Raw genomic sequence first — 204,476 nt, 5'->3', positions numbered from 1 at the left:
AAACAATTACAACAACAAGCAAGAAAAAGCAAAAGAAAATAATCAAATAAAAACAAATTACAACAAATATTTAGAAAAAGCAAAGAAAAAAAATTAATAAAAAGAAAATTAATTTATAATTAAAATTAATGAAGAAAATTAAAGCAGAAAAAAACAACAATTTCAAAGAAAATTTAACAAATTTTATTACAAAATACAAAAAGTAAAGTGAAGAGCCAGAAAGAGGAAAAATATTAAAAAATTAAAATAAATTATAAAAGAAGAGAAGCAGTAATAAAATAAAATCAAGTATAAATTAAAATAAATTTTAGTGTAAAAATCAATGAAAGAAGAAATTTAGAAAAAAAATAATAAAAATTGCCAATGAATAATTTGTTTAAATACAAAAAAAAAAAAGAAAATAAAGATGAGAGTGTAAATTATTTAAAAAAGAAATTTAAAATAAATTATAAATAATAAATACCAATCACTCGTCAAGAGAAAAATTCTTCTCTTTGGAAATAAAGCAAAATTTTCAACAAAATTTTTATTTTGCCAAAAAGTGAAAATATAAATAAAATAATTTTGAAAAAAAGCCCATCATTATAAAATAAATAATATTTATAAATCTTTATTTATTTATTGTTGCAAATTTAAGTTTTATTATTAAATCATTTCTTATTCATATATATTTTTTTTTAATTTGTGTTCTGAGAAAAAAGCAAATATTTATGATTTGTTTTTTTTTAAATTGTGATGGAAATTTGTATTTTAGTGAATGAAATTCACTTAAAATTTCAAAGGAAATTATTTTAAAAGAATTTGTAAATAGGAAAATATAATTTAAAAAAAAATAATAATAAATAAAAGAAATTTAAGCTTAAACCGGTTGCGGTATAAAAGTTAATTCCGAATTTTAAAAACTAACGTGTCTGATTACAAACAAAAAAAAAAAGAGTCATATTTTAGCATCCTGGTCTGTTGGAGGTTTTGTTAAACTGTGGATTATATAAAACAGTTCAAAACCAGGACACTAAAAATAACTAATAACTAACTATAGATGTTTTATTTGCATCAATATCAGCCACAAAGAGGATTACTTTTAAAGGTATAATTAATATTAATTTTAAATTTAGAAATTTATTGACCGCTCAACTTTGTAGGTCTCAGTACTTTAGTACTTTTCGATATTGAAAAATATCTCGGTATTGTCAAGACATTTTCGGTACTTTTTCTAACTTAAAAAATTTTGATAAATGGACCAAATAGTAGTCTATAGTGTAATATATATTATAGTCTAGTACATAGTCAAGTCTATAGTACAGAATATAATCTACAGTCTCTTATATAGTCAAGACTATAGTCTATAGTATAGTTTAGGGTATAGTCTAGACTACAGTCTATAGTCTACATATACATATGTAGTGTAGTCTATAGTCTAGGCTACAGTCTAGGCTACAGTCTATAGTCTAGTCTATAGTTTAGTCTATAGTCTAGTCTACAGTCTAGTCTACATTCGAGTCTATAGTCTAGTCTATAGTCTAGTCTATAGTCTAGTCTATAGTCTAGTCTATAGTCTAGTCTATAGTCTAGTCTATAGTCTAGTCTATAGTCTAGTCTATAGTCTAATCTATAGTCTAGTCTATAGTCTAATCTATAGTCTAGTCTATAGTCTAATCTATAGTCTAGTCTATAGTCTAATCTATAGTCTTGTCTATAGTCTAGTCTATAGTCTAGTCTAAAGTTAGTCTATAGTCTTATCTATAGTGTAGTCTATAGTCTAGTCTATAGTCTAGTCTATAGTCTAGTCTATAGTCTAGTCTTTAGTCTAGTCTATAGTCTAGTCTATAGTCTAGTCTATAGTCTAGTCTATAGTCTAATCTATAGTCTAATCTATAGTCTAATCTATAGTCTAGTCTATAGTCTAGTCTATAGTCTAGTCTAGTCTAAAGTCTAGTCTATAGTCTTGTCTATAGTCTTGTCTATAGTCTAGTCTATAGTCTAGTCTATAGTCTTGTCTATAGTCTAGCCTATAGTCTAGTCTATAGTCTAGTCTATAGTCTAGTCTATAGTCTAGTCTATATTCTAGTCTATAGTCAAGTCCATAGTTTAGTCTACAGTCTTGTCTATATTCTAGTCTTTACTGTAGTCCATAGTCTAGTCTATAGTCTAGTCTAGCCTAATAGCCTAATTTATAGAATAGTCTAGTCTATAGTCTAGTCCATAGTCTAGTATATAGTCTAGTCTATAGTCTAGTCTATAGTCTAGTCTATAGTCTAGTCTATAGTCTAGTCTATAGTCTAGTCTATAGTCTAGTCTATAGTCTAGTCTATAGTCTAGTCTATAGTCTAGTCTATAGTCTAGTCTATAGTCTAGTCTATAGTCTAGTCTATAGTCTAGTCTATAGTCTAGTCTATAGTCTAGTCTATAGTCCAGTCTATAGTCTAGTCTATAGTCCAGCCTATAGTCTAGCCTATAGTCTAGCCTATAGTCTAGTCTATAGTCTAGTCTATAGTCTAGTCTATAGTCTAGTCTATAGTCTAGTCTATAGTCTAGTCTAAGTCTAGTCTAGTCTATAGTCTAGTCTATAGTCTAGTCTATAGTCTAGTCTATATTCTAGTCTATAGTCTAGTCTATATTCTAGTCTCATTGTCTAGTCTATATTCTAGGTCTATGTCTGTCATATTCAGTCTATAGTCTAGTCTATATTCTAGTCTATAGTCAAGTCCATAGTTTAGTCTATAGTCTTGTCTATATTCTTGTCTTTACTGTAGTCTATAGTCTAGTCTATAGTATAGTTTAGGGTATAGTATAGGCTACAGTCTAGTATATAATATCATCTATTCTATAGTCACATATAGTTTAGTTAGTCTCATATAGTCTAGTCTATAGTCTAGTCCATACTCTAGTCTATAGTCTAGTCTATAGTTTAGTCTAGAGCCTAATTTAATAGAATAGTTTTAGTCTAGTCTAGTCTAGACGAGAGGCTAAGGAGAGGAGAGGCGAAGGGAGAGGAGAGGCAAGGCGAGCGGCGAGGAAAGTAGACAAGAGGCAGGGAAAAAGAAAGAAAAGGGGAAAGGGGCAAGAGGGGGCGGAAAAGGCTAAAGAGGGAAGGAAAAGAAAAAGGGGAAAGAAAGGCAAACGGGGAAAAAAAAGGTAAAAGGCGACAAAAGCAAAGGGGAGGGCAAGAAAAAAGAGGGAAAAAGGCAAGGGGGGGAAAAAGGCAAAAGGGGCCGCAAGGCAAGAGGGGGCGAAAAAGGCAAAAGGGGGGAAAAAGGCAAAAGGGCGGAAAGAGGCAAAGGGGGCGGAAAAAGGCAAAGGGGGCGGAAAATGAAAAAGGGCGGAAAAGGGCGAAGGGTTCGAAAAAGTTGCCAAAGGGGCTGTAAAATTTCTAATTTTCTAAAAATTCAAAATTTTCCTAAAAATTAAATTTTCTAAAAAATCCGAAAATTTCTTAGAAATTCAAAATTTTTCTAAAAAGTTAAATATTTTTTTTTAAATTCAAATTATTTTTTTTAACTTCAAAAAAGTAAACATTAAAAATTTGAATTTTACGAACAAATTTAAATTGTTACAGAAAATTAATTTTTAAATCAAATTAAAATTTTAAATAAATACCTATTAAAATTTATAACAAAAATATTTAAAAAAAAATTTCAAAAAAATGAAAAGATGGTCGAAAATTAAAAGTTTCGTTTTAAAGTTAAAATTTTAACTAAAATATCTAATGTTCAAAAAAAAAAATAATTTTAAACAAATTTTTATACAAACACCTACAAAATTTTAATGAAAATTCAAAATTATTCAAAAAATAAATTTTATTCAAATATTTATTTATTTTTTATTTCCAGCTTTAAAACTACCACAGAAAAAGGAATAATATTAACTCCCATCAAAACCACAACAGAATAAAGTAAAAACTTTTCCAAATCGAAAAAATCGGGCGCGTCTCATAACGATCGATCTCTTAAAAAAGTGTTGAAATTACGGTCGGTATGCAGAACAAACAAGTAATATTTTTAAAAATGTCGCCTTACAAATGCTCGAAGTAATAAAACAGTTATAAATTTTAAAAAAATCAAGTGTTTTAAATAAAAAGTAAGTATTTAAAAAAATTGAGTTTTTAACAAATAATCTAAGAAAAAAACCGAAAAAGTAGTGTTTTCTAAATGTGGACAGTGGAAAAAACCAAAGACCCAGAAATTAACAACCAAACGTGTTAAGTGCTAAACAACAATTAAATCAAACACTTAAAAAAATAAAAGAAAGAAAAAAACAAGAAAAAATTTGAAATATTCTTGCTTTGCAAACGAAAAAACGTCCAACAACGACCAACAACACAGCACGAATAAAGAATCAAAAAAAATGGCACAATCAAGAAAACAAACAATTCATGTGAAACCCATATTCAGATACAAAATACACACGCAAACACAAACACACACACAGATACTTAAATATGTATCTAGCAAAGCTACAACAAATACCACTTTAACGCTTTGTAGTTTTACCAAGAGTTAAACTACAACAGAAAAGCCACACAAATTCATTTATGAACATATTCAGACAAACATGAGTGTAAAAATTGTATGTAAAATGGCAAAATAAAGGTGTATACAACATGGTTGGTGGTGGTGGTGTTGTCGATGATGAATAAAGCAAAAGCTACAAAAATATAAAATATTTTATTAGTATTATACAAAGAAAATTGTGTACAAGAAAAAAAACCCTACCAAAGATATCAACCAACATTATTAATAATGTAAAAAAGAGAATTATTAAAATACCAAAGCAACAACATACAGTGACAGCTCCCCCATAATAGTATAGCACTTATTAAAAGAGGGTACAAATAACATCAGCTACAACAACAACGACAAACCGGGAATATTAAATGATTTCCCTATATAAACACAGGGCGAAACAACAACAAAAGCAATAAAATTCAAAACACATAAATAAAACAAAAATACAACATTTACTGCATTAAAACAAACAACTCACAGATACACACATACACTCTTAAAAAGCCGCCAGTGTTGCTAATTTTTGTTCACCATTTCTTGTCAAATCATGTACCAACACCGCTGGAAGTCATCAGAATCAGGTTTCTTCAAAAACTTGGAAAATTTATAATTTATTTAATACCAAGACAAGATTTTAGACTAGACTATAGACTTGCCTATTGACTAGTCAATAGGCTATAGACTAGAATATAGACTTGGTTATAGGCTAAACTATAAACTGGAAAATACACTAAAGACTAAACAGTAGACTAGACTATAGGCAAGACTATAGACTAGGTTATAGACTAAAGACTAGACTATACACTAGACTATAGATTAGACTATAGACTAGACTATAGACTAGACTATAGACTAGACTATAGACTAGACTATAGACTAGACTATAGACTAGACTATAGACTAGACTAGACTATAGACTAGACTATAGACTAGACTATAGACTAGACTATAGACTAGACTATAGACTAGACTATAGACTAGACTAGACTAGACTATAGACTAGACTATAGACTAGACTATAGACTAGACTATAGACTAGACTATAGACTAGACTATAGACTAGACTATAGACTAGACTATAGACTAGACTATAGACTAGACTATAGACTATAGACTAGACTATAGACTAGACTATAGACTACACTATAGACTATAGACTAGACTATAGACTAGACTATAGACTAGACTATAGACTAGACTATAGACAAGGCTATAGACTATGGACTAGACTATAGACAAGGCTATAGACTATGGACTAGACTATAGACAAGGCTATAGACTATGGACTAGACTGTATCTTAGACAATAGACTAGAAAATAGACTAGACTATAGACTGGACTAAAGACTAGACTAGACCTGACTATAGACTAGACTACACACTAGACTATAGACTAGACTATAGACTAGACTACACACTAGACTATATCTTAGACAATAGACTAGAAAATAGCTAGTCTATGAAGACTAGACTATGGACTAGACTATAGACTCGACTATAGGCTAGACTACACACTAGGCTATAGATTAGACTATACTATAGACTAGAATATAGACTAGACTATAGACTAGATTATAAACTAGACTATAGACTAGACTATAGACTAGACTAGACTAGACTATAGACTAGACTAGACTATAGACTAGACTAGACTATAGACTAGACTATAGACTAGACTACTATAGACTATAGACTATAGACTAGACTATAGACTAGAATAGACTATAGACTATAGACTAGACTAGACTAGACTATAGACTAGACTAGACTATAGACTAGACTATAGACTAGACTAGACTATAGACTAGACTATAGACTAGACTATAGACTAGGACTATAGACTAGACTATAGACTAGACTATAGACTAGACTATAGACTAGACTATAGACTAGACTATAGACTAGACTATAGACTAGACTATAGACTAGACTATAGACTAGACTATAGACTAGACTATAGACTAGACTATAGGACTAGACTATAGACTAGACTATAGACTAGACTATAGACTAGACTAGACTATAGACTAGACTATAGACTAGACTATAGACTAGACTAGACTATAGACTAGACTAGACTAGACTATAGACTAGACTAGACTATAGGACTAGACTATACTATAGACTAGACTATACTATAGACTAGACTATACTATAGACTAGACTATAGACTAGACTAGACTATAGACTAGACTATAGACTATAGACTAGACTAGACTATAGACTAGACTATAGACTAGACTATAGACTAGACTATAGACTAGACTTAACTATAGACTAGACTATAGACTAGACTATAGACTAGACTATAAAATAGTCTATGCACTAGGGCATACTATAGACTTGATTATAGACTATACTAGATTATAGACTATACTAGATTATAGATTAGACAATAGACTAGACTACAGGCTAGACTAGACTACAGACAATACTAGACTACAGACTAGACTAGAAAATAGACTAGAATATAGATAATACTATATTCTGGACTATAGACTAGAATATAATATAGTTTGTGCTAAAGCATACTATAGACTAGACTATAGACTAAACTATTGACTAGGCTGTAGATTATACTATATTCTAGACTATAGGCAAGACGATAATATAGTCTATTGACTAGAGCATACTATAGACCACACTATAGGTTATACTATAAACTTGACCATAAAGTAGGTTATAGATTAGATTATATATTATTTTCTGGACTATAAAATAGTCTGTGCACTAAGGCCTACTATAGACTAGTTTATAGACTATACTAGGCTATATACAAGACTATAGACTAGACTATGGAATAAGCTATAGATTAGATGTAAACTAAACTAAGGACTAGATTATGGACAAGTCTTTAGACTAGACTATGGACTATACTTTACATTAGACTTCAGAATAGAACTTGACTGTAGATTAGTGCCCAAATAGGTTAAAAACCAAAAAAATTTTCGTTAACCGCCTAAACGAATTTCATTTCCAGTTAAAAAAAAAACATCAGATTTGACAGGAAAAATGTCATATTGTTAACAGTGCACGCATCCTACAAAATAAAACCCTCTCTCTTCGTTTATTCAATCAATCGCTAGCTCACACATTTACTCGTTTTTTCCCGGAGATAAAGTTGAAAAACTACTTTGTTTTGTGTATATTTTTTGCTGAGTGTTTTTTTTTTACACGAAAACGAAAGAGTCCGACTTATATGTTTGCTTCAAGTGTAAAAGAGATATATAAACAATAGAGAGTAGTATAATCAAGAAAACTAAAAAAGTATATGAAGGTTTGTGTGTATGTGTACGCTGTAGTATCTGTGTAGTATTGTAGTTAATGACGGCAGAGAAAAAAAACATAACAAAACAACCTCACACCAATTCAAAACCCCATTCAGCAGTAATCATCAAATAATATCAAACAGATGAAAAAAAACTAGCTAAACTACTTGCCACTACTTGATGTCGTTGTTGTAGCTGTAGCTTTTATTATTTTTTTTTTTTATTTAACAAATTTTTGCAAGTGTAGTTTTGTGCATGTGTGTGTTTTCCCCTCAACTCTCATTGAGCTCTCAAGCAGTACCCCCCCCCCAAAAAAAAAGAGTTCTTATAAACATTGGACTTAAGGCAGCAAAACAAATAGGAATTCATGAAAAAATTTTATTATGTTTCGAAACTTAGAGTTGTCTGATGAAGGAAGGAAGCTTCCTATAAAGCCCAAGATGCTCTGATATTTTCGTTAAGTTAGATATTTAGTTTTTAAAAGGCTTAGTAGATTTTGGGTTTAAATTGATCCAAGAACGACTGAATGTCGTTCTTGTAGCTGACACATATGTATTAGCGGCGTAGTATCGGTATTGCGACTGTTTTCATATCGCCAAGTCGGCTGTTAATACAAATGCTGAAAATATCGATTGTTTGATGAGCTGTACGACAAGCAGGATATTCCCCTCCTAAAACCAGGGCATAAACAATTTATGTATCATGTTAAAGTCCGTAAAATTAACATAATCATGCGCTGGCTTTATCAGACTGTCTATCTCTGTGTCTTCACAATAATGAAGGTCAGGTTTTCCGATCACAAGATGCCACTGAAAATGCTACACATCAAAAAATATGTGATTTTCTACCCCAAATTTGATGTCCAATTGAGGCTTCTGTCTTCCAAGTTACTACTGAGAACGATAGCGATTCGATGTCCTTAGATTCACACACAAGCCGAATCTTGGCGGAGCTCACCGCATAACATCGAGGACCACCAGTGTCGTCCACTAGCAAGCCATTGTGATCGAACAATCCGAGGCCATTGGGAAAAAGTATCATTATGCTGCAGCAATAGTTATTGCGATCGGTGATTCCGTTTGGTCATGGCAGCCACATTCTAGTCAACATGCACCGTATGATAGGGCAAATATCAGGGATCAATGCGATCGTAAAAAGAAATCGAAAACTAAATCTCCAGACGTGGACCACTATCATCTACGTGAACAGTATTGCACCTATTAAAACTCTTAACTCGAACTTATAAAGTTCTCAACTTGAACTTTTTAATTACATTCACAACCTTTGTCCAATTGATATGAACAAGAAAGCAATCGAGGAAATGAAATTGCCAACAATGGCATCATCTTTGGAGAAATCTAATTTGTTTTTCCTTACCACATTATCGAACATAAGCGACGCATGAAGGGTCAAAGGAAATGAAACTGAAATATACCACTTGGAGAATATGAAAAATGCTCCCCTAACTGCCTTTCATGTAAGAGAAACTTGATTTTGTTGATCTTAGAAGAATCGTGAAAAATAACAACTTGTTACAAGAACTTTTCATGATCGGATGTAGTGCGAAAGAATGTAAGCAAATTAGTCAAAGAAGTCCTATAGGAAAGAATCTAATGAAATTTGTCAGAGAAATACCGGTTGGTTCTCTAGGGAACCACAGGACTCACAAAAGGAGCCAAATGGTCTCCAAGTATTATCACAAGAGGACAAGAGGGCATTCGAGTAAATGCTATTTCCAACATATTCGTACATAACGGATCATCTTTGAAGGAGACTGTTATCCCCTTACCACATTATCGAACTTGATCAACGAACGGACTTCAAAGGAAATAGAACAGAAATATAATAGGGGAATATTTCTGTTCTATTTCCTTTGAACTCCGTTCGAGAATATAAAAATGCACGGATCATCTTTGAAGGAGACTATTCTCCCCTTACCACATTATCGAACTTGATCGACGAACGGACTAAAAAGGAAATAGAACCGAATTATAACAGGGGAATATTTCTGTTATATTTCCTTTGAAGTCCCTTCGAGAATATAAATGCTCTTGCACTGGCTTTCATGGAAAAGAAACTTGAATTATTGGCTCCTGATGGAAATTCGCAAATGATCTTTGAAGAATCGGGAAAAACAACTACTTGTTGCAATAACTTTTCATGATCGGATGTAGAGCGAAAGAATCTAAGCAAATTAGTCAAAGAAATACTGGTTAATCTTCTAGGAAACCATAGGACTCACAAAAGAAGGAAACGAATGATCTCCAAGTATTTTCACTTAATTATCCAAAACTTTTACACTCTCTATTGTGAGAGAATATAGTGATCTATGATAACTGCATTCATTTCTTACTTCTGATCGAACAGAAATTTTGCTGTGATTTCAACTATTAAGATTTCTATGTACATTAAACCCAATATTTGGGAACTATTATGGGATTCCATGTGCAAATCTAAATCTTTACCTTATAATGGAATCAACTGTGGTATAAGACTTTTTCGTGATCGGAAATGTCTTAAGGATGTTGCGCAAAAGAATTTAAGCAAATTTGTCGAAGAAGTACTGATTAGTTGTCTCAGGAACCACAGGAGTCACCAAAGAAAGAGCCGAATGAACTCCAAGTGTCAAAGTTTAATTATGATCGTCTTATACAACATTATCTAAAACTTTTACACTCTCTAATATGAAAGGAAATAGTGATATATGATAACTGCATTAATATCGGCCGAGTGTTGCTACATTCCTTACTTCTGATCGAACAGAAATGTTGCTGCGATTTAAACTACATGAAAGCCTGATCAGAATTTAAGCAAATTTATCGGAGAAGTAGTGGTTTGTTGTCTCAGGAACCACAGGAGTCACAAAAGAAAGAACCGAATAAACTCCAAGTGTCAAAATTTAATTATGATCTTCTCATACAACATTATCCAAAACTTTTACACTCTCTAATATGAGAGGAAATAGTGATATATGATAACTGCATTAATATCGCCCGAGTGTTGCTACATTCCTTACTTCTGATCGAACAGTAATATTGCTGCGATTTAAACTACATCAAAGCCTGATCAGCATATGATAGATCAATCTGATCAATGAACTAAATATTATAGGATCGCATGTGCTAAAACTAAATCTTTACTTTATAATCTTAACCACTGTGCATGATTCAGGTATAGTCATACCAATCATACGTTTGTGTTAGGCTCTCGTTTTAGTTGTTGTTCAACAACAACAACAGATTTTAGCTGCTGCTGTTGTTTATAGAAACAAAAAATCAATGTATGTAATGTTGGTGTATTTTTTTTTATCAGTCGGTCACGTATACACTATCGCTTTTAGCAAAAAATAAGTATTTTTATACAAAAAAAAAAAAAAAATCTGCTGTAGTTTTGTAGCAAATCCAAACCAACCATCTTTTGTTTATCTAATGACATTGCACTACACTACACAACTTTATGTACGCTCTCACATACGAAAATAACTTTGGGCCACCAACCCACCCCAACCAGTCAGTCCGCCAGTCAACCTAACAGACAGACAGACAAAGAGTCATCCAACCAGCTATGTATGGATATACACACTTTTTTCCATTACATTTTGCTAGTAATATTTGTAATTGAAGTAGTTTCTGGCTTAGCTGACAGCAGCAACTATAAAACCAGAAGAAACTTTTAGTGGAAGAAGCGCAAAAAAAATGAAGAAGCAAATGTTCGCAGCAATAACCATTGTGAAAATTTTAAGTAATAAAAAATGTTGAAAACCCCAGAAAAAAAAAATAGAAAGAAGTTTAAGCTAAAGATATAATGAAGTATAGTACGTTTTTGTAGCATAGTGAAGCCCAAGAAATAAAAACTTCTAGACTACTTTGTTGCGCGTTCCAAAACCATTCAAGCAAACCAATATGAACGTTCAACCAAAATAGTAGTTCTTCTTTATTATATTATATTCCTTTCCTCATACTTTTGCCATATACAAGTTTCTTCTTCATACATTCATAGAAATACATTCTTCTTTTTTTTTTTTTTTTTTTTTTTTTCTTGTTCTTATTATGAACATTTTTCATTGTATGTATCTAGATATTTTGTCTATATATGTATATATTTATACCAGAAATGGTTATATACATCCGTAGATTTAGATACAGAATGTATCTTATAAATATCGCAACATCTAAACATACTCATATACTCGTTTAATTTCGTACTCTACGACATCGTTGTATATCAATTTAATGAATCCCCACAATAATAACGTTCATTTATTTTCACACACCAGAAAGACACCACCACCAGCAGCAGCAGCAACTCAAAACCTTTCAAGTTGCTTGGATCTTTTTCGACTTCTTCTTCATCATCTTGCTTTAGTCTTCTTAAATGTATAAAAAAAAAAGTAAATAAATGCAAAATTGTTGTTGTTACTGCTGAAAATATTACCATTACCTCTCAAGCTAAAGAAAATCGTATATTTAATCTTTGACAATATAAAAAAAAATTTATATAAAGAAAGAAAACCTTAAATGGGGTGGTTGAGAGTTCTCCTACCGGGCAAAATGTCAGTCAAGTCATTGTTTGTTGTAGTTTTTTTCTTCTTTAATATAAATTTCTTGAGTTTTTTCTTTTTTAAAGGAAATTCTTGAGATTCTTTATATGTATGTTTTTTTTTCATCTTTATATAAATGTGAGTAAAAATTTACGACTATGGACTTTTGGTTATGAAGACAATGGAATATAATGAATATTATTAAAAATAGAGAGGGGGTCGTGGAGTTTAAGTTAAGTTTAATAAAATTTAATATTTGTTCAATTCACAATCGATGTTGTAGCGTTGTATGTCAGCAGCTGCTACAATAGTCATAACAATGTTGTTGGTATTTTCTATGCAAAAGCTTTATACAACTCCTACGACAATTTTTCATATGTTTTTCGAATGTTGTAAGAAAGTTTAGTGTTGCCAATTGTTTATTTCGACATATAAACAAAAAATTCAAACGATTTTAGCATAAAAAACCGATAAAGTGGTAACACTGAAATCAAAAACAAACAGCTGTTTACCAAAACAAAAAAAACTAAAATTTTATTAAAAACAGTTTATTTATTAGTTTAAAATGTGGAATAAAGAAAATAAATGAATTGAAAATTCAAAGAAATAATTTTGTTTATTTCGCATGTTTAATTAATTTAATATTTTTTGATTTTTTTATCTTCTGACATTCTTATGTATATTTGTTTTGATTGTTTTTTTTTTTCATTGAGAACATAAACTTATGACTTTCTGCAAAGATCTGTTCACAATCACTGTTACTACACTTTAGTAGGTACAATATACAACTTGATTGTGAATTGAACAAATGTGTAATAAAGTATAAAATTTAAGCTATAAACGTAGTTTATCTTCTAAGTTCTTAAGTTAAATAGAATATTTAAGAAATTGATTTTAGGTATCTGCTAGCTTAGTTATAAGTTTTAACTATCTTAGGGCCCTATGCTCCCCGAGGAGTGAAAGGAACACAAATATATCTTATTCACTTGCACTCTCTGTTTGGGGAAACATTGAGTTGGAACTCTAACAGACTTCAGGGACAGAAAAGATAAATATGGATAAACCATGTGCACGACCTCTTCAATAAACGGGACAAGACAAAGTTCACAATTCTGCACTGTGGGCTGCCGGTTTCCGTGGTAACAGATGTTATAGCTCTAGTTCAACCCCAGGTCAAATCATACCAAGGAATGATAGAGGATACATTTGATACCAACAACTTATAAAGCCGGCAGATAAGAAATACTTGTAGCAACTCTTTTCATGCGGATTACAATCACATCTTGATGGGGGGAAAGATCGTTAAGCTAACATGCCCCGAAGGTGAATGAATTTGATGTCAAGGAAATCGGGTTTATTTATTAACTCCATAACTCTTAACTTCTGCTCCGCACATTCAAAATAAAAAAAGCTTTTGGAAAGGTGGATCAGAATAGAGATCTGCAAGAAGATATCCGTAAAGAAGTAATGATATTTTTAATTCAACATTATTCTTAGATTCTTCTCATGAACAATCTGATCGAAATTACATCTTATCCAATTGGTTCTACTTTAAAGTTAAGGAATTTCAAACTGATTTTTGTATTGCATTCAATTCTATTGAAATATCGGAATAACTGCCGACATAACTCGATAATAATCCTGTTCCCCGATGGGAATAAGTCGTTAATTCATACATTTTTAAATTTTTAATGCAATTGTGGGAAAATTTAGAGGGAATTCTCATTCCCTGGAATGAAGAGTTTCGGAAAAACAGCCGTAACACTGGTATCGAACATGATAGTCAAGAGGGCGACAGAAAAGTCAAATTCCACTATTACCATACTAAGAACATTCACAATTCTGTAGCTCTCGGCTGGCCTTTACAAATTTGGTCATGATTAGTTAAAAAGCTTTTCAGATCGTCTAAGCTCGTCTACGTAGCAGTTACTGTAAAAGTTGTTTACACGAAGAAAAATCTGTAAAAGACATTCTATGTGAATGCCTCAAACTGCAAGGCCGGAGAGTGACAAGTCTTTTTTATGATTGACTTGGACTTATTAAAATAGTTTTCTAGATTATCACACGTCAAACTATGGATGAAGAATTCTGCAGGTAATTACCTTTAGTTTGGAATACTGACAAGTTCAATTTACCCTTAAGACTCGATGAGTCCCTCAGAGATACTATAGAAAGTTTAGAGAAGTGATTAATATCCATTTTTGACCGATATTTAATACCAGTTCAGCGTCTTATAAAATGAATGAACAAAGTTTTAATGTGAATAAGTTGAAGACCAATAGTCCGATAAATACGTTTCTTCTGTTATTAGGAAATGAACCATAGATACTCTAGCGCAGCAGATCTATTAAGTTTAACTTATGAGGAAGATCGAGAACCATATCCTACAAAGGCTTGCTTATTCTTGTCAGTTTTTTTTTGGAAGTATTTGGAGCCGTCAGTCGAGGTCGGTAAGGTCATCATCAAAGTCGTTAAGATTGTCATGGAGATCGATGAATCGACTTCGATGCGCTCTACTCAAACTTCGATTGTGGACACTCGTCAACGATAGTATCGATATAGTATATCAGATTCAGATCTGAGGCTTATTGAGACATATAACGTATGCCCAACATAATCTTCTTCTTTGAGTTGCTTCAAAACACATTCAAAACTAAAATGTAAATAGTAATAGTGAAGTAATTTTTTTTTTTTTGTTAATTGTAACGCAAAACAAGTTAATTGAACAAAAAATTTCATTAAAGCAAAATCCACTCATTAAATTAAGAACAAAATAAAGTGCTATAAAAATTTTCCTACATTGCTGCTGCTGCAATTACAAGACCAAAAATCGTTGTCAACTTGTAAACAGCAGTCGTACGACTAAAAACTAATTTTCGCTTGAAGTGCAAAGAAACCTTTTGAATGTGAACACAGAATAATGAAAAAAAAGAAGAAACAATAAATTTACAAAAAAAAAAAAAACAGACTCCCTCCGACGATGAGGTTGATGTCGATGTTGTGATGATGAAAAAGCAAAAAATAATACAGAACAAAATAAATACAACTGAAAAAGACGCACCTAGTTATTGGAAAACAAAAAAAAATATACAAACTAAACCAAACAGCCATTAAACTACAAGATACAAAATAAATTGTAGCTTGTGTAATATTAAGAACTACAATAATGTAGCATAAACAGATACGACATAGAGCAGAGCAATAACACAACACCATAGAAATGCGAAAAACAAACACCTTTATACAACAACTACATAAATACAAGAATATGGATGGAGCAAAAAAAAAAAAACAAAATAAACACCATGAAAAACAGTTTGTTTATGAGAGCGACAGAGAAAGAGTAGTAAGCGAAGAGAGAGGGAAGAAGAAGAATAATATATTTTGTTGTTGTCTAGAGTTTGCGCATTGCAAAAACTACAAAAAAAATCCATTTGTATTTATTTTGCAAAGATACTAGTTGTTGTTTTTATTTTTTGTTTTGTATTATTATTATATTGTTGTTGCTTTTATTATCGACTTTCATCAAAAGTAAAGCTACAATTTTCCTTTACAATGCTAGTAATGTTTTCAAGTATTTCTGCTTATGTGTGTGTGTACTTTGTTGTTGTCGTCTTTTTTTTAGTTAAATGAATTTTTATATAACGTTAACGTCACTTGCTTTTGTTGTTGTTATTCTTTTTAACTATCAGCCTAAACGTGCTAACTGCCTTTCGAATCGATAATTTTATTTTCTCGTCCATGTGCGAGGAGAGTGAGTTAGAGACCTCAAGAATTTTACTGAATGGGAAAGATTTTTGTTTTAATGAAAAATCCCCTAAATATCAACATGAAGTTATAAAGTCCAAATTTTTAGTCTTTTGTTGCTATATGGAGTAAAAATTCTCGATTCAAAACTGAGGATCAGTGATAATGTTAGATCTTTAACTTTTATTAAATCTACAACGACAAACTTACTTACTGGTTTACAAGATTAATAAATTCAGAGCCCTGTAAAGCATTAACGCGTTCCCACGACAATTGGTTCTTCGCACAGGAATGATTCAATGTTCAACGACCACCGATATTCAACTCAGCAACACCAATAAGCCACGTGTCGCAGCTACAACAACAATGTACTAATAGTTGGAATTTTTTTAGATCTCGTTCTATCTGAACATCCAATTTATAGGCCCAGAAAAGTAACGATCTAATAGATTTTGCCATTTAAATAGAAATTCAATATCCACAGAAATCTTTCTTTTATAATATATAGTTCCATATTTCGGAGGAAATACCATATACAAAAGATCCACTGAGATGCTCGACATAATCTAAAATAGTCCTTAATGGCATGCATTAGGGAAGCTTTCAGTGGTGTGTTATTAAAGGTGGGGTGACTGATCCAGTGACTTCCCATAGGACATTGTATGATGTCCCTTGACCTGCGGTATCAAGTATGATCGAAAAAAGTCTGATGATTCAGATTTACAATATAAAGAATGACTCTTTTGCTCTTCGACTTGTAAAGACTTTTGAAAAGCAGTTTTTTTGAACTATGTATGATCAGATCGTGTAATCTTCTAGTTGTTTCCATTAAGAAGCATCTGTTCAAGACATTCTATGTGAATGGCTCGAACTGCAAGGCCGAAGACTGGGAAATATTGCTGCAAGCAATATGATTTGCACTGATTCAAAGATCTATCACTACAGATTTCTACGAGACTTATCAGAAGTACCGTTCGCAGGAGTAAAAAGATCTGTGAAATTACAGATGGAGAATTCTGGATGTGATTATGTTGATAAATTCGAGGAGTACCTTAGGGACACTACAGAAAGTTTAAAGAAGTATGGGTTAAGATCATTCTTTGACAGTCAAATAATGGGAGGACTTTCGTTTCATCGTGTAGAAAGTGCTCTGAGGTTATATCCATGTAAACTTTGAATATTTTTCTGATAAATTCTGTCTTTAATGGAATCGGGCTAGTCCGATTTATTACAATGTCTAGGATTAAGATTTCAATCATCATTGAACGCCGTAAAAAGTAGATCACACTGGAGCAGTTTTAATGGGCCACTGGCCGACCAATTGTTTTACAGTTAGCCAACAAGGTTTCTTTCTTTAACCATCTAGCTGGAATCAGTGCCTTGTATTCACGATTCACGTTGTCTTTTAATGAGTCCAAGACTAAGATTTCGATCGACGTAATTTGGACCCTGCTAGTTTTTTCACTTATAAAATTATATTACGATTTGGATTTTGTTTATAAAAATAATAGCCTGGAAGTTTAAGCTGCTGCTGCTGCTTCTTCTACTTTTATTTAAATGGGTGTGAGTGTGTTTATGTTTTTCTTTTAGCCCGACTATATCAAGGCGCAATGTGTATAACAGAAATCTTTTAAAAAATATATACACAAACAAATAAACAAACAAACACAACGAAAAATTATAAAAGAAACTTTACAACAATAACCTCTTAAAATAATAACAACAACATCTTTGTAGTCGTCATCGTCTTCATCATCGCCATCAAAAAACAGCAAAACTAAAAACAACAACAACAATATCATCATCGTGGTCGTCAACATTACCAGCAAACACACGCACATACAATCTAGTACATATGGATGGCCCAACTTTAATAACAACTTGTCATTTTCTTTCCTTTTTACTCTTATTTCTGAAGAACAATTTTTTTTTCTTCTACTTACTCAGTGTGTTCTCTCTTTCTCGCCTTTTAACTAACTGAAATAATAAACATTGAATATACACACAAACTCGTGCTCGTGTGTACTGATATACCAGTCATACTGTAAAAAAGAAGAAGCAGAGAGAAGCAAGAAAAAAAAAACCCAACAATTATTATAAAAACAGCAAATTAGCAACGTTGTCAAATTTCACTATTGAAAAACACGAAATGAGAAGAAAAAAAAAATGAATAAAGACAACAAAAAACAACATTTGCCTTCTCTAGCAGCAAATTGTACATACAAACATACCCACAACGTACATTTATATAAAAAAAATGCTGTGTTGTCAAATTTCATATTACGTTTTTAAGAAGAATTTTTTTTATATGCATGTATGTTTGTGTATTGCTGCTGCTTTTAATGCAGCAGCAGCAGAGACTACTAACTAATATTGTAGGTAATTGTTGTTGTTGTTGTAGTTTGGCTGACTAAATGTGTTGTGTATATGTATGAATGTGTGTTTTTGTTAGTATATTTTTGGTGTTGTTTGTTGAGTAGTAGCAGCGTAAAGCAAAAAAAAAAACACGTCGTTTCTGTTTTGTTAGTCTACTCTGTTTTGTTGTTGTTGTTTTTAGTTTGTATGTATTTTTATTGTATTATTGTTTTTTTTTTCGTATATTTAACCATAAATGTGTAGTTTGAACTCAAATGGTTTTAATACAGCTTTGCTAGATCTGCTGCTGTCGACGTCGTTGTTGTTGATGGTATGATTTTTAAATTGTCGTTGTTGTTGCTTATAGTTGTCGTTATTTGGCTGTGTGATATTTTTGGTTAGCACCACCACCATCATCTACTACCATTGTATCGACTTTATCCTCATTACCGTCAGCCACCACCAAAGTTTAGCTTAAAGCTAGCAGCAGCAGCAGCAGTAAAAGAATTAGAAGAAGCAGAAGTTGGTTCATTTTAGGTTTTTTTTTCAAGCAGCCATCATCATGTCATGCCATCATAAGAAATCCAGCAGAATATAGAATATTTTGCAGAATCTATCCAAATGTCTTAAGTTTGCTGGGGTTTTATTACCGCTGCTACTGCTGCTGTTGGTGGTGGTTGACAATAATGACAAATAAGAATTTTGCAGACCAAGAAAATATAAACTTAAGAACGTGTAGTTGGGAAAACTGGTTATTATTATGGATTTATTTTTTCTATTTAAAAACAAAAATTCAGAATTTATTATAAAATCTAAAAAGAATAGAGCTAATTCTTTATTTAATCTTAGTAATTTTTAGTTAAAATCTCAAGTTTGTAAATTTTGAAAATTAGAAGATTCAAAATCTAAAATTAGATTCCAAATTAAGAAATTCGGGAGATTTGGATCTAGAGTTTAAATCAAGAATTCGATTGTCATCCAAAACCTAACTAAATGGGACCTTAAATAGCTATTTTTTTTACCAAAAAAAAAAAACTGACTCCATTATTCTCGGATCAAAATTCATATTTTTAACATTTATAGGGTCCACATTATAAACTTTACTTTTGACCGGACAATAAACTAAACCGTACACAGTTGTCCTAGCTATAGGTCGGGTTATGGACCAGACTATAGATCATAATATAGATTGGACTATAACCATAATAATTGATCAGACCTATACACCAAACTATATACTAAACCATGGACAATTATTCTAGCTATAGGTTGGATTATAGGCCGGACTATATAGATCATAATAGTATGGATATAGGTCATAATATAAATTGGAATTTAATCCATATTATTTGCAGATTATAGACCAAACTATGGAGGAGGGTCCAGTATATAGTCTTGATTACCGCAGATCGAAGGTCGAATTTTCTAAAATCATAATACACATTCTTATAAAAACTAAACTATGGACTTTAATATAAGGTCCAGACGAAAGATTTCATTATAGTCTAGATTATCAACTCTACTGTTGACCAGACAATATACAAAAGTAAATACTTTGATCCAGACTAGACTGTAGAACACTATAGACTCGAGTTAATGCTAAATTAATTACAGATTTAAGACCTAAATATAGACCCCACTATAGACTAAACTATAGACTGGATTATATAACAATTATAGGCCGAAGATTATATAACAATTATAGTCTCACGATCAGATTACATTATGGATTATAGACTAAACGATAATTGAGATTTCAACGCTTTTCGAGTCCAGACTAAAGACAGCTATAGGTCAAACTATAAGCCACATTATAGACCAGGCTATATACTGCACCCTAGATAAGGGGTTCGAACTACAGACTAAGAACTATAGATCATAATTTAGATCGGACTAAAAAAACGGATTTCAGACCAAACATTAGACTGAACTATAGACAAAGTTATATACTAAGGTTCAGATTATAGATCGTACTATTGAATGGATTGTGGACCAGACTATAAACTGGATTTGTAGACTAATATATAAACTAGTTTATTATACCCTATAGTTCACACTATCTAGAAAGGGTCCAAATTAAAACAAAATCAATAGAATTAATAAACATTTCCATTACTTTCGTATAAGATATTGGGCATTTTGATTTTATAGAAACACGTGACTATATACTGACTTTATTCTTCTGGGGTCAAAGGTTAGATTTTCAAAAATTATACCATTCAATCACGAACAAATCTCAATAGAATTCTAAGGTTTATAAAATGAAAAATTTCTTTAATACGAAACCTTTTACAAATTCTTATGATTCAGAAAAGATCTGGGAATTCTATTAAAGTAAAGTAGGGTCCATAATATACAATTAGTTTTACAACGTTATTATAAAATTCTTAAAATTTTTAAAATAATTTTGAAAACTATATTATCTCCAAACACTAATGATTTCCCTTTTTTCTTCTTCTCTTTCTAGATAACCGCGGGTATTTTCGAAGAAAAAATTCATTATATAAAAGTGAAAAAAATCTATTAAATTTTGCAAAAAAAAAAAATCTTTATAAAAGAAAATAAAATTTCAAAAAATTCCCCTCGAAAATATAATGAACCAATGAAAATATTTGCAAAAAAATATAAAAATATAATTATAAAATGTCTATGAGAAAACAAAAGATCGCTAAATATTGACGATTTTTTTTTTGTTTTTTCACAACGTAATATTTTTGAATGGGTTTGGAGTGCGCCCATTTGAAAAAAATCCAAAAAAATTCGCCTCCATGAAGTTTCATAAACAAAAATGGTACGAGAGACCAACAACGTTTGTTTTGGACAAATAGCCCAAGAAACACAAGTTGTTGTACGTGAGGATAATAAAAGAGATCATTTAAAACGGTGAGTTTTAGGGTTTTGACATTTTTTTTAAGAAATTTTTATTAAAATAAAATTAAAGAGAATTTCTTTTCAACAATAAATTACTAGGTAATTTAAAATAATATAAATTACCCAAAAAAATCAATTTCACACTTCACTGCTTTTTAAGAAATCATTCAAAATCCATTGTGCCGTAAATAAATTTTAGAAAGAGTGTTGAATTTATTTTATTTGCTTTATTTTTGTTTGTTTTTGGGTCTAAAAAGGTGAGGAATTTTTATTTAATGCCCTTCACTTGCTTGTTTAAATTAAAAGATATTTTTTTAAAACAAAATTTGAACTATAGATCAGACTATAGACTGAGTATAGACTTGACCATGGGCTGGTCTATAGACCAGACTATAGAATGGAATATAGGCAAGACTAGTTATAGAGTGAACTATAAACTCGCCAATAGACCAGACTATAAACTGGACTGTAGACTGGACTATATCAGACTAGACTAAACTATAAATTAGACTATAGATTACATTAAGCGGACTATAGATCTGACTATAGGCTAAACTATAGACTGCACTATAGACCACATTATAGACTAAACAATAGACCTGACTAAAGACTGGACTATAGTCCGTTCTATAGTCCATTCTATACTTTGGTATATAATCTAGTCCATAGTATTGTCCATAGTCTGGACAATAGACTAAACTATAAATTAGACTATAGATTACATTATAGACTAGACTATATAGTTCATATTATAGACTGAACTATAGACTATAGATCATACTATAGACCAGACAATTAAGCGGACTATAGACCTGACTATAGGCTAAACTATAGACTGCACTATAGACCACATTATAGACTAGACAATAGACCTGACTAAAGACTGGACTATAGTCCGTTCTATAGTCCATTCTATACTTTGGTATATAATCTAGTCTATAGTATTGTCAATAGTCTGGTCTATAGTCTTGTCTATAGTCTTATCTCTAGTCTATAGACTGGACAATAAACCAGACTATACACTGAACTATAAACTGGACTATAGACCAGACTATAGACAAGACTATAGACTAGTCTAAAGACTAGGCTATAGTCTGTTCTATGGTGCAGCCTATAGTCTGGTATATAATCTAGTCCATAGTATTTGTCTATATTCTGGTCTATAGTTTATAGTCCAGTCTCTAGTCTGATCTATAGTCTAAAAACTGTACTATAGACCAGACCATGGCCTATAGTACCGACTATAGACTGGACTAAAGATTGCGCTGTAGACCAGACCATAGACTGGACTATTATAGACTGATGTATATGGCAGATAGACCAGGCTATGGTCCAGTTTATGGACCTGACTATGGTCCAGTTTATGGACCTGACTATGGTCCAGACTATAGACCATACTATAGAGAGGACTACAAACTAGACTACAGACTAAATAATCGCCTGATCTATATATTAGACTATAGATTAAACTACAGATGGTACTATATATCAGACTATAAGGTAGACTATAAACTAAAATATAAACTGGACTGTAGATTGTATTATAGTTAATCTTTTCCATTATTTAAGATTAAAAACACCATTACCTTCTATACTGTCATAGAGTAGTATACTATTTTAGCTAATTATGGCCTTATTAACGATAACCGGTCCATTTAAAAACCCATTATTTCGCTATTGATGCCACCACATAAATAACTGTCATTTATAATCCTTTAGTTTCGAAAAAAAACTTAAAAACTATATACATAAATCTTTAAAACAATGTATTAAAAAAACAATTACTACTTAAAAATGCAAAAAAAAAAATACCAGTTTATTAGAAAAAAAAACTTAAACCGACATAAACAAGTCTAAAAAAACACATCTGCGATCATCATCATCTTCATTATGATGATCAACATTATGAAAATCTTCGTTAATAGATGAAGTTTTTTTCGCTCTCAAACATGATGTTTAAATTTTCTTTTTCTGCCGGCCAATGGAAAATTTTTCAAATAACGTACATATGGCCAACTGCCTGCTACTGGTGTAACTTCTTAAAATAACCTTAAAAAAAATACAAAGCAATTGTATTGACTGTGACTACTCAATATCACACTTTGATCGAAGTATATATGTATATGTATTTGTTTAATATTTGAGGAAAAAACAAATCCGGAAAAACAAGCAACCTTTATGGTAATCTTAACTTTGTTTTTTTTTTTGGTCCACTCTATTAGTAAAAATACAAAAATAATGTTAAATATTAAATAAATGGAAAAAATTAAAAATAATAATATAACCCTATAACATTGGACTATAGATTACACCGTAGACCCGATCAATGCTTCGTTTGAAGTCTAGAAGAAAGACCACCGGACTGGATTATAAACTAGATTATGTACAAGATGGACTGTACTATAGACCCGATTATAGACTGGACTATAGATCAAACTATAGACTGAACTATAGACAAGACTAAAGGCCAGACTATAGCCTGAACTATAGACCAGACTCTAGACTGGGATATAGATCAAACTATAGAGTGGACTATAGATCAAACTATAGACCAGAATATAGACTGAACTATAGACCAGAGTATTAACTGGACTATAGACTGGACTATAGAGTAGACTATAGACTGGACTAAAGACTGCACTATAGACTGGACTGTAGTGTCTGGCCTGGACTGGACTGTATACCAGACTTTAGACTGGACAATAGACCAGAGTATACGCTGGACTATAGACCAGAGTATAGACTGGACTATAGACCAGAGTATAGACTGGACTATAAACCAGACTATAGACAGGACTGTAGACCAGACTATAGACTGTACTATAGACCAAACTATAGATCAAACTATACACTGAACAATAGACCAGACTATAGACTAGGCTATAAATCAAACTATAGACTGGACTATAGACCAGACTATAGACTGGACTCTAGGCCAGACTATAGACTGGACTATAAACCAGACTATAGACAAGACTAAAGGCCAGACTATAGACTGAACTATAGACTGGGCTAAAATCAAACTATAGACCAGACTATAGACTGGGGTATATACCAGACTATATGCTTGACTATACACCAGACTATAGGCTGGACTATAGACCAGACTATAGGCAGGACTATAGACCAGACTATAGGCAGGACTATAGACCAGACTATAGGCTGGACTATAGACCAGACTATAGACCAGACTATAGGCTGGACTATAGACCAGACTATAGGCTGGACTATAGACCAGACTATAGACCAGACTTTAGACCGGACTATTGACCACATTTTAGACTGGACTATAGACTGTAAATTATAGAATGGACAATAGATAAGACTAAAGGCCAGACTATAGACTGAACTATAGACCAGACTATAGACTGGACTATAGACCAGACTATAGATTGGACTATAGACCAGACTGGACTATAGACCAGACAATAGACTGGATTATAGATCAAACTATATACCAGTCTGTAGACCAGACTATAGACAAGACTATAGGCCAGATTACGGACTGAACTCTATACCAGACTGTAGATCAAACTATAGGCCAGACTATAGACTGGTAGAGTACTGAACTATAGAACAGGCTATAGACCAGACTATAGACTGGATTATAGACCAGATTATAGACAGGACTATAGACTAGACTTTAGACTGGACTATAGACCAGACAATAGACTGGACTATAGATCAAACTATATACCAGACTATAGACCAGACTGTAGACTAGGCTGTAGACCACAGTATAGTCTGGACTATAGACCAGACTATAGATCAAACTATAGACCAGGCTATAGATCATACTATATACTGGTCTATTAACCAGACTGTAAATCGTATTTAAGACCTTATAAAAAACTCAATTTTACCAAATAACTTTTTAAATAACAACAAAAAAAGACATCATCTGAGTCACCGTCTCTCAATATTGTCGCATAGTATTTTGACATTTAAAATCAAAACGTCAAAACGTTGACAGCTGTTATTTGTTTAAAAATTATTTGCTAAACAAACCTGTACATAATTTGTTTAATTGTCGCTATTTTCTAACATTTGTTTTTATCTTTATTTTTGAAAAAAAAGTGACATTAAAAACTCAATTTCAAACCTCTAAATGTTAAAAAAAATCAGCATTTTTTGTAAAATTTTATCATAAATTATAGCTAAACATTGGTTTTTGTTAATTTCTTTCAAAAACAACCGCTAAATATAATTAGACAACAAAATACCTTCACGTTTCTAAATTGTTGTTGTTTTTTTTTTTCTAAATTTTAAATTAAAATATGTGTAAGAACATTTAGATGTGTTTTTTTTCAAAATCTCAAATGAGTGAGTGTGATTTAGAAATAAAAATAAAAAAACATTTCAAAATCACACAAATGTTTCAGATTAATACATGATGATGATGACCTTCGATTATCACAACTAGAACAAAAATAAATTTTATTTATTTAGTTTTTTTTATAAAATTTTGTGGATTTGTAAAATAAATGTTTGAATTAGAAAACAACAATATTAATTATGTGAAAAAAAAGAAAATATTTTTTAAATAGTTTGTTATAAAAACGTGATTTGAAAAAAAAAAAACGAAAATTTAAAAATTTTTAAAAAATCTCCAATATAGAATTTTTAAATGTAATAATTGCTAAAAATTGCATCATATTTTTTTATTTTAAAACAACTTTTAATAATTTATTGATGCCATTTTGGTAAAGCTTCGGTTATATTAACATAAAAACCTTTAATTCGTCTAATTACTTTTACTTTAGACTGTATGTATTTCTAATAAATTATTTTTATATTTTTTTTATTTTAAAAAGAAACATTTAATTATGTCTTTATTATGCCTTTGTTTTTTTAAATCTTTTATAATTTTTATTTAACAAAAAAAGAACAACAACAAATTGTGCGTCATTTTTATTTTATAATATTTTTTTTATATCTTTTACGCACTTGAAAACAAATGTTTAATGTGTTTAAGAAATTTCAGGTTTTGTTGTTTGTCGGGCCTAAAAAAACAATAACAACAATTTGTTTTTAACAATATTTTAAGTTTTTTTTTTTGGTTAAATTTTGTTCAAACATTTCATTGTCAATGTCATATTTTTTTATGTTTATTTATAAATGACTGTTTATACTTATAAACAAATATAAAAATTTTTAATTTTTTGTCTATATAATTTTTAAACATTAAATTTTTTTTTATTTTTAATTAAAAAAAGTGACGGTCCAAGCTACATTGGCTCTTAAGAGCTTATCGTATTTTGTTATTGTTCACATTAATGCAATTTTTTTCTTCTTCTTCACAGAAATAATAATCATTTTGTTGGTTTATTGATCTTTTCATGGGGAATTTTGGAATATTTTTTCATCAATTTATGATTTGTTTCATATTTAATAAAAGTGGTGCCCGGTCCACGTTGCAGTCCCTTGACTGCATGTGGTCCTCTCCAGATAGATAGATAATAGATCGAAGAATAGATAGATAGATAGATAAGCTGATAGATAGATAGATAGAATAGATAGATAATAGATATGAAATAGATAGAGTAGATTAGAGCTATAGATAGATAGATATATGCTAGCCCTCGCTAGATAATCCGATAGATAGATCGATGCTCGATCGATAGCATAGCTCTAGCTAGATCGATAGATAGATTATCCTCGAGAGATCTAGATCGCTCGCTCGCTCGCTCGACTCGCTCGCTCCGCTCTCGGCTCGCTCGCTCGCTCGCTATCGCTCGCTCGCTCGCTCGCTCGCTCGGCTCGCTCGCTCGATCGCTACGCCTCGAGTCTTCCGCTAGCTCGCTGCCTCGCTCGCTCGCTTCGCTCGCTCGCTCGCGCGCTCGCTCGCTCCTCGCTCCCTGCTACTAGCTCGCTCGCTCGCTCGCTCGCTCGCATAGCTACGCTCGCTCGCTCGCTCGCGCGCTTCGCTCGCTCGCTCGCTCGCTCGATCCTCGCTAGCTGCGCTCGCGTCGCTCGCTCGCTCCTCGCTCGCTCGCTCGCTCCTCGCTCGCTCGCTACTCGCTCGCTCGCTCGCTCGCTCGCTCGCTCGCTCGCTCGCTCGCTCGCTCGCTCGCTCGCTCGCTCGCTCGCTCGCTCGCTCGCTCGCTCGCTCGCTCGCTCGATCGCTCGCTCGCTCGCTCGCTCGCCTCGCTCGCTCGCTCGCTCGCTCCTCGCTCGCTCGCTCGCTCGCTCGCTCGCTCGCTCGCTCGCTCGCTCCGCTCGCTCGCTCGCTCGCTCGCTAGCTCGCTCGCTCGCTCGCTCGCTCGCTCGCTCGCTAGCTCGTCGCTCGCTCGCTCGCTCGCTCGCTCGCTCGCTCGCTCGCTCGCTCGCTCGCTCGCTCGCTCGCTCGCTCGCTCGCTCGCTCGCTCCTCGCTCGCTCGCTCGCTCGCTCGCTCGCTCGCTCGCTCCTCGCTCGCTCGCTCGCTCGCTCGCTCGCTCGCTCGCTCGCTCGCTCGCTCGCTCGCTCGCTCGCTCGCTCGCTCGCTCGCTCGCTCGCTCGCTCGCTCGCTCCTCGCTCGCTCGCTCGCTCGCTCGCTCGCTCGCTCGCTCGCTCGCTCGCTCGCTCGCTCGCTCGCTCGCTCGCTCGCTCGCTCGCTCGCTCGCTCGCTCGCTCGCTCGCTCGCTCGCTCGCTCGCTCGCTCGCTCGCTCAGCTCGCTCGCTCGCTCGCTCGCTCGCTCGCTCGCTCGCTCGCTCGCTCGGCTGCTCGCTCGCTCGCTCGCTCGCTCGCTCGCTCGCTCGCTCGCTGCTCGCTCGCTCTCTCGCTCTCTCGCTCGCTCGCTCGTCCTCGCTCGCTCGCTCGCTCGCTCGCTCGCTCGCTCGCTCGCTCGCTCGCTCGCTCGCTCGCTCAGCTCGCTGCTCGCTCGCTCGCTCGCTCGCTCGCTCGCTCGCTCGCTCGCTCGCTCGCTCGCTCGCCTCAGCTCGCTCGCTCGCTCGCTCGCTCGCTCGCTCGCTCGCTCGCTCGCTCGCTCGCTAGCTCGCTCGCTCCTCGCTCGCTCGCTTCTCGCTCGCTCGCTCGCTCGCTCGCTCGCTCGCTCGCTCGCTCGCTCGCTCGCTCGCTCTCTCTCTCTCTCCTCGCTCGCTCGCTCGCGCTCGCTCGCTGCTCGCTCGCTCGCTCCCGCTCGCTCGCTCGCTCGCTCGCTCGCTCGCTCCTCGCTCGCTCGCTCGCTCGCTCTCTCGCTCCTCGCTCGCTCGCTCGCTCGCTCCTCGCTCGCTCGCTCGCTCGCTCGCTCGCTCGCTCGCTCGCTCGCTCGCTCGCTCGCTCGCTCGCTCGCTCGCTCGCTCTGCTCGCTCGCTCGCTCCTCGCTCGCTCGCTCGCTCGCTCGCTCGCTCGCTCGCTCGCTCGCTCCTCGCTCGCTCGCTCTCGCTCGCTCGCTCGCTCGCTCGCTCGCTCGCTCGCTCTCTCGCTCGCTCGCTCGCTCGCTCTCGCTCGCTCGCTCGCTCGCTCGCTCGCTCCTCGCTCGCTCGCTCGCTCGCTCGCTCTGCTCGCTCGCTCGCTCGCTCTCGCTCGCTCGCTCGCTCCTCGCTCGCTCGCTCGCTCTCTCGCTCGCTCGCTCGCTCGCTGCTCGCTCGCTCGCTCGCTCGCTCGCTCGCTCGCTCCTCGCTCGCTCGCTCGCTCGCTCGCTCGCTCGCTCGCTCGCTCGCTCGCTCGCTCGCTCGCTCGCTCGCTCGCTCCTCTCTCGCTCTCTCTCTCGCTCGCTCGCTCGCTCGCTCGCTCGCTCGCTCGCTCGCTCGCTCGCTCTCGCTCGCTGCTCGCTCGCTCGCTTCTCGCTCGCTCTCGCTCGCTCGCTCGCTCGCTCGCTCGCTCTCTCGCTCGCTCGCTCGCTCGCTCGCTCCTCGCTCGCTCGCTCGCTCGCTCGCTCGCTCGCTCGCTCGCTCGCTCGCTCGCTCGCTCGCTCGCTCGCTCGCTCGCTCGCTCGCTCGCTCGCTCGCTCGCTCGCTCGCTCGCTCGTCGCTCGCTCGCTCCGCTCGCTCGCTCCTCGCTCGCTCCCCTGCCTTCTCCCCGGTCCCCGCCTTGCGTTTCGCCTCTCCCCGCTCTCTTGCTGGGTGCATAGCTCATATTAGGGATTGTAATATAGACTAAACTAAGAACTGGAATCTAGGCTGGACCATAAACTAAACTATAGAACAGACAAAATATTAGACTGTACATTAATTCCAGAACTATAGAACAGACTATAGACTGAACTAAATACCAAGCTAAAGACAGACTAAGAACAGATTGATTACAATATAGAATAGACTAAAGAACAGAATACGGACTGGAAAATAGACCAGACTATTGACAGACTATAGAATGAAGTGTACACCAGACCAAATAAGTGGCTATACACCAGAATATAAACTGAAATAAGAACAGAAAATAGATTTGACTTGATATTATGTACTGAACTATTGACTGGAGTATAGGCCAGACTATTAACTGGAATATATACTTGTCTGTAGATTCAACTAAAGATTGGAATACTTAAACTATAGACTGGACTATAGATCAGATTATTGACTGGAATATAGACTAAACTAAACTAGACCTACAATTACTTTAGGCCATATAGTACAATATAGACCATAAACTAGACTGTAAACTTAAATAAGATGAGATAATATTTGAGATTATATACTTAATTAAAGTACAAATATTGGATTGGACTATAGATAGACCAAATTATAAACTAAACTAAAGGCTATGAAGCAACCTTTAGTTAGAAGAGACTACTGACTAAACTTTAGATTAAACTAAAGACTAGACTTTACATCAAACTTTAAATCGGACTATACAACAAACTATAGACCATACTATACTGGATTATATCCCATACTGTAGATTGGACTAGATTGGACCAGGATATACCTTAATCATACTGGTATTAAATTGCATAAAGCTATCACTGACAAATACAAACGTTTTAAACCATAGAAAAGCTATACATAGAACTGAAACTGAGTATGACAAAACCTAAGTCTGCTGTCAAAAACCTAAGTCGTGAGAATGTATTAGTTGAAAAATATGTAACCCAACAAACACAAACTCTTTCGTTTAAAAAGTTTTTATATGTTTGTTTGATATTATATTTCGATATTTTATGAAATAATGGTTTGAATTAGCCATTTTTATTCAATATCAGTTGACCAATGTAAGAAAGATCTTCATTAAAAATTATTTTTAATTTTAAATAAACTCTTTGTGGTTGCTGGGTTGAGTCAATATTGACACTTAAAAATAATATTAAAAAAATAAAAACGATTGAAAAATTTGTTTTTTTCTGAAAATGTTTTCAATAATTTTATGGGAAAAACATAACCTTTAGCAGTGTTTATGCAGCAGCAGGGGCTATTTTGCCAAAGAAATTGTGCTAATGCTAAAATTAACGCTTGATATGAACGATTATTGTTAATTTCAAAGCAGCCCAAATGCAGTCAAAATACACCCTACACCACACTAATGGGAACGGCATTTTGTTTATGTCTTAAAGTTTGTAACACCTGCGTCGATGTAATGATGTAATCCGCCCATAAATTAGCCTATTGAATTTTTTTGTAAGTGGAAAATGCTATACAATAATAGGGTATTTATAAAATTCGACTCAACAAATTTTATATATACGAAATTTTGACTATATATTGTTATAATGAGCAGTACATTCATTATTTAAGCAAACATCAATCTCTTGAATATAAAAAATACTAAATAACTCATTGCTACTTACTCGCAATGTGGTAGGGTATGATGTATTCGGATACATTTTGTACTTTCATATTTTTGTTATTTTATGTAAACAAAAATAAAAATACTCATACAATTGTATTAAATTCACACAGAACCTGTACATGTGGGAGAGTAATATTTCTTACGCTCAGTTTCAGTTCTATTTATTTTTCTATGTTTTAAACTTCATTACAACAGAGCTGCCATATTGTAATAAAGTTAATTTAAACACAGGGTTGCAAAAACTGTTACTTAAAAGGATTTTATTCTTTTTCATATTTCTTCCAAATTATTTTTAAAATTTTGCTAAAGTTTTATAAAGAATTCCTCTCATTCTACTGACAATGTAATTGATCTATTCGGCCTTTATAAAGTTTAATCAACTCGACTAGATTTGCAATTTTAAAAAACATTTTTGCACGATCAATACAAACAGTTAATAATAATATTTTTTTATACATAAAATAAATATTCTACACAAAGTACATTAATAGATAATATTTAAAAAAAAAATAGGCATTTGGCTTTAGAAAACAACATGTACAAAGAAAATTATTATTAACAACAAAAGAGAAATTATTAAAAAAATTCAGCAACAAATTTCAATTGCTAAAGAAATTTTTACAATAATAAAAAAAATGTTTGTAGGCTGTTTTGCAAAAAGCAAAATGGCGGCGTTTTAGTAAATAATTTAATTTTCTTTAGGTCACTTAAAGTGACCTTGTTTTGTGGGGCCTGGAAAAAAAGTATAATTTGATAGAATTAATTTCAAAATACAGAAAACATGTGGCCCCCATGATTAATAAAACATTTACGTCTACAATTTGAAATACAAAAAAAAAAAAATTAAATTGAAATTTTATTGATTAAATTTGTTGTTTTCTTAATACTATTTAATGCTTTAGTCATTTTTGTGGGTTTAATAAAATCTGTTATTTTTTTGTTGTTGTTTCTTTTTAAGGCATTCAAATGTTATTATCCTTAAAACATGTTTTTTTCGCGGTGTATTGACTTTAAATATTTAAAATTTTTTTAATGTTTTCAATTGTAATAAGAAATATTTTTGTTAAATTTATTTGGATTCTCGAGAATATAGAATTTTGACTATAGACTAGACTCTAGACTAGACTATAGACTAGACTATAGACTAGACTATAGACTAGACTATAGACTAGACTATAGACTAGACTATAGACTAGACTATAGACTAGACTATAGACTAGACTATAGACTAGACTATAGACTAGACTATAGACTAGACTATAGACTAGACTATAGACTAGACTATAGACTAGACTAGACTATAGACTAGACTATAGGCTAGACTATAGACTAGACTATAGACTAGACTATAGACTAGACTATAGACTATACTATAGACTATACTATAGACTAGACTATAGACTAGACTATAGACTAGAATATAGACTAGACTATAGACTAGACTATAGACTAGACTATAGACTAGACTATAGACTAGACTATAGACTAGACTATAGACTAGACTATAGACTAGACTATAGACTAGACTATAGACTAGACTATAGACTAGACTATAGACTAGACTATAGACTAGACTATAGACTAGACTATAGACTAGACTATAGACTATAGACTAGACTATAGACTAGACTATAGACTAGACTATAGACTAGACTATAGACTAGACTATAGACTAGACTATAGACTAGACTATAGACTGACTATAGACTACTATACTAGACTATAGACTAGACTATAGACTAGACTATAGACTAGACTATAGACTAGACTATAGACTAGACTATAACTAGACTATAGACTAGACTATAGACTAGACTATAGACTAGACTAGACTAGACTAGACTATAGACTAGACTATAGACTAGACATATAGACTAGACTATAGACTATATACTAGACTATAGACTAGACTAGACTAGACTATAGACTAGACTATAGACTAGACTATAGACTAGACTATAGACTAGACTATAGACTAGACTATAGACTAGACTATAGACTAGACTATAGACTAGACTATAGACTAGACTATAGACTAGACTATAGACTAGACTATAGACTAGACTATAGACTAGACTATAGACTAGACTATAGACTAGACTATAGACTAGACTATAGACTAGACTATAGACTAGACTATAGACTAGACTATAGACTAGACTATAGACTAGACTATAGACTAGACTATAGACTAGACTATAGACTAGACTATAGACAGACTATAGACTAGACTATAGACTAGACTATAGACTAGACTATAGACTATAGACCAGACTATTGACTATTTCAATTTTCCATGCCTGCTTAAAGCAAAAATATGGCATCTCACCTGCTTATTTAAAATAACTCCTAAATGATGCCATATTATTAAAAAAATAGTAATGGTGGTCAAATGTGTTAATCGCAAAGAAGGCTTATAAGAATTGCTTAAATTTAGTACCATTACAAAATTTTATTAATTAAAATTTTAGAGTTTTCGTAAAAAGGTTTTCTCGTAAATTTTTTTCTATAAAAGGGCGTAATTACTACAAAAAAAAATGTCCTAAACATGTAAAAAAATATCTATATTATCTGTAATCTCATTTAAATTACGTAATATGTATTCAAAGGTTATAAAAAAGGTAAATTTTCCATTTTATTATTATTATTGTATTTTAACTAAATTAGAGAAAAATTACTAGATTTTTATTTTTAATTGACTCTATGGGGGCAATTACAATAATTTTATAGAAAATTAAAAAAAAAAACAGTTTATGGATGACTAAAGTTAATAATATACAATACATATACAGGTTTATATACTAAATATATAAAAAAAAATACTAAATTTATATTTATTATAACAGATAGTTGCCATGTAGGGCTAGAACAACGTTATTTTTTTATACTTTTAACTATTTAATTTATTTATGCACTTGTCTGGTTTTTGAAAGACAAAACATATAGTGAGAGACTCTTAAAGGGGGACGGACTATGGCAGACTAAGCTGTCTGTTAGACTGGCTGCTTGAGAAAATTCTTATTTAACAATTCATGTTAGAAATGTCTTAGAATATTGACAAGTTTGTGTCAATTATAAAATTTATTGTTTATAATTTACAATTCTAATGAGAAAATCAAAGCAGAAAATTAACAGTTAATTGTGTTGAGTCTTTTAACTTTATAGTAGACTTGATGGAGGTAATCAATTTTTATTTAAGGAATTTATTTTGTTTTTTTATAAGTAAATCTAAAAGTAATTGATTTTTTTTTTATTTTTTTAATCAAAATTTGTTATATTTGAAAATGAATTCCAATTGTCAACTTTTTTGCAAAAAAAGTTGAAGATTATAGACTAGACTACAGACTAGACTAGACTATAGGCTAGACTGTAGACTAGACTATAGACTAGACTATAGACTAGACTATAGACTAGACTATAGACTAGACTATAGACTAGACTAGACTATAGACTAGACTGTAGACTAGACTGTAGACTAGACTATAGACTAGATTATAGACTAGACTATAGATTAGACTATAGACTAGACTATAGACTAGACTATAGACTAGACTATAGACTAGACTATAGACTAGACTATAGACTAGACTATAGACTAGACTATAGACTAGACTATAGACTAGACTATAGACTAGGACTATAGACTAGACTATAGACTAGACTATAGACTAGACTATAGACTAGACTATAGACTAGACTATAGACTAGACTATAGACTAGACTATAGACTAGACTATAGACTAGACTATAGACTAGACTATAGACTAGACTATAGACTAGACTATAGACTAGACTATAGACTAGACTATAGACTAGACTATAGACTAGACTATAGACTAGACTATAGACTAGACTATAGACTAGACTATAGACTAGACTATAGACTAGACTATAGACTAGACTATAGACTAGACTATAGACTAGACTATAGACTAGACTATAGACTAGACTATAGACTAGACTATAGACTAGACTATAGACTAGACTATAGACTAGACTATAGACTAGACTATAGACTAGACTATAGACTAGACTATACTAGACTATAGACTAGACTATAGACTAGACTATAGACTAGACTATAGACTAGACTATAGACTAGACTATAGACTAGACTATAGACTAGACTATAGACTAGACTATAGACTAGACTATAGACTAGACTATAGACTAGACTATAGACTAGACTATAGACTAGACTATAGACTAGACTATAGGCTAGACTATAGGACTAGACTATAGGCTAGACTAGACTACTATAGACTAGACTATAGACTAGACTATAGACTAGACTACTAGACTAGACTATTTCAATTTTCCATGCCTGCTTAAAGCAAAAATATGTCATCTCACCTGCTTATTTAAAATAACTTTTAAATGATGCCATATTATTAAAAAAAATGGTAATGGTGGTCAAATGTGTTAATCGCGAAGAAGGCTTATAAGAATTGCTTAAATTTAGTACCATTACAAAATTTCCATTATCCAGACTTGGTGAGTGTTATCATTTCAATTGAATTTAACATTCATTGTTGCGATTTTTTAGCATTTATTTAACTTTTGTGTGTTTATTAGAAAACACAATAATAATATTGTTAAATTTTATCTATTTTAGCAAGTTAATTTTTTGCAATTTATATTTTTTATTGTTTTTATTTCTTGTTTAACATTTACTTTATTTTTGTACATTTCTAATTTGTTAAAGTATTATTAAGCTGTAAAACAAAGAAATATGTTTTCTTAATAAATTATTTTTGCATTTGTCATAGAATTTTATATTAATTAATAAGCATTGTTTTTGAACTTTCAACAGACACAGGTGTTATTAACAAAGAAGTTTTTTTTTTATTCTTTTAAAACAATTTCTAGGTTAAAACAACAAATATAAGGTTAAAAATTTAATATTTTAAGTAAATTTTCAAATTAAAATCAAAATTTTGTCTCTTTTCAACTGAGTTAACATTTTTTAAAGAAAAATTTTAGTGTAAATAATTGCAATAATGACCATTTTCTCTAGAAAATGCTTATATAGACATACTTTTCTATATAACAAACCAATATAAGGACATATTTCCATTTTACAAGCTTCTATACAGATAATTTTCTGAAAAAATGCTCAGTTTATAGTTAGCCGACGTTTTAACAAGCCGATGCCGCCGTTAACAATTTTCAGTCGGCGGCGTCACATTTTAATTGTTGCCATATGCTTGCAAATAACTAATACAAAACAGAGTTGTATTTTTCTAGTAATAAAGTAAATAGTAACAATTTATTTTATTATAAATCTTTACACAATTGTTAAAATTAATAAAAATATGTTAAAATTCTTAAAATTTCGATTTAAATTGTTTGCTATTTCTAACTTCTAAAACTGTTAACACCCATAATTCATTCCCTGCTGTTTTTTAAAACCTTACATAATACAAATATTTTCTAAATACTAAAAGTAATTAACAAAAAAAAAAAAAAAAACATTAACAAAAAACAATTCCCATTATTATTACATACCAACACGTTTAGTTAAAATTATCTTTTATTTTTTTTAAACAAAATGTTATTAAGAAAAATAAATTTAGTGTGGAAAAAAATGTGTTTATTAATATTACTTATTGTTGTTTAAATATCAAATTAATTAAATATTTTTTCCTTAATAACCCAAAAAACATAAAACAGCTGTTGTTTTTTTTTAACCCAGCCTTAATTTTTTGGTCTTTTTTTTAAAAAAAATCCCCTATAAAATATTAAAAAACAAGTGGTAACTGAATGATAATTTTTTTCCAAACCATAAGTGGTTGCTGCTGACTGGCTTTTTTATTAAAGTTTATTGATTTTTCATAGAAACTGAAGAAAAAATACAGAGTTTTAAATAAATTTTATCCAATAAACGTGACTCAATGCAAAGCAATAACTTTATAACAAAAAAAACTACTTGAGAAAAAGAAAACATTTTCAATTGTTTATAAAGTTAGGGTAATTTTTTTTATTAAAGGAGGCAGCAATTTAACTAACTACGGGGAAGTTTTAAGCATAACAGTTACCCTTCTCTGGATTTTTTAAAAGTTCATTTTTTTCCTTTCCTTATCTTTTTTTCAGATACAAAAATTTATTTTGCGTCTTAATTTTTGTCCGTAAATTCCCGTTAATGTTATGCATGCTATAAGGTGTTATATATTTACTTACATACATTGATTGTTTTTTTTTTTTTCAAATATTTCAGTTTTAAGGAAGTATTAGTTAAAATTTATCATACATGAAATTGTTTACAAAAGTTGCGACAGAAATCGTGCTTGTTTTTTTTTAGAAAAATTAACATTTTAAATTGTTGTTTTATTCTACTACAGAGAAGTAGTATTATAAAGTGATTGAACAATAAATGTCATTATAGAAAAAATGTCAAATCTATTTTGATTTGTAAAATATATTAACATTTTATATATTCTACTATTCTTTACAAATCTGTGGCATTAATAATATGGCAACATTTAAATAACGGTATTTCTACATGTAAACCGTAAAATGTGAGTTGGCATATGGCAACTAGTATTTAGAGTATAGTCTAAACTAGTTTAGTCTAGCCTACAGTCTAGTTTATAGTCTAGTCTATAGTCTAGCCTACAGTCTAGTCTATAGTCTAGTCTATAGTCTAGCCTACAGTCTAGTCTATAGTCTAGTCTATAGTCTAGCCTACAGTCTAGTCTATAGTCTAGTCTATAGTCTAGTTTATAGTCTAGTCTATAGTCTAGTCTATAGTCTAGTCTATAGTCTAGTCTATAGTCTAGTCTATAGTCTAGTCTATAGTCTAGTCTATAGTCTAGTCTATAGTCTAGTCTATAGTCTAGTCTATAGTCTAGTTTATAGTCTAGTCTATAGTCTAGTCTATAGTCTAGTCTATAGTCTAGCCTATAGTCTAGTCTATAGTCTGGTCTATAGTCTAGTCTATAGTCTAGTCTATAGTCTAGTCTATAGTCTAGTCTATAGTCTAGTCTATAGTCTAGTCTATAATCTAGTCTATAGTCTAGTCTATAGTCTAGTCTATAGTCTAGTCTATAGTCTAGTCTATAGTCTAGTCTATAGTCTAGTCTATAGTCTAGTCTATAGTCTAGTCTATAGTCTAGTCTATAGTCTAGTCTATAGTCTAGTCTATAGTCTAGTCTATAGTCTAGTCTATAGTCTAGTCTATAGTCTAGTCTATAGTCTAGTCTATAGTCTAGTCTATAGTCTAGTCTATAGTCTAGTCTATAGTCTAGTCTATAGTCTAGTCTATAGTCTAGTCTATAGTCTAGTCTATAGTCTAGTCTATAGTCTAGTCTATAGTCTAGTCTATAGTCTAGTCTATAGTCTAGTCTATAGTCTAGTCTATAGTCTAGTCTATAGTCTAGTCTATAGTCTAGTCTATAGTCTAGTCTATAGTCTAGTCTATAGTCTAGTCTATAGTCTAGTCTATAGTCTAGTCTATAGTCTAGTCTATAGTCTAGTCTATAGTCTAGTCTATAGTCTAGTCTATAGTCTAGTCTAGTCTAGTCTATAGTCTAGTCTATAGTCTAGTCTATAGTCTAGTCTATAGTCTAGTCTATAGTCTAGTCTATAGTCTAGTCTATAGTCTAGTCTATAGTCTAGTCTATAGTCTAGTCTATAGTCTAGTCTATAGTCTAGTCTATAGTCTAGTCTATAGTCTAGTCTATAGTCTAGTCTATAGTCTAGTCTATAGTCTAGTCTATAGTCTAGTCTATAGTCTAGTCTATAGTCTAGTCTATAGCCTAGTCTATAGTCTAGTCTATAGTCTAGTCTATAGTCTAGTCTATAGTCTAGTCTATAGTCTAGTCTATAGTCTAGTCTATAGTCTAGTCTATAGTCTAGTCTATAGTCTAGTCTATAGTCTAGTCTATAGTCTAGTCTATAGTCTAGTCTATAGTCTAGTCTATAGTCTAGTCTATAGTCTAGTCTATAGTCTAGTCTATAGTCTAGTCTATAGTCTAGTCTATAGTCTAGTCTATAGTCTAGTCTATAGTCTAGTCTATAGTCTAGTCTATAGTCTAGTCTATAGTCTAGTCTATAGTCTAGTCTATAGTCTAGTCTATAGTCTAGTCTATAGTCTAGTCTATAGTCTAGTCTATAGTCTAGTCTGTAGTCTAGTCTATAGTCTAGTCTATAGTCTAGTCTATAGTCTAGTCTATAGTCTAGTCTATAGTCTAGTCTATAGTCTAGTCTATAGTCTAGTCTATAGTCTAGTCTATAGTCTAGTCTATAGTCTAGTCTATAGTCTAGTCTATAGTCTAGTCTATAGTCTAGTCTATAGTCTAGTCTATAGTCTAGTCTATAGTCTAGTCTATAGTCTAGTCTATAGTCTAGTCTATAGTCTAGTCTATAGTCTAGTCTATAGTCTAGTCTATAGTCTAGTCTATAGTCTAGTCTATAGTCTAGTTATAGTCTAGTCTATAGTCTAGTCTATAGTCTAGTCTATAGTCTAGTCTATAGCCTAGTCTATAGTCTAGTCTATAGTCTAGTCTATAGTCTAGTCTATAGTCTAGTCTATAGTCTAGTCTATAGTCTAGTCTATAGTCTAGTCTATAGTCTAGTCTATAGTCTAGTCTATAGTCTAGTCTATAGTCTAGTCTATAGTCTAGTCTATAGTCTAGTCTATAGTCTAGTCTATAGTCTAGTCTATAGTCTAGTCTATAGTCTAGTCTATAGTCTAGTCTATAGTCTAGTCTATAGTCTAGTCTATAGTCTAGTCTATAGTCTAGTCTATAGTCTAGTCTATAGTCTAGTCTATAGTCTAGTCTATAGTCTAGTCTATAGTCTAGTCTATAGTCTAGTCTATAGTCTAGTCTATAGTCTAGTCTATAGTCTAGTCTGTAGTCTAGTCTATAGTCTAGTCTATAGTCTAGTCTATAGTCTAGTCTATAGTCTAGTCTATAGTCTAGTCTATAGTCTAGTCATAGTCTAGTCTATAGTCTAGTCTATAGTCTAGTCTATAGTCTAGTCTAGTCTATAGTCAAGTCTATAGTCTAGTCTATAGTCTAGTCTATAGTCTAGTCTATAGTCTAGTCTATTGTCTAGTCTATAGTCTAGTCTATAGTCTAGTCTATAGTCTAGTCTATAGTCTAATCTATAGTCTAGTCTATAGTCTAGTCTATAGTCTAGTCTATAGTCTAGTCTATAGTCTAGTCTATAGTCTAGTCTATAGTCTAGTCTATAGTCTAGTCTATAGTCTAGTCTATAGTCTAGTCAATAGTCTAGTCTATAGTCTAGTCTATAGTCTAGTCTATAGTCTAGTCTATAGTCTAGTCTATAGTCTAGTCTATAGTCTAGTCTATAGCCTAGTTTACAGTCTAGTTTATAGTCTGGTTTATGGTCTGGTTATGGTCTAGTTTATAGCCTAGTCTATAGTCTAGTCTATAGTCTAGTCCATAGTCTAGTCTATAGTCTAGGCTAAAGTTTCATCTATAGTCTATTCTATAGTTTAGTCCATGATCTAGTATATAGACAAGTCTATAGTCTAGTCTATAGAAAGACTAGACTTTACTCAGCACTATAGTTTAGTTTATAATCTGGCTTAAAGTCTAGTCTAAATTTTCGTTAATAAGAGCTACCATATGTTTCTTTCAAATATCCTAACACTTCCTTTATTTGCAAAGAAAATGTAAAGCAGATTAAGCCTACTTATAAAGCATTTATAAATACTTTATACATATATTCCAAAAATTTCTGGTATAAATTTTTGTATAACTAAAAATTGTTTTCCAACCATATTTTCAAAAGACTTGTTTTGCATTTTAAATATGTAATTTTGCCAAATACAATGCAATCGAAAAAAAGGCAAAAATAAAAATGGTTTATTTGTAATAATGAGGTATTTGCTATTTATTTTGTTTCTTTTTTCAACAATACGAGTAATAAAACATATGTCTGACGATGAATACAATTTTAAACTTTATGCATAAATCTAGTTGAATAAAAAATAATAAAAAATGACGCATAGTTTAAAAACCACCCATATATAACAATTGTTGTATTATTTACATATAGACGTTTAATTTTTACGTTTGCAAAAATTATACAAGTACTTATTATACGTATAGTATGTACATTTATACATGTTTGTATGTACGTCAAAATAAGGTCTGTTGATTTTTTTAAAAAACAGAGTTTGTTTTGTTTTGCCACATTTTTCTTGTTGTGTTTTTTTTTTTAAACAAAAATTATTTGCATAATTTAACATTTATTGTATGCAACCCGTTTGTGTTGTGTTGTTGTCTGAAATTGTTGTAATAAATGAGCGTAAATATTGCAAAAAAAACACCAACATTTTTCTTTTTTTAAAGGTGCTAGCAAAGCAAAATGTTTTATTATTAATTTTTTTTCGAGAATATTAAGTATTTTATTTAATTTATGTGGTTAGAGTAGGTTAACTGCAGTTTAACTTTGTTATTTTCTTGCAATATTATTAAAATAAATAGTAATTTAATAAAAATCAACTTAAAGCATAATGATTGAGGGTAATTGTCAACACTGTTTTGAGGGCGTTAGGGTTTTTTCTGCATGTGGCAACTTTAATGTAAACCAATCTATCGAATAGACATTAGACTAGACTATATACTATACCATAGACTAGACTATAAACTAGACAATAGACTAGAGTATAGACTAGACTATAGACTGGACTATAGACTAGCCTATAGACTAGACTATAGACTAGACTATAGACTAGACTATAGACTAGACTATAGGCTAGACTATAGACTAGACTATAGACTAGACTATAGACTAGACTATAGACTAGACTAGAGACTAGACTATAGACTACACTATAGACTAGACTATAGAATAGACTATAGACTACACTATAGACTAGACTATAGACTAGACTATAGACTAGACTATAGACCAGACTCTAGACTAGACTATAGACTAGACTATAGACTAGACTATAGACTAGACTATTGACTAGACTATAGACTAGACTATAGACTAGACTATAGACTACACTATAGACTAGACTATAGGCTAGACTATAGACTAGACTATAGACTATACTATAGACTAGACTATAGACTAGACTATAGACTATACTATAGACTAGACTATAGACTAGACTATAGACTAGACTATAGACTAGACTATAGACTACACTATAGACTAGGCTATAGACTACACAATAGACTAGACTATAGACTAGACTATAGACTAGACTATAGACTAGTCTATAGACTAGACTAAAGACTAGTCTATAGACTAGACTATAGACTAGACTATAGACTAGACTATAGACTAGACTATAGACTAGACTATAGACTAGACTATAGACTAGACTATAGACTAGACTATAGACTAGACCATAGACTACACTATAGACTACACTATAGACTACACTATAGACTAGACTATAGACCAGACTATAGACTAGACTATAGACTAGACTATAGACTAGACTATAGACTAGACTATAGACTAGACTATAGACTAGACTATAGACTAGACTATAGACTAGACTATAGACTAGACTATAGACTAGACTATAGACTAGACTATAGACTAGACTATAGACTAGACTATAGACTAGACTATAGACTACACTATAGACTACACTATAGACTACACTATAGACTAGACTATAGACTAGACTATAGACTAGACTATAGACTAGACTATAGACTACACTATAGACTAGACTATAGACTACACAATAGACTAGACTATAGACTAGACTATAGAGTAGACTATAGACTAGACTATAGACTAGACTATAGACTAGACTATAGACTAGACTATAGACTAGACTATAGACTACACAATAGACTAGACTATAGACTAGACTATAGAGTAGACTATAGACTAGACTATAGACTAGACTATAGACTAGACTATAGACTAGACTATAGACTAGACTATAGACTAGACTATAGACTAGACTATAGACTAGACTATAGACTAGACTATAGACTAGACTATAGACTAGACCAGACTATAGACTAGACTATAGACTAGACTAGACTATAGACTAGACCATAGACTAGACTATAGACTAGACTATAGACTAGACTATAGACTAGACTATAGACTAGACTATAGACTAGACTATAAACTAGACTATAGACTAGACTATAGACTAGACTATAGACTAGACTATAGACTAGACTATAGACTAGACTATAGACTAGACTATAGACTAGACTATAGACTAGACTATAGACTAGACTATAGACTAGACTATAGACTAGACTATAGACTAGACTATAGACTAGACTATAGACTAGACTATAGACTAGACTATAGACTAGACTATAGACTAGACTATAGACTAGACTATAGACTAGACTATAGACTAGACTATAGACTAGACTATAGACAATACTATAGACAATACTATAGACTATACTATAGACTAGACTATATACTAGACTATAGACTAAACTATAGACTACACTATAGATGAGACTATAGACTAGACTACAGACTAGGCTTTAGTCTAGATTAGACTGTATACTAGACTATAGACTGCACTATAGATGAGACTATAGATTAGACTATAGACTAGACTAAAGACTAGACAATAGACTAGACGACAGACTAGACTATAGACTAGACGACAGAATAGATTATATACTAGACGACAGACTAGACTATAGACTAGACTATAGACTAGACTATAGACTAGACTATAGACTAGACTATAGACTAGACTATAGACTAGACTATAGACTAGACTATAGACTAGACTATAGACTAGACTATAGACTAGACTTTAGACTGGACTTATACTAGACTATAGACTAGACTATAGACTAGACTATATAAAGACTATAGACAAGACTATAGACTAGACTATATACTAGACTATAGACTAAACTATATACGACTTGACTATAGACTAGACTATAGTCTCGACTATAGATTAGAGTATAGACTAGACTATAGATTAGACATGACTATACACTAGTCTATAGGCTAGACTATTGTCTAGTCAATAGTCTATTATAAAATCAAGTCTAAAGTAAAATCTATAAACCGGACACCTATTTTAAACCATGAAACCTTTTTTTAAATATCCCTCATTAAACTCGGATAAATATAAACAAAATTACAAAATTCTATGAATCATTTTATCCTGTTCTTTTCAAAACAACTTTTATCCTTGTCTCATAATATTGGAACTAAAATACACAACCCAGAACAATAACACAAATCCTTTTAATTTTTATCTTGTGTCTCGCATTCATAATACAAATGCAGCAACAATAACAACAAAAGCGAAAAAACTTGACATTCAAAAAACCATTTTTATTCCCTGTATTTTCTTTTATCCCTTTTTATGAATAATGGGTTGATATTTTTGTTGCTCTATTCCCTTCTACTCTGTTCACACAATAACTAGAAAAATAATGAATAATTTCATGTATAAAAAGACAGATAAAAAGAGAAATATGGAAAATAAAAAGGCTTTAATAAAAATAATGAAAAACAGAAAAAAACAAATATACATTAAAAATACTCTTATGCTGTATAAAAACCTAAACACATGCAAAACGGAAATCCGCAGCGCACAGCGTTGCTGTTTTAAGTATCAACGAACGCGACTGTCAGTAGTAAAAGTATGAGTGTTGTTGTGTGTGTAACCCGTTCAATTCATTCCTAGACTCCCCATTAAAGAATTAAACAGCAACAAAGCACAAAAAAATCCATTGAAATACAACTGACAAGCATATGTAGAGTCATCCGGCCACCTTGTCGTTGTTGTCAGTAGTACCAGTACCACCAGTAGCAAGCAGTCAGTCAGTCCAACGACGTAGTAAAAACAACGTTTTTCGTTTTATAAAAATTTTCAAATAAAAGGCTTGACTGTCAAGTTATGCCAGGCAGGCAGCTGTTAAAATAAAAGAAGAATAAAAATACTAACATTAAGAAGAAGAAGAAGCAGCAGTAGCATATTATTATTATTACTTTACATTCCTTACAAACTTTCATACAAATGTACTCGAGTTTTGCTGTTGTTGTTGTTTGAATGTTTCCAGACACAGCCTAGGAATAGATGAATGAATGAAAGAAATATTTTTACACTCTCATCTACAAACATATTTTTAAAGGAGTTTGAGTTGTTGTTGACATTTCTGGAATTTGACTCATATTGTGAATAAATTTTTTTGGTTAATAATCGTTTAAAAAAAGATGAATTAATTACGAAATGGAAGTATACGAATAATCAGTAGATTTTCATTATATCAAAACTTTTTTTCCTAAAGACCGCTTGGTCTATAGTTTAGTCTTTAACGTGGTCGATAGTATAGCCGATCTTCCAATCTATTGTTAAGTTTCGTCTGGTCTATAGCTTTGTTAATAGTCTAGTCTATAGTCTAGTCTATAGTCTAGTCTAGTCTAGTCTAGTCTATAGTCTAGTCTAGTCTATAGTCTAGTCTATAGTCTAGTCTAGTCTATAGTCTAGTCTAGTCTATAGTCTAGTCTATAGTCTAGTCTATAGTCTAGTCTATAGTCTAGTCTATAGTCTAGTCTATAGTCTAGTCTATAGTCTAGTCTATAGTCTAGTCTATAGTCTAGTCTATAGTCTAGTCTATAGTCTAGTCTATAGTCTAGTCTATAGTCTAGTCTATAGTCTAGTCTATAGTCTAGTCTATAGTCTAGTCTATAGTCTAGTCTATAGTCTAGTCTATAGTCTAGTCTATAGTCTAGTCTATAGTCTAGTCTATAGTCTAGTCTATAGTCTAGTCTATAGTCTAGTCTATAGTCTAGTCTATAGTCTAGTCTATAGTCTAGTCTATAGTCTAGTCTATAGTCTAGTCTATAGTCTAGTCTATAGTCTAGTCTATAGTCTAGTCTATAGTCTAGTCTATAGTCTAGTCTATAGTCTAGTCTATAGTCTAGTCTATAGTCTAGTCTATAGTCTAGTCTATAGTCTAGTCTATAGTCTAGTCTATAGTCTAGCTAGTCTATAGTCTATAGTCTAGTCTATAGTCTAGTCTATAGTCTAGTCTATAGTCTAGTCTATAGTCTAGTCTATAGTCTAGTCTATAGTCTAGTCTATAGTCTAGTCTATAGTCTAGTCTATAGTCTAGTCTATAGTCTAGTCTATAGTCTAGTCTATAGTTAGTCTAGTTAGTCTATAGTCTAGTCTAATAGTCTAGTCTATAGTCTAGTCTATAGTCTAGTCTATAGTCTAGTCTATAGTCTAGTCTATAGTCTAGTCTATAGTCCAGTCTATAGTCTAGTCTATAGTCTAGTCTATAGTCTTGTCTATAGTCTTGTCTATAGTCTAGTCTATAGTCTAGTCTATAGTCTAGTCTATAGTCTAGTCTATAGTCTAGTCTATAGTCTAGTCTATAGTCTAATCTATTGTCTAGTCTATAGTATAGTCTATAGTCTAGTCTATAGTCTAGTCTATAGTATAGTCTAGTCTATAGTATAGTCTAGTGTCTAGTCTATAGTATAGTCTAGTCTATAGTCTAGTCTATAGTCTAGTCTATAGTCTAGTCTATAGTCTAGTTTATAGTCTAGTTTATAGTCTAGTCTATAGTCTAGTCTATAGTCTAGTCTATAGTCTAGTCTATAGTCTAGTCTATAGTCTAGTCTATAGTCTAGTCTATAGTCTAGTCTATAGTCTAGTCTATAGTCTAGTCTATAGTCTAGTCTATAGTCTAGTCTATAGTCTAGTCTATAGTCTAGTCTATAGTCTAGTCTATAGTCTAGTCTATAGTCTAGTCTATAGTCTAGTCTATAGTCTAGTCTATAGTCTAGTCTATAGTCTAGTCTATAGTCTAGTCTATAGTCCAGTCTATATTCTAGTCTATAGTCTAGTCTATAGTCTGGTCTATTGTCTAGTCTATAGTCTAGTATGTAGTATCGTCTATAGTATGGCTTATTGCCTAGTCTTTTGTTTAGTCTATAGTCTAGACTATAATCTAGTCTATAATCTAGTCTCTAATTAATGCTAGCTTTTGTAGAGAGGTTACCGGTTACTTTTATCTATCCCTAATATACTTTTGTAGCAAAAATAGCGAAGAAAAGAATAATCGAAATTTTTCTCACAAACATTTCGTCAAACGGCTTCTTGTGTTTTCTTACGAAACAGTAAAAGCAATTTTAACACTTTTTCGATATTAAGTGACATGCGCTTTTTGGCCAAGTCCATAATGTATGTGTGTACTTATGTTTAAAAGTATGACTATGCAACAAAATATAATACGTCCATTTTATATTTACCACCCTAGAAGTTTCCTTTAAAAGACAGTTAAGAATTTTGTTAAAAAAAGAAAATTCCTCTTTAAGGAAGTTTTTGTTTTTTCTTATTTTATAAATTAATATTTGTTACAAAGCTTAAGGCGAACAATTTGTTTTTATTAAAACCTTTATAAATATTATTACAGCTGTAACTAGATGTTATTTTGAGGCTTAGATATTGCAAAAAAATCTTAAGTTTAGAATTTCATTTGCTGCCTAAACAAAAATCCCAAAAATAATACTTCAAGTGTAATGCTAAACGTTTATTTACAAAATATGGCTGAGTTTTTGTTTTATTTTTTGTTTGTTTGTTATACTGACACTCGGTTCAATTGCATATAGTCAAAACCCCTACCGCTGATACTCTCTGTTGCTGAAGTTAAACGTCTCAAGTCGCTTTAAAGTATGAATAAAATTTATTTATTAAAAAGCCCACCAGCATAATTGTATTTTAGTACGATATTGTGTAGGTATGTTTACACTTGGAGAAAAAAATACTATAGACTCTAGATAATATTATAGTCCACACTAAGGAAAATAATATAGTCAATTATATAGGCAAGACTGTAAGACTTTACCCCAGACAATATTTTAAACCCGTTTATAGACATTAAAATAGCCATGACTTTCAAGATAAGACAAAAGATAAGACTTTAGTCCATAGACTAGACTATAGACTGGACTAAAGGCCAATCTATAGACTAGCCTATAGACTGGAATATGGGCTAGACTATAGACTAGACTACAGCCTAAACTATAGACTAGACTATAGATTAGACTATAGACTAGACTATAGACTAGACTATAGATAGACTATAGACTAGACTATAGACTAGACTATAGACTAGACTATAGACTAGACTATAGACTAGACTATAGACTAGACTATAGACTAGACTATAAACTAGACTATAGACTAGACTATAGACTAGACTATAGACTAGACTATAGACTAGACTATAGACTAAACTATAGACTAGACTATAGACTAGACTATAGACTAGACTATAGACTAGACTATAGACTAGACTATAGACTAGACTATAGACTAGACTATAGACTAGACTATAGACTAGACTATAGACTAGACTATAGACTAGACTATAGACTAGACTATAGACTAGACTATAGACTAGACTATAGACTAGACTATAGACTAGACTATAGACTAGACTAGACTATAGACTAGACTATAGACTAGACTATAGACTAGACTATAGACTAGACTATAGACTAGACTATAGACTAGACTATAGACTAGACTATAGACTAGACTATAGACTAGACTATAGACTAGACTATAGACTAGACTATAGACTAGACTATAGACTAGACTATAGACTAGACTATAGACTAGACTATAGACTAGACTATAGACTAGACTATAGACTAGACTATAGACTAGACTATAGACTAGACTATAGACTAGACTATAGACTAGACTATAGACTAGACTATAGACTAGACTATAGACTAGACTATAGACTAGACTATAGACTAGACTATAGACTAGACTATAGACTAGACTATAGACTAGACTATAGACTAGACTATAGACTAGACCTATAGACTAGACTATAGACTAGACTATAGATAGACTATTAGACTAGACTATAGACTAGACTATAGACTAGACTATAGACTAGACTATAGACTAGACTATAGACTAGACTATAGACTAGACTATAGACTAGACTATAGACTAGACTATAGACTAGACTATAGACTAGACTATAGACTAGACTATAGACTAGACTATAGACTAGACTATAGACTAGACTATAGACTAGACTATAGACTAGACTATAGACTAGACTATAGACTAGACTATAGACTAGACTATAGACTAGACTATAGACTAGACTATAGACTAGACTATAGACTAGACTATAGACTAGACTATAGACTAGACTATAGACTAGACTATAGACTAGACTATAGACTAGACTATAGACTAGACTATAGACTAGACTATAGACTAGACTATAGACTAGACTATAGACTAGACTATAGACTAGACTATAGACTAGACTATAGACTAGACTATAGACTAGACTATAGACTAGACTATAGACTAGACTATAGACTAGACTAGACTAGACTAGACTAGACTATAGACTAGACTATAGACTAGACTATAGACTAGACTATAGACTAGACTATAGACTAAACTATAGACTGGACTATAGACTAGACTATAGACTAGACTATAGGCTAGGATATAGGCTAGACTATGGACTAGGCTATAGACTAGGATATAGGCTAGACTATGGACTAGACTATCGACTAAACTATAGACTATAGACTAGAATATAGACTAGAATATAGACTAGAATATAGACTAGAACATAGACTAGACTATAGACTAGACTATAGGCTAGATTATAGATCAGACTATAGAATAGACTATAGATTAGACTATAGCTATAGACTGGACTATAGAGCAGACTATAGACTAGACTATAGATTAGACTATACTAGGCTATAGACTAGGCTATGGACTAGACTATAGACTAGACTATGGACTATATAGGCTTGACTATAAACTAGACTATAGACCAGTCTTTGGGCAAAACTTAACTCACGACTGTAGACAACATTATAGTCCTGACTAGCCCATAGACTATACACAAGACCGGTTTTATAAAAATTTCTTGAACTGCATTCTAAATTACTACTAACCACAACAACCATATAAAGCTTTAAATTACAGTTTATTTCATTACCTTACTATATAGTAAATATGCATAAAATATTTCTAAGATTTTTTCCAGTAGCTGCAGAGATAAAGCATCATAAAAATATGCAGTGGAAATAAATACTTTTGGAAAAAACCAAGTACCAACATGGTAAATGACAGACAGACAAGTATTAAAGAAAAAAAAAAAAAGTACCACCATTACCAACATAGAGGTAAAGTACCCGGTTATGTATAGAAGGAAATGTGTTTGTGTGAGTAAAAAAAAAAAAAGACAAATATGCCTCTCAGCCCCCTGGCTTAGTTCCCCTTGGGAGATTTGTGACAAGAGCTGCTTAAATAAATCTTTTCTAATAAAACACCCACTGTAAAGAGTACTTTTGTTTCTCTTGGATCTGGTCTCTCTTTTCTGAATTAACAATAATCAAGATTTATTGTTAAGTGTTTATTAGGGTTTAGATTTCTTATTTGTGGTTGTTGATATTTGGAGCTGCTGTTAGGTGGTATTTGTTGTTGTTTTTTGCTTTTCCAAGAAACTTAAACTTAAGTTATGTATTTGCCGTAAAAATGCTTAAGAGTAGTAGAGTGAGTAGTAAGATATATGTAGCCTTAAACGACAGTAAGCTTTACTGCATTAACGGCCATATAAGGTTGCAACATGCTCAAAGACTGGATCAGCTTTTTCAGCTGCTTCTACATACTTGCTAATGCAGTTTGTAGTTTGAGTAGGTTTTATTGAGATTTTATGAAAATTTATGTTTTGTTTTTCTAATTTATAAAAATCGTTTAACTAGTTACCGGATTAAGGAAGAAGTTTAGTTAAACTTTTAGTTTAAAGATTCAAATTTTCTCATTAAAACCATAAGTTTGCTTAAACTTTAACCTTGTGGTTTTGTATTTGAAAAAAAATCTGTTCGGTTTGTAAAAACATATGAGAGATATCAAATTATTTATGACAATATGGTTATTATATTCTCAAGAACAATACTAGCATCAACAGTTCATGAACTATTATTTCAAATGCTTACAAAACTTAAATACACAAACTGTTAGTCGTCTGTCATACTGACAGTCAACTATTAAAGCCTCATTTAGTTACTCATTTAGCCATATGTTGCTGCTTAAATCTCACATCAAAATATTTATGTTTGTATTTGAAACAGCTGTTCAGTTATTTCATTAAATGGCTTCTGTGGTTAATTATTGTTAATAATATAAAATGTATTTTTTTATTATTATTCATTATTATTTATTTGTTGTTTTTTTGTTAGATTCTTGTTTGGGGTTAACAAAACTTTACATATGTTTTCTATTCATTACAACTCTACACAAAAAAACAATCATAAATTTTGAATTGGAAAATTTTTTAAATAAATACAATTAACAAGGTCAATGTTATAAAATATTTGTTTAATGTTTTCTATTAAGAAAAACATACAGGTGATTTGAAAGTAATTTTTGTTTAAGAAACCATATTTTTAAAAACTAATTGAAGTTTAAACAAGGTTTAAATAATACATTTAACTCTAAAGTGAAACCAGACTATAATTTTTGCCAAATTCTTCTAACAATTTAACATTAAACATATGGCAACTTTGCAATGTAATAAGCGCCATTTTCTTTTCTCAATGCTCTCTTTTAAGAAATCCACCAGGAAACACTTCATTTTAAAATTAGTCCATTTTTTTTCCAAATCTATCATTTCTTAGTTGTTCCATATAAATCGCTAGAAAATGATAAATTTTCAACAAATAAATAATAATTTCTAAGAAAAGAAGACCAACAAAAGCTAAAACTAACAAAAGAAAAAAAACAACACAAATTTTTACGCACTAATACGGTTAGAAAATGAAGAAGAAAAGCAAATCTGTGACAACTAAAGATGAGAGCGACGACGTCAACAACGCTTGTGATGATTATTGTTATTATAATGATTATGTTTAAAATTATGACAGAATAAGAAGAACAAGCATAATATGGACAGCAATAATAATAAATATAAATAGACGCCATTTTGAAAGTGGAATAGCAAAAAGATGACAAGAGAAAATTAATCATAAAACAGAGACAAATGATGCCAGATTAACTAGACTATGGACTGGAATGTAGTTTATAGAATAAACTTTAGATTAAAATTTCGACCAGACTATAGAAGAGACTGTAGACTACACTACGAACCACACTATAAACTATATTACAAACTAGATTATAGATTAAACTTAGGACTAGACTATAAAGTAGGCTAAAGACTAGACTATAGACTAGACTAAATACTAGACTATAGACTAGACTATAGACTAGACTATAGACTAGACTAAAGACTAGATTATAGACTAGACTATAGACTAGACTATAGACTAGACTATACACTAGACTATAGACTAGACTATAGACTAGACTAGACTATAGACTAGACTATAGACTAGACTAGACTATAGACTAGACTATAGACTAGACTATAGACTAGACTATAGACTAGACTATAGACTAGACTATAGACTAGACTATAGACTAGACTATAGACTAGACTATAGACTAGACTATAGACTAGACTATAGACTAGACTAGACTATAGACTAGACTATAGACTAGACTATAGACTAGACTATAGAATAGACTATAGACTAGACTATAGACTAGACTATAGACTAGACTATAGACTAGACTATATACTAGACTATAGACTAGACTATAGACTAGACTATAGACTAGACTATAGACTAGACTATAGACTAGACTATAGACTAGACTATAGACTAGACTATAGACTAGACTATAGACTAGACTATAGACTAGACTATAGACTAGACTATAGACTAGACTATAGACTAGACTATAGACTAGACTATAGACTAGACTATAGACTAGACTATAGACTAGACTATAGACTAGACTATAGACTAGACTATAGACTAGACTATAGACTAGACTATAGACTAGACTATAGACTAGACTATAGACTAGACTATAGACTAGACTATAGACTAGACTATAGACTAGACTATAGACTAGACTATAGACTAGACTATAGACTAGACTATAGACTAGACTATAGACTAGACTATAGACTAGACTATAGACTAGACTATAGACTAGACTATAGACTAGACTATAGACTAGACTATAGACTAGACTATAGACTAGACTATAGACTAGACTATAGACTAGACTATAGACTAGACTATAGACTAGACTATAGACTAGACTATAGACTAGACTATAGACTAGACTATAGACTAGACTATAGACTAGACTATAGACTAGACTATAGACTAGACTATAGACTAGACATAGACTAGACTATAGACTAGACTATAGACTAGACTATAGACTAGACTATAGACTAGACTATAGACTAGACTACTATAGACTAGACTATAGACTAGACTATAGACTAGACTATAGACTAGACTATAGACTAGACTATAGACTAGACTATAGACTAGACTATAGACTAGACTATAGACTGACTATAGCTAGACTATAGACTACTAACTATAGACTAGACATAGACTAGACTATCGACTAGACTAGACTAGACTATAGACTAGACTATAGACTAGACTATAGACTAGACTATAGACTAGACTATAGACTAGACTATAGACTAGATATAGACTAGACTATAGACTAGACTATAGACTAGACTATAGACTAGACTATAGAGACTAGACTATAGACTAGACTATATACTAGACTATAGACTAGACTATAGACTAGACTATAGACTAGACTATAGACTAGACTAGACTATAGACTAGACTATAGACTAGACTATAGACTAGACTATAGACTAGACTATAGACTAGACTATAGACTAGACTATATACTAGACTATACTAGACTATAGACTAGACTATAGACTAGACTATAGACTAGACTATAGACTAGACTATAGACTAGACTATACTATAGAGTAGACTATTGACCTGACTATAGACTAGACTGTATACTGGACTATACACTAGACTATAGACTGACTAGACTTAAGACATAGGGTTTAGACATAGGCTTTAGACTGGACTTAGGACTATACTGTAGGTTCGACTTTAGACTAGACTGTAGACTAGACTAGATTATAGACTAGACTATGGACTAGACTATAGACTTTACTATATACTAGACTATGAACTATAATATAGATTAGACTATAGTCTAGACTATTGACTAGACTATAGATTATACTATGACTAGACTAGACTACAGACTAGAATATGGACTAGACTATAGACTATACTAGAGACGAGATTGTAGACTGGACTACACACTAGACGATAAACTGACTAGACTTAAGACAAGACTTTAGACTTAACTTAGGACTATACTGTAAGCTAGACTTTAGACTAGACTATCGACTAGGCTATCGACTATACTATAGACTGGATGACTAGTCTATTGTTTAGTGAATAGTGTAGTCTATAGTATAGTCTATGTTAATCTATAGTCTAGACTATATCTATAGTATATGCTACAGTTTATAGACTATAGGCTGTACTTGACTGCTTTATAGACCAGACTATAGATTATACTATGGATTAGTCTATGGATCAATTTATAAGTCGGACTATGGATCTGATTTTATAGTTGCTTATATATGTATGTATTACTTGGAGTAATGTAAAACTTTTTCTTGGAATAACAACAAAAATTTTCTAACTAAAACTTTTAACAACAACATTGTATTCATCTGCATAATTATCTTTTCGGCAGAAGCTACAAGTTGTATAATTTCTTACACTTGTTTACAACAACAAAATCTTCGAACAACATCCGTAACATCATTACATTCCTCAAGCTCTTCTTTATATTCTTCTCTTAGTTTTGCTAAAAATTAAAATAATAATAATAATGATGACGAAGACAAATGTCTTTTTCTTGTAGCCCCGTAAGGCCTCTGGTGGTTAAAGGAAAAGATATTAAATGACATTTACTTACTGTGGATACATAAGAAAAATAACTCTCACATACAAGGCTGCCTACAACTGTTTGTGCTTAAAGAACCCAAACATTGTTCAAGAGTTAGTTCTGGTTATCAGTAAAGAAGACACTTTGTGTGGAAGATATATGTTAGTAAATAGTTATTTGATATGCCTGCTTAATATGGAATTTTTTTACTTATAATTTTGTGTTATTAAACTTTATACTTTGTTTATATTAAAATAGTATAAGATTTCTGCAATTTTTTTCGGTTTTAAAATTCTTGAAGTTACTTTATATAAAAAAAATCTTTAAAACATGTTGTTTTTTAGGAGAAATCTCCTGAAACTTGTAGTACTTAGATGCTTAATATTAATATTTAATTAATCCTTCCTTGTTTATAATAATAATATTAATTAATTTTATTTATTTTCTCTTCTTGCAGGTATGTACCATGACTTGTTAATAATTTTCTAACAAAAAGGTAATTAAATTTTATAAAATTATTGTAAAATTACTTTATTTTAAAGTAAATTTTATACTCCTTTTAAAAACGCTAAATGTGACAACATTTTGTTTTGTTTACTTCTAACAAAGTAAAGCTACCAGCTGGTTTTTGTAACATAACAGCTTAAATACAATTGGCAACTCAGACGACAAGCAACACCAAAGAAAAAATCGTGAAAATAGTAAACAATTAACCTTTTAGTTAATTGCAGTAAACTTTTTATTAAAAATTAATAAAAAATTTATTGTTTTTAAGGTAAAACTTAACAAAGAATTATATTTTAAACAATTTATTTAAAAAAACATTTTAAATTTATACAAAAATCCTCCCCAAAATCTTTCCACTTCATATGTTACCAAAAATAAATTTATTACTTTTAATATTATCAACAAATGTCTATCTTTATGCAACATTAAGTTCAATAATAAACTATAAACGAACTATTAAACCGTAAACTTTAAACTAATGTTTAATAAACGTGTGTGTATTTAGTTTTTTTTTTTTTCTAATAAAATTTAAAACATAAAATTTTAACAACTTTAAGAAAAAAAAAAAAAAAAAAAAACAAACTCATTACAAAACCCATAGAAAACATTAGAACAAAGGGAAAATAAAATTTTATATAAATAAATTCTCATTAATAACTATAATATAACAAAAAGTTTTTGTTTTTTGTGTTTGAAACACGTTTGTTGAAGGAACAAATTATGTAAAACTTTTTGTTTTCTTCTTTTCAATGACATTTAACTTTTAATGAATTTCATGTTTTGCGGGGGACAAAATTATTATTAAAAACCAAGTTATTTTGTTTTACATAATAAGGCTGTATAACAATGCAGAGAGGGAAGGGGGGAGTTGTTATGCAGTCATAAAAGCTTTTTTCAGAAGCTTTCTACAGATGAGAAATTGAAGAAAAGTAAACATATGGTTAAGGAATACTAGTCAATTGACTAAGTTTACAGACTAGGGACTAATCTATGAACATGTTGTGGACTTATCTTTGGACTAATCAATAGATTTGTCCCCCGACTAGTCTATTGACTAGTCTACAGAATAATCTACATAATAGATGGATTAGTCTAGAAAATACTCTATCGACTAGTCTATGGATTGGTGTTTGTAGTAGTCTATCGACTAGTCTATGGACTAGTCTATTGACAAGTATATGGACTAGTCTATAGACTAATCTATGGACTAGCTATGGAATAGCCTATGAACTAGTCTGTCGACTTGCCTTTGGACTTGTCTATCGACTAGTCTTTGGCCTAATCTATCGACTAGTCTATGGAATGGTTTATCGACTAGTCTTTTAACTAGTTGGCTAGTTTATCGACTAGTCTTTCGGCTTGCCATTGGATTAGTCTAAGGCTGATGTCAGAGTGGGCGCTACAAGCGATGCGCTACAAACTTTTGCTTGTTTTTTCTCGCATCAAGCTTCGCTTTCACTCTGACATGATACAGAGGAATACACAAGGATAGGTTTGTAGCGCAAAGCTTGGCATTGCTTGTAGCGCCCACTCTGTAGTCAACCTAAGGCATAGACTATAGTCTATGATTAGTTTATCGATTAGTCTATTGCCTAGTCTATCGACTAGTCTATGGGATGTTCAATTGACTAGTTTATCGACTAGTCTATGGACTAGTCTATGAGTTATCTATCGATTAGTCTATGGACTTGTCTATCGACTAGTCTTTGGACTAACATATTGACTAGTTTATGGTCTAATCTTTCTATTAGTCTATGGACTATCGTCTAGTCAATGAGCTAGTTCATCGACTGGTCTATGGACTAGTCTATGAACTAGTCTATGAGTTGTCCATATATGGAATGGTCTATGGACTATTCTAGTCCAATGAGTTGTTTGTGGACTAGTCTATTGACTTGTCCTTGGTCTTGACTATGACTAGTCTATCGATTAGTATGTGGTCTAATCTATCGACTAGTCTATGGAATGGTTTATCGACTTGACATTGTATTAGTCTATGGCCTATTCTATCGACTAGTCTATAGATATGGTAGACTATGGTAGTCTATTAGTTAGTTAGTATATTGATTAGTCTACGATCTGTTCTATGGTCCAGGTTATTGGTTGTATAATAATGTATGGTGTAGTCTATCATTTACTCGATTTTCTAGTCAATTATCTAATTTATGGACTGTACATAGACCAGCCCGTTGATATACATAACATGAAAAAGTACTTATTAGGGTTCTATAAATCGACTTTCGAATAATCGAACAGTCGAAAAAAGTCGAAGTCGACTATTTTGTTTCAAAAAAGTCGATAACTCGACTATCGTCTATGAAATAAGTCGAAAAGTCGTAAAAAGTCGAAAATAGTCGAAAAGTCGTAAAAAGTCGAAAATAGTCGAAAAATTTAAAAAAGTGGAAAAAAACCAAAAACTCTAAAATAGTCGGAAAAACTCGAAAAAAATCAAAAAATAGTCGAAAAAAGTCGAAAATAGTCTAAAAGTCGAAAAAAATCAAAAAGTCGGAAAATGTCGAAAAGTCGGAAAAAGTCAAAAAAAGTCGGAAAAAGTCGAAAAGTTGACTATTTATAAAATACTAGAAGTCGAAAAGTCGACTTTTAATTAAATGAAAATCGACTTTTCATAAAATACAAAAAGTCGACTTTTAACTAAATGCAGAAAGTCGAAAAGTCGACTTTTCGTTTCAACTATAGAACCCTAGTACTTATGGTGATATAAGGGTCCTGTAAAATTCTCTCTCTTCTCTCAACCCTAGTACTTATGGTGATATAAGGGTCCTGTAAAATTCTCTCTCTTCACTCAACTTCTGAAACAGAGTTGCCAGATAGTATTAAACGAGTTAATTTAGTTAACAAAAGAGAGTAGCCAACCTTGTGTTATAACTTTATAGTAAAACTAACAATTAAACAAATATTTTCATAACTGAAAACGTCAATAAATAAATTTAAAAAAAATGTTTTACTAAAATTCAACCTAACCTCACAGAAAAGAACTTCATTGGCCTTAATGTTTAGTTAGTTCTAAAGTTACCAAATAATATCAAATTTCTACTTATTGTTATTATTTGCAAAAAAAAGCCACAATATGTATATATTTTTTCCACAAATTTTGACCCTTTTCAAACAAAATTTTCAGTAAAAAGACAATAATGAAATTTAATACATTTTATTTGCTGTTGTGTGAACATGATTATAGACATTTTAAACAATGACGTTAACTTGACAAACCCTATTAAATAAACTGAAAAAATGTGTATATGTATATATATTTTAAATTTATTATGTATATAATGTCGTAAAGTAAATAAGGAATTATAATGGCTTCTAAAAAAAAAAAAACAAACTTGTCAATAGCCTGTCTTTGTTCGTACTTTTGCGTTTCGTTTTTTTTTTTTTTTTTTATCGCTATTAACCTTGTGTTTAGGTTTAAATTGGTCTTTCATAAACTTTGCTCCTTTAGTTTTTGGTTAAGAGGTTATGTAAGGAAAACCCTTTTTAAGGGTTAAAGGTTATTTTAAGGGTTTGTAATCGCTAGACAAAATAAACGCTTAAATAGCCTTACAGCCAGCTCACGCTAAATCTGGTAACCTTGTTTTAGCTATAGACACCATTTTGGCTATTCTCTGTTTATTTTCTTAAAAGTAAATTCTTTGTTTTTTAATTATTTCTCAATGTAAAATTTTAATATTTGTAATAAAAATTTTGTTTTCAAAATTTTCTATTTCATGCTTGAAATTATAAAATTATAAAATCATATTTATTTTTGGACCTTTAAACAAATAACGTCACTAATGCAATTTGAAGCAAAAGAAAAAAAAAAGAAGAAAAACTACAACAATAAAAACTCATTTGAAAATTGGAATATATTTTCTTTGAAAATTTTTATTTCACAAGTTTTTCCCCCTTCAATTTTATTACGTTTTCATTTCATATAATGATGCACATGTACAATATTTCACCTCTCAATGACCTTGAAACTTTTTAATAAAATAGAAAAAAGACAAAAAGGACTTGTTTTCCTTTTTAAACTCATTTTCATACATTTTATTTTTCAATATAATTTTGTAAACATTTCAGTGTCAAAATTTTTATCACTCAAAACCCTTCATTCATCAGTAGCAATTGTCTAATTAATTTTTGTGTATATTGTGTTAACATGATTAATTATTTTTAATTAACTAACGATTTCACATGTAGATAAAAATTAAAAAAATATATATAATTATAGAAAAAATATTCATTAGAAATAAAGGCACCAATAATACTAAGTTTTATAAATATGTTTGAGAAATTTTCAAAACTTAATTGTTTAGATTTTTTTCTTTATTCTATGATTGAAGATTTGTTAATTATATGTAATTAAATAACTAATAAACCATAATGAGATCATTAACTATAAATAAATAGAAATAAAAAAAAAATATTAAAATAAAATGTTTATAAAATAGAGAAACCAAGTAAATAAATTTATAAAAAAAATTACAAAATTCTAGGGTTAAAGCAAATGTTTTTTTAAATTTTTTGTTAATAATTCGAAAAGAATTCAAGATTTTTTTAAAGATTGAAAGTTGTTGAAATGTTGAACTTAATTAAATAATAGAGAATTGTTTTAAATTTTTAAACATTTTGAAACATAATTGATTTAAATTTTTCGATATTTCGAAATTTCAAAACTTTAAATATTTTAATATTTTTTTAATTTTTTTAAATATTTTTTTAACATTTCAATTATTTTTCTATAGGAAAAACTATTATAGAATTTCTTTTTAGAAAAACTGTTATACAAGATTTATTCTCCAGAAAAACTGTTATACGCATATTTTTATTTAAAGAACAAACGGTTTTACTATTTTTTTTAAGAAATTTAGAAAAATATAAATAAAAAACTGTTATACACAATTTTTCTTTAATAAAAAAAACTGTTATACACCATTTTTCTTTAATAAAAAAGTGTTATACAAAATTTTTCTTAAATATAAAACTGTTTACACTACTTTTCTTAAATAAAAACTGTTATACTCAATTTACTTAAAAAAAAACTGTTATACACAATTTTTCTTAAATAAAAAACTGTTATACACAATTTTTTCTTAATAAGAAAGTGTTATACAAACTTATTCTTAAATATGAAACTGTTATACACTATTTTTCTTAAATAAAAAACTGTTATACTCAATTTACTTAAATAAAAACGGTTATACACTATTTTTCTGAAATAAAAAACTGTTATACTCTATTTTCTTAAATAAAAAACTGTTATATTCAATTTACTTAAATAAAAAACTGTTATACACTATTTTTTTTAAATAAAAAACTGTTATACACTATTTTTCTTAAATCAAAAACTGTTATACACATCTTTTCTTAAATAAAAAAACTGTTATACACTATTTTTCTTAAATAAAAAACTGTTATACTCAATTTATTTAAATAAAAAACTGTTATACATTATCTTTCTTAAATAAAAAACTTATACTCAATTTACTTAAGTATAAAACTGTTATACAAATTTTTTCTTAAATAAAAAACTGTTATACACTATTTTTCTTAAATAAAAAACTGTTATACACTATTTTTCTTAAATAAAAAACTGTTATACACAATTTTTCTTAAATAAAAAACTGTTATACACCATTTTTCTTAAATAAAAAAGTGATATACAAATTTTTTCTTAAATAAAAAACTGTTATATACTATTTTTTTTGAATAAGAAAGTGTTATACTCAATTTACTTAAGTAAAAAACTGTTATACACTATTTTTCTTCAATAAAAAACTATTATACACAATTTTTCTTATATAAAAAAACTGTTATACTTAATTTTTCGTAAATAAAAAACTGTTATAAACTATTTTTTATAATTAAAAAACTGTTATTCACAATTGTTCTTAAATAAAATACTGTTATAAACAATTTTTCTTTAATAGAAAACTGTTATACACTGTTTTTCTTATAGAAAAACTGTTATACACATTTCTTCTCTAATAAAAACTGTTATACACATTTTTTATCTAAGAAAAAACTATTATACACAGTTTTCATAAACATAAAACTGTTATACATAGTTTTCTTAAACATAAAACTGTTATACACAATTTTTTCTTAAATAAAAAACTGTTATACACAATTTTTCTTGAAGAAAAAACGATCATACACAATTTTCTTAAATAAAAAAATTTTCTTAAATAAAACACTGTTATACACAATATCTTTTTGAAGAAAAACTATCATACACAATTTATTCTTAATTAAAAAACTTTTATACACAATTTTTCTTAAAGAAAAACTGTTATAAACAATTTTTCTTAAATAAAAAACTGTTATACAAAATCTTACTAAAAAAACTGTTATACCAAAGTTTTCTTAAATAAAAAAACTATTATACATAAATTTTCTTATAGAAATTCAAAAATGGCGGTTTATCTCCATTTTTTTAAATTTCTATAAAGAAAAAACTGTTATACACTACAATAAGTTGTTATACCAAATTCTTCTTATAGAAGAAACTATTACACGCAATATTTCTCTAAGAAAAACTGTTATACAAAATTGTTATTAAACGAAAAACCCTTAAAAAAAACTATTTAACACATTTTTCCTAAAGTTTAAACTGTTACATAATTTTTCTAAAGAAAAAAACTGTTATACACATAATTTTACTTATATAATGTTAAATATTTTTTTTTAAATTTTCAATATTTAAAATTTGAAAATTATTTGACGGTTAACAGTATTTGTCTCTCAATCTCTCTCTCCCTATCTCTCTTAGCTTAGAATAACTTGTACTGACAAACGACAACTAAGCAATTGCTTTGTTTACATTTGTTAGTGTAACAAAATGGCGGCTACTATTATGTTGTTTGAATTAATATTTTATTTTTTTTATAAAAAATCTAATAAAAACCTCTAAACAAATAAATTTACATCATATTTAATAAAAATATAACATTTGTTCACTCCTAATAATAAATATAAGCAAAACTAATCAATAATTTGTTTACCCCAACAAAAAAACTTAAAGTATACATCATCAACATGCCAAACAGTCATAATAAAGAAATTTATTTATTATTGTAATAAATCATTTATATTTTTACTTTAGTATTTATGTTAATATGTTTTTTTTTTTTATATAGAAAATATCATAAAATAAATACAATTTAAACACCCTTGATTTGGTATAAAAAACTAAACTAAAATCTAAAACAAAATGGAAAAATGTGTGCCATTTTGATAACAAGACACGTCAGACACATCAACAACTACAAATACAAATACACTGTGAAACAAAACTAAAGCTAAAATAATTTGTCAAAAATATATCAGGCACTTCTTGATTAAATCTAGAGTTTTTTTGATAGTGTAAAAAATGTACTAATATTTGTTAGATTTGTTTTTAGTTTTTTTTATAACAAAATTCAATGACAATTTGTTTTTGTTTATAATGTTGAATTATGTTTCAAACAAGGTCTCCTTGACTACATTTGGAAAACGTGTGTATGATTAAAGTGTTAATACGTATGAACATATCTTCCAATGATTTTGGGGGGATAATAATTTTACTCTCTGTATCTTTTAAAATTTATGCGCAAAAATGTTTTTAGTTTTTTTTTTTTTTTTTTTGTTATTATTATATTTTTGATGTTGTTGTTTTGCTGATAATAATATTTGTAATGATAGATAAGTAGAAATATACTGCAAAGCAAAAAAAAAAAAAAAATGAAACACAAACATTTATTTATATGTATATTTTATATAGATAAGATATTGTTAAATTGAAATACGCATTTCAAAAGAATTTTTATATTTTATATTTTATGATGATTCGTCAAAAGTCAAGAGTTTCGTTTGATGTGTAGATAACAAAAAGAAAGAAAAGAATTATTAATATTCATATATGAATAGTAACAAAATGTTCTAAAACACTCATGTTTAAAATTATTAACGAAATAGAAACAAAGTTCAATATTTCTTTATTATAGTTTTTTATTTAAAAAAAAAATTTAAAATTAATTTCTTTAGAAAATTTTTGTTAAACGGATATTTTTCTTTAGAGGTTTTATTATATTTTTTTAACAACATAATAGTAACCGCCATTTTTTTTTTGCACTAGCAAATGTAAACGAATCTATTGCTTAGTTGTCTTTTGTCAGTACAAGCTATTCTAAGCTAAGAGAGAGAGAGAGAGAGATGTTGAAAATCAAATTTTGTTAACCGCCAAATAATTTTTAAATTTTAAATATTAAAAATTTTAAAATATTTTTAACATTAAATAAGAAAAATTTTGTGTATAACAGTTTTTTTCTTTAGAAAAATTGTGTAACAATTTAACCTTTAAGAAACATGTGTTAAATAGTTTTTTTAAGAGTTTTTTTCTGGTTAATAAAAATTTTGTATAACAGTTTTTCTTAGAGAAATATTGCATGTAATAGTTTTTTCTATAAGAAGACTTTGGTATAACAATTTATTGTAGTGTATAACAGTTTTTTCTTTAAGAAACATTTTGTATAACAGCTTTTCATAATTTTTTTTTAATTTCTATAAAAAATGTGTATAACAGTTTTTTTAAGAAAAATTTTATATAAAAGTTTTTTATTTAACAAAAATTGTGTATAACAGTTTTTTATTTAAGGAAAATTTTGTGTGACAGATTTTTTTCACAAAAATTATGTATAACAGTTGTTTATTTACAAAAAATTGTGTATAAGAGATTTTGTCTTTAAGAAAAATTGTGTATAACAGTTTTTTATTTAAAAGAAATAGAGTATAACAGTTTTTTACTTAAGAAAATTTTTTATTTAAGAAAAATTGCGTATAACAGTTTTCTATTTAAGAAAAATTGTGTACAACAGTTTTTTATTTATGAAAAACAGTTTTTTCTACAAGAAAAATTCTGTATAACAGTTTTTTATTAAAGAAAAATTACATTTGACAGATTTTTATTTAAGAAAAATTGTGTATAACAGTTTTCTATTAAAAAAAAAATTGTGTATAACGGTATTTTATTTTAGAAAAATTGTGTATAACAGTTTTTTATTGAAGAAAATAGAGTATAAGAGTTTTTTATTTAATATAAATTGTGTATAACAGTTTTTTATTTAAAAAAATTGTGTATAACGGTATTTTATTTTAGAAAAATTGTGTATAACAGTTTTTTATTTAATATAAATTCTGTATAACCGTTTTTTATTTAAGAAAAATTGTGTATAACTGATTTTTATTAAAGAAAAATTGTTTATAACAGTTTTATATTCAAGAAAAATTGTATTTAACAGTTTTTTATTTAAGAAAATTAAGAAAACTAGTGTATAACAGTTTTTTAATTAAGATAAATTGGGTATAACAATTTTTTATTTAAGGAAACCAGTGTATAACAGTTTTTTTATTTAAGAAAACTAGTGTATAACAGTTATTTATGTAAGAAAATTGTGTATAACAGTTTTTTATTTAAGATAAATTGTGTATAACAGTTTTTATTTAAGAAAAATTATGTATAACAGTTTTTATTCATGAATAATTGTGTATAACGGTTTTTTATTTAAGAAAAATAGTATATAACAGTTTTTTATTTCAGAAGATTGTGTATAACAGTTTTTTATTCAAGAAAAATTGTTTATAACAGTTTTCTATTCAAGAAAAAATGTGTTTAACAGTTTTCTATTTAAGAAAACTAGTGTATAACAGTTTTTTATATAAGATAAATTGTGTATAACAGTTTTTTATTCAAGAAAATTTTTTATAACAGTTTTCTATCCAAAAAAAAATTGTGTAAAACAGTTTTCTATTTAAGAAAAATAAAGTATAACAGTTTTTTATTTAAGAAAACTAGTGTATAACAGTTTTGTATTATAGAAAATTATGTGTAACAGTTTTTTATTTAGGATAAAAGTGTATAACAGCTTTTTATTAAAAAAAAAAAATTGGGTATAACAGTTTTATATCTAAGAAAAATTGTGTATAAAAGTTTTTCTTTAAAAGATATTTCGTATAAGAGTTTTTTTTTTTATTTAAGAAAAATTGTATATAACAATTTTTCTTTATGGAAAACTATATATAACAGTTTTTATTTCAGAAAAATTGTGTATAACAGTTTTTACTTTAGAAAATTTATATATAACAGTTTTGTGTATTGTGTATAACAGTTTTTTATATAAAAAAAAATTGTGTATAACATTTCTCTCTCTCTTTAAGTAAAATGCTGTATAAAATTTAAATTTTCTTGCCTTTTATTACCTAAATATGGCATCTCTGCTTAAGAGCAGCAAATAACAAGTGATGTCAACTTAAATACTTTACCACGATTATTTTTTTTTAATTAAGCAAATAAACATTTAAATTTATATTTTATTAAAAAAAATAAGTTAATTTAAAAAGATATTATAATTTTTCTATAATAATTTAAAAAATGTATTAAATTTATCAAAAAAAAAACCTTTAAACTAACATAATATTTTAATCAAACAGTTTTCCAATCTAATCTTTTTTATATGAAAAAACAAAAATACACCAAAAACTATCTTGTTCTAGATGTTAGATAACCAAAAAAATACTAAATAATATAACTGCATACTTCGTTAAAAAATAACTAACAAAAACTAAAGATTAAATGGTATTGACTGACACATATATTTTTATTATTTTTTTTTTTTTTTTTGTCACAGATAAGATTTGAAAGGTTTAAAGATAACTGTAACAAATGTTATTACTCTAAATACTAAAACAAAAAAATCATAAAAATTTATCTATATTGAAGACAAAAACAACGTCTAGGTCTAAAATAAAAAAACAAATAAAATAATTTATAGAAAAAACGTGAAAAAAAAACAATAACAATAAAAGCACTTAATGCATTAAATGAATAGTAAAGAAAATATTAAAAAAAATCATGTGTTAATGTTAAATGTTTTTCCATAAAATACTACGTGTAGTTTTAGAACTAACGGTTTTTAAATAAATATTTAGTATAAAAACAACTTTAATAATATAATTTTTTTATTTCTAGTTTTGTTTTTCTAATATTAAGGTTTATTTAAGATAAAACTTAATATTGTTTTTATTTAATTAATTTAAAAACAAAAATCAATTTATTATACTTGGGCAGTGCTCCCTTGTTTTATTAAAATGATATAATAGACTGTAGATGATTATATCATTTTCTATATTAGATGAATATGAAAAAAAAAAACTTAATTGACGTCAAAGTTGCTGTATGAGTAATTAGAATAAGGGAGAAGAGTAAGCAGTAAATGCATTATTACATTAAGTTTTATTAGAAAAAAGTTAATTTTTAATTATAGATTTTGTAAAAAAGGAAATTTTATACTTCTTTTAAGAAATTTTGCGTTATAAAAGCAAATGTGTTAATTATCGTAGTTATAATAAAGATTTTAAAGTCCAATAAAGGTTTCTAAGTAGACATCACTTCTGCCTGGTGATGCCAAAGTAATGCTGCGTTATTTTAGAGTTGCCAGAGGTTAAGGTTAAGAAAATCGTTAAAATCTCAAGAAAAATTATTAAATTAAAATTATTTTCAAAAAAATAGATTTTTTTGAATTGAAACTGTTATTTTTCTCTGAAAGAAACTGTTATACACACAATTTTCTTTAGAGAAAACAGTTATGGACTCAATATTTTAAAGAAAAAACTGTTATACACTCAATTTTAGTGTTATATGTAAAATTTTCTAAAGAAAAAACAACTTTCTTGAGAGAAACTGTTATACATAATACTTTATTGTAAGGAAAACTGTTATACACATAATGTTCAATAAAGATAACTGTTATACACTAAAATTTCAATAGATAAAAATGTTTTACATAAAATTTTTAAAAGAGAAAACTGTTATACACTAAATTTTCAGTAAATATAACAGTTATAAACTCATTTTACAACAAGGTAAACTGTTATACTCAAAATTTTCTAAAAAAAAATTCATACAATAAATTTTTTAAAGGGAAAACTGTTATACGCTTATTTCTCTACAAATAAAACTGTTATACACTTCATTTTCAAATGCAATTTTATATAGAGAAAACTGGAATACAAAGAATTTTTAATAGAGAAAACTGTTATAAATGAAATTTTCTATATGAATAAAGTATAAAGTAAACTGTTATACATAACTATATCTCCAAAAATAACTGTTATACGCTAAAAAAACTGCTATACACATAATTCTGAACGATATCTCCAAAGATAACTGTTATACGCTAATAAAACTGTTATACACATAGTTCTAAATGAGAAAAAACTGTTATACTTCATATTATCTTTAGAGATAAAGGTTATACACTCATTTTACTATGAGAAAACTGTTATACCCAAAATTTTCTAAAAAGAAAACTGTTATACCCAAAATTTTCTAAAAAGAAAATTGTTATACATTAAATTTTCTACAAATAAAACTGTTATACTCATAGTTTTGAATGTTGTAAACTGTTATACTTTATATTTTCTTAAGAGATAATAGTTATACACTCAATTTACTGTAAAAAAACTATTATACACAAAATTTTCTAAAAAGAAAACTGTTATACGCACAATTTTCTACAAATAAAACTGTTATACTCATAATTTTAATGATGTAAACTGTTATACTCTATATTTTCTTTACAGAAAACTTTTATACACAAATTTCTCTATGAAAAAAACTGTTATAATCAAAATTTTCTAAAAAGAAAACTGTCGTACACCTAATTTTCTAAAAGTTAACTGTTATACGCATAATTTTCAGTGCTCTAAACTGTTATACTTTTTATTTTCTTTATAGAAAACCGTTATGCACCCAATTTTATGCATGGAAACTGTTATACACCTAAATTTCTCTTAGAGATAAATTTCTCTTAGAGATAACTGTTATACAAACAATTTAAATAGAAAAACTGTTATACATCGAATTTTAAATGCAGAAAACTGTTACATTCTATATAATACCGAAAATTTTGTGTAGATAAACTGTTATACATCTAGTATTCTTTAGAAAAAAAACTGTTATACAGTAAATTTTCCATGGAAGTAAACTGTTATACACTTAATTTCTATAGAGATAATAAATAATTTTCTGTAAAAATTATCTCTATTAAAATATTTCAAAAAAAACTACCCAACAACATTTTCTTAACTTTCAATTACAACATTTTTAAAACTCTTTCATTTAATAAAGTTTCTTCATAATTATCTTAAAAAAAATTTTTTTGAAGTAAAGTAAAATTATATACAATAAACATAATTATAATGACACACAGACAGACAGACAATGTCATTAAAACAAATAATACCACAAATAAAGGGTACTTTTTCGAAGTTTTATAGTTTAACATATACAAACCATAAAGGAAATCCAAAAATATAAAAACTCCCAACTACAAAAAAACTAAAAAACCGACAAAATTTAAAAGAAAAAAAAATTATTTAAAAACAGCCAAAAGGGGAATGAGTACGAAGGCAATACAATAAAATACATACATAACTTGAAGAACAAGGAAAAGCCGAAATCATGAGAATATATCTTTAAATGGAACACATACAAATTGAAGACAAAGTAATAATACTATACGAATGAATTAGTAAATTAAGCATAAACCACTTTAAACTGAAAACAAAAAAATATATATTTAATAAAATGGACGGAAATTCATTAAATGAAATTAAACAATACAAGCAGCGGATACTTTCTTTAAGTGTATTTTAAATAAGAAAAAAATAAATGTTTTTAAAAAGTAATTGAAGTATTTTTAAACAGAAACTCAAGAACTTTATTTACAAATTCTAACACGTGATTGAAAATAAAGAAGTACTTATTTACATACATATATACAACCTCTTGTAATTTGAAATTTCTGTTATAAATTTTACAAAATGGAGTAAGTGGATGGATTTTGCCAAATTTCCTGTTTATAACAGTTTTCTTTTATGGAAATAACGGGTTTCTTTACAAAAAATGTATGTATAAGAGTTTTTTAATAGAAAACTATTTTTTTCTCTGTTAAAAATTCAGTGTATAACAGTTTTCTCTTTTCAAAATTTGTGTGTAACCGTTTCCTTCTTTGAAAACTGTGTGTATAATAGTTTTATTTCTTGAATATTGTATGTATAACAGTTTTATTTCTTGAAAACCAACAGTATAAAAGTTTTATTTATTTGCGGACTGGACGTATAACAGTTTATCTTCTTAAATTGAGTGTATATCAGTTTTACTGATTAAAAATTATGTGTATAACAGTTTTCTTTTATGAAAATTTAGTGTATAATAGATTTATTTATTGAAAACTGAGAGTATTACAATTGAGAATTGTTTGTATAACAGTTTCCTGTTATTAAAATTGAATGTATAACAGTTTTTTTTTCTTAAAAATTGAGTGTATAAGAGTTTTATTTTTCGAAAATTATATGTATAACAGTTTTATTTCTTGAAAATTGTGTGTATAACAGTTTTCTGTATTGAGAATTGTTTGTATAACAGTTTCCTACTTTGAAAATTGAGTGTATAACAGTTTTATTTCTTAAAATTTAGTCTATAAGAGTTTTATCTCTTGAAAATAGAGTGTATAAGAGTTTTATTTCTAGAAAATTGTGTGTATAACAGTTATCTGTATTGAGAATTGTTTGTATAACAGTTTCCTGCTCTGACAATTGATAGTATAACAGTTTTATTTTTTGAAAGTTTAATGTATAAAAGTTTTATTTATTGAAAACTGAGGGTATAACAGTTTTATTTATTAAATTTTCTATTTCGGACTAGACTTATAACAGTTTTCTTTAATAAATTATGTGTATAACAGTTTTGCTTATTGAAAAATTAGCGTAAATCAATTTTCTTTATAAAAAACTTGGTTATAACAGTTTTCTTTGTTGAAATCTTTCTGAAATTGCGCGTATAACAGTTGTATTTGTTGAAAATCTTGTGTATAATAGTTTATTTATTAAAAACTGAGGGTATAACAATTTACTTTATTGAAAATTGTGTATAACAGTTTTCTCTAATGAAAATTGTGTGTATAACAGTTTTCTCTAATAAAAATTGAGTACATACATTGAGGTTTCTCTACAGAAAATTTTCTATTTTTTGAAAATTTTTCATACAACAGTTTTCTTTACTAAAAATTTTGTGTATAACTGTTCCTTACAAACAATTTTGTTTATAACAGTTGTCACTATTGAAAATTTCGAGTATATTTCTATTTTTTGAAAATTGGGTGTATAATAGTTTGCATTACTGTAAATTTAACTTATAACAGTTTTCTTTACAAAAAAATTTATGTATAACAGTTTTCTCCATAGAAAATTTTTTGTGTATATCAATTATTTCTTTAAACAATAATGTGTATAACAGTTTTCTTTATACGAAATTGTTTAAATAGAAAACATTTCTAAAGATTTTGTTCATTCTTAACATAAATTATCAAATTTAATCTAAGAAAAACTTCAACAACTTGACAACACTGTTTTGTGCTAAGTATTATTAATAAGAGAAAATAAATTTGATACGACAACGCTGCTGCTGCTGCTGACAGACAGACAGCTGCCTTGTAATTTTAGACGAAAATGTACGAAGTACGAAAAAAGAAAACAACAAATACTAAGAAAATTTTGTATTGATTTCAATTCAAAGATTTATTTTCTCGATTTTCTAAAGAAAATACAACAACAGCCACAACAAAATAGCAGTTAATTATAATTACATGTTCAGACAAGAAATATTGTATTGTTTTAATTTGATTTTTTGTGTTTTATAAAAACAATTGTATAGCAAAAAGAAATAAAAAGAAAAAAAAAAACAAAACAAAAACAGGAAATATTGTATTTTTCTTTACTTGACTATTCTTGTTTTTTTATACTCATTATTATAATTTTTTTTTATAAAAAAAAAAAAAAATACAAGTTTTGTATACAATTACACACACTGAAAGAAATAAATAATAATATTTAAAAACCGGTATTTTATTATTGCTGTTATTCTTTTGCTGGGATGTTGTTGTTTATGGCTTTGTTGTTTTTTTGACGTCTTTTTATTTCTCTTATTGTTCAACTAAATTGTGTTTTTATATGAGTATTTTGCGTTTTGTTTCAAATTCTTGTGCTTCTTCTTCTTATTTTAGCTTGACAAGGTTTAAAAGACAACAATAACAGCAACAGCAACCACATAAAAATGTCTTCTTGTTTTTAGCTGAAAAAAGGCAAAAACACAACATGTCTGTTTAAAAACAAAGCATACGACTCATAGGCGTACAAACACATTCATATACACAAACAAACACTCGTGTTGTTAACATGCAAAAAAGGTTTCGTTTCTTTCTTAAGCAAAACAACAATAAATAAAAGACTGAATCAGCAGCTTTTTTTTGCTGCTTCTTCTTTTATACACGAGTACAACTAACTTCGTTGCTGCAACAACAAATTATTTAAGTAAAACCATATGTATTGTTGCTGCTGCTGTTGTTTTCTTGTTTATTAAGAGACAACAACTACACAGCAACTAACTCCTTTACCTAAATCTTGGCAACTTGATATTTAAGGCGACAGCTTTATTGTTTCTGTTGTTGTTGTTTTCATAAAGACATTTGAAATGTTGTTATAGTTGTGTCGTTTGGTTGTTGTTTAATAAATTTTTAAGTTAACCGGTTTTTTTTATATTTTATTTTGTTTAGAGTTTTAATTTCGTTTTAAATGTGTGTTGTTGTTGTTGTTGTTTGCTTTATTATTAATAAGAAATCTATCTTAATAAGAGTTTTGTTTGTTTTTAATATCAACAACAACAGCAGGTATATTTCTGTTTGAAAATGAGGTGTCTAGCGTGTTTTTTGTATAAAAAATTTAGAAAAAATTCCATGCCAAGTTTATTAGAAAGACAAGAAAGGGTTTTAGAAAGAATTTAAAAAAAAAGAATTTTATATTATTTTTAGTTTTCCCATAGGAATTTTTTAAGACTATTATTTAAAGAAACACTTTTCTCTGTGTATAACAGATTTCCTACAGGTAACTTTTCGTTTAACAGTTTCCTTATTCTATATCCTAGTCTATAGATTAGTATATAGTCTATTATATAGTGCAGTTTACATTCTAGACAAGACTATAGACTAGACTATAGACTAGACTATAGACTAGACTATAGACTAGACTATAGACTAGACTATAGACTAGACTATAGACTAGACTATAGACTAGACTATAGACTAGACTATAGACTAGACTATAGACTAGACTATAGACTAGACTAGACTAGACTAGACTATAGACTAGACTATAGACTAGACTATAGACTAAACTATAGACTAGACTATAGACTAGACTATAGACTAGACTATAGACTAGACTATGGACTAGACTATAGACTAGACTATAGACTAGACTATGGACTAGACTATAGACTAGACTATAGACTAGACTACAGACTAGACTATAGACTAGACTATAGACTAGACTATAGACTAGACTATAGACTAGACTATATACTAGACTATAGACTAGACTATAGACTAGACTATAGACTAGACTATAGACTAGACTATAGACTAGACTATAGACTAGACTATAGACTAGACTATAGACTAGACTATAGACTAGACTATAGACTAGACTATAGACTAGACTATAGACTAGACTATAGACTAGACTATAGACTAGACTATAGACTAGACTATAGACTAGACTATAGACTAGACTATAGACTAGACTATAGACTAGACTATAGACTAGACTATAGACTAGACTATAGACTAGACTATAGACTAGAGTCTAGACTAGACTATAGACTAGACTATAGACTAGAGTCTAGACTAGACTATAGACTAGACTATAGACTAGACTATTGACTAGACTATAGACTAGACTATAGACTAGACTATAGACTAGACTATAGACTAGACTATAGACTAAACTATAGACTAGACTATAGACTAAACTATAGACTAGACTATAGACTAGACTATAGACTAGACTATAGACTAGACTATGGACTAGACTATAGACTAGACTATAGACTACACTATATACTAGACTATAGACTAGACTATAGACTAGACTATAGACTAGACTATAGACAAGACTATAGACTAGACTATAGACTAGACTATAGACTAGACTATAGACTAGACTATAGACTAGACTATAGACTAGACTATAGACTAGACTAGACTATAGACTATACTATAGACGAGGCTATAGACTAGACTATAAACTAGACTATAGACTAGACTATAGACTAGACTAAAGACTAGACTATAGACTAGACTATAGACTAGACCATAGACTAGACTATAGACTAGGCTATAGGCTAGACTATAGACTAGACTATAGACTAGACTATAGACTAGACTATAGACTAGACTATAGACTAGACTATAGACTAGACTATAGACTAGACTATAGACTAGACTATAGTCTAGACTATAGACTAGATTATAGACTAGACTATAGACTAGACTATAGTCTAGACTATAGACTAGATTATAGACTAGACTATAGACTAGACTATAGACTAGACTATAGACTAGACTATAGACTAGACTATAGACTAGACTATAGACTAGACTATAGACTAGACTATGTATATAGACTATAGTCTCTAGACTAGACTATAGACTAGACTATAGACTAGACTATAGACTAGACTATAGACTAGACTATAGGCTAGACTATAGACTAGACTATAGACTAGACTATAGGCTAGACTATAGGCTAGACTATAGACTAGACTATAGACTAGACTATAGACTAGACTATAGACTAGACTATAGACTAGACTATAGACTAGACTATAGACTAGACTATAGACTAGACTATAGACTAGACTATAGACTAGACTATAGACTAGACTATAGACTAGACTATAGACTAGACTATAGACTAGACTATAGACTAGACTATAGACTAGACTATAGACTAGACTATAGACTAGACTATAGACTAGACTATAGAGTAGACTATAGACTAGACTATAGACTAGACTAGTAGACTATAGACTAGACTATAGACTAGACTACAGACTGTAAACTGTTTATAACAGTTTTCTTTACGAAAAATTTTATGTATAACAGTTTTCCAGTATAAAAATTTAGGTTATTACAGTTTTCTTTATGGAAAATTTTGTGTAGTTTATGGTTTCCAAAGAAATATTCGCGTATAACAGTTTATTTATTAGAGAATTTCATGTATAACAGTTTACTCTACTGTAATTTGTTTTATAAAAATATGTAATTGAAAACATTTCAATTGTTTTCTTTTCTTCATAAATCTCTTTCGTTAAGGTTTGTTACTTATCTTGAAATCTGAATCTTACACAAAACTTAATAGAAATAATAATGAAATTTTAAAAAAAATATATACAAAACATGATAGCAGAACTATTGTGTAATAATAATATTATTATTATTTTTGTCTACCAGACAAAGTCCACCACAAACACCACGCATTTGTACAACAGCAACAATAGTATTGCTGTAATCCAGCTTTTGTCAACAGATTGTTTTTCTTTTAAACTACCAACGCAATTGTACTTTAAATAAAAATACCAAATGGTCAGCGAGCCATTTGAAATATGTATAGGAAATGTTTCAATAATTTTTAAGCGGTTTATAAATTACAATAACAAAAAAGCTTATTTCCTCTACTTGTAGATGTTCTTTTTTCTACAAAATTTAAAGAAAAGTTGAAAATTTTGAGTTTTGTTTCAAAAAAAAAAGTGTAGCATTACTAATGTTTAAGCGTTCTAGGCATCACTGTTGTTAAACAGTGATGCCACTGCTTTATGACAAAATGTAGAATTTTAAAATCATGTTTATTTAAAACAAGTTGTGGTTCTAGTTTTTAGATTTTTGCAAAAAAAGAAAAAAACTTTAATTGTATCGTGTAGTTTAGTGAAGTGAGTGTTGGTTGCTTTGGTTGTGGTACTTTTGGTGATGATGTTGACGTACGTAAGTGCTTCTTACCACCAGCGGCCAAATGGAAAACAGGTTGTGTCTAAAGTGTTTTGATTTATATTTTTTTCTTCTTCTTCTTCTTCGACTACTACTACGAACCGAAGACAAAGTGTCTTTTTTTGTTTTCAAACCAGAATTCTTATTTTTTTATTCTTTTAGAAAGAAACTTTAAAAGCTTCTCTCGTTTATACAAGAAAATCTAGTTCAGTTCAAGTTATTTTACATAATTTGTTATTTTTCTTTTTTTTTTGTTTATTTCATTTAACAAAGAAATCTGAATAATGACTAAAAGAAATAGTTAAGAATGTGTGTTTTTTTAAAAGTAGTGGGCTGTCTCGAATAGAAATGAAATCATGTTGCAGTTACGAGTTACAAATGCCACCTGCTGCTTTTTATTTTTATTAAAAATATAATTCTTTTTATTAAAAATTTAATTGTTATAAATAGCTACAAAGGTATTAAAAAAATGAATAAACCTAACAATTTTAGTACTATTTTATAAACTTATTTTCTTTAACAAAATTTATTTTTATCTTTTGATCTGTATTACAACATAATCTCACCCACATTATTAATTTTTATAAAAAATAACAAAAGAACCTTAACAATAAACAAATTCCACTTAAAAACGCCTCCAACTGCTGTTTAATTTAAAATAAATAAATAATTATTTAAACAATTGTAAAAAAAATATATTGTAAATCAAAACCAAACATGTTTTATTAACTTAAAAACCCCAAAATCAAGAGCAAAACAATATGTCACAATTACTGACATTTCTGTTAAACTGTAAATTTAATAAAAAAAAATTAACACCGTTAAGAAACCACTTCCGCTGCATTTTGCAAAAAATAACAAAATAAACAATTTCAAACATTTTAATTAATATTCATAAAAAATTTAAACAAATAAAATTAATTTTTAAAGCGACAAATTTTAATTACAAACAAATTAATAAATAAATATTAAAAAACCAATAAAACATTAATTTTGTTTATAACTTTATGACATTATTAATAAAACATTAACTAAATGATGAACAGAAATAATGAAAAAAAAAAACAAAACAAAATTACAAAACAAATGAGAAATTGTAAATAATAATAAAGATACATTTGTAAACTTGGCATCACTTTTATGATGTTTGTAAACAAAGAGTGAAAAAATGTTATTGTTTCACTTAACTTCTGTAAATCTAGAATCTAGGCTATAGTCTAGACTATAATTCTATATCCAGACTATAGTCCAGTCTATTGTCCAGACCATAGGCTAGTATATAGCCCAGACTATAGTCTAATCAGTAGTCCAGACTATAGCCCAATCTATAATCTAGGCTATAGCCAAGACTATAGTCTAATCTATAGTCCACACCATAGACCAATCTATAGTCCAGACTATAGTTCAATCTATAGTCTAGACTATAATCCAGTCTATAGTCCAGAGTATAGTCCAGTCTATTGTCCAGACTATAGTTCAGACTAAAGTTCAGTCTATAGTTCAGACTATAGTCCACACTATAGATCAGTCTATAGTTCATACTATAGGCTAGTCTATAGTCCAGACTATATTGCAGTCTAGTGTCCAGACTATAGTCCAGTCTATAGCCCAGACTATAGTTTAGTCTATAGTCCAGACAATAGTCTATAGTCTTGATTAAACTTTAGTTTATAGTGCAGACTATAGTCTAGTGTATAGTCCAAACTGTAGTGTCCAGACTATAGTATAATCTATAGTCCAGACTATAGTACAACCTGCAGTAAAGACTATAATCCAATCTATAGTCCACACTATAGTCTTGTCTATAGTATATAGTCTTGTCTATAACCTAGTTTGTAGTGTGGTCTATAGTCTAGTTTATAGTTTAGTTTATAGTAGAGACTCTAGTATAGAGTCTCTAATATACAGTCCAGTCTTTTCTATAGTCCAAAATATAGTATTCAGTCCAAACTAGAATCTAGTCTCTTGTCTACTGTCTAACGTAGCAATTACAAACTTGGCATCACTTGCATGTTGTTTGTAAACAGAGATGGCAAACGTTTATTAATTCACTTAAATTGCTCTAAATGTAAATTGAAAATTTCATTTCAGTTTCAAATTAATGGATTTTTTTCTTATTTCCTTATACATATTTTAAAGATGGGTTTGAATGAAATGGACGACGACATGGTTAACGCAATAACAAAACAACAAGAACAACAACAACATCATCACGTTGGTATTAATTATGCATGCATATGCCAAACATATGCATAGCATGTGCGTTGCTGTTTAAGAGTGATGAAGTCAATATATACAGAGAGTATTAAAATCTCTCCTCCATCCTTTTTGTTTTCAATAAAATTTCCTTGTTTTACTTGCTATTCATTTTAATGAAAAACATACAATCATCAAGTTCATTTTAAATGAATTGAACTTGTTTATTTGTTTTAACTCAATGAGGTTTATTTGTTGTGTTCGTTTGTTTGTTCCTCTTCTTGTAGTATTTTTTTTTATGGCTTCCCAGTTATTATAAAAATAAAATCCAATTTGTATGTTGTTGATCTACATAAAGCAAAAAAAAAAAAAGTGGAGAATTTTACGCATTTTATGCGAACAAACAAACCCTTCCTTGTTTATCACAAACAGGCGTAGGAAAGCGAAAAAATGAAGATTTCTATAAATCTTATGATTAAAACGTTATTACGTTATACATGGTCAAAAGGTACCATGTTAAATGTTGTGGGGGGTTTTATTAATTGATTTTTTTTTCATTTAATTAATTGAAGTTTATTTGCGAATAATAATTGTAATTAAAACTTATAATTGAAAGGAAATTAATCCTTTAATGCAAAAAACTAAAGCACTGACTAAACTATAGACTATAGATTAGACTATAGACTAGACTATAGACTAGATTATATACTAGACTATAGACTAGACTATTAGACTAGACTATAGACTAGACTATAGACTAGACTATAGACTAGACTATAGACTAGACTATAGACTAGACTATAGACTAGACTATAGACTAGACTATGACTAGACTATAGACTTAGACTATAGACTAGACTATAGACTAGACTATAGACTAGACTATAGACTAGACTATAGACTAGGACTATAGACTAGACTATAGACTAGACTATAGACTAGACTATAGACTAGACTATTAGACTAGACTATAGACTAGACTATAGACTAGACTATAGACTAGACTATAGACTACTATAGACTAGACTATAGACTAGACTATAGACTAAACTATAGACTAGACTATAGACTAGACTATAGACTAGACTATAGACTAGACTATAGACTAGACTATAGACTAGACTATAGACTAGACTATAGACTAGACCTATAGACTAGACTATAGACTAGACTATAGACTAGACTATAGACTAGACTATAGACTAGACTATAGACTAGACTATAGACTAGACTATAGACTAGACTATAGACTAGACTATAGACTAGACTATAGACTAGACTATAGACTAGACTATAGACTAGACTATAGACTAGACTATAGACTAGACTATAGACTAGACTATAGACTAGACTATAGACTAGACTATAGACTAGACTATAGACTAGACTATAGACTAGACTATAGACTAGAATAGACTAGACTAGACTAGACTATAGACTAGACTATAGACTAGACTATAGACTAGACTATAGACTAGACTATAGACTAGACTATAGACTAGACTATAGATAGACTATAGACTAGACTATAGACTAGATAGACTAGACTATAGACTAGACTATAGACTAGACTATAGACTAGACTATAGACTAGACTATAGACTAGACTATAGACTAGACTATAGACTAGACTATAGACTAGACTATAGACTAGACTATAGACTAGACTATAGACTAGACTATAGACTAGACTATAGACTAGACTATAGACTAGACTATAGACTAGACTATAGACTAGACTATAGACTAGACTAGACTAGACTATAGACTAGACTATAGACTAGACTATAGACTAGACTATAGACTAGACTATAGACTAGACTATAGACTAGACTATAGACTAGACTATAGACTAGACTATAGACTAGACTATAGACTAGACTATAGACTAGACTATAGATTAGACTATAGACTAGACTATAGACTAGACTATAGACTAGACTATATACTAGACTATAGACTAGACTATAGTCTTTACTATAGATCAGACTATTGTCTTTACTATAGATCACACTATTGTCTTTACTATAGACTAGACTATAATCTGAACTATAATCTAGTCTATAGTCGCCATTGTTGCCATTTTTTAATACGCTTAAAGCAATCAGGAAAAATTTTCCAAAATTAAATTCGATTTAAAATTAAGTAAATATTTATTTACTTTTTCTAAAATAAATATATTTTTTTCAATTTATTTAAATAATAGAAAAATATTTCTTATTTTTTTTAGTTCAACCATGTGTAGTTGTTATTTTTTCATGTAAATAATTTAATATTTATTTATATTTTTCAAATATTGTAATATTTGTTTATGCTGGTGGCTGTATCTGTTTTGGAGTGAAAGTGTCTTTTAGAGCGTGAGGAGTAGTTGTTGGTAGGTTGGTTTGGTGTTTGGTAAATGACAAAAGAAAAAAAATCATAAATAAATATTTGTTTGCGTACCTGATGCGTAGAGTTTTTTTTATAACAAATTGATTAAACAAATTATAGCAACAATAATAACAAAAAAATGCATTTTCATTGTTGTTTCTTTATTATCATGATGTTGATGATTATTTTCATTGTGTGTTTATAACTTGGGTAAATGTTGATAAAATTTATTTTATAAATAAAAAGTAGGCGACGAGTTATTTTGATAAAGAATGGCGCAATTAGTTTTATATTTCATATATTTTTTATTAATAAAAGTCTAACATTATTTTTGTATTATTTTCCTTAAATAACAACAATGTTTTTATTTATTGCAATTTTCATTCCTTTCAAAACATATGGCTGCACTGCTTAGATTAGATTAAAGCAAAATCATAAACTTGGCAGCACTTGCTTCATATAAACAATAGTTGTGTTTTGTTGCTATCAATGAGTGTTAACGCTTAAAGTTAGCAACAAAACGAACATTACCTGACTTGGCATCACTCCACAGAAGAAATCTGCTAAATCTTGAAATTATTTACATTTTCTTAAAAAAGGTTTTTTTATTTGATATTTTTTTTGATTTAAATTTTATTTTAAAATATTTTTTTATTGTTTGACATAAACACATTAATATTTGTATTTTTATTTTTGAATTGGTAGCACTTTTATCGACGTTAAAATTAACTTGTATAATTTTACACGTTAACTCCTAACGTTTATAAATTTTAAATTTATATGAAATTGCCTTTGAACGTTAGCAACAAAACACAACTAATGTGATAAACAGAGAGTTGCCATATATATTTGTAAACAGAGTGCAACTAAAACAAAGTAAAGAGAAAAATTTCGAGCATTTCTATATAAAAGCTTTTCATATTACTTATTAATTTTTAATAAAATTTGTATTGTTTTTTAATAAAATGTATTAAAAATCTAATTATTTTTTTCATTTTCTTGCAGGTATGTACTTTCATGATGTTATGACTTGAACAAAAAAAGTATTATTTGCTCTAACGCAAAAACCTCAATTTACCTTAATTTTCTAAAATCTACATAATTTAATTAAAACACATTTAGGGCTGCAACAACGGAAGTTGACAAGTCAAATATTAAAAAAATTCAGCTTTTCATATATGCAAATTAAAAAAAAATAATAATAATACTTTTACAACAAAAACTGTACTTTTTTAAACATTTGCCATATGAGTACCATATCCTTAATAAACAAACCCCACCCCCTTAACAACTAAATAAAACAAAAATTTAAATATGCACCCAGTAGTAAAAATGGGCTAAAATAACAAACATCTTAACGTAATTGTTAACTAGTATGTACCTACTGCTAACTGCAGCAACAACCAACAACATGTACAAATAGTTTTGGAAAAATAAGAGAAAACAAAAAACATATTTGCTAAAAACAACACAAAAGTAAGGTAAACAACATTTAAGCCACTCTGCATGTAGTATGTTGCAGTTATGTATGTTGTTGCTGCTGCATGTGCTAGAAACAACAAAAAGGTTAAAAGACTTTAAATAGAACGTGGGCGCCAAAAAAGAAGCCTAAAGATCTAGTACAATTTACAAAAATTGTGTTTTTTTTTTATAAGTTTAACAATAGCGTGTTGCCATTGGGTTTTAAGTATTGAGGGGCTAAGAAAGGAAGAAGCTGATTAAGGTCTAAAAAGCTGTCGAAATAAAATGAATACTTTAATGACAAGTTCGGGCTATATCCTAGGCTATAAGTTCCGTCTAGGTTCTAGACTATAGAATAGTCTAAAGTCCTGACTGTAGTATAGGCTAAAGTCTATAGTACGGACTAAACTATAGACTAGACTATAGACTAAATTATAGACTAGACTATAGACTAGACTATAGACTAGACTACAGACTAGACTATAGACTAGACTACAGACTAGACTATAGACTAGACTATAGACTAGACTATAGACTAGACTATAGACTAGGCTATAGACTAGACTAGCTATTGGGTTTTAAGCATTGAGGGGCTAAAAAAGGAAGAAGCTGATTAAGGGCTAAACAGCTGTCGAAATGAAATTAATATTTTAATGACAAGTTCGGGTTATATTCTAGGCTATAAGTTCCATCTAAATTCCAGTCTATAGTCTAAAGTCCTGACTGTAGTATAGGCTAAAGTCTACGGACTAAACTATAGACTAGACTATAGACTAGACTATAGACTAGACTATAGACTAGACTATAGACTAGACTATAGACTAGACTATAGACTAGACTATAGACTAGACTATAGACTAGACTATAGACTAGACTATAGACTAGACTATAGACTAGACTAGACTATAGACTAGACTATAGACTAGACTATAGACTAGACTATAGACTAGACTACTAGACTATAGACTAGACTATAGACTAGACTATAGACTAGACTATAGACTAGACTATAGACTAGACTATAGACTATACTATAGACTAGACTATAGACTAGACTATAGACTAGACTATAGACTAGACTATAGACTAGCCTATAGACTAGACTATAGACTGGACTATAGACTAGACTATAGACTAGACTATAGACTAGACTATAGTCTAGACTATAGACTAGACTATAGACTAGACTATAGACTAGACTAGACTATAGACTAGACTAGACTAGACTAGACTATAGACTAGACTATAGACTAGACTATAGACTAGACTATAGACTAGACTATAGACTAGACTATAGACTAGACTATAGACTAGACTATAGACTAGACTATAGACTAGACTATAGACTAGACTATAGACTAGACTATAGACTAGACTATAGACTAGACTCTAGACTAGACTATTTTAATGACAAGTTCGGGTTATATTCTAGGCTATAAGTTCCATCTAAATTCCAGTCTATAGTCTAAAGTCCTGACTGTAGTATAGGCTAAAGTCTATAGTACGGACTAAACTATAGACTAGACTATAGACTAGACTATAGACTAGACTATAGACTAGACTATAGACTAGACTATAGACTAGACTATAGACTAGACTATAGACTAGACTATAGACTAGACTATAGACTAGACTATAGACTAGACTATAGACTAGACTATAGACTAGACTATAGACTAGACTATAGACTAGACTATAGACTAGACTATAGACTAGACTATAGACTAGACTATAGACTAGACTATAGACTAGACTATAGACTAGACTATAGACTAGACTATAGACTAGACTATAGACTAGACTATAGACTAGACTATAGACTAGACTATAGACTAGACTATAGACTAGCCTATAGACTAGACTATAGACTGGACTATAGACTAGACTATAGACTGGACTATAGACTAGTATAGACTAGACTATAGACTAGACTATAGTCTAGACTATAGACTAGACTATAGACTGGACTATAGACTAGACTAGACTATAGACTAGACTAGACTATAGACTAGACTAGACTATAGACTGGACTATAGACTAGACTATAGACTAGACTATAGACTAGACTATAGACTAGACTATAGACTAGACTATAGACTAGACTATAGACTAGACTATAGACTAGACTATAGACTAGACTATAGACTAGACTATAGACTAGACTATAGACTAGACTATAGACTAGACTATAGACTAGACTATAGACTAGACTATAGACTAGACTATAGACTAGACTATAGACTAGACTATAGACTAGACTATAGACTAGACTATAGACTAGACTATAGACTGGACTATAGACTAGACTAGACTATAGACTATAGACTAGACTGTAGACTGGACTATAGACTAGACTATAGACTATAGTCTAGACTATAGACTAGACTATAGACTAGACTAAAGACTAGACTATAGACTAGACTATAGACTAGACTATAGACTAGACTATAGACTAGACTATAGACTAGACTATAGACTAGACTATAGACTAGACTATAGACTAGACTATAGACTAGACTATAGACTAGACTATAGACTAGACTATAGACTAGACTATAGACTAGACTATAGACTAGACTATAGACTAGACTATAGACTAGACTATAGACTAGACTATAGACTAGACTATAGACTAGACTATAGACTAGACTATAGACTAGACTATAGACTAGACTATAGACTAGACTATAGACTGGACTATAGACTAGACTATAGACTGGACTATAGACTAGACTATAGACTGGACTATAGACAAGACTATAGACTAGACTACAGACTAGACTATAGACTAGACTATTGTCTAGTCTATAGTCAAGTCCATAGTCTAGTCTATAGTCTACTCTATAGTCTAGTCTATGGTCTAGTCCATAGTCTAGTCTATAATCTAACCTATAGACTAGTCTATTGTAAAGTTTATATTCTAGTGTATAGTCTGGTCTTTAGTCTATTACATAGTATAGTCTATAGTCTAGTCTATTGTCTAGTCTATAATCAAGTCCATAGTCTAGTCTATAGTCTAGTCTATGGTCTAGTCTATGGTCTAGTCCATAGTCTAGTCCATAGTCTAGTCTATAGTCTAGTCTATAGTCTAGTCTATAGTCTAGTCTATAGTCTAGTCTACAGTCTAGCCTTTAGTCTAGTATATTGTTGATCAAGTGCTGTCAAGTTTGTTTTTTTTAACTATTGTTTTCTGTTTACAATTTCATTAAGTGATTCCAAGTATTTTGTAGTTATGTTATAAACAGTGCTGCCAAATGTTAGAAACATTAACAAACTGAGAAAATACACATGTCTTTCTCTAGTCTATTCTTTAGTCTAGTCTATAATCTTCTTTAGCCTATAGTCCAGACTACTTTCTCCTGAAATCTAACATCATTCTTTCAACTGAAAATCGACTACATTTTCAAGTATTCGGAATACTAGTCAAGGTTGTAAAACAATTGTTTAAAAGTTAAGAGAAGTTTTTGTGTTTTAAATTATTAAATAATTAAAAAATCGTATTATTTTTAAATAGCCAAACAAAACCTCTCACTTAACTTGGTCATTTATTCCAAAAAAGCAAACCTCTCGCCCTTGTTTCAATTTTAGCATTGGAATATTGATTATTTGCCTCAAACTGATTATGCTAATAGAAAGACGTGTTTAATTTTTTAAAACTTTTAGATTGGCATTACTTTTTAAATGCAAAATGAACTAAGAATTTTGTTAAATATTTCCAAACATAAAATAAGAAAATGTTAAAAATACAAATAACTCCCCTATTTATTATTTGTTGTCTCATATTCTTTCTATTCTAACATTTAACTTAACTGCACACTTTTCGTGTCAAAATTAAGTTCAATTCCTTTCCATTTTTTATTTAAAATTCTATGAACATTTTAAAGTATGCAAATTTCTAACCAACAACAGCCAGCTAAGTATCTTTCTAACAAATACTTAAGTTTAAAAATAAATATCTTATAATTGTTTTATGTTAACAAATAAATAAAGAATAAACAGCTAACACCCAGTCGTAGAGCAAGATAGAGACAGAGCCCACCAGACTGACAAACAATACATATAAACAAATTAAGTTAACAAATGTGCTGGCAAAAGCGCAATTAAAAACACTTGAATAAAGCTGTCAACGCATTCTAATGATGACTGGCCAAATAGTTATACAAAGAGTGACAGAGAGGGGGAAGTTTGTCTCGTATATAAGTGCTAAAACAAAAATAGAAACGTTATGTCTACTGGCCTGTCACGTCATTTTGACACGTGAAAATAAACGGTACCATCATCATCATCATCATAATAAAAATAATAATATGGATAAATATTAGTTGTGTTTTGTTGCTAACGTTCAAAGGCAATTTCATATAAATTTAAAATTTATAAACGTTAGGAGTTAACGTGTAAAATTATACAAGTTAATTTTAACGTCGATAAAAGTGCTACCAATTCAAAAATAAAAATGCAAATATTAAAGTGTTTATGTCAAACAATAAAAAAATATTTTAAAATAAAATTTAAATCAAAAAAAATATCAAATAAAAAAAACTTGTTTTAAGAAAATGTAAATAATTTCAAGATTTAGCAGATTTCTTCTGTGGAGTGATGCCAAGTCAGGTAATGTTCGTTTTGTTGCTAACTTTAAGCGTTAACACTCATTGATAGCAACAAAACACAACTATTGCATAAAATAAAAAGTAACTAAATGATAAATAAATAGGAATGTGTCTAAGACATTTAATAGGGTTTATTAAAGTAAAATATTAAACTAGACTAGAATAAAAGTTTCGCTTGTCTGCTTGTTAATGTTTCTAACATTTAGCAGCACTGTTTTTATTGCAACTGCAAAATACTTGGCATCACTTAAGGAAATTGCGAAGAGAAAAAATATGGTTAAAGAAAACAAACAATCCACACTGTTTTCAACACAACAGTAAAAAACTTGGCATCACTTAATGACTTTGTAAACATAAGAATTCATTAAAAGAAACAATAATCAGCTATTTTTGAAATTTTTATAAATTCAATCATTTAAATATCAATATTATTAAATTCTAACATTTTTTTCTCATTTTCCAAGTGTTTACAACATTTGGCATCACTGTTCTTAGTATAACAGTATAAAACTTGGTACCACTTAATGAATTTATAAACAGAGAACCTCCTTTAAAGACAAAACTCAAATCTATTGTATTTCTTCGTTTTTAAAGTAAAAACGTAAAAGTTTTTATAAATAACAATTGTTATGCTTATCCTAACTATTTTTTAAATAAACTTGGCAGCACTTGAAGATTTTCTAAACCCAGATCTGTAATTAAAGAATAAAAATGCCGTCATATGAATTAGAAATGACACATTACATTGAATTTCCACTTTAGCCTTTAAAATTTTCCTAAATATCCAATCACAATAGTTAAATATTTCCATAATCAAATATTCAAAAATATTTTTAATTAAAACTTTAAAAATAACTTTTAATTAACATAAATTATTAATAAAAAAATTATGTTTTTCAAATCAATACGGAAAAGAAAGAAACTATTGATATTCTGGCAAAGAAGTCTCAAACGAAGCGTGCCTGCTGCTGCATGAACAACAACGACACCATTCACAATCAAACACTCACACTACTTCATCTCGGCTACTCAACTCAAGTTGAAAATGGAAACAAAAAAAAAAAACCTACAAAAGAAATGAAAGAAACAAACAGAAAGATAGAAAAACCCCAAAAGACGGACCGACTGACAGTCCACACACAGTTTGTCAGACAAATAACATTATGAAAAATACATATATACATACATATAAAGAATTGATGCAAAAGTTCATTGAACTTTTATGTATAAAATTATTATACTTTTTTCCACACTTTATATTTTATTTAATTTTCAAATCTTTATTTAAAAAAAAATATATATATATATGGAGAAAAATAAAAGAAGAAGCAAAAAATAATAATAAATTAAATTAAAAAAAAAAATATTAAAAGAAAAAATTATGACAAGAAACTTTATATAGGAAAAAGTGTGATAATTAAAGAAAACATTAACAAAATCTAAACAATAATAATGACAAGAAATAAAATTATATTACAGACTCTTGTGATTTTTAGCAAACATATTGTTTTAGAAATCTTTAAAACACTATTGTGAATTGTTTTTGCTTTAGTAAAATGATTTAGTATTTCTAAGGCGATTTTTTTTTAAAGATTTATTTGTTTCTTCTTATTTTTAGAAAACTAAAGGAAATCTGATAAATGTAGCATGTTTTCATTTCAACACGCAGTGTGCTTCTTTTTAGATTTTTCTTTTAAAATTTAATTTTTTCAAACATGTTTTTTTTTATGTTGTCTAGGCCTTCGTTATTATTTATTTTCTAATATATTATTCATAGATATTTTTTTCACACACATTAGAAAAAAAATTGGCGGGATTTCGTTGGTATGATTTTTTTTCTTAATCTCAATTTGGCGGGATCTACGTTGTGTTTTAATTAACAAGAAACAACAACAAAAACTTAATATTAAGACGTTAGTTGTTAATGTTAAAACTTGCTTAAAGCCAACTTTTATTTAATGAATGAATTGTTATTATCTATAAGAATATGTTGATTCTTTTAAGTAATTTTTTCTTAAAAATTATTCGCTACTGTTTGAGAAATCTATTTGAAATTTTAAATTACTTCATTTTTATATACTTTACTTAATTTGGAACATTATACAGCACTGTATTTGAAAAAGTAAACTTGGCATTACTTTTGATGAGTTTGTAAACAAAGAGTTGCCGTTATGTTTATGTTGAAACTTGAATTGCAGTTTGACAAAGAGTCAATGCATCCGAAAAATACAATGATTTCCACTAACGTCTAACCACCAGGTTGTCTATAATTCGTCTTTCATCAAAGATGTACTCTTTGTAAACGAGGGAGAAGATAATCGCCACTCCTCGTAGGACACGCACATGTTAAAATAGCTAGTCACCTGGACAGTCGGTGGCTAGTTGTAACCTTAAGTGGTAGGTTAAATAGGTAGTTCGAACTGCTGGGTTAAAGCTAACTTTATAAAAGAATGAATAAATTATTATTACCTATAAACTAATTTTGATTCTTTTTAACAATTTTTTCTTAAAAAAACTATTTTTTATTATACGCTACTATTTGATAGATCATTTTAATGATTAATTTTTTACACATTTTCTTCATCTGAAACATTAGGCTACACTGTATTTAAAAAAGTAAACTTGGCATCACTTGATCAGTTTGTAAACAAAGAGCCGCCGTTAAAGTTAACAAACTTGACAACACTTAATAAATAACAATTCCTTTTAAATCAACAAAATTTTGTCCTTTTTTAGTGTTTCAATTACATACATAAATAAAATTTGTATTAATTACATTATTTTAACATAATTTAATTAATTTTATTAACTTTTTCTATATTTAAACTAATAAACTTGGCGTCACTTAATGAATTAGTAGATATAGAACCGCCATTAAAGGAAGCAATCTGGACGACATATAATAAATAACGGTTGCCTTCAAATTAATATAAATAATATAATTATTTTATAAATTCATCAAATATTTGATATAATAAACTTGGCATCATTTGATGAATTTGTACAGGAAACATCACTTACAATTCCCTTTATATGCTTCCATTGTTTAAACATAATTTTTATATAATTCTAATAATATTTTACATTTTCTAAGTTTTCTTTACATTTGTCATCACTGTTTTCTATACACTGTAAAAATACTTGTCATATAAACTTGGCAGCACTTGAAGAATAATATTTATCTCTTTATTACAATAAACATTATAATTTCTTCATTTAAGGCTTTTTTTATTTATTAAGTTTTTTAAAACAATTGGCAGCACTGTTTAAAGTACAATAGCAAAATACTTGGCAGCACTTAATGAAATTGTAAAGTGCCGTTCCACACAGAAACTTTTTCTTAATTTTGTTTTAAATTTTGCTTAATGTCTACACATAAAAAAAAACTTTTGTTTCAGCAACTACGTGTTAAGGGCCCCTTTAGACTATAAGACTTTACGTATGAAAAATCAAATGAAATTCCATCTGCATTTTAGTAAAGAGAATAAAAGTCGTATGATTTATATATATTTTTTTTTTGCTTTTAAACTATTAGTATAAGATAATAACAAAGTAGAATGGAAACAGCTGTTTGTATGTGTTTACATAAAAATACATCCCTGATCTAATACATCAAGCTTGTCACTGTCATATGTAACTGTCAAATTTTCCATTCGTATTTTCTCTCAATGTGTTTTGGTTTCATTACATATTACGCTTAGATTATCTCATCCGTTCCTTCTACACGATATTTTGACAGATCATATTACTTGTGGTATAATGTAAAAGTAGCTTTAGTGTCGGTTCACACTGGCAAACTTTTAATTTTGGGTGTAAGAGAATAAGAAAGAAATATCAACCATCTCTTTCTCTTACACAGAAAATTTAAAGTTCCCCTGTGTAGACCGGCACAAACAGAGAGAAGAGACTTTAAAGGAAACTAACTTCAGAACACTTGTTAAACAAATTTGCTCAAATTAATTTACTTTCTACGATTTTAAAAGTTTTAAGTGAAATCTAAAAAACTACTTTTTTACTTTTATGGAATTTAACACTTAACTTTAAAAACAATTGTTATAAGTTAATGAATTCCTTTAACACCAAAAACAGCTGTTCTGTGAGTTTAATTAATCAAGTGCTGCCAAGTTTTTTGTTAAACATTATAGGCAAAAAAACTGGGATAAATTGAAATACAAGCCATAATAAACAAATGTTTGTACTTAAAGGTTTTAAAACTACAATATTTGTAAATTTTCTAAGAAAAAATCTAAAATATATTTTCTTTAAACATATTCCATAAGTTTACTCAATAAACAGGTGCTGCCAAGTTCGTTGGTTTGCTGTCAAAAACCCAAACAATGCTATCAAGTGTTAAAAATTTCTACAAATAATTGTTTTCGATATAAATTTATTAAAAATTATAATAACTCAGTAGTTCTTCATTTATTTTTTAGAATAAGAAATTTCTTAATTATATTTCCTAAGATTTCTACAAAAGAAACTTTCTTTTCAGTTTTTTTTTTCTATATTTTCCTCATTTCTTTTCCAGCTGCTTTTTAACTTTTTATGTTAATTTTCTTCTTTATTTCTTCTGGTTAATTTTTTTTTTCTTTCTTTCAGCTTTAAAGATTTTTATATGTCATTGACACTCCGCTGTCTATAAATTTTCATGTTAATTTTTTATTTTATTTTACAGCTTTTATTATGTTTAAATATATTTTTTTGTTTGTATCTTTTCATTTCTGAATCTGTGTTTTTTTTGTTTAATAGTTTTTAAACTTTAAACACCAACTTTAAAGCTGACTAATGCCCTCTTTTTTATACACAAATTTTGCTGTTTTTATTTATTTTTCTTTGACTTTTAAGTTTCTCTTTTGTAGTTTTTTTGTTGTTGTTGTTTAACAGAAAATTTGCATTTATCTTTTTTTTGTTTTCTTCATTTTTTTTTTTGACTTGGTTAATTTGTATGTTAAAGCCGCCAATAATGTTTAAGCACGTAATTTGTAGTTTTGAAAATGTGGTGCTGCTGCCGTGCTTGGCTTTTGTTAATAAAAAACTTACAAAAAAAATTAAAAAGCTAAATAAAGTATAGATTTTTTGGCGCGTTTTTTTGGTGAATAACAAAATGTTTTATTTTAGTTGAGGAGTTTTGCAAATGGCGCATTTTTTGCTCTTTTATGCTAAATATTAAAATAAACATAAAGTGTAATTAACACACAGTCTTTCTCTCTCTCTCTCTCGCTCTAAGACATATTTTCTAAAAGTAGTTACTAATAAAAAGAGTAATTGTTAGTCAATTAGTGTTATCATTGATTATAGATTTTCTTTATTCTTTTTAGTTACAAAAAATCTATAATTTTTTTAAGTATTTTAAATATTCTCTTTTATTGTTTTTGTTTATTATTTTTTAAATAAAGTAGTTTTTTAACAAAAATTATAGTATTTTGTTATAGCCAACCAGCTGTGCTAATCAAGTTGACCTTTTGTGACAATTTTTGTTTTGTTGTATTCTGTTTTATGAACAAAATTATATATGAAAAGTTTAAGAGATAAAAGTATCGTTTTTTTAGTAGAATAAAAAAAATAGCATTTTAAAATGATAACAATAGCTAGTAATACAAAAACAGAGAACATTTTGCAAAAAAAAAAAAGAGGAAAAAATTGCAAATGTGGCAAAAAGATAAAAAACTGATTTTTCAACTTAATGTATATTATTATAAACAAAAACCTAACGTGATGTATAACTTCTGTGTCCAACTTGGCAGCACTTGATGTATCTGTAAACAGACAGTAGAAGACATAGAGAAATTGCCGGTGTGAACCGGCTATAGCCTAGTCTATAGTCTAGTCTATAGTCTAGTCTAGTCTAGTCTATAGTCTAGTCTATAGTCTAGTCTATAGTCTAGTCTATAGTCTAGTCTATTAGTCTAGTCTATAGTCTAGTCTATAGTCTAGTCTATAGTCTAGTCTATAGTCTAGTCTATAGTCTAGTCTATAGTCTAGTCTATAGTCTAGTCTATAGTCTAGTCTATAGTCTAGTCTATAGTCTAGTCTATAGTCTAGTCTATAGTCTAGTCTATAGTCTAGTCTATAGTCTAGTCTATAGTCTAGTCTATAGTCTAGTCTATAGTCTAGTCTATAGTCTAGTCTATAGTCTAGTCTATAGTCTAGTCTATAGTCTAGTCTATAGTCTAGTCTATAGTCTAGTCTATAGTCTAGTCTATAGTCTAGTCTATAGTCTAGTCTATAGTCTAGTCTAGTCTAGTCTATAGTCTAGTCTATAGTCTAGTCTATAGTCTAGTCTATAGTCTAGTCTATAGTCTAGTCTATAGTCTAGTCTATAGTCTAGTCTATAGTCTAGTCTATAGTCTAGTCTATAGTCTGGTCTATAGTCTAGTCTATAGTCTAGTCTATAGTCTAGTCTATAGTCTAGTCTATAGTCTAGTCTATAGTCTGGTCTATAGTCTAGTCTATAGTCTAGTCTATAGTCTAGTCTATAGTCTAGTCTATAGTCTAGTCTATAGTCTAGTCTATAGTCTAGTCTATAGTCTAGTCTATAGTCTAGTCTATAGTCTAGTCTATAGTCAAGTCTATAGTCAAGTCTATAGTCTAGTCTATGGTGTAATCTATAGTCAAGTCTATAGTCTAGTCTATAGTGTAATCTATAGTCTAGTCTATAGTCTATTCAATAGTCTAGTCTATAGTCTAGTCTATAGTCTAGTCTATAGTCCAATCTGTAGTCTAGTATTTAATGTACGTCTAGAGGAAAATTAATTTAGATCTTTGAAACCTAAAAACTACTCTTATTGTTATGAGTTAATATTATTTTAGGATTTCAATTGTCCATGCCTGATTGGGAACAAATCATAAACTTGGCAGCACTTGTATGAATTTGTAAACAAATTACAGTTATTATTTACTTTAACTGCAGCTCTATATTTACAAATATGTCATGTGAATACCCGAAACATAATAGGATTTTTATTAAAAATTTTATGTTTTTTATGAATACAAATAATATATGTTTAATTTTATTTATTTATTTTAAAATAGTACTTTTTCGAAATGATTGCTAATTTAAAGAAAAAAAAATTGTTTAAGTTAAATTTCTTATATTATTTATTATTGATGCTGCTGCTACTATTATTGTTGCTATTACATATTATTATTAACAACAACTACGACAACAACATCAATTCAAATTCATCAACGACACTTGATTTTAATAAAAACGAATGAATTCAATTGAAAATAATTTTTGTGTATAATGCTGGCTCTGAATGTTTGTAATGATGGTTCCTGCTGCAGTAATAGTTATTCATTCAACCACAAACAACAACAACAACAACAAAAAAACTTACGAAATAAATCACTCAACTTAAATCTACTGCAAAACAACAGAAACAACAATATAAAACACAAACTAAATGAACTGACATGATAAAAACAGACAGACAGAGGGTCGGACGGACAGACAAACACACAAAATATCAAATATAACTGAACAACAGCAAAAAAATAAACAGCAGCAGCAGCAACATCAACAAATAGCAAACAATTTTAAACAAGCAATAGTTAACAACAAAGCGCATCAATGACATTATTATTGTTGTTGTTGTTGTTTGTATTGCTCGCTGCTGCTGCTGCAATTTTGTATTTCAAAATTTTCTACAACAAAACAATTGTCATTGCTCTACTAAATGTTAAATAAAAATTACATACAACTACATACGCATACACACATACACTCTCTGTTACTTATATTCATATAAAAATAAATTAAATTTAAAATATAGAGAATAGTTTCCATTAATAAATACAATACAATAAATTAAATTAAGCTTTTGTTGCTGCCACTGCTGTTGCCATGTATTGCACAAAAAAAAAAAAAAATCGAAATAATCAAAACAGCTGGATTTATATTTTTAAGTAAAATAAATTATTTCCAATTTAAATTTTTAATGATTTTTTAATAATTGTACAATACATCAAATTCAACTTTAATGAAGAAATAATTTGAATTATATTTTGTTCTTTTTTTTCGAAATCTAGTAATTAGAGAGTAACGGGCTAACAAATTTGTTTTGTCTAGTCTGTAGTTTTATTCTATAGTCTAGTCTATAGTCTAGTCTATAGTCTAGTCTATAGTCTAGTCTATAGTCTAGTCTATAGTCTAGTCTATAGTCTAGTCTATAGTCTAGTCTATAGTCTAGTCTGTAGTTTTATTCTATAGTCTAGTCTATAGTCTAGTCTATAGTCTAGTCTATAGTCTAGTCTATAGTCTAGTCTATAGTCAGGTCTATAGTCTAGTCTATAGTCTAGTCTATAGTCTAGTCTATAGTCTAGTCTATAGTCTAGTCTATAGTCTAGTCTATAGTCTAGTCTATAGTCTAGTCTAGTCTAGTCTAGTCTAGTCTATAGTCTAGTCTATAGTCTAGTCTATAGTCTAGTCTATAGTCTAGTCTATAGTCTAGTCTATAGTCTAGTCTATAGTCTAGTCTATAGTCTAGTCTATAGTCTAGTCTATAGTCTAGTCTATAGTCTAGTCTATAGTCTAGTCTATAGTCTAGTCTATAGTCTAGTATAGTCTAGTCTATAGTCTAGTCTATAGTCTAGTCTATAGTCTAGTCTATAGTCTAGTCTATAGTCTAGTCTATAGTCTAGTCTATAGTCTAGTCTATAGTCTAGTCTATAGTCTAGTCTATAGTCTAGTCTATAGTCTAGTCTATAGTCTAGTCTATAGTCTAGTCTATAGTCTAGTCTATAGTCTAGTCTATAGTCTAGTCTATAGTCCAGTCTATAGTCCAGTCTATAGTCTAGTCTATAGTCTAGTCTATAGTCCAGTCTATAGTCCAGTCTATAGTCTAGTCTATAGTCTAGTCTATAGTCTAGTCTATAGTCAAGTCTATAGTCTAGTCTATAGCCTAGTCTATAGCCTAGTCTATAGTCTAGTCTATAGTTTAGTCTATAGTTTAGTCTATAGTCTAGTCTATAGTCTAGTCTATAGTCTAGTCTATAGTCTATTCTATAGTCTAGTCTATAGTCTAGTCTATAGTCTAGTCTATAGTCTAGTCTATAGTCTAGTCTATAGTCTAGTCTATAGTCTAGTCTATAGTCTAGTCTATAGTCTAGTCTATAGTCTAGTCTATAGTCTAGTCTATAGTCTAGTCTATAGTCTAGTCTATAGTCTAGTCTATAGTCTAGTCTATAGTCTAGTCTATAGTCTAGTCTATAGTCTAGTCTATAGTCTAGTCTATAGTCTAGTCTATAGTCTAGTCTATAGTCTAGTCTATAGTCTAGTCTATAGTCTAGTCTATAGTCTAGTCTATAGTCTAGTCTATAGTCTAGTCTATAGTCTAGTCTATAGTCTAGTCTAGTCTATAGTCTAGTCTATAGTCTAGTCTATAGTCTAGTCTATAGATCTAGTCTATAGTCTAGTATAGTCTAGTCTATAGTCTAGTCTATAGTCTAGTCTATAGTCTAGTCTATAGTCTAGTCTATAGTCTAGTCTATAGTCTAGTCTATAGTCTAGTCTATAGTCTAGTCTATAGTCTAGTCTATAGTCTAGTCTATAGTCTAGTCTATAGTCTAGTCTATAGTCTAGTCTATAGTCTAGTCTATAGTCCTAAGTCCTATAGTCTAGTCTATAGTCTAGTCTATAGTCCTAGCTCTATAGTCTAGTCTATAGTCTAGTCTATAGTCTAGTTATAGTCGAGTCTATAGTCTAGTCTATAGTCTGCTAGTCTAGTCTAGTCTATAGTCTAGTCTATAGTCTAGTCTATAGTCTAGTCTATAGTCTAGTCTATAGTCTAGTCTATAGTCTAGTCTATAGTCTAGTCTATAGTCTAGTCTATAGTCTAGTCTATAGTCTAGTCTATAGTCTAGTCTATAGTCTAGTCTATAGTCTAGTCCTAAGTCTAGTCTAAAGTCTAGTCTATAGTCTAGTCTATAGTCTAGTCTATAGTCTAGTCTATAGTCTAGTCTATAGTCTAGTCTATAGTCTAGTCTATAGTCTAGTCTATAGTCTAGTCTATAGTCTAGTCTATAGTCTAGTCTATAGTCTAGTCTATAGTCTAGACTATAGTCTAGTCTATAGTCTAGTCTATAGTCTAGTCTATAGTCTAGTCTATAGACTAGTCTATAGTCTAGTATATAGTCTAGTATATAGTCTAGTCTATAGTCTAGTCTATAGTCTAGTCTATAGTCTAGTCTATAGTCTAGTCTATAGTCTAGTCTATAGTCTAGTCTATAGTCTAGTCTATAGTCTAGTCTATAGTCTAGTCTATAGTCTAGTCTATAGTCTAGTCTATAGTCTAGTCTTTAGTCTAGTCTATAGCCTAGTCTATAGCCTAGTCTATAGTCTAGTCTATAGTTTAGTCTATAGTTTAGTCTATAGTCTAGTCTATAGTCTAGTCTATAGTCTATTCTAAGTCTATTCTATAGTCTATGTCTCTGTCTATAGTCTAGTCTATAGTCTAGTCTATCGTCTAGTCTATAGTTCTAGTCTATAGTCTCAGTCTATAGTCTAGTTATAGTCTAGTCTATAGTCTAGTCTATAGGCTAGTCTATTAGTCTAGTCTATAGTCTAGTCTCTAGTTTAGTCTATAGTCTAGTCTATAGTCTAGTCTATAGTATAGTCTATAGTCTAGTCTATAGTCTAGTCTATAGTCTAGTTCTATAGTCTAGTCTATAGTCTAGTCTATAGTCTAGTCTATAGTCTAGTCTATAGTCTAGTCTATAGTATAGTCTATAGTCTAGTCTATAGTTCTAGTCTAATAGTCTAGTCTATAGTGAGTCTATAGTCTAGTCTTATAGTCTAGTTCTTAGTCTAGTTATAGTCTAGTCTATAGTTAGTCTATAGTATCTATAGTCTAGTCTATAGTCTAGGTCTATAGTCTAGTCTATAGTCTAGTCTATAGTCTACCCCCATCTATAGGTCTAGTCTATAGTCTAGTCTATAGTCTAGTCTATATAGTCTAGTCTAGTTAGTCTATAGTTTAGTCTAGTTAGTCTATAGTCTAGGTCTATAGTCTAGGTCTATTAGTCTAGTCATATGTCTAGTCTATAGTCTAGTCTTAGTCTGTCTATAGTCTAGTCTATAGTCTAGTCTATAGTCTAGTCTATAGTCTAGTCTATAGTCTAGTCTATAGTCTAGTCTATAGTCTAGTCTATAGTCTAGTCTATAGTCTAGTCCTATAGTCTAGTCTATAGTCAGTCTATCTAGTCCTAGTATAGTCGATAGTCAGTCTATAGTCTAGTCTATAGTCTAGGTCTATAGTCTAGTCTATAGTCTAGTCTATAGTCTAGTCTATAGTCTAGTCTATAGTCTTAGTCTATAGTCTAGTCTATAGTCTAGTCTATAGTCTAGTCTATAGTCTAGTCTATAGTCTAGTCTATAGTCTAGTCTATAGTCTAGTCTATAGTCTAGTCTATAGTCTAGTCTATAGTCTAGTCTATAGTCTAGTCTATAGTCTAGTCTATAGTCTAGTCTATAGTCTAGTCTATAGTATAGTCTATAGTCTAGTCTATAGTCTAGTCTATAGTCTAGTCTATAGTCTAGTCTATAGTCTAGTCTATAGTCTAGTCTATAGTCTAGTCTATAGTCTAGTCTATAGTCTAGTCTATAGTTAGTCTAAGTCTGTCTAAAGTCTAGTCTAAAGTCTAGTCTATAGTCTAGTCTATAGTCTAGTCTATAGTCTAGTCTATAGTCTAGTCTATAGTCTAGTCTAGTCTAGTCTATAGTCTAGTCTAAAGTCTAGGCTATAGTCTAGTCTATAGTCTAGTCTATAGTCTAGTCTATAGTCTAGTCTATAGTCTAGTCTATAGTCTAGTCTATAGTCTAGTCAATAGTCTAGTCTATAGTCTAGTCAATGGTCTAGTCTATAGTCTAGTCTATAGTCTAGTCTATAGTATAGTCTAGCCTATAGTCTAGTCCATAGTCTAGTCTATAGTCTAGTCTATAGTCTAGTCTATAGTCTAGTCAATAGTCTATAGTCTAGTCTAGCCTATAGCCTAGTCTATAGTCTAGCCTATAGTCTAGTTTATTGTCAAGTCTGCAGTGGAACATTAATGGATGAGCAGATTAATGGATTAGCAGAAACACGTCTTTAAAGCTAAAAGTTTTGAGAACAGACCCAGTCACAGTGGGACAGAGATAAATCAATTTAAATTGAAAAAAAAAAAAAAAACTAAAACTTGTTATAACTTTAGTCTCTTTACTTAAGACTATAAAGGGTTAATAAAAAACAGCATTAAATGGGTCCTTTTTATACAAATAACTGACATTTCCAAATATAACTTATATTTAAAAAAAAAAACAAACCTAATATTGCCAACAAATATTATAACATTTTCATAACTTCTAAATAAAATTGTATTGTATATATTTTTCTTCTTTGTTTTTAAATTTTGCTAAATCATGTAAACGAAATGCCAATATTTTTGTTCTCAAAAAAAAAACGAAGAAAAACACCTTGGCAATTGTTCAATATTTTGGCATCACCAAAAAAAAAAAATACGAAACAAAATAAATAATACTAGAAGAACAAGAAAAAGAAAAACAAATTTTTGTATAAATAAATAAAATCAACATAAAAAAACAAAGTTCTTTCAAAAAAGAAACCGATAAATTATACAATGATATTGGCCAAAATAAAAATGTCGCCAACGAAACATATGCAATGTAAATACACAGTAAGAAAATTTTGAAAATTAGGAAAAAAACTATATAAATAAACCAAAAAGAAAAAGAGCAAAAGTTCAAAGAAATGAAAAAATGAAATAGAAATAAACAGACATCATCTAATGTTAAGTCTAATAGACGCCAAACATGCAAAAATCAAATGTTTATTTTTATGATGAGTTTTTTTTTTTTTTTTTGTTTTCGAAAAACTGCATAACTTTTTGTTTGATTGTTGGTTTAAACGAAAAATAATTTTGTTAAAATTTTAAGTTGTTTTATATTTGAGTAATTATTTTTTTTAAAATTAAGGGTTTTTCATGTTTGGAGATTTTTAAGGAATTTTCAAAAGTGTTTTTTTTTTTTTTTTTTTTTTTTTTAAGAGAGATTTTTAAACATAAAGCTGTTATAGGTTACGAGCCAGGCATGGATAATTGAAATTTTGAAATAGTATTAACTTATAACAAAAAGATATTTTTTTAGGATTTAACGTATTATAATAATTTTCTAGTCTAGACTGTAGAATAGACTGTAGACTTGACTATAGACTAACACCATTGACTAGACTATAGACTAGACTATAGACTAGACCATAAACTAGACTATAGACTAACACCATTGACTAGACTATAGACTAAACTATAGACTAGACTATAGACTAGACTATAGATTAGACTATAGACTACACTATAGACTAGACTATAGACTAACACCATTGACTAGACCATAGACTATACTTTAGACTATAGACTAGACTATAGACTAGACTATAGACTAGACTATAGACTAGTCTATAGACTAGACTATAGACTAGACTATAGACTAGACTATAGACTAGACTATAGACTAGACTATAGACTAGACTATAGACTAGACTATAGACTAGACTATAGACTAGACTATAGACTAGACTATAGACTAGACTATAGACTAGACTATAGACTAGACTATAGACTAGACTATAGACTAAACTATAGACTACACTATAGACTAGTCTAGACTAGACTATAGACTAGTCTATAGTCTAGACTATAGACTAGACTATAGACTAGACTATAGACTAGACTATGGACTAGACTATAGACTAGACTATAGACTAGACTATAGAGTAGACTATAGACAAGACTATAGACTAGACTATAGACTAGACTATAGACTAGACTATAGACTAGACTATAGACTAGACTATAGACTAGACTATAGACTAGACTATAGACTAGACTATAGACTAGACTATAGACTAGACTATAGACTAGACTATAGACTAGACTATAGACTAGACTATAGACTAGACTATAGACTAGACTATAGACTAGACTATAGACTAGACTATAGACTAGACTATAGACTAGACTATAGACTAGACTATAGACTAGACTATAGACTAGACTATAGACTAGACTATAGACTAGACTTTAGACTAGACTATAGACTACTCTATAGTCTAGACTATAGACTAGACTATAGAGTAGACTATAGATTAGGCTATAGACTAGACTATAGACTAGACTATAGAGTAGACTATAGACTAGACTATAGACTAGACTATAAACTAGACTATAAACTAGACTCGACTGTAATCTAAACTATAGAATAAACTATAGACTAGTCTAGTTTATCTCTTATAATTAACTCTGAAACCCCTTACTTATTTCATATTTTTAGCAAAAACGACGCCAAGGCGCCCAATTACAACTGAACAAATGCACAATGTTTTTACATTGGACTGTAAAGAAAAACTGCATATGAGTTTATGAATATTAAAGATAGTGTTTCTATTGAGATTTTTTTTTCTGTTTCATGTTGTAAATTTGTTTACAAAACTACATAAATATGTTAAAATTTCAAAAATATTTTTTTTTTTTTAAATATTGCGTCATTTATTAAAAATAAATCAAGGAAAATGTTATGAAATTCTATAAAATAAAAAGCTAAATATGAGATAGAAAAAAGTTATTATTGAAAATTTTCAATAAAAACAAACGAAATGTAATAAATTTTAAGAAAAATCTCAAGTACAAAAAAGATTTTTTTTTAAATATGAAAAACAAATTCTAAACATTAATAAAATCCAAGTATTTTGGGCAAAACTAAAAATTAAATTTGAATTTTTTATTTAGTTTGTAGTTCAATTAAGAATTTTTTAACATTTTTTAGAAAAGGTTAAATATTTTGTAGACTATATAACAAAATTTACTCCAGACTATGGAAAAGAAAAGTTTAAGAGATAAAAACTTTCTTAGAAAATGAAAAAAGTATACTAGAAAAGCAAGAATATTAAAAATTGATTTACATTTTAGTGAAAGTTTAAAGTTAATATAACTTCTAAACTTTTAACTAGATTTCATTGAAATATGGATTATTATTAGAACTCAAGTTAAACTTTCATAATAATGTTTTGGGTGTTTAAAATTTTAGTTATAGACTTAGTAATAGGGAGCCAAAGTTAGTCTCAAAATTGTAAAGATTTTGAGAAATAACTTCCAAACTATGGCTTAGATTCCTTTTAAAACTTAAAACATTTTCTATTTTTTTTTTTTTAATTCTCTTATATAAGAAATATTCTTACAAATGTGTATTATGTTGGTTATTATATTTTCTAAAATCTACTTTTTTTTGTTAAAAAATAAAAACAAAAAAATTTGCTTATTTTGCCATAAATTTTCTATATGACAATTTCAAAAAAAAAAAAAAAAAAAAAAAACAATTGTTCAGTCACAATAACAACAATAATAATAAACAAAAAGTCATTAAAATAAATTTGCAATTTGTTGGGTTTTATCGTAAATTCTTTTTTCCACCAAGTTGGAAAAAAATACTACAAAAAAAAACTAAAGAAATATTTAAATGTGTATTGTATATCAAATAAATCATTAAGGGGTGGCAAAAAAATACAAAAAAATAAAAACAATAAAAATGGAAAATTATTTTTTTTAAAGATAAATAAAAAAAACAAAAAAATAACCTACACCAATATAATATATATAAAGGAATTTTTAATATTATTATTGTTGCTGTGAGTAAGATTAATCACAAAGTTAAAAATATTTTTAAATGAAAAATTGTGTTATTTGTTAAAAAAAAAGAAAATTATATAAAAAATTTAACTAAAATTAAAACTTTATTAATAATATTACTTTAAATTTTCTCTTTCATTTGCAGGTACGTTTTTAATCTAAACACAGGATGTGTTTATAACCTAAAAAAAAGAAGGTTTGTTGTCTCGTAAATATTTTATTACAATTTTATTTATTTATAATATTATTTTCAACATTTTTGGTGACATATTTCATAATTTCATAACGAACAAATAAAATGGAAATATTACTTAACATTAACAAAAATATTTAATGACAATTGCAGTTATAATAATAATAATAATAAAAAAACTGCAGTAAAACAACAAAAATAATAATAATATTAATAAACAAATAATAACTAGCAACGTAATAAAAACCCAAAAAAAGAAAAACAAAATGCAATAACACTTTTAATAAAAGCCTACAATAACAATTTTAAACAAATGTTATAAAAAGCAAAAGCAAAAGAAATCACAATTTTAAACAAAAAAATAACGCAACAAATAACATGAAATACTCAATAAAATAAACAAAACTAAAATAACTAATTAAATAATGTTAATTAAAAAATTTATTAAACTTTAAATAAGAAATTTTAATTTTTCAATAAACAATTACTAAAAGTAATGAAAATCTTACAAATACTATGACTTTAAGTGAAAAATTAACTTAAATATTCGAAAATTCTCTTTTTGCAGTAGAGTAACGCCTGTTATAGTCATAATACAATCAAGTACTACAGTAATTTCCGTTGATGGAATTTTGTAAACAATGAACAGCTGTTGCATATAAAATCTACTATTGTGAATGAATTGTACACAGCAAGTTGACGATAGCGATCTTTTCCTTTGAGTAGAATGAAAATTCCAAAGAGAACAAAACTTTCACTGCTATTGGCTTTAAAGGTGATTAAATACTTTTTTGTATATAGACCTGTTCACAAAAGAGTTAATACATAGATTAATCCTTAAACTAGACTATAGAGTGTTCAATAGACTGTCAATAGTCTAGTCCAGCGGTTCCCACCGTTTTTTACTTCGCGGACCCCTTGAGGAATTTATTTAATTTCACGGACCCCCATACATATTTTGATATCTTATTGTTATAAATAATTGTTCATCCGAAAAGTGTCTTAGTCCTGGTCCATAAACCCTATAAAATATTCCCGTACATTGAGAATATTTAGTATTTCGGAGATGATTTCAGTTGGATGGCTTTAAATATAGAATGACTTCTAACATGTTGTTTAATTTTATGATCGTGAGAGCTTTCATGTTCATTTCTCGTCAAGGTAGCGAAAAGGTTTCTTTATAAAGTATTGTCGACATGTGCTTAAAGAGTCATGTTTCTAAATTTGTTTGCGATTGCATAGGAGTGAGCTGAGTATGTAAGCTACGTTTTCAGGAAAATATGTGAAAGTTAGACTTCTTCGATGTTGTTGCGGAATGCGTTACCCACATAAAATATGACCTGAACTCTTTGCGAATGTACTGTGAATTTGGATCTTAAATTTGAATTTTAAAATACCTACGAATTATTTTTCTGCGTGGTTTTGACTATTTACGCAAAACGCTATGAATTTTCTGATGTTGATTTAATAATATTGGACAACAAAATGAAATTAAAATCAGTTTTTCACGTCGGAATGGAATATTTATATTTAAAATTAACTAGATTAACACTTTTGATTACAATTTAAAAAAAATATTATGAAATGTGACCTAACTTCATATTCCGGGATACCAGTATCAGTATTTAATTCTAAGGCAAATCATTATCCGTCTGATATAAAAACATTTATTTCGATACATATATATTTAAAAATATTAGAAATCACGTAACACTTTACTTTATAAAAGTGAAACAATAAATTTGTAGGGCCTAGCTTCATCCTGATAAACGACCGAAACAATAAAATTCAAAAAGTCACCAACAAATCTGGGATTATTGAGTAAAAATTGTGTATTCTAGTATTTATGAAAAATTTGGAGATATTTTTAATATTTTCTAACATATAGAGAATATTTTTTATTCATGATTTTTTTCGTTCGTCTTCGCGGACCCCCTAGGATTTTGCTACGGACCACTAGGGGTCCGCGGACCCCCTTTTGGGAACCATTGGTCTAGTCAATTGATTAGTCTATAGTATAGTTCATAGATAGTCTAGTGACTAGACTAGTCTATGGTCTAATCAATACACTAGTCAATAAACTAATCTTTAGAATAATCCATGGACAAAACTATGGACTAGTCTATTTAGTAGACTGTGGATTACTCTTTTGATACTCGGTCGGGCTAGTCGACTCGATGGACTAGTCTATTGACTATTATATTACCTAGTCTATGGATTAATATATGGACCAGTCTATGAGCTAGTCCATTGATTTGTCTATTCAACTAGCGCATGGACTTGTATATTGACTAGACTACTAGTTAGTCTAGTTTTTGAACGAGTCTAATGACTACTCTATGTACTAATCAACTTACTAGTTTATTAGTTAGTCTTTGGACTAATCTATGGATTAGTGTATGGATCATTTTATGGACTAATGTATTGATCACACTATGAACTAGCCCATTGATTTGTCTATCGACTATACTGAGGACTACGCTTTTGATTCGCTGTCGACTAACCCATGGACTAGACTATTGACTAGTTTATTGATTAGTCTATGGTTTAGAATATGGACCAGTCTATGAATTATGGTCTAGGCTATTGATTTATACCTCAACTAGCTCATGGACCAGCCTATTGACTAGTTTATTAACTAGACTATTCGTTACTCTAGTCTTTGAACAAGCCTTATGCCTACTCTATGGATTAGTCTATTGACTAGTATATATACTTACCCATTGACTAGTTTATTGATTAGTTTTTGGACTAATCTATGGATTAGTATATGGATCAGCCTATTGATTTGTCTATCGACCAACCCATATACTGGTCTATTGTCTAGTTTATTGTTTAGTCTATGGACTTGTCTATTGATTTGTTTATTCACAAGCCTGTGGACTATTCTATTGAGTAGTTTATTAGCTGTTGTATTGGTAAGTCTAGTATGTGGACTATATGGATAAGTCTAATCTACTAACTAGCTTAATGGTTAATCTATGGACTAATCTATGAATTTTTGTATTGACTAGTGCATTTAGTACACTTTAGACTGGTCCATCAACTAGCTTTGGATTTGTCTATAAACTAGTGCATGGACTAGTCTATTAACTAGTTTATTGGCCAGACTATTAGTTAGTTTAGGCTCTGAACGAGTCTCATGACTATTCTTTCATATAGTCTATATTCTAATCTATTGACTATTGCTTAATCTTAGGACTAATCTATGAATTAGTGTATGGCTCAGTCTATGGACTAGTTTATTGTTTATCCACTAGCCCATGGACTAGTCTATTGACTAGTTTATTGACTGGTCTAATGGTAAATCTGGTCTGTGGACTGGTCTAGTTAGTCTATGGACTAATGTATGAATTATTGTAGGGACTAGTTATTTAATTTTCGACTTTGATTTTTCTAACGACTAGCCTTGGAATTAATCTATTGGTTAGTTTATGGACTAGTCTATCGGTTGGTCTAGTCTGCTCTGTGGATTAGTCTATTGACTAGTCTATGGATTAGTCTATTGATAAGCCTACAAACTATTCTATGGACTGGTCTATATACTAGTATATTAACGATGCTCGGTCTAGAACAACAAAGCTCTTTGTCTATTTATGCTGTAAACCCTACATCGACAGAGAGTAAAAAATAAGATCTCTTACTGATTTTTACAGATTTTTATACATTTTTATAAAAATTTTATACATATGGAAAGCTCTTAACAAAGCTCTTTGCCGATCAGGGCTCTAAACTATAGCAAATTACTCTTAATAAATGATAAATTTGGCAAGAGATTACGACAATTATGAATTTGCATTGAATAACACTGATTGTTTACATTTCTCTTACTAAATCAGACTACGGCAAATGAGCTCTCTGATTGTTTTTGTTTGTTTTTTATACATTTAAGAGTTTAAAGTGTTAAAGCCAAAAAATGAGAGAGCTCTTTGCTTAGCTCTATTCTAAACAATCTTGGCAAAATAGTATTACATACACTAGTCAATAGATGACCAGTTTATGTTTAGAAAACAGACAAAACCTGCTAAAGATCTCATTTGTTATTCTCTGCCGATGCCTGGTTTAGAACAAAAGAGTTCTTTTAATTTAAAACTAAAGTTTAAAAGTGTCGTTTTTAAGCTGTTTATAAAGATTTTTACAGATAACGGCAAATAAGCTTTCTAGTTGATTTTGTTAACTTTTCATACGTTTAAAAGCTATTGCAAGTGTAAAAGCCAGAGAATAAGACAACTCTTGGCTTAGCTCTGTTCTAAAATGGCCATTTATCAAAGAACATTTTAAAACAATAACTTTCTTTGTAACTATCATTTCAGTTATTAATTCTACTTAATATTTATTATTACTCCTTACAAAAAAAATATAATTTCTTCATTAAATATTTATTTTTTTTAAGAATTTTTCTTTTATTACTTTAAACTGTCAACTTTCCGAGCAGAATTTTAAATGATTCTTTATAACATTTTTAGTATTATTACACATTTTTTTAAGTGTTTCAAAGCCTAATAATGTTTATTTAACATTATTACTTATTTTTACTTAAAACTCATAACATTTTTCAAAGCAAAAAGTTTGACCATTGTTTTAGAAACTTTTTACAAAATTTTACTAAAACAAGAAGTTGGTCATAAAATAATGACAATTCTGAAAAGCAGACACATGTGTTTATTTAAAAGCAAAAAAATTTAAAACTAAAAGAGATTATGTTTATTAATGTAATAATAAATATTACATTTTTAATATTACGCTAAGTTAAGTTTAGTATTACGCTAAGTTTAAGTTTAGTATTGTTTATATGGAATTTGACAGATTGATTGTCAGAAAACTTTATACACATAAGTGGACTAGTTCTTTTCTGATCCTAATTCCCTCACTAAAACAAACTTTTATGTTTCATTAGCTTAACTAAAGCTAGTAGAAATAGTATATTTTATTTATTTCTAGCAATTAAATAAAATTATGTTTTATTTTGTATAATTAATTAACAAAATTCTGCATTTTCTTGCCGCAACAACTGACAGTATGTCATTTTACTTTTTTTGTTGAAAATTTTTTTGCAAATTTATAATTCAAACTTTACCAACATCTGTCAGATTTCTTGTTACATTTTACATAAACATTTTTTTTGTCTGTTGATTTTCTTATTTATACATTATTTACATTGTTAACATTTTGTTTGCAATATGATGAGAAGAAAATTTTGCAACATTTTGTATTGTGTTGTAAAAATTTTGTTATAAGCCAGTTTTTTCCTTTGATGTGGGAATTATTTATTATTGTATTCAGTTTGTGCTGTTTGTGTTTAAAAGTGTGTAGTTTTGGACCTGAAAATGGGTTTATGGGGGAATTTTGTTTTTCTATTTTTGATTGAAATCAAAGATATCTTTCGTATTATTTTATTATTGCTTTGTTGTAATTGTTAAAATTCATGTTGCATCTGTTGTTTTGCTAATGTGGACAATTAAGACTTTTTTCGTATAAAGAAGTAGGCATCACTGTTTTATTATTATTAATTAAGAAGAGAAAAAAAGAAGGGAGAAGAGACACTCATTAATACTCATAAATCAGGCATTGGAAGAGGGCAATCTGACTCGTTTTAGACTATAGACTAGACTAAATACTAGAATATAGACTAGACTAAAGACTAGAAGAAGAGCAATTTGACTCGTTGTAGACAATAGACTGAACTATAGACTAGACTATGGACTACAGTATAGACTAGACTGTAGACTAGACTATACACTAAACTATAGACTAGACTATAGACTAGACTACAGACTAGACTATAGACTAGACTATAGACTAGACTATAGACTAGACTATAGACTAGACTATAGACTAGACTATAGACGAGTCTATAGACTAGACCATAGACAAGACTATAGACCAGACTATCTAGACTATAGACTAGACTATGGACTAGACTATAGACTAGACTATAGACCAGACTATAGACTAGACTATAGACTAGACTATAGACTAGACTATAGACTAGACTATAGACTAGACTATAGACCAGACTATAGACTAGACTATAGACTAGACTATAGACTAGACTATAGACTAGACTATAGACTAGACTATAGACTAGACTATAGACTAGACTATAGACTAGACTATAGACTAGACTATAGACTAGACTATAGACTAGACTATAGACTAGACTATAGACTAGACTATAGACTAGACTATAGACTAGACTATAGACTAGACTATAGACTAGACTATAGACTAGACTATAGACTAGACTATAGACTAGACTATAGACTAGACTTTAGACTAGACTATAGACTAGACTATAGACTAGACTATAGACTAGACTATAGACTAGACTATAGACTAGACCATAGACTAGACTTTAGACTAGACTATAGACTAGACTATAGACTAACTATAGACTAGACTATAGACTAGACTATAGACTAGACTATAGACTAGACTATAGACTAGACTATAGACTAGACTATAGACTAGACTATAGACTAGACTATAGACTACTATAGACTAGACTATAGACTAGACTATAGACTAGACTATAGACTAGACTATAGACTAGACTATAGACTAGACTATAGACTAGACTATAGACTAGACTATAGACTAGACTATAGACTAGACTATAGACTAGACTATAGACTAGACTATAGACTAGACTATAGACTAGACTATAGACTAGACTATAGACTAGGACTATAGACTAGACTATAGAACTAGACTATAGACTAGACTATAGACTAGACTATAGACTAGACTATAGACTAGACTATAGACTAGACTATAGACTAGGACTATAGACTAGACTATAGACTAGACTATAGACTAGACTATAGACTGGACTATAGACTAGACTACAGGCTAGACTACAGACTAGACTACTATAGACTAGACTACTATAGACTAGACTACTATAGACTAGACTACTATAGACTAGACTATAGACTAGACTACTATAGACTAGACTACTATAGACTAGACTACTATAGACTAGACTATAGACTAGACTATAGACTAGACTATAGACTAGACTATAGACTAGACTATAGACTAGACTATAGACTAGACTATAGACTAGACTATAGACTAGACTATAGACTAGACTATAGACTAGACTATAGACTAGACTATAGACTAGACTATAGACAAGACTATAGACTAGACTATAGACTAGACTATAGAATAGACTATACACTAAACTGTAGACTACCAAAAAGTACTGAAATTTCCATGCTTGATACGAACTTAGAGCAAGAATGCTTATAAGAGAGCTGATTGCCGTTAGCAAGATTAAAGAGACAGGACAAGTTGTTTATCCATGATTAGAGCAACTATGATGATGAGCAGGAAAACTTATGAGACATTATTTTCTTTTCTTTAGGAATAATATCTTGTTTTTAATTTCTAAATTTTTTTCACAACTCTTACAACTTAATTATTTAATTAATTAACATAAATGTAAATAGTTTGTATTTGTAAACTTTAGCGGTTGTTGGGGTTAATTTTTGAGGTTTTTTACATTTGTAATATTCTTTTTTTTTATAAAAATTTTATACTGCTACATGTGGTTAAAATTAATTTTCAATTCATATTTATAACAAGAGAAATTGTTAATGTATATAAACGAACGTGAACATAATTAACATAATTGGAACGTGCTGTTTGTTTGTTTTTATTCTGCTTTACCATAATGTGGGCGTGGTTTTTGTGGCTAGAGCTGTTTTTTTTTTTTGTTGTTATTTTTGAATATTAATAACAATATAAATAAAATTGTATATAAACAAATACAATCAACAACTGTCAACGAAAATAATAAATTATCCTTTTTTTTTGCTCTCTTTCGTTTGCATACACATAGAGCTAACTATCTCTTTTCCTGTCACCCTAACTCCTTTATAGGTTTCATGTTGCAAGGCTTGACAATCAATAAAACAATTTGGAGGAAAGAGAAATTAAATTTGAATAAATAACAGAAAATTTAAATGAATTATTTATTATAAAACACACACACACATACTTACATTGACGAATATAATCGTATTTAAATTTGAAATGCAAAAACACATTTAGAATTTTAATTAAAAATTCAAATAAATTTAATTATTTATATTGAGAAATGAGCAATACGAAAGAGATAGGGAGAGTGATATTTAAAGGAAATGCTACCTCAACGTATGAGTTATATGTAATTAGTTAAAGTAATAAATATTAATCATACGTCAATATATTACAACTTGTGGGTTAGTTATTCGTTTCTTTAAGAACACATTACGTATTATGCGTTGTTTTATTTAAATTAAACCTTTACTAGAGGAATTTATCGATCCAAAAAATCAATACTAATTAAATTAACTAATATATTAAAGACAAAACATTAACATGAGTGATTCATTTACTCGATAACAACACTTCCGGGTTTGACCTTAACAAAATAAACTGGAAAGGAAATTATACAGGTTTGGTTCAAAAATAAAAGAAATTCTTAAATTTATAAAACATTTCATTCTCATTCATTTATTATGCCTTTTTTTAAATATCCAACTAATAATTTCTCATACAAATCCTTTGCCATAACAATAAAGTAGTATTTGCTAGCAACATCTACTCAACTCAGTTTTTATTTTAAACTTTATTCCCAGAAATAACATTTAAATATTGGTGAGGTGGTACTGCTGCTGCTGTCAGCCACCATATTCTTTCTACATACATACATATACATAAGTGCAACGCACATAAATGTGAAGGACATTCATTGCACTTTGCTGTGGAATACTTAAATATATATTTTTAAAAAACATTTACTATACTATAAGTATGGAAATGTAGCAGCAGCACTGCTAGCAGTATTCATAAAAAGATAAACTTCCTTTTAACAAAAACAAAATGTTTCCAGCGAAAAATGTAGAGAAAATCATTGGAAAAACAATGTTAAGTAAAATTTATGAGAAAATGTAAAAATCGTTATTGGTATTTTTTTTTTTCTTCTTTAATTATTTCATAGCATATTTCTATTAATATGTTTTTTTTTGTAGAAAAAGTTTGAAACTAACATTTAGTTGTTTGTTTTTTAAAGGTATATATTAGTTTGCTGCTTTTGTTTTAACTTGAATTTTAAATGCAGCTGTTTTACTGACATATTCAGGTTAAATTTTTACAAAACTTGAAATTACATAGAAATGATGAAGAACTGAACTTAAAATTAAATAGAACTGAAGTAAATTGGAACCAAACTAGAACTAAAGTTGAAATGAACTAGAACTGAACTAGAACTGAACTAGAAATGAACTAGAACTGAACTAGAACTGAACTAGAACTGAACTAGAACTGAACTAGAACTGAACTAGAACGAACTAGAACTGAACTAGAACTGAACTAGAACTGAACTAGAACTGAACTAGAACTAACTAGAACTGAACTAGAACTGAACTAGAACTAACTAGAACTGAACTAGAACTGAACTAGAACTGAACTAGAACTGGAACTAGAACTGAACTAGAACTGAACTAGAACTGAACTAGAACTGAACTAGAACTGAACTAGAACTGAACTAGAACTGAACTAGAACTGAACTAGAACTGAACTACTGAACTAGAACTGAACTAGAACTGAACTAGAACTGAACTAGAACTGAACTAGAACTGAACTAGAACTGAACTAGAACTGAACTAGAACTGAACTAGAACTGAACTAGAACTGAACTAGAACTGAACTAGAACTGAACTAGAACTGAACTAGAACTGAACTGACTGAACTGAACTAGAACTGAACTAGAACTGAACTAGAACTGAACTAGAACTGAACTAGAACTGAACTAGAACTGAACTAGAACTGAACTAGACTGAACTAGAACTGAACTAGAACTGAACTAGAACGAACTAGAACTGAACTAGAACTGAACTAGAACTGAACTAGAACTGAACTAGAACTGAACTAGAACTGAACTAGAACTGAACTAGAACTGAACTAGAACTGAACTAGAACTGAACTAGAACTGAACTAGAACTGAACTAGAACTGAACTAGAACTGAACTAGAACTGAACTAGAATGAACTAGAACTGAACTAGAACTGAACTAGAAATGAACTAGAACTGAACTAGAACTGAACTAGAACTGAACTAGAACTGAACTAGAACTGAACTAGAACTGAACTAGAACTGAACTAGAACTGAACTAGAACTGAACTAGAACTGAACTAGAACTGAACTAGAACTGAACTAGAACTGAACTAGAACTGAACTAGAACTGAACTAGAACTGAACTAGAACTGAACTAGAACTGAACTAGAACTGAACTAGAACTGAACTAGAACTGAACTAGAACTGAACTAGAACTGAACTAGAACTGAACTAGAACTGAACTAGAACTGAACTAGAACTGAACTAGAACTGAACTAGAACTGAACTAGAACTGAACTAGAAACTGAACTAGAACTGAACTAGAACTGAACTAGAACTGAACTAGAACTGAACTAGACTGAACTAGAACTGAACTAGAACTGAACTAGAACTGAACTAGAACTGAACTAGAACTGAACTAGAACTGAACTAGAACTGAACTAGAACTGAACTAGAACTGAACTGAACTGAACTATGAACTGAACTAGAACTGAACTAGACTGAACTAGGAACTGAACTAGAACTGAACTAGAACTGAACTAGAACTGAACTAGAACTGAAACTAGAACTGAACTAGAACTGAACTAGAACTGAACTAGAACTGAACTAGAACTGAACTAGAACTGAACTAGAACTGAACTAGAACTGAACTAGAACTGAACTAGAACTGAACTAGAACTGAACTAGAACTGAACTAGAACTGAACTAGAACTGAACTAGAACTGAACTTAGAACTGAACTAGAACTGAACTAGAAAACTGAACTAGAACTGAACTAGAACTGAACTAGAACGAACTAGAACTGAACTAGAACTGAACTAGAACTGAACTAGAACTGAACTAGAACTGAACTAGAACTGAACTAGAACTGAACTAGAACTGAACTAGAACCTGAACTAGAACCTGAACTAGAACTTGCACTATGAAACTGAACTAGAACTGAACTAGAACTGAACTAGATGAACTAGAACTGAACTAGAAACTGAACTCGATGACTAGAACTGAAATAGAACTGAACTAGAACTGAACTAGAACTGACTAGAACTGAACTAGAACTGAACTAGAAACTGAACTAGAACTGAACTAGAAATGCACTAGAACTGGAAACTAGAACTGAACTAGAACTGAAACTAGAACTGAACTAGACTGAACTAGAACTGAACGAACTGAACTAGAACTGAACTAGAACTGAACTAGAATGAACTAGAACTGAACTAGAACTGAATAGAATGACCTAGAACTGAACTAGAACTGAACTAGAACTGAAACTAGAACTGAACTAGAACTGAACTAGAACTGAACTAGAACTGAACTAGAACTGAACTAGAACTGAACATAGAACTGAACTAGAACTGAACTAGAACTGAACTAGAACTGACCTAGAAACTGAACTAGAACTGAACTAGAACTGAACTAGAAACTGAACTAGAACTGTAACTAGAACTGAACTAGACTGAACTAGAACTGAACTAGAACTAGAACTAGAATGAACTAAGAACTATGAACTAGAACGAACTAGAACTGAACTAGAACTGAACTAGAACTGAACTAGAACTGAACTAGAACTGAACTAGAACTGAACTAGAACTGAACTAGAACTGAACTAGAACTGAACTAGAACTGAACTAAACTGAACTAGAACTGAACTAGAACTGAACTAGAACTGAACTAGAACTGAACTAGAACTGAACTAGAACTGAACTAGAACTGAACTAGAACTGAACTAGAACTGAACTAGAACTGAACTAGAACTGAACTAGAACTGAACTAAACTGAACTAGAACTGAACTAGAACTGAACTAGAACTGAACTAGAACTGAACTAGAACTGAACTAGAACTGAACTAGAACTGAACTAGAACTGAACTAGAACTGAACTAGAACTGAACTAGAACTGAACTAGAACTGAACTAGAACTGAACTAGAACTGAACTGAACTAGAACTGAACTAGAACTGAACTAGGACTGAACTAGAACTAAACTAGAACTAAACTAGAATTGAACTAGAACAATACAAGAACTAAACTAGAACTAAACTAGAACTGAACTAGAATTGAACTACAATTTTTCCAAGATTTTGTATGTATGTATTTTTCAACAAATATTTGAAAATATAAAATTTTAACCGATTAATCGATAATATGACAAAATTAAATGGAAATCTTTTGGTCGTTAGTAAATTATTATTTATTTTAAAAATTATTTCATTATTACTAAAAATTTTACATAATCCTGTAGTTTGAAACTCTATATTATTCAATATACAAAATCAATTTTTTAATAATTAATATACATACATATGTATATTTAGATATATTTTCCATTTAATAATGAACGTTTTATTTTACCTTTCATTATTTCTCTGTAATCATACATTAAAAACAAATTTAATTAATTTCTCGAAAAAAAAAGTTTAATATTATATTACTGCGCACTTTTTTTCACAAAAAAATTCCCTTTAGTACAAAATTAATAACGTAATCATATGCCTCAATACATTTTATATACATCTACTTATATAAAAAAAATTGCTGTTTAATAAAAAAAATCAATCTTTTTTTATATATTTTTATAATAATAAAAGCTTTTTACCAAATACCTTTTATGCACTTTATAGAGTTTTCAACTCATCTAATCATCATAATGATGATCATTAACGTCGGTAGTCAGCGTCATTAGTATAGTCAATGTTATTAGAAAAGCTTTAACTAATGTTTTAAAACACTAACAATATGACGATAAAGATGATGATGATGTTTTAAAAATAAGAAATTCTCTACAATTTTAGAAAAATTTCAATACAAAATGGCGACAAACTGCTTTCATTTTCCGTTTCTACGACCTCATTTCTAAATAAAATAAAAAAACTTGAAAAAAGAAAACAATTTAACACACATACTAATACAAAAAAAAATGCTATAAAAACGCACATAAGCTCGCACTTTACACATACACACAGCAATACTACCACAATAAAATAACAAAAGGAGAATCCAAATTTATATCCAGTTTAGATTAACCAGCATTCATATACAAACACTCATACTTTTACTTACAGATATATTTATAGAAACATATACACACACTCATACTAGTAAATATTATCCTGTAGACAATAAAATTTTATTCAATATGTGTTTTTGTATGTGTTAGCCACACTCAAACACACGCATACAAATGCTAATGGCAGGATATAAAAAGAAATGGTTGATTTTAATTTATATTCTATATATTTTCTTTCTTTTAGTTTGAAAACTCTATAGTTTACTGTTGGTATATAATATAAAACGTATTATTTTTTCCTTTGTTTTTTGTTATTTATATAAGTATGTATGTATTTTATATACATTTTTTATAACATTCGTTTATATACAAATACATTCAAGCAAAATATTTAATGGAATTTAATATTGAGAGCAAAATCAAACCAAAATAAACCTGGGCAATGTATATAAAAGCCAAGAGAGAGAGAGAGAGAGCGACAGTTTCACTCTTAATTATAAATCTATAGTATATATTTAGGCGTCTGCGCTTTATTGAGTTCCTTTTTGTCTACTTTATACTCCACTCCAGTATTGCTTGTAGTTTGCGACGAGCCTTTTTTCCTTCACAATTATGAAATCTCTATGAGTGGGTGTTGAAAAAAAAAAAAGATTTTTCAAACACCTTCTAATATATTTTATAACCTTTTCTTGTCCCCTATAATACCACTTTTTTAGCTTTTTATTATATATATTGTTGTTCTTGTTATTCTCTGGGTATTGTCCTGTTCAAATTGAGCGCTTTTTTTTTTCTCTTTTTATGTAAGTGTTCTTTATGTATGTAAGTGTATGTGAGTATAATTTTGCTTAAAATGCAAGATATTAATTCAGAAATATATTTTTGCTGCAGCACTTCTTTAATTGAGGTCGAAAGTTTAAAATAACAATAGTTCAGCAAGGAGAAAGAAAAAAATACATTTTCAGCTTAAAATTCAAACCAGGCAGCAAAATACTATATTATCTAAGAGACAGACAATCAGAGTTGATAATAATTAAAACGCTTTTTTAAAGAAGAAATTGAATTTTTATGAAATTTTAGAACTTTTAAAAAGAAAAGATTTTTAAACATTTTAGAGGAATATGTATGTAACTTGCAATTTCCGAAATTATTTATAACTAGAATTTACTGATCTAGATCAGTTCTAGTTTAGTTCTAGTTCAGTTCTAGTTCAGTTCTAGTTCAGTTCTAGTTCAGTTCTAGTTCAGTTCTAGTTCAGTTCTAGTTCAGTTCTAGTTCAGTTCTAGTTCAGTTCTAGCTCAGTTCTAGCTCAGTTCTAGTTCAGTTCTAGTTCAGTTCTAGTTCAGTTCTAGTTCAGTTCTAGTTCAGTTCTAGTTCAGTTCTAGTTCAGTTGTAGTTCAGTTGTAGTTCAGTTGTAGTTCAGTTCTAGTTCAGTTCTAGTTCAGTTCTAGTTCAGTTCTAGTTCTAGTTCAGTTCTAGTTTAGATCTAGTTCAGTTCTAGTTCAGTTCTAGTTTAGATCTAGTTCAGTTCTAGTTCAGTTCTAGTTCTGTTCTAGTTCAGTTCTAGTTCAGTTCTAGTTCAGTTCTAGTTCAGTTCTAGTTCAGTTCTAGTTCAGTTCTAGTTCAGTTCTAGTTCAGTTCTAGTTCAGTTCTAGTTCAGTTCTAGTTCAGTTCTAGTTCAGTTCTAGTTCAGTTCTAGTTCAGTTCTAGTTCAGTTCTTGTTCAGTTCTAGTTCAGTTCTAGTTCAGTTCTAGTTCAGTTCTAGTTCAGTTCTAGTTCAGTTCTAGTTCAGTTCTAGTTCAGTTCTAGTTCAGTTCTAGTTCAGTTCTAGTTCAGTTCTAGTTCAGTTCTAGTTCAGTTCTAGTTCAGTTCTAGTTCAGTTCTAGTTCAGTTATAGTTCAGTTATAGTTCAGTTATAGTTCAGTTCTAGTTCAGTTCTAGTTCAGTTCTAGTTCAGTTCTAGTTCTAGTTAAGTTCTAGTTCTAGTTCTAGTTAAGTTCTAGTTCAGTTCTAGTTCAGTTCTAGTTCAGTTCTAGTTCAGTTCTAGTTCTAGTTCAGTTCTAGTTCAGTTATAGTTCAGTTATAGTTCAGTTCTAGTTCAGTTCTAGTTCAGTTCTAGTTCAGTTCTAGTTCAGTTCTAGTTCAGTTCTAGTTCAGTTCTAGCTCAGTTCTAGCTCAGTTCTAGCTCAGTTCTAGTTCAGTTCTAGTTCAGTTCTAGTTCAGTTCTAGTTCAGTTCTAGTTCAGTTCTAGTTCAATTCTAGTTCAGTTCTAGTTCAGTTCTAGTTCAGTTCTAGTTCAGTTCTAGTTCAGTTCTAGTTCAGTTCTAGTTCAGTTCTAGTTCAGTTCTAGCTCAGTTCTAGTTCAGTTCTAGTTCAGTTCTAGTTCAGTTCTAGTTCAGTTCTAGTTCAGTTCTAGTTCAGTTCTAGTTCAGTTCTAGTTCAGTTCTAGTTCAGTTCTAGTTCAGTTCTAGTTCAGTTCTAGTTCAGTTCTAGTTCAGTTCTAGTTCAGTTCTAGTTCAGTTCTAGTTCAGTTCTAGTTCAGTTTCAGTTAGTTCTAGTTCAGTTCCAGTTCAATTCTAGTTCATTTCTAGAAAAGCAATGTTATTGAGACTATTTTACTAAAAATAATTAAGTAAAAATAAAAACTAACTTTAATTATTACAACTTTTTCATTTAATCAGACTTCACAACACTCTGATACACATTCTTATTCCCTTATATTGAAGATTATTACCGAATAAACTTTTATATAATCTTTTTATATTATTGAACATAAAACTGGAAATAAAACAAATTAAAAAAAATGGAGAAAGAAACTCAACCATAAATCCTTAAATTCCTTTAACTTTGCTAAAAACCTATGTATGTAAGACCCTGCTGTCATTCTGCTTTGTTTTCACACACATACAAACATGGTGTCAATTTTCATTTATACAATAGTGACCCCACAGCCCTCACTTGGCTACATTGGTACACACATGTGTTTCAACCAACCTCACCACCAACCATCAACGTCATCTTCATCATCATTTTTTTTGTATAGAATTTTCATTATGTAACTTGTAATTGAATTGGGTGAGTGTTTGGGTTATAATCCTTTTTTACATAAAACCTTACTTTGGTAGCAATGCCGCTTCCTCTAGTTTAACGAACGTACGTGTCTTATAATGCCATTTTGTAATGGGTTTCTTGGTTTTTATTATTTGCTAGGGAAGCAGCCACATATATTTGGCTAAACTTTAATTATATTGGCCTTTGATGACAGAAGCATTATATTCATTAAACTATAATACTTTGGGGTTTTATAATAATGTATATAATTCTTTAAAGATCATGTAGATGAATAATTTTAAAGTTTAATGTGGTAAGTTCTTAAAAGTTTAATGAAAATAGTTGAGTTAAAGTTTAAATCATGGTCTGCATAACCGCAGTTTCTCCTAGTTATGCATTTGGTAATGCAGTGATCGGCAATGCAGTACATTGTTATTAAGTGATGGGTAACATAGTGTGTCATAAAAATGTTGTTTATTTTTGTTTTCTTAAGCACATTTATATAATATTTCTAAAATTCCACTTTAGTTCCGCTATATTTCAGTTGCAGTTCAGTTCTAGTTCAGTTCTAGTACAGTTCAGTTCTAGTTCAGTTCTAGTTCAGTTCTAGTTCAGTTCTAGTTCTAGTTCAGTTCTAGTTCAGTTCTAGTTCTAGTTCAGTTCTAGTTCAGTTCTAGTTCAGTTCTAGTTCAGTTCTAGTTCAGTTCTAGTTCAGTTCTAGTTCAGTTCAAGTTCAGTTCTAGTTCAGTTCTAGTTCAGTTCTAGTTCAGTTCTAGTTCAGTTCTAGTTCAGTTCTAGTTCAGTTCTAGTTCAGTTCTAGTTCAGTTCTAGTTCAGTTCTAGTTCAGTTCTAGTTCAGTTCTAATTCAGTTCTAGTTCAGTTCTAGTTCAGTTCTAGTTCAGTTCTAGTTTAGTTCTAGTTCAGTTCTAGTTCAGTTCTAGTTCAGTTCTAGTTCAGTTCTAGTTCAGCTCTAGTTCAGTTCTAATTCAGTTCTAATTCAGTTCTAGTTCAGTTCTAGTTCAGTTCTAGTTCAGTTCTAGTTCAGTTCTAGTTCAGTTCTAGTTCAGTTCTAGTTCAGTTCTAGTTCAGTTCTAGTTCAGTTCTAGTTCAGTTCTAGTTCAGTTCTAGTTCAGTTCTAGTTCAGTTCTAGTTCAGTTCTAGTTCAGTTCTAGTTCAGTTCTAGTTCAGTTCTAGTTCAGTTCTAGTTCAGTTCTAGTTCAGTTCTAGTTCAGTTCTAGTTCAGTTCTAGTTCAGTTCTAGTTCAGTTCTAGTTCAGTTCTAGTTCAGTTCTAGTTCAGTTCTAGTTCAGTTCTAGTTTAGTTCTAGTTCAGTTCTAGTGCAGTTCTAGTTCAGTTCTAGTTCAGTTCCAGTTCAGTTCCAGTTCAGTTCTAGTTCAGTTCTAGTTCAGTTCTAGTTCAGTTCTAATTCAGTTCTAATTCAGTTCTAGATCAGCTCTAGTTCAATTCTAGTTCAGTTCTAGTTCAGTTCTAGTTCAGTTCAGTTCTAGTTCAGTTCTAGTTCAGTTCTAGTTCAGTTCTAGTTCAGTTCTAGTTCAGTTCTAGTTCAGTTCTAGTTCAGTTCTAGTTCAGTTCTAGTTCAGTTCTAGTTCAGTTCTAGTTCAGTTCTAGTTCAGTTCTAGTTCAGTTCTAGTTCAGTTCTAGTTCAGTTCTAGTTCAGTTCTAGTTCAGTTCTAGTTCAGTTCTAGTTCAGTTCTAGTTCAGTTCTAGTTCAGTTCTAGTTCAGTTCTAGTTCAGTTCTAGTTCAGTTCTAGTTCAGTTCTAGTTCAGTTCTAGTTCAGTTCTAGTTCAGTTCTAGTTCAGTTCTAGTTCAGTTCTAGTTCAATTCTAGTTCAGTTCTAGTTCAGTTCTAGTTCAGTTCTAGTTCAGTTCTAGTTCAGTTCTAGTTCAGTTCTAGTTCAGTTCTAGTTCAGTTCTAGTTCAGTTCTAGTTCAGTTCTAGTTCAGTTCTAGTTCAGTTCTAGTTCAGTTCTAGTTCAGTTCTAGTTCAGTTCTAGTTCTAGTTCAGTTCTAGTTCAGTTCTAGTTCAGTTCAGTTCTAGTTTCATTCTAGTTTATTTCTAGTTCAGTTCTAGTTCGAGAGTCTTTACTCCTCTAAACATTCCTTCAAGATTATATTTGCTAATAAAATTTAAGAAATATATTGTTTCAAGAACTTTATTCCCTCTCCCTCTCTGTCTCTCTCTCTATTCAAAAACCTCAAAACAATTACTGGTCCTTTGTGTGCATATTTTATTCATTTTATTCATATAGTAGCACGTAAGTATAGAAATTCTGCAAACGCTACAATTATCCTGGCTTCGTGATGAGTCACGTATATGCTGGCAAAGAACCGGAGGAAGACAAAACAAAAAGCTAGAATATAAAGAAACCAATCATTTAACAAACTTTCAAACTCAATATCTCAAACAATAGCAAGAAAATTGAACAATTTTGCACAAAATCCGAAGACAAAATTGACTGAATGCTGACGGACTGACTGCCTGCATCCGTTTGCGATTAAGATGTGGGAAGGGAGGGAGAAATCAAACAAATTAAATAAAAGGAAGATTCTCCTATACGTGAGATAAACTAATGTTGATGTAGCATAAAAACAAAACTAAATTAAAGGCAATTGGAAGATAAAAGCAAAAAAGAAGAAGAATTTCAGACAATAAGCACATTTTCAAGAAAAAGAAATCATCCAATCTAAAAATAATCTTATGTGAAGATTATAAAGACTGGTTTTAAATTTAGGATTAAATACTTATTTTTAAAATAAGTGAAATTTAATATATTTAAAAAGCTTCCGAAATGTTTAAGTTTTCTTAAGCAATTTGGAGAAAGTGATTTTAAATGAATTGTTTTACAAGAGATGACTAACAGATTGTTTTGCTGTTGTTTTGATTGTTTTGAAAACCATTAAAAAAAGTGTTCAATATAAATTAATATATATAATTAAATCATCTAAATAATTGTTTTGTTTTGCTGTTTGTTATAAAAATTTTCTTAATTTTATTTTATAACCTGCTTAAGACCTTTTGCTTCCCTTAATTTCTCTCTGTGTTTTAAGCAGCGAGGTCCCAGATGAAAATTAAACAAAACAAAAAATAAAGGAGTTGCCACATTAATTAGTGAATCATTTAAAAATAAATACTCGCTTATATACAAAATGCTTAAATAAAGGATTTTTATATAAAATATTGAATTGTATGTATGTATTTATTGTTATATTTTAATACATAACTACATATGTATAAATGTGTATTTAACAGTAATGCAGTTTTACTTCTGCCTAGATATTTTTTGGGCTCTATATACCTTCAGGTTGTGCTGCAAAAACAAAATAACATTACACATTCCAGTAAAAATTTTTACTCCCAGTTTTCCTAGTTTTTTTTTTTTTTATACATATGAATGTATGTATGTACATACAAACGTTCTATTTATGACGCCAAAAGGGAGAATATAAAGCAACAAATGTGTATGTTGTTATGGTTATGAGAAATGTTGTTCCTGCACCCTCTTCTAAGCCGTGCTATGAATGAAACTGTATAGAGTAATGCTACTCTATACCTAACACCCAGCACCCATTAACTCTCCAGTTACCAAGTGTTGTTATATGGACATGTGTGTCCATATTGTTGCCATATTACTTCATACTCATTTATCGTATTCTGGGTGTTTTTTTTTTTTTTTTCTCCATTTAGCTGAATTGATTTTTTGCATTAAATTACTGGGCAACAAAACAGTAATTGCAGCAACAGCAGTAACTAATACAGCAGCAGCAGCTACTCGTACATCATCATTATCATCACCATCATCGTCATTTTGATGTGGGGGAAAAGCGCATGTCTGGAACTGTTTTTTTTTTTTTAATTCCATACTTGCATACATAAATTCAGAATTCTTAAATATATTTATGTACATAGATAGATCTATATGTATATGAAATACATTCAGGAATATGAAAAATGTATGTATGTATTTGTATATAACAGTAAATTAAAGCTTATAAAGAAATGCTATAAATTTACAACAAAATTTAAAGAAGTTTTTGTTGTTTTTTAAAGGTTTTAAACGAATATTAGGAAAACTATTTAAGAACATTCCTTTTAATACATTTTGTTATAGAATATAGAATTTAACGGAAGCTTTTTTATTATTATTGAAATATAAATTGAAGTTATTGCATTTTTAAAAAGGTATTGCAAGTTGTTGTGTTTTACAAGTTTTCTTATAAAATAGCTACAAAACGTATCTTTATAAGTTACAGAGTCAATAAAAACAATTTGTGTCAGGCAAGGAAAATTCAATATAGTCTAGTCTATAGTCTAGTCTATAGTCTAGTCTATAGTCTAGTCTATAGTCTAGTCTATAGTCTAGTCTATAGTCTAGTCTATAGTCTAGTCTATAGTCTAGTCTATAGTCTAGTCTATAGTCTAGTCTATAGTCTAGTCTATAGTCTAGTCTATAGTCTAGTCTATAGTCTAGTCTATAGTCTAGTCTATAGTCTAGGCTATAGTCTAGTCTATAGTCTAGTCTATAGTCTAGTCTATAGTCTAGTCTATAGTCTAGTCTATAGTCTAGTCTATAGTTAGTCTAGTCTATAGTCCAGTCTATAGTCTAGTCTATAGTCTAGTCTATAGTCCAGTCTATAGTCTAGTCTATAGTCTAGTCTATAGTCTAGTCTATAGTCTAGTCTATAGTCTAGTCTATAGTCTAGTCTATAGTCTAGTCTATAGTCTAGTCTATAGTCTAGTCTATTGTATAGTCCTATAGTATAGTCTACAGTCTAGTCTATAGTCTAGTCTATTGTATAGTCTATAGTCTAGTCTATGTCTAGTCTATAGTCTAGTCTATAGTCTAGTCTATAGTCTAGTCTATAGTCTAGTCTATAGTCTAGTCTAGTCTAGTCTATAGTCTAGTCTATAGTCTAGTCTATAGTCTAGTCTATAGTCTAGTCTATAGTCTAGTCTATAGTCTAGTCTAGTCTATAGTCTAGTCTATAGTCTAGTCTATAGTCTAGTCTATAGTCTAGTCTATAGTCTAGTCTATAGTCTAGTCTATAGTCTAGTCTATGGTCTAGTCTATAGTCTAGTCTATAGTCTAGTCTATAGTCTAGTCTATAGTCTAGTCTATAGTCTAGTCTATAGTCTAGTCTATAGTCTAGTCTATAGTCTAGTCTATAGTCTAGTCTATAGTCTAGTCTATAGTCTAGTCTATAGTCTAGTCTATAGTCTAGTCTATAGTCTAGTCTATAGTCTAGTCTATAGTCTAGTCTATAGTCTAGTCTATAGTCTAGTCTACAGTCTAGTCTATAGTCTAGTCTGTAGTCTAGTCTGTAGTCTAGTCTATAGTCTAGTCTATAGTCTAGTCTATAGTCTAGTCTATAGTCTAGTCTATAGTCCAGTCTATAGTCCAGTCTATAGTCCAGTCTATAGTCTAGTCTAGTCTAGTCTATGGTCCTGGTCTATAGTCCAGTCTATAGTCTAGTCTATAGTCTAGTCTATAGTCTAGTCTATAGTCTAGTCTATAGTCTAGTCTATAGTCTAGTCTATAGTCTAGTCTATAGTCTAGTCTATAGTCTAGTCTATAGTCTAGTCTATAGTCTAGTCTATAGTCTAGTCTATAGTCTAGTCTATAGTCTAGTCTATAGTCTAGTCTATAGTCTAGTCTATAGTCTAGTCTATAGTCTAGTCTATAGTCTAGTCTATAGTCTAGTCTATAGTCTAGTCTATAGTCTAGTCTATAGTCTAGTCTAAGTCTAGTCTATAGTCTAGTCTATAGTCTAGTCTATAGTCTAGTCTATAGTCTAGTCTATAGTCTAGTCTATAGTCTAGTCTATAGTCTAGTCTATAGTCTAGTCTATAGTCTAGTCTATGTCTAGTCTAGTCTAGTCTATAGTCTAGTCTACAGTCTAGTCTATAGTCTAGTCTATAGTCTAGTCTATAGTCTAGTCTATAGTCTAGTCTATAGTCTAGTCTATAGTCTAGTCTATAGTCTAGTCTATAGTCTAGTCTATAGTCTAGTCTATAGTCTAGTCTATAGTCTAGTCTATAGTCTAGTCTATAGTCTAGTCTATAGTCTAGTCTATAGTCTAGTCTATAGTCTAGTCTATAGTCTAGTCTATAGTCTAGTCTATAGTCTAGTCTATAGTCTAGTCTATAGTCTAGTCTATAGTCTAGTCTATAGTCTAGTCCATAGTCTAGTCTATAGTCTAATCTATAGTCTAGTCTATAGTCTAATCTATAGTCTAGTCTACAGTCCATTCTATAGTCTACAGTCTTCTTAGTTTCGACTTAATTTTATAGAAATTACAAAGATGTTAATTAAGTTTTTATTCAAAACATTTAAACGAAAACATATATTTTTTTACAGTTTTTATTAAATTGTTTTTTATACATATTTCTTTTTGTTGTATTTTTTATATTTATTTGCATTTTGTTTTTCTCTTCTTTTTATAATTTTTTCTTTTAAAATGTGAATGACTTTTTAATGATGTCAAGTTTATTAGACACAATGCGATTTTTTTCAGTTGTTTTTGTAGTAAATAGTTAGTATTGTTTTGAAAATGTAAAATATTGAAATGTAAAATACAAATGCGAAAACAAATATTCAAAGAGAAATATAGTGGTAAAGTAAACTAAATTTATAGAAAATCAAAAACAAACAAAAATATAATTCCAAATTTAAATTAATGTTCTTTTATATTCAAATGCTATATTCTGAAACTACTTTAAATTTATGGAAATTGAAGATTGGAACTGGTCTTTAAATTAATTTGTTCTCTTTCTTGATTATTTTATTAAGTATTCTGTAAAATCTATTTAATTCTTAATTTATTTAATATTATTTTTATCCTGATGATTTGACTTTTCTTTAGAAATTCATTTTTATTTACATTAAAAGCAAGTGACTTGCCTTAATAAACATGTTTAAAACAACTCCCTTGCAACATGTTGCTAACAAATCTATAACATGTTTGTATTGTTTATCAACAAAATACAGAATATGTTTGATAAAAATCATGATTTTATTCAGTGTTAGAAAAACTACGTTGCTACCAAGTATTATATTATTGCTTTAACTACTGCTCCAAACAATTGTCTGAAGTTGTAGCAGTAGCATTTGTTTTGTTTTATAATCATACGTTTTTAAAACTTTTGCTACTTATAAAAAAGTAAATCTCAAAATATAGCAGTAGTAATAAAACAGTAGCAGTAGAAATAGTTCTAAATAAAACATAAACTACAAATGGAGTAGTAGCTTAAAAATATAAATAATTCTATTGCTACTTTTGATAAGTAGCAATAGAAATATTTGCTACTAGTTGATCGTTCTATTGCTACCAAATTATTGAAGTAGCAATAGAATAAAACAAAAAACTTCGACAAAAAAATAAACTAACAAATACACATATCTCAACGGGAAAAAGATTCAGTATAGGGGCCTTACTAAGGGCATTTTTCTATAGACACAAGTACATACAGCCGCATTGCAAAATCGTTTCAATTTTACATGCTTACTTAAAAAGGTCTTCCGTTAAAGGCTTTTTAGAAGATTTTCAGTCGAAGGATTTGTAAAATAGCCTTATAGGAAATTGCATTAATAATTATACATTAGAACTTATAAGAATTATATAAAGCAAATTTTCATACAAAATTTGATTCATAATTCTTTGATAAATGTGCAAGAATCCTTTTAGTAGAGGAAACAAAATCCTCCTTGAATATCTTTTGCGAAAAGGCAATGAGAAACTTTCATAATATATAAATATGTCTTCAGAAGGCCCACGAATCGAAGTCCTAGCATTTTTCCCCGCTACTTGTGCCTTTTTCTGAATGTCATAATTTTTTTTCGTATTTTAATAAAATTTTTATTTTTTTATGCTACCAAAATTTATGTAGCATTGCTACCAAAATTTTGGTAGCATTGCTACTTTATTTAGGTAGCAGTTGCTACCAAATTTTTTATTGTTGAAAAATATAATATCGTTTATTGCTACTTCAGGAAAATATTTACTGCTACTATTTGAAGTATTCAACTGTTACATTGAAACATTTAAATACTAATGACTGTACTACTGCTATCAAACTTTTTATTTTTTTGCTACATCTATAAATACTGCTACCAAAATCTAAAGGTATCAGTAGTAATAGTAAATGATTTGCTGCTAGTTTTTGAACATTTTCTAACTACAAAAGTAGTTATTTTTCGTTACTACAGCTACTTGTAGTCTAGTTTTTTAAACACTGATTTTATTTTGTGCATAGTGTTACCAAGGGTTATTTTATTTTAATATTTCCAGCAAAATTTTGCCCTGTATTCATTTTTCATTTATTAAATGTATCCTAAAAATCATTTAAGAGTTGGCAACACTTTATTTTTCAGGTTTTGTATTAAAATTTCAAAAATACGAACATTTTTCGAAATGAAAATTATTCTTAAGCCAGGTACCTGATTTCTATACAAACTAATACTATAGTTGTTGTTGTTGTTGTATATACAAAAAGTATAGTTTTTGTTTTTAATTTTTTTGCCTGGGAAAACTTGCTTTGCATTTTGGTTTCAAACAACTCAGGTATAAAAAGTATTTGGTTGCTTCTTCTTTTTTTGGGATATAGTCAGACGGACTGACTGTGTATGTCTGTATGTATGAATTATTTCATATGAATGTGTGTAAGTAATCCTAATACCTGAGTAAATAACAATAATGAATGTCAGCCAGAAACAGCAGTAAAATGTTGGAAATAATCAACCATCAGCAGATATAGGGTTTTGAAAAATAATTTTAACGTTATTATTGTTTTTAAGGTTGTGTACCATTAGTAAATGTTAAAAATAAAAGACAATAATGACAATTTTCTATAGCTGTTGTTGTTTTTTTTAGGAATCACACTTTACGAGTTTTATATTTTTGAAACATTTTGAAATGTTCTTTAATATAAACAAGAAAAATTTACATAATAGTGATAAATAATGTTGATAAATTTAATGCTTTCGTTTCGATTATTTCAAAATTAGAATTTTTTTTAAATAAAAAGGACGAACTGGTAATGAATGTAATTAATCATTTAGATTTAAAAATGTATTCGGCTAAAGTATAAAAGGGTTAAATTTAATAGTTTTTAGAAATTTGCATATTAGTAGTTTAAATTAAATGTATTATAATCAGCATTATTTATAAGTTTTTTGATTTCTTTTAACTACTAGTACACAATTTAAACATTTCTTTAAAGTATAGTAATATGATATGTTTTTTAACTTGATTTTTATATAAATATTAAAAAAATTAAATATTTTACAAAAAGGGTTTCAGTTTAGTTTGTATTATTTTTATAGATTGGCCCTTCATAACGATTTTTGCCTGATTTACAGACAAGACTTTATACCGATCTATAGACAGACATTAAAGAAGAATATAGATTGATATATAGTCAAAACTATTGACTGATGTGTATTAAAAACTTATCATGTCAAGATCATAGTCTGATATATAATTTTAGTCCCTACTATAAACTGTTATTTAGTCAATACTATAGACTAATCTATTGTCAAGATTATAGACTTATCTATAGTCAAGACTACGCACTGATTTATAGACAAGACTATTACAAAGGCAAGATTTATATTTTAAGTTTTAAACCGAATATTCAAGTCAAAATGTAACTTTGAAAATAGTAACTTTGAAGTTATTTTCTTGTTTACGAAAAATTAAAAGTGAAATATAGCAAATATTACATAGAACGCGCCCCTTGATGCCAAATAAAAGGCAGCTGTTAATTTTTTTACAGTTCTCTTTATTAAAGAATATATATCTTTTTTGTACAACCACTTAATTTTATACTTAATACCTTTTTGTAACAATTTTGAATACAATATCTAGCCAAAAGAGGGTAGTTTCCAAAAAATTACCAAAAATATGTGAAAAATAAATTTAACAAATAAATTTGCTAATAAATACAAATTAAAATTAAAAAACTTAAAGAATATTTATGAAAAAATTTAATTATATTATTAAAACTAGAAAAACCAAAATTTGTTGTGTTATTAAATAAATAAACATATAAAAACAAAATGTTTATTTGTGAGTTAAAGAAAACAACATCCATTTTTGACAGTAAAATAAAAACAAAACAAAAAAAAAACATCCCTAAAACTGACAGCAGGCAGGCACCAAACATTTTAAGCGTGGCCTTGCTGGGATGCATTTTTTCATTTTCTATTTTGTGTTCGTATTTTGCATTTAATGCGCAGCTTGTTTACATCGAAACCAACAGAAAAAAAAGAAAGCGGATATAAACTAATAAAAGAAACTTAAAAATAAGTTTAAAATAATAAATTAAGAAAATAAATTAATTTCAAATTATCAAAACTAGCCAAGCTAGAAAGAAAAAAATGTTAAATAGTGTCCAAAAAAACAAAAGCCAATTTTTCATACAGTTGGATAGTGAAAAATGGCTGAAAATTAAATAAAAATTCAAAAATTTTACTAAAAAAGCAATATTTAAACAACTCACCCATGGATAGAGTTAAAATATTGTTAAAAATTAATAAATAATATTTAACCATACGGTGGGATAGTGGTTAAATATATAATTAAAATAAATTTAACAAGAAAAAATAAATAAAAAATGAAACATTAAAACAATTTCAAACAATTAACAATGCCCATCTATGTATTTTACAACTGTGTTTATATTGTACATACGAAAATAAATCCACAACACAGCAACCCTGCTAACGTAACAACAAAACGTATATTCTTGACGTAACTCCTCTCGCTACTACGCGTTGTTGTGTTTTTTTAAGCAAACGAAAAAAAAAAAAAACAAGATTGTATTAAAAAAAAATAAGTGATAAATAATTGTATTTAATAAATTTAAACACATGATAAATGTTAAGAAATTATGCAAAGGTAAAAATTTAATTGAAAATTAACAAAAAAAAATATGTGTAAAAAATCGTGGTTATTTGGTGGCAAATGATGCAAAGTTAAACAATGTTGACAACTTGTTTGTAAAAATTAGTATTAAAAGTGTTTTTTTTTAGAGGTTTATAAATGAAAATTTAATTATTTTTTATTATAAAAAGAAAAATTTGTTTATTTATAAATAAAATGCTGTATGTATATATACATATAATTAATTAAATATATATTGTATACAAATTAGAGAAATAAATAAATTATTTAAAAGAAAAAAAAGCACGCTTTAAAAACAAACATTGCTTTAAACAATATTATGGAAATACAACAACCAAAACCTAAAAATTGTTTAAAAATATGTCTAAAATTTGTATAGATATAAGTAGGTATTCTTCCTGCCCATATCAGCAGAATTAGTTATAACCTAATAACTAATGTTAGTTTTTTAAACTAAATTATACCGGGTTGGATCCAATCGCAATGTTAAACAAATACTTTTGAAAGTTTCCGATGATTCCGATTAGTAGTCTTTGAATCCGATATACTTTTTTATATCAGATTTGTGAACATATTTTATTCTATAGTAAAGTATTCCTAACGTTCTAGGAAAATAGCCTTAAGGGCCAGGATTCTATAATGGTATGATCCTGACAAAGTGTATAAATGTGACTAACCTTTTTAAGAAACTTATTAGGTATACCATGTGATTTTATAACACATCCCGGTACTAATACCGAATTATCCTATTATATAAAATATAACGACTATAGGTTAATCATGGACCTTTCACTAAATTTTTATTATTTTAAAGTTATAGTAGCATCTAAACATTTACATAATACCTATGTAAATATGTATTTACGAGAAATCATAGCCTTTTTTTAAAAACAATTTAAATAAAAAATTTAAATAAAAAAATAAAAAATTTCCTTTATCTATATTATTTTCCTATAGGTCTACAGAAGACGTATCACCACCGAACTTTTCAGAACGGAACAGTGGCTACTATGAACGCAATTCTCGTTTAGTTTCTGAAACTGATTCCTATCTAAGGCGTTCAAATAACAATAGTTATCAAAGTAGTAGCAGTAGCAATACAAATAATAATAGCAACAGTAGTAGCAGTAGTAGTAATAATAATAGTTCTACAAATAATCCAGATAATAGAAGTCGAACAAGAGATAAATTATATAGAAATGGTCCTAACGCTGCGGGAGTGTCAACAACAATTACATCTGGTTCTTCAGCAGCAACATTGTTAAGTGAAAGGTAAGTTTGTGCAACTAAAGCAAACTCTTACAACATAAAAAAACAACAAAAAAGAAATTCAAAATAATCAAAAATTCAAGTTGATAAAAGAAAGAAATAGTTCAATAATAAACAGTTTTTTGCTAAAAAAAATTGTAATTTCAATATTTGCGCTATGTTTATTAGAACCTCAACTGGCGCTAGCAGCAACAAAATCAATAATAGCCGTGTACCGCCTACGTCATGGTACGAAGCTGCTGCGACGTATACAAACGGTCCTGGTGGCAGTGGCAATGCCGACGTCTCAGCAGCAAAAATCAATCACTATCAAACTGCCGCCTCAACAGAATTACAAACAGCAGCAGCAACAACAAATTCCACCACAACCTCATCCTACACCGCATATTCCTACGCTTCATCACCTGCCCACAACAACAACAACAATCAGAACCACAATACAGCATCCGGGACGACGACGACGTCGTCATCATCACGCAATTCAACGTTTTACGGCAAAGATACAGACAAAGATTCCGAAGCGAATTTGTCCACAACGCCGCCGTTGTTAAATAAAAATAAACAGAAACTTTTAAAATCTTCATCGTTACGTAGTGGTTCATCATCACCGACAGCATCATCCACAACAACGACGTTTATAGGTGGAGTATCAGGCGCTGGGTTGGCTACAATGACTTCGTCCTCGTCAACTGCAGCCTCTGCGTCGTCATCAGCGTCGTCCTCGTCACTATCATCGACCTCTAACAATAATATTAATATTAATAGCAGAAGTAACCAAACGGCAAATAATAGTTGTAGTAGCGTTAGTAGTACAATCAATAGTAGTAATACAAATACAAATAATAATAATAATAGTTTAAGCGGCAACAGTAGTAGTGTAACCAATACAGATAACACACATAGTGGCAGTGGAAGTGGCAACGTAAGCGGGATTTTAAATGCCGCCGCGTTGGCAGCTGCTGCTTCAAAAGGTGGTTCTTCGTCAAATGAGGGCCATAAAAATCATAGTAGTAGTGGTGGTATTGCAAATTCCTCGTCTAATGCATCTGCCTCTGGTAACACATCTTCCAATAATCCATCAACATCCGCCTCGCATCATACATCGCGTTCGGCGGCGCATGCGCATTTTCATGGACGCAGCACTACTTCATCAAGCCGTTCGCATTCCCGTTCTCCGAGTAGCTATAGTTCGTCTCACAGCTCTTCGTCATCTTCCTCTTCAACCGCCTCGTCACATTCACACGCCTCCAGTCCGGTGGGCGGCCGAGATGTGGAAACCTCATCTATAACCCACGTATCGAGCAGCCGATCTGGATCGCGTAGTTTACAATCGGCTGTTGCAGTGCCGGGTACATCGTCGACCGGCCTAAATCATCCCAGTGGCTCAAATGTTTGTGGCAGTAGTAGTAGCAGTACAAGTTCAACTAGCTCTGGTACACCTACTGGCAACCCTGTTGTACATTCCGAAGATAATCGTCCCCTGGCGATACGTGTCCGCAATTTACCCGCCCGTTCCTCGGACACATCTCTTAAGGATGGCCTTTTTCACGAGTACAAGAAGCATGGAAAAGTGACGTGGGTCAAGGTGGTGGGCCAAAACGCGGAACGTTACGCTTTGGTGTGTTTCAAAAAACCCGAAGATGTGGAAAAAGCTTTAGAGGTATCTCATGATAAATTATTTTTTGGCTGTAAAATCGAGGTAGAACCATACCAGGGCTACGATGTCGAAGACAACGAGTTTCGCCCCTACGAAGCCGAACTGGACGAATACCATCCAAAATCAACGCGTACCTTGTTCATTGGTAATTTGGAGAAGGAGATCACGTCCAATGAGTTGAGACAACATTTCGAATGCTTTGGCGAAATCATTGAAATCGACATTAAAAAGCAGGGCATGTCTGCTTATGCATTCTGTCAGTATTCCGATATTGTATCTGTGGTGAAGGCCATGCGCAAAATGGATGGAGAACATTTGGGTAACAACCGCATCAAATTGGGTTTCGGCAAATCAATGCCTACCAATTGCGTTTGGATTGATGGTATTGGAGAAAAGATCTCTGAGTCGCATTTGCAATCTCAATTTTCGAGATATGGCGCGGTCAGCAAAGTTGTGGTGGATCGCCAAAGGCAATTGGCATTGGTGTTGTATGAACAGATACAATACGCACAGACGGCAGTGAAAGAGATGCGAGGAGCCACCTTAAGAGGTCGTAAACTTCAAGTGGACTTTGCGTCAAGGGAATGTCAAGATGCGTTTTATGAGAAGCTTGAAAAACAAAGTGCTGGTAAGGAAAATAAACTATATTAATCGTGTAAAAAATAAACTACATATTATTTTTACTTTAGGATCGCGTTTTAATCGCTATGAATCGCAGTCACGATCCCGTGCTTCGTCATTTAGTCGTCACCAGAATTCAAATGATGGCTGTTCACCTGGTAACACTCCGGGTAGCAGCAGTAGTAGCAGTGCCGGTGTACCACCGTCAGCACCAGCTCTATCTTCTGCCATAGTAACGGGATCATCTGCTCTCTCTAATGCCGCCAGTGGCAATACTCTAGCCTCAGTAGTGGGACAGGCATCCGGCAATACAACGCCCGCACGTAGTCGTGGTTCTCGAAGTTCTAGACACACAATGGATTACGAGTATCTAGATACACGTAGATTTCGTTCCTGTGATGAATATAGTCAGGGTTCTGCAACATCGCACGATGAAGACAACTCGGCTGTTAATCATCCGTCATCCAATACGAACTCGTACAGTGGTATTGGTCTACGGTCCGATTCACCTCTACTTTCACGACTGGGTCCTATTGTTAATACTAGTGGCAAAGAATCCAGTAGTGAAATGTTGGAGTTGGCTTTAAGCCGTCGTCGTTGTGATAAAAGTCCCAAAGGTAATACATATACAGTTTATAATATTGGGAACATTAATTCAAATGATGATTCTCAATTTGTAGGTGATATACGTTTATTTCAAAAAGAACGTGCTGTTCTGCTGGAACAACTTGAAGAATGCCCGTCCAGTGGTGATGAGAGTATAGTGAGTCCCCGTAAACGCATTAAAATTGATCATCATTCCATTAACTCCTCAAGTGGATTGGTAAGTGTCAGAAAGAAATAAAATTACACTTTCCCGTTTTTAAAAAATTATCAAAAATATATTATTTAACATTTTAGGTACAATCTCACTCGATGGATGAACAACAACCACAACATAAAAACTCAAACTGTGATTACTTATTAAATGATCCAATGCACCGTAAAAGTGAGGTTAGACGGCTGTCTGAATGCAATAACAGTCTCAACAAGTACCCAACACCTCAGCAAAATCACCATCACTCTCATCATGCGGTACCACCACCGCCACCTCATCATCACCATCATCAACAACAGCTAAGTCGTCGACCGTCCATTGATTTTATGGCGACAAGTGGCGGTGGTGGTGTGGCAGGTGGCGTAAGCAGCTTGTCAACACGTCATAACAGTACTAGTAGTTCAAACAGTGATCATCACCCGCCACCTCATCAGTCTTCTTCGTCATCATCTTCTTTGGCATGTAAACGGCGACGTGTTATTGGTAGCAGCAGTAATGCAATTGTTACGTCAAGTTCTATGTTGTCGGGTTCTACTGGCGGCAATTCAAACTTGTCCTCGTTTGGTAATGATGATTGCCATCATCATACATCGAGAGGTCGTGGTCACCAATTACATTCCCATCATTCGCATGAGGCTAGTGGGGGCGAAAGTGCGGATGGTTCACGACCGGGTACTCCCTTATGCGATGAGCGTCCCGAAGTTTTGCCTAGTGAACCCAGACGTGTTCCGCGCGAAAGACCACGAGAACCAATGGTATTGCCTTTGCCAAAGTTCGGTATACAATTCTTTCATCAGTACCGAAACAGCATTGCGGCAGGAAATACACCGATCTACCATCATATTGGCAGCAGTTTTACAAGTTCTTCTGCTGCTGGTGGAATGGGTGGAAGCAACAACTCGGGAAGCTCACATTCGCTGTCAAACAGCATTCTCAATCGAGGGGAAGGGGGTATTAGTAATAGTAGTCATTCTAGTCTTAGTCATAGTTCTGCAACGATAACTCCAGCATCGACGGCACCCACAGGAACGTCATCTGGGGGTTGTTACCTACCAAGTCCATCGACTCGTTATACTCCTCATTGGCGACCACATCATCATCAGCACCACCACCATAATCAACAACACGGTGGCGCTCATCATGGTCCTTCGGGAGGAGCGACTCCATCGTCATCATCATCCATGGTTAGCCCTATGAGATCACGTTCTCTAAGTTCGAATTCCAGCGATTCTGATGTTCCTGGACAATCATCAACCGGTAGTCCCTCGTTAGAAGAACGCATACGTACGTTGGATGAAATGTACGAACGTTGGTCAGGGGGAGGTACGAGCAGCAGCAACATAGCAGTCGGATCTAATGTAGTTAAGCGTCACGATTTTAACCACACACCGCCAACATGGCAACATCATCGTTCCAATTCGCAATCAGATTCGCATCATAGCAGTAACAGTGATGTAAGGTCCAACGCCACACCCTCAACACCTGCCAGTCGCCCCAAATTTCTTGACATCGATGTCAATGAGATGCAACCTTCGGACATTGTCAAATCGGTTTTGGCGAAAAAATCGATATTCGATGATGATTTACAAAGGTTAAAGAAAAACCATTGGTATGAACCAAGTTCGGATTCCTCACAACTAACTAAGGCTATTATGGGAGTTTGCACCTCACCGGGTTTACCAAATCTACAGGCTACAAAAACACCTGTGGTAGGATGTACTACAAGTTTAACAGGATCAGGAGCTGTGAGCTCGTTAAATAAACCATCCGGTGCTCTGTTGCAACGTTTAAGCAGTTTATCGCCTATGAACTCACCACAAGCCTCAATGTCACCCTACAATAGTCCTTCACCATCGCCTTCTGTAACCCTTAGCAGTGTAACATTGGTCTCGAATACCACTATGACAAAGGTGACAGGAATAAGTAGCTGCGGTGGTAACCCCGGCTCGCAAACTCCTAGCGCTACAGCAGCCCTTTCAACATCACCAGCTGCAAGTGGAGGGACAAAATGCCTGCAATATCCCTTCCCCACGCATCCACCATTACCAAATACAGCTGCTCCAGTGCAAAGTGCGCAACCAATACCTCCACCTCCGGCCGAAAGTTCGAAGCCTTGTATAGCTCAACCGCCTTTACCTCCAATGGAGGTATTACAACCACCTCAACCGCCAGCAACGTCGCCCACATCTTCCGCGATGACATCTGGATCATCCACAAAGCCAAAGACCTCAGCTCTTTCTAAAAGTTTAAGTGTACCGCCACCGCCACCATCGACGGCAACGACGGAATCACGAATTTTCACCAAATCAGTATCAGTTCCTGGCAGTACAAACTTGGGGACAGTAAAATCCACTGCTGATGCTTCGGCGGTGAGTCTCACAGCTGCTCCTCATTTAGAACAAAACCAACCTCAACAAACAACAACCGGTAGTAGTTCCTTACACCCCTCAAAGTCTCACAACAAAGAAGACAAAGAAGATACAATTGTAAAACCTCCTAGCCACACTTCGTCCTCTTCCACCTCCACCTCCGATAACGTGGTTAAACGAGGTGAGAAATCGCACAAACACAATCATCGCAGCAGTGAAGATAAGAAATCATCGAAAAATGATAGAAGAAAAAACTCGAACTCTTCACAATCACACTTATCGCAAGCATCTGCAGCCGAGTCGAGTGATGCCGATGAACATGACAGCAAAAAAGAACGCAAGGAGCGACAGGAGCGGCGCGAAAAAGAGCTCCGGAAGCAACAAGAACGCGAGGAACGTGAACGTGAAGAAAGAGAACGAGAAGAACGTGAACGAGAAGAAAAAGAAAGGCTGGAAAGAGAACGGCTGGAGGCTGAACGACTCGAGAAAGAACGACTAGAAAAAGAAAGAGTAGAAAGGGAGCGTTTAGAAAAGGAAGAACGTGAGCGCGTTCAACGAGAAAAAGAACGCTTGCGAAAAGAAGAAGAGCAAAGGGCAAAAGAAGAACGTGAACGTAAAGAAAGAGAGGAAAAGGAGCGTAAACTCAATGAGCAGAGAGAACGTGAAGAAAATGAAAGAAGAGAACGCGAAGAAGCCGAACGTCGCGAGCGCGAAGAACGTGAAGAACAATTGCGTAAAGAACGAAAAGAGAGAGAAGAACTTGAACAAAAAGAGAAAGAGAAACTTGAAAGGCAACGTATGCGCGAAGAAAAAGATCGTGAACGTAAAACGCAGGAAGAAGCCAATACTGAACATAAACGTGATATTAATCTTCTAAAAGAACATCAACGACGCAAAGAAAATGCAGCCAGTCAAAACCAAGCGAAAACTGGTAATGACATGGGTAATGCCACAAGTCAAAGCGCTCATGAATTCTTTCGCCAAGGTGAAACAGAACGCCAAAACAATAAGGAGAACTCCACAGAAGAATCTCCATCTTTGGATACAGCTTCTGCAAGTAGTAAACACAAAAATCGTAAAACTTCACGTAATACGTCGCCAGTGAGACATCCAAAACGCAGACTTAGTTCCCAGGACAGTAATGCCAGTAATAGTGCTGCTTCGGCGGCATATGCTCACACAGACGATCATGCCAAACGTATGCGTATAGATTTACAAACGAATGCAAACCAGCCTCAAACACCGGTCAATAATCACAACGCTGTAAATAATACCATTAATGAGAGACGCGATTCTAAAGAACACCATGCTAAGGAACGTAGCAATAAACATAATCGCGTGGCATCATCGGGACACAAGCCGGGCAATATTGTAAATCAAACCAATGAAAAAGAACACAATACAAAACATCATCGTAGTAAGCATCACCATAAAGCCCAAGCAACAAGTCAAGGAACTAGTGAATCAAGCGATGTTAATCTGTCTAAACCAGAAACGGAACAAGTATCATCCAACTGCATGACTAAAACAGAAGATGAGCAACAAAATACTGACCATGACATGGATCTCAAGCCTAAGATTCCTCCTTTACTTTCCTCGGACGAGGAAGAAGTCTCTGAAACTCCTAGTACGGCAACTCAACATCATAATAAAAACGTTTCAGGTAATCATAAACATAGAGATCATGGCAGCGGTCATCACAGTCGACATAAGAGTAACAAACGTGAACGTGAGCATCACCGCGAGAAAAAGAGACATTCCTCATCGGCAGGAACTCCAAATTCAGCAAATGCAAATGAATTAGTGCCTTCTACGCCTCCTTCCGCAAATTGCAATGTTACCGATGAGGAAACAATGCCACCAGCTGGAAACCAATTGGCTCACAGACGAACATCTGGGCATGGTACAGGCTTCGATATTAATGCAAAAAGCAAACATGATGTGTCTGATAGGAAAATGTCTCGATGTTCGGAAGATGGTAGTGGCGTACAACCACAGACCCCCTCACACCGTCAAAACAACTTAAATAAAAGTACACCTCAATCTTCGTCGAGGAGAGTGCTGCTTAGCTCAGCCGAAGACACTGACGGTGGTGGTGGTGGTGTTGCTGGCATGGGTGCCGATGATGACGACGATTCCGATAATCGACAACATTCAATATTTGATATACCCGATGACGGGCCCTATGTCTCCATGTATGACAAAGTAAAGGCAAGATCATGTAAAAACATGCAAAAGCAAGAGGAGGAAAAGAAAATAAAAGCTAAATTTTCCCAACTTAAACAATCGCGAGCCAAACGTGAGGAAAAGAAAAGATCCACAAGCTATGATGGTGACTCTGACTCAGATTTCGATGGGGCAAGCAGTGAACATCAGAAACAACACAATCGCAGTGGAGGCTCTTATAAAATGCTTACCGGTGGTTTATCGTCAACTGATGATGAACAAGATATGGAAGCTGGTGGTAAAACTCCAAGCCGAGACAGAAGACGTAGCTCGCAAGCATCTTCTTCAGCAAATTCCATACATCCAAATCGTGTGTGCTCGGATTCCGATGAAAATTCCGTTACCCAGAGACGCCTTAAATTGCAAGACAATCTCAGACGTTTATGTGACGATGGAGATGATACTTCTGAAGATGATTTAATAAGACGCCATAACAGTGGTCTGGCTAACAAACGTTTATTACATCATACATCTCGCATAGCTTCAGATTCTGAATCTCAATCCCAATCGGCAGTGGATATTAAACTAAAACAAGAGCCTTTAGAAACTTCCAACGATGGTACTACTACCCCTGTGCTGAAGCATTTGAAACAAAGAATTAAGAAAGAAGTTGATTGCATGGAAGTATCTGGTGAAACTGCTGATTTTAATGAGTTTAAGTTCAAGAGTCTAAGCTCGATGTGCTCATCTGCTGACGAGCAATCTAATATCAAGTCTGAAACTACTGGTGAACTTTTATCTGCTAATGAAATTAAGAAAGAATCTAAAGATTACTATGCCGATGAATATCTGCAATCAGAACAGAAATTCCACAAGTCTCCGATGGCGTCAGCTTCCCAACATTGTTCTCCGGAACAGGCAAAAATAAAGAAGCACAAAAAGAGCAAGAAACGTCAGAAAACTCCTACCCAGGATTCGGTGGCTAAGGAACACATTTTGACAGATAATTTGGTCAAACATACACCTCAAGCTACTAATGCGGCCTTTTTGACTATTACCAATGATACGAAGAATAGCAAACTTTTAACATCGCCCTGCTATGATGCATTCGACGAACTGAAACGTGGAGACACATTGGTAACCCATACTTCTCCAGAACTGCAAATAACAGCAGAAAAGAAACGCCATAAGGAACGCAAGGAGAAGAAACGTGAAAAGCTAAGACACATGAGTGCTGATGTGGGTTCTGTGGCGGAATTGGATAAAATGGTTTACGAAAAAGAGAAACATCGTTTAAAGAAATCGAAAAAATCCAAGAGTTTAGATGTAATGCGTCAAACTTCGACTACCACACCAAGTGCGGGCTCTACGGTTAATGTTCAAGAACAGCTAATGTCAACGGTACCAGCAGCATGCACACCTCAGCATAAGCAGCGTAGTGGTGGTGAAAAAATGGAAGATATATTTGGTCCAATTTCGGACGAGGACGACGAAGATCTATCAGATAGCGATATTGGAGGTAGAGATTTGAATTGCATTACCAATCGCAATAACTCGTCATCAAACATGCCAGGACCAATCGTATCTGCAGCTCTAAATCCTTATAAGCAAGAACCACTGACGCCGAAATCTCATACAGTAGAAGAGAATGAGGAAAATAAGCAAAAGCTTACATGTAACACGCTAATTGGAGCTTCGGCACATTTAGAACGGGTTGCGGAAAGGCAACATCGCAAGGAAAAGCGAGAAAAGAAACGCAAAGAACGTGAAAAGTCACGCAGCTCTGAACAAAATCAATCTATCGGCTTTATGCCGTCCCCAGCAGTGTCAACAGCTAAACCAATGGAAGACGAAAACAGTGTGGATTTAGATGCAGCCGGCCGAGCTTTGGAAGCTCAGCTTATGGAAGACTCGGATAATAAAACTGTTGAAGATGCAACACCGTCTACAGCCAACACATACCGCAGTGATATGACGGATGTTTTCCTCTTCTCGGACTGCGATGAGAATTCACTAGAAATGTCTTCCACGAATAAACATGAGAAAAAGGAAATTGAAAAGGAGCACACCACTAGCGTTGGATGTAAAAATAAAGAGAAAAAGAAAAAGAAGAAGCGGTCCAAAGAGGAGAAGCAATTGCATCATCAGAGACGTGAATCTTCTTCATCGAATGCCTCACAGTTGGCGTCAACAATGGTGGCTCCTTCTACATCCACTACCACAAAGCTAACAATCGATGTACAAGCTGCGACAAAGCATGCTCAAAAGTCAACAGAAGAACCTTTACCAAGCTCGTCTTCACCTCTGTGCAAACCGTCACCTTCATTGCCATGTCTCATAGGAGACGACGATGATGACTTAAATGCATTACAGGGAACTAAATCAACACCAAATACATCCTTAACAAATGTTACCAGTTCAATGTGCACAACACCTAATCGTTCTTCCTCCAAAGATATGCTCACATTGTCGCCACACATGAAAGATAAACAAATGATAAGTCCTATACCAAAGACACCCACGATAAATAGCACTAGTTGTCTTAATACATCAGAGAATTTGAATAAGGTTGAAGTAACGACACCAAGCACTCCCACTTCATCAATGGTGGGCACGGCTGATAATGCTAACACAAATTTGAATACAACTCCAACGTCTTCCACTGCTGCAGCGGCCAAAATCCTCAATAAATCTAATGATTCATCTGCAAGTTCGAATATAATGGATTCGCCCACTTCATCTTTGCATACCACGCAACAAAAGAAAAAACCAGAAATATTTATACCTGGATTTGATGGCGAAATTGATGAACGCATTAGTGAATCAGCTGTACAGTCAATATCCGCTGAATTCAATCCTCCTCTAGATCCCATGGCCGATGAACCGAAAATACCCGTAGAATCGCCACCTGATGCTTCGAAATTAGAAAAACTTGAGGAATCGAAGTCAAGGGTAACAATATCGCAAGAGGAAACTGAAAGTGCTGTTTCGGCCTTGCTGGGAGAAAGCTTTGGCAATTCCTCAGCCGATTATTCATTCAATGATGACGATGATGGTATGGATGATTTAAATAATGCCATCACAGATCCTGAACCAGTTATGGCACCAGGTGAGCCCGACGAAGAGGCCGCCTTGGCAGCAAAAGCTATTGAATGCGAAGTGGCCAGTTCGGCCATTACAGATACGGTCGAAGAGGACACTGAAGAGGTATGCAAAGCTATACAAAGTTTAAGACAAGAAGAGCTTGACATCAAAGCCGATACACCACAGTCAGTGAGAGATTTACAAATCGACACCGATACCGAGGAGAATGTGGACGAAGCCGATAGCAGTGGTAGTCATAGTTTAAAAATAGATGAAACTGCACAGTCCAACAATAGTTCAACTGCTTCGGACAAAGCCAACACAACAGCAAATCAGACTGTGGATGAGCCAGCGCAACCATCCACCACAGAAACTGAGGTAAAAACTGAACCTAAGCCGTCAGTTATAACAAAAGTAGAGTCTCCGATTAAGACACAACCCAACAATCGCTCTACTAATGAACCAAAAATAGAACCTCCAACCATAAGTAAACAAGATCAGCCTGCAGTACAACCAGTACAGGCTGTAATGTCGCCAGCAACATTGGAAGTATCTGTACCATCGACCGTATCAACATCTACAGTCGTCTCGAGCTCTAGTATGTCGACATCAATGAATACAACTACCTTAGCAGGTGGTGTCAGTATGTCTTACACTTCTACGCCGATTAAGACTTCCATAACGTTTGCACCCACTTCTACTAGTTCATCAACACCGAAACAAACACATTTGCTAACAGGAAAATCAATTACTTCATCCACTTCTCCTGCTGGTTATGTCATGCAACCACCTACCATAACAATACCAGAACCTTCGACACACTTTGTTGTACCACAATTAGTGCTGTCACCTAGAGGAGTTGTTACTACTGCTCATCACAACGACTCATCCTCGTCCTCCTCAGCTTCAGTGCATTCACCAAGTGGACATCACATGCCACCGCAATCGCCGGTGGGTGCTACTTATCTAATGGGTGTAAGAGCACAATCACCTCATAGCCCTAGACAGCATACGTCTCGAGGTAATACACCAACACCCAGACAGCCTAGTCCTCACACCCCAACACCCACACCACCACCGATTGCAGTAACACCTCAACATCAGCAACAGCAAAACTTACTAATACAGAGAACGGTGCAGCAGCATCAACAAAACTTAATGTCACCACCCTCTCAGGGGCATGTTTCACAAAATAACAGCCCATTGGCAAGTCCCACATTGCAGCAACGTCAAATTGCTCAAGGCGTAGCAATGCATAAGGTAACACCCCAGCAACAACAGCCATCCCCGAATGCTCCTGACCAACATATGATTAAAATAAATAACTATTCAACGCCACCATCACAAACACTGAATATGGTGAATATACGCATACCGCCGGCGTCACCACAACAACATGGTCAACAGCCATCTCCACAGCAGATGAGTCATGGTAAAACTGTTAATGATCAACAGCAGCAACAACATGTACCAATGGGTCAACATATACTACCTATCTCGGTGCAAAAAATGCCTCCTGTACCGACACACCCCACAATAATCAGTAAAGTTGTGACTGTAACACCACAACAGGCTCAGCAATCAATGATGCAACCTGGTCCAGGTGGTAATATGTATTCGCCTTCTTCAACTGGTGGCAGTGGTGCAAATCAGTCAAGACAATCTTCACAGGTTTTACAAGTTGGTGGTAAAACTTTGCATCAGCAACAATCGCCTCAAATGCAGTTTATGCAACAACAACAACAGCAGCGTCAACAGCAACATATAATGCAAATGCAACAACAACAAATAATGCATCAACAGCAAAAGCTGCCACAGCAACAACAAACATCAATGTTAGCTCAAACACAAACACAGCAGCAACAGCAACAACAACAGCATCATCAACATCAGCAACAACAGCCTCAACATCAGCAACAACAGTCTCAACATAATTTTGTTGTCACGCAACAACGAAATCTCCCTTCACCCCAACAAATGCAACAACAACAACAGTCACATAATGCCCAGCAACTGAAAGTACAATATCAGCAACATCAAATGTTGGCTCCTTCGCAACAGTCTCCAACCCAACAACAACAACAACAACAAACAAATGTTATACAAAATACAACGTTGCCGCAAAGATTTTTGGTGCAGCAACACATTGTTGGTTTACCACCACAACAGCAGCAACAACACTCTAGCGCACATCAGCAACCACAGACAAATTCCTCACCGAATCAACTACAAAATTCAAGTACACAACAACAAAAACCAAATGCAATCTTTGGAAAGCATCAACAACAACAGCAGCAGCAACAACATCATCTTTTGCAGCAAAGACAACAATCACCATCACCACATAGACTGTTACAACAACAGCCGGAAATTATAAAAGAATCTCCTCGAGTCATTATGGCGACAAATCAATCCGTACAACAAAGTGAGCCACTAGCAACGACACCTGTTGTTTCGAAACCAAATGTTGACAAGCAAAGTTGCTCTCCCACTACATCAACGGCGCCAGGAAACAAGCCTACTGAAGTAGTATCGGTTATAAGAACACCGACACCTACAACAACAGCAACGTCACCAATAATCTCGTCACACCCGCCAAATACTACAATGGCGTCTAATAAAGAATCAGCTACAACAACTGCTGCTGCGAACACCTCACGTTCTGCACCCTTAACCGAGGAGAATGTGATAAAAATTTCACCACCAAAACATGATGAAATCGAACAAGATTCTAAAGAAGACAGTGACTATTGGTCGGCAAAGGAATTGAATGTGGTTGAAACAAATAACACCTCTAATTCCAATGCAAATGCTATGAGTACGGTCATCAAAAAGAATGAATCCGTTAACTCTACGGAAGCAAGTGTTTCAGCATCAGCAAGTTCAACACAACCATCTAATACTAAAGAACAAGAAACTAAAACTTTCCAAACGCAACTAAATAAAGTTGAGAACAAACCTTCCACTCATCAAACGGCAAAGAGTGATGTTGGCACTGTTACTGCTGCGGAATCACAAGGTAACTCGACAGCAAATATAGTACCTACAACTAATACCACCAGCTACTCCCAATCTCAATCTGGTAATGTAACAACAGACCATGATACCGAAGACGAAACAGAAACTCAACAAATGCCAGCATTTGAGCAGGTACCAATACAAGGCAGACCTAGTACTAGAGGTACAGGTGCTAAACGTGGACGTCAACCTAGGGGTGGCAAGAAAGGAGCTGTTACTAATATCAGCAATACCCCAATAAATACCAATGTTAACACACAGCAGTTACAAACAGAATTGGGCGCTGCAGCTGGTGTACAGACTCGTTTGCGTAAACCAAATACTGCAACACCAGCTACCCGTGGACGCAAGGGTAGACCACCCAGGAATTTGTTGTTACAGCAACAACAACAATTGCAACAGCAACATCAACACCATGAACAGTCAACAGCGACACCTCAAACATCACCTCCAAATAGTACACCGTCCACAACGTCATCAAATGTATCCTTAGTGACAAATGCTCCGGTGCTAACTGCAGCTGAAAAGAAAGCACGTAGTCAAGCGGCAGCAGCTGCTGCAGCCTTAGCTTCACTATCTGAAAGTAATCAACAGCAACAACAACAAGATGTTTATGAATTTCACGATGAATCGGGTGATGAAGCTAAAACAACAACAACAGCTACACTTTCTACCACCACAACAACATCAACTACAACTTCTACAGTCAGTAGTGATCATCGGCCACGCTTGATTTTGACCATCAAAAGTCCAGCTCCAGGTTCAACTCCTTTAGTTAAAGCTTCTGAGAAAGCGGTAAACATAGAACCAACCACTGTGAAACCTCTTAGCGAACCAACAACAACAACAGCTCAACAGTCTGGCGGTTTGCCAGATAATTTAGCAAATATTACACAGTCTGCTATACAACCAGCAAATCAAAGCGCAGAACCTACTGTAGCGGAATTAGCTGCTGCAGCCAATACACGCAAATCACGTCGTTTATTGGAAAAGGATCGTAGCACAATTGATGATATAATTGAGGATGTGGTTAGAAATACTGCTACTAATGCTGCTGGCGGTAATGCTGTAGCATTAGCAGCCACCGCAACGAATGTTTTAGCGAATACTCTTCCCAAAGGAGCTCAAACACCGCCACGACGTTCTGGACGCAATTCTGGCCAATCGAAGCCTACAAAACCAGTTGAAGCTATACAAACTACATCAGCCCATCCTACTGGTAGACCTAGAAAGTCTAAGGATCGTAAGAATACCAATGAATTGGATATTGAGCAAACTCCTTCGCCTCAACCAAAACATTTAGTGCACGATATTAGCGATGTAGAAGATGCAAAATCTGTAAACACTCCACCGCCTGCCGATGTAATAAATGTACAGCCAACACAGCAGCAACAGCCACAACCCACTCAAGTTGCTGCTGGCAACATGTCGTCATTACAACAACCACTAACACCACAGCAAACTACATTAACTACTGCAACCTCAGCAAGTATACCACAACATCCCAAGAAGAAAGCTTTGGCAGCTGCAGAGATTGAATCTTATCAGTCTTCTAACACAACGACAACTGCAACAACAACACCTAATATACATTCTGCTTTGCCAGCTGGCGGTGTTCCCATGCTGAATACGGCCGCTCCGGCAACACAAAAAACTACTGGAGGTGCGGCAGATTCTGTAAATAAACCCTTAATAGATCCCGTCACCGGTGTTGTATCTGGATTGCAAATGCAACAGGCCAAAGAGGGCAATTTGCCATCAGCGACTGCTGCCTCCCAACCCTTACGTGGTCCCATGGATCCTAAGAAAATGATGCAAGCTGCAGCAGCGGCGGCAGCAGCAGAAAGTAATGCTCTCAATAGTAAATTACAAAATACATCCTCATTAACTGGGTCAGTTGCCTCTACTCCAATTACTGCTTTGACAAAACATCAACAACAACAAGTTGAGGGCGCCGCAGTCACTCAGTTGCCTGCTTCTACAGTTGCTACTGCTATGTTGAACAAATCAGTTAGTGTTGTGGTAAAAACTTCAACACTCTCACCTACACCAACACCACCACCTACAAATATTGGTATGCAACAACAACAACAACATTTGCAACAGTCACAGCAGCAGCAACAACATATTCAGCAACAACAGCACCAACATATTCAGCAACAGCAGCAAAGACAAGATATTGGAACTCCCCAGAAACAACCCATAATAATGCAACAACAGACAAGTTCTGTAATGCATGCCCAACATACTAACGTTCGTCCGCCAACCACTCTAAAAGCTCATGTTCTAAATAGTCAAAAATTGCAACAACAACAACAACAGCAGCAACAAACAAGTCACCAACAATATATGCAACAACAACAGCAACATCAAACACATCAAATTTTACAACAGCAACCAACAACAACCCAGTCGTCTGTTGGTGGAGCTCATGTTATACAAAATACCATTGTGCAAAGACCATCACTTGCAACAGCTAATCAGCAACAACAACAACAACAATTGCCACCAGCAAACAAACAGCTATTGGTCAATATACCAACAACAGCGGCCTCTCATACCAATGCTTTAAGTTCTCCACGACATCTTCCCCAACACACACAGCAGCAACCACCTCAGCCATTATCGTCATCACAACAGTCTTTGGTTATTAAGCAGGCTCATGACATGCATACACCACAAGTTCTACATGTGGTCAGTTCAAAAACGTCAGCGCCTACAACACAAACTAACAAACCTCTACAATCAGCATCCACGCTACATCAACACCAACCGCCCAATGCATCACCTCACCCATCCTATAACACTTACATACAAACACCAACTGCAGGAATTCATTCCAAACAACAACAACAGCTGCCTCAAAAACCAGTTGTTATACACCAACAAACCATTGGAGTACCGCAGAAAAGTTCGACAACACCTTTGGTTATGCCACCGGGAATTTTGGGTTTACCTTCCCATTCCGCAATGGTTATACAAACGAAAGCATCTGCTCCAGCCCAATCACCATCATCTTCAGCTTCTCCAGCAACTCCAGCAGCAGCTCATTTGCAACATGCAAATCAACATACACCTTCACCACCCTTACAGCCACCGCCGCCACAACATTTGGTTAAATCATCGAATAATCCCATGATTCATAGTTTACAAGCACAAGGGGTGTCACATGTCTTAAATGCTGTGGCCTCACCTTCACCTCCTTCAGCCGTTAAGCCAAATGCCCAACAATCTCAGTCGATAGCAACCAATGTGGGAGGTATGTTAAGCGGGGAAACCCTATTCAAATTATATGAGCATTTTATAATCTAATATTTACTTTTGAATTCTCTTCCCACAGCTTCTAGTTTGCGCACGGCCATACCAACAATTAGTCCACAAAGTCAAGCCCGTATAGGTTCCATATTGCTACCGGGAGGCATGCAAGTACCGCCACATTTTGAAACTAGTATGGTAAGTCTGAAAATTTGTAATTGAATATATTTTAGTGATAAAAAAATTTTGATATAAATATACATATATATTTGTGGACGCAGCATGATATTGCTACCTATGGTAGTGCTGTAACAGGCAGTGTACGTACTACACAAAGTCCTCCGCCAGCACACCAACAAGCTTCGCCTATAACACCGGTAAATGTTAATGAAAAAAAAAATATAAAAAGAGATTTTAATGCAGAATGTTTTTAGTTTAATTTTATTGATTAGTTTTTTATATTAAATTAAACTTTACTATTATATTTCTTTTTGCTACAGAGTGAAGCCTCATTCCCCGGAGGAATAGGTAGAGTGGGAGTGCCTACGCGTGAACACTTGATGATTTATCAGCAACTGTTGCGCCAACATGATCCTTTAAATCCGGCTGCTTTGCGAGAATACGATGAAAAGCTATTGGGCAGTAGTCCACCTTTAGAATTGAGAAGACCCGGCAGTGTACCAAGAACGGTAGCTGTACCTCATAGTCTACAAAGTCCACAAGATCGGGCAACTGGTAAATTATTATTATTAACTATTTTCACTAAAACACTTAACTTATCAATTGATTGTTAATTTATATTAGATTCTCCTCAAGTGGCGCAAGTTTATGTACACAATACACGCATTCCAGCCCATACGCATTATGATGTTACGGGTCGTGCTGGTGTTGCAACGCAACCCTCGCCCTATTATGATGCTTCAAGACAAATACCACTGGAACCGCCACCGGCTCATAGATCGGCTCCTGTACATAGTGTAGTCGCTCCACCACCACCCACAGTTGTTGTTCCCCATCCTACAGCCGGCAGCAGTAGTCCATTTATGCCTGCTGCTCCACCAGCAACTGCCGTTCAACCAACTCCATCTTCCGTGCCACCTACACATCATACCAAGCTATTGGAACGTGAAAGAGAGCAGCGTGAACGTGAACGTGAACAACAATTGTTGCGTGAAAAAGAACAAATTATGGTTAGAGCTGGTAAGTTGATAATTAACATTAAAATTCATCTATTCATCTATTAAACAATAAATATCTTTATTAATTTCCCTCACAGGAGCTGATGCCCATAATATGCAAGTGGCTACACCACCACCTCATCAACAGCCATCTCATCAATTACCACCCCATGGCCAACAACCACCACCTCCGCCTCAAGCGGATTCTTTGCTGACATTGCTACAACGTTATCCCGTTATGTGGCAGGGCCTATTGGCTTTGAAAACCGATCAGGCGGCTGTTCAAATGCATTTCGTTTTTGGTAATCCTCATGTAGCTCGTGCCTCATTGCCCTGCAATAGTGATGGCAGTACACCTCCGCTACGTATTGCCCAACGTATGCGTTTGGAACAGACCCAATTAGAAGGGGTTGCGAAAAAGATGCAGGTAATTATATAGTACATATAAAACAAAAATCCTTCCAAAGAGATCCAAATTTTCAATAATTCCAATAATTTAGCAAAATATGTTTATAAATAACAAAGATATGAGCAAAAATCCGAGACAACTTCTGAAAATTTCATCAAAAAAAGAAAATTTTTTTCATATTTTTGATAAAATAAGCAACAACAACATTGCTTATTGGAAAAAAACATATGTTTGATTGTGTGTTGGTTTCATTGCTTTGTGTATTTTGTGTTTTGTTTCGTTTCGTTTCGCGTTCTTGTTTGTTTTGTTTTGCTATTGCATCCGTATTCTCCATCAAATCAAGTTTTTTAAGATGTCTTGTTATAAAACTTAAAAAAATGACAATTTTAGCCATATTTGAGATCTTATAACAACGGGAAGACATATTCGTGTATAAAATCTGTTATGTCATCTGAAAGTCTATACTGTAGGCTTTAAAATAAAGGTTTAAACGCGTCTATCTGTCGTAATGTTTACTATTATGTTATAAGGCTTTAAATATGGCCAAAAATTTAGTTTTATTAGTTTTTACGACACGATATCTGAAAAATCTGATGTGATCAAGAAATTCTGATGACAGATTGGTATTTAGCACTGATCAAAGATGCTCAGTACTTTTGAAAATTATACTTCGGTCTCTGGGTTACAACATTAGGTCGAATATTCGATATTGTTTAAGAATTTCAATTTTCAAGCAAAACGTGTAAATTAAAACCTTGTTTATCATTTGTTTACTTTTTTTCCAGTTTGAAAATGAACATTGTATGTTGTTGGCTCTACCCTGTGGACGTGATCATGCCGATGTCCTGCAACAGTCTCGTAATCTACAATCCGGCTTCATAACCTATTTACAACAGAAAATGGCTGCTGGTATTGTTAATATACCCATGCCAGGAAGTGAACAAGCTGCTTATGTTGTGCACATATTTCCATCATGTGATTTTGCCAATGAAAATTTAGAAAAAGCGGCACCAGATCTTAAAAATCGTGTAGCCGACATAGCTCATCTATTAATAGTGATTGCTACGGTCTAAACTTGAATAATAAAATACCAGCTAAGACTTGAAAACATTAACAGAATTGACAACAATAAACCCCCCCCCACTGAAAAAAAAGAACTTTTATTAAAACCGGCTAAGACAAATATTAAAAAAAAAAAAAAAAACGAAAAGAAAATGGTGATGATATAAAGTAAAAAAGAAAAAGAACTTGTATTTTTAAATTAAAAATTCTGAAAAGAAACAAAGCATGATTTCATGCTTAACTTTATAAATAAATTAATAATCATTATAATAATAATAATAATAACAATAAAATAATGGACTAAATGTTAAATAATCTTAAAATAATACAACAACTAAAAACACACATAAAATTGTACTGTAGCAAAATCTTATAATTTTGAAAAGAAATTACAAATTAATTATATATATATATACTATTAATATTATTATAAAATAACACATAGCTAGATAATAAAAACTACACAAAAATGTAAAAATTTCTTTAATAGTAAAAAAAAAACAAAATTAACAAAAAAAAAATTAAAACCTTGTAATATACTTACACCGACACTATAACTACTCTACTCTATACATATTTATATTAAAAAAAAAAAAAAAACAAAAAAACTGAAGCAAAACTTGTGAAATATAAAGTGTTTTTTTTTATTAATAATTTATTAATTTTTTTTTATATATATAAAAAACTTGTATGAAATAATTATAAACTTAGTTTTCTATGTTTTATTTTAAACCTTTTGTTTTTTTTTATATAAGAAAAAATTTAACAAAAAGAAACAATCCTCCAACAGCTGTTATAAGTTGATGTTGAATTTTTTTTCTTTGTGAACTAATAATAATTTTTTTCCTTAGTTTTTAAAACGTTTTTATTTTTAATGTTAATCCAAATTAAAACAAAAAAAAAACCCTTTGCTCTATGAACTTTTTTTTTTTAGTTTTTAATTTTTTATTAGTATACATATGCTTAAACATAAAAATACAACTAAATATTATTTAAATATGTCTATATATGTATATTTTTTTTTATATGTATATTCTCGCTGATGTACGTTTAGTAAAATAATAATAAAAAAAAAAACAAAAACACATAATGAAAACAAAACAAACATAATTAATTTATTATTTTTTTGATCTCAATGAAAAATGAAAAAAATTAAAAAAAAAAAAATAATAATTATAATTATAACTATGTATGTATTTCCTATATAAAAACATAAATAGCAAAAGTAAACAAAACAAGGCAAAAACAAAAAACAATAGTTACAAACATATTTCAAATAAAATCTATAAGAAATTTTATTAACACAAAAACCATAACCCTTTGTGCAGTAAAACATTTAAGGAAACTTTTTTTTTTTGTTTATTTTTATAATAATGGGTGTAATATTTTCAAAAAAAAGATCAAATTTTTACTTTTAAAATAATAAGCAACTGAATATTTGTTTTTAAAAGGGGGTCAATGATTACTTTTAGATTTTTTTTCCTTATTAAGGTTAAACCTTATTTGTGTGAAAGTTTTTAAATGAAACTTGTTTAGGTTTTCAAAGCAGGAATAAGAATATTCCCCCTTATTCTGCATTTCGATTACGTTTACGCTTTCAGTTCCAAGAATACCATTTCGTTTTAATACTTTACGATTGTGTGTATTCTGTGCATTACGATCGTAGCTAGTTATTATGTCTATATAGGAAAATAAGCTGGCGGAAAGAACTCCTTATGCTTTATCTTTATTCTTTAACTAAAATACACTTATAATAACTAAAAACGAGTTATCTGCATAATAAAATCCTAACTTTAGTTATTGCCAAATTGTAATAATGGACTTAAGTTAACATATTGGATTCTTGGGTAAGTTTAAAGGTAACATTTCCAGTTTTTATCATAAAATTTATATTATGTTCGATTTTGTTTTATCAAAAATAACACTAGCCAACATATTTTTAAACCACAAAACAAAGCATACTTTTCTAAAGAGTTGAATTTCTTTAACACATGAGGTTTTAGAGATATTGTGTCATAAAAATTGATATATTAACGTTTTTGATTATATTTGAGTCGTTATAACAGTGGGAAGATAGTTAAACTTGTTTATATGCATATGTATGCTTCTTCGAGATATGCATATGCATGCTTCTTCAATATATGCATATGCATGCTTCTTCGAGTTATGCATATGTATGCTTCTTCGAGATATGTATATGCATGCTTGTTCGAGATATCTTAAGCTAAAGCTTGACACAACCATAAATGATGATCCATTATATGACAAACTTCTCTGTCATAATTTGTTATAGTTTTTCGCGTAAAATTACGTTTGAATTGTTCAAAAATCTCTTGTACTTGCGAAAATATCGTTCGATGAAGGCAATATCAATTTTTTTTGGAGATTTATAGCTGTATCATGCTTTTAGGTAAGATATCTTAAAGAATTATAAAGCTGTGACAGAGATAAAAACCTTTACAATATTGCACTTTCCCGGATGATGTCTTCCTGCTTGTATATAGTCTCCTACATGGCCAAAAACGGGATTTTTCAGTTTTTACTGCATGATATCTCAGAAACCGGATGTAATGTAGTAACTCTAAGACCAGATTTGGATTTAGCTATGTCAATCCTTTAGAAATGTATATTTCAGTGTCTGAGTTTTGACTTTTTTAAACAAAAACTTAGAATTTTTTTAAAATTTCTTAAAATTTTTGAGATTATTTTTTCAACTTGTAATTTTGAAATTGAAAAATGCAATAATTTTGAGCCACAATTAAACATTTTTGAATACAAATTAAAATTTTGCTTATATATGATCAAGATTCCCGTTTTTTTTTCAAATTGAAAGAAAATGTTTTTTTCGATTTGAAAGAAAATGTTTTCAAAACACAATATATTGAACATATAAATTTGAAAAATTTGTATAAGTTTTTTAAATGAATTTCTAACAACTTGTGCAATTGCTCCATTTCTAAACTGTTCGGTTTCGAATTTGTAAAAATTACATATTGAATTTCCGAAAAAAATTTGATTTTTAATAAAATTCAGGTTTTCTTAAAACAATTATAACGAATTGAAAATCTTTAAACAAAACTGAACGATTTTATAAAATACCATTTTTATAAACTAAAAAAAATATAGAATTTTATAAGAAAAACAAATTAGTTCGAAGTTTAAGTTTCTTTAAATGTTTTATTTGTTGCAAATCGCTAATTTTCTCAAGTGTTTAAATGTTTTTCTTTAAAGTTTAATTTAATTTGAAAAATCCCTAATGTGTATTTCCAATTTATTTAAAATAATTACAAAATATTATAAACTGACAGCCTTAGAAGCTTTTAATATATAAGTTTTGCTTTAAACTGGAAATATATCTATTTTATGTTTATTATAATTATTTTTATAAAAAAAAAAGAAAACTAAAGATTCTTTTTTGTTCTAACTAAACAAAACACTGCCAACAGCACAGAGAAAAAAAAAATAAAATTGGCTTAAGTTTAAATAAAAACATTAAAAAGCTAAATTCTATAGAATTTCTTAAAAATTTCAAATTTTTAAGTGAATTTTTTTTTCTTAATTTTTCTTTAATATAAAATATTTCTTTTTTGTTTATATATAAAGTACTTGCTATTTATTTTTTTATTTATGTCAAAAAAAAAACAAAATTAAATTTCAAATACTTTGTTTTTATTAAAAAAAAAATTAAACTTTAATAAAACATTTAACACACACAACAACCTTTAACTTTATATATTCTTTAAATACAAATTTAATTCAATAAAATTGTTATAAAAACCCACAACAAAATTTTTTAAACATAAAAAATAAAAAAAAAAACTTGTAATATATTAAATAATTAAATATAAAAAATAAAACTCTATACACTTAAAGTTATATATAAAATAAACAACAACAAAAAATAAACAAAAAATTGTATATAAACTTTATAACTATTTAAAACTCCTCTAATATTATTCCCTCTTTTAAGTTAAAGAAATATTTTAATTTAATATTTTTTTTTTTTTAAAAAAAAACTTCAACAAAAAAGTAGTAAACTAAAAAATAACATTTGTACAGCTTTTTTTAATTTAAAAACAAAACTATTAAACTACTATAATTATAATTATAAATATAAATATAAGTTGTATGTTGTAATTCTAAAATTCTAATTATAAACTAAACTAAATGTAAAATACAAATTAAAACTTATAAATATTATATAAACATCGTTAAATATATTGCTATAAACTATACAATAAAAACAACAAAAATTAATAATTAATAAAAAAGAAAAATTAAAAAAAAACAACCAACAAACTAGCAAGTTAATATTATTAATAATTATTAATTATATTATATATATATATTTAAAAAATAACAACTTTAATCATAATAAAGAAAAAAAAATTAATAATTTAAAACAAAAACAAAAGAAAAACTATATAAAAAAAAGAACCTTTACAAGTTAAGCATTATTAATTATTATAATTTTAATTTTTAAGTTGTATTATTAAACAAAATGAAAACAAATTAAACAAACAAACAAAAAAAAAAAGAGAAAATATTAAAAGAAATATAAAAAGTAAAAGGAATTTTATTTAATTTTTATTTTGAAATAAAAAGAAAGAATTCAATAAAAAAAATACATTTTCTGTTATCTTTTTTTCATATAAAAATAAACTAAATGATGAGTTTTTATTAAAGTAATTCTTTTCGAAGAAAAATATATGTGCCTTAGGTTTGGAACAATGTGATTCCCCTAAAAAGAAAACCTAAAATATCAAGTCATTGTAGAATATTGTGGTCCAAAGTGACACTAGTTCCTGAAGAGCTTTAGATTGGTATCAAATCTCGTAGTTTTATACCCTGTGATACTTCCCAGTTCGTTTCGGAACCGTTTTCCTAGCCACTTTTGTCAGTCGCTGCATTCTAGGACAATTTGCTCAATTGATTCTAGACTATAAACTAGACTTTAGTCTATTTTTTCTTTTTTTATAGGCTGGCCTATAATGTATGTAATTGAGTCTATACATCAGACTATAGTTTAGTCTATAGTCCAGTCTATAGTCTAGTCTATAGGATAGTCAATAGTGTAGTCTATAGTGTAGTCTATAGTCTAGTCTGTAGTCTAGTCTATAGTCTAATCTATGAACTAGTATATAGTCTAGTCTATAGCCTAGTCTATGGTCTAAACTATAGTCTAGTCTACAGTCTAATCAAGTCTATAGTCTAATCTATAGTCTAGTCTATAGTCTTGTCTACAGTCTAGTCTATAGTCTAGACTATAGTCTAATCTATAGTCTAGTCTGTAGTGTAGTCCATTGTCTAAAATATAGCCTAGTCAACAGTCTAAAGAAGTCTATAATGTAGTCTATTTGGGCCTTAATCTGTAATCTACTCTATAGTCTAGTTTAAAGTCTTGTCTATAGTTTAGACTATAGTCTAGTCTATAATCTTGTCTAGTCTATAGTATAATCTAAAATCCATTCTGCAGTATAGTCAATAGTCCAATCTGTAGTGCAGTATATAGTCTAGTCAAGTTTATATTGTTGTTGCAACAGTTGGTTTGTAGCCATAGTTCTTTTCTGGAGAAAAAACTTTCGGTTGATACGGCTGCCGCTGAGTTCACAATCTTTGGCCGAGTAAGACTAGTCTAGTTCTAGTTCTATAGTATAGTCTATAGTTTAGTCTAGCTAGTTTTTTTCCTGGTCTATAGCACTGCGTAATCATATATTAATACATCTTGACCTATAATTTATTCTGTAGTCTGTTCTATAGACTTACCAATATTCTAGTTTAGAGTCTATGCAATAGGGTTACAATTTTATATTAGAGTTTTAAAACACCTGATATTTCTTTCTAAAACAAGCTCTTGGTTAATTTTTTTTAAATACACATTTTATTAGCATTATTACAATGATTTTATTTTAATGAATTAATTCTCTAGGTGGTGGATTAAATGGTATTTTTCCCGGTAGAAAACAATCAGCTTTAAAAGCTTCTATTTCGTCGGGAGTTAGATCTTCTAAGCGACTGTATAAAGTTGAACTGACATTGTTTGGTGTCTGTAGTGCAGCTTGTTGAAAGAGGCCAGAGGAGGGATGAGACGGCGCAACTTGTTGCTGTTGCTGTGGTGCCGTATTTTGTTGAGATTGTTGAAATATATTTGGGTTTGCTTGATTTTGTTGAAAGATATTTGTGTTAGTCGGCTGTTGTTGCTGCTGCTGCTGCTGTTGCATGGCTTGTCCAAATATATTTTGTGTTTGTTGGGCAGCTTGTGCAAATAGACCTTGTCCTGGTGCTGCAACCTGACCCATAGTTTGTTGTGCTGCCTGGGCAAATAAACCTTGTTGTTGTGGGGGTTGTTGAGGTGGCATGGTTTGAGCTGCTTGTGCAAAAAGACCTTGAGGTGGCTGTGCTGCCTGTCTAAAAATATTGGCATTTGGTTGATTTTGTTGTGGTGCAAATTGATTTTGCTGTCCAAATATTCCAGTTGAGGTCTGTTGCTGCTGCTGGCCTGTGTTAGCGAATATATTTGTCTGAGCCTGTTGTTGTCCAAATATTGAAGGTTTTTGCTGCGCATTTGTGTTAGTGCCACCTCCAAATATAGAATTGGCAGGTTTAGAAGCTTGACCAAATATTGAGTTCTGCTGCTGCGCTTGTTGTTGCTGTGTTGGAAAACCGGAAGTTTGACCAAATAAATTGTTTGTGGACTGATTAGAGGCTGCGAATCCCCCATTATTGCCAAATAAGTTATTGCTGGTATTTGTATTAGATTTAGCAAATATAGAACCAGCGTTTGTGCTAGCAGCATTTGTCATGCCAAATGGATTGTTCGTATTGTTATTACTTGTCTTTGCCGCTGTAGCACCACTGCAACTCGTATCCGATGCCATATCGTATACACTAATAGCAACATCTATAATTTCTGGTGTCATTTGCAGCAGAGCCTTCATTTTATTACTGGCCTCTAAAGCCTCCTTGTTGAATTGTTGATGAAATTGATCAAAGAAATTCTTTTGTTTAGCCTCGTAACACAACATCCGTACTTCTTCAAATGATTGATCCTCTATGAAATTGGGTATGGATGGTTTGTCCTTGAAAGGCCCGTAAGTGGATAAGGGCCATTGTTTGCCATTAATCGCAGCTTCTACATCGGTTTTAATAACCTGTTTAACATCAAAGTGTTCATTGACACACTTGGAGCCGAAGCGACAGTTACCTTGTTGGAAAAATTTACACAAAACCATTTTATTTCAGTTTATTTTCAATTGAAAATTAAATTTTGTACAATGAAATAATAAAAAACACCACTCTACTATGAAAAATAAAAACAAATGCTTCTTGTTATTCGATAACATTAGCAATTCACTTGGTGTTGATATCAAAGCAAAAAACAGTGAAAGAAAACAATGAGAAGAAGGAGGCCGCCTAGCCACACATCAAATTTGTTGACTCAAACGGTAAGTTTTTTGATTGTGTTAGTGAAAAAACTCACATGTATATATGCGGTGTGAGTTTTTTTACTAACCCAATCAAAAAACTTACCGTTTGAGTTAAACTATTTGATGCAAAGTATATTAATAAAGTAGCGACATCTCTTGTTGTACAACAACATCTACAACAACCACATATATTTTGTTTTTGGAATAATTTAAGATTGTGTCAAAATAAAATTTCCTTGAACAACAATGTGAACAAAACATAAATAAAAAATATTACTTTTAAGTTAAAAATATTAACAATTTAATTATATTATTATATATTATACAATTTATTACACTTTTAAACTACTTTAAAACCACTTTTAATTCACTTTTTCAACTTTTCACAAATTTTAACAAATAGCAAAACACAATTTAAAAATGGCGACGTAAACAATGTTAACAATTTTCAAAACAAACTTTGACAACTTGCTTCATTTATCTAGTTTAAAAAAAATAGTCAGCTGTTCAAGTGATGCTACTTTATTAATATACTTTGATTTGATGTGTCGCCAAGGCGTTTTAGAACATGTAATTATAAACAATGCAAAAATCAATTTGTTCTAACAGTTCTAAAAGTTGAAAATTTACCGTTTGAATATGCGTTACATAAAATATAACGAGCTTCATTATAAAGTATTTATAAATAGTTTATTAATATACATACGAAATAAATATATACATACATACCCTCTTTTTCATAAACATTTTATTTTAAAAAAGGTTTATAAAACAAAATTTCCATACGAAATTTGATTTATAAATCGTTTATAAAATAAAATTTTGTTTATGAATAAGGTCTTTATTGTACATAGATTTTTAAAGCTATGCAATAATAACAACAATGTATCCATAAAAATAAAATGCATTTCATGCTCTTTATCTAATATGTAGATATTATACACTTTTATTAAGTGTAAATTACAATATAAAGTATATGAATTAATAATCAAACTCCAAAAATTGTATATTAAAGTGACAAAATAGTAATTCCTCTACATTCACTTCCTTAAGATCAACTTTTCTATCTGCATAGAGTCTGCCAGCAGCCCCAAGCATTTGCTCACTTGCCACAATAGTAGGTGGAACAGAAAGATATTTTTCAGCAACTTTTTTTAATTTCTCATAACGACTTGTATTCCAATACTTATAAATATCTGAATTTCTTAACGATAAAGGTTCCTGTAAATATAATGATAATTCATTTAACGAAACATCAGTTTCGATAGTGACATCATGTTTTTCCCAAAGTGTATTATTTGACTTGCGTTGATCGCTTTTGTTGCAAGTTTTCGAGTAGTTGGCGGTATCCATCTGCAAGAAGTTCGATATTTCCTTTTCAGCAATTGACATTTGGGTTTCGCTTAAATATTTGTTTTTAAAACGAGGGTCCAACAATGTGGACATTATTAAAAGGGGGCTAGTTTCGATAAATTTAAATTTTTCATTTAAAGCTGCTTTTAAATAATTTTGTAATTGATCTGCATCATCAGTTCCATTAAGTGTTGATTGCAACATTTCAATTAAGGGTATTATCAGGGAAATCGTTGCTGTATCTGCAGATATGTCGGTTGTTGCCTCATAAATACTTTCCAAAGCATCTACAATATTTTTTAATTGATCCCATTCTTCTGTTGTTAAATTTTCTATATCGCTCTTTTCTTCCGAATACAGTGATACAGCCATTTTTTGTTCCATAAATCTCTTTATCATCAAATAACTGCTACTCCAATTTGTTTCTACATCTTGAATAAGACATTGTTTTTCGAGTAAATACTTTTCCTGCATATTCTCAAAATATTCACTCGCCTGCTGAGATATTTCAAAATGTTTGGCAATGTTACGACATTTTGCTAGAATTTCCTGTACTTGTTTCTTATTAAAAATGACGTCATGTACTACCAACTGCATGTTATGAGCTACACATTCAAATGCTTTTATCTTTGCTGTTTCCATTTTATGGACATTATCACAAACAGTTATATGCAGCTTTTCTTCTAACTTGAAACTTTTTATAATTTCCGGCAACTCTTCTATTATATAGGGATCTAAAAAAAATAAACCATTATAATTAGGAAATTAAAAAAAGCTATGCACAATGTGTTAGTAAGAAAAGGAAAATAAATCAGTAATTTCTGTCCGATTTCAATGAAATTATTCATGCTTTAAGAATTAATTAGAAATAAATTGGGAATAACACTCTACCACAATTTAAAGATCTATTTCGCCTTTTCTATCACACTGTGCTATGTTTGAATCATAAATGTACTATATAAATACCTATTTGTTCATTTTCCATAACCTTGGCAGCCAAGACCAACTTTTTTCTTAAGAACCCAAGTAGAAAATGTGCTGTAAAGGTTACAAGCTCATTTGAATTATGAGGAGACCTCCATTTGTCAATAGTTAAGCTTATCCATTTTGTTGTTGTTATCATTGTCATCACCTTCTCTTTGACTTTGTTATATGTATCCGGCATAAATGTGTCGGAGAAAAATTCTTCAGATTTCTGTTTATAACGACTTTCTATAGTAGGATCAGCAAATTTTAAACGTTGAAATGCGGCGCTATCTACTATGCTGCATGGTAGCATATGCACCAGTATTAAGTCCATTATAGATTTATCGATTTGTTTTGCTATATAATGATCATCTGTCCATCGAAATATAAACTGATTGGTGTTATTATACGGTCTACCAAAAGGGCTAAAACCTAGCGGTTGCGTTTGAATAGTATTAGAAGTCGCGCTACCTAAACTTGCTATTCCAGAAGGATTATTTGTATTATTAAAAGTCGATAGACCAGAATTAGATTGGACTCCAAAAACATTTTCTTTTCCATAAAGGTTCTGGGAACTGCCACCACCTAAAGTTTCCTTTTCTAAAAGGTTATTAAAATTAATGGATGGAAGAGGTTTAGAATTGGCGCTTGCAGAATTTGCTATTACAAAAGCATTATTTGTATTATTAAGCTGAGATTCCATTGACGATGGATCATGTTTATAACTGGCGATTGCAGAATTTGCTATTCCAAAAGAATTATTTATATATTTAAATGGTGGTTCCAATGTCAATGAAGCAGTCGCACTAGTAGTATTGGTTATTCCAAAAGGATTATTTGTATTATTAGGTTTGGAATTGGTGGTGGGACAATGTGCGAATGAAATATCAGTACGAATATTCGTTGCCGGCTTAATAGATGGACGGTAATAATTACTAACAAATTTTGGCAAACCAAAGACATCGTTGCTATTAGTAGTTGCACTAGTAAACTGTTCCACTCCAAAGGGATTATTAAAACTAGTATTTGGAATTGTTACACCACTGCTGCACTTTACCAGCGAAGTGTTTTTCTCTTCTGCACCCACAGTTGTGTCATATAAAATAATTGCCACATTTACAATATCCACAGTTACTTTCATTTTATTTCTGGCCTCCTGGACATCTTTGTTGTATTCCTCATAATTTTTACCAAAGAAATTTTTTAATTTAGTTTCGTAAAACGACATTCGTACCTCTTCAAATGATTTATCTTCTATAAAGTTCGGTAGCGATGGTTTATTAAAGAAAGGCCCATACGAGGACAAGGGCCATTGTTTGCCATTAACTGCCTCATTTATATCCCTTTCAATTATGTCCTTAACATTAACATGTTCATTGGGGCATCTGAAAACATTGTTGCAACATCCTCCTTGGTATGACTTACATAGAACCATTTTTATTTACTTTCCTTGATGAAAAATTGTTTAAAACTGCTAATTTCACAATAAAATATTTTATTTATGGTGAAATATGAATGAATGCATCATGTATCTATTATAACTGCTATAGTATTAGTTGTTTATTCAGGGTGATCCACCGATTAGTGGTATTCGGCTGAAACTTATCTTTACAATATGTAAGTAAAATTAAAAAAAAAAACTAAATTTAACTAACTAAGGGCGGGTTTCTTACTGCTCAGTTAAACTAGGCTTAACTTGCTGTTAGATTAAACTCGGAACAAATTTAGGCGGACTTTAACCGATGATTGTGTTTTTCAGTTATGGATTTAAGTTCAGTTAACTTTGTTAGTATTGCCAACTTTTCACTCAAAAACATAAACATGTAAAATGAACAATTTTGGAAAAATGTTAAATAAACATTTAAAACAATAATAAATAAAACAAAACAAATTGGAAAATTGCAATTTACTTAAAATATTAAGTTTTTGTTCTTCCGAAATCATTGTTTATTGTTTTTATTAATTGTGTCTTCTCACTTATAACTTAAGTTTAATTGGCCAATAACACTCAGTTAAACTAAGATAATAAGTAACGTTACTGTTTACTGAAAAACACAAAACATATATTAAACTAGGTTTAAACAAAGAATGTAGATTATCTTTATCTGAAAAACCGGCCCTAACTAACTAACTAACTACCTACTACTAACTAACTAACTAACTAACTAACTAACTACTAACTAACTAACTACTACTAACTAACTAACTAACTAACTAACTAACTAACCTAACTAACTAACTAACTAACTAACTAACTACTAACTAACTAACTAACTAACTAACTAACTAACTACTACTAACTAACTAACTAACTAACTAACTACTACTAACTAACTAACTAACTACCTAACTAACTAACTAACTAACTAACTAACTAACTAACTACTAACTAACTACTAACTAACTAACTAACTAATACTAACTAACTAACTAACTAACTAACTACTCTAACTAACTAACTAACTAACTAACTAACTAACTAACTAACTAACTAACTAACTAACTAACTAACTAACTAACTAACTAACTACTAACTAACTAACTAACTAACTAACTAACTAACTAACTAACTAACTAACTAACTAACTAACTAACTAACTAACTAACTAACTAACTAACTAACTAACTAACTAACTAACTAACTAACTAACTAACTAACTAACTAACTAACTACTAACTAACTAACTAACTAACTAACTAACTAACTAACTAACTAACTAACTAACTAACTAACTAACTAACTAACTAACTAACTAACTAACTAACTAACTAACTAACTAACTAACTACTAACTAACTAACTAACTAACTAACTAACTAACTAACTAACTAACTAACTAACTAACTAACTAACTAACTAACTAACTAACTAACTAACTAACTAACTAACTAACTAACTAACTAACTAACTAACTAACTAACTAACTAACTAACTAACTAACTAACTAACTAACTAACTAACTAACTAACTAACTAACTAACTAACTAACTAACTAACTAACTAACTAACTAACTAACTAACTAACTAACTAACTAACTAACTAACTAACTAACTAACTAACTAACTAACCTAACTAACTAACTAACTAACTAACTAACTAACTAACTACTAACTACTAACTAACTAACTACTAACTAACTAACTAACTAACTAACTAACTAACTAACTAACTAACTAACTAACTAACTAACTAACTAACTAACTAACTAACTAACTAACTAAACTAACTAACTAACTAACTAACTAACTAACTAACTAACTAACTAACTAACTAACTAACTAACTAACTAACTAACTAACTAACTAACTAACTAACTAACTAACTAACTAACTAACTAACGAACTAACTACTAACTAACTAACTAACTAACTACTAACTAACTACCTAACTAACTAACTAACTAACTAACTAACTAACTAACTAACTAACTACTAACTAACTAACTAACTAACTAACTAACTAACTAACTAACTAACTAACTACTAACTAACTAACTAAACTAACTACACTAACTAACTAACTATACTAACTAACTAACTACTAACTAACTAACTAACTAACTAACTAACTAACTAACTAACTAACTACTAACTAACTAACTAACTACTAACTAACTAACTAACTAACGAACTAACTAACTAACTAACTAACTAACTAACTAACTAACTACTAACTAACTACTAACTAACTAACTAACTACTAACTAACTAACTACTAACTAACTAACTAACTAACTAACTACTAACTAACTAACTAACTAACTAACTAACTAACTAACTAACTAACTACTAACTAACTAACTAACTAACTACTAACTAACTAACTAACTACTAACTAACTAACTAACTAACTAACTAACTAACTAACTAACTAACTACTAACTAACTAACTAACTAACTAACTAACTAACTAACTAACTAACTAACTAACGAACTAACTAACTAACTACTAACTAACTAACTACTAACTAACTAACTAACTAACTAACTAACTAACTAACTAACTACTAACTACTAACTAACTAACTAACTAACTACTAACTAACTAACTAACTAACTAACTAACTACTAACTAACTAACTAACTACTAACTAACTAACTAACTACTAACTAACTAACTAACTAACTAACTAACTAACTAACTAACTAACTAACTAACTACTACTAACTAACTAACTAACTAACTAACTAACTAACTAACTAAACTAACTAACTACTAACTACTAACTAACTAACTAACTAACTACTAACTAACTAACTAACTAACTAACTAACTAACTTACTTACTAACTAACTAACTAACTAACTACTAACTAACTAACTAACTAACTAACTAACTAACTAACTAAACTAACTATTAACTACTAACTAACTAACTAACTAACTAACTAACTAACTAACTAACTAACTATCTAACTGACTAACTAACTAACTAACTAACTAACTAACTAACTAACTAACTAACTAACTAACTAACTAAGTAACTAAGTAACTAACTAACTAACTAACTAACTAACTACTAACTAACTAACTAACTAACTAACTAACTAACTAACTAACTAACTAACTAACTAACTAACTAACTAACTAACTAACTAACTAACTAACTAACTAACTAACTAAACTAACTAACTAAAACTAACTACTAACAACTAACTAACTAACTAACTAACTAACAAACTAACTAACTAACTAACTAATAACTAACTAACTAACTAACTAACTAACTAACTAACTAACTAACTAACTAACTAACTAACTAACTAACTAACTAACTAACTAACTATCTAACTGACTAACTAACTGACTAACTAACTAACTAACTAACTAACTAACTAACTAACTAACTAACTAACTAACTAACTAACTATCTAACTGACTAACTAACTGACTAACTAAAACTAACTAACTAACTAACTATCTAACTAACTAACTAACTAACCAACTAACTAACTAGCTAGCTAACTAACTTCATAATACATTTTTAAATAAAAATAAAATTTGTTTTCAAAAATACTTTTTCATTAAGTTTATTTTTTCTTTAAAAATAATATTTGCATACAAAATTGGTTTTGGAAATTAAATTCGGTTGGATTTTTTCAAGATATTCACGCGACATTGATAGCTAATGGTCGTACACTGCAAAAAATTAAACAATTTTGAGGTAATTTTGGATTTGTTCCAAATTCAACATAAATCCTATATGTACTCATAACTGATGTGGGATATCTTACTTACTTGTTTTAATTAAGTATTCCTGTACATATATTAAAAATACTATGTCTCAGATTTATAAATAAATATATTTGCAATTTTATGGATAAACATAAAAATATAGTTCATGAAGTGAATTAAAGTAAATAAAATCGCCTGTCGGTAACAATATATTTCCTGTGTCAAATTAATTAGGGAACAATTTACATCTTAGGAACAGTTACTCTGTTAAAAACAAGTTTTAGTTGATCCGATACGTAAAATAAAATAAAAATTGATTTTAAAGTATTTATAAGTAGTTTATTAATATAGGTATATATGTTATATAAAGGTATAGATTTTCAAAATTTTGTCATTGATAATAAAACGCATTACATGGTATTTGTCACATAGAATTTATACACTCGTATTAAGTGTAAATTATATAATATAAAGTATGTATGTATATGAATTAATAATCGAACTCCAAAAGTGGTATATTAAAGTGAAAATATAATAATTCCTCAATATCCACTTCTTTAAGATAAGCTTTTCTCTCTGTGTAGAGTCTGCCAGCAGCCTCAAGCATTTGCTCACTAGCCTTAATAGTAGGTGGAACAGAAATATATTTTTCAGCTAATTTTTTCAATTTCACATAACGACTTGTATTCCAATATACAAAAATATTTGATTTTCTGAGCGATAAAGGCTCATGTATATATAATGATAATTCATTTCGAAACGAAATGTCAGTTTCAATAGTGACATCATGTTTTTCCCAAAGTGTATCATTTGACTCGTGTTTATCTCCTTTGTTGCAAGTTTGCGAGGAGTTTGCGGTGTCCATTTGCAAAAAATTAGATATTTCCTTTTCAGCAATGGTCATTTGGGTTATGCTTAAATATTTGTTTTTAAAACGAGGATCCAACAATGTGGACATTATTAAAAGGGGACTTGTTTCGATAAATTTAAATCTTTCATTTAAAGCATGTTTTAAATCATTTTGCAATTGATCTGCGTTATCAGCTTCATTAAGTTTTGACTCCAATATTTTAATTAATGGTATTATTAGGGAGATCGTTGCTGTATCTGCAGATAGATCAGTTGTTGCCTCATAAATACTTTTCAAAGCCTCTACAATATTTTTTAAATAGTCCCATTCTTCTGTGGTTAAATTTTCTATGTCGCCCTTTTCTTTCGAATAAAGCGATATAGCCATTTTTTGTTCCATAAATCTCTTCATCATCAAATAAGTGATACACCAATTTGTTTCCACATCTTGAATAAGACACTCTTTTTCGAGTAAACATTTTTCCTGCAAGGTTTGAAAATATTCACTGGCCTGCTGTGTTTTTTCGAAGTGTTTAGCAATTTTACGACACTTTGTAAGAATTTCCTCTACATGTTCCTTATTAAAAATGGCATCATATACCGCTAACTGCATGGTATGAGCTACACATTCAAATTCTGTTATCTTTGTGATTTCTATATTATGTAATTTATCGCAAACAGTTAGGTGCAGTTTTTCTTCTAATTTGAAATTTTGTATAATTTCCGGCAATTTTTCTGTTATATAAGAATCTAAATAAACAAATATACATACATACATATAGTTGAAAACACGTTAGAGTGCTGTATTCGACTGTGCCGAATCTTATATACCCTTCACCATAGTATATTTTTATTCGTTATTTAACTTTTTTCTTAAAATTTTCTTTTTTAACATTTACAAAAAAAAAAATCAAAATTCTGTAAATAAAAAGGTATGACTTAGGGTTCTATAGTTGAAACGAAAAGTCGACTTTTCGACTTTTTGCATTTAGTTAAAAGTCGACTTTTCGACCTTTCGACTTTTTCCATTTTATGAAAAGTCGATTTTTCGACCTTTTTCATTTACTTAAAAGTCGACTTTTAGACTTTTCGACTTTTAGTATTTTATATATGGTCGACTTTTCGACTTTTCGATTTTTACCGACTTTTCGACTTTTTCCGACTTTTTTCGACTTTTTTCGACTTTTCGACTTTTTCCGACTTTTTTCGACTTTTTCCGACTTTTTTCGACTTTTCGACTTTTTTCGACTTTTTCCGACTTTTTTCAACTTTTCGACTTTTTCCGACTTTTCGATTTTTTACGACTTATTTCGACTTTTTTTCGACTTTTTTCGACTATTTTTTTACTTTTTTCGAGTTTTTCCGACTATATTAGAGTTTTTGACCTCTTTTCCACTTTTTTAAAATTTTCGACTATTTTCGACTTTTCGACTTTTTCCGACTTTTCGACTTTTTTCGACTTTTCGACTTTTTTCGACTTTCTTCGACTTTTTTCGACTTATCGACTTTTTTCGACTTTTCGACTTTTTTCGACTTTCCGACTTTTATTTACAAAGTCGACTTTTCGACTTTTTTCATAGACGATAGTCGAGTTATCGACTTTTTTGGAACAAAATAGTCGACTTCGACTTTTCGACTTTTTTCGACAAAAAGTCGATTGTTCGATTATTCGAAAGTCGATTTATAGAACCCTAGTATGACTCATGGCGAAACTAATAAGGTGAAGTCATTTCAACAGCTGATTGTTTTTTTGTCCATGGAAATTTAGCCCGAAGTTGTCAAACTCAATATAAAAAAAATTCTCTCTCAAACCCGACGCTGTCAAACTACATGTATAAAAAATTTCATGAATTCGCCGCAAAATGAAATGACTTCACCTTATAGTCTATTCGCCTTGGTATGACTATAATCTACTAAATCGCACATTCTTGACTATTGAACACTATTGGTGTAGGGTATATATAAATATGAAAACAAAATAAATACCTTTTTGATCATTTTCCAAAACCTTAGCAGCTAACACCAACTTTTTTCTTAGGGAACCATGAAGAAAATGTGCTGTAAATGTTAACAGCAACAATTTTGAATTATTAGCAAAACTCCAATTGTCTATAGTTAAACTTATCCACGTTGGTGTTGCCATCATTGTTAATATCTTTCCCCTGACATTGTTATAGGTTTCCGGTCTAAGTGTTGTGGAGAAAAACAGCTCAGATTTATGCTTATAACGACTTTTTGTAGTGGGATCAGCAAATTTTAATCGTTGAAATGCCATCCCATTGACTATGCTGCATGGCAGCATATCAACCAGTATCAAATCCATTAGAGATTTATCAATTTGTTTTGCTTTATTGTCATCATCTGGCCAGAAACCCTGTTCGGTGTAGCAAGATGGTGTAAAACACACGTTTGTAGAATTCGGGAGTGCTATTGACGCACTTTGATTAGTTTCATTATTGTTTAAACTATTTGTCAAGACACCAAATTTGAAGCCAGTTATATTTTTGTTTCCTAACAGATTTTTGGTATTAAAAATTCCTGGACTTTGATTATTTGTGTTATGCGATTTAGGTTTGGCGCCAATAACATTTTCTATTCCAAACGGATTTTTCGAATTGCTACTATCTAAAGTTTCCTTTCCCCAAATGCTATTAAAATTATTCGTTGGTATAGGTTTAAAACTACGGCTAACTGAATTTTCTATATCAGGAGTAATACTTTTTTTGTTTCCAATTGAAACAGATTTGTCCGAATTGGCACTAGTTAAAGTTTCCTTTCCCAAAAAACTAATATTATTCGATGGAACCGGATTAAAAGTAGCACCAACAGAAGCATTCTCTGTATTATTTCCAAATACACTATTAGTCTTTGAGGAAATAGGTTTAAAATGTTCTTTGCCAAATGGTTTGTCCAAATTATTGGATGGATCAGGTTTAAAAGTAACCCCAACAGAATTTGCTATTCCAGAAGTATTTTTTGCATTATTTCCAAATAAACTTTTAGTATTTGATGCAACCGATTTAGGAGTTGTTATTCCAAAAATGTTGTTCGAATTGGCACTAGCTTTATTTTCCTTTACAAAACTATTAGTAGTTGATGAATCAGTTTTAGAATTGACATTTCCCAAAATGCTGTTCGTATTAGCATTAGCAAAAGGTTCAACAGTAGCGCCAAAAGAATTTGCTATTCCCGAAGGAGCCGATTTAGGAGTTTTGATTGCAAAAATGTTGTTCGAAAAATGAAAAACATTTTCCTCTGCGAAACTATTAGTAGTTGATGAATCAGTTTTAGAATTGACATTTTCCAAATTGTTGTTCGAATTGTCATGCGCAAAAGGTTTAAAAGGAACGCCAATAGTATTTGCTGTTCCAGGATTCTCTGCATTTCCAAAAATGTTGTACGGATCAGAAGAATTCTTTGTATTTCCAAAAATATTGTACGGATCAGAATTATTTAAAGTTTCCTTACCAAGAAGTTTGTTGTCATTCAAATTATTCAATGGAATAGGTTTGCAATTGGTTGTAGCTGATTTTACCATTGGAGGAGGGTTGATGTTAATACTGCTTAGTCGTTGCTTTAACAATGGAACAGGTTTCGAAATAGTGCTAGCAGAATTTTCTTTTCTTAAAGTATTATGTTTGTCGACATCCGTCGTTTGCATGGTAGATGTAAAATTTGGTAATCCAAAGGTATTGTTGTTATTATTAGTTGTCGATAAACCAGTATTGTCGTTAGCTAAATGTTTCACTCCAAAGGGATTATTAAAACTAGTATTTGGAACTGTTGCTGCACTGCTGCACTTTATTGGCGAAGTGTTTTTCTCTTTTCTACCCACAGGTATATCATATAGATTAATTGCGACATTAACAACATCCACAGTTGGTTTCATTTTATTTCTGGCCTCCTGGACATCTTTGTTGTATTTATCATGATTTTGACCGAAGAAATTTTTTAATTTCGTTTCGTAAAACGACATTCGTACTTCTTCAAATGATTGATCCTCTATAAAGTTAGGTAGCGATTGTTTATACTCGAATGGTCCATACGCGGATAAAGGCCATATTTTACCATTAACAGCCTCCCTCATATCTTTTTCAATTATATCTTTAACATCTACATGTTCAGATAAGCAATTGGAACCACGATAACAACAACCTCGTTGATATAATTTACATAAAACCATTTTTGTGTGCTTCCCGTTGTAAAGAATTGACAGAACCAAAGTTTTAACCACAGGGTATACAGAGGCGTCACGAGCAAAAAACTATTTCCCTCTCTTTCGCACAAAACGAATTCAATGATTTTTTTTAGCTGTATTTTATATACCTCTTCTCACCAAACAATTTCAAAATCAAACAAAGCTGATTTTAGACTTTTTTAAATGTCAAAAGTGACACCTCTGTATACTTTGTGGTTTTAACACAAAATACGCAATAAAATACATACAATGATGATGATATTATTTATTGTGAAATATAATGAGTGTCCTATCGATTCTAAAGAGGTTCGGCCGAAACTTGACTTTGAAATAATCAGTATTTTAAGTCAAATTTTGAAACAGAAAAAGGGTTTTTACATAAAAATAATTTTTAGCAAACTTTTGCGCAATTTTTCAATTAAAAGTCGAACTCTTATTAAAAAAGCATCAAATAAATTTCATTATTCAGAAATGTTAGTTAGAAAAATAGTTTTATAAATTGAATTCGGTTTTAAAAAAAAGTAATTCGCATGCAATTGATAACCTATGGACATACACTGAAAGAAAAAACTAAAAAAGTTGACGTTTTTTACTTACATTTAATGTTTATATTATGAATATAAAGATTCCAGTACCGCAATTCAGTAACTTTTTAACTACAAAATTTTGTCGTTAAATAGTATAAATTCGTAAGTTAACAATAATTGTCGTTATGTGGTATTCTGAATTATATTTTTTTCGTTAAACATAACGAAAAGTATCGGCAATGTAACGACAAATAAAAAGTTCATGTTAATAATTTTATATTTTAAAAATATTTCAATACAAAACTTTTGACATTCTCATATTTTTCCGATCTTTGTCGTTAAAATATTCTAAGGTCGTTAAAAAGTTACAGAATTGAAAATTCGTTAATGCAACCGATATTTATCGTTACTTTACGATATCGGTAGTTAAAATTAAAAAATTACAGAATTGCGGTACAGAAGATGAAAATTGCCCATTTTGTATAGAAATCACATTTCGATATCGATATTAAGCTAATACGTTAGATATTCCATATCGAATGCCATGGGGCATTTTGAGCAATTTTATTCGATCGCTCAACTCAACTCTTTAATAAAATAATCCATAATAAAAAAAGTTCGAAAAGTCGACAAAACAACATTTCATAAATTTCAAAAGTATGAAAGTCGACTTTTCACAAATATCACAAAAAAAAGTGTATTAATACAGTAGACTCAGAACAACTAGCAAATTATGACAGATAGCAGGATGACAAAATCAACAGGCAAATTTTGACTGCAAGCAAAGTAAATTAATAAAGTAGCATCACTTGAACAGCTGACTATTTTTTTTAAACTAGATAAATGAAGCAAATTGTCAAAGTTTGTTTTGAAAATTGTTAACATTGTTTACGTCGCCATTTTTAAATTGTGTTTTGCTATTTGTTAAAATTTGTGAAAAGTTGAAAAAGTGAATTAAAAGTGGTTTTAAAGTAGTTTAAAAGTGTAATAAATTGTATAATATATAATAATATAATTAAATCGTTAATATCTTTAACTTAAAAGTAATATTTTTTATTTATGTTTTGTTCACATTGTTTTTCAAGGAAATTTTATTTTGACACAATCTTAAATTTTCCAAAAACAAAATACATGTGGTTGTTGTAGATGTTGTTGTACAACAAGAGATGTCGCTACTTTATTAATATACTTTGACTGCAAGTAGAATATAACAAGAACAATCTCTCGCAAGATAAAAAAATAAGCAGCTGCTTTATCGCAGTCATCAAGGGAATTAACGTCCGTCCAGTTAGCAACGAAAGATAGCAACGGCAGAGAAAATTTTGGGAATTAAGTGGCAACACCACAGGGGAAAAATAAATTGCTTAGCTAATAAATTGCTTAGCTAATAAAAAATACCATGGAAAACTCAATGGAAAGAGATGGGAAACACAAAATGGAATCGAGACTATATATAGTCTCGATTCCATTTTGTGTTTCCCATCTCTTTCCATTGAGTTTTCCATGGTATTTTTTATTAGCTAAGCAATTTATTTTTCCCCTGTGGTGTTGCCACTTAATTCCCAAAATTTTCTCTGCCGTTGCTATCTTTCGTTGCTAACTGGACGGACGTAATTGCACAACAGGGGAATATTTTTCACGACAAAAAAGTTAGTAAACGAAAAAGTGAAAAGGGAACATATTTCACGTGAAATGATGATTGAATGGTAAAGTTTTCAAATTATTTCAAAAATTATTAAAAGCGAAATTTTCAAATTCAATTTTTATTTTTCCCCTCATATGTCATGTTTTAGTGATTGTTACAGGTTTATACATTTTTCGAATAAAAGTACGAATATTTTTTGGAACATGTCTTTAATTCTGGAAATACTTTGAAATAAATGAAAATTTTGAATTTTTTTTAAAAAAATTTTGTTAGAAATGCGAACATTGGACTCAAATAAAACTAAAATATTATTTTAAAGCATTTTCAAACATATAAAAGTTTGAATTTTCAAATTTTATTATAAATTTTCTAAAAAGTTTAAAATTTGTTTAAATTTATGAAATCATTTTAAAATTTTTTAAAAATTTCGAAAATAAATTTCAAAGTTTGAAATTTAAAAAGGGAAGGGATTTACAAATTAACCCCTTGGTTGGTTTCTTCGAAATAAGAAAAATTTACTATTTTAAGTAAATGGCCCCTAATCTGCATTTCAATTTGAATTGAAATTTTCTCCGTTTTTAGGGCGGGTTTCTTACTACTCAGTTAAACTAGGCTTAACTTGCTGTTAGATTAAACTCCGAACAAATTTAGGCGGACTTTAATCGATGATTGTGTTTTTCAGTTTTAGATTTAAGCTCAGTTAACTTTGTTAGTATTGCCAAGTTTTCACTCAAAAACATAAACAATAAACAGCTGTTTTTTTGCAAACAATACTTTTGTAAAATGGAAAATTTTTGAAATATGTTAAATAAACATTTAAAACATTAATAAATAAAACAAAACAAATCAGAAAATTGCAATTTACTTAAAATATTAAGTTTTTGTTCTTCCGAAATCATTGTTTTATTGTTTTTGTTAATTGTGTTTTCTCACTTATAACTTGAGTTTAATTGGCCAATTACATTCAGTTAAACTAAGATAATAGGTAACTTTACTGATATAACTGAAAAACACGAAACATATATTAAACCAGGTTTAACCAAAGAATGAAGATTATTTATCAGAAAAACTCGCCCTAAGTAACATTACAAATTACTGAAAACACACATTAAACTAGGTTTAAGCCAAAGTAAATTAATTTACTTTGGTTTAAGCAAATAATGTAGATTATCTTTATCTGAAACCAAAAAAAAAACATTGGTTTCAAATTAAATTCGGTTGAATTTTTTAAAAGTCATTCACGTGAAATTAACAACAAATAATTTTACACTGACAAAAAAATTAAACAATTAAAACACGTAAACTTTGAACCTTTAAATTTATTATATTAAGCTTTTGCATTCTCGGATACGAACTATAGTTTTAATAGAACCAAATAAACATATGTTAAATAAAAAAATAAATATTTGTTTGATTTTAAAGTATTTATATGTAGTTTATTAATATATGTAAACGTAAAATAATAGTATATATTTATATAAAAAATAAAATGCATTTCATGCTATTTCTTAAATGGAAATTATACACTTGCATTAGTGTAAACAACAATATAAATTATGTATATGAATTAATTAATAATCAAACTCCAAAAGTTGTATATTAAAGTGACAAAATAGTAACTCCTCTTCATTAACATCTTTCAGATAAGCTTTTCTATCTGCGTAGAGCTTGGCAGCAGCCTTAAGCATTTGCTCATTAGCCACAATAGTAGGAGGAACAGAAAGATATTTTTCAGCAACTTTTTTCAACTTATCATAACGACTTGTATTCCAATACATATAAATATTTGATTTTCTGAGCGACAAAGGTTCATGTATATATAATGATAACTCATTTCTAAATGAAATATCAGTTTCAATAGTGACATCATGTTTTTCCCAAAGTGTATCATTTGACTTGCGTTTATCTTCTTTGCTGCAAGTTTTCAAGGTGTTTGCGGTTTCCATTTGTAAATAATTAGATATTTCCTTTTCAGCAATAGACATTTGGGTAATGCTTAAATATTTGTTTTTAAAACGAGGATCCAACAATGTGGACATTATTAAAAGGGGATTAGTTTCGATGAAATTGAATCTATTATTTAAAGCAAGTTTTAAATTATTTTGCAAATGATCTTCAGCATCAGCTTCTTCAAGTTTTGACTCCAACATTTTTATTAAGGGTATTATTACAGAGATCGTTGCTGTATCTGCAGATAGATCTGTTGTTGCCTCATAAATAATTTTCAAAGACTCTACAATATTTTTCAAATAATTCCATTCTTCTGTAGTTAAATTTTCTATGTCTCCCTTTTCTTCCGAATAAAACGATATAGCTATTTTTTGTTCCACAAATCTCTTCATCATCAAATAGCTGTTTGTTTCTACATCTTGAGTAAGACAGTGTTTATCGAGTGAATATTTTTCCTGTAAAGTCTGAAAATATTCACTTGCCTGCTGTGATGTTTCGAAGTGTTTAGCAATTTTACGACACTTTGTAAGAATTTCCTCTACTTGTTCCTTATTATTAAAAATGGCATCATTCACTACTAACTGCATGGTATGAGCTACACATTTAAATTCTTTTATCTTTGTGTCTCCAAGGTTATGTATTTTATCGCCAACAGTTAGATGCAGTTTTTCTTCAAGTTTGAAATTTTTTATAATTTCCGGCAATTTTTCTTTTATATAAGAATCTAAATAAACAAATATAATTGAAAACACGTTGTATACAACTGTGGCGAATCTTATATGCCCATTACCAAAACAGTATTGTTTTAATTTTAATCTTTTATTATTTTTTCTTAGGGCGGGTTTCTTACTACTCAGTTAAGGCTTAACTTGCTGTTAGATTAAACTCCAAACAAATTTAGGCGGACTTTAACCGATGATTGTGTTTTTCAGTTATGTATCTAAGGGCGGGTTTTTAGATAAAGATAATCTACATTCTTTATTTAAACCTAGTTTAAAATATATTTTGTGTTTTTCAGTTATCAGTAAAGTTACTTATTATCTTAGTTTAACTGAGTTATACGTGAGAAAACACAATTAACAAAAACAATAAAACAATAATTTCGGAAGAACAAAAACTTAATATTTTAAATAAATTCCAATTTTCTGATTTGTTTTGTTTTATTTATAATTGTTTTAAATGTTTATTCAACATTTTTCCAAAATTTTTAATTTTTTTTTACTTATTATCAGTTAAACTTAGATAATAAGTAACTTTACTGATTACGGAAAAACACAAAACATATATTAAACCAGGTTTAAACAAAGAATAAGAAGTAGGGTTCTATAGTTGAAACGAAAAGTCGACTTTTCGACTTTTTGTATTTTATGAAAAGTCGACTTTTTGACTTTTCGAATTTTTGCATTTTATGAAAAGTCGACATTTCCACTTTTTGCATTTTATGAAAAGTCGACTTTTTGACTTTCGACTTTTTGCATTTAATTAAAAGTCGATTTTTCGACTTTTCGTTTTTAATATTTTATAAATAGTCGACTTTTTCCGACTTTTCGACTTTTTCCGACTTTTCGACTTTTTCCGACTTTTCGACTATTTTCGACTTTCTGACTTTTTCCGACCAGAGTTAAAAATTTATAAAGTTGCCAGAAGCGTAAATTCATAATGTTGCCATTTAACATTATATTATTATTATTATTTATTATTAATAAAAAAAATTTTATTTATATTTTTTCTATTTGTTGCAATTTTTTGAATTTTTTCGACTTTTTCCGATTTTTCGACTTTTTCGACTATTTTCGACTTTTTCCGACTATTTTCGACTTTTTCCGATTTTTTTGATTTCTTTCGACTTTTTCCGACTTTCCGACTTTTTTCGACTGTTCGACTTTTTTCGACTTTTCGACTTTTATTTACAAAGTCGACTTTTCGACTTTTTTCATAGACGATAGTCGAGTTATCGACTTTTTTGGAACAAAATAGTCGACTTCGACAAAAGGTCGATTGTTCGATTATTCGAAAGTCGATTTATAGAACCCTAATAAGAAGAATCAGAAAAACCCGCCCTTAAAGTTTTTCATGTAAATTCATCTAAGAATTTATATTTTTTTCGGTGTAGTATTGATTCTAAAATTTTGAATCACTCCCACAGTCAAAAAATACAACACTATTGGATTAGGGTATATATGTTTAAATATAAAAACAAAATAAATACCTTTTTGATCATTTTCCAAAACCTTAGCGGCTAACACCAACTTTTTTCTTAGGGAACCAATTAGAAAATGGGCTGTAAATGTTATCAGTAACAGGTTTGAATTATTAGCAAAACTCCAATTGTCTATAGTTAAACTTATCCATGTTGGTGTTGCTGTCATTGTTAACACCTTTGCCCTGACATTGTTATAGGTTTCCGGTCTAAGTGTTGAAGCGAAAAATTGCTGTGATTTTTGCTTATACCGACTATTTGTTGTTGTGGGATCAGCAAATTTTAATCGTTGAAATGCCTTTCCATCGACTACGCTGCATGGCAGCATATCAACCAGAATCAAATCCATTAGAGATTTATCAATTTGTTTAGCTATAACGTGATCATCTGGCCAGAAGCCTTGTTCTGTATATACGTTTGAAGAAATCGGGAGTGCATTTGACACATTTTCATTAGCTTCATTTTGTATTAAATTATTACGCAATAGACCAAAATTAAAACCAGTTATATTTTCATTTCCTGAAAGAGTTTTGGTATTAAAAACTCCTCGAGAACGATTATTTGTATTATGTGATTTAACAGTCGATGGAACTGTTTTAGATTTGGCGCCAACAACATCTTTTATTCCAAATGGATTTTTCGAATTGGCACTTGTTTGCTTTTCCAAAAAGTTATTAAAATTATTCGATGATTTGAAAGTTGCTACTCCCGATTGTTTATCTACACTAATAGTTTTCGACGAAACAGGTTTAGAATTCTCTATTCCATAGAGTTTGTCTAAATTGGCACCGCCTGAAGTTTTCTTTTCCAAAAAGTTATTAAAATTATTCGTTGGAACAGGTTTTAAAATAGCGCCATTAGATTTGGCCTTTCCTGAGGGATTCTCTGTATTATTTTCAAATACACTATTAGTGTTCGATGAAACAGTTTGGGAATTTTCTTTTCCAAAAGTATTATTCAAATTGGCGCTATTAGTAGTTAATGGCTCAGATTTAGAATTGAAGTCAGCAGTACTGTTTCCAAAAATATTCGAAATGCCATTAGCAAAAGGTTCCTTAACCACAAGTTTGTTGTTACTTAAATTATTCAATACATCAGGTTTGGTATTGGTACTAGTTGGTTTTACCATTCTATAAGGATTGCGGTTACTACTGCTTGGCAATTGCATTGACACTGCAGCAGATTGTGATGAGATGCAAGCCGAATTTTCTTTACCAAAAGGATTGTTTTTATTTGCGTCCTCTGTCTTTTGCATTGTAGATGCAAAAATTGGTAATCCCAAGATATTGTTGTTATTATTAGTTGAGGTGCGAGAAGAATTTTCTTTTGCAAAAGGATTGTTTTTATTTGCATCCTCTGTCTTTTGCATTGTAGATGCAAAAATTGGTAATCCCAAGACATTGTTGTTGTTGCTTGTGGTCGATAAACCAATCTTAATATTGCTGTTAGCAAACTGTTGCTCTCCAAAGGGATTATTATTTGTAGCACCACTGCCGCACTTTAGCGGCGAAGTGTTTTTCACTTTTTCATCCACAGATGAGTCATATAGATTAATTGCGACATTAACAATATCCAATGTTACTTTCATTTTATTTCTAGCTTCTTGGATGTCTTTGTTGTATTGTTCATGATATTGACCAAAGAAATTCTTTAATTTCGTTTCGTAGAACGACAATCGTACTTCTTCAAATGATTGATCCTCTATAAAGTTAGGTAGCGATTGCTTATACGCAAATGGTCCATACGACGATAAGGGCCATATTTTACCATTAATCGCCTCCTTCATATCTGTTTCAATTACATTTCTAACATCGACATGTTGATTGGGACATTTGGAATCAAGATAACAACAACGTCGTTGATATAATTTACATAAAGCCATTATTGTTAGCTTTCCTTTGCAAAGAATTGATAAAATTAGCGTTTTACTCAAAAAATTCTCAATCAAATATTTTGTTTATGATGAAATATAATAAGTGTTCTACCGATTATAAAAAGGTTCGGCCGAAATTTAAATAGTATTTTAAGTCATAATAAAAAAGGGTTTTCGCATAAAAATAATTTTTAGAAAATTATAAAATATTTTCTGCCTGTTTCTCTAAATGCGAACAAACATTTCTTTCACATTTTATATTAAAAACAATAACAATTTTTTCAATTTATTTGTTGTTTTTAATATAAAACTAGAAAATACTAGGGTTCTATAAATAGACTTTCGAATAATCGACTTTTTGTCGAAAAAAGTCGAAAAGTCGAAGTCGACTATTTTGTTCCAAAAAAGTCAATAACTCGACTATCGTCTATGAAAAAAGTCGACTTTGTAAATAAAAGTCGAAAAGTCGGAAAGAGTCGAAAAGTCGGAAAGTCGGAAAAAGTCGAAAAAAGTCGGAAAAAGTCGAAAATAGTCGAAAGAAGTCGAAAAATTCGTATAAAGTCGAAAATAGTCGGAAAAAGTCGAAAATAGTCGAAAAAAGTCGAAAATAGAAAGAAGTCGAAAAAACTCAAAAAATTGCAACAAATAGAAAAAAATATAAATAAAATTGTTTTATTAATAATAATAAATAATAATAATATAATGTTAAATGGCAACATTATAAATTTACGCTTCTGGCAACTTTATAAATTTTTAACTCTGGTCGGATAAAGTCGAAAATAGTCGAAAAAAGTCGGAAAGTCGAAAAAAGTCAAAAGTCAAAAATAGTCGAAAAGTCGGAAAAAGTCGAAAAAAGTCGGAAACAGTCGAAAAGTCGACTATTTATAAAATATTAAAAGTCGAAAAGTCGACTATTTATAAAATATTAAAAGTCGAAAAGTCGAAAAATCTATTTTTAATTAAATGAAAAAAGTCGAAATGTCGAAAAATCGACTTTTAACTAAATGCAAAAAGTCGAAAAGTCGACTTTTCATAAAATGCAAAAAGTCAAAATGTCGACTTTTCATAAAATGCAAAAAGTCGAAAAGTCGTCTTTTCATAAAATGCAAAAAGTCGAAAAGTCGACTTTTCGTTTCAACTATAGAACCCTAGAAAATACTTGTTCGTTTGCATTTAGAGAATCAGGCCCTTTATAATAAAAAAAATTGTTCTTCGCAATTTTTCAATTAAAAACTAAATTTCAATAAGAAAGTATTCTTTAAATAAATTTAAATATTTCGAAACTTTAATTAAAATCATAATTTTATAAATTCTATTCGCTATTAAAGAAATCATTCACATATAATTGATAACCTATAAGAATACACTAAATGAAAAATGTAATAAAAAATTCGACATTTTATGCTTTTAAAGTTTAGATTAAGATATATAATGCTTCCATGCACTTTATACTTAAGAAGGTACCAGTACTTGAGAGCAACCGCACGATTGTCAAATTTTTTTTATATAGAGTTTGATAAACGTGCGGTTTAAGCCTGTATAAAAGTCTAAGGGCGTGTTTCTTACTCCTTAGTTAAACTAGGCTTAACTTGCTGTTAGATTAAACTCGGAACAAATTTAGGCGGACTTTAACCGATGATTGTGTTTTTCAGTTTTAGATTTAAGCTCAGTTAACTTTGTTAGTATTGCCAAGTTTTTACTCAAAAACATAAACAATGAACAGCTGTTTTTTGCAAACAATACTTTTGTAAAATAGAAAATTTTGGAAAAATGTTAAATAAACATTTAAAACAATAATAAATAAAACAAAACAGATCAGAAAATTGCAATTTACTTAAAATATTAAGTTTTTGTTCTTCCGAAATCATTGTTTTATTGTTTTTGTTAATTGTGTTTTCTCACTTATAACTTGAGTTTAATTGGCCAATTACACTCAGTTAAACTAAGATAATATGTAACTTTACTGATAACTGAAAAACACGAAACATATAATAAACCAGGTTTAACCAAAGAATGAAGATTATCTTTATCAGAAAAACTCGCCCTTACAGAATTTCACTGCGATATTAATGGTTGAGTAAATTTTGGACGTTTAAGGGCGGGTTTCTTACTACTTAGTTAAACTAGGCTTAACTTGTTGTTAGATTAAACTCGTAACAAATTTAGGCGAACTTTAACCAATGATTGTGTTTTTCAGTTATGGACTTAAGTTCAGTTAACTTTGTTAGTATTGCCAACTTTTCACTCTAAAACATAAACAATGAACAGCTGTTTTTTGCAAATGATAGTTTTGTAAAATTGAACATTTTGGAAAAACAAATCAGAAAATTGCAATTTACTTAAAATATTATGCTTTTGTTCTTCCGAAATCATTGTTTTATTGTTTTTGTTAATTGTGTTTTCTCATTTATAACTTAAGTTTAATTGACCAATTGAGAGTCAAATCGAAATGCGAAATACCAAAGTTGCCAAACGGAGAAAATTTCGATTCGAATTGAAATGCAGAAAAGAGGCCAATTTGTGCCGATTTTTGGAGTGATGGTAGTAAATGTAATGTAATTTTGGCATAAAAAGCCCAAATCGGGAGGTTTTATGGAGGCTATATGAAATAATGGACAGATTTTCAATATGCTTCGACTCTGTGCCGAAAAACTCTTTTTGTCCAAATTTTATCAAAATATTTTAATAATAATAAAATATTGGACCATTTTTTTACTATGCTTCGTCTCTGTGCGGCTGTACAGTCAGATGGACGGACATGTCTCTTCCAATCAGTATAATTTAAGGTCTGTGAGAGTCCATTAATACATGTTCGAAATAGATGATATAATTTGATATCAAAGACATTACTCTTAAAAATTTATAAAAAATCGGTGTATGGTTTTTCATTTATGTCCATATTCTATATTAACAGTAAAAATAGTTTATTTTACTTCCATCAGTTACAAAGAAAACTGAGTTATACTCAACTCTATATTATTCATAATATTTTAAACATTTCCAAACTTATTCTGTGGCAGTATAAGTGTTAGAAATAGCAGCAATAGGTTGTGGCATGTTCTCTTCTTTAGACTCGTTTAAAGCGGACTGCAAACGACACTCTATATTAAGGACATTCATGGCATTAGCTGCCTGATCAATAATCACATCATTCTCAATACTACTGTTCTTTTCAATAGTTTTTTCCCAAGCCAGATCAAAGGGATATTCTAGAGGTTTCAATTCAGCTGGACAATCATCTTGATTGGGTGCAGTGGCCAATTGTATATTGGCACCTTTAGTATGGATACGTTCCAACTGGGCTACATCAAGCGTTTCAGCATTCAGGGAGGTAATGTGCTCAAATAATGCCTCCTTTGTATGACACCCAGGAACACCTTTCTTGCTGAAGAACTAATATTTACAAAATAGTATTAAAAAATATCTAAAACTTACTAAAGCAACTCTATAAAAATTTACCGTTATTATATTATTACAATCCCTCATTAAAAATTCCAAAGCCGATGGATGTTGCGGTTCAACAGCCTGAGCCACATCAATAAACCAACATTTTCCCTCATGCCAAAGAATATTATATTCACTTAAATCAGCATGAACCAACTTGGCTTCATTATACAACTTATGCATGGCTTCGACTACCTCATCATAGGCAGCAATCCATTCAGCCGTAGTCAATATAGCATCCTTTAATTTGGGCGCTGCTCTATTGTTCTCACCAATAAATGACATAACAAGAACATGATTTTTCAATATAACCACTTCAGGACATCTTATGCCGGCATTATGAAGACGCATTAAATTATGCATTTCCTTCTCGGCCCACATATTGATAATGATCGTATTATTTTGCTTACTAAAACGAACATTGAAACGATTCTTAAAGCGATAATCATCTTTGATATAACGATCACGTTGTTTAAAATCGTTTAAAGTAGTTTTGAAAATTTTTACCGCACATTCTTTGGGCATTAGTTGCGGATGATCGGGATCATCGCCGATGAATGTAGGATCGGAATTGGCATGCAAAATGACGGCTTCTTTGCCGGTGGAAATAATACCATTGATTTGTTCCAATATTTGATTATTGATTAATTTATACAGCAACAAACGTGTACGGCCATCAACGCCCATTTCAGCGGTTGCTGCATTATCCTTACGATCCTGCATACGATGAGTTTTTTTATAGCTTTTGCGCGAATGTGTCTTAAGTTGATTAAAAACCTGTTGTAAATTGGGAAATGTAGTGAACATGTAGCTAAGAAATACCATTACCAATCTTTTACTTACCCTATTGGATAGCTTCATTTCGAAACCAGCACCATCACCGGTAGCAAACTCCAAAGGAAATGACATCATACGGCAGGCATTGCGCACACCGCACAATTCTTCATCATGTTTAGTAATCATTTCACCTTCTTTGTCGACCGTATAACCACATTTGGGTATGGCCTCTAGTAAACGTTCATTGGCATCAAAACGATCCCAGTCACTTTTATCACGTAATGGTTCATCCTCATAATTATCTTCCAATTCTTCTCCAACATCCTTCAAATAGGTCTTGCGATATTTATCCAAACATACCGTAACCTTCGATTGTTTATTGTGAGCCTTCTCTATACGTTTCAAATCTTCGTTGTACTCCTTGTCGAATTGAGCCTGCAACATTTGAGCAATAACAGCATCTGAATCACAGACAGTCGAAGCTGCCGCTTCCTGTGCCATTAATTCTTCCTCTTCACTTTTTAGAAATGCCAACACTTCAGGAGGCAAATTAGCATCGAATTCCTCCATGTCAACAAAGTCCCAAGTGTCGTCCTCCAATTTTGTGGCATCCTCCAAACTGCGCACTAAGGCCTCTTCTAGATCTTGTTTCTCTCGTAGTTTTCGTTTCTCCCTTTCCGTTTCCAGCTTTAGTTCTTTTTCTAGTTTTTGAGTTTTGACAATCGTTGCAAAATTCATGGGTTCCACTGCGGGTTTGGTAATTTGACCCCATGGGCATGCTGGACTATTCGAATTTGTATTGGCAGCCATTTTTTGTTGCTTCTTATATTAAATAAAACTTAACTAACAGGTGATCTATTATTTTAACAATAATATTATTATTTTAAACGAATTGTATAAAAACGAGTTGTGTTTTTTGATGAAATATGCGAACTACTTTTTTGCTTTGTTTGTATTTGTTTTATATATTCAAGACAATTGTGAAATATCTAAGAATATTGTATAAAATGTTGGTATTTTAGAGCAATCTTTGTGTCTCTAGTGTTATTTTACTGTCAAAGTCTGTATGTTTTTGTTGGAAAAGTAAATTTTTTCAAAAACAACTAAAAGTAATTTTGACAGTTTTGTTTTACCACACAAGTAATCTATTACCACTTTGTTAAATCTGCTTTGTGAAATTTGTTTTTGACAGCTGATATTCACTGTGTGTTATTAACAAAAGTATTATTTCACAATGTACTGTATAAACACAAAAATCAGTAAAATATTTCAAGAAACATATTTCGGCTTATGAGCAGTAGGGTTCTATAAATCGACTTTCGAATAATCGAACAATCGACTTTTTGTCGAAAAAAGTCGAAAAGTCGAAGTCGACTATTTTGTTCCAAAAAAGTCGATAACTCGACTATCGTCTATGAAAAAAGTCGAAAAGTCGACTTTGTAAATAAAAGTCGAAAAAAGTCAAAAAGTCGGAAAGTCGAAAAAAGTCGAAAAGTCGAAAAAAGTCGATAAGTCGAAAAAAGTCGAAGAAAGTCGAAAAAAGTCGAAAAGTCATAAAAAGTGGAAAAGTCGGAAAAAGTCGAAAAGTCGAAAAAAGTCGAAAATTTTAAAAAAGTGGAAAAGAGGTCAAAAACTCTAAAATAGTCGGAAAAACTCGAAAAAAGTAAAAAATAGTCGAAAAAAGTCGAAAAAAAGTCGAAATAAGTCGAAAATAGTCAAAAAGTCGTAAAAAATCGAAAAGTCGAAAAGTCGGAAAAAGTCGAAAAATGTCGGAAAAAGTCGAAAAAAGTCGAAAAAAGTCGAAAAGTCGAAAAAAGTCGAAAAGTCGAAAAGTCGGAAAAAGTTGAAAAGTCGAAAAAAGTCGGAAAAGGTCGAAAAGTCGGAAAAAGTCGAAAAGTCGACCATTTATAAAATACTAAAAGTCTAAAAGTCGACTTTTAAATAAATGAAAAAGGTCGAAAAGTCGAAAAATCGACTTTTCATAAAATGGAAAAAGTCGAAAGGTCGAAAAGTCGACTTTTAACTAAATGCAAAAAGTCGAAAAGTCGACTTTTCGTTTCAACTATAGAACCCTAGTTTATAACCTGACGACAGGGTAAATTCGTCAGACCGTAACAATAAAAAATTGGAGCTGTTTGGAGTCGGTAAGGATTAAAAAGAATAGTGAAAGCGTTTAGCAAATTATACAAGATTTCAAGCCGTCTTAAGATGAAAAAATGTCGGCGTCTAGGCTTTGAAATTTATTCGGCGGCTAGGCTTGGCCGACTTTAAGACAAACCGACGCAGGTTTCTGTATGTGTGATGTGGCCAACGAAAACTATTTTTCCATTTTTTTACGAGACAAATATAGAGATTTCTAAATAAAAAAGGAAAATAATTGGGAAAAAAGTGAAATTTATTGACGAATAGCAAACGAAAAACGCAATGCACAATGTGGAAACTACAAGAGGCAACGAATTTATTAATACGATTAATTTTAATCTTAGTTTTTACTGCACAACTTTTGGACACGACTCTGGCGTTATCGGACAAAAGATTATGTGCAGATGAAAATTGTAAAGGTAAAAGTGTACCATGTAAATCCAATAAGAAAATAGAACATTATCTCATAGCTAATATTTCTTTTTTAGGAATCATTTCTTTGGGTACGGGAAAAATTAATTATCGAGCGGGGGCAGAGGGTATGGTATCGTTTAAGATTAATGCTCCTATACGCATCAAATCAAAGAGTGCTGGCAAGGATCCTTCACTCTGGGGCATTGAAGTTAATGGTCGAGAGGGTTATGCTCCAAAACAATTTATACGTGAAACAAAAGTTCTAATTGGAGAGAAAAACCTCAAGTATATAGTTGATGTTAAACCAGTCAATGCAGTTCCTATTTTAAGCACCTCCGAAAAACCAGTGGAACAGGAAAATATTGTAGAAACAACCACCACTAAACCTCTTAATGTAGTACCTTTAGAATCGACTGAGAAACCTTTAGAAAATAATTCCAGTGAAAATAATGCTCCTGCTGAAGCACCTGCTGTTGCCACACCTGTTTTATCAGAAGTTGTAGATGGCACACAAATACCGATTTTTGCCAATGAATCAGATGGTGTCGTGGAAGAGGTGGATGAAGATGTTAAACCTCTAAATAAATATGAAGTGGAAGAGGAAATATATGAAGATGAAATTGGTGATTATGATGAGGAAGATGAGGAAGAGGAATTGCTTTATAAGCAGCAAATGCAAAAAGCACAAGAACAGCTAAAAGCAACTTTAGCAACTGATAGCAATAAGGATATGAAACTAGCAGAAGTAAATAATACTAATAATGAAGCCTCACAAGAAGATTTAAATAAGAGAGAAGAAAATAAACTACAATCTTCACAAGGTGAAAATGACAATAATTCAGTCAGAAATGATATAAAGTCTGAAGTTTTAGAGGAAAATCTTGAAATTTTAAATGAATCACAAGAAAAACCAAATACAATCTTGGATCCAGAATCAGACACAGATCACTTGAAAGAAGAAAGATCTCTCGAAATTTTGCCAAGTACTGAAGTTTTGAATGATAGTATAACACTTGAAAAAGAAGAAATTTTTAAAAATTTTGAAAAAGAAGATATGGGGAGTAAAGTCGTTGACGAAAATGCACAAACGCAGCAGGTTTTGCAAGAAAACCCTACTGCAGCTAATGAGAATCAACTGACTCCAGAACAAGTGAATAATGGTTCAATTGATGGTACACAAAGCCAAGAACAGCCACAAAATGATGCAGCTGATGCTAAAGATACTGTTAACACTGAAAATTTACCCCGGATTACAAAGGAAATCAAAGAAAACGATTCATCTAATGTTCACAGTCCAGCCAGTGATATTAACAATAATACTAATGAAAATTTCGCTAAAATAGATGAGCTAACAAATACCGAAGAAAATCTTAAGATTAACAATGAACAGGATCTTTCAGAGACAAACAAAGTATTGGATGTTGTAACACCGAAAGAGCCTTTATCAATGCAGGAGGAAGAAAAAAGTACAACCGAGAACACCAATCAGCAACAGGAGATTCTAAATGAAAATTCTGCACAACAATTGAAAACAGATAAAAAGCCTGAAGCAGACAACACGAATAGTTTGCCTACACACCATAATGACAATCTATTGACACAACCCACAAATACAGAATCTGCTTCAAGTACAGAATCTCATGAAGTTGAAGTTACTACTCCACAATATTATGTTGAAGAAATATTAACTACAACTCCAACACCTATTAACCAAGAAGAAAAGAGGCACGAGGAAAATGTAATAGAAAATATTAATCCAACAACCTACAGTCCATATTATGATGCCTCTTCAAATACACCAACACCTGCACCTCATTATGATCATCATGATCATAATCATTACGGTGATAATACCGATCAATATGGCCATAATCATGATCACGATCATTATGACTACTATAAACAGGAAGCAACAGAAATACCTCCAAATAATTACGATCATCATCATAACGATCATTACCATCACACTAATCAGCATATAACAACTGAAATTCCACCAAATGACTATTATGCCCAACAATATGAGTACGCTTCCACTGAAAGTTCAAACCAAAATATCGGTTCGTTTGAGGAAATTACAATTGCAAGTTACAATAATATACCCTCTACCGTAGCTCCGGAAACTGCTACAGCTTCGATGAAAAGCGAAGATAAAAAAGAAGAACAACCAAAAGCGTTACCATCATCAACACCACCAACTTTTGAGGAAAATAAAGAAAATAAGGGATTATTTGCTACTATCATGGGTACGGTTAATAATGTGCTGTCACTCAATAAGAAAAACAAACATCATGAAGATGAAAATGAATTAGATAGAATATTATATTCGACTGGCAATGGACATAAACCTAGTTATGAAGGATTAAGTGAAGGTAAGATTAATTTTTAACATTCTGCTAGAGTGAATGAAATGATATCCTAGTCTGGTCTATAGTATAGCCTATAGTTTAGTCTATAGTCTAGTCTATAGTCTAGTCTATAGTCTAGTCTATAGTCTAGTCTATAGTCTAGTCTATAGTCTAGTCTATAGTTAAGTCTATAGTATAGTCTATAGCTTGGTCTATAGCTTAGTCTATAGCTTAGTCTATAGTCTGGTCTAGAGTTTAGTCTATAGTCTAGTCTAGTCTATAGTCTAGTCTATAGTCTAGTCTATAGTCTAGTCTATAGTCTAGTCTATAGTCTAGTCTATAGTCTAGTCTATAGTCTAGTCTATAGCCTAGTCTATAGTCTAGTCTATAGTCTAGTCTATAGCCTAGTCTATAGTCTAGTCTATAGCCTAGTCTATAGCCTAGTCTATAGTCTAGTCTATAGCCTAGTCTATAGTCTAGTCTATAGTCTAGTCTATAGTATAGTCTATAGTATAGTCTATAGTCTAGTCTAGTCTATAGTCTAGTCTATAGTCTAGTCTATAGTCTAGTCTATAGTCTAGTCTATAGTCTAGTCTATAGTCTAGTCTATAGTCTTGTCTATAGTCTAGTCTATAGTCTAGTCTATAGTCTAGTCTATAGTCTAGTCTATAGTCTAGTCTATAGTCCAGTCTATAGTCCAGTCTATAGTCTAGTCTATAGTCTAGTCTATGGTCTAGTCTATAGTCTAGTCTATAGTCTAGTCTATAGTCTAGTCTATAGTCTAGTCTATAGTCTAGTCTATAGTCTAGTCTATAGTCTAGTCTATAGTCTAGTCTATGGTCTAATCTATAGTCTAGTCTATAGTCTAGTCTATAGTCTTGTCTATAGTCTTGTCTATAGTCTAGTCTATAGTCTAGTCTATAGTCTAGTCTATAGTCTAGTCTATAGTCTAGTCTATAGTCTAGTCTATAGTATAGTCTAGTCTATCACTGTAGTCTATAGTCTAGTCTATAGTCTAGTCTATAATCTAGTCTATAGTCTAGTCTATAATCAAGTCTATAGTCTAGTCTATAGTCTAGTCTATAGTCTAGTCTATAGTCTAGTCTATAGTCTAGTCTATAGTCTAGTCTATAGTCTAGTCTATAGTCTAGTCTATAGTCTAGTCTATAGTCTAGTCTATAGTCTAGTCTATAGTCTAGTCTATAGTCTAGTCTATAGTCTAGTCTATAGTCTAGTCTATAGTCTAGTCTATAGTCTAGTCTATAGTCTAGTCTATAGTCTAGTCTATAGTCTAGTCTATAGTCTAGTCTATAGTCTAGTCTATAGTCTAGTCTATAGTCTAGTCTATAGTCTAGTCTATAGTCTAGTCTATAGTCTAGTCTATAGTCTAGTCTATAGTCTAGTCTATAGTCTAGTCTATAGTCTAGTCTATAGTCTAGTCTATAGTCTAGTCTATAGTCTAGTCTATAGTCTAGTCTATAGTCTAGTCTATAGTCTAGTCTATAGTCTAGTCTAGTCTGTCTAGTCTATAGTCTAGTCTATAGTCTAGTCTATAGTCTAGTCTATAGTTAGTCTATAGTATAGTCTATAGCTGGTCTATAGCTTAGTCTATAGCTTAGTCTATAGTCTGGTCTAGAGTTTAGTCTATAGTCTAGTCTAGTCCATAGTCTAGTCTATAGTCTAGTCTATAGTCTAGTCTATAGTCTAGTCTATAGTCTAGTCTATAGTCTAGTCTATAGTCTAGTCTATAGTCTAGTCTATAGTCTAGTCTATAGTCTAGTCTATAGCCTAGTCTATAGTCTAGTCTATAGTCTAGTCTATAGCCTAGTCTATAGTCTAGTCTATAGCCTAGTCTATAGCCTAGTCTATAGTCTAGTCTATAGCCTAGTCTATAGTCTAGTCTATAGTCTAGTCTATAGTATAGTCTATAGTATAGTCTATAGTCTAGTCTATAGTCTAGTCTATAGTCTAGTCTATAGTCTAGTCTATAGTCTAGTCTATAGTCTAGTCTATAGTCTAGTCTATAGTCTAGTCTATAGTCTAGTCTATAGTCTAGTCTATAGTCTAGTCTATAGTCTAGTCTATAGTCTAGTCTATAGTCTAGTCTATAGTCTAGTCTATAGTCTAGTCTATAGTCTATAGTCTAGTCTATAGTCTAGTCTATAGTCTAGTCTATAGTCTAGTCTATAGTCTAGTCTATAGTCTAGTCTATAGTTAAGTCTATAGTATAGTCTATAGCTTGGTCTATAGCTTAGTCTATAGCTTAGTCTATAGTCTGGTCTAGAGTTTAGTCTATAGTCTAGTCTAGTCCATAGTCTAGTCTATAGTCTAGTCTAGTCTATAGTCTAGTCTATAGTCTAGTCTATAGTCTAGTCTATAGTCTAGTCTATAGTCTAGTCTATAGTCTAGTCTATAGTCTAGTCTATAGTCTAGTCTATAGTCTAGTCTATAGCCTAGTCTATAGTCTAGTCTATAGTCTAGTCTATAGCCTAGTCTATAGTCTAGTCTATAGCCTAGTCTATAGCCTAGTCTATAGTCTAGTCTATAGCCTAGTCTATAGTCTAGTCTATAGTCTAGTCTATAGTATAGTCTATAGTATAGTCTATAGTATAGTCTATAGTCTAGTCTATAGTCTAGTCTATAGTCTAGTCTATAGTCTAGTCTATAGTCTAGTCTATAGTCTAGTCTATAGTCTAGTCTATAGTCTTGTCTATAGTCTAGTCTATAGTCTAGTCTATAGTCTAGTCTATAGTCTAGTCTATAGTCTAGTCTATAGTCCAGTCTATAGTCCAGTCTATAGTCTAGTCTATAGTCTAGTCTATGGTCTAGTCTATAGTCTAGTCTATAGTCTAGTCTATAGTCTAGTCTATAGTCTAGTCTATAGTCTAGTCTATAGTCTAGTCTATAGTCTAGTCTATGGTCTAATCTATAGTCTAGTCTATAGTCTAGTCTATAGTCTTGTCTATAGTCTTGTCTATAGTCTAGTCTATAGTCTAGTCTATAGTCTAGTCTATAGTCTAGTCTATAGTCTAGTCTATAGTCTAGTCTATAGTCTAGTCTATAGTCTAGTCTATAGTATAGTCTAGTCTATCACTGTAGTCTATAGTCTAGTCTATAGTCTAGTCTATAATCTAGTCTATAGTCTAGTCTATAATCAAGTCTATAGTCTAGTCTATAGTCTAGTCTATAGTCTAGTCTATAGTCTAGTCTATAGTCTAGTCTATAGTCTAGTCTATAGTCTAGTCTATAGTCTAGTCTATAGTCTAGTCTATAGTCTAGTCTATAGTCTAGTCTATAGTCTAGTCTATAGTCTAGTCTATAGTCTAGTCTATAGTCTAGTCTATAGTCTAGTCTATAGTCTAGTCTATAGTCTAGTCTATAGTCTAGTCTATAGTCTAGTCTATAGTCTAGTCTATAGTCTAGTCTATAGTCTAGTCTATAGTCTAGTCTATAGTCTAGTCTATAGTCTAGTCTATAGTCTAGTCTATAGTCTAGTCTATAGTCTAGTCTATAGTCTAGTCTATAGTCTAGTCTATAGTCTAGTCTATAGTCTAGTCTATAGTCTAGTCTATAGTCTAGTCTATAGTCTAGTCTATAGTCTAGTCTATAGTCTAGTCTATAGTCTAGTCTATAGTCTAGTCTATAGTCTAGTCTATAGTCTAGTCTATAGTCTAGTCTATAGTCTAGTCTATAGTCTAGTCTATAGTCTAGTCTATAGTCTAGTCTATAGTCTAGTCTATAGTCTAGTCTATAGAGTAGTCTATAGTATAGTCTATAGTCTAGTCTAGTCTATGGTCTAGTTTATAGTCTAGCCTATAATCTAATATATAGTCTAGTCGATAGTCTAGCCTATGTTCTAGTCTATAGTCAACAATTTCAATTTTTTACTAAAGTTCCAATTGTGTACTTATAGCGGAAAGTTTACAATATTGTAAGGAAATTGGACCCAATGGCGATTGTCCTCAAACGCCGGAGCATAATCATTATCACCCAGAATCCGAACACCACCACCATTCTTCGGCGAAATCAATCTTTAGCAGTGATTTAACTTTCGATACTTTCCTGAAAGCTCTAGCTGCGAAAATTCTTGAAATCAGCGAATTATTAGCCTTTTTAGTTATAGTGGCAGCAGCTTCGCTGTTTTTTATTTTTGGCTACTATTGTTTCTGCAATAGCAGTCGTGAGGGAGCTTTGCTTTCAAAACTCAATCAATTGGAAAGTAGCCTGCTAGCGTCCCATAAAGAAAATGCTATTTTGAAACATAATTTAATGTCTACACGACAAAAACTAGCTAGTATAGAAGACAATTCATTTGGTTCCAACGATATGGTGGTTTCTTTGAAAAAGGAACTAGAGGAGGAATTAATGGAAAAGGCACGATTGCAGGAGCAAATTACAGTTTTGCAAAAAGAACTAGAAAATGCTGCAGATGCGGGTATTGAACTAAACAAAATTGTATCCGAATTGTTAAGCAATCAAACAGGAGATGAAAGTATTATAAGTAGTGTAGAGGAGTTACAAAAACAACTAAACGAGCAACAAAGTAAGTTAAAAAGGATCAAGCTTATAATAATGAAAATTAACTTAATTTTAATTTTAAACTTTAAGACACTATTTTGGAAATCAATGCCAGTTTGGCTGAAAAGAGTCGTGAAAATAGTGAATTGCAATTGTTAATAGCAGAACAAAATGCTAGATATGAAACGGAATTGGCTAATGTACAACGTGACAACGATGAGCTGGAGCATGAAAAGGGCAATCTAATGACTAGATTGGAAGAGTTGAAAACTGATTTCGATAAGGATATAACAGCTGCTTTGGAAGGTAAAAATATGGAAATCAAGAGATTACAAAATGAAATTGTAGACTTGAGCAATAAATTGGAAAATGAACATACTAAATGGCAAACAAGTGTGGCTAAAATTGAGGTAAATATTTATTAATTCTAGTAAAGTTAAATAAAGTTAAATAACATTTTGTTAAACAATAGGCTTTGGAAGAGTGTTTGAAAAACGTAAGAAAAGATCCCAATGTTAACATTAGCGAAGTTATAGATGTGGCCAATGTCAAAGCTCAACTTATAGAAACACAAAAGAAATATAAATCGCTAAAGGAGCGTTTAGAAATTGAATTGGTATTTATTTATACAAAATTTTAATTTAATTGTATATAATTTAATAATTTTTATTTAAAAAGGATCAAAGAAAATTAGCAGAAAATCAGTTACAAGTAATAACCGCTGAAGTGGAAAAACTAAAACAAGATTTCAATCAATCAGAAAAGGATAAATTGGAGGCACAAACACGACTAGAAGTATTATCAAATTACTTCAAGGATAAAGAAAACCAATTGCAAAAGTAGAGTTTTTAAGAAAAATGGAAAATAAAGGTTTTTTATGGTATTTTTTTTTATTTTTTACCTTTCAGAGAGTTAAGCTTAAAGGAAGCCATGTGGTTGAAACAACAAGGTGAAACTACCACCACTGTGGATCGTGTAACTGCCATGCAAGAGGAAATACAATCATTAAAGTATGTAACTTATATATTTGTGGAAATGTTTGATGACAATTTTATAATTTTAGATCTCAAAATGATTCATTACGTGCTGAGATAGAGGCACAAGTAGCAGCTCATAAAGCCCAAACAGGCACCTTGGAGAATAGAGCTCATGAGACCTGGTTAGCGGCGCGACAATCTGACCGACGTTATGAGGAAGCCAGAGCAGAAGCCACGGCCTTAAGGCGTCAATTAACTGCCTTGGCTGGTGGTAATGTCAATGAAGCCAATAGTAAGAAAATTGTATGAGAATTTCATTCAATTATTAAACATGTTGATATTTTTACTTTTTTTTCAGAAGCCCCAGCTGGTCCTGTAGTTTTAGGTGATGAGTTAACACAAGCACCCTCACCCATACATATGGAATCACCAGGTTCACCCATGTTGGGTAGAATGCCACCACCACCATTTCTACCACCACCTTTTATGGGACCACCACCACCCTTTATGGGTATGCCACCACCACCTCCATTTGTGCCACCCGGTGAAATGCGTCCAGCACCATTGGGACGCATTATGTCTCCACCGCCACAACGTTCGGGTCGTTTCTCACCTCAGCACCTAGACTATGAAGATTATTTGGATTACGAGGGTGGTAATAATACATGGCACCGTCACACATACTCACCTCCACCACGTACATATCGTTCACTCTCTCCCACTGATAGTCGCTACAACTATGGTACTGAGCGTGATTTAATGTCTACCTACGATACAGAGACAGACTTCAGTCCACCTCCTAGTCCCCGAGAGTCTAGAAGACGAGGTGGCCATAGCAGTGAGAGAATCGATAATAGTAGTAGTAAAAGTCCTTATGGTAATACAAAAAAATTCAACTCATCCCATAAAGGTAATTAAAAACAAGAGAAATAATTGAAATTTTAACTAAATTCTTTTTTATGTGTAACTGTTTTATAGGACCCTTAAGTTCTGGTTCCGAAAAATCTTTTAATACTTCTTCACATCATGATAATAAAACCAAAAAAGGCACCTCTAGTAGTGGTGGTGGCGGTGGCGGTAAAAACTTAGTATGATTTATTGTTGTTGAGCAATTAAATCACAACAAAACTACCTTTAAAACAATTCCATTTTAAACGCATTAAGCCAATGACAAAGTCTGAGAGTGTGTGAGTCTAGCGTATGCCGTGTCTGCCGTTCATTGTTAATTGTGTAGTTATTTTTTTTTTAAATTTACCTAATCAACTACTATAAAAAAAATTACATACAAAAAAATTATATTTAGTTGAAAACAAGAGAAAAAAACAAAACAAAATTAAGCAAAAACAAACAAAATATAAAAAAAACAACTAAAAAATCAAAAAAAAACCAAAAACTAAAGTTATTACAAATCTCATTCCTTACCACGCCCTTTAACATTTGAAATTAAGCCATACCACAATTCCTAGTCACTTAACAATATTAACAAAACTAAATATCCCAGCTCCAAACATATACTTTGATTATATTCATCATTAAAACTAATTTTATGAACTACAATCAATTTTTATTAACTACAATCAATGACACAACAACATTTAATTCATACAAAAGTCTACAATCAAGATCAGTTCAGATTTATTTATTTATACAAACATAAGTATATGACTACAATCAATATTAGTAAAGCAGCATCTTCTTCTCTTATCAATTACAAATTACTTTAATGGTAAGTCAAGTATTTATGTTTTATTTTGTTTTTATTCATATTATTTTCTTATAAATAAATATGACAAAATATTTCGTTTTTTCGTCGTGTCATAGAAATGCTGATAAGATCTAACATAATCTTAGGATTTTTTCATATCAGTTGTTTTTTTATGTTGACTACTGCTGATTTTTCCCTTAAGACATAACAATTTTCTTGACTTTATCAAATTTGTTGCAGTTTGACTCGCATTGTCGCTTTTAACACATTTAACTGGCTCCTCAGTTTGAGTTGATATTGATCTAAAATTATGAAATGATAATTTAAGTTATGATCTGGTGATTACTCATTAAAAAAATATAATAAAAGTTGATGGTCCAGAGAATAAATATATTTTCGATATTCCACAGTTTTAGCTTGGTCAAAATTTTGGATATATATTGATGATACCGCAATAGTTTCAACTTCCTATGTGTAATAATATAGGTTGAAAAAGGGAGGCTTGTGGATAACCGGACCAGAACTTATAACAAAAATTGTAATCTTTTAGGTTTTAAAGACTAGACCATAGACTAGACTATGTATTACAGACTACTCTATAGACTAGACTATAGACTAGATTATAGACTAGACTATAGACTAGACTATAGACTAGACTATAGACTAGACTATAGACTAGACTATAGACTAGAACTATAGACTAGACTATAGACTAGACTATAGACTAGACTATAGACTAGACTATAGACTAGACTATAGACTAACTATAGACTAGACTATAGACTAGACTATAGACTAGACTAGACTAGACTATAGACTATAGACTAGACTATAGACTAGACTATAGACTAGACTATAGACTAGACTATAGACTAGACTATAGACTAGACTAGAGACTACTAGACTAGACTATAGACTAGACTATAGACTAGACTATAGACTAGACTATAGACTAGACTATAGACTAGACTATAGACTAGACTATAGACTAATACTATAGACTAGACTATAGACTAGACTATAGACTAGAACTATAGACTAGACTATAGACTAGACTATAGACTAGACTATAGACTAGACTATAGACTAGACTATAGACTAGACTATAGACTAGACTATAGACTAGACTATAGACTAGACTATAGACTAGACTATAGACTAAACTAGGTTAGACTAGACTATAGACTAAACTAGGCTATAGACTAGACTATAGACTAGACTACAGACTAGACTATAGACTAGACTATAGACTAGACTATAGACTAGACTATAGACTAGACTATAGACGAACTATAGACTAGACTATAGACTAGACTATAGACTAGACTATAGACTAGACTATAGACTAGACTATAGACTAGACTATAGACAAGACTATAGACTAGACTATAGACTAGACTATAGACTAGACTATAGACTAGACTATAGACTAGACTATAGACTAGACTATAGACTAGACTATAGACTAGACTATAGACTAGACTATAGACTAGACTATAGACTAGACTATAGACTAGACTATAGACTAGACTATAGGCTAGACTATAGACTAGACTATAGACTAGACTATAGACTAGACTATAGACTAGACTATAGACTAGACTATAGACTAGACTATAGACTAGACTATAGACTAGACTATAGACTAGACTATAGACTAGACTATAGACTAGACTATAGACTAGACTATAGACTAGACTATAGACTAGACTATAGACTAGACTATAGACTAGACTATAGACTAGACTATAGACTAGACTATAGACTAGACTATAGACTAGACTATATACTACAGACTAGACTATAGACTAGACTATAGACTAGACTATAGACTAGACTATATACTACAGACTAGACTATAGACTAGACTATAGACTAGACTATAGACTAGACTATAGACTAGACTATAGACTAGACTATAGACTAGACTATAGACTAGACTGTAGACTAGACTATAGACTAGACTATAGACTAGACTATAGACTAGACTATAGACTAGACTATAGACTAGACTATAGACTAGACTATAGACTAGACTGTAGACTAGACTATAGACTAGACTGTAGACTAGACTATAGACTAGACTATAGACTAGACTATAGACTAGACTATAGACTAGACTATGGACTAGACTATAGACTAGACTATAGACTAGACTATAGACTAGACTATAGACTAGACTATAGACTAGACTATAGACTAGACTATAGACTAGACTATAGACTAGACTATAGACTAGACTGTAGACTAGACTATAGACTAGACTATAGACTAGACTATAGACTAGACTATAGACTAGACTAGACTATAGACTAGACTATAGACTAGACTATAGACTAGACTATAGACTAGACTATAGACTAGACTATAGACTAGACTATAGACTAGACTATAGACTAGACTATAGACTAGACTATAGACTAGACTATAGACTAGACTATAGACTAGACTATAGACTAGACTATAGACTAGACTATAGACTAGACTATAGACTAGACTATAGACTAGACTATAGACTAGACTATAGACTAGACTATAGACTAGACTATAGACTAGACTATAGACTAGACTATAGACTAGACTATAGACTAGACTACTAGACTATAGACTAGACTATAGACTAGACTATAGACTAGACTATGAGACTAGACTAGACTATAGACTAGACTATAGACTAGACTAGACTATAGACTAGACTATAGACTAGACTATAGACTAGACTATAGACTAGACTATAGACTAGACTATAGACTAGACTATAGAATAGACTATAGACTAGACTATAGACTAGACTATAGACTAGACTATAGACTAGACTATAGACTAGACTATAGACTAGACTAGACTAGACTATAGACTAGACTATAGACTAGACTATAGAATAGACTATAGACTAGACTATAGACTAGACCTATGACTAGACTATAGACTAGACTATAGACTAGACTATAGACTAGACTATAGACTAGACTATAGACTAGACTATAGACTAGACTATAGACTAGACTATAGACTAGACTATAGACTAGACTATAGACTAGACTATAGACTAGACTATAGACTAGACTATAGACTAGACTATAGACTAACTATAGACTAGACTATAGACTAGACTATAGACTAGACTATAGACTAGACTATAGACTAGACTATAGACTAGACTATAGACTAGACTATAGACTAAACTGTAGACTAGACTATAGACTAGACTATAGACTAGACTATAGTCTAGACTATAGACTAGACTGTAGACTAGACTATAGACTATAGACTAGACTATAGACTAGACTATAGACTAGACTATAGCCTGAAATATAGACAATTCTTTAGACAAGACTCTAAAAATTCATTTTCCATTAAAAATTTACTTTTATATAAAATTTTAATTTTCAATAAAAATTTTTATGTTCATGAAAAATATTAATTTTCCTTGAATATATGAATTTTCACTGTTTTTCGAAACTAGTCTTTCCAAAAATTATAAATTCATTAAAAATATGATTTTCGTTATTAATTTTCTCTTTATTTAAAATCTGAATTTTCATTAAAAATCTGAAATTTCATTAAAAATATGAATTTTATTTAAAATTTTGAATTATTATTAATAATCTGAAATTTTATTAAAAATGTGAATTTTCGTTAAAAAATTTTAATTTGTTTTAAATATATGAATTTCGATTTTTAAAAAAATTTTATATAGTTTTCATTAAAAAGTAGATTTTTCAAAAAAATTTAACTTTTTAAAATCTGAATTATCATGGAAAATTGTAGTTTTGATTAAAAATACAAACTTTCATTAAAAATATGAATTTTCATTAAAAATATGAATTTTTATTGAAAATATGTATTTTTGGATTTTTATTAAAATTTTTATTATTAATTAAAAAACGATTTTTCTAAAATTAAAAAATGTGAACGATTTTCTCAAAAGTGATTAAATTTTAAATAAATTCAGTCATTGTAAACATTAAATTAAATTCATATCGTATTTATGCTTAAATTCTTAGACCCACTTACCTACTATCGTCCTTTAACGTTTCAGAATCTGCCAGCGAGTTTCTTTCCACTATTCCTTTTATCATTTCCGCATTACCACTTAATAATTGATTTTGATTGATCACTATTTCACCAATTTCATTTAACATATAAATAACAACATCAAAATCTTTGGCCGACGATCTCCAACATAAAGGTTCACATGATTTTTTCCGAATTTATCATATCAATAAACAAATCCGTTTGAGTATTAGAGTTTCTAGTATTGTCATCAGTGTTGGTGGATTTCACCTGGTTTAATCTTTTGCATTGGATTCCTCGGCATTCACAAACAACTGAATCCGTTTGACAAGTTTTTGAACAGGTTCCTAAGTTAGATATAAGTTGCTGGTTTCTAGCTTTTCTATTATATATAGCCGAGGCTATAGTTTGTTGAGCTGATGTAGTAGTAATCGCTAACATTTCACTTTGTGTTGATTTTGTTTTTGTTATTAAAGGCTTTAGCGAAATTTCGGTTTGTATTGCTTTGTATCTCTTGGAATTTCTATAGTAGATGTTGCTTTATCTTCGTAATTTATATCTTTCGATGTTGCTAAATTTCCTTCCATTTTGTTTTTCTTTTTGCGGTATCTTTTATAATTAGTACGATAATGTTTTATACGTTCGGCCCAAGTTTTGATTTTGCAATTGGGTGTTTTTATACTTTTGATAGACAACATTTTTCCTTTTATCACATATTTTATAATAAAACTAAATTTAAAGTTAAGAGGTTTGCAAAGAATTAGCAATTTTGGTTTCTATTTACATTTCACTTACCACAATTTTCCTATGTAAATACGGCGACTGGCTCTAATTGGTTTTTTCGATGATAAGGATTTTAATAATAATGTTTTTATATCCATTTTTATTTATTTTACATAAATAATTTAAAAAATATCGAAATAAACTAAAGAAAAAACAAAAAAGTCCAATTTCTTTTTATTTCAATTTCAAAAAGCAATTATAAAATTATTATTTTAGTTAATTTTCAGTGTATGGTTTGATGGTGCGGGTAAATCCACCCTTTTCATCACTTTGTAATTACTCATAAATCTGACTCTTCTAGGCAAATATGCTCTTTACGCATACTTGGCGATCCGCTATTAAACTATATTAATTTTGAAATATGAATATATGTATGTGTGCCAGGGATGGAAAATTAAAATTTTGAAGTAGTAAACTACAAAGAGTACTTTATACGATGATGAAATCACTAGACTATATACTAGATTATGGACTAGACTATAGACTAGACTATAGACTAGATTATAGACTACCTATACACTAGACTAAGACTAGACATGAAGACTAGACTATAGACTAACAGACTATAGACTAGACTAGACTAGACTTAGACTAGACTATAGACTAGACTATAGACTAGACTATAGACTAGACTATAGACTAGACTATAGACTAGACTATAGACTAGACTATAGACTAGACTATAGACTGAACTATAGACTAGACTATAGACTAGACTATAACTAGACTATAGACTAGACTATAGACTAGACTATAGACTAGACTATAGACTAGACTATAGACTAGACTATAGACTAGACTATAGACTAGACTATAGACTAGACTATAGACTAGACTATAGACTAGACTATAGACTAGACTATAGACTAGACTATAGACTAGACTAAGACTAGACTATAGACTAGACTATAGACTAGACTATAGACTAGACTAGACTATAGACTAGACTAGACTAGACTATAGACTAGACTATAGACTAGACTATAGACAGACTATAGACTAGACTATAGACTAGACTATAGACTAGACTATAGACTAGACTATAGACTAGACTATAGACTAGACTATAGACTAGACTATAGACTAGACTATAGTCTAGTCTATAGACTTAGACTAGACTAGACTATAGACTAGACTAGACTATAGACTAGACTATAGACTAGACTATAGACTAGACTATAGACTAGACTATAGACTAGACTAGACTAGACTATAGACTAGACTAGACTAGACTAGACTAGACTAGACTAGACTAGACTAGACTAGACTAGACTAGACTAGACTAGACTAGACTAGACTATAGACTAGACTAGACTATAGACTAGACTATAGACTAGACTAGACTATAGACTAGACTAGACTATAGACTAGACTAGACTATAGACTAGACTATAGACTAGACTATAGACTAGACTATAGACTAGACTATAGACTAGACTAGACTATAGACTAGACTATAGACTAGACTATAGACTAGACTATAGACTAGACTATAGACTAGACTATAGACTAGACTATAGACTAGACTATAGACTAGACTATAGACTAGACTATAGACGAGACTATAGACTAGACTATAGACTATACTAGACTATAGACTAGACTATAGACTAGACTAGACTATAGACTAGACTATAGACTAGACTATAGACTAGACTATAGACTAGACTATAGACTAGACTAGACTATAGACTAGACTATAGAGTAGACTAGACTATAGACTAGACTATAGACTAGACTATAGACTAGACTAGACTAGACTATAGACTAGACTAGACTATAGACTAGACTAGACTATAGAGACTAGACTAGACTAGACTATAGACTAGACTAGACTATAGACTAGACTATAGACTAGACTATAGACTAGACTATAGACTAGACTATAGACTAGACTATAGACTAGACTATAGACTAGACTAGACTAGACTATAGACTAGACTAGACTAGACTAGACTATAGACTAGACTAGACTATAGACTAGACTATAGATATACTAGACTATAGACTAGACTATAGACTAGACTAGACTATAGACTAGACTAGACTATAGACTAGACTAGACTATAGACTAGACTATAGACTAGACTATAGACTAGACTATAGACTAGACTATAGACTAGACTAGACTATAGACTAGACTATAGACTAGACTATAGACTAGACTATAGACTAGACTATAGACTAGACTATAGACTAGACTATAGACTAGACTATAGACTAGACTATAGACTAGACTATAGACTAGACTATAGACTAGACTATAGACTAGACTATAGACTAGACTATAGACTAGACTATAGACTAGACTATAGACTAGACTATAGACTAGACTATAGACTAGACTATAGACTAGACTATAGACTAGACTATAGACTAGACTACATACTAGACTATAGACTAGACTATAGACTAGACTATAGACTAGACTATAGACTAGACTATAGACTAGACTATAGACTAGACTATAGACTAGACTATAGACTAGACTATAGACTAGACTATAGACTAGACTATAGACTAGACTATAGACTAGACTATAGACTAGACTATAGACTAGACTATAGACTAGACTATAGACTAGACTATAGACTAGACTATAGACTAGACTATAGACTAGACTATAGACTAGACTATAGACTAGACTATAGACTAGACTATAGACTAGACTATAGACTAGACTATAGACTAGACTATAGACTAGACTATAGACTAGACTATAGACTAGACTATAGACTAGACTATAGACTAGACTATAGACTAGACTATAGACTAGACTATAGACTAGACTATAGACTAGACTATAGACTAGACTATAGACTAGACTACTATAGACTAGACTATAGACTAGACTATAGACTAGACTATAGACTAGACTATAGACTAGACTATAGACTAGACTATAGACTAGACTATAGACTAGACTATAGACTAGACTATAGACTAGACTATAGACTAGACTATAGACTAGACTATAGACTAGACTATAGACTAGACTATAGACTAGACTATAGACTAGACTATAGACTAGACTATAGACTAGACTAGACTATAGACTAGACTATAGACTAGACTATAGACTAGACTATAGACTAGACTATAGACTAGACTATAGGCTAGACTATAGACTAGACTATAGACTAGACTATAGACTAGACTAAAGACTAGACTATAGACTAGACTCTAGACTAGACTATAGACTAGACTATAGACTAGACTATAGACTAGACTATAGGCTAGACTATAGACTAGACTATAGACTAGACTATAGACTAGACTATAGACTAGACTATAGACTAGACTATAGACTAGACTATAGACTAGACTATAGACTAGACTATAGACTAGACTATAGACTAGACTATAGACTAGACTATAGACTAGACTATAGACTAGACTATAGACTAGACTATAGACTAGACTATAGACTAGACTATAGACTAGACTATAGACTAGACTATAGACTAAACTATAGACTAGACTATAGGCTAGACTATAGACTAGACTATAGACTAGACTATAGACTAGACTATAGACTAGACTATAGACTAGACTATAGGCTAGACTATAGACTAGACTATAGACTAGACTATAGACTAGACTATAGACTAGACTATAGACTAGACTATAGACTAGACTATAGACTAGACTATAGACTAGACTAGACTAGACTATAGACTAGACTATAGACTAGACTATAGACTAGACTATAGACTAGACTATAGACTAGACTATAGACTAGACTATAGACTAGACTATAGACTAGACTATAGACTAGACTATAGACTAGACTATAGACTAGACTATAGACTAGACTATAGACTAGACTATAGACTAGACTATAGACTAGACTATAGACTAGACTATAGACTAGACTATAGACTAGACTATAGACTAGACTATAGACTAGACTATAGGCTAGACTATAGACTAGACTATAGACTAGACTATAGACTAGACTATAGACTAGACTATAGACTAGACTATAGACTAGACTATAGACTAGACTATAGACTAGACTATAGACTAGACTATAGACTAGACTATAGACTAGACTATAGACTAGACTATAGACTAGACTATAGACTAGACTATAGACTAGACTATAGACTAGACTATAGACTAGACTATAGACTAGACTATAGACTAGACTATAGACTAGACTATAGACTAGACTATAGACTAGACTATAGACTAGACTATAGACTAGACTATAGACTAGACTATAGACTAGACTATAGACTAGACTATAGACTAGTCTATAGTCTAGTCTATAGACTAGACTATAGACTAGACTATAGACTAGACTATAGACTAGACTATAGACTAGACTATAGACTAGACTATAGACTAGACTATAGACTAGACTATAGACTAGACTATAGACTAGACTATAGACTAGACTATAGACTAGACTATAGACTAGACTATAGACTAGACTATAGACTAGACTATAGACTAGACTATAAACTAGACTATAAACTAGACAATAGACTAGACAATAGACTAGACAATAGACTAGACAATAGACTAGACAATAGACTAGACAATAGACTAGACAATAGACTAGACAATAGACTAGACAATAGACTAGACAATAGACTAGACAATAGACTAGACAATAGACTAGACAATAGACTAGACAATAGACTAGACAATAGACTAGACATACTGACAATAGACTAGACATACTAGACATAGACAGACAATAGACTAGACAATAGACTAGACAATAGACTAGACAATAGACTAGACAATAGACTAGACAATAGACTAGACAATAGACTAGACAATAGACTAGACAATAGACTAGACAATAGACTAGACAATAGACTAGACAATAGACTAGACAATAGACTAGACAATAGACTAGACAATAGACTAGACAATAGACTAGACAATAGACTAGACAATAGACTAGACTATAGACTAGACTATAGACTAGACTATAGACTAAGGACTAGGCTAAAGACTAGACTAAAGACTAGACTAAAAACTATACTAAAGACTAAAGACTAGACTAAAGACTAAAATAAAGACTAGAGTAAAGACTAGACTACAGACTATATACCCTGACTACAATTTTTGGATGCATTGGTTCTTTGTTAAACTGTTGGGCGATCGCTGTAGTAAAATTATAAAAGCTTTTTCGTAACATGAAATCAAAAAATATAAAATGTAATGAAAAGGTGAAAGCTTTTGGTTATTCTCTTTTAAAAATTCTCTCTTGCAGTGTAAATTGATTTACAAAAGCCTTTTTTTATTAAACTTTTAACATAAAGTTAATTGCTAAGTATTAAAGCTTTATGTAACAGTTGCTAAATTAATTTCGAAGATAAAGCTTAATATGTATTATTTACAACTTTTTAACGGATTTTTGTTTTTTTTTAAATTATGCAGATCTAAATTAAAATTTTCCAACAAAACAATATTATCTTGTTAATCTACGACGTGA

General features: G+C 31.1%; 8 protein-coding genes across 11 annotated transcripts; 2 read left to right on the top strand and 6 right to left on the bottom strand.

Annotated features, from left to right (window-relative positions):
• Positions 1-821: 821 nt before the first annotated feature.
• LOC119606808 (protein split ends) lies at positions 822-150,323 on the top strand. 3 transcript variants are annotated; one of them, XM_037960412.1, is made up of 14 exons: positions 822-1,087; positions 3,831-4,081; positions 20,883-21,298; positions 101,704-101,754; positions 129,786-130,100; positions 130,266-132,382; positions 132,444-132,992; positions 133,056-133,198; positions 133,276-147,088; positions 147,170-147,282; positions 147,585-147,819; positions 147,889-148,284; positions 148,361-148,689; positions 149,457-150,323. In XM_037960412.1, the coding sequence occupies exons 3-14, from the start codon at positions 21,204-21,206 to the stop codon at positions 149,742-149,744; spliced, it is 18,444 nt and encodes a 6,147-aa protein (XP_037816340.1). In that variant the 5' UTR covers positions 822-1,087; positions 3,831-4,081; positions 20,883-21,203; the 3' UTR covers positions 149,745-150,323. The 3 variants fall into 3 exon arrangements, with proteins under 3 accessions (XP_037816340.1, XP_037816341.1, XP_037816342.1); XM_037960413.1 differs by lacking the exon at positions 101,704-101,754; XM_037960414.1 differs by lacking the exons at positions 822-1,087; positions 3,831-4,081; positions 20,883-21,298; positions 101,704-101,754 and adding an exon at positions 128,028-128,822.
• Positions 150,324-155,595: 5,272 nt separating this feature from the next.
• Positions 155,596-157,059, bottom strand: LOC119606811 (nucleoporin NUP116/NSP116-like). The gene has a single exon (XM_037960418.1). The coding sequence runs from the start codon at positions 156,963-156,965 to the stop codon at positions 155,643-155,645; it is 1,323 nt and encodes a 440-aa protein (XP_037816346.1). The 5' UTR covers positions 156,966-157,059; the 3' UTR covers positions 155,596-155,642.
• A 989-nt stretch (positions 157,060-158,048) lies between these two features.
• Positions 158,049-161,102, bottom strand: LOC119606809 (zinc finger BED domain-containing protein 4-like). The gene is made up of 2 exons (XM_037960415.1): positions 159,480-161,102; positions 158,049-159,247 (listed from the first exon to the last, which is right to left on the bottom strand). Exons 1-2 carry the CDS (start codon positions 160,912-160,914, stop codon positions 158,142-158,144), a joined length of 2,541 nt encoding a protein of 846 aa, XP_037816343.1. The 5' UTR covers positions 160,915-161,102; the 3' UTR covers positions 158,049-158,141.
• A 3,661-nt stretch (positions 161,103-164,763) lies between these two features.
• On the bottom strand, positions 164,764-169,790 carry LOC119606804 (zinc finger BED domain-containing protein 4-like). Its single transcript, XM_037960408.1, has 2 exons — positions 167,490-169,790; positions 164,764-166,253 (listed from the first exon to the last, which is right to left on the bottom strand). Exons 1-2 carry the CDS (start codon positions 169,684-169,686, stop codon positions 165,145-165,147), a joined length of 3,306 nt encoding a protein of 1,101 aa, XP_037816336.1. The 5' UTR covers positions 169,687-169,790; the 3' UTR covers positions 164,764-165,144.
• A 3,481-nt stretch (positions 169,791-173,271) lies between these two features.
• Positions 173,272-178,036, bottom strand: LOC119606805 (protein PF14_0175-like). The gene is made up of 2 exons (XM_037960409.1): positions 176,033-178,036; positions 173,272-174,547 (listed from the first exon to the last, which is right to left on the bottom strand). Exons 1-2 carry the CDS (start codon positions 177,903-177,905, stop codon positions 173,445-173,447), a joined length of 2,976 nt encoding a protein of 991 aa, XP_037816337.1. The 5' UTR covers positions 177,906-178,036; the 3' UTR covers positions 173,272-173,444.
• A 2,736-nt stretch (positions 178,037-180,772) lies between these two features.
• On the bottom strand, positions 180,773-183,106 carry LOC119606807 (serine/threonine-protein kinase RIO3). The gene is made up of 3 exons (XM_037960411.1): positions 182,184-183,106; positions 181,356-182,117; positions 180,773-181,289 (listed from the first exon to the last, which is right to left on the bottom strand). Exons 1-3 carry the CDS (start codon positions 182,925-182,927, stop codon positions 180,903-180,905), a joined length of 1,893 nt encoding a protein of 630 aa, XP_037816339.1. The 5' UTR covers positions 182,928-183,106; the 3' UTR covers positions 180,773-180,902.
• Positions 183,107-184,370: 1,264 nt separating this feature from the next.
• On the top strand, positions 184,371-193,794 carry LOC119606813 (transport and Golgi organization protein 1). Its single transcript, XM_037960420.1, has 10 exons — positions 184,371-184,678; positions 184,748-187,045; positions 190,935-191,564; positions 191,630-191,949; positions 192,012-192,155; positions 192,218-192,378; positions 192,448-192,549; positions 192,603-192,808; positions 192,875-193,426; positions 193,495-193,794. The coding sequence occupies exons 1-10, from the start codon at positions 184,549-184,551 to the stop codon at positions 193,608-193,610; spliced, it is 4,659 nt and encodes a 1,552-aa protein (XP_037816348.1). The 5' UTR covers positions 184,371-184,548; the 3' UTR covers positions 193,611-193,794.
• Positions 193,795-194,327: 533 nt separating this feature from the next.
• LOC119606814 lies at positions 194,328-199,378 on the bottom strand. 2 transcript variants are annotated; one of them, XM_037960422.1, is made up of 3 exons: positions 199,034-199,378; positions 198,239-198,967; positions 194,328-194,523 (listed from the first exon to the last, which is right to left on the bottom strand). In XM_037960422.1, the coding sequence occupies exons 2-3, from the start codon at positions 198,364-198,366 to the stop codon at positions 194,364-194,366; spliced, it is 288 nt and encodes a 95-aa protein (XP_037816350.1). In that variant the 5' UTR covers positions 198,367-198,967; positions 199,034-199,378; the 3' UTR covers positions 194,328-194,363. The 2 variants fall into 2 exon arrangements, with proteins under 2 accessions (XP_037816350.1, XP_037816349.1); XM_037960421.1 differs by lacking the exon at positions 194,328-194,523 and having other exon boundaries at positions 197,904-198,967.
• Between the last annotated feature and the right edge of the window lie 5,098 nt (positions 199,379-204,476).

This window comes from Lucilia sericata, unplaced genomic scaffold (genome assembly GCF_015586225.1).
Source record: "Lucilia sericata isolate MDLA Ls3-8-SP2 unplaced genomic scaffold, ASM1558622v1 Contig000625F_arrow, whole genome shotgun sequence".
In the NCBI taxonomy this organism is placed as follows: Eukaryota; Metazoa; Arthropoda; class Insecta; order Diptera; family Calliphoridae; genus Lucilia; species Lucilia sericata.
Note: the sequence above shows the minus strand (reverse complement) of the source record. Positions and strands in the feature narration are given on the sequence as shown.

Excerpts from the sequence above, each read along its gene's own strand:
- LOC119606808 (XM_037960412.1), top strand. The coding sequence starts at position 21,204 with ATGGTACGAGAGACCAACAACGTTTGTTTTGGACAAATAGCCCAAGAA. Across the intron at positions 133,199-133,275 it reads TTAACTCCTCAAGTGGATTG|GTACAATCTCACTCGATGGA; the intron begins GTAAGTGTCAGA and ends TTAACATTTTAG. Across the intron at positions 148,690-149,456 it reads GGGTTGCGAAAAAGATGCAG|TTTGAAAATGAACATTGTAT; the intron begins GTAATTATATAG and ends CTTTTTTTCCAG.
- LOC119606811 (XM_037960418.1), bottom strand. The coding sequence starts at position 156,965 with ATGGTTTTGTGTAAATTTTTCCAACAAGGTAACTGTCGCTTCGGCTCC.
- LOC119606809 (XM_037960415.1), bottom strand. The coding sequence starts at position 160,914 with ATGGTTCTATGTAAGTCATACCAAGGAGGATGTTGCAACAATGTTTTC. Across the intron at positions 159,248-159,479 it reads TATGGAAAATGAACAAATAG|ATCCCTATATAATAGAAGAG; the intron begins GTATTTATATAG and ends TATTTTTTTTAG.
- LOC119606804 (XM_037960408.1), bottom strand. The coding sequence starts at position 169,686 with ATGGTTTTATGTAAATTATATCAACGAGGTTGTTGTTATCGTGGTTCC. Across the intron at positions 166,254-167,489 it reads TTTGGAAAATGATCAAAAAG|ATTCTTATATAACAGAAAAA; the intron begins GTATTTATTTTG and ends TTGTTTATTTAG.
- LOC119606805 (XM_037960409.1), bottom strand. The coding sequence starts at position 177,905 with ATGGCTTTATGTAAATTATATCAACGACGTTGTTGTTATCTTGATTCC. Across the intron at positions 174,548-176,032 it reads TTTGGAAAATGATCAAAAAG|ATTCTTATATAAAAGAAAAA; the intron begins GTATTTATTTTG and ends TTGTTTATTTAG.
- LOC119606807 (XM_037960411.1), bottom strand. The coding sequence starts at position 182,927 with ATGGCTGCCAATACAAATTCGAATAGTCCAGCATGCCCATGGGGTCAA. Across the intron at positions 182,118-182,183 it reads AAATGAAGCTATCCAATAGG|GTTTTTAATCAACTTAAGAC; the intron begins GTAAGTAAAAGA and ends AATTTACAACAG. Across the intron at positions 181,290-181,355 it reads ATTGTAATAATATAATAACG|TTCTTCAGCAAGAAAGGTGT; the intron begins GTAAATTTTTAT and ends TGTAAATATTAG.
- LOC119606813 (XM_037960420.1), top strand. The coding sequence starts at position 184,549 with ATGTGGAAACTACAAGAGGCAACGAATTTATTAATACGATTAATTTTA. Across the intron at positions 192,550-192,602 it reads GAGGAAATACAATCATTAAA|ATCTCAAAATGATTCATTAC; the intron begins GTATGTAACTTA and ends TTATAATTTTAG. Across the intron at positions 192,809-192,874 it reads TAATGTCAATGAAGCCAATA|AAGCCCCAGCTGGTCCTGTA; the intron begins GTAAGAAAATTG and ends CTTTTTTTTCAG.
- LOC119606814 (XM_037960421.1), bottom strand. The coding sequence starts at position 199,119 with ATGGATATAAAAACATTATTATTAAAATCCTTATCATCGAAAAAACCA. Across the intron at positions 198,968-199,033 it reads ATTTACATAGGAAAATTGTG|TTTTATTATAAAATATGTGA; the intron begins GTAAGTGAAATG and ends CTTTAAATTTAG.